At 38.1% G+C, this 288,358-nt stretch overlaps 1 protein-coding gene, 1 long non-coding RNA gene and 2 pseudogenes across 2 annotated transcripts; 3 read left to right on the top strand and 1 right to left on the bottom strand.

Moving 5' to 3' along the window:
- Positions 1-1,113: 1,113 nt before the first annotated feature.
- Positions 1,114-241,969, bottom strand: LOC149220748 (tropinone reductase-like 1; annotated as a pseudogene).
- On the top strand, positions 92,425-101,029 carry LOC149220749 (uncharacterized). The gene is made up of 3 exons (XR_016248772.1): positions 92,425-93,012; positions 100,534-100,780; positions 100,896-101,029. It is a non-coding gene; the product is annotated as an uncharacterized LOC149220749 (long non-coding RNA).
- Positions 109,466-110,883, top strand: LOC149220750 (protein COBRA pseudogene; annotated as a pseudogene).
- Positions 133,948-135,872, top strand: LOC149220751 (GTP-binding nuclear protein Ran1B-like). Its single transcript, XM_089383659.1, has 6 exons — positions 133,948-134,055; positions 134,146-134,213; positions 134,980-135,069; positions 135,179-135,358; positions 135,448-135,525; positions 135,633-135,872. Coding segments are annotated over exons 1-6 (525 nt in total). The 3' UTR covers positions 135,634-135,872.
- Positions 241,970-288,358: the final 46,389 nt, after the last annotated feature.

A 288,358-nucleotide genomic window follows, 5' to 3' on the forward strand; every position in this document is an offset into this window, starting at 1 on the left:
CAGGTACCTTGGGCCTCAGGACTCCACGGTCCAGCCTCAAGTTTTGTACCTTTCCAGACTGTTCTTGAGCATTCTTCCCACTGGTTTATTCCACCCAGCTCTAGGAGAGATCTCTCAATATTTTTCTAACTCTATATTTCCCTTTCCAGGGCAACTGGAAACTGTTTTTTTATAACTGCTTCTTTAAATTATTGGAAATAGTTATTATTTTAATTAACATATCTCAATTCCTAATTATGAATTATTCAGGTAACCAATGTATACTCGCCTTCTAGCCTCAATAATTGTTATATTTAACAACATAATTTAAAAGTTTAAATGCAGTGAAACATAAAATTAAACTCAGTGACTAGAGTAATTTTCCACGTAGCCTCGTGTGTTACAAGTAAAATCTTCCTTGATACAAGTTTATGTTATCATTTAAGTATATAAAAGTTCTTTTTACATGACCAAATTTGTATCACTAAGTATAAATTGGTCAATGCTTTATGATATTATTTTAAAGTTGGATTTTTTTTTATTATAATTAATCATAATTAAGTATATGTCATCAAAATTAATGGTATTGGACTCTAAGTTTTCATTACTATGATATTTTCCCATGATATTTTTTTATAATGAAGCATTTGGTAAATTTAGATTTAAGATGAATCTAGGCATGTTTATAATATTTTAATCATGCAATATAGTTAAATATAATTATTAATAATGATATTAATTTCCTTCTACTAAAATTAGGTTAAATAAAATGACTATATATATATATATATATATATATATATATATATATAGTCATGACTTTACATCTACATATTATGATAGGCTTTCCTATTTACATTTTGAAATCCTAAAAATACAGGACAACTTTTCAACAACAATTTTTGATTTGGAGTGCATAAAAATAGATTCCCTAGGTAAATTTTAGGACTTCTAATGCACTGATCCTTCATTTCTGAAAAGACTCCACCTATCTTATCTTGGCCTTAGAATTCCAAAGTTAAAACAAATATTTTGGGATTCCAATGTTAAAGAAAGGGAAATCGTGAAGAGAAATTATTAAAAACAACCTAAACAGAGGCATTCTAAGGGATATCATAGTAACATAACATGGGATTATTGAGGAGCTAACTAGACATTTGTTTCGTTTTGGGATTTGCTACAACTTATGGAAGCTAATTGATTGAAGAATGATTTAAAAGGAAGAAAATCCATAGAATTTTCGGTGGAGAAGGCTTTAAAAGGGGTCAACGCCCCATCAATGACCTGATTCTGGCCATGTAGCGAGCATCATCACTGCACAAAAACAAGGTAGACTTGGAAACACCAATGCCTTCCAAAGTGGCACCGTTCAGCTCCATGGTCTTCTCTAGCATATCTTTCATAGATCGTTTATCGAAAGAAGGGAAACTTTTCTTCATGGCGTCATGTTGACAGTGTTGGAAATCCATCAATGAAATGGTTCTCCCTGATTTGAAGTCCCAATTAGACCTCACACCATTTGGAATAGGAGCCCCATCTGGAGGATTGGCTCAATCGCCATGTATCCTTATAGATTTTCCTTGGCTCTAACTGTCAGCAAAAGAGAGGAATGCAAATGTGCCTTCAAAAAGCAAGTGAATGTGCCTAGTGAGTGTTCGGTTGTAAGTGTGTCAAGGTTCTTCTACTATGGAGGGAGAAAAGGAAGTGAGCGTTTAAGAGAGAGCTAATAGTACCACCCCAGTAGAGACACACACAAACAAGAAGGATATGTCTAACATCTAGTGGATTAGTACACAAAGATGTAATGTTCATTACAACCAATCAACAAGAAAGATCTTTCTAATCTCTAGAGGAATAGTCCACAAGGATGTGACATCAATAGCAACTGTTATAGCACATTCTCAATATGATAAGTACCAAAATAACTAAAATAGGTCAACTAGTTTAGCACAGATGAAAGCAAATATGAATTACAAACATCCATAGAATAGTCTTACAAATATTTATAATCCATGCATGAAGAATGTGTGGGCCATGAGGCTTCTGATATTAGCTAAAAGTCCCAAGACACATGTACACAATGAACACAACTAGCTCTAGTAGGGAAGCATTGGAGTCATTACTTGCTCCCAAAAAGAACTAGCTTGCCTCTCTAATGCCTTGCGAGATGTACCAAGGTGAAAAGTCCTTTGCTCATACAATGAAGGTGTATATATAACCAATGGGGTGATGCTTAACCTCTTTGTGGCTCTTTGACTGCCCTCATGATTGTTTGACTTCCTATGACTTTTTGACTTTTCATGACTCTTCATATTTTGTACATGTCCTTTGGACTTCCACTTTACAACGCATTTTCGAAAAATAAATTAAATAATCCATAAGAATGATGTGGTATATGACGACTCACAACATGACATGGCATGGCACTGCTAACAAGGACTTATTGATGACATGGAAATGTTGAGCCATTCTTGCTACTCCTTTGTCTTGAATAATAGATGTGCAATGATTGATCTTCATGAGAGATATGCTTTGTTCTTTATATCCACCCTCCAAATGGTTTTGAATCAAATGGAGTCTCCATGCGGTCCTAATATTTGATATTTTTTTGTAATCGAGTCTTCCTTCATCTTGTCACCTAATGATCATCTTATCTCTTTGGCTCCATACATGTCTCTAGCATGTCCTCCATCTCCATATCCTTATTCATCATATTTACATAGCATGATAGCATTCATGCACCTACAATCCACTCCTGATAAGATGACATCAGTCTGATAAGCCCCTAGTCTAAGATGTTGCATGATGATACACTAACTGAGCTAGAACTAGGCGACAGACTGAGGGAGAGGAGTAGTGACTGCGTAATTGCAGAATTGAGGAACTCAAGGGTCAGGTTTGACCATTAAGACTGCACAATGAACAGTTCAGGTTTGGATTGAGAAAAAATATTGCATAGTTGGGGAGCTCAGGAAGCCACGCTGACGGCTTAAACACTGATTTTCCCATTACGCAATTCTGGAAGACAGAGGAGCCTAATTGATTTCATAATTGCATAGTTTAAGAGCTCAGGGCTGAGGATTAAGCCTTAAGACTATACAATTCACATTTCAACCTGGACTGTGGAGGAAAATTGCGTAGTTTTGAGGCTCAATGAGTCGGCTTGTAGGGTTTTTCACTGTTTCTGTCAACTACATATTTATGGGACGCAGAGAAGACTTGGTGATTGAATAGTTGTGCAATTCAAGATCTCATGGTTTGGGCTTCAATGCAGAGACTACGTAGTGCGCAGTTGGGAATAGGTTGGAAGGTTGAATTGCACAATTTTGGAGGTGAAGGTTCGAGCTGGAGCAGTAAAACTACGCAATACGAAGTCTTGGAAGACAAGAAATTTACATTGCGCAGTGTCAAGAGTCAGGGGTGGAGCTTTAGGGGTGAGACTATGCAATGCATGGTTCAAGAAGGCTGGATGAGGCTAAGTTGTTGGGATGTTTATGAAATTTGGCTTTGTGTGCAATCAATGAAACTGATGTGAATAGTGATAGGACTTGATTATGATCACACAAATAGAGTGCTTGATGACACAATATAGATCATACATAACATATTTACAACATATCTCCCTCAGTCTGACAACCTTTATGACAACTTACGACAACTGTGACACTAAAGATACACTTTGCAATAACTGTGATGACAGTTGTGTGATGGTGCTTAAAACTTTGTAAATGAGTGCAATGAAGGCTTACATGGTAAGATGAACTCACTTACATAAGGAAAACCTCTTGAAATCACTAAAACAAGCTTATGTACATTCTGCGAAACTTAACATGCTAGAAGACAAGAAGTGATAAAGTGAAAAAGAAACATATGATATGTGAATGACAATGCAAGAAACACAATCCAGAATGAAGATAACATGAAAACAACACTAATTAGAGCAAAAGAAAGCAAAAGTGATAGCTGAAAACATGAAAATGACACTCGTGAAAACAAAGGTGTGTGGAAGTGATAGTTTGCAAAAATCACGTAAATAAAAGTACAAATGCAGATAGAAGTGAGAAACTATCTATGTAAATGTACACTAACTACTGAGATGGATTGGACATTGCATAGGCATAATATTTATGGACCGTGCTATGCTTGTTCAAGATTGCATAAAATACTGCACTCATGATATTTTTGCGGACAGAGCTTGTGTGACAAAGTACCCACAACACTTCCAATCCAGTAAGGGAGCTCTAAAGCATCAACTAACCAAGAAGTAACTATGGAACACCCAATCGCAAGATCCATACTAGGCCCCAAAATTCGCATGTAGGTAAAATTTTCAAGGGCGTTTGTCACAATGACAACACTTAGCGACACACTCGTAGAACTCTAGCTTCTCTTCCTTGGTCAATTAATTGATACAAGGTTCATTTATTTAGGAAGTATTGATTCATCATTGAGATTATCATGGATTACCCACTTACCCCATGCATAAACATAGTCCCCTTCATTCCTTTACTTGGTTAAACCAAAACATAAGATCATCAATCACAAAATGTTTGAAATCAAGATAGGGTAATGAAGTTTGTGAGCTTTAGATTTTCAGAGTATAGTTTTTCATCTTTGTTTTTGCTCTGCTGCAAATGACGAGCCTCAGTATTGCAACAAGAATGTTGCAACTCCCAAGGCTACCAACTTTTATTATCAACCTGGATTCATACAAACATAAGAGGTATCAACACTATATGTGCTGCATACAATGTGTCCTTACTTTGTTGTCATGATGTAATGGAGCGCATGTAATAAAATTAGATCCTAAACTAATTGTAGAAAATGAAATGCTTGAAATCAAAACCTTAACCTATTGCAAGAAAGAAAATGCAAGGAAAGAAAGCTATTCTAATTTCATAAAGTAAATTTCATGAATTAAATGTTAATCATTACATTTCAAAGAGTTTAGGTCCATTAACAAAGTTCATTGGATGTGGCAATCATCATTGTATTATCCATTTCATAAATTTGTCCATTAACCCAAATCACTAAGATGTTTTGCATGGGTAAAAAGGCTAGTCTTGAGTGCTGTTTATCCCTTCTCAACCATTGATTTAGAGCCTAGGGGTAATTATTCAACCCTAAGGGAACATAACCAATCTTTTTGAGAAAATCTGAGCAAGTATATACATGTGGAAGAGTACTACAGGAAAGTACATGATGTTACAAATTTAATACAAGAAGTTATAAATCATCAAATGACCAAGTAAATCAAATCCAAATTGGATGGGACAAATTTTTCTATTGACTAGGATGTATTAGGTCTCCATTGGAAACACTCAAAAATACCTCTGTTATCCCATGCTAAAAAATAGAAGAAAATTACTAGTCTAAAATCTAGAAATTCGAGAACTATTGAGCTAGTGAATCTATCAAATGCATAACCTATTCAAGTGCAAATGAAATGGGGTTTGTTATTAACTAGAATATTTTTTGATCTAATACAAGTGGAATTAACTTAATTGAATCTCGTTAGCATGTTATACAAAATAATAGAAATTTATTGTTATTTGCCACATGGGAGTTCCACAAATCCATATTTGGGAATAAGAAAACTAATCCAAGTAGCGCAATGATTACTATGGACTTACAAAGATATTCAATTGATGAAATGATGCTTGCGATCCTAAGAAATAACTTACTTCAACCACTTAACCCAATCCCACAACAAGAAATCATCAATACTAAATGCAGAAATAGAAAAAAACAAGAACAAGAGATGCATGTGAATAAGAAGATAAAGGTAGAAAAGTAAATGATAAAAAGGGCTCTGAGTCTCCTGGGATGGCTAAGCCCAAGGAAAATCAGAGTCCTATTGAGGAGACAAATATTTATAGGTTGAACATTGCACCAACCTTTATTATTTCCATCAATATAATTACATCCTTGCAAGAAATGAAAGTGGTGCTGCAAAAATACGAGTTCTCTCCCCAAGAAGACTAAGAAAAATCAACCCCTAGAAGGAAATTCGACTTGGTACTTATACAAAATGTTTATGAATCATTCCCCATGAAAGGAGGAAGCCTTTCCCCAACAAAATCCCTTAATTAGTGGATATGTTTCCCAATACTAGGAATCTGCATTAAATGACAGGGAACACATTTCTAATTTTTCTCAATCATTGGAGCTCGAGAATCTATGCAATTATTTCATAATATCTTCTTGATTTATTATTTAATATTGATCCTCCTGTAGTAGGGAGCAAGTCCGTAAATTATCTCCTCCTCCAAATCTTCATAATTTGCCCAATATTCTCACAAGATTCCACAAATATAAATAATATTAGGCACAAATATGCAATTATCCATAAACCTTCCTAATGAACATATTAAAGTTAAAAATACATTATCTAGTGCAAAATTAGAGGTTTAATGTGCTCAAGGATGGTCAGATGGACCTTAATTTATGTCTAATATAGAGGCGTATCATACCCCTTGCTGAAAGTGTTTCTCATCCTTTGAGAAACTTAGTGACCTCATTGTGCCTCATTCATCGCCCTGGTGACCTCTCTGTTGTGAATTCCTCAGTACTTTCTCTTAAGAATCTTGGTTGTAGGTTCGGCAAGCTCAAGAAAAAAAATGTAGTTGTCCTTTTCGTGATTATTTAACAGTCTTTCAAGAAAAAAAACATAACTTTATTATTTTCAAGTGAAATCTATTGGTTTGTAGATCCATTTCATTCATATCCTCTCCCTTGAAACCTTAATTCCATTTTCACTCATTTTTCCAAAAGTGCTTATGCATAGAAAAATCACAGTGTTTCTCAAGACCATTAGCCTGCCTTATTCCCGTTATTCTAGATGGGTTATTGAATATTTTTGAGTTTGGAAAGCTATTCCACATCCTTTTCCAACCTCCTTCTACATTGTTCCACCATTTTGACACCTCTGAAACCTTCAAAATGACTTTAGATGAGAACTAGGACATTTTGTAGTAATTCCTATAGTAACTACAGGAAACCATGTAGTAATTCCTATACTAACTATAGGAAACCCTGTAGCAACCTTTTTAAACCTATTTTGAGCATAAATGATAGTCTCAGCCTAGGGTAGGCCCTCAACTTGACTTCCATGCCTTTCTCTCCTTTCTATAACATATTTTATGCCTTGGAAAAAATCTATAAAGATATTAGATACCTCTTGGAAAGAATCTTTTCATTACTGCAGTTTGAGTTCTATTTTGATGGTGAATGCCTTCTTGGCCTTTGTTGCCTTATTCTTCTCTTTTGTGGCCTATATGATTGCCTAATGGCCTTGGATTCTGCCTTCTTGTAGCAGTCATTTCTTATATTTCAGGGACTTCTAACTATATGGGAGTGATGAGAAATGATGTAGAGGGTTTGGAGGATGATGCTAGGGCTCAGAGGGAGGAGTGTGGGTTTGTGAAAATGGAGAGGAAGTGATTTGTGTGTTTTTCTAAAGAAATTTTCAGGGTGAGACAGAGTGTAGCATTTGCTCTTGAAAAATATAATATTTTTCTTATGAAATCGAATGGATGAATGATGGATAGATAGTGGATATATATTGGACGTGAAGTGTATGGAGGGCTTGGATTTTTCTGGTGTCTTGGCCTTTGCACAAATTTCCTCTTTTAGTTGTTGTCCCCATTTCTCGAAATCATCACCCTTCCTAATTTGGTTTTACCACATTGCATGTGTAAAGGAGTTAGTTGTATTAACTAGTTGAAGGTGGTCTAGATTGCTAACCTATCCTTAGCTTATAAAACCTCATCTCTCATGCATTGACAACTAATTTCTAACTATAATATGCTCAAAAGAAGAGGTCAAGAATATTGCATACCTATACCTATCTAATGGTTGTTGGAAAGTCATGCATGTTGCTATTGAGTTGATAATTGACCCATGGTCCTCTGGAGGTGTTTTCTTCTGCACGGGTATTCATAGCTTGGTCATTTTAAAACTTTCTCTTCCAGTTACCGTGAGCAAGCTATCTTAGTCAAATCCGCCCTTCTTGGAGTGTTGGGTTGGGCCATGGGTGATGTTCACATTCCCCGCACTTTTAAAAACTATCATACCCCTTACCAACACTTCATTTCACCTTCCTTGCCTTCCTATAGCCTTGACCTAGTTTCCTATAGAAAACCAGGACATCATGTAGTAACTACAAGAAACCCTGTAGCAGCATGTTTAAACCCATATCTCCCAAACAGTATACTGGATTGACCTGAAATTTTTTGAGCATGTTTCCATCATCCTTATGCACCTCCCCATAAAAAAAAATTGGCCAATGGATGCATGAATGTCGAGAAAAATGAAAAATGGTTGTACGTGATGGAGGTCAATTTCTCGAAAAATATGCACGGGAATTTGTTGAAATTTCTTGGCCATGTTACCATCATCCATATGAATTTCCCCATGAATCATCTTTTAAAATGGATGCACAAATACAAGAAAAATAAAAAATTGTTGTAGGTGATGGAGGTCATGTAAAAATTTAGGGGCTAATATTCGCAGGTGGGCTAATTTTCCACATTTTTTCCAAAAACAATATTTGCCAATTTTTGTTTCTTCTAAAATTGATTTGCCCAAATTTTAGAATATAACATTATTTTACTTTAAATATCGAATTTTTTTTGTATAAAATAATATAAAAGAATTATAAATATAAACATTTTTATAAAAGTATTATAAAACATTTTACATTTTGCATATTAGGGGCTATACGATTCACCAAGGTGTCTAGACTTTAAGTTAAACTCCAATCCTTAAAAATTTCCCTGATGGAGGTCAATTTATCGAAAAATGTGCACTGGGATTTGCTAAAATTGCTTGGGCATGTTACTATCATCCATATGTATCTCCCCATGAAACAACTTGTCAAACGGATGTATGTTTTTCAAGATATGACAAAAATAATTTTCTGCTCTATTTATTTTTGTTTCATGTAGAAACTATCTTCCTGTAGTATTTCGGGATAACAAAGAAAATGAGTGGTAAAATCTTGGGAATGATGATTGGATGGTGGAAATATATGATGGTGATGGATTGGCATGGCATTGGTCCTATTGGAGCATTTGAGAAAATGTGGAGAAAGGCAAAATTTGACTTCTTTTGGCTAGGCTTGTGATCAAGTTTTATTTTGGCGGCTAACTTTTTTTTATTGTTTCAAGAGGTTGGAGAGAACGTGCATTCATGAGAGAGAGATACATGGACCAAAGATTTTTATTTTTTCTTCTAGGGCTACTAGCCGCCTCAATGAGGTTTTCAACTAGTAGGTCTTCCTAGGCGCCTCAAAGGAGGTTTTCACCTAGGATCTTTTATTTTTGTCATTTTTCCTCTTCTTTCCAACCTATTTATTGCCTCATGGAGGTTTTCAATCAATGAGCCAATATCAGGTGCCTCAAAGGAGGTTTTCACCTGAGATTTTTTTCCTCTTATTTTCATTTTTAATTTCCCTTCCTATCTTACTCTACTTGAAAAAACAAAATCATTTTCAAGTGTTGGAATAATTCAAATGTAGCCACTTGCATAACTAGATGATAGATAAAATCATGTGTAGGCTCAAAACATATTCTTTGACATTTACTTGAATTCAAGAGACCAAATTCTTTGACTTTGATGATATCAGGCACAATTGAAGAAGAGAGTATTATTGCAACTTAGTGACTATCTCAAACCTTATTTCATTATAGTTGTGATTCCCCTAGTCCACTTTCTAATTTGGATAATCTTGGATGTCTTCTTCTTCCATGAAATTCAGATCTTCTTCCTTTTGTTGATTATGCTCTTGAACACATAGAGGATCTGATGGTAAACATGAGGGAATTTTCTCAATCTCTGATTCTGATGTTTGCTCTTCATCAAGTGAAACCCATGATCCTTTGGTCTTCTCATTTGAATCTTCTTCTTCTAGATGTGGTCCTTCAATGACATCAATAGAATCTGTTTTTTTCAGTGCCTTTCTTGATCTAAGATGAATACCATTTAGATCAAGAGGAGATGTTTGGAAGTGTTGTGCCTTAGCATTGTAAGTGGGCTGAGCTAATTCCTTGTGTGTGTTCAGAAATGGTCGTATAGGTAATTAAGTGGGAGTGGATATTTGAGATGGATGTGGTTGGGCTTGTGGTTGTGGTGGATGTGGATAGTAGGGATAACATGGAGTTGTGTATGGAGGATACTGAGGAAAATATTGAGGATATTATGGATGGCTTCCATGTAGAAATTTGATGGTAGGTTAACTCGATAATGCAATATAAATCAAATCAGAATGCTATAACCTACTTCTAATATCAATTTGTGGAAGCTTAAAGATCGAGCTGAACAATATAACCAGAAGAAGAAGAATCAATGGCACAATACACATGAAAATACTTTGGGGAAAGCCTCAGCTAAAAACCCCACACTATTGTATTATCATACATGGTGGAAATACATACGAATTATACAAAGCCTTACCTCTCACAACTACCCAACTCTCAGTACAATCCTCACAGATGCTCACATGCAATATTGGATTCTCTCCAACCTTACTCTCTACCCTCCAAGCTCATATTTCCTTTTGTTGTTCCTTGTGCGTTATTTTCCTATTACCAAGTGGAAAAAGAAGCCTTCAAAATTGTGCAATCCTCAAGGATGAATCCTTGACTGCATGCATGAGTTTTATCATTGAGAAAACACATGCAACGGATAGTACATTGTCCTTGAACATTAATCTCGACTGGGTCTTTCTCAGAATAGACATGCATGAGTTTTTGATGAGGGAATCTTTAGTTAACTAGAGTAGCACTAGTTGGGTGCATTAATGCATCAATTGACTGTTAACTCACTATTAGTTCCTCAAACAGTTTGGAACTAATTTAACTGGACTTAACTCAGTAAACTGAGTTAACTAATTACAACTCAAATATAACTCAATCTTATCTCCTTAATTTAAGGGATAACTCTTGCATGACTTCAGAAAGAATTTTAACTTGAATTTCTCCAACTAATTAATTTAAAATAAATTAATTAATTATTTCCAAGTAGCTATTAAGACTAAATTCGATCTTAATTCACAATTTAATTCAAGGACAAATTAAATTGGAATATTCTTGTTGGCATATTTCAACACTCCCTCTCAACAAGAAAGGGATTATCTGCCACACCGATCTTGTCTGTATGGAACTCGAATTTACACTTTGATAACGCCTATGTCAAAATGTCAGCATGTTGCTCCTATGTCGAAATATACTGCAGCAACATGATCCTCTCGACTTGTGAAAAGCCATAGGCAACAAATCTTGCCTTATTCTTCTCCAAACTATCGCCAACAGCTTGCTTTACCTTGTAAAGCCAACGAGAACTCACAACTGACTAGTTCTCTGGTCTCAGAACCACGTCCCAAACACTGTTACGAACTATGGAGTCATACTCCTCCACCATAGCATCAACCCAAATCGGTTGCTGCACTACTTCCTCAAAGGAGTATGGCTCAGTCTCAACACATTCCCTAGCAAGGGCCATTTATCTAGTGTACCTCTCAGGTGACCTCCTCTGTCTGTGTTGAGAATATGACGCTGCCACATTCTCTCTCGCATCCTCCAACAATTTGTCAACTTCTCTTATGTGCTTCTGTCCATCTCTGAAAGACTCTACTTGAGTGGATGTCTCCACTCTTATAACCTCTACATGCAGCTGCTCCACATCAGTCTGAGGCTCCTCCTCCTTAGGAACCAATAGTTCCTCCACATCCTGTAGTTGGAGCTCCCTCTCAATGGAAACTTGCATGGCCCTCTACTCATCAAACTTGAGATCTCTGCGAACCACTTTCCTCCAACTGGTAGGCAAGTACACTTGATAGTTGTGAGGTGTATCAATGTACCCCACAAATATCCCAACCACTACTGTCAGCTCAAGCTTCTTCCTTGCATCCTTTGTCACATGGAAATATACCGATGAGCCAAAGATCCTGAAGTGACCCACATCTGGTCTCTTACTGCAGAAAGGTTCCTCTGGTGTCTTCATCCCATGTATGCGATGCAAGCTTCTATTCTGCAAATAGACTGTGTTGCATGCCTCATCTCACAAGTGAAGTGGTAGGCCTTGGTCATGCAACATTGCCTGTGTTGCCCCTACAATAGTTATGTTATTCCTCTCAGCCACCCCATTCTGTTGTGGGTTATGAGGTGGCATCAACTCTCATTTAATTCCTTCTACTGCATAGAAGTCCTTAAGCTCTTGAGAGACATATTCTCCACCGTTGTCGCTTCTCAAGGCCTTGATCTTCTTCCTTGAATTTTTCTCGACCAAAGGTTTGAACTCACAAAACTTTTTTAAAGTTTGTTCCTTCTTCTTCATGAAATAAATCAAGCATTTACGAGAATAATCATCAATGAAAATCACATAATACCTTTGCTTCACTATGGATGCCGTCGAGAATGGTCCACACAAATCAGTATGAACTCATTCTAAGATAACCTATGCTTAACTGTCTCAATCACGAAAGGAAGACTTGGTGTATTTTCCTAAGGTACAACCTTTTCATGTGTCAACTTGCTCAAGTTTACCTTTGGGAAGTCTTTTAGATATCTCTTGCATTATCTTCAAAGCCCCATGATGCAAATGGCCCAACTGCCTGTGCCACAACTCGCCAATGTCTTGGCTTTGCACCAATTATGTTTCGTACTCAATGTTGCACAATCATCTACCTCTAGTTTATAAAGATTCTTCACTCGAATGCCTATCCTCTTGGTCTGACCTGTGGATATGTGTCTTAGGAACACCTTTCCTTTACTGTAGACAACATCGTAGCCTTTGTCCTCCAACATCACAACTGATACCAAGTTATTCTTCAGTCCAGGCACATACATCACATCTGTCAAGGTGAGAGGAGCTCCATGCTCCCTTTGAAAAGCAACCATGCCCACTCCTAAAACACTATGCCTTATGTCGTCACCCATATCTATGCGCATCTTGAGGTCTTTCTCCTCCAAGGTACTAAATAAATTTTTATCGCAGTCATGTGGAATGAGGCTCACTTGTCAAGATACCAGACATAACCCATCATTGATGAGACCATGCATGCAATGAGGGTAAATTCCATTTCGAACTGAGAGGCTAATGCCTCACATTTTGATCCTTCCGAGGATACCTTCATGGACTTCTTCACTGGGAAATTAGTTGCATAATGTCCTATCTTGTGACAATTAAAGCATCTTACTTTAGACATGTCACCCTTCTTCCCTCCATGAGAAGAATTTGATTTGAAATGGGAAGCCTTCCCCTTCCCTTCCCTTTCCTTACCTGCTAAGGCCAGATTTTCTTCATCATCATTCTTGGATGAAGAACCAACTTGTGTGCTCCTCTTGATCTCCTCCTACATAAGATCCGACCACAGTCATTCCCAATCCAATAGTTTCTCCCTTCCATTCATAGAGTCTCGGTATCTATTCCAACTCTTTGGAAGGCAAAGGAGAGTGAGGCTCACCATATCATCATTGACAGTAGTTATTCCCACATTTCCAAGCTCATCTCTACAGGTGGTGAGCTTTTTCAGATATGTGGAAATAGTATCGCCCTTCTCCATCTTGATTCTTCGAAGCTTATCCTTGAGCGCCAATTTCCTCTGGCCTCTACTATTCTAGTAGAGGCCCTTCAATGTCTTCCACATTGAAAATCGAGTATCCTTCCTATGGAGACTTGAGACAATACAGTCTCGAACTCCCTCAAGGATGATCTGTCTCGCCTTCGTCACATACTTCTTCCATTAAGCCAACTCTTGTGCATTAGTTGAAGCTGGCTTTGGGATTTCTTGATCAACGAATTCCTTCAAGCCATTGTCTTCTAATACAACCTCCATTATATCTTTCCATGCTATGTAATTCGAGCTACCTTCCAACGCATACTCGAGTCTTAAGCCATGCCATTGGCCAACCTTGAAGTATGATATGAATTTGATTTGCACCTGCAACCTCAAACTTCAAACTTCGAATTCTCTTCTCAGTATACTGTTCACAGCTCCAATACCATGTAGAAAATTTGATGGTAGGTTAACCCGATAATGCAATACAAATAAAAGCATAATACTATAACGTACATCTACTATCAATTTTCGGAAGCTTAAATATCGAGCTAAACAATATAACTAGAAGAAGAAGAATCAATGACACAATAAACATGAAAATACTTTGGGGAAAGCCTCAGCTAAAAACCCCACACTATTGTATTATCATACATGGTGGAAATACATACGAATTATACAAGAAATTAGCTCTCATAGATGCTCATAGGAAATCTTGGCTTCTCTCGAGCCTTCTTCTCTACCATCCAAGCTGCTATTTCCTTGTGCTATTCCTTGTGGATGATTTGCCTATTACCAAGTGGAAAAACAAGCCTTCAAAACTGCGTAGTCCTCAAGGATGAACCCTTGACTACATGCATGAGTTTTCTCCAAGAGAAAACACATGCAATTGATAGTACATTGTCCTTGAACATTAATCTCAACTGGGTCTTTCTCATAATAGACATGCATGAGTTTCTAATGAGGGAATCTTCAGTTAACTAGAGTAGCATTAGTTGAGTGCATTAATGCATCAACTGGCTGTTAACTCACTATTAGTTCCTCAAACAGTTTGGAACTAATTTAACTGGACTTAACTTAGTAAACTGAGTTAACTAATTACAATTCAAGTATAACTCAATCTTATCTCCTTAATTTAAGGGATAACTCTTGCATGACTTTAGAAAGACTTTTAACTTGAATTTGTCCAACTAATTAATTTAAAATAAATTAATTGATTATTTCCAAGTAGTTGTTAAGACTAAATTCGATTTTGATTCACAATTTAATTTAAGGACAAATTAAAATGGAATATTCTTGTTGCCATATTTCAACATTCCATAAGTTCCTTATCAACCTTGTTTCCAAGATTGGGTTTGGGGTTGAAATGGCCAAGGTTTCCAACGAAAGGGTGTGTTCCAATTACTTTGATATGGATGTGCATAAGCTTGAAATTGTGAATTAGGCTTTTGCATCATATCAGGTTGAATAGGTTGTCATGGTCCTCTTAGAGCTACATAACATAACTGCATTGGAAATTGACTTGCTCCATTGTCCTCTTGGTAAAATTCATTCAACCTTGGTAATGAGGGGCAATATTTATGTGATTCTGCATGGAAACACAAATATCGCCATCTTCTTTTTCCTCATCTTGAATTCTTAACATTTCTACTTGTTCACTTAGATTGCTAAGAATTTTTGTTTTAAAGTTATCAAGCAAATTTCCAAGTTTAGCTTGACTTAACAATCTCGATTTTGATTGACCTACTCTTTCCCTTCCTCTTCATATGTGTTTGTGTGTTTCACAAATTTCTTCAAATGATAATTTGTATACATCACCTATACTCATGAGATCAAGGAGATCAATCCATTCATCCCTAATTGTTCTAAGTGATGTTTTTTAGTGTGTTGGATCCTAAATGATGTAGTTTTTCCCTCTTAACATTATACATGAACCTCTTTATTAGATCCTCAAGGCTCTCATATTCTTTTTTATTAATTCTAAATATTTCTTCTTTAATATCATGATATTTATATTTTTTTCTAGAAATATATTTTTCATATCATTCCATGATCTTACTGAACTAGTCCCTAAACTCATGAACCATTTAAGAGCTATATCCTTCAATGTTTCCGCAAAAAAATATCAATTTTTGAGTGCTTAATAAGTAACCATAAGATCTTCAAACAAATTCAAGTTCAAAGAGAAAGGTTTATGGATCCTCTGACCTTAAACCATGAAATTTTCAAAGAAAAGATGGAGGAATGTTCTTCATGTGCAAACTAACATCAGTATATTGAATGGGAAATCTAAGAGGATCTTCTTCACTGTAATCATCTCCATCCATTTCTTTTGCCTTCTCTGTCACCTCTTCTTCTTATACCGGCAAAAAGGAATGGTTATGTGGCTCTTATTGCACCATGTGATCAAATGGGGGGTAAGTGTTGGACAAGTAATTATTATTTTTTTTAATAAGAATGATAATGCAATGTAATTTTTCTATTCTTCAAATGAAATATGCCTAATGCAATTTTTTTTGTAGAACGTAAAAAGAAATGAATCAAACAGGGAAGAAAAAAATGTAGACTTTGACACCTCCCTGGCAACGGCACCAAAAAGTGATCAACCTTGGTATTGTAACAAGAATGTTGCAACTCCCAAGGAAACCAACTTTAATTATCAACCCGGGGTTCATACAAACTTAAGAGTTATCGACACTATATGTGCATCATACGATGTGTCTTTAATTTGCTGCCATGATCTAATGGAGTGAATGTAATAAAATCAGATCCTAAACTAATTGCAGAAAATGAAATGCTCGAAATGGAAACCTTAACCTATTTCAACAAAGAAAATATAAGGAAAGAAACCTATTCTAATTACATAAAGTAAATCTCATGAAGTAAATTTCAATCATTACATTTCAAAGATTTGAGGTCCATAAACAGAGTTCATTGGATGTGGCAATCATCATTGTATTATCCATTTCATAAATTTGTCCTTTAACCCAAATCGCTGAGATGTTTTGCAAGGGTAAAAAGGCTAGTCCTAGGTGTTATAGACATTTTTGTGCCTTACAGCATGAAGCATGAAATGTCAATAATCTAAGGGATCCAAAGTCCCTAAACATGTTGTTCCTACCCCTAGAGGAACAAGGTCAGCAAACCACAGCACTGAATATCAGTTCTCCACCTGAAAACACTCAAAAACAAGCTAATTCTGGATCATGTCAACTGCTCCACTGAGCATCTGCGCTGAATGTCAGGTGCTCCACTGTGTACCTGCGCTGAATGTCAACTGCAAAGAAGGCTACCTGCGCTGGGCGAGTTTGGCCAAGTGGCACAGTCATTCCTCAAGGTGTCAATGCCCAGGAAGCTTCCAAAATGACACTTGGATCAGAGAATTCGACTGGTGATGAGTAAGAGGGTCTAGATCTCCAAGTGGAAGCAAGAACCTCCAAGTGGACTCAAGAATTGAAGAATAACTGAAGTGGGAGAGGACACTAGTCAGCTTCATGCCAGCCTCAAGCTGACTCATCCTTTCTCCAAAACTCCTATATATAGAGCTCTCTCATGAGGTCTAAGGAGGCTGGAATCTTGTGAATGTAAGGAAGTGCTGTTGGTTTGAGTATAGAACTATTGGGTGATTTGCTTTGAAGGAGGTGAAGAGGAGATTTCTTTTTGTTGGGAGGTGATGCTGGATTGGGCCTTTTATGGTTGTATCACTTCCTGAACTTTACTTCTTCCATTAATAAAGCATTTGAGGTTCTTCTATATACATGTGTTTCAATGATGTGTTGCTATACTTGTATATTTGATTTATTCTAATCCTTGAATCAATTATGAATGTATGCTTCTTGTAGTTTCCCTCTCTTGCCATTTTGCAGGATCTTGGTGTAGCTGGGCCAGTGAAAGAGCAACGAGCTGGGAGCAAGCAGCAAAGAGAGAAGATTGGATCAATCATTAGCGGAAGACATCGGTTAGTGGATCTCTTCCTCCCCTCTCTTACATCTCATAAAGAAGTAATCTTGAATAGCTTTGCTTTGATTGTTGCTGAGGTACTATCACCCTTAGAGTGGGATAGGGTCATTCCGTATTGGATACTTTTCCCAACAACACTAAATGGTGTTTATCCCTTATCAGCCATTGATTTAGAACCCAATGGTCATGATTCAACCCTACAAGCCAAAACCAATCTTTTTGAGCAAATTTGGGCAAGTATATACACACCAGAAGAGTACTACAGGAACATATAATTCATCGAATGACAAAGAAAATCAAATCCAAATTGGATGGGAAAAATTATGTTATTGACTAGGATGTATTAGCTCTCCATTACAAGTGGAATCACTCAAAAATACCTCTTTTAACCCATGTTAAAAATTAGCAGAAAATTACTAGTCTAAAATCTAGAAATTCGAGAACTAGTGAGCTAGTAAATCTATCAAATTTATTAACTAGAAATTTGCTTTAATATAGTTTGAGTAGAATCAACTCGATTGAATCTCGCTAGCATGTTCTAAAAAATAGCAGAAATTTATTGTTATTTACCACAAGGGACTTCTCGAAATCTAGATTTGGGAATAAGCAAACTAACCCAAGTAGCTCAATGATTACTATGACTTTCCAAATCTATTCCAATGATTAAATTATTCTTATGAGCCTTCAAAAGAACTTACTTCAACCATTTAACCCAATCCTACAACACGAAATCATCAATACTAAATGCAGAAATAGAAAAAAACAAAAACAAGAGATGCATGTGAATAATAAGTGAATGGAAGAAAAGAAAATGATACAAAAGCGATTTGAGGCTCCTGGGATGGACAAGCTCAAGAAAACTTACAGTACTACGAAGGACACAAATATTTAGAAGTTGAACATTGCACCAATCTTTATTATTTCAATCAATACAATTACATCTTTGCAAGAAATGAAAGTGGAGCTAGAAAAATATGAGTTCTCTCCATAATAAGACTAAGAAAAATCAACCCCTAGAGGAAAATTCGCCTTGGTACTTATAAAAAATTATTAAGAAGAATTACCCATGAAAGGAGGAATATTTCCTCACCAAAATCCTATAATTAGTGGATCTGGTTCCCAATACTAGGAATCTGCATTAAATGACAAGGAACACATTCCTAATTTTTCTCAATCATTGAAGCTCCAGAATCTGTGTAATTATTTCAAAATATCTTCTGGATTTATTATTTCATATTGATCCTCTTTTAGTTGGGAGCAAGTCCCTAAATTATATCCTCCTCCAAATATTCATAATCTGCGCAATATTCTCATAATATTCCACAAAAATAAATAATATTATGCACAAATATGAAATTATGCATAAACCTTCCTAATGAACATATTAAAATTAAAAATAAATTATATAATGAATAAAGAGATGTTTAATGTGCTGAAGGATGGCCAGATTGGCCTTAATTTATGTCTAATTTAGAGGCCCATTAGCAAGTAGGCTTGAGCATATCCCGGTAGAGTCACTATAGGAACACAAACATTGATCTACTGCCAGCAATCCTAGACGGTACGCAGACGGAGTTGCTAGCTTCACCACTCTGCATAGGAAGCCTTTCTCTTCTTTCACCTTTATTTATATATTTAAATAAGATTGTGCATAGGAACTTATTCATTTTATGGGGGGAAGAGAGATCCTGACTTATTGAGAGCAGAAGAGGTTGTCCCTTCAGAGAAGCATATATAAGACTTGCAATATTGGTTTGATTGTTTATATTTTCCCCGTGTCCTTCTCTACTTGATTAGATCAATCGGAAAACATCGAAACATAAAAACTCGAGTATAGGGATGAGGTTTTCGAAATAGAGATGGAGATCATGGTTTGACACATGGCTTTCCTAACGTGAGGATCATATTTTTCATTGGAACATCATCAACCAAAAGGTGTAACCAAGACAAGGAAGAAGGACAGAGAGTTAGAAAAATGTTGCACTGTCACAAAGTCCTCTTCTGTTTTTCCACATTATATTACGAGCCCAAATAGGACACCCTTCATGCAAAGTCTTATTGATAGAACAAAAGGAAAAGATACGACATTATAAGAAAGAAAAACCAAAGCACAAGAAAAAAGAGGCTAAACCAAAGAATGATGCAAGAAAAAAGTAAGAAAACACAATAAAGGCTAAGGAGAACAAGTGTGAGATAAGTGAAAGAGGGGGGAATCTAGAATGTAGCTAGTCCTACTCCTAACCTAAATATCTAGAAGGTTAGGGTCATGTATAATGAAATTTCCAATTTAACCACTGTAGTTTTTCCTGGCCTGCATCCAAAAAATATAAGAGAAATTAAAAAAGATATAAAGTGATGTGCAACATAAAAGATAAGAACTTGAATAGCTTGCACAAAAATTTAAAGGTCTTTCATGTGAGCAGAAGGGATGTGTCACAACCACTACTTATAACTAGTTCGCATTCTCACCTTTTTGATGGAAACCATAATCAAACAAAACTCAAAGACTTGTTGTGAATGCACCTTCTTCTATGTCATCCTGTTTAGCAGGCATGAGAAAAAGACCGAAACCTGTTATTTGGAATGGATATATCCAACTAATATTTCTCCAACCATTTGACGATTTGATCATGAAATTAAAAGTAATCCTCTTGAAAACCCTGAAAACTTTGAAATAATGGATCTTCAATTAAATGTGTGGAATCAAGATGAGATTATCGTGAGGGAAAATAGATATGATCATATTCAACAGACATGCCAAGATAATGAGGACCTAACATAACCATCAGTAATGGTTGAAGTTCCTCAATTGCTCAGAAAATATGAGAATGGTGGGATGTTGAACCATGAGGATCAAAGGATGTAAAACAACTGTCATTGAATATACTGGTGGGAAATTGGTGAAATGAATGACAGTTAATATCATGATCAGATGGACCATTTTTGGCATGAGATTCTGGGTTATGAAATAACAAAGATAAATTAGTTTGAAAATATTCACAAATTCTTTGAATTGTAGAATCATCTTCTTCACATGAAAAATGACACATTGTATTGGCATTCTAATCATCGAAAAGAGTGAAAAGGAATCTCAGTACAAAAAACACATGAGATTGGTCAAAATATTGTGAAAAAATAAGAATTTAGTTCACACAATAACTCATGCATTCATTCACACTCAAGAGGATTTTTGGTGCAATGAAGAACAAGATTTACGATATGATATTCACAAGGAAAACTAGGAGCCGCTTATCATGAAATAAATATGATAGATATAATTCCTTTGGCCAAAGATGATCTTTGAGGTGATCAACTTCATAGTTCCATGACTTTAAGAGAGATACACATTCCAAACCTAAGTTTGATCCAAGATATTTGCATGAAGATGAATCAATTGAAGAAGACCCTTTAATCTAATCAGAAGTGAAATATTGAAAATTTGAAAAATGATATCTCAAATACAAAAATATTTTAAAAATAAATTTACCTCAAGTGAACCCATCCAAAGAGAAGGGTTGTACGAGAGAAACCATATTTGACTTAGTTCGTGGGGCTTACTAGAGTCATGAGATCCTAACATAACCATCAACAGAAGTTGAAGTGTCTTGACTTGCTAACAAATCTTGGAGCCTTTAAAGATTGTAAAATCACATTTCAAATATTGAACTAGATCGGGCATGGTGTGAGGATATCTACTACTACTTGTTTCAATAAGACCACTGCTCACTGGATGACAGTCATCTTTGTCACTGATTTGACTGTATTAATTTTCAACTTCAACAACCAGATTACTAAATTTGAAAGATTCTTCTTATCACAAATCTAAAGATGTATGGATCGAGGAAATTTCATCAGTAAGCTCATTTGAATAGTTGTTTTCATGCAAGAGAAGAGATAACGATGGATCGAATGAGTACTCAATGATTTGATTGTTTTCATTTTCATCATGGATAGTTTCACCACTCTGTGTCAATTGAGAAGTTAACTCATTGGATGAAAAACTTGAAGAGCATGGAGTATCTTCATCACAAATAGATGCAATGCAAATGATAGAGCACAAGGGATAGTGAGATGAAGAGGAATATTTGATAAGGATGTTTTATTTAACGAAATCAGATTCTAGATATAAATCAAAATCTTCATGAGAAACTGAAAGATCAACCGATATACCTAAGCATTCATGATCCCATAAGTCAACAGAGCGATCATCATCATAATGATTGTTTCCCAAGGCTACGGATTGATGGAAATAATTGATTTCATTTTACTCACTACCGAGATTAGAAAATTGAAAATCATCTAAGAATGGAAGTGCATCATCTTGACATGTGGGAATTTGAAAAAGGGAAGAGAGATCAAGAGTCTCTTCACTTTACTCCTCCTCTACCAGTGTAATGTGATTGCCTTGTATCTTATCGCGATTTGAAACAACAACTCGAAAATTCGGAGAGCATGAAGAGCTACTTTGTGGAGCATATTTATGAAGCAGATCATGATATTCAGAGTCATAATATGTAGATGATAAAGGATGAAAAATGTCCCTTACAGAAGTTACACTTTCAATGGAACCATATTCAATATTGTTTTTGAGAGTTCTAATGTCATATTTAGGAATGAAATAATTAGCCCCCACCCTATGCTCCATGTGCCATTATAGGCGTTTTTCCATTAGATTTGAATCATAAAAAGTGGAAGGAGGATGAAGAGATGGATTAGGAATTTTATTTGGATATTCCCAAACTTTTTTACCATTGCGCGATGAAACCCTCATTGGAACTAGAAAAGTAGGAGGACAAGGAAAATAGGTAGTAAATTCCTCCTTTGAAATTAGAGGTGTCTCATAATTCACAAGAGTTGGGGAAGTAGAAACATCAGGGTGTGTAGGTTCACCATGCAAAGAAATGTGAACCAAATGCTCAAACTTGTGCTTAAATAAATCCCAATCTCTAGGAAATTCATAACAAAGGTGAAGGAATCTATTAGAGAAATCTTCAATTGATTCGTTAGGTTTCATTCTTAGCTGATTGATTCTTTTATAAATGTCTCGATAATCATAACTATTGAAGGCTTGATAAAGCTCCTGGAGGAAATGATGAAAAGAATGGATGGAAGTAGATGGTAAGGTGTGACACCATCGATTAGCATGACCTTCAAGGGTGAGGAAGAAAGCCACACAAGGAAATTATTCATCATTGATTTCATAGTATTCACAAAATTTAAGAAAATTAGAAATGTGCTCGGTTATGGATGTTCCATCCTCACAATCAAACTTCAATTGGAACAAGTGGTAAAGAGGTTCATCAGAGATTAAAATTTTAGCAGGGGAATAGGTTAGAAAAACACCCAGGGAGTATGGTTTCAGGATGAGCCATTAAAAATAAGAGATTCAAAATAGACTCAATGGGCACAACTTGTTGTTTGTCCTCCTTCTAGTGTTATTTTGTTAACAGTGTTGGAAATTTGTCAACCAAGGGGTTCTCCCCAATATGAAGTCCCAATTAGACCTAACACCATTTGGAATATGAGCCTCATCCATAGTATCAGCCCGATTGTCATGTATTCTTATAGATTTTCCTTGGCTCTAACTGTTAGTGAGAGAGAGGAACACAAATGTGCCTTCTAAAAGCAAGTGAGTATCCCTGGTGAGTGTTCAATTGTAAGTGTGTCAAGGTTCTTCTACTCTGGAGGGAGAAAAGAAAGTGAGCCTCTAAGAGAGAGGTAATATTATCACCCTAGTAGAGACACACGCAACCAAGAAGGATCTGACTAACATCCAACAGAATAGTCCACAAAGATGTGACAGTAATAACAATCAATCAACAAGAAATATTCATCTAATATCCAGTGGAATAGTCCACAAGGATGTGACAACAATAGAAACCATTACAACACATTATTAGTATGATAAGTACCAAAATAATTGAAATAGTTCAACTAATTTAGCACAGATGAAAGCAAACATGAATTACAAATATCCACCCAATATTCTTACAAATATTCATAATCCATGCATGAAGAACATGCTAGCCATGAGGCTTGTGATGTTAATTAAAAGTTCTAAGACACATGTATACAATGAACACCACTAGCTCTAGTAGTGGAGCATTGGAGCCACCACATGCTCCCCAAAAGAACTAGCTTGTATCTTTAATGCCTTGTGGGAGGATCCAATATGAAAATTCCTTTGCTCACATAATTAGGGTGTATATATAACCAATGGGGTGATGTTTCTCCTCCTTGTGGCTCTTTGACTACGCTCATGAATTTTTGACTTTTCCTGAGTCTTCATGTTATGTATAAGTCCTTTGGACTTCCACTTTAAAATCCATTTTTGAATAATAAATTACATAATCCACAAAAATGATGTGGCATATGATGACTCATGACATGACATGGCATGACACTACTGACAAGGACTTCTTGGTGACATGGAAATGTCGATCCATTCTTGCTACTCCTTTGTCTTAAACAATATATGTGAAATGCTTCATCTTCATGAGAGATATAATTTTTTCTTCATATCCACCCTCCAAAGGGTTGTGAATTAGATGGAGTCTTCATGCGGTCCTAATATTTGATCTTCTATTTTAATCTAGTGTTCCTTCATCTTCTCTGCTGATGATCATCTTATCTTTTTAGCTCCATATGTGTATTTAGAATGTCCTCCTTCTCCATCTATTTCTTCATCATATTTCCATTACATGATAGATTTCATGCATTTGTGATCCACTCAATTGCATAGTTCTTAGAGGAAGAGAATACTTGGTGATTGCGCAGTGGCAAAGTTCAAGAGATCAAGGTTTGGGATTGAGCTCAGAAACTATGCATTGCATAGTTAGGGACAAACTCGAGGGTTGAATTACACAATTTTGGAGGCCAAGGCTCGGGCTTGACCATTCAAAATTTGTAGTGTGTATTCCTAGAAGGAAGGAGTTGCACATTGCGTAGTGTCAAGAGCTAGGGTTGTAGTTTGAGGGGTGGGACACCACAATGCATAGTTCAGGAAGGCCGGAGGAGGCTAAGTTGCGGGGAATTTGATGAAATTTCGCTAAGTGTCGGATTAGTGAAACTTTTGTGAATAGTGATAGGACTTGACTATGATCACACACTTAGAGTGTTTTAAAACAAAACATATCTCATATGAAACATATTAACAACGTACTTCCCTCAGTGAAGTAACCTTTACGACAACTTATGACAAGTGCGACACTAAAGATATAATTTTCGACGACCATGACGACACTTGTGTGACAATGCTTAAAACTTTGGAAATGAGTGCAACAAAGGTTTACATGGTGAGAGTGACTCATCTGCACAAGGAGAACCTCTTAAAACCACAAAACAAGCTTATGTACATTGTGCGACCCTTAACATGGTAGAAGACGACAAGTGTTAAAGTGTGAAAAGCACTTGTGATATCTGAATGACTTTGAAAGAAACACATGCCATAGTGAAGATATCATGAAAATTACACTAGTTAGAGTGAAAGTGAGAAAAATCAACAACCAAAAACATGAAAATGACACTCACGAAAAAAAAGGTGTGCAAAAATGATAATTTGCAAGACTCAGTGAAATAGAGGTACAAACATAGCTAGAAGTGAGAAAATATCGATGACAGTGTGCATTGACTATTGACATGGATTGGACATCGCATAGGCGTAGTCTTGATCAACCATGCTATGCACGTTCAAGCTTGCATAAAATAATGCACTCACGAACTTGCTACAGACTAAGCATGTGTGAGAAAGTACCCTTGACACTTTCAATCCAAGAAGGGAGCTCAAAAGCATCAAATAACCAAAAAGTGACTATGGAACAACTGAGAACAGGATCTGCAGTAGGCTCCAAATTTCACGTGAAGGAAAAAATTTGGAGAGTGATTGTTGGAACGAGAACACGTCAATGAACATGGGTGTCGACATGCTCACTCAAGAAATGTAGTTCACCTGAATTCCATGTGGTGTTAGATTGATGGCCATCAACTTCATAATCCCCAACATAGTGTTATTTGATGCCATATAGGAAGGCCCATTGGACATCACTATCACTGACTCCATGATCAATTTCATGAGAATGGAGCTTCTCGTTTTGGTGCCTGTCATCGCCCAAGCCACATGCTTCGTGCACAGATATGCCCCCCACACAGTCACCGACATGACCCTTCCAAAATCGTCGAGAGTCATGTCATCCAAGGAAGAGAAAAACTCACCCAGGATCCTGACGTTGTTGAAAATTATGTTGAGACACCTGCACGTAGTCCACCAGGGCAAATACATCCACTTGCTTCGACACATCGTTGTGGAAATAGCAGGAATTCAAATAAAGGGATTTAGCTAAATGATTTCCTAGGTTGCCTTGAATGTTTACAATTATTATTTGTGCTCCATTCTCCATGAATAGCTTGGCACTCACCTATATGATTTTGGTGGCTCCTCCTGTGATCAAAGTGACCTTGTCGTCTAGCCTCAAATATGAAATCCAACAAAAAGAACCATCAAACTTATTCTTAGTTATCAGTAAATTACTATAACCATGAAATTTTAGTGAAGAATCACCTCATATTGTGTACCACCTTTGCAAAGCCCAACGATGGATATGCAAAAAAGTGTGGAGCGTGAAAAATATATTTCTAGTGTCTTCATCATCATGGCATGTCAATGTGTCTCCACCAATCCACTTTAATTTTCTGACCACCTATGAGAACCTTCATAGCACTAGAGCTTTTTTACTAAATATTACATACTTTACTATTTTGACAATCTATGAGAAACTTCAAGCACTACCTTTTGTGCTATGTATTACAAAAATATTATAGCACATGTATGCACATGGAAACCTTATTTCAAAATTTAAAAAAAAGAAAGGAAAATTGTGAGCAGTGGGTCTTGTTTCTTTCTTTATTTCATTTTAGGTGGAAAGTAGTCCTTATTAGTCCCTACCATCTAGCAATGGCATGGGACTATAGTAATAAAAATCCTATTATAAGCATTAGTTGGCCCATAATTAACCTAAAGTTTTTGAGTTTTTAGTCCCTGCAAGTTTTTTGCTGTGTAACTTTTACGGTTCAATGGATTTCACCATCTTATTTGGCCTCTTCCTGAGGCGGGGAGGCCAAAACCATAGGTTAGGTTGATCGATTTAATTTCTATTTTGAAACTGCTAAATTAATGCTAGCATTAATTTAAAACATTAAATGTTATGTGAATGCTTTTCAAATCCAAGCAGAGTGTTTAGTTAGTTGGGTGGGTGTCTAAGTCATTTATAGTGGCTGAAGTCGCCACATGTGAATGCATGTTGCTTCCGTGTCTACAGTGGTGTCTATGGAAGATGGAAGCTGGTGAGAACTAGAGGATTGAACTAGATGATTCTCTAGCTGGAGACAACAGTAGGATAAGACCTGTGTTTCTAGCTATGTTTCTTAACTGTGTTTCTTATTTTTCTTCATGAGGAAAACCAATCAAGGGTACAAGAGAGAACAAGAGAGATCTAGAACCAAGAGAAGTCAGGTTATGTGTTTCTTCAAGTTCTTCAGGAGGAAAGCCAACCGAGGGAACAAGAGAGATCTGGAACTATGTTTCTTGAGGTTTTACCATCCATCGTTGCTGCCCTGAGCACCCTACCTTTTAGGCTCCCTTGAGGGAGCAGAGGAGCGAGGATCATGCTCAGGTAGGGGGTAACTTTACAAGTGGAAAAGGGTGAGAGGCTAGTGATAAAGGGTGGTGAATTGGAAAATAAGAGAATTCAGAGAGCGAGAAGGCTTTAGATCACCTGTGGTACTGACATAATAGGATACATTGAAATGGGATATGAAATTAATACTACATTGATCTATGGCAGGTGTAATACCTTCGACAGAGAAGGCCTGGGATGAGATGACACCCCCAACTTTGAGGCATATATCTGAGCGATCTAAGGAAAGTTATTTTCTCTTTTACCAGAGAAGAACTACGCTTTTTGAGGAAAGAAAGAGATTTGGTCAAGGATGAACAAAGTAACCTTGTGATTAATTGTATATAGAGACCAAAGGTAGTATGTAACCTAGTGAAACTCTATACTATACGCCTTTGTCCCTGATGTTGCTAATTAGAATGCAAGGCTAGATGTTATAGCTCTTTGAGCACATCCTCCCTCAACCCATAAATCCCTGAATCTAGGCATTTGAATCTGGATCAGTTCCTATGATACTTGCGATGACCAACTTGCGAATCAGTTCCTATGACACCTGCAATGTGTGCATGGTCAGTGTCACCACGATCTAATTTTAATTTAATTTTACTTTATTTATTGTTTCTTTAATTATAACTTTCCCATACATTCTATCTATTCAAATGTATTCAAATGTAATTTAATTGCATAGCAATCAATCAAGCATCTAAGCTAGGAGTGTCGAATGCTTTTTTCTTGTGAATCATGGAGTCCAAAGAGAGTAAGCCTTTAATTGCATAGGATTTCAATAAAGCTGTGGTTTAAATGGTATGAGGATTGGTTTTATTAGTAAATTCATTTGTTCATTCATGTTCATGATTTGATGTGCTTTAAATGTTGTAAAATTTAATGGTTCTGAAGAGTACTTGTGGGGATGCATTTCAGGAACATGTGCCTTAATGTATAGGTTATCAAGATGTATTCCTAATTCTTTAGCTTAATTTTACATATACATGTGTAAAAGGTTTCTGATTCAAGTTCTTTGGACAGTAAGAGAGTTTTGAGCGAATTCTTGAAATGATTGTTTATTACCGCTAGTATGTGTTTTCATTCATGATGACTGGAATAAAAAATAAAAATTGAATCAGTAATCAATCAAATCATGTTTTGTTGTTTATCATAAAACCACATCACATGTTCTCATACACTTTTTTTCACAAACTCGTTGTAATGAGTTGCAATACACTTAATTTTGTCCACAACTCGTCATAAATAATGAAAATATTGGAACTCACTAGAAAACATGGAATCCAATATGACGATTGCCCTTTTAAACAATGCTGAAAACAGTTTGCTGACCTAACATCCCATGGAGGCAGTTCTTTGTTTTATCTTGGTAGTGGCTATTTAAGGGATCCATGGAAATATTTTAAAAAGTATGACCTATTGCTAAATTGTTTCCCTATTGATGAGACTACCTTGATGTTGCCATAACACTTTGTTTTCCTATGGCATAACACACACCATAGCAGAAACAATATATTGGTGATATTCTATCTAGATAAGTGAGGTGTCAAGTTATTGTAAGCCAAAGGGATGTAGTTTGTTGTTTGCTGCATGATTTATGTGGATGGGTACAAGAAATATACTGTTCTGATTGTGGTGTATCTATATAATCCATATTTCCACATATTCTGTTGGAGACAAACCCTGGTTCTATTTTCCTAATAGTTGCTCTTTTGGTTTTGTAGTATTACTATTATTTTCACAGTATTTTTCTTCTACGTTTTGTTGTCTGCATTTTTTAGGGGATGTGGAACAATGTTTTTCATAGTGCTACCATACATGAAAATGTACTCATGCATGCTCAAACTATTGTAGACACATTCTTGAGAGAAATGTAGTCATATGCCTTTATTTTTCAAGTTGTTTTGCTCACCTAGTTATTGCATTTTTTGAGATATGATTTTAATCAACTAGAATTCTAACTGTTGAAAAGTGTGCAACAAGAAATGCTTGTTGAGAATGCAACAAGATGATGGAGCTTAGTGGAAAGGAGTCGCCTTCACTAAGTGGGCCCGTAGGCAAATTATGGTGCAAAGTCTATTTTTGGATCACAGCAGGAGTGATCACAGCAGGAGTGATCAGAGTCTATTTTTAGACTGCTAGTCAAAAATAGAAAAGTCAAATATTATTGTCTCATAATAATATTTAGACTATAAACTTTATCTTATCCTCTTGAAGCACTTCAGTTTGAGCTATAGATGTGGCACATGCAGCTGTCAGAAGGAAATATGCTTTCTTTGTGAGTTAGTTGAGCTATTGCATGCAGGACATCAGTTAGAACTCATGTGGTTGAGTTATGTGGAGTTTGATGAGCAGTTAATGGAGTTGTGTTCAGTTTGACTTAGTTGAACTAGCTGTATTTAGTCTAACTGATCAATAGGCTAAGTGATGAGTTGTGTGAGTTAGTTATTAATTAATTCACTAATTATTAACTCATAATGACACTGAAGAATACATCAGTTAACTCAGTGCATGTACAGTTCAGTGGAGACAGGTGTTAGAGGTTGAGATTGCTATCAGTTGTGCATGAGATTGTGCACATGCATGGGATTGAGTTATGCCAATGATCTCTACGTAGTGTGGGCCAATACTAAGTGAAATATAGCTTGTGCTCACGTGATTTATAGTGTGGGTGATTTTCACAAGGCAAATAGGAGTTTGGATCAGCCATTCTCATTCATTCTCTTGCAGGATTGTGCAGTGGAGGCAGGCAAGCAGTGGAGGAGATTTGGAGATCAGATCTGAGCTGTATTGTGTGTAACAGGTGGAGATAGTACTGAGTACTTGTGAGGAGTATTGTACTATGTTTGTTACATGTTCTCAATCAATATAATATACAGATAGTTGGGGTTTTTAGCGAGATGCTTTCCCTAGGAAAATACTGTGTTGATATGTGTGATTGATGCTTCTATGTGCGCATGTTATTGTTTCTGCTTCTGTAAATTGATGATCAACGTAGAGGAGGTTATGTATTATGCATGTATTCCACAATAGTGTATAATCGGGATAATATCTGTGAATATGTGTCATATTATTCAAAATTTCTACATGGTATCGGAGCTGGTTGATTTGTAGAAAAAGTTCTACAGGATATCAAAGCGAGGATTTATCATCGGATCTATTATTTAGAAAGTGTTTACATTTTATTTCTTTAGGCAGAGTCTGTAATCGGGCCAGGTAGCCTCTGGATTCATCCTTCTTTTGGAAGGTGAGATATCCGGTGAATGCCCATATAGTCGATCTCTGTACAAGAAATACTTTGTTCTCACGAATTTTAGATCAGAAGCGGTTGAGTTTTGAGCTGGTGGAATGGTGCTCAAGGATAAACTTAGAAACATCAAATATGAGAATGGAGACAGTATGCCCCAGTATCTTACAAAGTTCACCCAATGCCGGGATGAGCTGGGAAGTGTGGGGGTAACTGTTGAGGATGAGGATATGGCGAGTCTATCACTCCTTGGCCTTCCTAAGAGTTGGCATAGCTACCAGGACTCGGTGAATGGAAGGGAGAAATTGCCAGGATGGGAGAGACTTTGGTCAGATCTTGTGCAAGAGGAGATTAGACGGCGCACCAGAGACAGTTCTTCATCTATGCATGATGAGGAGAACTGTGCCTTAACGAGTAAGGCGACGAAGGGGAAGGGGAAGGTTTCTCTTTCCGAATCTAGTTCTTCCAATGATGGGAAGAAGGTTGACAAGTCGAAGGTGAGATGCTTTCATTGTCATGAGTTGGGCCATTATGCTACTAATTGCCCAAAAAAGAAGTCCAAGAAGGGATCCGGGGAAGGATCTGAAGGTGAGGCAGCCTCACTTGCTTCACAGTTTGAGTTGGACTTCACACTCTTCACATGCATGGTTTCATCCATGGTGGGAAGTGGTTGGTTTCTTGAAAGTGGAGCTTCTTTCCACATGACTGGTGACAAAAGTTTGTTTAGTACTTTGGAGGAGAAAGATCTCTAGATACTCATAGCGATGGGTAATGATGAGAAGTATAGTGTCTCAGGTGTAGGCATGGTTATTTTTCAGAGGGAGCATGGAGCTCGCCTTACCTTGACCGATGTCAAGTATGTACCAGGACTGAAGAGAAACTTAGTGTCGATTGCGATGCTGGAAGACAGAGGCTATGGTGTAGTCTTCAGTAAGGGAAAGGTTTTCCTTAGACACATCATCACTAGACAGGTGAAGCAGATTGGTTCATGGGTCAAGAACCTGTATGCTCTTGAGGTTCAAGATGCATGCAAAGCCTTGAGCAACAAAGCAACTGATGGAGACTTGGTGGTTGAGAGGGAGCGTGTATTACCTCTCAACATGCAGAGCTAGAATAAGTCTCAGATGATTATGGAGGAGCCACGATTGGTGCAGCAACTTCAGGAGGTTGTGGAGCAGCCACAATAAGGGAATCTGAGAGGAGATCGAGTAGAGACATCTACCCATGCAGAGACCTCCAGTAGGGGGAAATTCGAGCCAGGTGGGCTGAGGGATCACATGCAGCCATACCTCCAGGTAGGAGGTGGCGTGATGTGGATTGATTGTCCCAAGGAGGAGGGGCAAGATCCTTGAGGTACCCAACCTCTTGGATGAGACCTTGCTATGGGAGCCCCGATGTGGAGTAGCAGAAACTGACTGATTGAGTAGAGACAGATGCGGATGGAGCAGCAAAGAGAGTGACAGTGCAGGGAAACCCAGGACAATGCATATCATGCAGACTATAGCACTGCGAAGAGGCACAAGTGTTTTGCACAGTGCTAGTTGGCACAGAGAAGTGTGCAATGGTGCAAGATGCATGGAGATGTTGCAGTAGCGCAGATGTCAGAGAGGGAGCACTTGTCAGCAGCAGGTAGAGCTTCAGCATCAGAGTATGTTCCTAGCCCAACAGAGTGGTCAGTTGGGAGTGTTTTTGTTCCAAGTGTTGTTGGAGCAAAGTGGACCAGGCAGATATGTTGCATGCAGAACATTCCAAAGTTACAGGATCAGGTTTGAGAGGAAGCCTTTCTTGTTGAGAGGGAGCCTTTCTTGTTGAGAGGGAGTGTTGAAAAGTGTGCAACAAGAAATGCTTGTTGAGAATTCAACAAGATTATAGAGCTTAGTGGAAAGGAGTCACCTTCACTAAGTGGGCCTACAGGCAAGTTATGGCGCAAAGTCTATTTTTGGATCACAAAAGGAGTGATCAGAGTCTATTTTTAGACTGCTAGTCAAAAATAGAAAAGTAAAATATTATTGTCTCATAATAATATTTAGACTATAAAATTTATCTTATCCTCTTGGAGCACTTCAGTTTGAGCTATAGATGTGGCACATGCAACTGTCAGAAGGAAATATGCTTTCTTTGTGAGTTAGTTGAGCTATCGCATGCAGGACATCAGTTAGAACTTATGTGGTTGAGTTCTGTGGAGTTGGATGAGCAGTTAATGGAGTTGTGTTCAGTTTGACTTAGTTGAACTAGTTGTATTTAGTCTAATTATTAACTCATAATGAAACTGAAGAATACATCAATTAACTCAGTGTATGTACAGTTCAGTGGAGACAGGTGTTAGAGGTTGAGATCGCTATCAGTTGTGCATGAGATTGTGCACATGCATGGGATTGAGTTATGCCAATGATCTCTGCGTAGTGTGGGCCAATACCAAGTGAAATATAGCTTGTGCTCACGTGATTTACAATGTGGGTGATTTTCACAAGGTAAATAGGAGTTTGGATCAGCCATTCTTATTCATTCTCTTGCAGGATTGTGCAGTGGAGGCAGGCAAGCAGTGGAGGAGATTTGGATATCAGATCTGAGCTGTATTGTGTGTAACAGGTGGAGATAGTACTGAGTACTTGTGAGGAGTATTGTACTATGTTTGTTACATGTTCTCAATCAATATAATATACAGATAGTTGGGGTTTTTAGCGAGTTTCTTTCCCCGGGAAAACACTGTGTTGATATGTGTGATTGATGCTTCTATGTGCACATGTGATTGTTTCTGCTTCTGTAAATTGATGATGAACGTAGAGCAAGTTATGTATTATGCATGTATTCCACAATAGTGTATAATCGGGATAATCTCTGTGAATATGTTTCATATTATTCAAAATTTCTACACTAACTTCTGGCACATTCTTTTACCAGGAATTCACCTGGGGTGGAAAGTTAACCCATATTCGGAAGGTGGAGCCTTATATTCTTTAGGGCTTATCATGTTTTTGTAAATTATATGATGCTTTTCAAAGTGACACATGGCAACCTTTTTTGGAGGCTTTGTTGTGGGATTCATAAACAATGAGCAAATTTTCCTTGTAACTCAGGCTACTGGTCTCTTTATTATGGCTGTAGGCAAGCATTCCAGAGTAGGTTTGGAACCTTTTTAGATAGATATGTTTATATTTTTTGAATAAGCATTATGGTTCAAATACTATCTGAACTTTGATTGTGATTAAACCAGACCATTGTTGGCAGAAAATTGTATATTAAGCTGTGATTTCTTCATGCAAAAACATAAGAAAACAACTAATTATGAACCACGGTACAAGTTCAACACATTGGGATCTGTCAATAAATCAAACTAAATGCTTAAAAACAACATTTTTTTACTTGTAATCTTCATATTAATGCTTTATTATAAAAGAGTAAATATTGTTCCTACATGTACTTGATGCACCATGGCTATGTAGCCTTCAGCTCTGTTCAAGCATAGGCTGCGAGCTAGATCAACATAATAATTGTAGTGCTCCTTGAATCAACATAATAACTATAAAAAAGGTGTTGTAGCTTTTACAGCCTTGAAAAACAAGGTTTGGATTCTTTAATCTGTCCTACCTATGTTTTTCACTGCACGATTCTAGCTTAACTTGGCCATGCAGATGTTTTTCCCGCATCCCAAGTTCTCACTAAAAAATCTCACCAGTTTGTTGAGATTCTCAAAAACACTAACTCTCGAGTTTTTAGGAAAAAAATTGCCTACTGTGGAAAAGTGCAGAAATGTATGAGAGCATAAAAAACAATTTAAGGAAAAACTCCCACAAAACTTGTCCATTTTATCTATTGTTTCTACACTTTGGAGTGAGGAGAGTCCTTCTACGAGTTTTAGAGGAGAGAACTTGGACTTTCATTTCCATCAAATAATCTTCCATTCCCAACTATCATTGACTATCTTCAGATTCACAGGTATGTTGAATTGTGTTTGCTCATTTTAAGTTGTTTTTTTAGATTTATGCAACCAACTGCACAATCAACTCCTACTTCTAGGTCTCGATTTGTAACATCATAATATGGACCAGGATCAAAATAATATACAGTCCCTTGAGTATCTTCTCCAGGATATGTAACTAAATATTGATCCATAACTGTAAGTGATGTCTCAACACTTGTCTTTTATGCTTCCTACCTTGTTCTGGCCCCGTAACTTAGCATAAACCTATGATATATCATTTCGGGTAGGGACTTTCTCCTCAATCTCCAACCAGGCGAAGGGAAGCTACTAAGATTGGTTCTCAACTTGGATCAAAAGAAGAAAGTATATGATGTTCCGGTCCTGCTATTGGTTCTGGATCAACTGCTTAAACCACTGAAGGATAAAGATCAACACACTGGGATCTATCAATAAATCAAACTAAATGCTTAAAAACAACATTTTTTACTTGTAATATTAATATTAATTGATCTGATAATGAGATCTAAGATAATTAATAAGGTATTACAGACTCATGTGCATGGATTTTTCTATGTTATTTTATGCAATGGATCGATAAGATTGCGAACTACACAGACAATGAAGTAGTAAACAAAACATAATAGACAACACATAACACAACAATTTTAATGAGGAGTTCACCCAATACTCCTAGGCTACATCTCCTGGGCCAGCCTTCAGTGGTGGCTTCTCTATTATTTCTTCAAAATAGAGTTTTACAACAGTGAGCTTGATTTGAGCCTCACACACAACAGATGCAACAACAAGAGCTTTGCTTGAACCTCTCAAGACTCTCTGAGTATACAAACTCCCTCAATGCTCTCTGTCTCTATCTCGGCACTACCTGCAATACTTCCTCCTTGCGTTTGCTCTCTGTCTATGGCTTTAAAGCCAATCTAGGCTTCACGTTCATTTCAGCTCCTCGGCTTCCAGTCTCTCGGGCCTCTGTCCCTCGAATCCCTCTTCCAGTGTTACACAATCATTGCATAGTGCCTAAAGGGGAGGTGGCCACCTATTCTGCAACGTAAAAGTGCCTCGGTCCCTTGAAATCCTTCGGAATCCAAAACACGGTCGTTTTCTGCTAACACAGGAAAATGCATTCACGACTGTGAAATTTCGCCAAAACAAAGTTCATTTCGGACTTCAAAAGTCTTTAAATACGGTCTATTCCTCTATCAGGTCTATCCTCAATCGCTATTGCAAGTCACTTCGGCCTTGCTCCAAGGTCCCCCTTTGTATTTTTGAAATACATTAAAACTGTGAAAAATGCATTAGAAATGGCTTTTCTCCAGACTTGAAACAATATATAATAGCCTTAAGGAACCCTTTCAGGTTTGGCTTATCACATCGGTGCTCATCCCTTGTATTTCATTTAATGAACGAAATATGCAAAATACATTGGAAATTCCTTTTCTGCGGATCTCAAATCTTATGCAATAATATTTATATAACTGTCGGGTCTAGTTCATCGGATCGCAGATGTGTATGTGTATATTCCCACTCCTCTATGTAGCCCCGATTGCGATACCGCGATGTGATTGATCACAATCACACATCGCGATAACCCCAGGCCGTTGTATGTGCTCTTATAATCTTTGATAGCGATCTTGCGATGCAATGTGGGTCATTGATCTGCGCGCTTGATCGACAATCCTAGTTGACTCCACTGGTCACCATCACAAGTGGTATTTAGTCTACACCAATATCCACTGTCTACTTGTGCCAATTGCAATTGTCGATCAGATTTGGACGGTTGATCGGCCATATCTGACATCTACTGTGCATTCATTACTCACACCTCCAATACTCTTTTTTTTCACAATTTTCTCTGGTTTTTGCCTCCCGATAGTGTTTTTCCACGATTCTAAGGGCTCTTGGCATGCAATTGTTTAGATCTTTGGCATGATTTTATGATATTTCAAGACTTAAAGAGTGTTCTTGGATCCATTTGGATCACGCCTTCCCACTGAAAAAGACTTTTGGACCACCAAAAGTTGGTTTTCAAGCATCACTTAAGTGAGGATATAGCTGCCTCACTTGCCCAATCTCTATCCATTTTGCATTGTTTAGTTTTGAACCTTTGAGCCTGATCCTAAGGTACTCCACATCCCCTCTGCGCATAGTCCTCACTTTCCTATCCAGAACTGTATCTTCCTGCAGCTTGTTGAGATATTCAGGAAACAAATCATCAATGGAAGGCAATTGACTTTGTTCTTCGGGTTCTTCAATTAATGAAGGTTCAAACAATCTTAAGTTTTTTGCATTTAGCACTGAATAGATGTGCATGTATGCTGGCAAAACAAGGCAGAAAGTGTTCGCACCAAATTTCTCAAGTACCTTAAAAGGCCCATACCTTATTGGCTTCAACTTCTTTCCTTCACCTTGCATTCTGTCTTTGTTGATATACAACCAGACTTGATCACCAACTTGGAAGCTGTTCTCCACCCGATGTTTATCATGCCTACCTTGTACTTGTCTTGGCTCTTTTCCATCTATTCCTACACTGCCTGGTGAATTCCTTGGATTTGTTCAATGAATCTGGTTGCTTTTCCACATCACTGTGTCCAGCAACTGCTATGTATTTTTCAAAGACAAAATCCAAGGGAGACCTTGGTATAAAACCAAAACAGGTCTCAAAAGGAGATCTCTATGTAGAAGAATGTTTATCACGGTTGAAAGCATGTTGCACATAACACAAATGTTCATCCCAAAGCCTGGGATGCTTGATACAATAACCCCTGAGCAACTGGATCACTTTCCTGTTGACTACCTCTGTTTGGCCATCTGTTTGTGGGTGAAAGGTAGTTCTCTTCTTCAGTCTGGTGTCCATCAATTCCCACAGACTTGACCAAAACTTCCCAACAAATCAGGAGTCTCAATTAGATACTATGGAAGTGGGTAACCCAAAATGCACCCAGACATGCTGAAAGAACAACTTCGCTATTTGTTCAGCTATAATTTGCTTATTGCAAGGTATTAAAATACACATTTTGCTGCACTTGTCCACAATAACATATAAATAGTCATGTCCCTTTCTAAATTTTGGCAATCCCCCAATAAAGTCCATGGAAACACTTTCCCAAGGACGGCAAGGGATTGGTAGTGGAGTGTACAAGCCTAGTTTTCTATTGTTGGGCTTACTTTTAGCGCACATGGTACACCCTCTTACATATTTAGAAACTGTTTCATGCATTCTTGGCCAATAGCAGTATCTTTGCGGTTATGCAACTGTTTTACTTACACCAAAATGACCTGATATCAGAGAAATATATGCCTCCCTAATTATGTGAACTCTTTCTGTTTGTGGAATGCATAGCTTTCTCAAATGATACAAGAATTGGTCCTTAACATAGTAATCCAATTCTTCTACCTTTTTTCCATTACTTAAAGTTGCATATGCATCTTTAAAGTCTATATCTTGAGCATATTGTTCAATGTAGCTTTCATGTATTACTGATTTATTCTTAAGTAGAGTAAATGTATTTATGATTGGTCTGGACAACATATCTGCATCTTTATTCTGTATGCCCTTTTCATATCTGATGAATAAATGAAACTGCTATAGGAAACCCATCCGCCTATAGTGTCTTGATTGCTGGAATTTAGTTTGTGAGTGAAAATATTGAAGTGGCTGATGATCAGTATGTATAAGTGTTTCTTTGCCCATTAAGTAATGTTTCCACCTTTTTTACACTCTGTACTAATGCATACAATTCTTTATCATATGTGGGATAATTAACTACTACAGAATTAAAAGTCTCAAAATGGTAGCATATGGGTTTACCATGTTGCATCAACACTACTCCCATGGCATAGTCACTGGCATTTGTTTCGATCTCAAATGGTTGTTGAAGATTTCGCAATGCTAGTACTGGTGCTGTACTAATTTTTTCTTTCAAGGTGTCGAAGGCTTTCTGTTGTTTGCCTCCCCACTGAAACACCTTGTTCAATCCTGTTAAAACATGTAAGGGAGTTACAATTAAGGAAAAGTTAGCAATAAACTTTCTCCAATATTGTGTTGCTCCTAAGAAGCTTCTAACTTCTGTAGCAGACTTGGGTTTAGGCCAGTTTACAATGACTGCAACCTTAGAGGGATCTATCCTCAATTCACCACCCCCTACAATATGACCCAAATAATTCAAAGATGTTTTACCAAATTCACATTTTGATAATTTAACATAGAGATTTTCTTTTGTCAAAACATCTAGAGTCTACCTTACATTCTTCAAATGTTCTTCCCATGTTTTACTGAAAATAAGAATGTCATCCAAATATACAATTACAAAATCATCAATAAAAGGCCTGAGTACATCATTCATAACTCTCATGAAAGTGGCAGGAGCATTAGTTAAGCCAAAAGGCATAACTAGCCATTCATACAACCCTTTCTTTGTTTTGAAAGCAATCTTCCATGCATCTTGCCCTGCTACTCTAACCTGATGGTAACCACTACGCAAGTCCAAATTGGAAAATTAAATAGCTTCTTTCAACTGATCCAATAGATCATCAATGCGAGGAAGGGGATAATGATTCTTGATCATTATTTTAATCAGTGCTCAGTAACCAATTCACATCCTCCATGAGCCATCTTTCTTCCTCACCAACACGATTGGAGATCCGCATGGTGATGTGCTTGGTCTTATGAACCCTTTTTCGAGCAGCTCCTGTACCTACTTCTTGATCTCTATATTCTCTAAAGCGGATAACTTGTACATTCCAATGTTAGGCAGTGGAGCATCTTGCTGCAAATTAATATCATGTACAATTTCCCTTTTGGGTGACAGACCTTTAGGTTCTTGAAATAGGATATCATATTTTGAAACAACTTTTTCTAAATTAGCTTGTTGTTTAGCATCACAACCTTCAAATACATTGGTTTTATCAGGTTTCTTTTCCTTTACAACCATCAGTAAAAATTGCTTGCATGAATTTACAATTATTTTCATCTGCCCTGAGTTTGTGAGAATATAATTATTCTTGAGTTTATGAGTTCTTACAATATATTTGATTCCATCTTTAACGAGTTCATACTTATTTTAAGCTCTATAGAAAATGGCTTTTCTATCATACAAGTAAGGAATTCCTAAAACAATGTCACATATATCCAAGGGAATGATATCTAACTCAACCTCATCTACAAACACTGACCCAAAAGAAAACCTAAGTTTACATTGTCTAGCCACTTGTAGCTTTGCTTTATCACATACCCAACCTAATGGATATGGCTTCTTGTGAGGTGTGGTTAGTAATCCTAGCTTCTTTACAATGCTTCAGAAATTAAGTTTACTTGTGAGCCACTATCAAATAAAGTATCAATCTTTTGATGCTTGGAAATAACTCTAATATGAAAAATCTCATGTCTTTTTTTCTCATTTTCTTCACTATCAATAGTTTGTGTAGAATTACTAGTAAATGCTTCAGAATTTTTACCTTTTATACATGTGGCTACGATTGTTGTTTCATCACCTAATTCTGACCCCAAATCTTTCTGTATAGTAGCAACAATCTTCTTCTTCTTGCCATCGAACTTCTTGGGTTTCAACTTCGGAAGCAAAGACCAACAATTTTCATCATCAAGTCCATCCTTCTTGCAGTGAGTGCATGACGGTTTGGCCTTTTGTACAGCATTTGCCTTCCTCTCTTTCCATTTCTACTTCCTCTTTTCCTTGTTCTTGCTTGCAGTGGTTTATGATGATCCATCAATCTCTAGGTTTGAATTCTTGCCTCTAGCCTCTAGATGGGTAGCCTGGACAGATACCTCATCTATGCTAGTAGGGTTAAACATGAGAATGGTGTGCCTCAAATAGCTGTGTAGACCATCTATATACTCCAGCAAAGTTTTAGCTGAGTCTAAAGAAATGCATAGAATCAAAGCTATTTTTCTAAATTCTTGGGTGTACCTTTGTACACTTTTCCCTTTTACCTTTGTACATATAAGCTAGCGAATAGAATTGTTTTTTAATTGCAGAAACAAATTCACTCCAAACAGAAAGAATTTTACCATGCTTCTTCAAATCAACTTGTGTCTTGCCTTCCCACCACATCAAGGCAGTTCCTCAAAGGCGTAGGCTGGCCAGTTGAATTTTACTCTTGTCTGAATCAATGCTCTGCACCCTGCAATACACATCAATCTATCTAATCTAGTTATCTAGCTTCTCTGCATTTAATTCTCCATCATATATTGGCAAATCAAATTTAACATCTAATTTAATCAAAGATGTTTTCTTCTTTTTATTTTCATGGCTATCAGGACGTGTGGACAAAGGAGCCTCTTTTCCTTTCCCTTTGCCTTCAGAATGGCCATCTAGAAGATATTCTTCTATTCCTTTGTCTTTTTTGGAGGTTGAAGAATCTTCACTTCGACCTTTCTTGAATTCTCGATACATTTCTTCTACCATGGCTCTCATGGTCATGAAACTATCCATGAACTGAGAGTCTGATTCCAAGGGATTTTCTTCTGCCATTTTCCTCCTAGGATAGACTCTACCAATTTCTGGGTTAGTGTCAACCAGTTCTCCTTCTCCTAATTTGATCTTTGACCTAGTTATCATTTATCAATCTAGCAAAAGCTTGTATAACCTTAGTAAACCTAAAGCTCTTATACCACTTGATATGATTATGAGATCTAAGATAATTAATAAGTTATTATAGACTCATGTGCATGGATTTTTCTATGTTATTTTATGCAATGGATCAATAACATTGCGAAATACACAGACAATGAAGCAGTAAACAAAATATAATAGACAACACATAACACAAAAAAATTAATGAGGAGTTCACCTAATACTCTTGGGCTACATCTCCTGGTCTAGCCTTTAGTGGTGGCCTCTCTATTATGTCTTCAAAACATAGTTTTACAGTAGTGAGCTCAATTTCAGCTCACACACATCAGATGCAACAACAAGAGATTTGCTTGAACCTCTCAAGACTCTCTGAGTACACAGACTCCCTCAATGCTCTCTACCTCTGTCCTAGCTCTGTCTCGACACTGCCTGCAATAATGCCTCCTTGCATTTGCTCTCTGTCTGTGGCTTTAAAGCCAATCTAGGCTGCCTGTTCATTTCAGCTCCTTCGCTTTCAGTCTCTCGGGCCTCTGTCTGCTCGAATCCCTCTTCCAGTGTTAGAAAATCATTGCATAATGCCTAAAGGGGAGGTGGTCACCTATTTTGCAACATAAGAGTGCCTCGGTCCCTTGAAATCCTTTGGAATCCAAAACGCGGTCGTTTTCTGCTAACACAGGAAAATGCATTCACGACTATGAAATTCCGCCAAAACACAGTTCATTTCAGACTTCAAAAGTCCTTAAATATGATCTATTCCTCTATCAGGTCCATCCTCAATCGCTATCGCAAGTTGCTTCGGCCTTGCTCCAAGGTTCCCCTTTGTATTTTTGAAATACATTAGAACTGTGAAATGCATTATAAATGGCTTTTCTCCGAACTTGAAACAATATATAATAACCTTAAGGAACCCTTTCAAGTCCGGCTTATTGCATCGAAACTCACCCTTTGTATTTCGTTTAATGAACGAAATACACAAAATACATAGGAAATTCCTTTTCTGCGGATCTCAAATCTTATGCAATAATATATATACAACTGTCAGGTCCGGTTCATCGGATCACAGATGTGTATGTCTATATGCCCACTCCTTTGTGTAGCCCCGATTATGATACCACGATGCGATTGATCGCAATCACACATCGCGATAACCCCGGGCCGTTGTAAGTGCTCTTGTAATCTCCGATAGAAATCTTGCGATGCAACGTGGGTCGTCGATCAACACGCTTGATTGACGGTCCTAGTTGACTCCATTGGTCACCGTCGCAAGTGGTATGTAGTCTGCACTGATATCCATTGTCTGCCATTGCCGATTGCAATTTCTGATCAGATCTGGACCGTTGATCGGCCAGATTTGACAGCTGCTGTGAATTCATTGCTCACGCCTCTAATAATCTATTTTTTCATGGTTTTCTCTAGTTTTTGCCTCCCGATAGTGTTTTTCCCGCCATTCTAAGGGCTCTTCGCATGCGATTGTTTGGATCTTTGGCATGATTTTATGACATTTCAAGACTTAGAGAGTTTTCTTGGATCCATTTGGATCATTAATTCTTTATTATAAAATAGTAAATATTGTTCCTCCTTCATATTTCTAACCGGGCGAAGGGAAGTTACTAGGATTGGTTTTCAACCTAGATCAAAAGAAAAAAGTATATGATGTGTCGGTCCTACTACTTGTGCTGGAATTGTTCATGTTTCATATTAATGCTTTACTATAAAAGAGTAAATATTCTTCCTGCACGTACTTGATGCACCATGGCTATGTACCCTTCAGCTCTGTGCAAGCATAGGCTGCAAAGGCTACTGGCTGGATCAACATAATAACTGTAGTGCTCCCTGAATCAACATAATAATTGTAAAAAAGGTGTTGTAGCTTGTACAATCCATAAAATCAAGGTTTGGATTCTTTAATCTGTCCTACATATGTCTTTCAATGCATGATTCTAGCTTAACTTGGCCATGCAGATCTTGTGTTAGGAAATGAAATTAACATTTGTGTATAGGAGATTAGTTGGATCTGTGCCAACAAGATCTTGAAATCAAGTTCCCCACTCTACCATTTTTGTTTTGTATATTCATATATAATTGGCGTACATGCCAAACTATAGTTACTGTTTCTACATACTAAATGCATTGTCTTGCGTTTTCTTGAAGCTCCCCTTCAAGGCAAGGAGTTGCTATGATGCAGCCCTTCTTGTTTAACAATTTATTTGGTTTTAAGTGGGCAACCGGATGTGATTCAACTATAATTCACGTTGTGGAAGTATACATCACGTTTTTTAAATGAAGTACGACAAATCATTTTTCAGTTAAATAATAGTATAATGTTCTTTGAGCAAAAAAGTCAAAAAAAAATTAAATGAACTTAGACCTTCACATTGTATTCAACAATTTCGATTATATTTGTATATTTTTTCCTTTGGAGTCCATTTATATAATTCATCATATTGTTTAATCTATAGGTAAGAATGAGAGAGTTACTTTTAAAAATATAGATTTAGACCAAGGTGAGTATAAATTATGTGTTTTATGTTGAAGTAATTTTTTTAAGTTTAAGGTGAACTTAATCATTTTATAGATATTGAAATTATTTTTTGAAGTTAAAAGTAATAGGAATTATTTACATTATGCAAAAAAAGATTGCAACTTTTTTTATATGGCTTGTTTCAAAGGAAACATTCTCCTCGAGTAGTTAAATATCAACATGCTTATCTAAATAATTTAGATACGATAATAAACTAATATAAATAATAAAATAGCATAGTAAAATAAGATCCTATATTTATGCATGAAAATTATTATAATAAAAGAAAATTCATATTTCAAAATCTGGGCGCAAGTTTCCTATTATTGAAAATTGTTTGTTGAAAGGTGAATCAGAGTGAGGGTTTTTGTGCATATGTATCTAGGTTTTGAATCAGATGGTGTTCAGAGGAGGATGGATTAGGGTTCCCTCCCATCGTAATGTGGTAACAAACAAAGGGAAGGGATCCAAGGAGGGTTTCAACTTTTCAACTAAACATGCATTAGGTAATAGCCAAGGAGCGGTTGGAGCAAGTAATGAAGGTGGGAATGGTAAGAGAAGAGAAGAGGACAGAAGTACTGCAACGAATTAGGAATATTAGTATCAAAAATCAAAAGGAACCACCAGGAATTTACCATGTAAGCCCAAAACAATGGTAATCCAAACAACATTAATCACAGGACCTGAGACTTAGACCTTTAGGGATCACACATGATCACATGCTATTATCTGTAAGTTTATGGGCCTCTGGCCCACAGAAAAATTATTATGCGATTAGATCAAACACCATTGGAAATAGCAAATGGATATTGAGCTACATTTGGGGTCTAAATGGTATTTTACTATGGTCTTTGTGAATATGGAGGATAGATAATGAATCTTTGATGGCGATCCATACTTCTTTGCATCAACAGGACTATACATGTGCGGGTGCATGGAAAACTTCACTCCAAAAAAGGAGACTTTTACTAGAGTTCTAATTTGGGTTAGGATGTACTCATTACCCTTTGATTAATGGCTACCTATAACCCTAAAGCTCATAGGAGACACGTTACGAAAGTTTATTAATATATCGGATGCAATGCTACATAAAAGATATACATTGTATGATAATATATTTATGGAAATGGATTTTTCACGAGAACTTCCTGAACTAGTCAAACTAGAATTCAAGGATGAAATATGGTTACAATCAATACATTACAAGCAGATTCCCTTCAGGTGCAAATGTTTTCATTAAAATGGACACTAAATCTAAGAATTCCCTTTGAATAAATCTAAGGAACAGGGGAAAGAACAAAAAAAAAATGATGTTGAAGGTTTTATGAGACCAAACACAAGGGGGTGCGCTAACCGAAGACAACAACAAAGGAATCAAGGAGGTAGAATGGTTTTGAGGAATAGTTTTGGAGTCTTGTCAGAAGAAAATCCAGAGACTCATAGAAATGAAGAAGATAAAATTGAGGAGTAGGCATAAGGTAAAGAGGAAGAAATGCTACAATTGTAAGAATATTTTGTGAAAACTTGGATATACCAAATTTTTCTAAAGACTTCAAAGGATATGCTAAGATGACCCCAAGTGAAGTAGGTAAAGAGGACCCATATCTACATGAAATAGTGGAAAGGGAGGGGATTGACCTTTAGACTATAGTGGAACAAGTTGGGAAACAAAGATTAGAGACCATCCTAGCAGAGTAGATGGATAGGATCCAATAGCTATACCTGATGAGAGAAGAGGCTAAATTGTGAGGCCAAAAATGGTCACATGCAGACATAGGGGAGATGGGTGTTCAGGCTTTGGGATATCAAACAATATTAGCACCATGACACATCCATCAGAAAAGAGGGAGGAATTTGAACAATGTGGCTCTCTAGGAGTTAGGAGAAATGTTGATGAATTTAGGTAAGATGAGAGTGCTAAGCTCATAACCCAATCTCCATAATTAAAAATGAAAGTTATAACATGGAATTTAAGGGGCATAAATAGCCTCAGAAAACAAAGATTTCTTAAAAAAAAGATAAAAAGGGAACAATGATATCTTGTTTTTCGTCAACAAATGAAATGTTCAATAAAGAAGATTATGGAGGTAAGTATGAAATTAGGAAGGGGATTTATTTTCTTGCAGGTAGCAATGAAAGGTTCTACATGTAGTTTGGTGACTTGGTGGAACCCTCAGGTCCTTAATCTAATTGATGCAGAAGCCATTATATATTGCTTATCATTGGAAATGTAGGTCACAAAGGTCTCAGGGTTGCTAGTTTTCAAAAATGATTACAACCCTTAAAGGATAGAGGAGAATATCAGTTTTCTTCAAGATCTTAAGGAGCTTAGAAATAGAAAATGCCACCTCCCCTGGATTGTACAGGGAGACTTCAATATGATAACCTCCCTATCATAAAAGAAAGGAGGCCTAAGGTGCATATATAGAGATTTGGAATTGATATGGAAACAACCAATGGTAGTTTCATCTAGAGTAATAAATGCAAAGGGTAACAGTAAGTTGCATCAGGGTTAGATATATTTTTAATTTTGGAGGATTTGTTGATGAGTGGGTTAGATATGGAAGCCAATATCCTCCCCTGCGGAGGTTCATATCATTAGTCAATGATATTAATGATTGCTATGTTAGGTACCCCTAAAAATAGATCATTTAGATTTGAGGAATTTTGGATAGATAATGCCAATTTTATGGAAAATATCAAAAAATGATGGGAGGATCTGATCCCAATCAGGGACTTTACGCTGTATATATTACATGCCTGGTTATGATATATTAAATCTAAATTAAAATTGTGGAATAACATGGAATTTGATAACATATTTCAGGAAAAAAGAGACTTGGAACTGAAGATGGAAGCATTACAAATAATATTGAAGGAAGAAGGTTATCCAGAGGAAATAAGAAGAGCGGAGACAAATATTCTAAAAATTTGGGAGGAAAGGATCAGACAGGAAGAAATTTTATGGAGCTAGAAATATAGATTTATATAGCTCAGGGAAGAAGAGAAGAACAATAAATTCTTTCACCGATCAACAATTGAGCATATAAGCTCCAATCAAATCATTAGGTTTAAGGATGATAGGGGGAAATCATATGAACTGCTTCAGGATATTAAACAAGTATTGGTTTAGAATTTCCAAAATATTGGAGAGGAGCCTTAGATAGATAGGATGGAAAACATCCAAAAGATACTCAAGCACATTCTAAAGTTGATAATGGAAGAACATAACCAGAATTTAAATAAACTCATATTCATAGAAGAGGTGTCCCAGGAAATAAATGAGATGCCAAATGGTAAAGCCCCATGTCTAGATGGTTTTATGATTGAATTCCTAAAACCATGATGGGAAATAGTCAAGACCAATGTATTTGAGGTGGTAGTGACTTCCTAGAATTCTGCTACTATTGAAGGCTCTAAACTCTACATTTATCACTCTTATACCGAATTAGGACAAGGAAAATACCCCTAAGAAATTCAGGCCAATAGCTCTCTGTAATGTGTTTTACAAGATCATATCAGAAGTGGTAGCCAATAGGATGAAAACAATTCTTCCAACTTTGATCTGAAAAGAAAATTTTGAGTTGGTGGAGGGAAGGTAGTCCTGGATAATGTGATACATATGCACCTTGTCAGGCCCAAGTCAAGGGTCGACAATATGGAATTTGGCTTGGAGTAATAGAGAAACAATACACCAACATTGTTTTTGGGAGATGAGAAATGGAAAGGCAACCTTGTTTTGGAATGATCCCTGGAAAAGAGAACCTAATTTAAATAGGGATGAATGGCACCCCATCCAATTATTTACAAAGAATGAGTGTTGCAGAGAAATTCATTAGTTTTGTAAATAGGGACTAGAAATAAATAAGTGGTGAAGGTTGAACTTAATTTTATTTTAAGAGCCAAACTAGAATTACCAAGTGGTTCAGGGTTAGTAGAGGAATCAAGTAAGAGAATATTTGTATTCAATGAGGATAATGATCAATTAATACGGGGGAAAAAATAAGGAGGAGAATTCAATCTGTAGGAAGTGAAATTATATCTTAGCAATGGTAAAACTAGGACATATGACCTAGCTTGGAAAAAATTATTGGCATCAACACATTGGTAAAGAATTAAACTTTTCCTGTGGCTCATGTTGCACCAGAAAGTTCTCGATGAGCCACAGTATTACAGCAAGTATATTGCAACTCATAGGGAGACTAACTTTACTTTATCAACCGAGGTTGATACAAACTTCAAGGTGACAGTGCTATATGAACAATAGATGCAAGAATCTACTCTTGTCACTTCTCAGCTGGGGCAATAGACCATTAGGGTTTTTCAAACCAGTTTTATATTGACTAGAAGGAGGCTGACTACTGCCAATGAATGTAACGCTATCTATAATGCAGAAATTAAATGCTCGCCTATGTTAAGGAAATGAAAGTGTTGAATAGAAAGTGCTATGAAAATGACATGAAATCACCTAGCTAGGAATTAACACACATTACTTTGCATAAGAGACCTAATTTACCCTTGCATTCTATCATATAGTTATCTGGACCAAGTAAGCACATAAATGATCATAACATTTTTAAGATTGATGTATGCATGCATTAGCTAAATAATGTAGAAAAGAGTCTTTTGGTTTCCAATTTAGAAATTTAAATGTTAAACTAATCAAGCTGATCTTTTGCAGGGGAAGACAGTATGGGAAAAATGGTCAAAATTGGAATTGAGGGGTGTGGAGGTCAATTTGAAGGCCTACCCTAGGATATGGTCATTATTTCTTCCCAAAACAATCTAAAAGAGGCTGCTACAGGTTTTCCTGTAGTTGCTACAAGATTTCATGTAGTTACTTGAGGATGTCCTCATTTCCTACAAGAAACTTACTTGAAAGTTGTAGGAAGGTAGGGAAGGTCAAAGGAAGTGTGGAGTAGGTGGATGATGGTGGAATAAGTTATGGGGGAGGTGCAAACTATTATAAATCCTTAGTTTCCCAAGGTTGAGAAAGGAAACCAAATAGGTAACCACACACCAACTTTAGACTTGGAAGCTAGCCCTGCCAAATCAAAGAGGGTTCTCTCCAAAATCAACCTCATAGCCAATGGAAGTGACTCGAGAATACTATGGTTTTAAGCTAGTTATCATCTCAGTAGGGTTTTGATTTAGGCTTTCTTGGATATGAAGCAATAGGTTTAGGAAGCAGGCCAAATAGATCAAAATATCAATTCCAATCATTTAAATGAGGTAAGATAGATGTAATCAAGGACACAAATGGATCTGTCGTAGTAGTATGGTGATGAGGAAATCATATAGAATGAACTAAGTGAGAATACATGCATGAATTCACTTGTTTGGAAGATAAAAACACTTAAATGATAATCTCAAACAAAATAGAGAATTTCTGGCACTGAATTTTGTTTAAAACTTAAAAGATTAACATGAGAAGAAATATGGATAGTTTTAGAAACATCTAAATCAAATTCATAAGAATAACTGAAGAAAACAATGTCACTAACTAGAACACATGAATCCTAGAAAAATAGCTGCAACAGTATATTAATTCTGCCAAAAATCAAGTACACCAGTTCCAAAATGTCAGAGCTTCAAGTATCCAACCTTTTTCACTCTGAAATTCATGAAATATATACAACTAGATCATCCATGGACTAAGGGAGTCGATCTCAATCGTCTCACTAAAGATAGAAATGGTTACATTAAATTTGGCACTCCCTGCTAGGAATAGGGACTGAATTTCTAAAAATAAGGGTCAAATATTAACTCGTATCTCTTGAATCATGACATATATTACAAACCTGAAGGAAGTTTTTGTTGATTAGCTTGTTTTTGAGAGAAAAAATGTCTCCATTTTCATAGATTCATTTCCATCTCCTAGGAATATGTGCCGCAAAATCATGAAAAAAACAGGAAATCATTAAATGTTTAAATCTGTAAAACGAGGTTGTAATGATCCAGTGAAATATTCCAATCCATGACACCTATAAAGAAATTGAAAGAGGTTTTTTTATGTTTGGCTCATTCTTGAAAATAACTCCTTGGGTTTCTCACAACTCCTTTCCAATTGTTAGAAAAGCGCACCAAAAAACAATAACTATAACAGTAAAACAAATTCAAAATTTGATTTTTTGAACATAAGCCTCAAATGTCGTTGTATATCTCCCAGATCATAACACCCATGCATAATGTGAAGTAGGTTTTTGTTATTTTGTATGTGATTGACAAAAATGACTTTCACTTTTGTAAAATTCATGTCCATTACTTCATAAACTGATTTTGAAGTAAAATTGTCCCTGTGTGTAGCAAAGTACCTCAAAAGACCCATGAAATTTTCTGATGATACTTTTGATGATGACCTTGACCTTAGGAATGTGATGAGAGTAGCATATACATTATACATTTAGACATTGACTAAAAACCCCTTTCCAACCAAGGAGATGTCAAATTTAATTTTAAAATATTAATTTGACCTAAGACTATAACCAATAGTGAGAAGAGTAGTTTTTATCACTATGACTATAAGTCTCTAACACACACTACCCAAGGATCAACACAACTCTCCGGGATGGTTAGATTTGCTCAAGGTGGCTGTCCACAATGGGCTACATAATAGAAATCCAAATTTATGGTTGGTAGGGTTTGGTGAGACATGGAAAAGACTTACATGAGGCTAGTGGAATGATTTCTCCCTATAGATTAGCAATTCCTACAACAACACATATTCATTTCTTCATTTTATGCACAACTTTATGTAAATGTGGAAAATATGAGTTGAATTTAAAAAATTGATGTATTTATGGCTAGTGGGTCAACTCTATGGAATGGAATGCTTTATAATCTATAGAAAACTTAAGAAACCAAAATGACAATTGCAAGTGCTTCTAAGAAATCATGAACAATGACCTACTCAACAAGAAACCCTTACCTATGCAATAACCAAAAAATAACTTTGTTTTTGGGACTATGAGAGTGGGGCCTTCAAACCATGATCCCATGAGGGAGATGAGTATGAGGCCACTGTCACAATATTTTCTAAAGTATTTTCTTTCCCTACTGTAATAATGATCTACTTCTCCAACTAATGGAAGAAAAACTAACCAATCATTCAAAGACATTCAAATTAAATAAAAAGTAAATAATTTCAGCAGTTAATCTATGATTCTAATATAGGAATACATGTACAAAAAGAAGAGGAATCTCTACTGCTAGGGTTGGGCCCTAACCCATAAGCTTCAGCCCTCTGAGCCAACTTAGTGTTGGATCAAAGAAACCCTTTTCATGATCACCGAAATGTCAAAAATAACATGCGAGTAACAATCACAATATCTTAAGATCAAATTGCCTCTTGGCTACAATAAAAAGTTGAATCCTAATGACGACCTATACCTTCTTATTTATACAACTGAAGCTACCAACAACTTCCTTAAAATTAGGGAGGCTTGGCTCCCAAACTTGAAATTAACGTGTCTTCAACTATCACTTGTTTGGCTACCAATGAAGTCGGTGGGATTGGATACTTGTAACTACGAGCTGATGAGATCTGGTGGAGCAATCTTCGATTGATTGAGGAGTTAAGGAAGGAGACCCAATATCCTAAAATCCGTCTTTCTTGTCTACTTTGAGTTCCTGCACTTAAATTAGCCAAAGAATGCTCCAAATATTGAAATTAATGCACATTAGGAAACATGACATAACATCTCACCTTTACCCTTCTCACTATGCAAAATAATAAAATATGTAAATAAATGTGAGAAAAATTGATTTTAATAAGTTGGAGAGTGGAATTAAGGCCCATATAATTTACCTATTAATGAGCCTCATCATCACCCCCTACTGAAAGTGTTGGTCATCATCTGAGCAACTTAGTCTATGCCCATGTCTTTCATAGCTCTTGTGGCCTCTCTGACGTCCCAGACCTCTATTCATGGAGTTTCCTCTTCTAGATAAAATCCTTCATGCTTCTCTATTTCCTCCCACTACTTTCTTTCCTCTTCCTCCTTTCTACCTTCTATCATACCCAATAGCAAGGGTGGACTGAGTTTCAAACTAATCCAATTGATTTTCAGTCTCTGTAATACCTTCTTATATAGTGGGGTCCTCTCTAGTGCATCTCTCATTCTTTCAGGGGAATGATACTCTATGATCTTTAGGTTGTATGGTAGGGTGTTCCATCTCCTTTGGCATGCTTTTTGGATTTCATCCCCTAGAAATATCAAGGTGTCCTCAAAATGTGTGATTTCTTTCTCTTGTGTAGCTAGGTACCTTGTGCAAGCTGGAGATCATTGGCGATGATGTTGTGGTTGGTAATGACAGTCATAGAATTGATTTGTTCTTCTATAATGTAAAGGGGTTATTTTTCTTCTCTTTCCAACACCCTCTTCACCTCCTTAGCCCTGTCCTCCTCATGACTCATCCATGATGAAAGGTACAGTAGTTGTAAGTCCCCCAACTTTGCATTGGGGTCCCACACATTAAAGTTTTTTAAGGCCAAGTTGTGCAAGTAGACTTTAGATATATTGGCCTTATCCTCTCGGGTCCTTTTGTCACATAGCTCAATGAAATTCCTATAGTCTTGGAAAGGAATAGTCCCCCATTGTTTTAGTGTCATTATCTGAAATTACAACCATTGATCTTTGAGGTACAAGGCATATGATTTTGGTGACATCCTGCATTGGAATGCCTCCATGGAGAGGCTTTCCACGGTGGCCAATTAGCTCTCTTTTCCAAGTAATGATCTTCTTAGCCATGTGTTTTCTACCTCTATTTGGGATCTCATAACTTGTTCCCTATCTCTTATCCTACTCAAATCTCTGCCCATATCTAGTAGCTTCTCTTCTGTATGGCCCACATCCTCTACATTCTTTGATTTGGAAATTTTCATCCAATGATGTGTCCTTCCTCTCTCCTTATCAAGGTCAAAGAAGAGAGGGATGGCATATTTATGTGGTATTACTCTAACTCCCTCAATAAATCTATAATAAGAGTTCACATTGGGCTGTGGTCTAGGTTCCTGCAGCTCTTTGGATTCCTCCTTAGATGTATTTGGATAATCTACCTCCTCCTGCACTTGTGTTGCTGCTTCCTTGCCTTTCCTCTATCCTTGTTTCCCTCTCTGCTACTTTTTCTGTGTTTCTTGTAGTGCTGACAGAGTTTCCTGTAGGACTATCTAACTTTCTTGTAGAAGGATTTTTCATTTCCTAAATGGGGTCAAGGTTCCTTGCTTTGCTTTATTGATTTTGACCTGATCACAAGCCTCCTAACATACATGATGGGAGACTTTTCATAATGTTGTTTTTATGTGCCCTCTTCACCTTTTATTTATAGGGAAACTATCTTTTGTTTCTCTTTTGGTGAGTCCTCAATAATGATTGGAGTTTGGGTGGGTGTTTGTGGTTTCCCTTGTTTGATCCTAGTGCTCCTCCTTCTTTTGAAATATAGGGGAGTCTGCCTCTGTCTCTTCCCTTTTTATTTGATAGGTGTGCTTAGGGTAGTCAAGGAAGTAGTTGCCTCTCTCTTATTTGGTTAAATAGATAACCTTGGAGATTCCTCCATTTCCTTGGTGTGTTCATCAAGGCTTTCTTCTTTCTTTTGTTCTTTCTCTTCACCCTTCTCTTCTTCTCCTTCTTCATTTTCTCCTTATTCCTTTGTTTTCTCTGTTTCTACCTCCTCTTCCTCTTAAGGTTCTTCTTTTGCCTCCTCTTCAGCACTAGAGGTGTCCCTATCATATTCAAGGGCTTGTATTTCAATCACAATCTCTTTGTCCATGTCTTTGAATGTGGACCATTGAATGGGGATTCTAAGCTGGCTCAGGGCATCCTTTAGTATTAGCTTAATAAGTCCATGGTGAGCCAATTTCTGATGCTCTCCCTATTGGACTTTTAAACTCATGTATATTATTGATTGTAGCAAGAAGTAGGGTATATAGAGTCTTCTGTCATTGGGTATCCCCTCTCCAAATCTCAACTCCTAGAGAAGCCTAAATTGATAGCCATAGACTATACTGAGCCTCCCTTCACGAGAGATATATTTGAGAATATGATAGATTACCTCATTCCAAGGGTAGGGAATTATTTCCATTCTTGTCCCATTTTATCCTCAATTGGTTTTTCATCCCTTAAGAAGAATCTTTTCTTTGCAAAAGTGCTTGCAGCCTTATCCTCCATTCTCCATGGGATCCCTTGAGGAAGTGTAGTGATTCTGCCAATTACTTCATGAGTAATTGTAATTGACAGTCCTCTTACCACTGTGGTAACATTGATCCTAGCCTATGGGCTAAGTGCCATGGAAAAATCTTGAGCTACATTATCATCATACCCTGTGAGTAGCTCAAAGAATCCAAGCAAGTTATGTCTTCTGAATATTTCTACCACAGGGGGATGGAGGTGCATCTTGGATGTCTCTGTGGGTTACTTTTTGTTAAACCCTCCTGTCATGTTCCTTATCTGGTTGGCTAACTATAAGGAGTCTAGTAGGCTTAGCCTTAGCTTTTATGGTGACTGAGGGTGGTGGATGGTTGCAATTTCTCCCTATCTCGACACAACTTTCAAATTGTTCACAATTCTTTAAAATCCCCAAGGCCATTGTAATCACTTAAAAACCCAAATTTTTATGATCCTAGTTATCAATTCAAGTCATAATAGATATGGGACACCTTCCTTTCACTGTGATTCTTTGGATGAGGATAATTTCTGAGTAGCTAGACCTTATGCACCTCCTTTTAGCGTTCTTTGTGAATTTCCATTATTTCATGTACCTCCCTGGGTTTCACGTAGCTTTTGTTTCTTGCAGGGTGGCTGAAATAGGTTTTCCTCCTTCATGTCTCTCCAAGGTGGTCCTGTTCCTCTCTAATATCGAAAAGAACAAAATTGATCGGAATCTCGATTAGGGGTAAATTTTTTTCTTAAAAATCAAAGTTCTCAAAATCGGTCAAAACTTGAACAACCACATTCGTCTCACCGATATGATCCCAATGCAACTTGTTTCACTCAAAATAGAGTTTGTATGAGAAATATAGAGCATTCTGATCATTTTATCAAACAAGGAAAAATTTGGTACAAGTTGACTGGGATGCTGACTAGGCATCCGTACATCCTAGTCAGCAAAAATAATATTCTAGAGAATATTACTTGGAATATTATTGGAATATTCCCACAAGGGGCTCAAGTGTCGGCCTGATGTTTGTCTAGAGCATCTATGGTGGACCAATGAGAGGTTGACACGTGGCAAGCCCAAAGGCCGCCATGTTCCCTTCGAAATGTTGGGTAAAATTATTTACAGGTCGGTGGAGTCAAACCTGTGGCCTCATCTGCACAAGCCCCATGTATTACCTTTATTCCACACCATGTTACTTAACTAGATATCGACGTGATTTTTAATTAACAATGTAGTTGTTGGTGGTTAAGGGAGGAGAGGGCCAGCCCCCTCCACATGTGACCATATGCCATAATCGAGAGCCAGTGATAAACGCTAACCACGCCAACTTAATGCACTATGTGAGTTTAGTAGTAATTAACACATACTTAACCTTTAATTAATGGTGGTAGATTTTGCAAGTCCGATAAATTTGGAATTACTCCAATTTTGGGGGAGTTAACTGGTGTTTCTCCATATTTGGTGGAGTTTTCTTGGGAAATTTGAATAGGCCATAACTTGGCATATTTTGACCAATTTTTACTCATAGAGAGTCAATACTAGATGATTTGGATTCTATAAACATAGTACAATAGGTTTCAAAGGGAGAAAGGCACTTTTGTACATCATTTTTCTACATTGAAGTTTAAGGAAGCATAGGGCCACCAAGAGAGGAGGTGAAGCCTAGATCAGCTGAAGTCCAATTGCAGAGATTAGAAAGTATTTTTTGGGGGTTTTGGGTCTTCTAAATCCAATGGAGTAGGTTGCAAAGCCATTGGAGCATTGCAAGTGCAGGTAATCAGGGAATTGACCATTACTCCAAAGAGGGCCTAGCCATTGAAGTAGGTCTAAGGAGATGTAGCCCAGGGCGGGTGAAATCCTTTATCAGCTTTGTGTTATGAGTTTTTTTTTACTTCTCTACAATTTAATTGTTGTATATGTGTTTTAAACAACTAATTAATCTCATAAATTGGTCATAAAAGACACTCAATACTTGATACATTATCCTCCACATATTGGTTAATTTGAGAAAATCCTAAACATGTGTTTTTAATACTGATGAGGGAGCTTGCATAGCATTAACAAGTTTGCCCAAAATTTAGATCAAGTTTGTATCAGAGCATTGTTAACTCATTTTAACCCTGAGATGGTTTTCCAAGGTTAGCTAGAAACTTAGCAATTGGTTTTGTATTTTTGCACGGAGAATTTAACTATGTGCAAGTTTATGTGATGGCAGCTTCAACAAGTGATGTTTCTAATCCATCTTCCTTAGCAAGACTCTCTGATGAAGATATGTTGCAAGAGATTATCATCATGAGAGATATGGTGCAAGAGCTATATTAAGATAGGAAAGAGAACACTATACTTCAATAGGAGTTGATGGTCATGAAGGAGGAGAAGCAAGAGCTTCTTGAAAAGATGCATGAGATGGAGATTCAACTCCATGATGCCAAGGAAACCCTAGCTAGGTATGTGCACGAAAATGAGGTATGCAATTCAAGTTTATCTTCAATTTCCTCTCAAAATGAATGTTTTGGTGCTTTTGAAAGACAAACTAGAGGAATAGGGTCCAAATTATTGATGAAGATGGGCTATGAAGGTAAAGGTTAGGAAAACATGAACAAGGCATAGTTAAGCCTATTGTTGTTGTGGAAAGGCCTAGATATTTGGTCTTGGTTATGGACAACATGATGGAGAATGCTCCAAAGCCAAGGAGGCACATGAAGGTGTTCCAAGAAGGACTTTCATGACATGTTCATTACCTCAAGCTTGTGAAGTTTGTGTTCATGAGGAATGCAAAAGTTTTATACCCACTTTGCAAGAAGATGCTCATAAGCATGCAACTAGTGGAAATGGAAAACAAGAGGATATTGAAAGCTCTAAGGTCATTGAAACCATTGTTGATATGTTGAAGAGACCCACTACCTCATCAAATTGACCTCCTCAAGAAGCCGACAAAGGTGAATGCACAAGGTATAAATCTACCTTAATCAAGTTTCTTTTGATTATGATAAACATGGTAAATATTCACATAAGATTTAGAGAAAATTTACATGTTCCTTTTGTGGTTTGAATAACCATATTGTTTTGAGGTGCTGGAAGAGGGTATACATACATAGGAAACTTTCAAAACAAAATATATAGAAATCCAAAGGTCCATTGGATAATGGAAACCATGTCAAAAAGAAGATGCGATTATTTTGCACTCATTGCCATAAGCAGGGTCATCTTGTTGACAAGTGTTGGACTTTGCATCTAACAAGTCATCCACGACATTTGAAGAAGGTGGAGAGAGATTTTGGCAAAGAATGTAAAATAGGATTCCATAATTGATGTGGGTCAGGATGATACACATGATGAAGTGCAACTTAAAGAAGTGTCATTGAAATGGTTTGGAAAGAGATGGTTAGATTTCTTAACCAATCAAGGCCCTGGATTTTTTTTATAATTGATGCAATGTTTCTTTATTGATGCATTTCCTTGTTATTTGGATGCATTTATTTTCTCTTGAAAATATGCTACGTATTTCATGAAGCAAGATATTGGAAAAGTAGAATTGCGTTGACTCACTTAGATGCAGAAAAGATGGCAATTCCCAACTACAAATTTGTATGCATGTTGCATTCTTGAACTTGCATGTTTACGCCGGGAAGGTGTTCGAAGGTGGAGTATGTTGACTCACTTTATTGCAGCAAATGTGACCATTTCAGGTATTTAAGTACTCGTACATACCAATGGGATTCTTGTACTTGTGATTGTACTTGTGAGAGAGTTCAGAATTGTTATACATGTGTGAGAGTTTGTGTGTGTGAACAGTGGAATTTTTTATAGTTTCATTCTGCTTGAACATGCATGAGTGATTGAGTTGTGTTGGTTGACTACTTTGTTAACATGTATGTTGTCAACTTGAGAATGTTAATCATTTGCAAATGCACGAGTGTTGGCTTGTGTGGTCAATTGATTTTTTCATGTATGTTATATCAACTTGGAAGAGTTGATTTTGTCTCGAAAGATGAAAGGGAGATGTGACAAATTGTTTCATGAGAATGTGGAATTCTTGTTGTAAATCGTCAATTTGTTGTACATGATTTTTCTTGACCTCAAAATTAGTTGTTTGAAGAAGCATGTTTTGTCAACTTGTGTTTAGTTCATGGTTTATACACAAAGATGTAAGAGTACATGGCGATGTTCACATGATGTGACATTTGTTGCTTTGAAGAAGCAAAAGGAACAGGTCGTCAAGTTATATTCTTGCATGAGTGTTTTTCAAGGTTAATGTGTTGCTTGTGACAAGATGTCGCGGGATTTTCGAAGGTCCACGCTTGAGCAAGAGGCTTGTGATCAGCCTTAATTCTCAAATCATGACATGAGAAGAATGTTAATACTAGAGGATGATGGAATCAAGAAGCGAAAGTGGTCAAAAATGAAGAAAAAAAATTGTAGCCATTGTAGACCATTTGATGTGCTAATGCCAAGAAGCAAAAGATATGGTGAATGCATTCTTTTAGATGTGGAATTTGGAACCATTGAGGTAAAAGAATGGTCATTTATTTCCTTGTTATTACTAATATTGTAACTCATTGATGTGGTTCACTCAGATGGGCTTACCTTGGAAAATAAATTTCCAAGGAGAAGCTTGCATCGAATACATGTGTTGCAAAGGAGGAACATGATTCTCAGTGGGAAGGCCACCAGTCATCTTTCCAAGCACCGAGGGATCAATTTAGTACAGCAGAGTGTTTAATCAGCAAGCATCCATCAAGTGTTGGATTAGGTCAATAGAAAAAGGAGAAAATTTGTTGAACTGCCAAGCCATTTGCAAGGCAAGGCATGTCAGTGAACCCAAGTGGTTGTCATCGAGATTTTTCCAAGTAGAATAAATTGATAGAACTTGGGAAGGAGAAGAGTATTCAACTCTCATCAGATAACCATCTTTTGTGGGTCCAAAAGCCTGTTAGTGGGAAGGAGTGATCAGAAATCTGGATTAGGGGCAAAAATTTACTCAAAAATAAAAGTGCTCGGAATCACTCAAAACCTAAACAAACACATCCTTCTCAGTGATATGATACCAACGCAACTTGTTTCACTCAAAACAGAGTTTATATGAGAAAGATAGAGCATTCTGATCATTTTATCAAACATGAAAAATTTTGGTACAAGCTGAATGGGATGCTGACTAGGCATCAGTACAACCCAGTATGCAAAAATAATATTTTAGGGAATATTCCCATAAGTGGATCAATGGGGTTGTGACAAGTGTTAGCCTGATATTCGTCTAGAGCATCTGAGTGGACCAATGAGAGGCTAACACATGGCAAGCCCGGAGGCTACCACGTGCTCTCTCAAAGGTCATGTAAAAATATTTGTAGGTCGACGGAGTCAAACCCATGACCTCACCCACACAAGGCCCATGAATTATCATTATGCGACACTGTGTTACTTAAATAGATATGGGTGCAATTTTTATTTAACAATGTCATCATTGGCGGTTGGGGGAGGAGAGGGCTAGCCCTGCGAGCCAATGACCTCGGCATGTGACCATATACCATAACAAGGAGCCAACGATAAATTTTAACCATGCTAGCTTAATGCGTTAAGTGAGTTTAGTGGTAATTAACTCATACTTAAACTTCAATTAATGGCAGTTTAACTTTGCAGTAGTTTTGGCGGTCTGATAAATTCAACATTACTCCAATTTTGGTGGAGTTAACTACAGTTTCTCTAGATTTGGTGGAGTTTTCCCAGGGAAAACTAAAGAGGCCGTAAATTTGGCATATTTTAACCAAATTTGTCTCAGAAAGAGTCACTCTTAGATGATTTGGATGCTCTGAACACAATGGAATAGGTTGCAGAGTCAGAAAGGCACTTTTGTATGTGATTTTTCTACGTTGAAGTTTAAGGAAGCTTAGGGCCACCAGGAGAGGAGGTCAAGCCTAGATCAGCTGAAGTCAAATTCCAGAGCTTGCAAAGTAATTTTTGGGGTTTTTGGGTCTTATGAATCCAATGGAGTAGGTTTCAAAACCATTGGAGCACTTTAGGTTCATGTAATCAGAGAATTGACCATTAATCCAACGAGGGCCTAGCCTTTGAAGCAGGTCCAAGGAGATGTAGCCTATGAAAGGTGAACTCCTTTATCAGCTTTGTGTTATGAGTTGTTTTGTTTTACTTCTCTACAATTTACTTGTTGTATATGTGTTTTAAAGAACTAATTAATCTCATAAATGGCTCAGAAAAGACACTCAATACTTAACACATAGTCCTTCACATATTGGTTAATTTGAGACCATCCTAAACACGTTTTTTAAATACTTATGAGGGAGCTTGCATAGCATTAATAATTTTTCCCAACATTCAGATCAAAAATGGTGCATGAGAGTTCAGAATATTGTCTTTTTATGGTCGATTCCTTGGAGCACTGTATTTGCTGGCAGTGTACGAGATTTCCTCTTTGGTACCTTTGGCCCACCGTTAGCTGTCATGCAACATCTCCTCGTAATCATCACCCAGTCTCACACAAATTAACTCGACCACATTTTCAACTCATTCTCTTTTATTTGATGTTTCCACGTGTCAGGATGACTAGGAGTTCACTTTTTGTTTTCGAGTTGAGGCTCTCCAACTTAACTGGCCACCTACATCTTATAAAATCAACTTTTTCATATTCCTACACTTTTACTATATTGTACTTAAGGAAGAATTCATATGAGGTGTCATACAAGTGCCTTCCTTTGCTTGGTTGTTGTATGTTGGAGGGTGGCTCTGTTGTGCTTCTTTTTGTTTAGGTAAGTGATTTTCCTTGGTCATTTTATGTATATTTATTCATGTTGATGTAGTTATTGTTGCATGCAGGTGCTTGGTACCATTGTTGTCGCTGTTGAGATATGAATAGGAGTCATAGTGTTTGTAGGGGTGCTGGAGCTCTTTGCTTGTCTTGGTGATAAAGGAGAGTGCATGGAAAGTTTTATTGTGAGAGCACAGGCTGCTACTGGGTTTTCTGTAGTTACTACAGGAAACATGTAGTTGCCTTTTTCATCATTTTTTTTTTCTATTTTTTTCACTTGAAGGAGGAATGGGTGGTGATGTAGGAGTGGAAGTATGGAAATGGAGGAGATGGAGCGGTAGGTGAGTGAGGCCAATGATGGCATGGCCCTTGGACATTTTCTATTTTCTATATATTTTCCTGCTGAGTAGTTTTTTATGGACACAAAGGGTGGTATGGTCATGAGTTGGTGTTGGGTGAGAGGTGGTGAGGTGTATGTTCCCCTATTTCAACCCAGAATAGGTCTGCATAATAATTTCCCAACTGTAATTTCATTCCTGTAGAGTTTAAGGACATCCTGTAGTATTATAGGAATCTCCTATAGTAATCTACAAGAAACCTTGTAGAAGTCAGAAAATTGCCTGCAAACTAGTTTTTTATGCCTAGAAGTGAGGATGGATGATGGAGACATGGTAGGCATGGGAGATATGAAGTGAATGAAGGAAGAATGGGGTGTTTCTTCACTTACTATCCTCTGAACTTTGTGTTCTATGTTTCCTTTAAAAACCTACAAAAATCACATAATTTTATTAATAGGAAAGTTTGAGGTTGCTGCCATGTTATTTTATTTTATTTTTCTCCATTTTTTTGAAATACACACAGGTCACCTCAAAGGAGGTTTTCAACATGTCTGCTTGCTCTAGGAATGTCAAGGGATGCTTTCACCCAGTGATCTTTTTATTTTCTTTTTTTCACTCTTGGGCTACCTCAAGGACGTTTTCAACCCAAAATTTGGCCTCAGGTGCCTCATAGAGATTTCACCTAAGTCCCGTATTGTTTTTTTTCTCTTTGTTTTCATTTTTTTTCAAAAAAAATGAAACAATGTTCAAGAATTTGGTGAGCTGGAAGCTGAGACACTTCCAAGCACATTCACTTCCTTACTGATGGTACTGATGAACTCTTCCCTTGATAGAGGTATTTTATAGGCTTTTAATCTATATCCATTGACCATCAAGGGGATACCTTCTTCATCAATGTTCCTTACATGCATAGCCCCATTTTCATGCCACTTTTTTATCAGATATGGGCCCATCCACAGGGTCTTAAATTTTCCTTTGAAGTACTTCAACGTTGAGCCATATAGCAGAGCCTAATCACCTTCTTCAAAAAATTTGTCTTTGATGTTTTTTTCATGCCAAACATTTCTTTATACTTGAGTCACCCCTGTGTGTAGGAGGACCTACGTCCTAAATTCATCTAAACCATTGAGCTGAAGAAACCTCTCTTGATGTGCCCTTGTGTTGTGGGGAAAAGTATCCAACACGGAATGACCCTATCCCACTCTAAGGGTGATAGTTCCTTAGCAACAGCCGAAGCAAAGCTATCTAAGATTACTTCTTTATGACATGCAAAAGAGGAAAGGAAAAGATCCACTTACCGATGTCTTGCGCAAATGGTCGATCCAATCTTCTCTCTTTGCCGCTTGCTCCCAGCTCCTTGTCTTCTCACGGGCCCAGCTACACGAGATCCTACAAAAAAGACGAGAAAAGGAAACTACAAGAAGCATGCATTCATAATTGATTCAAGGATTAGCATAAATCAAATACGCAAGTAAGATAATACACCATTGAAACACATGCGAATAGAGGAACCTCAAATGCTTTATTAATGGAAGAAAGTAAGGTTCAGGCGGTGATACAACCATAAGAGGTCCAATCCAGCATCACCTTCCCGATGGAAAGAAATATCCTCTTCACCTCCCTCAAGCAATCACCCAATACTCCCAACTGTAAACCAACAGCAATTCTTTGCACAAAATTCCGGCCTCCAGATCCCATGGGATGAGATCCTTATATAGAGTTTTGGAGTGAAGATAAGTCAGCTTGATGTGTGACTGTTGTCCTCTTCAACCCCGGTTGTTCTTTAGTTCTTGAGTCCACTCAGAGATTCTACCTTCCACTTGGAGTTTTAGAACCTCTTTACTCATCATTAGGCGAATCTTCTGATCCAAGTGTCATTTTGGAAGCTTCCTGGGCACTGGCACATTGAGAAAAGATTCCTCCACATGTCAAAGTATGCCCAGCGCAGGTAGCCTTTGTTGCACTTGCTATGCAGCGCAGGTACACCATAGAGCTTTTGACATTCAGCGCAGATGCTTAGTGGAGCAGCTGCTTTGATCCAAAATTGACCTGTTTTTGAGTGTTTTTCAGTGGAGAACTGATCTGAAGTGCTGTGGTTTGCTGACCTTGTTCCTCTAGGGGTAGGAACAACAATGTTTAGGGACTTTGGATCCCTCAGATTATTGACATTTCATGCTCTATGCTGTAAGGCACAAAAATGTCTATAACAGTTGCCCCCTAAAGTATGAGGTCGTTTATCGGGTGAAATGCTTTATTAGGAGGATCCGAAGTTCATTCAATCGTCGGGAGGTGACCTGTAACAAAATACAATACAATACATTATTTTTCATACTGCTTTCATGATCTAGCTGATGCGGGCATTTCCCATGCTCAGCTTTATAAATACATTTTCTGTACATAAACAGACGATCGTCTGATAGTAGACTGATAATTCTCTGCTTAAATTATCATCCTTTTAGTAGGATGATCATCTGCTGCACATGTCTATGTCTTTATCTCCTGAATATATATCGTAGCCCAGATGGATGAAACTAGATCCGGGGTCTTCAAACTTGTCCGATCTTCACTCTAAGTACAGGTCGATCCATGTGAGAATTTCTTGGAGTCGAACATGGAAAGACATCGCTTGATTACCAGTCAATAATGTAAACTGTTAACAAGCGCGAGAGGAATCACCGATAATGATGATGACCCTCAAGGTACTACTGCACAATTCACGTGGCATGAATATAGGATTTGGCGTCGAACACCACGCAAAGTCTTCCGGTCGAAGGTCATTAATGTATACCTGTCGCCGGAAGTGAGAAACTTGCCATTGAGGCATGCAAGCTTCAAAGTACTGAGGGGGTGTCCCTAGATCAACTTCTTGGATAATGAGCTGATGTCGACAAGAAGCGATCTGTCAAAGGAGGGCCTTAATGAATCCCACATCAGTGACACGGAACGGAGCTAGTAATTGTGATGATTGGTGAAAACGATCTGTGAAATATGATTCAGGGTGGCGGTCATGAAAGGATGAAGATGATGTATGGCAGTGGATGGGACCCGGTTGACACTCTCTGAATGACATCTCTTGAACATATAACGACACTGATGTGATGGATCGGTAGCATTACCCCAAATGTGGATGGTATGGCGAGACCATGGTGAAGGGACCGGTGAATGAAAACAACCCAACCCGATGTTTTTACGGAGGCAAAAATGTCATGTTCAAGAGCGACTTGCTACCATTAAGCTCTGAGGTTCTCCCAATTTTTCCCCAGTCATTTCTGACCAGTACCTCTTTATTTTTGTCAAGCTTGAGGAGGATAACATATGCTTGTTCTATAACCTGCCCTTCGGGCAAGCCCATCGCTATGTTTTAACGAGCCTAGCGATAGGGAAACTCGTTCTCGTCTAATGACAAGTTTGTCGCTATTTAATGTTTTTAACGAGTCTAGCAACAAAGACAACTCGGTCCTTTTCATTTTTAGAGAGTCTAAAAAGGTACGTAAAGTTAACTCCAAAGGTCCTTTTTCGTCATCTAATCCCTTAAGTCCAAAAAAGTATAAAACAATACAGAAGGGATGAATGTTCGATAGCTTTATCGAGCCAAACTAGACAAGCGCTCGATCTTTTTGTGCAATAATCCCTCAGGTCCAAAAAAGATTAAAATCTAGAGGAGGGATAGCTCTTCCGGTCCCTTTAACGAGCTGGAAGGCCAAAACTCGGCAAACTTTTCATTTTTTACGAGTCAGTGAAAAGAGCTCAAAGAAGACTCGTATTTTGAGGAACGAGTGATAAACAGGGATAGCAGCAGATTCCAGGTACAGGTTGGAATTTTCCAATCAAGGCAGTGTCACAAGGATGGCTAGGTGAAATCACTCTTCGCAGCTGTCCCTCAAAATAGGTAAACAATCAAGTGGATGTGAATGATCAGCCAAATGAAAAGTGGAGGTGACGGTGCAAACACGACCAAGGCTTTTTATGGCTGATGAATTTACGGTCTCAAATGGTTATTTACCGGTTCATTTTTTCTGGATGAGCTTGAACTCTGGAGGAAGCTTGCTCACATGCTTATGTTTATTTTTTAACGAGCATGAATTCCGCGTTAAAACTGCTCGGTTTTGCGTTTATTTTTTAACGAGCATGAACTATGCGCTAAAACTGCTCGGTTTTGCGTTTATTTTTTAACGAGCATGAACTTTGCCAAAACTGCTCGTTTATTTTGCATGCCCCCAGCATCATAATAACGCATGTCAAAGGAGGGTGCCCCCCAAGCTTCATTGCATTCAACTTGGTGGTTGGAATGAAGGTTTACCTTTGAATTTTGAAAAGGGGATTTGTTTCATTTTTTAATGAGGTTGACATAGTAAAAGAACTATCCTCATGACTCCTTGTTTCATTTTTTAACGAGGTTGACACGAGATAAGAACCGTCCTCGGAGCCCACTGTATTTACAGTATTTCCATTAGGGCGATGATCCATGCTGACAAAATATTTAGGAATCTTCCGAATCCGTTGGATATAGAAGATTTCATATTGTAGGTTTCCACTGTGGCTACTTCCGCCAGATTACCCGCCGGCGGTAGGGCAAAAGTACCCATTAAGGCAGGGTCTTTTAGGAGACCTACTCCAATATTTTGGAGCGATTGATTACTTTCATGGATCATTGTTCTGCTTCCCGTAACTTGGGAACTGTTGGGGAGAAATGTTTGTTGGTCGACGATTGTAATTTTTCCTTGAAAAGGAAATACAATCCTCCTGAAGTAGGTCGACACAACTGCAGCCATGGCATATATCCAAGGCCTTCCCAGTAGGATGTTGTAATCGAGGTTTCCGTCGATTACTTCAACATCAACTTCTACTGTTTTGCCCCCCAGTTCAACTTGCAAGTTACTTAGAATCCCATATGGAGTGTATGATCGTCCATCAAATGCTTTTAATGTCGTTGACGATTTCGACAAGGGTGGTGAGCCTAAATTTTTCCAGCAACTCATCGACATAAGACATGTAGATGCCCCCTCATCAATAATTGTTCGATGAACAGTTTTGTTGAGGGCTTTCACTTGAATAAGGAAAGCTAGTTGAGCTGGTAACTGAGGGTCATATCCATTATGATCAAAGGCCACAAGATTGGAACCCATTGGGCCGATCCCACCTATGGCTAATAATAAAGCTTGCTCTTGGGAGGTGCAATTTTGCGCTACCTCAAGTGTCGACATAGCGGACGACGATTGAGCCAGGTCCTCTATTATATTATAATCCTGTGTTATTTTTTCACGAGGATTAAATGTCGATTTGTGTACTACTCCCTTTGGCGACTTTATCATTGGTTTAGGAACGATGGGTGGCTCAACTTTGGTCAAAGTTGTTGTTGAACTACTAGGTTGTTTATTTGCCTTGTTGTTCAACTACTTTGGATTCCTGTAATCTTTATTCCTTGTCAAAGCATTATTCTGCTGCTTTGAGGTAGACAACATAAGCACTTGGGATCGGGAAGCATTTTGATTAGCAACCAGATTTTGTCTTGGATTAGGAAACGGATCAGTCAATACTGCTGGGGTTTTTGAACTCTTGAAGAGTTTCTTAACTTCAGCTATATGTGGACAATCTTTCGTCCAATGATCCTCATCGCATATATGACACCCTGTCGGGGGTTTCCCTTTCCTTTTCTTTTTCTTCTTGCCCCCTGGTTGCTTCAGTTGTTTGCTCTTGTCGGTCGACATGGCATTTACTTCTGAGGCAAGAAGTTCCTCATTTGCATTTTGACTAGAGATTTTGCGTTTTCCAGTCACGCCATTACTGGCGTGAGAGTTAGTATTCGATTTAGGAGGGGGAGGAATTGAAAATTCAGGTCTAGGTGCGTCAGGTATTTTGTCGTAGAGCATGCCCGACTGAGTATATACTAAGTCTAAGTATTGAGCACGAGCAATGACTTGCTCCTCTGTTACGACTCCTCCCTTGGCCACATCTTCCGTTATAGCCGGAAGTAACGACTTTATAAACCATTCAGCTAACAGCTGATCGGGAACGTAAGTTTTCACCATCCTACGACGACGTCGCCACTCATGTATATGATCAGATATGTGAGTGGCCGTTGTCTGTTTGAAGTTGGTAAGGAGTTCTGTTCCCGTTTCATACCTTATCGGTAATTGAAAATGGGTTAAGAAAGTCGTGGCTAAGGAGCTGAAATTGTCGAAAGAGGCTCTTGGCAATTCAATGTACCATTTAGCCGTTGGACCTGTCAATGTCCTCTGGAAGAGGCGAAGTCTTATCGAATCATCGTTTAGAGTGTTCGATGAACACCACAGATGAAAATTCATGACGTGATTCGACGGGTCTTCACCTGGATTTCCATTGAATTTAGGAATGTCCGATGGAAGTTTATGTGGAATTGCTGGCCACCAAGGGGCATAAGCAATTGGATCATTCGTCAGCCGGTTTAGATCTGGTAATTCTAGAGTTGCTACAAAGGGCAACTGTTGGTTCAGGTTAGGCGAAGCATATCCAGGATAAGATGGTATCGCCTGAGCAATGGGTCTTTGCAGACCAGCATAATGCTGACAACTTTGACAAAGTTGATGGGCATAACCATTATAGCATGGTTGCCCATTACTTACAAAGACTTGTTGCTCAGGTCCTTGATATGATTGCTGGAATGGCGGTTGTTGAGATTGAACCTGCTCTGGTTGTTGGACCATTTGCTGTTGACCAATACTGGATGATTGACCAAGATGAGGAGTCACAGTACTTGTTTGAGCCTGAGTCGCTCCAGATAAGGAGGCACTACCCTGAGATTGTGATTGAGCCGCTGAGACAAGAGGTTGTTGTATTACAACAGGTAGCGCTTGTACTTGCGACGCATTCGCCATAGCAGGTGTGGTGGTAATATTCGACGCAGGGTGTACTGGTTGCATTGAATATACAACTCCTGGTTGTTGGGGCAGTATTGGTACCCAACCGCTGGATGTAATTCCAGTTTGACCTGAACCTTGTTGTAAACTCCCATATGGTTGTTCTCTGGGAGGGAACAATGAAAGAGCATACTGCCCTCCATATGGTGTAAATCTAGTACTTAAAGGGTAAATTGGCCTTTGAAGACACATTGGATCAGTTTGTTGAGTTTCAACATAAGAAGTACCAGATGATAATCCGGATGAAGAAATAGGAACTAACCATATTGTCGCCCCCAATTGGACTCCGGCTTGTTGTTGACAATTTGCCGGGACAGATGGTATACCAGCGAACATCGTTGGAGTAGTAGCAGGAGGTTCTGCTGCTGCTGTGTCAGACGACACAGTCCTAGATGTCGACGGTTGTTCAGACATATCTAGTCTATCCAAAAGATTTCCTAGCGATTCTACAAGAACTTACGATGCCAAAAGACTAACTTCGAAGATCAATGCAGGAATAGGAGGTATTATGTTCCGTTTAAAATGAATTTTATTATGACGACGCTTTTAGACACAACTTGCTTTTTCACTTTTTAAGAGTCGAGAAAAAGCTAAAGATGACTCTAGTCTCCTTCGATGTATTAACGAGCCCGAAGTGACAAATGCTCGGATGGACTTTTTCAGTTATAGAGTTTGAAAAAGGCCAAAAGAAACTACTCTGGAGTTCTAGGCAGAGGGTGTGCCAAACCTTTCGCGAAACCACAGAATACGTTTTACGATACGAGTGGTCGATCTTCGTGAATGTTGTGTTCACTGCATCGCGATCAGTAGGGTAGCCGACACGGCTTCCTATGGATAAAGGCTTTGTTCCTATAGGGGTCTCCCAATATACGCGACGGTACGCGGGAGCACAAGTCCGTATTAGTGCTATCGTCCCTCAGGAGGAATCACCCACCTTCGTAGAGATCGACAGTCACTATGTTTAACGACGCCAGAACACGTCTCTACCTAGACCTCTACTGTGTTTCGTTATGTTTCAAAGCGTTGTTATGTAAATTCAGTTCGTTTTAGGTTGATCTTGCTTATCAGTTTGCCTTTATGGATCACCACGTGATGTATGATACAACTCCTAAATGCAGTCTAAGAATGATAAGCAAGCTTTTTCAATTCTTTCAACTTATGAAAATCTTAACTACTGAGGGAAAAGAAAGACATCATCTTTTCAAACAGATCATAGAGCACACACTGATGCACTTTTCCTAAGTCGACATGCAAACTGTCAAAATGCACATGCACAATGCAAGTATTTCTTTTCTTCTTCCTTAATGTTGATGTATTACAAAAAGAAAGCTGTTGTATAATTTCGAATTCAATTTCAAGCGAAAGCAAACAAGTTTTTGTCCAATAATCAAAAGAACACCTTAAGATTCACTCGTTTCAACACAAGAAATACTGAAATCTGAACCATATAACGAAAGCAAATGCTCAAGCAGCTATGAACAGCAATAAACTAGCTCTTAGAATCACAACGACACTTTATCACAGGTCTAGATTCAAGAGGCCACAGCAAGACTAGTTCACTTTCGTTATGGGAAACTGTAAATGAATATAAGAAATACAACAAGAACAATCACAGTTTCTTCATACAACTGAGGTGGAATGATGGCAAAAAAAGATAGTTTCAGATGGGTATACAGGTTGACAACAGGCTGCAAAAACAATACTGAAAACTGGGCAACAGAAAGCAGGGAACCCCAGTTGCACAATGCAAAACTGGATCAGCGCAGGTAGAACACTGTCAATCTGACATTCAGCGCAGGTAGCCCCTTCGGGACCTGCGTTGCAGCGCAGGTAGCCTTCACTGCAGCTACACTGAAGAGAAAACTCTCGTTTCTCTTTGGTTCTGGGTCACAGATTGCTCAAAAATCAATGGTTTTTGGCCAAATCAGAGGCTATCAGTCAAGTATACACTAGAGGATGATTAAAGGAAGATGAACACTATCACAAAGAGCTAATAAGAGTCCTTGTGGATCAGCTCTTCAAATCATTAACATGCCCAGCACTGAGCTAGAGTAGCTGCCCTCTACTTTGCCTTCGAAGGATTCGAATGCAGTTCGATTCGATACTCCCTTTGTTTAGGAAATGAATAGCAAGAAACACAAGCTACCAACAAGACACGCTCCCCAGCGGAGTCGCCAGTCTGTTGTGGGGAAAAGTATCCAACACGGAATGACCCTATCCCACTCTAAGGGTTATAGTTCCTTAGCAACAGCCGAAGCAAAGCTATCTAAGATTACTTCTTTATGACATGCAAAAGAGGAAAGGAAAAGATCCACTTACCGATGTCTTGCACAAATGGTCGATCCAATCTTCTCTCTTTGGCACTTGCTCCCAGCTCCTTGTCTTCTCATGGGCCCAGCTACACAAGATCCTGCAAACAAGACGAGAAAAGGAAACTAAAAGAAGCATGCATTCATAATTGATTCAAGGATTAGCATAAATCAAATACGCAAGTAAGACAATACACCATTGAAACACATGCGAATAGAAGAACCTCAAATGCTTTATTAATGGAAGAAAGTAAGGTTCAGGCGGTGATACAACCATAAGAGGTTCAATCCAGCATCACCTTCCCGACGGAAAGAAATCTCCTCTTCACCTCCCTCAAGCAATCACCCAATACTCCCAACTGTAAACCAACAACAATTCTTTGCACAAAATTCCGGCCTCCAGATCCCATGGGATGAGATCCTTATATAGAGTTTTGGAGTGAAGATAAGTCAGCTTGATGTGTGACTGTTGTCCTCTTCAACCCCAGTTGTTCTTTAGTTCTTGAGTCCACTCGGAGATTCTACCTTCCACTTGGAGTTTTAGAACCTCTTTACTCATCATTAGGCGAATATTCTGATCCAAGTGTCATTTTGGAAGCTTCCTGGGCACTGGCACATTGAGAAAAGATTCCTCCACATATCAAAGTACGCCCAGCACAGGTAGCCTTTGTTGCACTTGCTATGCAGCGCAGGTACACCATAGAGCTTTTGACATTCAGCGCAGATGCTTAGTGGAGCAGCTGCTTTGATCCAAAATTGACCTGTTTTTGAGTGTTTTTCAGTGGAGAACTGATCTGAAGTGCTGTGGTTTGCTGACCTTATTCCTCTAGGGGTAGGAAAAACAATGTTTAGGGACTTTGGATCCCTCAGATTATTGACATTTCATGCTCTATGCTGTAAGGCACAAAAATGTCTATAACACCTTGTAACATCCAAATCCAATTGTGCTACCATTCTCAAAGTGTTGTACTCAAACTCGATGGAGATCAAAGCCTTCTTCCCATATACCAAATCATAAGGGATGAGGCCAATGGTTGTCTTCCAAGTTGTATTATAGGACCAAGTGGCCTCCATTAGTCTATCAACCCAATATTTTTTGATGTTTCTCACAAACTTTATAAAAATTCCTTCCAATGCTCTGTTGCTAACCTCTACTTGTCCATTGGTGTGAGGATGGTAAGAATTTGACTTCCTGTGCGTGATCTTATGTTGACTCTACAGATTCTCAATCAGGTCTAAGGTGAATTGAGTGCCCTGATCAGTGACTAGCTCTCTGGAGTACCCAAACTTGTAAAACACATTATCCATTAAGAACTCAACCCTTTCTCTTATATTTATACCATGACAGCCTTGGTTTTAGTCCACTTTTTCAAATAATAGGTGCACACAATTATGTACTTTTTCTACCCTAATGGTGAATCAATGGGCCAAATGAAATTCATGTGCCAATTTTCAAATGGATCAAGATTCACTTGAGGTTGCACAAGAATTTCATCCCTGGGAGTAGGTTTACCCATTCTTTGGCATTGGTCACATCGACTAGCATATCTTCTTGCATATTGGTGGAGAGTGGGCCAGTAATAGCCAGCTTGTAGTACCTTGAAGGATGTCCTCTTAGCTACAAAGTGACCTCCATAAGGCCCATCATGACAGGCCAAAAGGATGTCAAAGACTTCCTCCTCCCTAACACATCTCCTGATAATTTGATCTAGGCCTAGCTTGAAGATATTTCCCCTAATCCAAGTGAATGGTGCGCTCTTTCTTATAATTATGTTATTTTCCTTGGAGGACATATTTGGAGGGAACTGTGCAACCACTATGTAGTTGCTTATGTCAGCAAACGATGGTGAGAGAATTGAAATTGAAAATAAATTCTCATCTGGCAGCTGATCATCAACCATTCCTTCCTCACCTACAAGCAAAGAAAGTCTAGATAAAAAATATGTAACTACATTTTCTCTACCAGGCTTATCAATGATAGTTAGAAAAAACCATTGTAATAAAAACAACCATCTAATAATTATGGCATTCACATCAGGATTTTTCATCAAATATTTAATAGCAGCATGGTCAGTATGTACAAAGTTCTGGTAACCAGTGATGTAATGTGTACATTTATTCAAGGAATGGACAACAATTAGGAGCTCTTTTTCAGTCATGATATAGTTTAATTCAACCTTGGACAGATTTTTGCTGCTGAAATAAATGGCATAAGGTAACTTGCAATCTATCTAGCCTAGAGCTGCTCCTATAGCTTTTTTATCGGCATCAACATGGATGTGGAAAGGAAGAGCCCAATTTGGTCCTCGGAGTATAGGTATAGTAGTCAACTTTTCCTTTAGGGTTTCTAGGGCCTCTTGGAATCTTTCTTACCAAAAAAGTTTAGAGTGCCTGGACAATAGTCCAAACAAAGGTGAGGTGACTTTGCTGAAGTCCTTTATGAATCTCCTATACTATCCATCTAAACCCAAGAAACTTTTGACATCTCTCTTCTTCTGAGCAGTAGGGAACCTCTTTATGATAACAATTTTATTTGGGTCCACTTGCAATCCTTCATTGAATATTGAGTGACCTTGAAAAATCCCTGTATTCATCAGTAACTCACACTTCTCAGGAATAAGGGATAATTTCATTTCAATGCATTTGTTTAATACTTTCCCCAAGTTAGAGAGAGCCTCCAGGAAATCACACCCATAGGGAGTGAAATCATCCATATAAATTGCTACAGAGTCATGGACTAGCTCCATAAAGATGCTCAAGATTGCCCTCTGAAATGTGGCAGGGGCATTACATAAATCAAAAGGAAGGACCCTATAAGAAAAGGTACCCCAAGGACAAGTGAAGGTGGTTTTATATTGGTCCTCTGGGATGATATGGACTTGGTTGTAACCACTGAATCCATCCAAGAAAGAGAAGAACTTCTTTCCTGAAAGACCATGAAATACTTTATCAATGAAAGGTAGAGGGAAATGGTATTTTTTGGTGGCTTTGTTTAGCTCTATGTAGTCCACATCGATTCTCCATTTTCCATTCTTCTTTGGGACCAAAACCAGAGGAGACACCCACTCACTATTTGAGATGGGTTAAATGAACCCTGCATCCAACAACTTCTACAATTCTTCTTTAATGATAGCTTTTAGGGCTGGGTTTATTCTTCTCTAAGGTTGGCGCACTGGCTTGCAATCTTCCTTGATGTAAATGTGGTGAGTACACACCGAAGGGTGCACTCCCTTCATTTCCTTATAACTCGAGGCAAACGCATCCATATGATCTCTTAGCATGTCACATAATTCCTTTTACTGATGTGAAACAAGTGAGGGGTTAATTTTCAATGTTCTTTTTGGACCAAATTTTATCATCTTTACATGAGTAGGAATCGATTCAGCTAGGCACAAATCATTCCAATGGTTATCTTCATCTTTCTTTACTAACTCATCAAGAGACATGGTGTTGGAGGGCTCATTCTAGAGGATTTTATCAATCAAGTCATCTTCATCAAGTTGCCCCCCTCCTATAGTAGCATCTAGTGTATAGATAGGGTAAGAGGTGGTAGAGTAGAATTCATCTTCCTCCTCCTCTTCCAACCATAAAGGTAAGCCATGCTCTAGAGATGGTTGAGCAGGAGGGTACAAGACCAATTATTTGGACAAATGCCCATTTTTAATGGTCATATTCCTAGCCTTGCAACTTATGTAAGCATCAACAGTGGCTAACCATGTCCTTCCAAGGATGAGAGGATAACCATTGAACTTGGTCTTAGGTTAGAGAACTAAGAAGTTAGTAGGGTATTCCCAGGAATCAATGGAGACCATCACATCCTAAACAACTCCCTAAGGATATACTATGGATCTATCTGCAATCTACAAGACTATTGTGGTCTTCCTTAATGATCCTTGGAGTTTCAGTTTAAGCACAGTCTCCTTAGTTATCTCATTTATGGCAGCCCCAAGATCAATCAAGGTATGGGGTACAATGATACCATCGATGTGCACATCTACCATAGGACTTCTAGGGTCTAGATACTTCAAGAAAATCACTCAGCCCAACATTAAATTAGATAGCTATCCAATGAAATTAATGTTAGGGGTGTCTTTATTTCTCCTCCTAGTTTGTTCGAAGTGTTTATCCTTGATTAAATTGGTATATATGGGGACATCCTTGACAGATTGGAGGAGTGGGATTTTAACACAATTATTTCAATTCACCCAAAATTTCAGTCTCTTCTAGGGTGTGCTGGATAGGATGCATTAATCTCTCAGGAAAATGAAGTGGATTGGCTTGAGGAACACTCTCCTCCCTTTCCTCTTCAAGCTCCTCATGTGGAGATGGAGGTTGATTATATGGAAGCACTCGTCTAGACCTAAGTTTGATTTCTTGAATTTCCACAACATATGCAGGGTATGATGTCTCTCCACTATAGACCTATTGTGCATTTTTGTTGTTCGGGTTTGAATTTGGCTAAGCAGGCATATGAAGTTACTTAGGACGAGGAGGGTGAAGGAGCTGTGGTGGAGGAAGTAAGGTTTGAGATTGGTTGTATGGGGGCCTCCACCCCTATGATGGTGTATTCCACTAAGGTTGTGGGGGAGAATATGGCTGAAATAATTGATTGGCGGGTTGGGAATGGTATTGAGGTGCAAAATACTAGGAGAAGGTGTGGACAATGAAGTATGAGAAGGAGGACACCAAGGGCGAATGGATGCATTTTGGTTAGGGTTGTAATATGAATAGGAAGTCCCTTACATGCCTTGCTGGTATGGTCAAGGTCCTTGAGGCCTCCTTTGGTTGATATAGAAGAGTTGTTCGCTTACACCTTCAGTTCATTTATACACAGCTTTCCATCTAGGCAAAGAAGGGCACATTTCTGTGGAGTGGTTCTCCTCACAAAATGAGAAAATCTCTATAATATTCAATGGACATTCATTTCTAGGGTTCCTCGTGGTGCATCTAGGGAAAAAGACAACCAAGGATCTTTCTGCTTCCTCCTGCTTCGTCTGGATCTGCATGGTGTCCATTTCCAGAGCAAGGGTATGCAATATTTTACTCTTAAATTCTTCCAACATGTTCCCAATTTCACTTTTGATTGATGTGTTGGAGGAGGATGAATTGTAAAATGCTTGACTAGCCCTACCCTTCTTTGTGGCTGCCCTAGAATTATTTTTGAAAACTGTCTTGATATCATCATAGGATAACTGGTAGATGTCCCCTCCTAACAACACGTTTAGTGTTTCTAGGAGATCTTCCCTTATCCCTCTAAGAAGGACTAGATTGAGTGATTCAGGATCGAGGGTGCATATGTCCCTTTTGTAGCTGACTTGGAACCTTTCCTCATAATCTTCCAAAAACTCATCATGTCCCAAGGTCATTCTAAATATTTCCTCTTTGGTGTCTTTCGACCTACAATAATCCATGTACTTGTTGTAGAAGGCTTGTTTCATTTGAGCCTATCTAGTGATGTTGTCCCTAGGTAAACCCATGAAGCAGCGCAAGGCTGCATCCTTAAGGCTGGATGGGAACAACTTCAACTTCTTGTTGTTAGAGGTATAATAATAAGCTCTACATATGAATAGAAACTCAGAAAAAAGGGTATCAGGGTCCTCTGAGGTTAAGGCATGGAAGTGAGGAAGGGAAGAGGGGCTTATGTTTTTCATCGTAGCATCTCCATTAGTTTCTCTAATGGGAAAAGCACCCTCAGTTCTGTTTTCATCTCCATTTTTGTTTTCAATCCCATTTCTATTTTCATCCATGGTGTAGGTTGGTGGAATGGTTTCTTCTTCTTCTTCCCCAATAGGCTCTTCAAAGATCGTTGGTTGTTCATCTAATGGTCCTTTTAGCTCACAACCACTAAAGAAGAGGGAAGGTTGGCTGTTAGATGGTGTGGGGGTACTTGGCAAAAAATTTCCAAAGTTGTCTCTACTCCTATGAGACATGAAAGAAATTTGTTTTTTTTTTATCGTTTTTTCATAACTACTTCCAAAATGGAAATAAAGTAGAATTTAAAACTATTTACTGAATGGAACTACTTTCAAAATGGAAAGAAAGAAAAAATTGTAATTATTTGTTGAATGAAAAACAAAAGGAAAGTAGGAATTGCATCTATTTAATGAATGTTAAATGGAAAGGAAAGAAAAAATCACATCTACTTAGACACCTCCCTGGCAACGATGCCAAAAAGTGATGAGCCCTAGTATTGCAGCAAGATGTTGCAACTCCTAGGGTGACCAACTTTACTTTATCAACCTGGGGTTCGTACAAACTTAGAGGTGACTGTGCTATATGCACATCAGATGCAACATTCTATTGTTGTCACTTCTCAATTGGGGCGATAAACCACTACGGATTTTCAAACAAGTCTTTTATTAACTAGAAGGAGGCTAACTACTGACAGTGAATGTAAAGCTATCTTTAATGCAGAAAGTAAATGCTTGCCTATGTTAAGGAAATGAAAGTGTTGAATAGAAAGTGCTATGAAAATGACATGAAATCACCTATCTAGGAATTAACACATGTTACTTTGCAGAAGAGACCTAATTTACCCTTGCATTCTATCATCTAGTTATCTGGACTAAGTAAGCACATAAATGATCCTAACATTGCTAAGATTGATGTATGCATGCATTAGCTAAATATTGCAGAAAAGAGTCTTTTGGTTTCCAATTTAGAAATGTAAATGTTAAACTAATCAAGTTGATCTTTTGCATGGGAGGAAAGTATGGGAAAACTAGTCAAAAATGGCATTGAGGGGTATGGAGGTCACCAACACCTCCTTGCCTTCAACAAGCAACAGCTTTGAAATCCTGCTCCAACCGGAGGTTCATATTTTAGATAATTAGAAACAACCTGAAGCCATTCCTAAGACTTCCGCCCATTCTTCTCCATCAAGCTCAAAGAAAGCCCTCACTTCTAAGCAACCCGCGGACACCAAAATGACCTCTCCCAGTAACATGCAGAAAAGGACTGCTCAAGTTATCGAGGTAGATAGCACTCAGATGCAGCTCACGATTGTATATGATACAGAGGCAGAGAAGGAAACAGTACAACACATGGAAGAGGAACCGGAGAGCTTCGACATCGGAGATCTAGATATACTGGGACTTGAACAGGCTTGTAAGAAAAAGGAATATGACAAAATTCCTAAGCGACAGCTAGATAACTTAGAAGTAATTATCTCAAGAGCACAGAAGAAAAGATCATTAGGCGTCCAAACTGGTAGTCAGTGGGATGGAAGAAATATTTTCAAAGACAATAAGAAACGAGGATGGAAAACCGATCTTCAGAGAACCATCTTCATAGGGGAGACGCTAGTGGAATCTGGAAGATACTCCAAGCTCACCAAATACTATAATCCCCTTCCGAATCGTGAATCATGAAGCTCATCTCATGGAACATCAGAGGGATCAACAGCCTGGGGAAGGGACGATTAACAAAGAACATGCTACAACAGGAAAATCCTCAAATTCTCTTCTTGCAGGAGACCAAGTGTAATTCCACAACGTTGGATCAGATCTTTGCCAAAGCGTGGCCAGGAAGGAAAGAAGTGGCAGTGGAAGCCATGGGAGCATCAGGAGGGCTAGCCATCATTTAGGATGATAGAGCTATAACACTTACCAACATACATGCCAGCAAGCACTTTATTCAAGCCAAGTTTCATTTAACAGGGACAAATTTTCATGGACACTTAACTAATGTCAACTTCCTCCAGGAAGCAACAAACAAAGTAGACACACTGAACACCCTAACTCAGATCAACTCAGAAAGATCCCACCCACTTTGGATCACAGGAGGGGACTTCAACATGATTACAAGATTGGAGGAAAAAAGAGGAGGACGGATCAAGCTATACTGTGAAAGCACGCACTTCAAAAGCTACATTCATAACAACAGGCTTATAGATATGGAATTCGACAATGGCATTTATACTTGGAACAATAAGCATGCAGATGCCCACCAAATTGCATCTCGGTTAAACAGATTCCTGATCTCTGATAACGCAATACATCTTGGTGGGGATCTCTTGGCCTCTATATTGCCACTCTGTGGCTCGGACCATTGGCCTATTAGGCTTCATTGGCAAAGACCGGGAGACAATGTTCGTAGGCCCTTTCGCTTTGAAGCCTTTTGGCTGAATCACCCCGATTTTCATAACCTGATAACAGAGACATGGAGAAATTTCACACCACCAGAAGGCACAAAAATGTACAAGCTCCAACAAAAGCTAAAACATATCAAGGAAAAAATAAAACAGTGGAATCGCTTTACCTTCGGCAATATCTTTCAGGCGCAAAACACTCTTGAACAAGAAATGCAAAAATTACAGCAGAGAATCATAGCTGAAGGCAGATCTGAAACCATAGCAGAACAAGAACATCAACTACAAATGTAGATCTCAGAAAGAGCAAGACAGGTAGAGATTCTTTGGAGACAAAAATCGAGGATCCGATGGCTTAAAGAGGGCGAACGCAATACAAAGTTCTTCCACCATACCACTATCCAACGGAGAATGCACAACAGCATTACTCTCCTCCAAAATCGACAAGGGGAACATCTAGAGAAGCATGAAGATATAGAACAGGAACTCCTCACCCACTTTCGGAGGGTGCATCAGGAAATGGAGACTGATCGGCTGCTAGCTATAGAGAAGATCATCAAGATTATTCCTAAGATCATAACTGAGGAACACAATCAAATACTCCTCAGGCCTATTTCTTTACAGGAAGTGGAGACAGCTATGCGACAGCTCAAAGTTGGGAAAGCACCCGGACCAGACGGCTTCACTTCAGACTTCTTTCACAACTTCTGGGATCTAATCAAGGAGGAAGTCTGGAAAGTAGTCGAGAAGTCCAGAGTTAACAGATGGATGTTTCCATCCTTGAATGCCACCTTCATTGCCCTCATCCCTAAGGAGGAGAACAACCAGACTTCGGATAAATTCCAACCTAGTGCACTATGCAATGCATTATATAAAATTGTCTCCAAAGTGATCGCCACACGCCTCAAGCCCCTGCTTCCTCTTCTTATATCACCGGAGCAATTAGGTTATGTGGAAGGAAGGCAGATCACTGATGGCATAATTCTCACTCATGAAATCATTCACTCCCTAAAGCAAACCAAAAAGGCAGGTATGCTCCTAAAAATCGACCTCTCAAAAGCTTTTGATACTTTAAGCTGGAAATATATTCAAAAAATACTGCTACCCTTTGGCTTTACCCCCCCTTGGGTAAGATGGATTATGAGTCTCATCACTTCTACCTTTTTCTCAATTCTTGTCAACGGAACCCCCTCCACCCCCTTCCACCCATCCAGAGGTATCCGACAAGGGGACCCTCTCTCACCCTTTCTATTTGTTATTATGGCGGAAGGTATTGGACGTTACATCAAAGATGCCCTTCAAAACCAGCAATTGCATGGCCTTTCTTTCCAGAATACCCATGCTTTCACCCACCAACAATTTGTGGATGTCAATATGTTATTTGGTCATCGTTCGGTCTAGGAAGCCTGTAAGCTAAAATCAATTTTATCTGACTTTTCAGATGCCTCTGGCTCCTGCATTGACAAATCAAAATCTCAAGTCTTCTTCTTTCACACATCTCCCATCACTCAAGCCTCCATAGCCAGAATTCTGGGCTTCTCAATTGCATCTCTGCCCTCCAAATACCTGGGAGCTCCAATGGCAGCCTCTACCTTAAAGCACTCATCGTGGAAAATTCTCCTAGAAAAGTTGGAAGCCCATATCTCTTCATGGACCTTCAAAGCTCTCAATATGGCGAGTCGCCTAGTTCTAATCAAGGCAGTGCTACAATCTATGCCGCTCTACCTCTTCACGATCCTGGAAGCACCCAAATGGGTTCTTAAAGCAATCAAAAATCTTCAATGGGATTTTTTATGGGGGAATACGAAACAAAAGAGAAAATGGGCTATGGTAAAGTGGGAAACAGTTTGTCACCCAAAATCCTCTTGAGGCACTGGATTACGGGATCCTTAGCACATCAACGAGTTCATGGGAGCACGCATCTGGTGGAGATGGCTCTCGAACCCATATACTCCTTGGGAAATCCTCTAGACAGCTAAGTATGTTCATGATAGACTAGTGGATGATTTAATTCGGCTCAAAGAAGTTGGAACAGGCTCTCTAATTTGGAATGCTGCCAAACAACATAAAGATCTAATCCAACAACATAGTTTTTTGGAAATCAAGAATGGAGATAATGCGAGGTTTTGGGAGGACTCCTGGCTGCAAAGACCAAAATTGAAGGACCTACTCACGCCCCACCAGCTTCAGGATTGAGTAGAGCAACTGACGATCAAAGTAAATCAACTTTGGGAGGAAGTTCGCAACCAAGGTTATAGGCAATGGTTATGCTCGAACCTCATTCTTGGGCAAGCCACACAATCCATCAGAGATAGCCTGGATACGGAACTCTCAAACAGGAAAATTCACCAATCAGATAAGAAAGATATCATCAGATGGGGTTATGAAACGAGAGGTACCTTCACTTCCTGGGAAGCATATCATATAATACTAAGGGACCATACTGTCAAGGAGAACCTCTGGCACAAAGTTTGGGAACCACCAATTTGGCCAAAATCTCAACCTTTCTCTGGTTGTTGTACCAAAATAAAATCCTTACTTGGGATAATCTAAGGAAATGGAGTTTTCACGGACCTTCCATCTGCCCAAATTGTGAACAGGTAGAAGAAACTAAGGAACATCTTCTAAACTCGTGTCTGTTAGAAACCTGACTTTGAGAGAAGGTTAGCTTCAGATGTCAAAGAGATGGACGAAATAAGGAGAATTCAACCAGCACTATTCGTTCTTGGGCACCTCACCCTTATAAAAGCAAAATCTTAAACGCCTTATGGAAGCTAATACCAGGTTTCCTCATGTGGACAATCTGGAAAGAGAGAAATAGCCACATCTTCAAAGACCATTCCTCTCCCATAGAAGTTCTATGGATCAATATATGTCAAAACATACAAGAAACCTTGATGCTCCAAACATGGCTTGATGATGATTTCCCATCCACACCACAAGAACAAAATATATGGCTGAACTGGAACCTTCAGTGGAACCATGAGCAGGTACACCTAAGGAAAATCCCTCCCTCTAGAGATACACCTGACAAATGGACTCCACCCCCACCACACATGGTACTGCTCAACTTTGATGGAGCGTCAAAGGGAAATGCAGGTAAAGCAAGATTTGGGGGAATATTTAGAAATCACAAGGGCAATGTTCTCCAAACATTCATGGGGTCAATAGGTTGGGATACAAACAACTTAGCCGAATTAGAAGAAATTTGGCAAGGACTTCTCCTGGCTCAGAACAATAGATTCTTCCCACTCATAATTAAAGGGGGCTCTCAGATCTTAATTAACATGATCAACTAGATCTTACAGGGAACTCCAGCACATAAAGTGGGTAGCAGTTGGAGATTGGCGGAAAGGCTGGAACAGATTCAACAGCAGCTACTCATTCATAGAGCAGTTACCATCAGGCACACTCGTCGGAATGGTAACAAATTAGCAGACCTCCTATCAAACATTAGCGTTGAAAGTGGTAAGACTCTTCATGTAGGAGCTCTTGGCACTATAGCCAATACTCGTCAATTGCAGGATTTCAATGATCTAGTGCAAAAGGAAAGGGCAAATGCAGAGTAAACGCACCCAGATGAAGGTGTCAACAACGACATTTAAATGACAAGACAGATCGCCGGTGGGTTGGGAAGCCATCTGGCTAAGTGCTTCATCCTGAGAGCTCACCGCAGATGGATTAAAAACACCTTGTAGGTGACATTTATTGACTCTGAAAGCTGTGACGAGCTCACCTCCTTCAACACCATGGCCCCTACAAACCGTTTTGTTACTCCTCCCCTTCTCCATGGTATTTTTCCTCCGCAAGCGGCTGAACCATGTTTCAGAATTGTGACAGGCAGTTGCTACCTAATTCTCCCTTGTCAGGATTTTGGTAATGGTTTTCATTTTTTGCATTCTCATCATTGTCTTCTTGATTGTGGTTCGCCCACCCCTGCTCCTGCTCATCGTCGCATTTATTCCAATTCTTCCGCTGTCAATTCAGCCATGGCTCGCCTCAGGCACCGCATGCACAGTAGGCATGGAGGTTCGCGTGGAGGTTTTAACCGCCCGCGAGCTTCTACTAGTTCCACCTCTAACTCCCCGGACTCAACTATTGAATTGCCCAACTTTCTCTTTAACCCCACCCATAGCTACCCGAATACCAAAAGTGGGAGAGGTTGGCAAGACAATGTTGTCCACACTGTGGATCTTCCACTCCCTCCTCTTTCTGGCCCTCACAGCACACAATGTTTTTTCTGTAGTTCACTAAACGAGCCTACAATCACTACTACCATCACAATTTATTTCAAGGAAGAGTCTGCGACACAAGCTACTCTGTCCAGTCGTGGGAACAAGAAGAATAGGGAAGAAATAGGTAGTCATGGGATCAGCAACAAGCAGTAAGGTGAAAGCAGTAAGGCTCTGCATGACAAAGATAAAGTTGGGGACGCTGGTAAGTAACAGATGGATGCTGAAGGCACTGTAGATGCTCCAATTGTTCAAGGTCACGACGCGTCTGAAGGGGATGACGATTGGTATTAGTTTTCCCGCCGGATTGAGGAAGAGTGAGCTACGGAGGAACCACCAGCCTAGCACATGGCCTCATGCAAAGGTCTCTGGCTCCCAGGTGGATTCGTCTCACTTTTTATGGTTTTTGGTTTCTCGCAAAGGTGTCCGGATTCCAGGCGGATATGTTTCTATGATTCGTGGTTTTGTGGTCTGGATGTGTTCTGTCTTCATGCCAAGTGTCTTGAATTCTCTGGTTGACTCTTTGCCAGGTGGAAATGGCATACCGTTACTTGGTTATGTCCCTGTCTTTTTGGTTCAGGATTGCATTCCTCTTTTTTCATTTTGGAAAACCAAGGTCTACTTTGAAATAGTTATTCTGGTTCAATGGTTGTTTTCCCCCATGACAAGGGTAGTCTTCAAAGCTTCTTGGACTGGTTTCCCCTCTGTTGGGGCAATCCAATACCAACAGTTGCATTTTGTGATGATGACTGATGCTTAACATCTCTGAGATCAGGTTTCTCTGTAACTTTTTTTGTATTATATTAATAGATCAGTACTACTTAGAAAAAAAAAAAAAACCTATGTTTAATACAATTAACAATTAAGACACAAACATATCAATTTAAGATGATATTATCTAATTACAACTGAAAAATTGACTGTGACAGTGCACCCTAAGTCAGTCAGCTTGTAGATAACTATTGTCTTGCGCCTATACCGAGGTCGTTAGTTTACTTACCATTCATGTTATCTTATATAAAGACAACGATTTGTTGGGCTCTTTGTTTTGTGGGGGTAGTCGACTAAGAAGAACGCGACAAGTTTTACTGACAAGATTTCTTAGACATCAATTCCTCTTCTATCCCTTTCATATATGTTGATACGATTAGAGACAACTTGTCTATTGTTGCATTCGGCACTACTACACGGAGGGGGACTTTAAGACAATTTTTTAAGAGAAAAAAAATATTTTGTCTTCAAAATTTCAATATGAGGCGATAGTAAAAAAATGTAAAGGTAAAGGATTAGGGGTCTGTCCACTGGCATTCACTGAGTGGTTGGTTTACCATGGTTGTGAAGCAGATCGGGGTTCGTGTGAAGAACCTGTATAAGCTAGATGTGGAAGAATGTGCTACATTAAGCACTAAGGTGGAGAAAGTGAAGGTCACGATGTCGATGAACTTTGGCACAAAATACTTGGTCATTTGTATCATGGTACCTCGAATATTATAGAACAAATAACCACTCGCCTCTCTAAAGGAGCACTTCAACAATTGGATATATGCAAAGGATGTACATTACAAAAGTACATAAAATCCACATTCCATGATCAGGACAACAAAGCACATGCAGTCCTAGAAAGGATCCACTATGATGTTTATGGACCTTTATCGACAACCTACACTGTCAGACACAAATATTTTGTCACTTTTATTGATGACTTCTCACGGAAGTGTTGGATCTTCTTCACGTGGAATAAAGATTAGACATTCTCCGAGTTCGTAGAATTCAAGACACTAGTTGAAAACGAAGCTAGCAAGAAGGTGAAGTCTCTGTTGTAGAGGCTGCAACACCCTCCAAAATTTTGGCCTACACTTAAATTTCAGAGCCTACTATGGATATTGTGATCAATCGTTCCTTAGTAACTTATTGGTAAGTTGATGATCTCAAGCTCCCCTTTTCGATCTTAAGAGTCATTTATGAATCTATCTTTACATAGAATGTGTCATCTTTGGGCATGGGGGTAATCACTTGTCATGCAAAGGGAGGTTTGTTTTTCTTCAAAGGGAAATATTTATGAGAATGAGACATGTTTAACACTCGTTTCACACACTCTTACACAAGTGTCGTCTTTATCCTCCCAAAGTCTATAATCGAAGCCGCACTTGCCGTAAGCTACCAAAAAGGTTGTTGCATTAAGTGAAGTATGTGTTATATGTTCTTGATGGTCTATGTTGTATTGATATGTTTCCAAGTGTGTGATCGTAGTGAAGTTTTATCACTATTCACATAAGTTCCACTGATCCCACACTTAGCTAAATTTCGGAGTTTCCTTAGCAACCTAGCCTCATCCAACTTTCCTGAACTACACACTTCACATATGTAACCCTCAAGCTTTTCCGTTGCTTGTTCAAACCGTGCAATGCATAGAAATCCCAACCTCCCTTACCATTCAAAAATGCGCAGTGGTTTCCTCCAGTGTCCTTCCCTCAGCCGGAACCCACTGTCTCCAAAAACTGTGTAGTTTTGTCCCTTGACTACCCAGTCTGCCTTGCATCCTGAAATTGCATAGATTTGTCCTCCCAGGGCCTCATCCCAAGTAGTGCCTTACATCCTAAAACTGTGTAAATGTGTCCTCCCAAGGCTTCATCCCGCAACAGTCACTACCCATTGAAACTACACAATTATGTCTCTCACGGGCCACGAAGAAATATGACATAATAGATGACTCTCAAGGAGCTGAGGAGAAAAATAAGCAGACCAAGAAACCCAAGGTATGATAGAATATTAGGACCGCATGAAGACTCCATCTGATGCATAACCCTTTGGAGGCTACGTATGGAAAACAAAGCATGTCTTTTGAAATACACCTCTTAATGTAGCTTAAAAGTTTGCTTATCATTGTCGTATCGTTCCGTCTTCAATGACATTCATGGTTGCAAGAACTGAAAGTCATTCCATGTGTTTGATCTACGTGTCTTGCTCCCTTTCACTTGTTTATTACATAGCTTAGAAGATGAAGAATATTACCACTTGTTTATTTAAGCTACTGAGGTTGTGACCAACATGATCTTATGACTAACCAGGCACGATGCAAGGAATCCTAAGTGGGATGAAAGATGTTTGATGATATGTATGTAGTTAGTACACTCTTATGCATTACTCCTTTGCATTAATCCTTGCTTTGTATCTTGCATGTACCCTCACCTCTTGTTAGATTTGGCTACCTGTTGCCAATAGTCTCTTAGCTCTTTCTTGAAAAAGCAGGTGAAGGAATTTCCTTCAACCTGATTTCTTCAAGGCTCTTCATAGAAATTATAGAGCTAAGAGAAGGAGATGTGGAATCTCACTATCAAACTCTTGAAAATACTTTGCATGTTCGAATATATCCAAATAATTAAGCTACAACTCAACAACATTGTCAATCTTGGAAGACTCAAGAAAGATCACATCTCTAGATATTATAAACTTCTTATTCACTTCATCATGGAGATGGTATGCTTTGGAGGTATGAGTACCCAAAGAAGATACATTTGTGATTCCTTGGACTGAGTTTTTTTATTTGTTCCTTAAGTATGAAGGCATAATATGAGGAACCAAAAACCCTGAGATGCCTCACCGAAGGAATGTGGCCATACCACATTTCATAGGGAGTCTTGTTTCTAATATAAAGAGTTGGACACCTATTATTTATATACACAACACATAGAACCACATCAGCCCAAAACCTTATGAACTTAACATGTGAACTATGCCAAGTTCATAGTGAAAGTAATACATTCCAATGAACTATGTGTTGAAAAATGCAGCAAGAAATTCCCAATTTGATTTTTGCTTGATTAAATTGAAAAAATTCAAATTTCCACATCAATAGATAACTTGGATGATGTTAACTTGTGTGACATGGCTTGTGTCACCTAGTTTACTCAATAAATTCGAGTTGGAAGAGTTAGAGTTCAGTTCTACATATGCGATTGCTAACTTGTGGCAATAAAGGTCAATTATCTCAGGTTGTTGTTAGTTAAACTAGTTCTAACTTTTGGAGGAACTAGTGGAAGGTCATTTAAGCAGTGGGACTTCAGTCAAACTCGATGATCATCAAGTTAACTGATCAATCAACCCAAAATAGTTGGGGCATGAAGAGAAGTCAAGTCCCCTAAAATTGGTGGAGATTCGAAGGCAGTTTTAATTTCTTGTAGCTCACACAGTTGCAAGAACTTGCTATAACCATAGTGGAGGAGGTAGCTTGATTAGGAACTTCTTGTGAAATTAGAGAGCGAATGATTGTTGGTAGCATTAATAGCCTACCAACAATTTGTTTTGCACCACACTTCAATGTTTTGGGCATGGTTTTTGAGGGTGGATATTTTTTTTTTATGCTTTTTGGTCATGCATGTCCTCACTAAGTATCTTGGGAGGTCTGTAATAGTTCCTTTCATGCACATCCTCACTAAATATCTTTTGGGATGTCTGTACTAGGTCCTTGTAAATTTCTGTTTGCCAAGGCTTAACTACTTATGATCTTAGGTGCTCACAATAATTCAACAGTTTATGGCACTTTCCAAATCACCATTCCTGAAAGGATCCAACAAAACAACTTCAGAGGAAGATGAGAAGGGGAAACTCTTATTGGAACTAGCCTAGAACTAGTGGAATTGGTTGGTCCCAATGGTTTTACAGTTGTACTAGTCTAGTTTAGTCGTTCAGATTGGATAAGGTTGGTCTTGTATTGCACTGACCTTAAAACACAAAATTCACTAATTCTCTAATAAACTGACCAATTCTGAAGAATGTAGTGCAACATAGCTAATGACCATCAAATAATAACTTTTTAATAAAAAATACTGAAAAGGAAAAAAAGAATTATTAACTCGAGGGCCCTATAAAACCTAACCCTAGTAATTAATGGTAATATTTAATTTTTTAAGTTAAAGTAAAAGTTGACATTCTCCTTATCTTTCCTTTTTGAAATGTTAGCCCATAAATCAAACACATGCCCTTGTTTCTCTAGTTTGGAAACCCTTGGATGTTTTTGACAATGAACTCCTCCCAACCACTACTTTAACCATCTACTGAATGCCTTTGATTGGTATGTGTAAATTATTTTGATAGATTCCTGGAGAGGTGTGAAATCTAATTTTGCATGACATGATACAAACACCAAATTTAACCCGTGGTAGCCAAAATTTTAGCCTTACAACTCTCTCATCCAATATTAGATACTTCACTAATTATTCAATGGGTAATCTACTTAACAATATATTAAATATTAGAAGCATTCATATTAATATAAAAAATAAGAATAGTATTTAATATTAAGTTACAATGCAGGTAACTGCTAAGTTGACATATTCTTTGCCTTGGAAAGTGAATAGTCAGCTTGAATTAATGTCCGATGTTAGTTTTAAAACAATTAAGATAAAATTGTTTAAGAGAACTCACATAGATCTATAAGTGCTAAGATGATAAATATGATGCAAAAATTTACTCAAAAGTTCACATTGTAAAAGAGGTTTTCACTTATAGTAATATGACCCCATTCCTCCCTTGATAGATCCAAGGTTAGTATATTTGTCCCAATATAATAAATGTGTTTCTCTTTTATATTATTAAATTAGGTTGCTTCAATAATCATGTCCTTTGTTAAGGGGAGATTGTCTTAAAGTAAGTGTTGTCATAAGTAGTGTGATAGAAGTAACAATGGGAAACTATATCTATATATTTTTTTATACATGTGAAAAAGTAATCCCTAATTTACTTATGTCCATGGTAGTGAAAATCTATTTTTTATAGTGGTAGCTCAATTATTTGTCATGTTAGTATGAGTAGTGCTACCTTATGGTCATTGTATTATGTTTAGTAGATATAGTAATAAATGGTGTAATTTAAAAAATTTACTTCAGACTACATTTACATCACAATGTGATACTCTATAATTGTACCAAAACTTAGCAGTGAAGACATGACAAGTAACTAGATGTATTGAACATATTTTAATGCTTATCATTGTGTCTTTGAATAATATTTATAGTGCTAGCTAAATTGGGTAGTATTGACTTACTTTTGCGATTCACATAGATATCATCATAACTCGTTGGTTTTGATACTTGATTATTTGAAAATAAATGCTAGTTAAATTAGGTAGTATTGACTTAGTTTTCCAATGCTAGTTAAATTATTAACTCGGTTAATGCTATCTTAGAGAACATGTGTAGTATTTCATCTTTTACATGCTCCATGTACCCATTTCGATTTCATGTTTTTCAGAGTTATTTTGCAGCCAATGCACCCAGGTTCGTTTTGCCAAGGTCGATGTGCAAAGGTTTGATTTCATTTTTACACGCTCGATGTACTCATTTTTTATTTAATATTTTTGAGGTTCAATTTTGTAGGTTAGGGTTTCCCTAAGTATGATTTCCTCATTTTAAATGAATTAAATCGAACAAGGAACCAATGTTCGATTTAAATACCAATTTATTTCCAATTGCGTACACAATCGGTTCTAAATTATTCTAATATGGCGATTCCACACTTAGATTCTCAAAGCCACTTGTAGAAACACATTGATCTACATTAACTCGCGATCATATTTTTGCACTAATGAATTCATCTGTCGACAATGGTGATGGCCAATTAAATGATTAGTAAATATTGTCAAAATATTCACTTTATAATATGGTTCACATTGTCAAGGTTAACATTTATACATTTAAGAAAAAAATAAAAATAAACATGTAACAAGATTCTTAACCATAAACATTTATCCTCATTCTTGTAAATAAGCTTTGTTACAATATCATAAGCCAATATCATGACTCAATAATACCACATACCCTAAAACCCATAAATCGTGTTTATATAACATTTTTTAATTAATCAATTAAATTAAAAAAATTTAAAAGACATAACTACTTTTAAGACAAATCTCAATCTTTGTTTTATAACTACTATTAGGAATATTCTAAAATATTTTGTGGAGATTTAATCCTTACTATCCAATTAATAATCATTGATAATTAAATTAAAACTGTAAGAGCTTTATTCCAAAATAAAGAAGCTAGACAATATTTTTTTTTTAAATGGTGATGTGAATATTGTATTAAATCAAAATTTACCCCTGGATCAGACCTGTACGACCAGTACAACACCTGAGTACAATGAAAATCCTTTGAGGTCAACAATACATGTAATTTCATGATGGTCTTATTCTCAATATCTATTAGTTGTTTTACTATCCTAAAGGGTCACAAGGCCTTTGGAGGTGTAGATTCTACTAAAGATATGTAGATACAAACAAAATTTACACTGCATATCAGACTCATTGTTAAGGAATAGTTGCAATGGAAAGAATACCATTCCTCATTAGGACTTCCATTCCTCATTAGGACTCCTTCATCCAAGTTTACACCTTTATTGGTGAGAGCATATGGAGTAGAATTGTTCATTCTCAACTCATAAAATAAAAGAAGCTAATAGGTCATAAGGCTAATTTCATATTCCTAATTCCATCAGTAATGCATTACAACTTGCAGTCCTTACTCAAATATCCATGAACAAGGTGATGGATAACCAATCTCCCAACACCATCAAATATTCAATGTTTGCTTCTTTGGTCAGAAGGTTAACCCTTGCAGCAATCCATATGCCTCTATTGCATCTTTTGCTCATTTCCCTAACCCCCAACTGTATTCAAATTCAATTTTTCCATTGGGGTTGAGAATAACCGAGCTTGCTCTTGCCACCCTTGGATTATGCTTTGAAGCACCATTAATCCTCCATTTCTTCATTTCATCTTGATCTAGCCTCAACTTCCACCATTAATCTTGAGTGGGTATTCTTACTATTTGGAAAACCAAGGAGGAGGATAAGAAGTTATTTTTTTCACTGAGAATCCACATCTCCCCAGAATTCTTCCAATATTCAAAGCATAGCACTCGAGCTCTTAAGGCCAAAGAGTAAGGATGATACCACTTCTCCTTTAAAAAGTTGTATTTCTAAACTATCCAAACCACCTATCAATAAATTTGTTATATTATTGTTATTTTATATATGAATTTTAATATGTCCCCTTGGGGTAGCTCAATTGGCAATGGCGTGGAAATGAAGTCTCACTAAACTAGAAGTCTTGGGCTCAAATCCTGTGCTATCCTTTGGACTTAAATCTTGTGCTATCTCGAAATTGGCGTGAGAAGTTGGACATGATGAAGATGTAATCCTACTATATGATTTTTATTAAACATTAATATAAATATATAATATATTTAATATGAAAGATGGTTTTAAACTTGATTAGGTGGATTATAACTTATATATCTATATATATATATATGATAAAAATAATAAATAAACAATTTTTTAAATTGTTTTAAAATCTATTATTATATTTAAATGCATATATACATACACAAATATTATAATAATAAAATTAAGGTCATGAAGTATGAAAAAAGGTATTTTATTCCAAATAAAAAAAAAGAGTTAACATATACGTTATTTAGTCAAATTTCACTAATACAATCAATTGAGAATAAGTATCTTTAGCAAAATGACCCAGAATCAAACCAAACAAAAAACATATAAATTATTTAAACAAACCTACAAATTATTTAAAATAATTTTAAAAAGCTACAATATTTGAATAGTCTTATATTGTAGTAAATAAATTATAAAAAAAATGTATCAATACCTCATTCAAATAATTGTGAAGCTAAATTTATCCCATTGAAACAATACTTTAATTGATTAAATAATTTATTGAAATTGAATTATAGGCTTTTTAGTATATAAAAAATATAAAAAATGAAAATAAATTATAATCAATATGTAAATTCCATTTCTTTATTATTGTACACCTTAATATATTAAGGTACCTCACTTGTGTATTTAAGTGTAGCTTGGAAAGGTTCACGCATAAATCATAAACCCTGGATTATGTCACTTCCAAGATGACACCAAAATGTGAATTCAAATCCAAGGAATGGAAAGGCTCATGCATAAATCATAACATTAACATTAAGGAACGGGAATGGCCAGTTACAAATAAATAATGGGCATTAATATATGACTAGTGAAATGGATCAATTTCAAGGGCCTGTAATGCCCACTTCAGCTTTATGAGTCTCTCAAGGATAAGAAGAGGCCTAACAAGACGTAGTCTGCTTCTAAGATTTTATTCGAGTTATGACATGGCTGTATCCTGGGAGCCTCTGGTAATGTTGTCTATATATAACTAGATTATTACCTCCTGGATTCCTCAATAACCGGAGCAGGAAAGTGCTTTTGTTTTTGAAAAAACAGTTGAGTTTTTTTGTGACATTTTTTGTGGAAAAGTTACAAACTGTGGATATTTGATCGGGTCGTAGTGATGGAGAAGAGGACGAGCCCTGACAGAAGATTTGACATGAGAAGGGGCACCAAGGTGGGCACCAAGGTCTGGAAAAAAGGACCTACCAGAGGCAAGGGAGGTCCTGAGAATGTGACCTGCGAGTACAGGGGCGTGAGGCAGCGGACGTGGGGCAAATGGGTGGCCGAAATATGGGAACCCAAGAAACGAACCAGGCTCTGGCTCGGCTCCTTCGCTACAGCACAAGAAGCAGCCATGGCTTATGACGTGGTCGCTTGGAGATTATACGGCCCCGACGCGCATGTCAATCTTCCTGATAAATACGACAGAGATTCCTTCTACACCCCTTCCTCTTCTCAGAACTCTCATCTGCTCGCCCATCATGCATCTTGGTATTTTCAGAGAGGCCCCCGGGATTGGAACCCACAACCTGATAGATTTTCAGTCCGCCCCACATTTACTAGTTCTTTCACTCTGCCCTGTTCCTCCACTTTTACCCAACGTGCCAGCTGTATCGATCTCAACGTGCTGCCCAACGTGCACCATATTCACCATGGCTTTGCAAGATCACTCATGACTCATTGGTTTGATACCTTAATTACTTTGGTTTTGCCAATTTGTATTCAAAAGTATATACATGAACATAGAGGGTTTCAAGGAACAAAGAGGGTTTCTGCAAGGAACAGAGGAACGAAAAATATTGAGAAATGTTTGCAGATTCATGAAGATGGTGACAGTGCCACACCAATGTCACTTTGTTTCTGTTGTGCTAAGAGATGGCTAGAGAATCGCCTTGATTTGTTCCAGAGGGATTCTCCAGACGGCACGAGAAATTGGGCTTTTGGGAGGAATTGATGGAATAGAATCCAGCAGTGGGCCTGGTGGAACTACTCCATTCCCTGCCTGATTCCTGCCATGACTTTCCATTACGAATCCACTGGAAAATGGTGCTGCATCTTCATCAACCAAACCTTCCTCCACACTGCAATGAACCAACACCTTTTCTTCTACAACCAAACCTTCCTCCTCATTTGCCCCATTGCAATGGAGGGTTTGTCGAGAAAATGGAGAGACAAACATCAATGTTTGAAAGCCTCGAGACTAGGGTATCTGTGATGGGAATTAGGGGCATGAGGCCCAACGGCAGCAGAGTACATACTCATTTATTCATGGGTGGTTAGAGATAGATATTAAGACCCTCATTCTTATGAAAAGTGGGAGACATGGGCAGGAAACAACAAGAAACAGCGGGCTAGGCCATCTTAAAATGGAAACAAGACAGCGGAAACCACCGAAACTTTTTTGGTGTAGAGGCCGAAAATCTTTTTGGCGATAAATTGTTTTAGTTTTTATATGCTGGGGATTTCACTGTTATTTTGCAAAGGAACTCGAAGCTGAGCTAGAAGTTTCAAGGAAGACACCGAAGGCTTTATTTTCCATAGGTATTTTCCTTTCAATTTGATGTATTTCCCTTGCAAAGATGTTGGCATTGGTATTATTTTCCTTACGTAGCTGTATTCATTGGTATAGCTGTAGGAATTGGGATTATTTTCATGGTATAGATGTAGGCATTGGGATTATTTTCAGGGTATATTTGGGTTTGTGAGTATAATTTAACGTGTTTTCCAACTAGGGAAAGTACCTTTGAATTATATTAGTGCATGAACATGGAACCCCAACCTAAGTTGAATTAATTGGTCTCTAGCAGAGTCTATATATTGCATTCATGTTCATCAATAACATATTATTAGATTTTATTAGAAATTTGAATTGTCTCTCTCGTTCATTAGTTAATTTCTTAGTGGTTTTATTATCTCTTGTTTCTTGTTTTGCAAGTAACTATCTAGTATTTTTTCACACTTATATCTTTCTATTATAGTTTTATCTTGGCTAAGAAACTCATCTTGGTACCATTTCCAAGAAGCTCATATGAATTGACTATCCCAACCTTAGATGAATCAAATAATGATTTGTTACTAGATGTATCTATCATTTTAGCATGGTGTATTTTTATGGAGGTGATTTTCCTCATTTTATTTGTAGATAATATGTGTTTTTTAACCTCTCAACGAATCTTTATCTTTGAAATTAATCATTGGTATCATTAGGTCTTTGTAGCAATTGCCTCTGAATTTCAGATAGATTTTCTAGCAACAATGCATTCAATTCTAACGGTCTTTCTCTCTCTTGGATTATCCTTTCATTATCTATCATGTAGCTTTAGAATATTTCTTTTAGGATCCTCACTATTTCTGCAACATTTAGGAGTGTTTCTACTTTAGGATCCTCATCATTTCTACAAGATTTAGGGGGTTTTCTACATTCATCCTCTCTTGATATTCCTCATATTTGACATGGTTGGTTTGTTCAAGAGGACATCATACCATATTGGGTTTTTCTTTTGATGTTGGTTCCACTTTTTTCACTCAATTATATTTTCCTTTTAGTGTTGTAATGCAAAAAATTCAATAATTAGTTGTAAATTAGCATCACAATTTAAATTAATAATGGAGTATAACCTTTTATATGCAATTGTGTCTTATAACATGATAGTGTTGCACCCTAACCCAACATACAACATTGTAACAATCCTAGTTCCTTTGGGTGTGTTTTGAGAAATGAGGTCATCCTTTTATGAAAATGCACTCCCCATTGGCTCATTGCTATATAATTCAACTTCTGTGCAATAAATGGCCACATTGTGTCACTTGATATCTACCATTCTAGGAGATGCACTGGGATGATCTTTTGCTTGGATATGTGATCATGTGTTTGGCACTAGACTCTAATTCTTTAGCATGAAATAGGTCCATATCACACACAACTTGCTTTTACCAGCAAGATAAAATCACATATAATATGGAAATTTTCTTTATCAACAATATAGGGAATGGTCCTTGTAAGTCCAATTGCAAATTTTGTAATCTATTGCTCAAAGTCAGTATTCTGTCTACAAGTTTGGTTCTTCTTGAATCCCCTTTACTATGAACATTCATATCATTCAAAATAGTATAACACTCAACTACCTCTCCATATTCTACAGGATTTTATGTGAGGAGAATACTTTCAGAATGATCTGTCCCATCCAAAACCGTAGCATCCTTCTCGATGACACACACATGGTCTCCAAGTGGGACATGCAGTGACAAATATTTAGTCTTTGATGTCACATCAATTTCTATAAGCTCAAGATTTTTCACTAGGGTATCATATTCTGGTCCCTCGGCATGTTCAAGCCTCTTCAATGGATTATCCAAGGAAAGTTGTTGATTGCACACATCCTTGTCTTCTAGAAGAGATTCATTCATACTTAAACAAGAGGATATATTGTAACTTTTTCTAAGTTCCTGAACTTTTGGATGGAATACTGGAGTCTTGGCCAAATCAGGTGCTTAAACAAGGAGATATATTGTATCCCTCTGTAACCTCAGGGATCCTCAACGGAGTATCAAAATGGGAAGGTTCCTGCTTTCTCACCACAATTCGTATATTTTCTCGAACTTTGAAATTTTGGGTCTCTCTAGCTTCCTGGCCATTGTTTCCCTCAATTTTGGTAGGGTCAATGAATCACTCATGTTTTTCATTGTTTTCCATATCAAACAATTGTTCTCTAATTGGACTTGCATCAGTTATGCCATCAACAATAAAAATGTTTTCCTGGCATGCTCCATATTCAACTTCATTCTTTTCCACAGCTATATTATATCCCTCTGTAACCTCAAGGGTCTTCAAAGGATTATCCAATTGGTAAAGATCCTACTTGTCATATATTTCAACATTTATTTATGTAATGATCCTAACTAGTGCCCACAAACTTTTCTTCGCAGATTTCTATTACATTATTCTATACAAAATGGAAGACCAGGTATTTATGTTGCTTTTGGTATTTGTATTATTTATGTTGTTGATTTAGTTAGAGGTTGGATTTGTTTTTAGAAATAACTTTAAAATGATACTTCAAAAGTTTGTTTGTGACTAGTTAAATGCTTGTTGGAACACTCTGATAAGCTTGCCTCAAAGTGTTGGACAAATCTTCAATGCTCACTCAACACATTGGTAGAGTTTTGTTCAGGGTTTTGAACCTAGTTCTCAATTTTTTTCATATCTAATTCCTACAGAAGCACTAAACACTACCTTGAAACAACAAAAAAACAAAAGTACAAACAATCAAGTGATCAAAGAGCCAAAAAATACACTGAAAAACTACATATTCATAGATTCACTCCCTAGGTTTATTCATTGGTCATGTTCTCTTGAAAAATAAGTAATACCCAAGTTAAAAATTGCAGTCTTATTGTTTAAAAAACATGGTGCATTCAGGGAAATAGCACATCGTCATCTGAATATTCAGATGAATGGGAAACAAGACCTACTCTAGGTACAGATGAATACTTCAATGAAATGATATATTGCAGTTGCAAAATGTGCCAAAATAGGAAACTAAAGAAGCAAAGGCTTGTTGGTATCCATAGATTGGAACATGGAGTTTATATAGAAGAGGTACATTATAATTAACAAATTGTTATTCTTATAATAAATAAATATGCACATTATTTAATACATTATTATTGATCATTTCATTTGATTTTTTTATTTATGAAAAGCCGCTTCCAGTTCCCAATATTCGTGAAGAACCAATGGATGATATTGATAATAACGACTCTCAAGATGAAGGACAAGACACATTTATGGAAGAAGCCACTTCGCACATAAATGAGGCTGGTGTCAATGACTTTATCCAAGACTTCTACACATCTTTTGAAGAAGTTGTTGATTCACCCCTAGCTATTTTGGCTAGGACACCTCTTTATGCAAATGTTGAATCTTCTATATTGGCGACACTTATGTTGTTGTTGAACTTGAAGGTTATACATGGACAGACAAACACATGCTTTACTGATATATTAAGGTTGGATTGATATTCCTATAAATTAATTCTCTAGATGTCTTAAAAGTTTTGAATATTGTGTATACTTATAAAAATCATTTGTTGCATTATGCAGACTTTTGGCAAACAAAATACTTCCAAAGGACAATAAGTTGCCTCATTCTCATAGAGAAGTATCTTCAATAATGAAAGACATTGGAATGGAGTACAAGACATATGATGCATGTCCAAATGACCATATATTGTACTATGAAAATAATGAAAATTTACAATAATGCCCAAAGTGTCACACAAATAGGTATCATCAAGATCAATTATCCAAGAAGGCTCCTTATAAAGTATTACGACACATTCCACTAAAGCCAAGGTTTGAGAGAATGTTCAAATGCAAGGAGTTGGAAAAATATATGGATCATCATGCACAAGGGAGGAGCCAAGATGGTGTCATGTGTATGGTTGCGGATAGTAAATATTGGAAAGATATTGAGGTAAAATGGCCACATTTAAGAAATGAGCTAAGGAATGCAAGAATTTCTCTAGCAATGGATGGCATAAATCCTTTTGGAGATCTTAGAAAAACATATTCTGTTTGGCCAGTTTTAATTATAAACAACAATCTCCCCCCTTGGATGGCAATGAAAAAGGAACATGCAATGTTAACTCTTATCATACCAGGTACTAGAATATGTGAATTCAATGTTTTCTTGAAGATTATATAAAAATATTTCAATTCAGTTAATCCTAATAAATAACTCTTTGTTCACTTAGGGAAATATCAAGTAAAGGATATGGATGTATACATGGAGCCCCTCATTGATGAGATTCATGAATTATGGGATGGTGTAAATATGTTTGATGTATCAAGACCTATCAATGATAGAAACTTCCTATTTCATGCGATTCTTATCCGGACAATTCATGATGCCCCAGGGCTCTCTATTTGTTGTGGTAATATAATATAAATTACATTTATAATTATTACGTTCATTTTAGCATTTACTAAATATGGGTTCCAATCTTATTTTAGGAATACAAACAAAGGGGAAACATGGTTGTCCATCATGTGGGCCAAAATTGTTGCATAGGCAGTCAAGGGATCTCAATAAAACTGTCTATGATGAGTATCGACAATTCTTACCACAAAATCATCGCTATCGAGTGCGTGATAAGCATATGTTCAATGGAAAGGAAGTGGAAATGAGGAAGCCAATAAAGATGAACCCTACTAGGTGGAAAGCGATGCATGACAAAAAAGAAGGGACAAGCTTTCCCCTAGGAATGAAAAGACTCTCTATTTTCTACAAATTAGAATATTATGAGAGCTTGCCAATAGCCCACCTATTTGATACTATGCACATTGGGAAATGTGTGGCAGAGTGCTTGTGGAAACATCTAAATGGAAATAACATTGAAGCACAAATAAAGTTAAGAAAGAACCTTTGAGTTGCCAATATCATGCCGAACATGTGGTTGCACGAAGACAACTCATATGTTCATGCTCCATGGACATTTACATCAAATGAGAAAGAAAACATCATTTCTACTATGAAAAGCATAAGATTTCCTTCTGGCTTTGGTACGACATTAAAAAACTTATTCACAAGAGATGGATCAGAGTTCTCAGGCCTAAAAACACATGATTGGCACAATTGGATAAAGGTAATGTTGTCACATGTTATATTTGTTGGAAACTTAATTATAAAATTGTATATCCTAGTGATAATATCAGTTCATGCATATTTGAACATGGTTATTTGTTAATAGACATGCTAGTATAGTGAAGAAATTAGTTCATGCATATTTGAACATGGTTATTTGTTAATGGTCATGCAGTATGTGTTGCCTGCAGCAATACAAAGTACTTTTGACCACAATGTCACTTTAACTATTTACAAATTATGTAAATATCTGAGGTATTTTTCAATCCATCACGCATACTCTTCCATTACTCTTATCATTTGAAGTGCAACATTGGTTATGCCTTTATATGATTTTCTACTTTTAGTTTACAAGAAATAACAAGTCTTTATTGTAATACTTGTAGGTGGGTATCATCTAAAGAGATACATCTGGATGACTTGAAGTATTGGAAGAGGAATGTTTCACTTTTGATGTGTGATATTCAAATTTCCTTCCCTCCAAGCTTCTTTAATTCTCAAGAGCACTACCTTGTACACCTAGTAGAAGAGATTGAACAGTGTGGTCCTATTCATATTCGAACAATGTGGCTCATGGAGAGATATATGAAGGTCTTGAAACAATTTGTGAGGCAAACGGCTCGACCAAAAGGGTCCATAGTTGAGGGGTACATGGTTTTCCAGGCCATGGTTCATTTGAGTGAGTACTTACCTCAATTGCATCTTGAAGCTCTGCGATTATGGAATTATAACCAATCTCAATCATTTGAAGGAGTCAAATTAGAGGGAGAAGGGACTTCAAATAGGATAAAAGGTATAAAAAAATGTTAGGAGTTATTTGTGTCTTAATTTTTATATTACATGGCTTTAAATAATTATTAATTCATTGAACGAAAAAAAAAATTCATTGTAGATGCGAAGGAGTGGGAGGCATTACATTTGTATGTTGCATACAATTCTGACTTTATGTTGGAATGGATGGAGAAGTACGCTGAAAAAAAGAAATTAGAAGATGAAAATGCATGGGCCGATATATATAATAGACATGGTGAAAACACTACTCGAGGATTGCCTGCAAGCCATAAAAGAAAGTGGCCAGAGAGATGCTCATGGAATTGGCTAAAGGCCAATATTGAACACGAGGCAACAAAAGGGAATAATAGAGTAACACAACAACAACTGAATTTCATTAAAGGATCCATAAATGGGGAGGTGATATATATTAATATATTGCATATATTTAATAAATTTTTTGTTAGATTTCATATCCTTGAATCTAATTAGTTGATATTTATATGAATTTAGGTAAGATATTACAAAGGAATGTGGAATTTTGGTCATCATTTTCGTGATGAAAAGAGAAAAACTTATGATTGTGGATTTTCAGCATCATTTGAGGTGGAATGTCATTCACATGCAAATGATAGACAACCAATCACAAGAACACTTCGCTACTATGGAGTGTTGGAGGACATTATCGAGCTTGATTTTATGTCTTTCAAGAAAGTTATTTTTCGTGTTGAATGGTACAAGCTTATTGAAGTGGGAGAAGAAAAAACTATCTTGCTCCATGATAATGGATTCCACATGATCAATACATCTAGGTTGGAAGCCATGTCTGAACCTTATGTGTTTCCAAGTCAACGTGACCAAAATTTTCTCATTCCAAATTTAGAACAACCTGGTTGGTCATTTGTGATTGATTATGATCCAAGAGGACAAAGAGTAACATTTGTTCAAGATGTAGAGGACCATGATTTACTTGAAGATGCAGAAGTTCCCCCTAAAGACATAGATGGCCAAGATGGAGATGATGAAGAATTTATTGTCAATGATGCATATCACCAAGATGAAGACCAAGACGAGTTTATTGAAGTTTCTGAAGGACATGAGCAATCGCATGGGCATCAAGTCCATGAAGATGATGAATTCATTGATTTTAATTTACCTGTAGTTGAAGGTGATGAACACTATGAAAATGATGGTATTAATTTATTTGTGGATTTAGGGTCTATTAATGATGGGGTATATATGCCATTATATGAGGAGATTTCATCCAAGAATGACATTTTATGATCACTATGTATACTTTAAGATAGTTTTAAGGATTCACTACAATATAATTTTTCTTTACAAGTTAGACATATGAGTTTTTAATTGTAATGAACATTAAGTAATTTTAATGTTTAATGTTTTACTTGTGAGGATGACATTTTTCGATCACTATGTTTACTTTAAGATGGTTATAAGGATTCATTGCAATATAATTTTTCTTTACAAGTTAAGTATTGAGTTTTTAATTGTAATGAACATCAAGTAATTTGAATGTTTAAGGTTTTACTTGGAAGACATATATATTTGGTGTTACCGATTCTATTTTCTTATCGGTTTTTTTATCAAGGTTTTCTTATTTTTATGTTATTATGTGTTTTCTTAAGAATGTACCCATGGGTGTTACCGATGCTACTATGGGGGATTCAATGACATCACTACTTTTATGGAAATGTTAACAAATGCACGAGGGCAAGACGCTGCTACGATGATGCATGAGATAAGCTTGAATATTATCTTTTATATGTTCAATTATCTTATATTCCTTATTATGTTATGCTAATTTATGTTTGTGGAATGCAGAAAATTGCTAAAGTCATTCCAACCCCTATAACACTTTATAATACATCTAAGGTAATGATAGTGGTAAAACTTGATCAATATTATTGTGCATTTAGTTAACTTATTTCACTATATATATTTATTAATATTTGTGTTTTTACTAAGCGTGCATTTTGTTGGCATGCAGGATTCATTTATGCCCCTCAATACAACCAATGTTGGCATGCAGGGATCATTAATGCCCCCACATACATCTAATGTTATGCAAAATGTAAGATTCAACCCTTTATTTGTGTGAGTTTGATTATGTTATTTGTTGAGAAATCTAGGGAATATATTTAATAAAGTTTTTGCACAACGATTCCATGATTTATTAGGTGTTATGAAGAGCTACACCATGCCTTCAAATGGATCAGCCCATCCGTTTTTTTCTTCTTGTACATACAATACTATTTTAACAAGTAACCCAAGCAATATATTATTCCAAAACATGATGTCAAGTTACTTTTCTAAGGTTTTTATGTAATCAAGAGGCCTTTTTAGGGTTTCTTAAATTCAAACCTTAGATCATACTCTTTTCCCTTTATGTCATTCTAGAGTTTATCCCATGCCCTAGAAATCAAATCATAGGGAACAAATACTTAAGATTAAGGTTTCTAAATACTAGGGTATTTCTTAAAATATAAACCCATAAATTCAACCCTACTACATCTTATGATGGACCCTTTAAAAGAAAATTATTATACATACCTCATGGACACCTATCTGTACTGATTAGTATTTAGTAAACAGCACTACATGGTAAATAGCAGAGGCCCCTTCATAAAAACCACTTACAGCCAGTACTCCCCTCCACTAACATCTTCTGGTTTCAACATACAGCTGTTACAAATCAAGGAGGACAGGAAGCTGTAAATCCATGTGGTCAACCAGAAATAGCCCAACTTATTCATCGTGATCCTGAAAGGTGTGCAAGTGTTTAGCTAATCCGAAATCAATATTTTGACAACCGTAAGGTTGGAGGTCCATTGTTGCTCAAATTCATCAATGTAGATATGTTGATGAGGGTATGACCAGAGCTTACTTATATTGAAGCATGTGAAGGGATTCAAGGGAGAAATGGTGACCAAATCTTTCATAATGTTGGGTCTTGAAGAATCTGGTAAAGAGATAAAGCAAACAATGAATGACACATGTGCTATGGGTGTTGATATCCTTACAATGGAACAGTATTTGCAGCCCATGGCTTTCAAAGAACGAAATTTGATTAGTATTGTTGATACAGGCTCTGGAAAAACAATGGCATATCCTTTACCTGTTATTCTTCATGTTAATATGAAACCTTATCTAGCTTCAGATTCTGAACCCTGAATGCGAGCATTCTTGCATTCATAGTTGCTGCATTATTATTTGCGGAAGCTTACGCACACCTTTCATGAAGAAAAGATTATGGTGCTATTACTACTGAGGAAGCTAACTCCACGACAATCTCGTGATTGTTTTGATTGACATCGCTGATTCTTTGGGTGATAGTCAATAATTTGGATGAATTTCCTGGCGATAGATTAGAATCTGGATAAATATGATGCCAAAAAGAAACTGCTTTGAGCACATTGTAGCTAAACTCCAATTCATGTGTAAATCACACCAGTTCTGGATCGAAGATTGTGAAAGCAGGTTTACTATGGAATAGTTTTTGGTGTTGAATCATTAGGTCTCAAAAGATACAGGCCTATAATATTGGTTAAGAGGTGCCTCAATTTCCACTGTTCTGGACCTGTAGCACTCAAAGGAAGACATAAATCATGCCAAGAATATTGTGGCCAATAAAGCTAGACAGGTGAGGAAAATCGCACACGTATAAACTTGTAATGTCAATAGAGAAGGGGTTAAAATATGTAGAGTGCCCCAATCCAGATCCACCGCATCTATTCAGCTACCACAGCTTTATCACACAGATCTTGTATATACAGCATGAAAGGGTATTCAGATTTATTTACGAAAAATAGAAATCAATCTTAGATGCCTTATAAAGTATTGATTTGGCCGTAGATTCAATGTGTGCAAGGTCAAGTTGCAGATTGGGTATGGGCATCTTTTAGAGCCCAGTTTTGATACAGAGACAACAACTCTGAGCGAAAATAAGGAAAATGCATTTGTCATGCTTCCCTCATCTTAGAGATGTTGCCCTCATCTTAGAGATGTTGACGTTGATGTTTTGTTGGCCAAAACATTATTGAGGTGGAGAAGCTTAAGAAGATTGGTTTCATTGTTTACTTCATTGATTCAAGGGCATTGATGTAACAACAACTATTAAGGAAAATGCCCCAAGTATTTGTGTTGTATATAAAATATCACAAGGCATGTTGGCTTCAGTTCACCCAGCTTCATCTACAACGTTCGAAACTGGCAGTTTAGAATATTTTAGAGATCATTCCAGTTGCAGTTCATATAGAAACAATTTGAGCTCTCTCAAGACAACTGTTTTCTCTAACAGCATGAGAGGTGGTCATGAAAATGACAACGTCTCATGTGATTATGAAATAGCATCTACATTAGAGAAAGTGAATGAACCTTTGTCACAGATCTAGAAAAACATTATGATTGAGCTAGAAGGTTAAGGCTTGAACACAAGCATACTCTAAGTATGTTTGCTGTAGCCCAGGAAGAATCACTAAATAAAAAAAGATCAAATCCAATGAACTAGCTCTCCAAAGGACAGAAGGGAGAAGGAAAGCATAGGAAGCACATGCATCTACTCATCAAGGATACAAAATATACTCAATAGAAGAAATTTAATTTGCCACAAATTTTTCATCTGAATCATTCAAGATAGGAGAGGGAGGTTGTTGCAGTCCACAAGGGAAGTTTGCAACATACCACAGTGGCCATCAAAGTTCTTAGAAGTGCAGCAGCTCAAGAAATACAACAGCAATTTCAACTTTTGCTACTTTTGCTTGGAGCTTGTCCTAAGCATGGGTGTTGGGTCTATGAATATATGGCAAATGATAGCCTAGAAGATTGTCTATACTGCAAAGGCAACAGTACTCCCTTTGCATGGTTTTCATGCTTCAGTGTTGCTTGGGAAGTGGCATTTACAGGATTTTTCATCATAGTGCCAAGCCAAAGTCGATTGTTCATCATGACTTGAAGCCTGCTAATATCTTGCTTGACCACAATTTATTAGCAAGATTGGTGATGTGAGTCTTGCTAGGCTTGTGCCTACAAACACTACAACCAGGGTAACAGAATACAAAGACACCATCCCTGCAGGTACATTTTGTTATATTGATCCAGAAAACTAAAGGACTGGTATCTGTGTACCCATGTCTGATTTCTATGCTCTGGGAATATTATTTCTACAATTGCAGATAGCAAAACCACCCATCACTCTGACACATGCAGTTGAAAGAGTAATTGAAAATGACTGATTTCAACAAATTCTGGACAGTAATGCTGGAGATTGGCCTCTTAAGGAGGCATTATAATTATTAATTAGCAATGTTAGGATTGAAATGTGCAGAGTTGTAGCGCATGGACATATCAGACTTGGAAAAAGATGTTCTGCCAGTACTAGAGAAATCCAAATCCCTGACTGATGGTGGAAGTTTTGTAAATGAGAGTTGTCTAACATAGGTGGCAGAGATTGCCTTATTAAGTTGATAAAGTTTCAAGGAAAAATTTAAACAGTTTCAGTTTTAAAAGGCAGAGGATCAGCAGTCAAGTGAATCAGTTCCAGATTTGGAGGAACAGCATCAGCATAATTCCAAATTTCCAGTGATTAAAGATTATCAGTCATAGAGTCATTTCGCTATTTGAGGACATTTCCAAATTTTCAGAGATTACATGAGAATATTCAGGCAGCATTAAGAGCATTCAAAGGATACAGTTGGTATATTATGCAGCAGATGTGAATTTGGTCCAGATTTGAAGGCATTCAGTTCTCAATTCTTTACACCTTCCTGGAACAAATCAGAAGTATTTTTTATTTTTAGCAGTGTTGAAAATATCGATATTGGCAAAATATCGTTGAGGGTCCTTAAAACATCTTATCGGCAATATCGGCGAAAATATCGGCAAACATAAAAAATCATTTTTTTCATATTTTTAAACATTAGCCGATATTTTCAAAACATGGCGATATTTAGCCGATATTTTCAAAACATGGCGATATTTAGCCAATATTTTCAAAATATGGCAATATTTAGCCGACATTTAGCCAAAGATTTTCAAAATATCGTGATATTTTCAAATGTGAAAATATCGCAATATTTACCTGCCGAAATATCGTTTGACTGAAAATATCGCGATATTTGCGATATTTCGCCGATATTATAACACTGATTTTTAGCATATCGTTAAATTTTTATTCCTGAAGATTATAACTGCTTCAAGATTATGCTTTGCTATATATTCTTTCTTTTTTATTGTAAAAGGGTTGGCTTTTGGGAACCCAAACTCTTGTATATTGTAACAGCCTGATATTTCAGAGTTTTTAATTAAAGATCTCTGGTTTTTGCTTCTGCCAGATTTTGTTTCATGTGTACGTGCTTTCCTGTGTCACATATTCTTTTCATCATATATTTTGCAATTGTATCAATTATTGGGAAGGGTTAGGTTGAGATTCGGCTTCTCTGACATCCCCAACAAGGTTATGTTCAATTCTGGGCAGATTAAGTAAACATATTGTTAATTTTGATCTCCTCTGCATCTCTAGATTATTGTTATTGCACAATTGAAATTTATATTTTGTTGAGTTAATGAAGGATCTTCTCACGCTTTTCAATCTTATCTGTTGATATAAGTGTTCGGATAGAGCATAAATGTTAGCTGATAGTCTCTAAAGTCTTCTACCCAGGCCTTCAAGTTGTTGATTAGTCTGTCATAGTTGGATGCTGGCACTTTGAATGGGTCTCTTAAAGGGAGGGTTTATTTGTTAAGTAGGGATTTGTGACTCATTAGCAACCACTCTTCCAAAAACCCCTAAATCTGACCATTATGCTTGATAGGCTGCTGTTCAGTGATGGGGAACAGCAAAAAGCCTCGTAACATTGAGGAAGCCCCCTCTGGTTCAAGGGCCAGCTTCAACCTAAAGCAGATTGAGTTGCTTGGCGCAGTCTCCAACCAATAAACTGCCTTCAAGAAATAGAAACAACAACGCCTATCAAGGAACTCTCAAAGAACATCCCAGCCCCTATGAAGCGATAAACTACTCATCATTAGCGGAGGATTATATTATCACTATTACTCTATAAATCAATGAAGCTTATTAAGCAAGCCATGTTAAATGAATAAAAAGGCAAATATGGGGCTTGGAAAAAAAAGGCAAGGGAGGGCACATTAAGCAACTAAGCGCTCCCTCTACAAAGGCACTCATGGACAATGAATTTCACATAACCTAGTGTAAGACTATGACACCTTTCATATAGTAAACCCCAAGCCATAATGCCTAGCACTTCTACCTATCATTTAAAAGGGTTGACTTAGAAACTATTCCTCCCTTTAGAGTTTGAAACATCTAATAGGGTCATGTGATAACCCTCCCATACCTAAGTATGGTAAATTGTGCATGATCATAAGCTAGTAAGACATTTAAATATGATGTTTGTGTGAAGTGTGACACCTTTCATGAAGTAAACCCCAACCCATAACACCTAGCACTTCTACCTATCATTTAAAAGGGTCGACTTAGGAACTATTCCTCCCTTTAGGGTATGAAACATCTAATAGGGTCATGTAATAACCCTCTCATACCTAAGTATAGGAAATTGTGCACAATCATAAGCTAGTAAGACATTTAAATATGATATTTGTGTGAAGTACTTTGATGGCTTTGACATTGAGTATGGTCCACCATGATGCATTTATGGTTCTTGAACCAATGATGTTGATCTCACTTGATTCTTTGAGTATGTGTTAGATGATTCTTCCAAGCACAGCCAAGATCCCTTAAGGGATGATATGATACTTCTCCAACTCTTCATAGATGATGTCCAACCATTTTGACGATGACATAGAGAATTTTGACAAAGGAAGTTGGGCACCTTTTGAGGGACGTTGACCTTGGAGGTGACTTGGCATAGTTGATGAGACCCTCCCTCAACCTCAAGAGCTTGGATGTTGGTGATCTAGGCTAGGACGTTGCTTGGAGATTAGTTATGCCCAGGAGATGACAGGCACTCTCAAGCTAACATTGTACCTTCTTCATGAAGAGATGATTGAGGATGATGATGACTTAGTATCCCTCTGAAGGTGATTTCACACCTTCTACCTGTTGAATTTTGTAGCTATGGTCGGTCTTCATAATTTATATTTTAGCCCTTGAAATATGTAGTGAAAATGTAAGACATGTTCTTCATGTCATTATTATTGATTAGCCCTTGAAAAGATATTTCAAAGCTCAAAAGAGAAGACTTTGAATTTTGAAATTTGATTTTTTGGCTCCAAACTTGTTAAGTAGGACTTCCTTCAAGTCAAGTCAACCCCAGTGAAGAGACACCCATTCGAACAGGCAGAACACTATCTACAGAGCACTCGACCTCCTCCACAAAGCAACATTCAATCTCTCTCACAAGACAAGATATATTCTGGGCATCACTAAGGATTTACGAGCATCACTAAGACTGTTGCAGGTCTTAAATTTTATTATTTGTTTGATTATGATAAATTTGATATGCTTATATTTGTGTTGTATGTAGATTACTTGGTCCTAACAGTTAGTTTAAAAAACTCTATCCCATGGTGCAATAAGAAACTGGCAAGTGAAGTTGACATGAAGGACATCAACCTCATGCGTTATTTCTTGGTCTTGGAGGTTTGGCTGAGTTGAGGTGAGCTGGTCCTCAAACACGGGTAAGTAAGCAATTGAGATTCTGAAGAAGTTTCAGATAATGGACAATAAACCCTAGGCTACTTTTATGATACATATTTTGAAGTTTTCAGTAGATTCAGATTCATATTTGGTTGATTCGTCAATGTACAAAAAGTAGATAGGTTCCCTAACATGTATGGTAGACTTTAGCAGTCAAATTGCTATGTGGATGAGATCCCTTGTCTCACAAACAAGGGGGGATCAGACACCAATTTAGTGTCCAACTTGGCTGTTAATATATGGTTGAGCTGAGGTTGCTGCAAATCTGCTGAAAAATGCATGTGCCATCCTTAGATGTGTTTTTTCTGTCCAATTCAGTTCAAAAATTATTTTCTGTCATAGCAATTTTGCAAATGGTTTTTATTATTCTGGATTGAAATGAAAAAGTAAACCTCTGGCTCATGTACTTGCTTTTACAGATCAATGTCTTACAATGTTTCCAGTTAGCCTGCTCTGTTTTCATTTATCAATTTCTTACGCTTTGTCGAGTTATTAGGCCGATAGGCCTTCCTATGCATCAACAATCGTCAACACTTTTACCCTGCTCCACTCGATCAAGTGAGACACTTTCAACCGTTGATTTGAAGTGTGACTTATTTTTCCAAATATCTGTTGAGTTTTTATTGCTTTTTCCCATTCTTTTATGTCACTCTTGAAGATATTTTTACTGCTTTTTCCAATTCTTTTATGTCACTCTTGGCCTCAGAGTTAATCGTTTCTTTGGATATTTTTACTACTTTTTCCCATTCTTTTATGTCACTCTTGGCCTCAGAGTTAATAGTTTCTTTGGTCTACCAGTTGTTGTTGTTGTTCCTCTTCCCTGGCTTTTGGCAAGCACTGTTCTTCTCCACTTTCACTACTCTGTTTGAAGAATGAAGAAACCAACCATTACAGGCCTGCAGGTTTATACACTTCAGTTATTGGTTCTTCATCATAAACTAATGTTTTCTCCATTCCCATTCCCATTGCATTTGTGGAGCTGCAGTTGCTCAGAAGGGTTGTTGAACTCTTCCTCTAGTGATTCTTCCTGATTCACTAATTGATAATATCAAAGGCATCATGGAGAGAAGAGAGTTAAAGTCTTCAGAGGGAAGAAGTTGCATGTAGAATTGCCATATGCTGATTAGGAATGCAGTTGGGTTTTTCTTGGAATTAACTATCTTCGCTATTGCGTTTTCACCTGCAAGTGATGTTTCAATTCAGGGGTTAAATTTTGCTAATTTCCATTTTACATGTTTAAATTTTGCAGTTTGTTTTCTATAACACACCAAGATTGATAATATAAACTTATTTTTACCATAAAATTTGGCAAAATTTTAAGTTTTAAGATCAATTTCGATTCTTAAACTTTTCCATATTTATCAAGGATATGAATACAATATTAACTTAAAATTTATCTACATTGTGTGCTTTACAGGTGCTTATGATCCACTGGATCCAAATAGTAACATAACGATCAAATGGGATATTGTGTCTTGGATTGCAGATGGATATGTTGCAAGTAATGCCCTTTCATCAAATAGGTCTTGAATTATAATTCCCTTTCCTCATTTTCCTAAAATAGATGTTGAGCTTTTCTGAATTTCATTCCTTGTAGCCTACAAGTTAAATTCTCAAAGCTTGACATGATGAAAAATTTCGAAAACCTTCAACTCATGTAGAGTTTATTTTGATATTGATGAAAATTTCTGATAAATTGTGTTGTATTGAATGGTATGTTTGATATTTTGAGTAAATACTTCACTCATTTTTAATTAGCTTTATGTCCCTGAAATTAAGTAAGCATTCACTAGAAACATTGGTACAATTTACTAAAAATTCCCTGAAAATCTTCATGCTAGAACTTATTTTACTCTTTGCTGAGTCTAATGAGCTTCCCTCTGTAGGTGGCCATGACCATGCACAATTTTCAGCAGTACCGCCATATACCAAGCTCCCCAGGATGGACTTTGGGTTGGCACTGGGAAAAAAAGGAGGTCATCTGGGCTGTGGTTGGTGGCCAGACAATAGAGCAAGGATATTGCTCCAAATGGAAAGCAGGTGTTCCACACTGTTGCAAGAAGGACCCCACCGTTGTTGATCTCTTACTAGGTGTGCCTTACAATCAACAATTTACTAATTGCTGCAAAGGTGGAGCATTGGCATCTTGGGCTCAGGATCCTCCAAATTCCATCGCATCCTTCCAAGTTAGTGTGGGAAATTCAGGGACCACTAACAAAACTGTCAAATTGCCAAAGAATTTCACTTTGAAGGCTCCAAGACCGGGTTATACTTGTGGCCCTACTAAGATTGTTAAACCCAACCTGTTCTTTAGTCCAGATCGCCGCAGAACCACTCAAGTTTTGAGTAATACACTATTATAATCCCTCATAATTTATATATTTGTGAATGTTATGTGTTTCACTCTGATCTAGCTAAGTCTTATATTTCAATTTCCCTTGTCCTTGTGTAGTGACATGGAATGTAACATGCACATATTCACAGTTCCTGACTCAGAAAATTTCAACATGCTGTGTCTCCTTATCATCATTCTATAATGATACTATAACACCATGCCCTACTTGCGCATGCGCTTGCCAGAACAACATAATTCAACCTGCTTGTATTGAGTATGATTCTTATTCCCTTGCAAATTCATTCAATTAATTTTAAATTTGCAGATTTGTGAAATATTTTAAAATCTGACCGATAGCAGCAACTTCTTTTTTCTTTCTGGTTCATTACATTCCAAAATATTTTCAACAATACGAAGTCATTTCTATCTTTATGGCAGATTGGTAAAATATTTTAAAATCCAATAAATATGTTATTAGGTTACTGTTAATAAGAGTTCAAAATATTCTTAAAATCTTCAATCAAATTAAATTCGGCAAAAAAACCCTGATCTTCTACCAAATCTAGATGCATCAGTTTCTAAACTGTGTTGTTAATTTGATGCAGTATCGATTCACCAGTTCATAAGTTGTCGGGGAGAAATTCTGCCACAAACACCTTATAGCCACCACTTCTACGGTGCACCCGTCATATGTGCCCGATCAAAGTACACTGGCATGTGAAGTTGAATTACAAAGAGTACTGGAGAGTGAATATCACAGTGACAAATTTCAATTACAAAATAAACTACACCGACTAGACATTAGTTGCATAGCATCCAAACTTTGATAATGTAACCCAAGTTTTCGGCTTCAACTATAAATCTTTAACTCCATATGGATCGATCAGTGAGTACATATTTCGAAAACATTTACTGTTATTGATTTTAAACACAGTTAATTTAACTATATCTATCAAATCAAATTTTTAGAATATTTTGGAATCTGCAATCAACCATACAGACTTCTGGTTAATTTTGATTAAAATATGAATTGATGCTATTCACCTGAAGCCTAACCTTATTTCAGATTTAGGGATATTTTAGAAATTTGATAGAAATGAATGAATTCATCTCATGTCCATCAAATTTCCAAGATCTTCTGAAATCTGCAAAACTTTTAATTGTAATCTGTATATGAATACTAATACTGTCAATTAAAACTACCTGCGCTTGATCTGGTTCGACGTCTTCTCGTCCAATCCAGCTGGGACACAGACCCAAACTTGGTTAGCTTTTCCGCTTTTCACCCGTCGGGTGACCAATAAATCACTATTGTTCGGGTTATTGGGAGGGAGGACAGTCAAACATTCAATGCACTCCGCTGGAGTCTGAATGTGCAGATCCTATCATCTTAAATATTTCCGTCATGTAATTCTCTCATCTTGGAATTTGAAACAGAGTTGGATCCTGTTATATTTATTTTGTTGCCCATAAATGTAATATTGGAGGGAAACTCGATTAATGGAAATAATTGATGTCGTCCATCATTCAATTTTGATGGCTTTCAAATTTTACAAGCGGTCCAGCCAAATCAAAGAAAAACGGAGGAGGTAGTGCAGGCTTTAGGGTTTACAGTGATAGTGCTCTGCTTCTTCCTGCCAGGTAAATATTGTGCTTCCGCTGGTTGGTTAAATTTTTTTTGTTGGTGAGTAGCCAGGCCAGCTAGCCTTTTCACTTGGTGGACTGTGTGGATTACATAGTACTTGGCCTTCGTTCCTTCTATTTTTAACAGTTCAAAATGCTGTTTAATTTCATTATTTTATCTCAGTGGTTGAGTTTACAAGTTTTTGCAGGGCATGAAATAGATATGCTGTGATTTGTCAGCTGCTTTGCACATCAATATATTATTTCTAGATGACCAGGTACGTGTAGACTGATACCTTACATCTAAATTAATTAGAGAAATTGGCCCTGATTCGTTTCACAGAGTTCTAACCAACCATATTCATTAATTAGAAGTGTTGAGAGTGGGGTATGTATGTTAGAAGGAAACATAGTAGTTGATAAACATCATGGGATCATGAGCATATCCATGAATGGCTCTTGGTATGCTATGAGAAAGAAGAATGTTTCATAGAATTTGTTTGCAGATATCTCTATTCATAGTATTCTCATTTCATCTACTCTACTAGATGTTAAATTGTTATTCTAAAGCACCTTATGATTGGACTGTACAAGAAACCTGACATTGTTGTATCTATTTTGTGATGCTATATGTTAATCATTAACAATATTTGATTTCATACATCTGATTCCAATGGTTTTCTATTTTTTCAGGTGTTTATTTATTTATTTATTTTTCTGGCAGAAAAAAATGGATAGGGCATGGGCATGTCGAGATCATGGAATCAAATAGATGGATGGGACTTATAGTGTTTTCAGTAGTAATTATCATCTGCTTCACCTGCCCACCAGCCAGGTAAATTGTTCAATATTTTACTTTTTTGTCTCTGGGTCTATGTTTTCATCCTTCGAGCGACCGATAAATGATTGTTGTTTGGGTTTTCTGAAGAGAGGGAGGGAACTTAAACATTCGATGAATTCCACCTCAGTCTGAATGTGCAAATATCTTAAATATTCTCATAAGTAATTCTCTCATCTCAGAAATTGAAACAGAGTATCAATACACATCTTGTGTCAGTAGGAGGACATGTTATATGTATTTTGTTATTAAAGCATGGTTTGAGTTTGACAGGCGGTAAGTTGTGACTTCCCATGCGCCTTCAAAATCTCAAAGGTGGAAAGCATTTTGGAGTGATTCTGCATAAGAGAGGTCCAATTCTTCTCTCCACATCATTCCTGAGACATCTGGTAGCTTTTTTTCCTTGACCTTTACTATGTTATAAAAAATCCCTATTTCTTTCAAGATGAGTTCTTCTCAAGCGAGCGTGTTCGAAGATATCTACATGGATATTTGGACATGGTCTTCAATTCTCTAAATTGGCAATTGGCTCCATGGTATGTTTGCATCTTCAAGATAGGTTTCTGAGCAAGATGAGCTCTTTGTTTCTCAAGGCATGCAGAGTTGTGTTTAGACTAGAAGCTATAAGGAGACTCACAATTTAAAGTAAGATACTTTAGTTGTTCATTAGGAATTACTCAATTATACTCTTTATTTATCTGTATGCTCCAAACCCTGCATTCTAGCACTTGCCTCATGAATTCATAAGTTACATTCTTTGTTTAGTGACTAGTCGATATATTCAAACTATCATTTGTGTATGCAAACTACTATGGAGGGCTCTCGATGTTCTCGGTGTTGCAGAGTCCCTTCGCCTGAAGCATCCACAGTTACAGGGGTATTGTCATTACATCATTCAATTTGATCCTCTGTACTTTACCTCCAACTGCTCTTCCCACTATAATTTAGCTTCTTGTATGCCAATTTACAGGGCATAGGTGACTTCCTTCCCTTCAGCATTTACCAAACAGCTCTCGTACACTGGCTTTGGAAAATGGTAAGTACGCCAACATAACTCTTGGCTGATAAATGTCTCGGAAAGCATGCAAGACCATAGAAAACATAGATGTAGAAATTGTAAAAGCTCATCGTATTATTGTTTCTTCCCTCATGCATTCAGGATTTGATCGCAAAAACAATAAGACCACAATGGCCAACACACAACTTATCTCAAGGCATGCAACGTTGTGTTTAGAGTAGAAGCTATAAGGAGACTCACAATTTAAAGTAAGCTACTTTAGCTGTTCATTAGGAATTACTCAATTATACTCTTTATTTATCTGTATGCTCCAAACCCTGCATTCTAGCACTTGCCTCATGAATTCGTAAGTTACATTTTTTGTTTAGTGACTAGTCGATATATTCAAACTATCGTTTGTGTATGCAGAATACTATGGAGGTCTCTCGATGTTCTCAGTGTTGCAGAGTCCCTTCACCTGAAGCATCTCCATTTACAGGGGTATTATCATTACATCATTCAATTTGATCCTCTGTACTTTACCTCCAGCTGCTCTTCCCACTATAATTTAGCTTCTTGTATGCCAATTTACAGGGCACAGGTGACTTCCTTCCCTTCAACATTTACCAAACAGCTCTCGTACACCGGCTTTGGACAATGGTAAGTACACCAGCATAACTCTTGGCTGATAAATGTCTCAGAAAGCATGCAAGACCATAGCAAACATAGATGTAGAAATTGTAAAAGCTCAATGTATTATTGTTTCTGCATCTAGGAGATGGCTTCAGCACTCCCTCATTGCCACTATGACATGATGTACTTTCTATCCCATTAACTATTACCAAACAACTCTCGTACACCGGCTTTGGAAAATGGTAAGTATGCTAGCATAACTCTTGGCTGATAAATGTCTCGGAAAGCATGCAAGACCATAGCAAACATAGATGTAGAAATTGTAAAAGCTCGCCATATTATTGTTTCTGCCCACATGCATTCAAGATTTGATTGCCAAAACAATAAGACCACAATAGCCAACACACAACTTATTTCAAGGCATGCAGCATTGCGTTTAGAGTAGAAGCTATAAGGAGACTCACGATTTAAGGTAAGCTACTTTAGCTGTTCATTAGGAATTACTCAATTATACTCTTTATTTGTCTGTATGCGCCAAACCCTGCATTCTAGCACTTACCTCATGAATTCATAAGTTACATTCTTTGTTTAGTGATTAGTCGATATATTCAAACTATCATTTGTGTATACAAACTACTATGGAGGGCTCTCGATATTCTCGGTGTTGCAGAGTCCCTTCGCCTGAAGCATCCACAATTACAGGGGTATTGTCATTACATCATTCAATTTTATCCTCCATACTTTACCTCCATGTTGGAGGGAATTGCTCCCCTAGGGCCTTTTGGGTTGAAACGCTAGCAGACTGAAAGTTGTCTATTCAAAGAAACATGCATTCATACAGCCATTATGCTATTATAAGCAAATTCTATGATAAGGGTACATACCTTTGGTCCTACGTTTGAGAAGGCCCTTAGGGTCCAAACCCTTCTTGGAGTTCCCTTCTTCTCTTTTATCCTGCAAAACAACCAATTCAAAGAACACAACAGTATATGGACAAAAACTTATAAAGAAACCATCTTCATGTTATAAAGAAAGGTAGTTAGTTATGAAATCCAAACAACCATTTAAATATGAATTATAAACATGAATATCATTAACATAAAGAAGATTCATTTCGGGAACCAAGACATGTGTTTCTTTTATTATAGACAAATAAAGTACATAAAAAAGGAATATTTTCACCCGAGTCACCTTCAGCAGGCTCCAAGCAAAGCTTCCTTCCGGATCCATTCCAGCCTCAAGCCTCTAACAAACTCCTTCCATGACTCTCTCCATGATGTCATAAGTGGTGGATGAACATCAACACACAAGGAAACAAAGGTTTCCAGTACAAAATGGGGGAAGTGCAGAAGGCACAAGGGACTTTAGACCTGGTCAAGGGAAAAATCTCAGCATAATAACCTTTCTCTCTCTTCTCTCCTCCCTTTGGCCTTCCCTTTGAGGTCTTTTTATACCTCTCCTAAAGTAGTTTTTTAGTTGGGAGTTGGTTGGGAACAGTTGGGCCACGGGCACTAACAGGTGATCAGCAGGTAAAACCCGCGATCTCCGCCCGAAAATAAGGAATTTTATATTTTTTTAAGTGTTTTAATACATACACGTGGGTTGGGTATACACAAACCCGCGTATACACGTGTTTAACTCAGGGCAATGTCACGTGTAAGGGATAAAACACTGTTTTTTAAATTTTAGGACTAGCTTTGGAAGGAGGGGTTGCCCTAGGCCATGAGTACAACATCACAAACCATAGGAGTGAGATTTGGAGCTATAACAGATGCCCCCTAATATATGAGGTCAGAAGGGGTACATGATGGCCGAAATATATTATGCAAGTACATGGAAAGGAAGTCTGTCAAAAACCGAGGAGGACTTCACCAGAATTCAACCTGCCAAGCCACCAAAGGAGATTAGAAAGAAACACTGTCTGAGGCGAGCATACCCATGCTCAGAAAAAGTAAGGCATGTCCGCATATCAAGTACAAGCGGATCCACTAAGTATACAAGTATAAATGACTGAAAGATACATAATGGATCATCTGATCATAATGAACAAGTACATGTCTGAATATCACATACAAGACTGTCAATGATGCTGAAAGATGCAACGGATCATTGATATCAAAGACTGATCCCAAAAGGTACCAACTGAACATGATGGAATAGGATGGTACTACACTGCAAAACTCAGGTGCCAGCACATAGAATGTCGCCATGACTCACTGCAACATATAAAGTGGAGTGGTATCAACTAGCAGCAACATGAGCAACTGTCAAGTGAACCAATGAATGCTGATACAACCTGAGGTCTTCACCGACCGCCGTGATACATTTCTACACCATCGGAATAAATGATCTGAAGTCGACCATGTGAGAAATCGTTTGATTACCGGTCATTGATGTATACTGTTAAAAAATGCGAGACTACTCACCGATAATGATAATGAGCGTCAAGGTACCCAGTACAATCTAACAAGTGTGAATAGATGAGCTGGAGTCGAACACCTGTAAGAATCTATCGATCAGGAGAAAATGATGGTTTCCCACTGTCGATAGTGAAGGATCTGCCACTAATGACTGCAAACCCCAAGGTACTACCAAATGGACTCTAGATCTTTGCCCCAGAGCAATGAGTCAGAGTCGATAGGGAAAGATCCGCTAGAAGGAAGGCATTAAGGCATCCTTCATCAATCTAGCGCGAGTGTAACCCGTAGGCCAATAATGTGGAAGGAATCAGACGAAAAAGATGTAGTAACCCAACCGAAGTACGTTTCTGGCGTACACAAGATGTGGCTAGCACACGACAGAAACCCTCTGAACCAACCAATAATGAAAGCTGACACAGAGGCGAGGTATCCACCAATAAGGTCAAATGGAAACCAAGGTACTGCACGAATCCCAATGTGTGATAATGTAAGCTGATGTCGAACACAAGGGAAACCACTTAGTCAAAGACCCATGATACTGATCGATGCTGAGCACAAGGTGACCTATCAATAATGAAAATAGGGCCAGGGTGCAGCTCTAGGCCTGTCCTCAGAGCAAGGTGTCGTCGTCGATAAGGACAAGACCTGCCAGCAAGAAGTCAATGGGGACCTTCTCAAACTGGCACGAGTAAAGGACCAATATAGCTGATGTGATGATAGACATGACACTGACAACCAGGGATGGCCGACTAAAAAGTGAGTCAAGAGACACTGTAGAAAGGCCGACTCAGGCTAACTTCCATTGAACAAAAGCACGACTCAATGTGACTATGTGGCAGCATATGATGACTCTGTATAAGTCCGTCATGCAGGAGGCATGAACGAACCCTCCATATGATTGGAAGAGATAACCAATCAGGGGAGAACTGACTCAATAACAAGGTTATGGCATACCTAAGTCAAACTAAATCCCGCCCAAATGGAGGAGAATTTGTTTTGAGTGCTTTGTTCAAGGGTGACACGACTGACTCTAGCTGCCAAAAATAAATGGAAATATTGTCTAGTTCCCGCTCTTTTTTGGAACATTTAATTTTTTTGTCTTTTTCTGTTAAGCTGGAAAAAGAATAAAATAATGCTATGGTATAGTGGAAAGAACGAGTGTCGGTGCAACAGATGATCTAGTTCCTGGGAATGGAACGTTCCTATGCTCAATGCAGGGAGGTGAAAACTGGTCAATGACACTCAAAGGTGTGTTCCTTCCATAGGTCAAGGTGTGTCAAGCTGCAGAAGTCAAAGGTATGCAAGGTTGATTTTGCAGTCGTCATGGTCAAAAGTTGGCTTAAACACGAGTCCAAGTGAAGCCGGCTCTAGGACAAAAGGTGCAAGTGGTCAACATGCAATGCAGTAGTACAACTCAACACAAAGGAGCCTCTAGGGTATAAGGCCAGAACAAAGCGTAGAAGCTAAGAAGAATGAGTCTTCAACGCATAAGTCATGGCGGGACTACAGAGGACTCCCGAGCCTACTCAATGGAGCAGCATGGGCAACAAATGTCAGTGAGGTGCTAACTACGATGCCCATGTAAAGGATGGCTCTACCATCGTGTCATGATTTAAAGAATCGGCGAGTGAAAATGGCTTACGAACCATAACACGATGGGATCGACCCTATGGCAGATGTATCGGAAAATGGACGCTAGTATGCATAATGCAACGGAAAAAATGGTGTCCCTAACCTATATGCCAGTGAGAAAACGATACCTGCCATGATGGGTCAGTAGTCATGGAACCGTCTCGAAACTGAAAAACGTCCAAAATGTCCTGAAAAACAAACCATTCTCGACAATCCAAGCTCCCAAGTTAAAATTCACATGAGGCCAAACAAAATAAAATTTTGAAAAATTTTTACATTTTCAAAACTTATAAAAAGCATTTTGGACTCTCCATTTTTACCATTTGAGTTTGAGAGCAAAGGTTTTGGAGCAAAAGGAGCAAACTTCCCACAGCCAGATTCAACCATTCAAATTCGTCAAAATCCTCCAGGTAACTCTTATACTTAGCTTGCAATTGATTGTGACAGGTTTTAAGATTTTTGATTGATGTTTCACTGTTGAAATTTTGTCAAAAATTTCCTCACTGCGTATACGCGGGTTGGTAATATTGAACCCGCGTACACGCGGGCCCTATACGCGACTGTGTGCACAGGGACCCGCATATACGCTGCGAACCATTTTTAAACAAAAACTAATGGTTTTAAATCGATTTTTCCTCAGGATTCCTGTCACGTGGTGCGAAAGAGAGCACGCAACAGTTGACAATGAAGTTATGAACAGTCCAGAAGCTTTAGATGCACTACGGGGATGCGGTTTGCTTAAATTTTTCAAATTGCCAAATATGAAAGTGAACATGCGTCTGCTTGAGATGCTCATTGATTATTGGGACGTCGAGGAGGAAGCCTTTATGATCGATCAGATGCCGCTCAGGGTAGAAGTGGAGGATATCTATTTTATCACGGGCCTTTCTCGAAGGGGAGAGGTAGTACATTCCTGGGGCAGGACATGGAGTAGCCTCACGATAGAGGACTATGTACAGATCTACTACCCGGGACATCCCAAGAAGGTTGGGAGCCAGATTTCCATCACACGTGTGGCGAGTTTATCACTTAGGATTATCCTGTTCACCATGGCTCGAGTGAACGGATCATCCTCGCTGCATCAGGCGTCACGGCTAAACATGAGCGTGGCAGTTGACTATCTCACTACTGTGTTCGACTGGTGTACTCCTCTTCTGGCCAACATGAAGAGCTAGCTCACTTCTATCTGGAGGGGACAGACCAAGAACTTTGGATATGGGACTATCTTGTGTACTTTCTTTTTCGAGAAGGTTCCCGCACTCTGCCCCAGGGTAGCAGTTTCCATCAGCACCCCACGCGATCCACGTATGGGCCGGTGGGTTGATCTGATGAAACGTCTGGGTGGTGGGGAGGTCCCAAGGACTGCCTTCGATGATGACTTCTTCACTTGGTGGGATCAACAGATCATCGTCGTGGATGACTACCCCTATGCTGGGCTAGATTTCCGAGGAGATCCTGATCTAAAGTTACCACCGAATGCAGCATGGGGCGACATTGCTAAGATTTTCGATTTTATGATTTTTTTGGATTTTTCAAATATAATGATGAATTTTGAAAAATATTTTTTGATGAGATTCAAATGACTTATATGATGATCATGTTCCAGACGTTGGTCCAGTACGACTAGATGGGTTCCCGTGGCATGGATGGCACGGCCGAGGAGCCGAAGAGGTGGCTGCTAATACAGAATGGACTCTAAACAGTGTCCAGCGACACTTGGCGAGACTGAGCTGCCGAGTACCGATGGCCGTCATAGAGGACCTTCCTGAGGATATGCAGCGTCATGTGGTTGGCATGCCACGTGACTGGGTTCGCACTTTTCGGTGTGTGGCCACTGCGATAGTTGCATACTTAGACGCTCATCCTGAGCCGAGGCATTAGATATGCCGGACATGATTATGGGCATTTGAGTCCCAATTTTGTATATTTTTGGACACACATATGTACACTCGAGACGCTTTATGATATATATATATATATATATATATATATACAGTTTGACTTTTTGATGCTTGATTTTATTATGATGAATGATTGATGTGCCAGTCTAATGCCTGATTAGCGATAGAATCAGCTAACCAATTATGAGATCTTGGAATGTGCAAATAATTAATATAAGTAAATGATCTTTGCAACAACCTCACCCTTAAATACTGGCGATATAAAGATGGATCCCGTACCCGATAAATGTTATTTAATTGAAACACTATCAATTGAGAATCAAGATACACTACCAACGAGTCGATCCCATGAGAGATTGCCTCGGATAATAAATTAATAACGGCAGTATATTCGGCCATATTATTTGAAGCAGGACCGATACACATGCCTCTTGATGCCATCAATTGACCAGTTGGATAATAGAGTACCCAAGTTGCGGAAGCGAGATTTCGAGTGTGCCGATTAGCACCATCGGCGAACCCAAAATAGACCAAATCATCCATCAACACCTGCCACAGCAGACCAAAAAGTGCTTATATCATAAAACTCTCGACAATATATGTACAAATATACATAAATTACAAAGAAGCCATTGCCTAGCCAAAACTAAGCAAAGTACTTCTTTAAGTAGAGCCCGTTTCGGGGCTCCGCCAGCTTGTTGCCTTCAAAGTCGATTAACTCATACAACCCTTTTTCTAAAACTCGTTTAATAATGAAAGGACCGTACCACATAGGTTTAAATTTTCCTACCCCCAAGATGTCTTTATCTTGGTCATAGACCAAGACAAGGTCACCTTCAGAAAAGACTCGAGGACAGACAGACTTATCATACTGCATTTTAACCCTTTTCTTATGAGCCTCATTCATCGTGGCGGCATCTTGATGCTGCTCATCGAGATGTTCCAAGTGAACTAGGTGCTCTTCAAGACTCGAAGTCTCAGGGAGGAGCTCAACAACTAACTTAAGAGATGGGATTTCACATTCAACTGGAAAGATAGATTCCATCCCATAAACCAACTAAAAAGGTGTAAAACCAGTAGTCGTTTTAACGGAGGTTCGGTATGCCCAAAGAGCCGAATACAACATAATGTGCCAATTGGACCGATTTTTATCGATTGTCCATTGGAGTATCGTCTTAAGAGTTTTATTGACTTCCTCGACCTGTCCATTGGCTTGAGGATAATAAGGGGACGAATGCTCCTGACGGAAACCTAATTTAAGAGCCAATTCGGACATCAGTTGATTCTTGAAATCACTGCCATGGTCAGTGACAATCTCTCTCGGGATACCGAATCTTGAGACAACCTGATTGAAAAGAAACAATGCTGACGTGTCACTATCATTCTTATAAGTAGGCATGGCCTTAGCCCACTTCATAAAGTAGTATACAGCCACGATAATGTACCTGTGATTCGCCGCTGAAGGCGGATTACAAGTCGTAAAATCAATACCCCACTTAGTAAAGGGACTGACAGTGACAACGGGAAAAATAGGAGCTGGATGCGCTCGCATCTTCCGAGTAAAGATTTGACACGGGTGACAGCGTTTAACCGCTTCCACACAGTCTTTAAAGAGTGAAGGCCATAAATAGTCGGCACGTAAGATGCGCTGGGCTGTAGCAAGCCCTGATAGATGACCACCACAAGCTCCACTGTGGTAGTCATTGAGCACTGACTCTACTTCCTCTAAGGTTAAACACCGTCGAAGGATTGAATCAACCCCTCGACGGTATAATGTGTCACCAATGATAACATAGTTTTTAGCCAGGTGACGTAATTTTCGACGTTCATCCTTGGAGAAAGTAGAGGGAAACTTCGAAGTCTGGAGATAGACAATGATATCTCCATACCAAGGGTCGAGTGAAGAGATGAGGAATAAATGTTTGTCGGGAAAACTTTCCTCATAAACAGTATCCTCTCCACAAGGTAGCTTAGAAATTAGCTCCGCGAAAACCATGGATTTCTTAGACTTTGTAGACAAGAACTCGAGATCAAATTCTTGCAAAATGACTATCCATCGATTATATTTTCCCCCAATCACTCGCCTACTGAGGACAAATTGAAATGGATTGACTGCCACTAAGACAAAATTTTTGCGCAGCAGAATATAATGACGGAGCTGTTGGGCAGCGTGGATAGCTGCCAAGGCCAACTTCTCAACTGGAGAATAGTGAATTTCAGGACCTATTAAGCCTCGGCTCAAATAATAAATCACATGCTCCATGAGAGCATTGTCCTCCTGAACGAGAACCATACCAGTGGTTGATTTTGCCGCCGCGAGATATAAAAGGAAGTCTCTACCATAATCCGGTGGACTTAAAAGCGGGGCAGAGACTAATGCCTTTTTCAAAGCATCAAATGACCGCTGCGCAAAGTCGTCCCACACAAATGGAATTCCTTTCTGTAGCAAACGCATGAACCCTTTAGTTATCTCGGCATAGTTTGCTATAAACCGTCTTAATAAATTAGCCTTCCCTTGAAGACTTTGAAGTTGACGAATTGAGGACGGGGGAGGCAACTGAACTATTTCCTCAACCTTGAAGGGATCTACCCGAATCCCTTCATTGGACACAATGAACCCTAACAACCGACCGGATGTAATCGCGAAAACGCACTTGTTGGGATTCAATCGGATTTTATAAAAACAACATCTCTCAAAAACCAATTGAAGATGACTAGGGTGATCAGTTCTCTTTCGAGAACAAGCAGCGAGATCATCCAAGTATGCCTCGATGACATGTTTGATGTCGTGGAAAGCATATGACATGGCCCGCTGAAAAGTGGCTCCAACATTTTTAAGACCAAAAGGCATCTTTCTATATGCAAAGGTACCCCAGGGACATATAAAGGTTGTCTTATGTTGATCTTCAGGACGGATAGAAATTTGATTATAACCCGAAAAACCATCCATGAAGGAAAAAATTTCATTACCCGCACACTCGTCAATAATCTGATCAATGAATGGCGTGGGGTAATTATCTTTCGGACAAGCCTTGTTTAGGTCCCTAAAATCGATGCATACTCGGATTGGTCCTTGCTTTTTATCCACGGGGACTGGATTAGAAACCCAATCAGTAAGAGGAACAGGGCATATAAAACCCGCCCTTAGCAGCTTCTCAACCTCAGCTTTGATAGCTTCTGCTTTCCTAGGGTTAACCGACCGAAGCCTTTGACGAATCGGTTTGTCGTTCTCATACGTCTTGATCTCATGTTGAACTATAGAAGGATCAATGCCAGGCATTTCCTCATAAGACCAAGCAAATACATCTCGAAATTCCTTAAATAGGTCGGTGTAAATTTGAATTTCTTCAGGGGAACACTCAATTCCGATGAAGAGATTCTCGATGAAGTTAGGGTCCCTAGAGATGTTTATAGGTATCGTTTTTGAAATCACCGACATATTACCTTTGGCACGAACGTGTGCTGGAGCCAAAGGGTTTGACATCGTACAAACATCACTAGTACAGAGCTCGGAGAATCTAGATTCTACTTCCTGCAATGGAGGAAGAAAGTATGGACGATGGTGTAAGTCTTCCCAAGGTCGATCTATACCCATCATTGCTTCGAGGATTGCTTCTTCAGAAGGTAAAACTGTGTCTAAGTAGTCCAAAGCAGAGGTAGAATCAAGGCTCCAAGCAGGGGCCACATCACCATCTAGCTCCTCTTCGGAAAAAGGAGCAGCGTGGTTTTCTGCAGAGTCCACGATAGACTGATATCTAAGCTCAGCTGCAGATATAGGAAATTCCATTCCATTTACTTGTCCTTCAACTAATGTGGTCGTAGGTGAAGGCAAGGTCCAAGGGTCTGAAAAATAACGAGTTCAGAAGAACTCTTCTCGAGAGGACTCCTTATATGATGAAATGGCATTGATTTTAGCGAAAGGAGAGGGAAGATCAAATGTACCCATCAATGAGGAATACATTCCCACTCCTAAATTCTCAGTAGGTGGGCAAGGGTTATCCACTAAAGGAACAGTAGAGTCAGAGCTTGCTTGAGGATCGACTGGACAATAGCCCAATTGATCAACCTTAATGATTTTCCCCTCATGAGGAAAGCAAATGACACGAAACAGAGTTGAAACAACGACGTCCATTTCGTATACCCAGTTCCTTCCTAATAGGAGATTATAATCCAGTTTAGCATCTATGACCTCTACTTCAATATTGACGACCTTCCCTCCAACACATAAAGGAAATGCCGGGATAATCCCATGCGGCTTATGAGAATGACCATCAAATGTAGTCAAGACGGTGGGTGAAGGAACAGCCGAAGGCGATCCAATGGCTTTCCAGCATGACATCGACATGACGCATGTGGAAGCTCCTTCATCTATAACGGTGCGAAAAATATTTATTTTCCAGTATGTAGACTTTATTTGGAAAGCCATATGATGAGGGAGTCGCTTTTTGACATTTAACATGTCAAAAGTGAGCACTAAAGAATTAGCTGGATCGATTGCCCCAATCGCGGAAAGTAAAGCACTCATCTGAGTGGGACACGACTGGAGAACCTCTAAAGCGGACATGGCGCATGGGCTCTGAGCCAGATCCTCCACAATGGAGTAATTCTCGGTGGCCCTAGCATTAGGATTAATCGTCGCGCGTTTAGCGGAAACTTTTTGTATCCGTGGTATAGTCTCGACAGGGGGTCGCTCAATATGAAGGTCAGTACTTCCGGGAACATCCTTGTCCTTGGAAGTTTCAGCTTCACCATAATCACATGACCGAGTAGCCACATGGACGTTAGAACCCATCATGAAAACATTCGATGATTTTTCCCCTTCCTGGTTGCCCCCTGCGGAGGTTCCAGGGTTTGAAGTCGCGCCAGCAAGAAGTTGTTGCCCTTGGGGAAACAGGTTAGTTAACACAGTTTGAGAACTAGAAGTCCCTTGCTATCCTAACAAGCGCTGAGCGTCTTCAATCTTAGGGCAGAGATGAGTTAAGTGGTCTCCACTGCACAACTTGCATGGAAACTTGACTTTCTTTCTCGGCTCATTTCTACCACCACCAGCGTTGTTGCCGGATTTATTTGCATCAGGCTTCCCATCTTGGTTCTTTTTCTTACCTCGTCCTTTCTTTTTCCCATTGGAATTTTGATTTCCTTTGGGGTTATCAAATTGGACGGAATTAATTGAAGAAGTTTGGGAAGCCGGGGATTAGACGATGTGACTTGGTTGTTAGAAGCAGTTTGTAAGGACAACTGCTGCAATTGATTCAACAAGTTCACGGTAGTTGTGTCTACTGACCCGACGATACCATCCGTGTGGGGACCTGGCTTCGACTAAGCAACATCAACCTTAGACCCAGGAGCATCTGGAAAGTATTTTTGTAGGATCCCAGACTGAGAGTAGATCAATTCTAATTGCTGGGCCCTAAAAATGGCTTGCTCCTCAGAATAGACCCCAGACATGGAGACATCCTTGGAGATCTCGGGTTGTAAAGATTTCAAAAACCACTCGAGACGGTACTCTGGAGGGATTTCGGCTTTAATGAGCCTCTTTCTCCGTCTCCATTCCTGAATATGGTCAGAAATGTGGGTTGCCTTATCCTGACGAAAGGTGGCCAGAAGTTCAGTTCCGGCATCATAGCGGACAAGCAACTGGAAATGATTTAAGAAAATATTGGTTAAGTCAGCGAAAGATGTAAAGCTGCCCCCTGGCAACTCTATATACCATTTGGCCACATTACCAGTCAAGGTGTGCTGAAATAGTCTCAACCTAATCGAGTCATCGATAAGGGAGTTAGATGAGCACCATAAATGGAATGTGGTTACATGGTCGCCTGGGTCTTCACCGCTCTTCCCTTCGAATTTTGGAATGTCCGAAGGGAGTTTGGTTGGGACCGGAGGCTAGGCCAGATTGTACTTGATTGGGTCATTTGTTAACTTAGTGAGATCTAGAAAGTTCAACGTTGCCAGAAACGGAAGCCTAGGAGGACCTTGGGGATTCCACCCAGACTAGGCAGAACTCCCAAAGTTCTGAAAAGATTGTCCTGGAATTTGGGAGGCACCAGGCTACCCGAAGTAACCAGTAGAACCGGCTGAACCAAAAGGCAAGCCTTGTGATCCAGCAAAATTCGGAGTTTGACCAACTCCGGCCGCAAAACCTCCATAACTAGCAAAGTTTACTCCTAAAGGATTGTAAGGAGTTGATAACCCCTGATAAGGATTCCAAGCCGAAGCTAGGGGAGGAATACTTTGAAACGAACTAACCATGGAGTACGACCTATTCCCTTGTTGGCCGATAAACGGATTCCCAGTTCCCGTGCCACTAATCCCAGGGTTATTCCAACCTTGGAAAGGATTGTTGCTTTGTCCTACAGAAGAAAAAGGCATGGATCCTATCGTCGGGCTGGAATGTGGTATATGACCACTTTCGAAAGGAAAACCCTGGAATGAAGCCGATCCGCCCATCATGGATGTAGCGGCACTAAACGGAACTGATGGAATACCCTGTGAGTGGGTGCCAAATGGGAATAATCCAGTACCAAAAGCATTGGTTTGGGCATTTCCACTCGAGGACGGAATGGAGGTAGACCCAACTAAAGATGTGCTAGCAAGAGATCCAAACAAGGAAGCAAAGGAGATGGAAATCGTTCCTCCTCCTTGCACCGATGTTGGAGTTTGCATAGTCATAGCACTTGTAGAAGCCATGCTTCCAGTAGTGGTCATCGATGGTAAGCGCGTAGCGTAACCTGGACTTGACGGTCTATGCGTCAGAGTCCCAACGTATTGCAATACGTCCGGATGACTAGATGGCAGTGGAGAATTCGGAGCTGCTAACGACTCTGAGAGTTCTTCTACCTCTATGCTATTCTCCGCTTGAAAGAGAACTCGAGAAAGGACTGGAGTGTCCCTCTCTTGTTCAGAAGTGCCAGGCCTTTCTTGGCCACTAATGCCCCCGAGAGGAGGATCAATCCCCGATGCGTCAACAGCTGTGGGACGAAACCCACCAGTAGTATTACCTCTGCGCCTTCTAGGAGAAGGCTCTAAACTTGGTGGTGAAAGACCACGAAGTCTTCGAGACCGTCTAGGAGATCGGTCAGCCACTTTGAATTTTTTGTTATGATCTAACTAAAGACTCAAAAAATTGAAAGCTAGGCCAACTAAGAGCACAGAGCACACACTATAAAGTCCCTAAAGATACAGCCAGTCAAAAAACTTCCAAGTATTTCTGCTCCGGGTGATTAAGGCCAGACACCAAAATAGGAGAAAGTGAAATTAAGGGGCCTTCCGAAGATAGTCTGGGATGATGAGGGCCCAGTCCTATCAACGAAGGTATCAGAGGAAGTTACGTTGACCTCCTAACAATAGCCTGCGCCGGTGCAAGCCCCCAAGCTTCGCAAGGGTGCCCTCCAGTAGTACTGTCGAGAGTGATGCAACGTCAACCTCAGGTGCCATGGGATTCCCCTCCGCAGCCACCTGTGTAGATCCCTAGGAGTAGCAACTATGGATACCAACTCGTCGCAGAAGCCAGGCGGAGCAGTCGTGAGGTAAGTTCGGACAAGTAGGACAGGGGGTATCTCTCTTCCCTGTCTTCGCAGACCCTCGTGCTTAACTCCCAGATCCGGAGCTTTCCTGGTCTTCCTAACGCTATTGGATTTTCTCTCGTTATTTAGACTCCTACGTTTGACGTTTATATGGCCTTGGAGAGTTAACTCTCCACTTGCCTAATCCAAGGCCCTAAAATCCTAAACTTGTTGGTGTAACTGACTAAAACAAAAAATTTCTAGTGAATTTTAGTTAGGGCTTGATTTTAAATTAGGCTGTGCTTTAAGTCACAAGGTAACGGAAGTGAAACTAGTGGTGTTTTTTGACGAAAAAGAAATTAATAAAAACTTAACTACATGCACATGCACTTTTTCGTTTTTTGATGAAGAGCAATTTCTATAGGGTTCAGAGGAACTTCTAATAAAACAAAATTTTCTTTTCTTTTCGTTAATTCACGCTTCACACTCACAAAAGCTAACAAAGCTATGTATGCCTAAAAATATATGCAAATCTATCCTAATGCAACAAATATATGCGGATGCAAGATTTTAAAACTACTCTAAAAACAAAAAATGAAAGTTGCTTGCTTATCAATCTTTATCTTGCCACTTAAAATGTCTAGATGGAATATGAGATGCTACAATTCATTTCGTCTAAACACTAAAAACAAGTTCTAAGACAAACATAAAGCACTTTCACTCACTAAAAGGAAACCAAATGAAAACCAAGTTCAAGAAAGAAAAACTAAGATTTTCTTCAAAAGCAAGAACAAAAAGAGTCTTTTCAAAAAATGCTCTCAACAACACTGAAACTTGTGATTGAAGAATAGGCAATCAAACACTTTTGCGAATCGACACCACTCAATGGATGAAAACTCAACAAAAATAAATGTGTTTAAAATCGCTCTTAACAAACAAAAGCAGCAGTGAAAGCTTTGGCAATGAAAACCAAAAAGATCAAAAAGACAAATTCCAAGAAAGTGTCAAACAACAACTTTCATGAAACAAAGAAGTGGATGGTCACAAAAAGCGATTTTTGTCAAGCAAACAAAAAGTCACCAAAAGCAAGGTTAACACAAAGATTGAGATCAATCTTCCTACCCTGATGAATCAGAGCAGCCAAGATTCCTAGCAAGAAATCTTGTGTGATTTAGCAAAAAACGATGACACTTGAAATCAACAAAAAACAAGAACAATACTTCTTATAATCAAAGAGAATTCAGAACAAGATGCTCGCTATAAAAACAAAGACTGATACTGGAAAGTGACTGTTTCAGACTGACTCAAACTACCAGACAAACCTTCAGAGACACAAAGATTTACAAATCTTGAAAATTGAAAGATATACGCGACTGTACTTATGTACAGAATGCGTGTATACGCTACTGTAACTAAGGAAACCTGCGTATACGCGGGTTCACTTAAAGAAACATGCGTACATACGCCTCTGTAACTAAGAAAAACAGCGTATATGAAAAGCTTCAAGAAAAATAAAAAAACAAACTAAAGAAACTGGCAAAGCTTAAAGTTCAAGAACAGACCAGACAGTAACAGCAAGCAGACAAGGTAGCTGAGCCCTGATTGGCTTGAAAAATACCCAAACTAGGAACAACAAGAGTGTTGTCCCCAGTGGAGTCGCCAATTCTGTTGGAGGGAATTGCTCCCCTAGGGCTTTTTGGGTTGAAACCCTAGCAGACTAAAAGTTTTCTATTCAAAGAAACATGCATTCATACAACCATTATGCTATTATAATCAAATTCTATGATAAGGGTACGTACCTTTGGTCCTACGTTTGAGAAGGCCCTTAGGGTCCAAACCCTTCTTGGAGTTCCCTTCTTCTCTCTTATCCTGCAAAACAACCAATTCAAAGAACATAGCAGTATATGGACAAAAACTTATAAAGAAACCATCTTCATGTTATAAAGAAAAGTAGTTAGTTATGAAATCCAAACAACCATTTACATATGAATTCTAAACATGAATATCATTAACATAAAGAAGATTCATTTCGGGAACCAAGACATGTGTTTCTTTTATTATAGACAAATAAAGTACATAAAAAAGGAATATTTTCACCTGAGTCACCTTCAACAGGCTCCAAGCAAAGCTTCCTTCCGGATCCGTTCCAACCTCAAGCCTCTAACAAACTCCTTCCATGACTCTCTCCATGATGTCATAAATGGTGGATGAACATCAACACACAAGGAAACAAAGGCTTCCAGTACAAAATGGGGGAAGTGCAGAAGGCACAAGGGACTTCAGACCTGGTCAAGGGAAAAATATCAGCATAATAACCTTTCTCGCGCTTCTCTCCTCCCTTTGGCCTTCCCTTTGAGGTCTTTTTATACCTCTCCCAAAGTAGTTTTTTAGTTGGGAGTTGGTTGGGAACAGTTGGGGCACAGGCACTAACAGGTGATCAGCAGGTAAAACCCGCGATCTTCGTCCGAAAATAAGGAATTTTATATTTTTTCAAGTGTTTTAATACATACACGTGGGTTGGGTATACACAAACCCGTGTATACATGCATTTAACTCAGGGCAATGTCGTGTATAAGGGATAAAACACTGTTTTTTTAAATTTTAGGACCAGGTCTGGAAGGAGGGGTTGCCCTAGGCCATGAGTACAGCATCACAAACCATAGGAGTGAGATTTAGAGCTATAACACTCCAGCTGCTCTTCCCACTATAATTTATCTTCCTGTATGCCAATTTACAGGGCACAGGTGACTTCCTTCCCTTCAGCATTTACCAAATAGCTCTCGTACACCAGCTTTAGAAAATGGTAAGTACACCATCATAACTCTTGGCTAATAAATGTCTCAGAAAGCATGCAAGACAGGGAAAATTTTAAGAACCCCCCCTAAATTTATAAATATAATAAATGGGCGAATCACCATGGTATATAGGAAAAATGGAAGGCGATTTTATCAATAATATAATATGTATATATAATTTTTTGGCGAATCTCTCACCAGGCATGGCGAATATTTTACTCAATTATAAAATCTTGTAAGATCTTGGCGAGTTTTTCACTAAATAATAAAACTTTGTAAAGTCCTAGTGAATCTTAGCATAGGCTACATGCTGGTTTAATTCCCCCATTTAAATAGGCTACATTCCAGGTGAATACCATGGGTCAATACCATGTGCCATTTTGGTGAATACCATGGGTCAATACCATGTGCCATTTTTATTTTTATTAATTCTAATATTAGGGTTAATAATGGTTTTTTGCATGGTATTAATAACAATCTAGTCCATGGTATTTGTCCCATAGTATTTTGGCCATAGGTTTCACCTAAATATAACCCATTTTTTGAGTGTTCACAAATATAAGGTGACTTATGGAGTAAATATAAAAAAATGTTTTATTTGTTTACCATACCTCTCGTTTATTTATATTTTTATTAATTTACCATACCTCTTTTACAAATATGGTATTTGGCCCATAGGATTCACTTAAATAAAATCTCTTTCTTGAGCCTTCATAAATAGAACGAGGATTATGGACTAAATATAAAAAGAGGTTTTATTTATTTACGATACGTCTAGTTTATTTATATTTTTATTTATTTACCATACCTTTTGAGTAAGTATAAAATGACATTTTATTTATTTACCATACCGCCACTTTACTTATATTTTTATTTGTTTACACCCTTACATGTATATAAGGTGACTTATGGAGTAAATATAAAAAATGTTTTATTTATTTACCATACCTCTCATTTATTTATATTTTTATTAATTTACCATACCTCTTTTATAAATATGGTATTTGGCCCATAGGATTCACTTAAATAAAACCTATTCTTGAAAATGGGCGAATGGATTCACTTAAATAAAACCTATTCTTGAAAATGGGCGAATGGAAGGTTGTAAGTCCTAATTTCAAGGGCTAAATTTACCTTTTTTACCCTCTCCCTTAAAATAAGGTGGGCTATTTGAGGTGATTTGTAAAAATGTACTATGATACAAAATATTCGCCCATTAAAAATTTAAAACCCCTTAATTTCGCCAAAGGGTGAACATTCGCCCCTAAAATTATCCTTGATGCAAGACCATAGCAAACATAGATGTAGAAATTGTAAAAGCACACCGTATTATTGTTTCTGCCCTCATGCATTCAAGATTTGATCACCAAAACAATAAGACCACAATGGCCAACCCACAACTTATCTCAAGGCATGCAGCATTGCGTTTAGAGTAATAGGTTTTTAGTTTTACCGTTTACAAGGGGTTGATATAGGTGCACCCAGTGGACAGTTAGAAAAATGTCCATATTCATTTGAATATTTTCAAGATTACAATGACCGTAGGGCTCACTAGAGGGGTCTTCCATGGTAGATAGTCCATGCCATGCTAGAATATGGACTCCTAAAAGGTGTGAACCCTGAGTTTAACCAATATAAATTCCAAATCATATAAGAAAATTCTTATTGGGCACAACATTCTTAACATTCTTTGCAATCACAGCACCTATGAAACCTGGTATCCAAAAACAGCATAATAAAACAGAGGAGAAAAAATATGGCTATCCAGATTGATATCAGGTAGCTTTTTATTTCGCATCTAGAGGGTACCTTAAACTTCTATTTTAAAAAAAATCTCACTTACATTGGATGTTTTCTTGATTTGCCCATTTTGTTATCCAATGCTTCTCGTCTCAAATCCCTCACTTTTTAGTCTGGTTGGTTCTTTCAGATTAATGCTTCTGCTTCTCTGTTTCAGCTTTAATGCTTCACCTGCTGCTTCTTTGTCTAGGGTATACCTGTTTGTATTCTTTATTTTTGTTCCTAGTCATTTCTGCATCTAGGAGATGGCTTCAGCACTCCCTCATTGCCACTATGACATGATGTACTTTCTATCCCATTAACTATTTTGGTCATCTTTTTTTTCGCATGCTTTGTAATACTAAGTACTTTTCCTGTCTATCAGCGGAAATCATGAAGTTCGATGCGTGCAAAGGAGTATGCTTCTGGATACCCTTGCAAAAGAATTGGCTCCAGGAACGATCAGATTCAATGCTAAAGTTGTTTCCATTCAACAGTCTATAGATTCTTCTTTAACTATAGTAAAACTGGGAGATGGAACGCTTATCAAATCTAAGGTAGCATCTTAAATCCAAACTTCTGACTCCCATTTGAAGTAGTAAAACTTGGGCGTAATTCTGACAAATTACCTAGCAGTTACGCTACAATAAGCCTTCTGAAGCTGAAGCAGAATAATTACATATGCTTGGAATGTAACAATGTAACAGAGTGCTGAGCCCCTCTAGAGACATCCTTCTATAGACTTTGATTCTCAAATGATATTTGAGGCATCCCTGTTCTCCTATGTTTTTTACCTGTTTTCTATGGAATGGGGATGAGAACAAGAATGCCACAAATATCATTTGATGCATCTCCAGTTTTGTGGGAATGGCTCATTGGATGTTGTTGGGACATCCCCTACATGAAGGGACCATTCTTAGGATATTCCCAGCAAGAAAGGCACTAGTCTGCCATTCCTGAAATTTGGTTCTATGTTGGAGCCATTGGTGAAATTCATTTGCTTGCCAATTCTTGCTGGAAGATAGAGTCATTAACCTTTGGCCCATTACAATGTCAACCTACAAAGACAATTAAAGCATTGGATAAAGATGCACCCTTTATACTACAACAAACCTTTCATAGGTTGTTTGAGACAAATAAAATGCAAGCTGAGTTGAGTTCACTGTTATATATCCATAAATAGAAGTTCCTCCTCAACTGTACATTGTATATATTATAACCACTGACATAATGATGGCATGATCTGGTGAGAAGCCTTCATTAACTGAATTACATTATGTTATATGGAATTGTCTTGATTTACTATTGAGTACTCACATGTCTGTTTAAGGTTAAAAAATTAGTAAACTGCATTCAAATGCATGCTAGTCACATTATTTTCTACTAGACAATTATATTACAGATAAGTAGGCATTGTGCTACTGGATAATTGTTCAACTTATAAATAATTACATGTAACCAGAAAATTTGGTTTCTCTAGTAGAGAACTATTTAGCAGAAAATGAAAATAGATTGCTAGTCTTTGCTTTCAGCTAGGACTAACATCCTTTGAGTTTTCTTCAATCTTCAAGACAAACTATTTCCACTGCTAAAACTTAAATAGATATAAGCTAGAGGGTAGGCAATATTTAGCTGGCAAGAGGCCAAGACTACTTTATGTAACCCAAATTATAATCATGAACAACTATAGCTTTTATTGAAACACTTGCATATAGGAAATGAAGCACATAAAGTTCCATCGTAAGTTGCACATATACATAATCAAAATGTTTGCTATTAAATAATTTAAGAATCAATACACATTTTAGCCTAGGAGACCATGACCATATACAATGATGAGAATAGAAAAATTATTTCCCAACTTAATATTCAACCTCAGTTTGATTTTCTTGTTTATAATCCAGGAAACCATGGTAAGAAGGCGTGTAGATCCAGAGGAGGAGCTCAGAATGATGGCTCAGGAACTCTGTGGTTATGTGGAAGCTTTTCTGAATAGTTTTGTTGCAAATGTTCCCAAAGTAAGACATCCATGTGGATGAGCACACAATACAACCATACAGAATCTCAGTGTTTATTCAGTCCATGATACTTGAATTGATGATTTGCAGGCTGTGGTGCTTTGTCAAGTTGAGAAAGCCAAGGATGAAATGCTGACCCAACTTTATAGCTCAGTCAGGTAAGGTTTAATGACAAAATGTGGTTAAGGTACGTCAATAATTAGTTTGATTATTTTCCCATTTCTGTATTTTGCCAGACTGATTTTGATTTTCACTTGAAATCAGGTCTCTTGGGACTTTACGAAAGTAGTGTTTTTTTTCATCCTCTGCAGGTGTAGTAGACACCTATTGATTAGAGCACAGTAGATTTGAGCTTTTGGGGTGCCTTTTCAACTTTTTGTTTAAAAAGGTCCTACATGGATTTAAACTTGGATCAATCCCAAGAGAACTTTTGACTTATCAATTCTATTTTCCCGTGTTGATATGTATGTAGTGTGGGCTCAATAGCAACACCTTTTAACCTCAATATCAATGACAATGGAGCAACTATGAGCCCTTTTTTGGTTCCTTTTTATCAGCACTCTGTTTTACTCATTTATGTCTCTTTATTTTGAATTTTAATTTAATTTAATTTTGAATTTATAGACAGACTATGTTATTGGTTGTTTTGATCAATACTGGTTTGCTTTTCCTACTTCTGTTGGCATTTTCCTCATTGAATTGGCGAGGGTTCTGTATTTTTCCACTTATATTTATTTGAATTTTAATTTAGTTTAATTTTGAATTTATAGACAGACTCTGTTATTGGTTGTTTTGATCAATACTAGTTTGCTTTTCCTGTTTCTGTTGGCATTTTCCTGATTGAATTGGCGAGGGTTCCATGTTTTTCCACTTCTATTTATTTGTTTCCTTCTTATTTACTAATTGGGATTTTGTTTGTTGCAGTATTCATGGGCAATGTGAAGTTATCATGTTTGATGTTACTGCACGATTGACTTACAAGAATGTCCCAACGTGGCACAGAGATCTTTGCAGGTATCTCTTTTGCAGAGGGGTTGGATCTCTAAGTAGAAATGAAGGTTCCTTAATTGTGTGGTGGCACAACTGCCTGAACCGATTAGCTAAATATCTTTTTGAATTTCAGGGTGTGTGAGAACATTCCTATTGTTCTTTGTGGAAACAAGGTTGATGTGAAGAATAGGCAAGTGAAAGCTAAGCAAGTTACTTTTCATAGAAAGAAGACTCTTCAGTACTATGAGATATCTTCAAAAAGTAACTACAACTTTGAGAAGCCATTCCTGTACTTGGCACGGAAGCTCTCAGGGTGAGCCTTTAATCTAGTTTCTGATGCTCCCTAATATGAATGTTATATTAAAAAATTTGCATTGATTCTATAATGGGTTATTTTTATAGGGATCCAAACCTTCATTTTGTGGAGTCACCTACTCTTGCTCCTCCTGAGGTTCAAATAGACCTTGCAACCCAACAGTAGTAAGTAGAATGCTATTTTCTTATTAATTTTTGTTAACTTTTATTGAAATAATTTGTTCCATTTCTAAAAGATTGAAAATTTGGCTTACAATCTTTTATGTTGTCAGGTACGAGGTAGAACTTGTAGCAGCTACGGCCCAACCCCTTTTAGATGACGATGAGGATGCTTTTGAATAGCTTTGTTAAGATGCTTTTGCATATTTAGGGATTGGTGGATTCAATTAGTTTTGTATCATTGGAGTTTGCTCTTGAGTTCCGACATTTAATTCTGATTTGTATTTGGGGCTTAGAATAGCATTATCGCATCTCTCTATATGTGATTTGGGTACTGTGCATATGTTTCCATCGGTGGAGTTGACTAAGCTATCTTAGTTCAACTCCATTATAGAGCTATTTTTATATGCTAAGACAGTTTTTTCCATTATATACTCTTGCACATTTTGCACAAGAACTTTTTGTACTCTTCAAATATTTCAAGAATGCTCAAGTTCATTTCATTGTGTACTATTGGGGGAAATGCTAGTTGTGATGATTGTTGCTTGTAATATATTATGGCTTGTTAAAACTTTCTTTGAAAATTATAGCTATGTCTAAGGATTTATTTTAACTCTGAAATTGGTTTACATAGTTGATAATTGTGGCTATCAAGCTTGCCTCGGTATTCTTGTGGGCATGTTGTCTGTCAAACACATAAAGGTATCACCATTTCATTAATTGGGCTCTCAATTGATTTCTGCATAAAGATTCACATTGTCTAAATCTAAAGTTGTTTCCATTCAACAGTCTACATATTCTTCTTTAACTATAGTAAAACTGGGAGATGGAACGCTTATCAAAGCTAAGGTAGCATCTTAAATCCAAACTTCTGACTCCCATTTGAAGTAGTAAAACTTGGGCGTAAATTTAGTAATGAATTGAATCCCCTCTTGCTAAACAAAGGTAATATTAATAACCCATATGTGCTGGTTTCTATCAGACAGGAATTTCTGTGGTGGTTTCTCTCATACACGAGTACTATTTGTGAACTTTGAATGTGAAACTACTTTGAAAGAACATTCAAAATGATTTTATTTATTTATTTTAAAATAATTTTTTATATTGTCTCTAGAGAGACAATAGTTTGAATTATGGACATATAGTCTCTATAGAGACAATATGTTTTTAATCTCAGGTATTGTCTCTAAAAAGACAAAAATACAATTGTCTCTAAAGAGACACAAATTAAGTTGTCTCTAGAGAGACAAATGAAATTGTCTCTAGAGAGACAAATAAAATTGTCTCTTAATAGAAAATAATTCTTGTCTTTATAGAGACAATAATAATATGTGTTCTATATTGTCTTTATAGAGACAAATTTTTGAGACATTATATTTTGCCACACGCGCTTAGAGACAATATTTAAGACAATACACAAGTTTCATTTTGCATTAAGTTAAGACAATTGATTCAAATATTGTCTTAAAACCCCCCTACATGTAGTGGTGATCTGTTTCCTTTGAAACATCGCAGTGGAAATAGCAGGCATTCGGAGCGAGGGATTTAACCAAACAATTTCCAAGGTCGTCTTGAATGTCTACAATTACTACTCGTGCTCCATTCTCCATGAATAACTTGGCGCTTTCCTCTCCTATTCCGCTAGCTCCTCCTGTGATCACAGCGACCTTGCCCTCCAACCTCAAATATCAAATCCAACAAAAGCCGCCATCAGAGTTATTCTTTGTTACCAATAAATAAGTATCGCCATGAAATTTCAGTGAAGAATTACCTCATATTGTCTGCTGCCTGTGCAAAGCACAATGGTGGATATACAGAATTTGGACGGGGCAAACAACAAATTTGTAGTGTCTTCATCATCGTGGCATGTCCATGAGTCTCCACCAACCCACTTTACTTTTCTGGCCATCTATGAGAACCTTCAAGCACTAGCTTCTGTAGTAGATAATACCTACTTTACTGTTCTGACGATCTATGAGAAACTTCATGCACTACTTCTGCACTAGGCATTATAAAAGTCTTATAGTGCATGTATTAAATTCTCATCAAAGGCATCACCTTGGCTGATCGCTACCGACTTCTACCTCTGGTGGTGGAAGGAGATTCGGAGATTGTCATTAAGATGACGTGAAAACTCCAGAATGGCACCCAGGTGGACAAGATAACCCCCAGCTGGATGCTCTCGGCAATCCTGAAGGACCTACAAGGCCACCTTAGCAACATTCAAGGTGCCACCTGTTAGCCTCCTATTGCAATAGGTTTCATATTTCATGATTGACTGTTTTACATGCCAAATATGTCATCTTTTCATGCTGCAAGGTTCCATATTTTCAAGAAGTTCCATTTTGAAAAATCATACCATTTTTGAAGAGTTTTACAGTTAAGGGAAAGCCAAACAGCTTAATCTTGGCTTCCCTAGGTTTAAATTGCTTGTTTTAGAAGATAGAGAATGAATATCTGTCCAAACAGCTTAAGCTTGGCAGATCAGTAGCTAGGTAGAGAAATGAAGGAGCCCAACTACTTAATCTGGGCCCTTGGAAGAGATAATGGTTGATTTTAGATAGGAGGGCAGTTAAAAGAAAAGAAGATAATCAGGGTCTGCAAGTCTAAGTGCACCCAATCAAATGGAAGAAAAAATGCTAGGTAAGTAGGCTGGGTAAGTAGTTTTGTGGTTGAAGAATCAAGCTATGTGATCCATTTCATGTTTTCAAGTGTTATATCTATTCAGATCACAATTATGAGGCAGTTTTTCATTTGGAGGAGCTCAAGCGAGGCATGTCTAACTCCCCCTTCTTCTTATTCCCCAAATCATTCACTAACCTCCCAAAAGAGGTCAAGATCTGCTTGATATCTCTTAAGTTTCATCATTTGTCGTATCATTGGCCTAAGTAAAGGTTTCGTTTGCTTAGGAGTACTCTTACTCACTCTATAAGTCATTTTTCCCTTTCAAGTGGCCTAAGATCTCTAAACTTAGCGCTTTCTTGTCATTTTCATATTAACTTCTAAAATTATTATGTAAATCCCTATCTATTTCCCCTTCCCCTTACTAAAAAGCACTAAATAGCTCCCCTATGTACATATTCCTATCCCCTGGCACTATAGCCCTATAACATCAGTTTGGGGAAATGCTAAGCTCATTTGGGGCTTGGCATTAGCCTTTCCGCGTTCGAACCTGGGATTGATTTAGCATTTGGTTAAATCAATAACCATACCCCCCCCCCTCTCTCACACATAAACCTTATAGCAGTATCCCCCACGTATACATTTTATTTGGGATTAATTTGATATTCGGTCAAATTAATAACCATCGGCACCCTCATAAAACCCATATAACCCACAAACCCAAAGTTTTTGAACCCCCGCCACATAAATAAATCAATGTAATATAGTGGGCCTCCATATGTTAACAACCCACCAGCTCCGTGCTCCGCCAGCCCTCCGATCCGCCCTCCCAGATCCAACGGCCCTCGACGATTTCGAAGCCACCCTGATGTCCGACGGTCAGCTTCCGATAGGCTAGCGGTTTCTCCACCGTACCAAAGATGCGTGTCTCCACGCGATTGCATTAGAGCCCCTCTGGCAAATACCGCCCCCGTATAGAAGGTGGTCCGATAAAACCACAAACCGCCTTCTGCCTCTCTCCCCTGGTGACAGCGCTACGTCACCTCCGCGTTAGCCCGCCACTGCTACGCGTCACTGCCACCGCATCTGCCTCCGTCCTTACCCCACCACTGTATCCTATGCCACATCACCCTGCCGTACCGGGACCCGCCGCTGACGTCATGCTAACATCATCACAGAAAAGGCGCAAAGGGAAAAAATCGCAGCAAAGGATGCTCGGAATGAGAAACATAGGCAGTTTTCATCACTAAGAAAAATTTCTGAAAATGGAGAGCTTCCTTGCTCGGCTACCTACAAAACCCAAAAAATTCGCGGGAGGCAACGCTGGAAATAGAGAACTAAAGAAAGGACAACACAGGTTGCATTCCTCTGCCATTATTTGACAGGATTTCTTCATGTATGTTCATATTCAATCGGCCAGCGCCGATAGCATTCTAGAGGCCACGAAAAGCATTTGCAATAGTTACTTTTGCCTTGAAAGGGCAGAAAAGGGGCGATTTGACAGTTTCTAGCATATCCAGGGAGAGAAAGTGGCCCAATTCAAGTGTTAAAGAGTATCAGAGGAAAGATAAAACCAAGATTAAATTAAAGAGTATCAGTGAAGCGGTAAAGAGTATCAGATCGACAATATCAAAGCAGGTGAACATTAAAGGCCTCCATCCAAGTGAAAGAAGCAGTAAAGGCCATTCAAAGCTTATCAGATCGAGATTAGTGCACATTAAAGCCACCTAAAAGCAGCAGAACCGCCTAAGAGGTACAGATAAAAGACAAGGCACAGTTATTGCAGAAACACTGCACTGAGCCACCAAGGACACCATATTAACTCATTTTGATGCAGCTGCCTCCAGCGCAGCTCAAATAAATATCTTCTTGCATTAATTTTAGGACAAGATTAGGTTAAAGAACTCATTTCCCTCAGATCTGTTTAAGATCTGCTGTAATAGATATTTTTGGATATTTTCTCTATATAAACCACCCTAATTCATTGTTTAAAGGGTTGGTTGGTTGATAATCCTCATTCTAGACTTGCGTTGTACATTTTGAGATCTCTATAATCAAAGACTGCTGGAATGATTTGGATGAAGAATTGACTGTTGTGTTATTAATGTCTAAAGAGTGACTGTGGAATTCCTGTGCTACTACATGGCTCAATAAGTGTTTTCTTACCTCTGTTTGCAGTTTATATATGTTCACGCCACCATCTAAATAGCAAGAAAGAAGAATAGCTTAGGTTTTGTTTGACTGCACTCTATGCTCAGTTCTTGTTATTTCTATATGTTTTCTTCAGAAACGGTTATGAATATGCATACTTAAATGATCATGTTTACCCTGTTCTTTCACATATGACTGTTATTTAGGAATTCTTGACTGCTCCTAGACAAACTTTCATTCACCTTCCCTCTCTGTCAGCTAATGAAAGATTCTTAGTTGCCTTTCATCTCTGACCTTCATTCCATCTTAATTCCAGCTTCATATTGTTCTATGTGTAGCTATCCTGCTCCGTATTCCTCTTGTGACAAAGAAAACGCAACAACAAGCCCTAATCCATGACTCCATGCCCAATGGTTTGAACTTCTCACTCTATGCATCCCAACTCTGCTTGAAAACATCATCCTTCCCACCAAAATCAAAACAAAACCCATGTACACCATAACTAGCCTAAAATCAACCCAAAACAAAGTTAAATCTTAAAGAGAGAGTCCTCTCTGACTGCAGGTAGGCTAGGACCTGCAGCCCAAAGATTGGTTTGTGGTTACCTCGGCCGTATCCCTTAAGGAGCCAAGGGACAACCTGAGTGATAACATCATTGGCAACTCCAATGGGGACCTTATTCAAAAAATTCCAAAAAAACAAGTTAGAAGCTGGCTCCCAAGAAGAAAACACATAATACTAGGTCAAATCCAGACCCAAATCCACCAGCTGTTTTTGAAAATCCCAATTTAATCTCTAGAAACCTTAGCAAACAAAAACAAGAAGAGTTTGCTGATTCTAGTCCTGAAACAGTTCAGCCAAGCTATTTTCCAACCCCTGTTAAAATTTTGTTTCGTTCAACCCCTACTTCCCCTTGTTCGTCATCCACCTCTCCAAGCACCTTTTCCACACCTCCATTCACTATGCATACTACCACTACAACCACTGTTATTACAACTCTTCCAGCTGTTCCAGTCATTCCACGTATCCCGGTAAATATGGCTAACAGATATGCACCTTTACAGTTACCTGCAAATCCACGGGCTATGCCTCAGGATTATCAAACCAAAATCACATACTTTGAAGGTACTGGTTCTGGCACAACCCTGCAACATACCAAGAAAATGCAGGACTATTTTGAGAGTTATGAAATAGATGATGATAGTGTAAGAATGAATATTTTTGTCCAAAGTTTAACAGGAGATGCAAGGCCTTGGTTTAGAGCTCTTCCTGCAAATTTCATAGCTGACCTAGAGGCCCTTTACCAAACATTTCTTAACAGATGGGAGAAGAAGAAGGACCCTCTGCACATATTATCCGAGTATGACACTATCAAAAGAGGCCCTCAAGAAGCTGTCTTAGACTATTGTGCGAGGTTTAACAATGTTTACAACGCTATTCCACAAAACCTTAGACCTCCACCTGATCTTGCTTTATACAAATCCCCTGATGGATTTGATTCATACATGGCTTATCAGTTAAGAGAAAGAGACCCTCAAACCTTAGCCGACATGCAGAATGTAGCTGTTAGTGTGGAGGCAAATTTGATTGCCAAGCGAAATAGAGCAAGAGCTGAGAGAAGAACCACTTTTAAGGATGAACCTTCAGCCTTTGAGCAAAAATTGGACAAAATCATCAAATGTATGGACAGCTTTGAAAATAGAATGGGAACTATTGAAAGAAAAGCCTCATGGGAAGGACAACAAAACAATCCTATCAGAAATCCAAACTTTAGAAAAAATCAAAACCCAAACGTTGGAAGGGCAAGTCCTGACCATGATATAAGACCTCCTTTTCATGAAAACTATGCTGAAGCATCCACATCTAGTGAGCAGATAGAGGACACTCACATAAACTTTATGGGTTTGAAGAGTGAACAACAAGTATTTCTAACCCAAGAAGACCAAGATGACCATGATACAAATCAATTTCAGACCAAGTCTGGAGAGTCATTTGACTTCAAACAAGGCTATGATTCAGCTGTCTACGAAGTCCATAAATAATACAAATTGAGAACAAGAACCACTGATGTGTCTGATCCCATCAAGCCAAAGGATGCCAAGCAGCCTAAGAAAGTAAAAGACAAAGCCGCTATCTCAGAACCTGCTGATAAGACAGACCCAAAATTAAAAGAAGTGACCATAGAGGATGTATCTGACATGCAACCCTATAATAACCAGCCTTTTGTATCCTTTCCCTCAAAAGACAATGTAAACAACACTCCTCAAAGCCTTCCCAAAACAGAACAATCTCAAGAAATCACTGATAACCAAGGGAAGATCACTGAAGATACAATTGAAAAGGGAAAATCTGCCAGTCACAATACTAAAACACAGTCAGAAAAACCTTTTGATTTAGAAAAAGAAATTGGTAAATTAAAGATATCTATTCCTCTCTCTGAGCTTACCAAACATGATGTGTACAAACAACAAATCAAAAGATCACTGCAAATGCCAGAGAACAGGGACGATGTTAATGTCTTAGATAATCAACCTGAATTACTTTCTGGTCCTGAAGTCAATGGTAAATCAGGACATGGAGCTGTTCTACCCTTTTATGTCAGTTTGCACATTCATGATAAAGTGTTGCACAATGCTATGTTTGATTCAGGTGCTTCACACAATCTAATGCCCAAAGCTGTAATGGAGAAGCTAAACCTTGATGTCACTAGACCCTACAAAGACTTATTCTCATTTGATTCTAGTCAGGTCAGGTGTTTAGGCTTGATCAAAGACCTTTGTGTGTCTTTAGTCGAATTTCCCAACAAAACGATCCTAATGGACGTGGTGGTTGCTGACATTCCACCAAAGTATGGCATGCTCTTATCAAGATCTTGGGGAGCAAAACTCCAAGGATCTCTCCAACTAGACCTCTCATATGCCACTATTTCAGTCTTTGGGCAACCAAAGAGACTGTATAGAGAAACACTGATGAAGTATGTGGTAAGTAGTGAGGAAAAACCCCAAAACTTTCCCATTTACTCAATCCATTCTGATATGGATTCCTTTATATTGTTCAATGATGATAGCTGCCCTCCCACTGATGAGAAGCCTTTGCCTTTAGAACAAGAAACATGCATCAATCAAGAGTCGGTTGCCCATACCCGTGAAACTGTTAAAACAATTAGTGCAACTAGCATACTAGAAGAACCACATGAAGCACAAAACCTAGGTCCGCCTAATCCTAAAATGACTGAAACTCTTAATACTAACCACAAGCAAGAAATCACATGGTATTTAGAGTTTGATGGTTCTGTTAATAAGCTCGGAGCAGGGGCGGGAATATGGATTCACAATACACATAACAGCCATGCAGAGGGTCATGCTTACAGACTAAACTTCAAATGCACCAACAACATGGCAGAGTATGAGGCTCTCCTTTTAGGCATTAAAATGCTCAAAGCTCTAGGAGCTGCAAAAGTGTCCATTCTAGGTGACTCTGATTTGATCATTCAACAGATGAAAGGTAACTTTTGTGGGGTCGTTAATATGCCATGATTATTGTCACTTGTGAACGTTTATTCCACCCATTTCCACCATTCTTCATCATGTCATTTATTATAATTTATCATTTAAATCCATTTTATAAATGATTTATGCTCTCATGGATGAATATTATTTATTCTCTTTTATTTTTAATAAATTGATTATTATGCATTATTTTACCAATGATAGTTCTAATAAGTTGGTTGTAACCTTATCTACCATTTTTAGCCTCCAAAGTAACTTCCAGATTGAAGATTTGATTTTTAAGTCAGCCAACTCAGAAATTCGCTGGTTTAAGGAGTGACAGTTTTGCGGTTAATATTCTGAACAAATGAAGACGAATTTGGAAAATCCGGAACATGGGTTTTGTCCAGAACGGGCCCAATTATCTTCATAAAGAACAGTTTGCCCAAATTCGGCTTGTACAGGGAGAAACACAGGGTTCTTTGAGCACGATTTTCTGAGATTTGCTGTTGCGGCCGCCCTCCAAATCTTAGCTGCAAACCTAAATCCGCCTTGTTCTTGTTGATCAATGGGTTAGAATCAACCTAAATTTGTAAGAGAAATCATGATTGTAATTATCCATGCTCTGATCTTCTTTATTTAAATGAAACCCAAGATCAGAGACGGGAGGGGGGAGGACGATTGTATTTCTACTTTCTGTTTACGGGCTGCACAGTTGGTTAAACTCAGACTATCGAGTCTCTTTGAGACTTAGTTTTGTTGTACTATCATTGATGCGTTGATATAATATATTTGGTGCTACTTTCTTCCTGCATCTGAAGTAAGTTACGGCGGTGCCATTGGAAGCTACGGGCCCGGCTCCAACGGACACTCGCTGATTGTATCATTACAGTTTGGCTTTGTGTGGTTTGTTTATTATTCTCAATAATCTGATATACTTACATGCTGTTCCATACTCGTTCATCAGTAGTTTTCCTTTTGTAAATCTTTGTAACAAGTTTACATCATATTTCCAGAATTAATCATATAACATTGTTCTAAGTTGTTCACTTCCGTTACAGAATTTATAAGTGGAATGTTTCAGCTACATATGGTTGGAGTAATGGACTACTGGTGATCATTTCAGATTATGTATATATATGATTGACGTTTCCTGTTTATGATGATTTGATGTTCCCTTTGATTAAACTGTCTATTTGTACAAAAGATTGCTCTTTCTTTGTATATAAGTTGATGCCAAGAATTGAGAGTGTTGAACTCGCGAGACTTAGTTTCTTTCTTGCTGTTTCATTTTACTACTGTCCATTTCATTTCATGCTGCTTTTTGCCATTTCCTTTTTCTTGCATTTATTGCTTTGGTGTGAGAGGAGGATCAAGGCTGTCGTGAGACACAGCAGACGCTATTATGCTCCCAGAACCATGATCCATACTCTAATTCTTTTTTCATCGATTTCTAGAGGACTGAGTTATTGCTACCATATCCTTGATTGATGGTTGTTTGAATGAATGATTTAGTTTAGAACATTTCAGTTTCTTGCTGTCCCAATTAGATTTCTTTTTCAAGCATTCATTTACTTGTGGGTTTTAAGCACTATATTGCAAAACATTACTCTTAAGTAAATAGCCGCCTCAGACAGAGTACACTCTTGAAATAAAAAGTCGTCCCTGGGTTGATAATTAATGTGAGGTAATTAGGGGTTTAAAAGACACCTTTTTATCGCTCCACAACTTTGTTACTAATGACAATAGGCTAAGAGCTTATAGGTCTGCTACCATAGAAATACTCAATTTCTTCACCGAATCCAACTTGCTAAGATTTCTAGAAGCCATAACATGCATGCTCATAGTCTAGCTACTTTTGCTAGCACTTGCAAGCTGCCCTTTGAGCCCAACCACCACTTTACTGCTGAGATAAAGCACAGGCCTGCTGTCCCTAACAATATCAAAGATTGGCAAGTGTTTGAGGATGATGCTCAAATCAACAATTTTCTTACCTTACAACAAGAATTCTCAAGCTCAAACATTGATGATGATGCCATGGATGACCCACAACAACGAGAGAGCCAAAATGAGCAAACTATAACAGCTGAAGCAGCAAATCAAATGCTGCACCCAACCATTTTTTATGAGAAAAGCATGCAAGAGCTGAAGCAAGTGCATTTAGATGAAATAGCTGAAGCAGAGGCCGAAGTGATTGATTTAAAAGACAATTTTCTACCTGCTGGCCTCACTCCATTAGAAGACATATTTGATTTAAACGATGTCCCCAAAAAGCCAAAGATGCAGCCCTTAAACGCTGTTGTGGAAGACTGTAATATTGGGACAGCAGAGAAGCCCAAAATGATTAAACTGTCCAAGTCTTTGCCTCTCGATCAAAAACCAAAATATGTTGATTTATTTAAAGAGTTTCAAGATGTACTTGCCTAGAGTTATGAGGACCTTAAGTCCTATGACACCTCAGTTATTCAACATACCATCCCTTTAAAGCCAAATCAAAAGCCCTTCAAACAGAAACTAAGGAGAATCAATGCTGTGCTTCTCCCTTTGATTGAGAAATAAGTGAAAAGAATGTTTGAGGCCGGTATCATAGCACCTATTAGATTTTCAGAATGGGTATCCAATCTTGTTCCCACAAGGAAGAAAACAGGGGAGATTAGACTATGTGTGGACTTAAGAAATCTGAACCAAGTCTCCCTTAAAGATCACTACCCACTGCCAAAAATGGACCACATTCTACAAAGAGTAGTGGGGTCTTCAAGAATTTCTTTGCTAGATGGCTTTTCAGGTTTTAATCAAATACTTGTTCACCCAGATGACCAAGACAAGACAGCCTTTACAACATCGTGGGGAACCTTTAAATATGTGAAAATTCCTTTTAGACTAAAAAATGCAGGTGCTACCTTTCAAAGGGCCATGGACATTGCATTTGACAAGGAAATCCATGATTTCCTAGTGGTTTACCTTGATGACCTTACTCCTTTCTCAAAATATGATCAAGAGCACCTAAAACATTTGAGACAAGTGTTCCTAACCTGTAGGAAATATGCCATTTCCTTAAATCCTAAGAAATCTCTCTTCGGCCTAAAAGAAAGCAAATTGCTAGGCCATATCATTTCAAAAGATGGAATTAGAATATATCCGGGAAGAATCCAAGCCATTTTGCAAATCCCTTATCCGAGAAACATCAAAGAATTGCAAGCATTCCTAGGAAAGATCAATTTCCTAAGGAGATTTATCCCAAACTTGGTCGAGCTGATACAAATGCTAAATAAAATGTTAAAGAAGGATTCCAAGGTAAAATGGACTTTAGAGGCCAAGCAAGCCTTTGAGGGCATAAAATTTGCCTTAACTCAAGCCCCAGTCCTCACAAGTCCTCAATTTGATAAAGATTTCATCATTTTTTCATTTGCATCTGAACACACCATTGCTGCTGTCCTTTTGTAGAAAGATGATCAGGGAAATGAAAAGCCGATTGCATTTTTCAGCCGAACGCTTAGAGATGCACCCTTGAAGTACCAAATCATGGAGAAGCAAGCATATGCCCTTGTTAAAGCAATCAAAGATTTCAGAATTTACATTTTATATTCACATGTGATTGCTTATGTGCCAAATGTTGTTGTAAAAGATATATTAACTTAAGAGGGCATAGAAGGCAAAAGAGGCAAATGGATTGCCAATATCCTTGAGTATGACATTGAGATAAAACCCACCAAGCTGATAAAGGGACAAGGTTTAGCCAAACTGATGTCCGAAACCAATTTTCAAGCCTTAGACATTAATCAACTGGACAATGAACAGGAGCTGGCGACTCCACAGATCAGTGAAGCTTCTTTGCAATCCCCATGGTATGTTGATATATGTTATATATTGTTAAACCTATGTGCTCCTCTAGGGTTGTCCAGAACCAAAAAGAGATTTTTAAAGATGAAAGCATCAAAGTTTTGTGTCTTAGATAGTGCCCTGTTTTGGAAAAATCATGAAGGAATATTGCTGAATTGTCTAACTATGGATGAAACTGATAGTGTCATGAAATAATTTCATGCAGGGGACTGTGGAGGACATTTATATTGGAATTCCACTGTTGATAAGATACTAAGGGTTGGTTTCTATTGGCCCTCTCTATTTGCTGATGTGAGAAAGTTTGTTGTTTCGTGCCACAAATGCCAAATCTTTGAAGGCAAAAGAAAGCTTCTGCCCTTGCCCCTTAAGCCCATTTCAACTGAGAAGCCTTTTCAACAATGGGGTCTTGACTTCATTGGAGAAATCCATCCATCCTCTTCTAGCCAGCATAAGTGGATTTTAACAGCCACAGATTACTTTACCAAGTGGATTGAAGCCATCCCATGTAGGCAAGCCAATGACTCCACCATCATCCAATTCCTTGAAACCAACATTTTGTCCAGATTTGGTTGTCCTGAGAAGATCATTACAGATAACGCTGCTGCCTTCAAATCCAAGAAAATGATCAATTTTTGCCACAAATTCCACATTACCTTAGGTCACTCCACAGCCTATTACCCTAAAGGGAATGGCTTGGCCGAATCATCCAACAAGAGTCTGATTAACATGATTAAGAAAGTCTTGGAGGAGAACAAGAAGAACTAGCACAAAAAGCTTGTAAATGCCCTATGGGCAGACATATTGTCAACCAAGAGATCCATTGGGATGAGCCCATATGAGTTAGTCTATGGCATGGAGGCCAAGTTTCCCTCTTCTTTGGGAATCCCTGTTATCAAATTGCTGCAAGAGATTTAGGCAAAGCCAAATGATATCCAAAGAAGAATAAACCAAACCATCCATTTGCAGCAAATAAGAGAGCAAGTGTACGACAGAGCTCAGATTTTACAAGAGAAGCTCAAGAAAATGTTTGACAACAGAACCAAGGCTGAAGATTTCTACATAGGCAACAAAGTCTTAAGATGGGATTCAAGAAGAGAGGACAAAGGAAAGCATGGCAAGTTTGATTTCCTGTGGAAAGGCCCCTTTATTATTTCTGTTGTTCAAGGCAACAACACATATTTTCTGAAGAGTTTGGATGGCAGCACAGCTGAAGAAGGCCCTGTCAATGGCCGAATGCTAAAGCACTATCATGATCCCTTTTGTTGAATGCAACATAGCTCTGTATACTATCTGTACATTAATATTTGTATTTTCAGCACTTTTTCTTATAGCAGGCCAATAAGAGGGAACAATGCAGCAAATTTTGAAGGAAAGATCAAAGAAAGCTCTATTTCAGATCTATGTTTTTGAAATAATTACAAAGAAGTTCTCAAGCAGATTTCAATATGTTTACAAGCACCCAAAAGGCAAGAAGTAGAGCTGTAATGTTTCTGCAATTTAGCTCAAAAGGATACTGCATATCAGCTTATAAGAATTTAGTCGAAGGCATTGAAAAGAAGGAGAATTTTAGTTTATAGCAACAAGTGAAGATCAAGGCATTCTGACCTGCTGTTCTTGGCTTTTCATCTTGAAAAACCATCCCCAAGTGGAGCCACTGTTAGCCTCCTATTGCAATAGGTTTCATATTTCATGATTGACTGTTTTACATGCCAAATATGTCATCTTTTCATGCTGCAAGGTTCCAAATTTTCAAGTAGTTCCATTTTGAAAAATCATACCATTTTTGAAGATTTTTACAGTTAAGGGAAAGCCAAACAACTTAATCTTGGCTTCCCTAGGTTTAAATTGCTTGTTTTAGAAGATAGAGAATGAATATCTGTCCAAACAGCTTAAGCTTGGGAGATCAGTAGCTAGGTAGAGAAATGGAGCCCAACTGCTTAATCTGGGCCCTTGGAAGAGATAAGGGTTGATTTTAGATAGGAGGGTAGTTAAAAGAAAAGAAGATAATCCGGGTCTGCAAGTCTAAGTGCACCCAATCAAATGGAAGAAAAAATGCTAGGTAAGTAGGTTGGGTAAGTAGTTTTGTGGTTGAAGAATCAAGCTATGTGATCCATTTCATGTTTTCAAGTGTTATATCTATTCAGATCACAATTATGAGGCAGTTTTTCATTTGGAGGAGCTCAAGCGAGGCATGTCTAACTCCCTCTTCTTCTTCTTCCCCAAATCATTCACTAACCTCCCCAAAGAGGTCAAGATCTGCTTGATATCTCTTAAGTTTCATCATTTGTCGTATCATTGGCCTAAGTAAAGGTTTCCTTTGCTTAGGAGTACTCTTATTCACTCTATAAGTCATTTTTCCCTTTCAAGTGGCCTAAGATCTCTAAACTTAGTGCTTTCTTGTCATTTTCATATTAACTTCTAAAATTATTATGTAAATCCCTATCTATTTCCCCTTCCCCTTACTAAAAAGCACTAAATAGCTCCCCTATGTACATATTCCCATCCCCTGGCACTATAGCCCTATAACATCAGTTTGGGGAAATGCTAAGCTCATTTGGGGCTTGGCATTAACCTTTCCACATTCGAACCTGGGATTGATTTAGCATTTGGTTAAATCAATAACCATACCCCACCCCTCTCTCACACATAAACCTTATAGCACTATCCCCCACGCATACATTTTATTTGGGATTAATTTGATATTTGGTTAAATTAATAACCATCGGCGCCCTCATAAAACCCATATAACCCACAAACCCAAAGTTTTTGAACCCCCGCCACATAAATAAATCAATGTAATATAGCGGGCCCCCGTATGTTAACAGCCCACCAGCTCCGCGCTTCGTCAGCCCTCCGATCCATCCTCCCAGATCCAACGACCCTCAGCGATTTCAGAGCCACCCAGACGTCCGACGGTTAGCTTCTGATAGGCTAGCGGTTTCTCCACCGTACCAAAGACGCGTGTCTCCACGCGATTGCATCGGAGCCCCTCTGACAAATACCGCCCCCGTACAGAAGGCGGTCCGATAAAACCACAAACTGCCTTCTGCCTCTCTCCCCTGACGAGAGCGCTACGTCACCTCCGTGTCAGCCCGCCACTGCTACGTGTCACTGCCACCGCATCTGCCTCCGTCCCTACCCTGCCACTGTATCCTATGCCACGTCACCCTGCCGTACCGGGACCCGCCATTGATGTCATGCTGACGTCATCGCAGAAAATGCACAAAGGGCGAAAATCGCAGCAAAGGATGCCCGGAATGAGAAACAGAGGCAGTTTTCGATGCGCGATTAGCGCTTAGTGCTAATCGTGCATCGCTAAGAAAAATTGCTCAAAATGGAGAGCTTCCTTGCTCGGCTACCTGCAAAACCCAAAAATTTCGCGGGAGGCAACACTGGAAACAGAGAACTAAAGAAAGGACAGCACAGTTGCATTCCTCCGCCATTATTTGACAGGATTTCTTCATGTATGTTCATATTCAATCGGCCAGCGCCGATAGCATTCTAGAGGCCACAAAAAGCATTTGTAGCAGTTACTTTTGCCTTGAAAGGGCAGAAAAGGGGCGATTTGACAGTTTCAAGCATATCCAGGGAGAGAAAGTGGCCCGATTCAAGTGTTAAAGAGTATCAGACGAAAGATAAAACCCAGATTAAATTAAAGAGTATCAGTGAAGTGGAAAAGAGTATCAGATCGGCAATATCAAAGAAGGTGAACATTAAAGGCCTCCATCCAAGTCAAAGAAGTAGTAAAGGCCATTCAAAGCTTATCAGATCGAGATTAGTGCACATTAAAGGCACCTAAAAGCAGCAAAACCGCCTAAGAGGTACAGATAAAAGACAAGGCACAGTTATTGCAGAAACACTGCACCGAGCCACCAAGGACACCATATTAACTCATTTTGATGCAGCTGCCTCCAGCGCAGCTCAAATAAATATCTTCTTACATTAATTTCAGGACAAGATTAGGTTAAAGAACTCATTTCCCTCAGAGCTATTTAAGATCTGCTGTAATAGATATTTTTGGATTTTTCTCTATATAAACCACCCTAATTCATTGTTTAAAGGGTTGGTTGGTTGATAATCCTCATTCTAGACTTGCGCTGTACATTTTGAGAGCTCTATAATCAAAGACTGCTGGAATTCTTTGGATGAAGAACTGACTGTTGTGTTATTAATGGCTAAAGAGTGACTGTGGAATTCCTGTGCTACTACATGGCTCAATAAGTGTTTTCTTACCTCTGTTTGCAGTTTATATATGTTCATGCCACCATCTAAATAGCAAAAAAGAAGAATAGCTTAGGTTTTGTTTGACTGCACTCTATGCTCAGTTCTTGTTATTTCTATATGTTTTCTTCAGAAACGGTTATGAATATGCATACTTAAATGATCATGTTTACCCTGTTTCTTTCACATATGACTGTGATTTAGGAATTCTTGAATGCTCCTAGAAAAACTTTCATTCACGTTCCTCTCTGTCAGCTAATGAAAGATTCTTAGTTGCCTTTCATCTCTGACCTTCATTCCATCTTAATTCCAGCTTCATATTGTTCTATGTGTAGCTATCCTGCTCCGTATTCCTCTTGTGACCAAGAAAACGCAACAGCAAGCCCTAATCCATGACTCCATGCCCAATGGTTTGAACTTCTCACTCTATGCCTCCCAACTCTGTTTGAAAACATCATCCTTCCCACCAAAATCAAAACAAAACCCATGTACACCATAACTAGCCTAAAATCAACCCAAAACAAAGTCAAATCTTAAAGAGAGAGCCCTCTCTAACTGCAGGTAGGCTAAGACCTGCAGCCCAAAGATTGGCTTGTGGTTTCCTCGGCCGTATCCCTTAAGGAGACAAGGGACAACCTGAGTGATAACACCACCTTTCAAGTGGTTCGAAGAGTAACAAATAAGTTGGCTGACGCCATGGCCAACACTGGTGTTCAGTTCAATCTTGAAGATTATCACATCCTTTGGCAAGACCTGGAGGAGGGGGAACTCAAAGCTAAGTGCAATACCATAAACAATGCGGACCATCGAGCCATGTAAACATGCAGAGCATGACAGTCATGGTTTTTTTCTTTGATTCTTCTATGTATGCATCTATATCGATAATTCTACTGGATGTAAGTGTTCTATTAAAAAAAACAGAGACATAATATTTGATGGGTCTTTAGACTAGACCTGCACAACTTTATAAAGGCAGACATAGGGAGGTCCCTTCGACTCCCACTCTACATTATGTATTCTACCCTATTCTATTAATATAAAGTCCCACTTAACCTTCACCAAAAAAAGAGTCTCAACATTAAAAAAAATCTTGAGAAATGGGCCTTGATAAAAGCTTCATTTCTTTTTAGGTGGATAGTAGTCCTTATTTTAACTGTTTATTTTTTTTAGGTGCACGACACGATGTGACTGAAGTATAGTTTGTGAAAGTATATATCACATTGTAGTACAACACATCACATTTTTAATTAAAGAATAGTATAATGTTCTTCCAGCACAAAAATAAAATGAACATAGACCTTCACATTGAATTCAACTATTTGGATTATATATTTTTCGCTTTGGAGACTATTTAAGAAATTTAATTCATCATTTTCTTTAGTCAAGACACAAGAATGATAGAGAGTTATTTTTTAAAATATATATTTAGATAGAGAGGTAAATTTTAAGGTGAAATTAAATTATTTGATTTATGTTCAAATTATTTGAAAATATTTAATTGAGTTGTAATTATTTTTGGATTACAAGTTTGTTTTTTTTATTTTTTTTGACAGAAGTCTGTTTTAAAGGAAACATTCTCCTCTACTAATTAAATATCATGATATTTATCCAAAAAGTTTAGATATACTAATTTGCCAACCAATATAAATAAAAAATAGAAAACTAAAATAATATCCTATATTTTTATGGATTTTTTTGGGTAAACTAAGAGTTTCTGGACCTTAGCTTTTGCAGAGCAAAGAATAGCTAGGGTTGGAAGATTGCAGGTGTTGATCTCCATGGTAGGGCGAGGAGGAGGGAGCTCTACTCCCTCCTACAAGCAAGCGGTTACCAGCCGTGGTAAGAAGCCTATGGAAGAAGTCAGAAGAGACGACGAGGGGAAAGAGAGCAGGGGAGAAGACAAGGATGGAGACAAACACTGTGAGAATAAAAGCACAAAAGACAAGGAAGAAAATGACAAGGAAAAGGGAGCAAAAACCAAGGCACAGAAAGGACCCTGTAAGCCCAAATCTGAGGTTACACCAAGGGTGGTCCTGAATGATCCTACACTGCAGGCACACAGGGACCACATGTGAACTTATGCTATCATTTGTAAATTCATGGGATTATGGCCCACTGAAAAAGATTTACAGACATGGATTAAATACCATTGGAAACCAAAAGGGAGCATTGACCTACATCTGGGGTCAAAAGGATTCTTTACAGTGGTCTTCACTAATATTGAGGATAAAGACAGAGTGTTTGAAGGAGGGCCCTACTTCTATGCAGCTGTTGGCCTCTATATGAGGCCATGGATGATGAACTTTGTCCCGGAGTGGGAGACTTTCACATCTTTTCCGGTTTGGGTAAGACTCAACTCCCTTCCTCTTGACTACTAGCAAATAGAATTGTTAACAGCTATAGGTAATAAATTAGGACGTTTTGTCAAGGCCTCAGAAGCCACTAGAAGAGGAAAATATACTTCCTTTGCATGAATCTGTGTGGAAATGGATCTCTCCGGAGCTCTACCGAATGAGTTGATCTTGGAAGTTTTGGATGAAGAATGGGTGCAAACAGTAGATTATGAACATATTCCATTTAGATGTCATAGATGTCATGAGCATGGACACCTATTCAGAGATTTCCCTCTCAGTAAAAATGAGAATAAGAGTAGAGCTTCCACTATGAAAGATTCGGAGAGCTTCCAAAAAGTGAGCCACAGAGGAAAAGGTGGCAAAAGGGGTCTTAGGCAACATCAAGCTGAAGGGCCTCAAGTTACGCAGAATAGGTTCTAGGTTCTTGAGGGGGGAGAAGAGGCAACAAAAGTAGATCAGGGCATAGAGGTAAATCCAGAGGATAAGGAGGTAGAGGAGGACAAAGACCAACCAAAGAACAACAACATACAGAAAGAGGCCATGATGAGCGATGTAGAACTGGATATGGACCAGGAAATGACCCAGAGTGAAATGGAAATGGAGGATCAGGAGCTGCAAGAGATTTTAGATAGAGAGCACCTAGATTTGGAAGGGTTCTTGAAACAAGGAACCATGGGAGGGTTAGATTTGTTACCTCAAGAAGAGTTCTCTAGAGTACAACAGTTGTACTTATGGAAAACCCAGGCTAGTGGGGTGGAAAGGCTAGGCAACACGGCAAAACAAGGCAATGAAGGTGTGAAATCTATAAAAATCACACCAGGATTAGCACCTCGAGGCCCAGGAAAGAAAAGAGGCAGAAAAAAGCAGAATGAGCTGCTGATGGAGTGTGGAAAGCTAATGATAGATTCAGGTAAGATGAAAGACCTAACCAGTTACTCTTTCACTAATCTTTAATGATGAAGTTTACTTCTTGGAACATCAGGGGTCTAGGTAGTAAAAGGAAGCAAAGATTACTTAGTAACATAATGAAACAAGAAGATCCAGATATTATATTTATCCAGGAAACTAAATGTTCTATACAAAAAATTAAAGAAATTCATAGTAAATGGCTCAGTCGTTTTGAGTTTCTAGAAGTCAAGGCAGAAAATACAGCAGGTGGCATTCTTACTCTTTGGAATCCCCTAAAGATTGGTATAATAGATGCTGAAGCCTCCAGAAATTATCTATCATTGGTAATGCAACCTGTGGGGGATAGGGAGATCTATCTAGTAACGAATGTTTATGGCCCTCAGAAAATGGATGACAAATTGAGACTCCTTGACTCCCTCATGGATCTCAGAGAGAGATATGCTGGGATTCCATGGATTCTTGGTGGGGACTTCAACATGATCAAATCACTATTGGAGAAAAAGGGGGGCACCAGAGCTCTCACCAAAGATGCCTTAGCTTTTCAATCTTTCTTGGACACTATGAAACTAGTTGACATTGATACAAGTAATGGTCACTTTACATGGAATAATAGGAGAGGAGGAGGGTCTCTGGTGGCCTCAAAGTTAGATAGATTCATCATATCATAGGACCTTATACTCAATGAAACTAGAATGGAAGCAAGGATTCTGCACTTTGGAGGCTCTGATCACTGGCCAATTCAACTAGAGATCAGGGGCATTGGTACTCCCAGGAATAGACCTTTCAAATTTGAGAATATCTGGCTCACCCATCCAGATTTTATCAACAATATTTCAAGTTGGTGGTCTGAAGATCTGCATATTCAGGGTACGAATATGTTCCCTCTTCACAAAATACTAAAATATATAAAGCTCAAGCTTAAAGAATGGAACAAAAAAGAGTTTGGCAATATTTTTGAAGGGAAAAAAGCTGTTGAAAGCAAACTGCAGATACTCAACCAATCCCTTATCCAGGTTGGCTTTGATAAAATCAGCAATGATAGAGCCACCATTCTTCAGCACGAGTGGGATAACTTATGCAAACAAGAGGAAATATTCTGGAGACAAAAATCTAGAGTGCAATGGTTAAAGGAAGGGGAAAGAAACACCAGATTTTTCCACAGATCAACCTTGGAAAACCGGGCTCATAATAGAATTTCCTCGATTAAGGATGAAGAAGGGCAACTAGTCAGTACCCATGAAGAAATTGAAGTTGTTTTAGTTCAACACTTTAGGGGTATTGCACAAGAAAGCATTCCAAACTAAGAGCCTTTCATTAAGGATATTATAAGACATATACCAAGACTAGTGTCCAGAGAGGATAATCTTAACCTCAACAAGCCAGTAACTGAAGAGGAAATCAGTGAAGTCATCAAGGAAATGCAGAATGGTAAAGCACCGGGTCCTGATGGTTTTAATGTGGACTTCTTTAAAGCATGCTGGAATATTGTTAAACAAGATATTCTGAATGTGGTAGAAGATTCCAGGGGGAATAGAACGATCCTGAAGGCCCTCAACACCTCCTTCATTTCTCTGATCCCTAAACAAGATAATGCTCTTACTCCTGATAAGTTTCGACCCATAGCATTGTGCAATGTGGTTTACAAGATTATATCCAAGGTTGTAGCTAATAGACTCAAACCTCTTCTCCCCACCCTAGTTTCTGGGGAGCAATCTGGCTATGTGGAAGGTAGACAAATTCTCAACAACATCATTCAAGCACAGGAGGTGGTGCACTCACTGACTAGCAACAGGAAGGCTGGAATGATCATGCAGCTGGACATAGCTAAAGCCTATGATAAGTTGAACTAGACCTATATCAGGAGGGTTCTTATTGCTTTTGGGTTTGATCATAATTGGGTTAGATGGGTCATGGCTTTGGTAACTTCTTCTAGCTTTTCAATTTTGGTAAATGGCTCTCCCTCAAAGATTTTTATTCCCTCAAGAGGCCTTAGGCAGGGAGATCCACTCTCTCCCTTTCTCTTTATACTCATGATGGAAGGTCTTGGTAGATCGATTAAGCAAGCAAAAGAAGAAGGCAAAATCAAGGGTCTTCAACTTTCTGAGAATGGATAGACTTTGACTCATCAATAATTTGTGGATGATACCATGTTGCAGGGAGTTCCTACAGTCAAAGAAGCTTTGGCATACAAACAACTTCTAAATGAATTTGGTTTGGCCACAGGTATGGAGGTTAATCTTTTCAAATCTAAAATCTTTTTCTTTAATACTAATATTGCTATACAAAGGAATATCTCCAAAATTCTAGGCTTTCAAAGAGATTCTCTTCCTTCGAAATATTTGGGAGTCCCCCTTACTGCTAAACCTCTTCATAAGAGTATCTGGGAACCAGTGATTAATAAGATGCAGGATAAAATCAGGAATTGGACCATCAGATCTTTAAACTTGGCAGGCAGGTTGGTGCTTACAAAGGCTGTTCTTCAATCTATCCCAGTTTTTATGCTTTTAGCACTCCCTATACCAAAAGAAGTATTACAACAATTCAGAACTATTCAAAGAGACTTCCTCTGGGGAAAAGGGGAGAAAAAAAGAAATGGGCCTTAGTTGCTTGGGAAAAGATTTGCAAACCCAAAATTCAAGGGGGTTTGGGTCTAGATGATCTAGAAGTTCTAAGGAAGGCTTTAGGAGCTAAGTTATGGTGGAGATGGGTCAAAGAACCAAAGGCCTAGTGGGCTAGTATCTGGACAGAAAAATATGCCAGTTCCTGGGACAACAACGATCATATAAGAATGTCTGGCAATATAAAGGGCTCACACATATGGAATAAGGCCTGGGAGAATAGAGCCTTAGTTCAAAAGAATAGCTTTTAGGAAATCAGAGAGGGGGATTTGGCACTTTTTTGGGAAGATAAATGGCAACAAGAACCAATACTGCTAAATGAGCAATTTTTGGACCTCAAAAGAGAGACAAATATCAAGGGATTATCACAGGTCAAAGATTTTTGGGACCAAAATAATAATGAAAGTAAATGGAGAAGGTGGAGAAATATGATTTACGAGGAAGATAACCCCTTGAAAACTAAAGCTGAGGCTCTCATGTGGATACTAGAACAAAGGAAGATCTTAGTGACTGGGGGGCATGACCAATTGAGGTGGGGCAACAACAATGAGGGTACCTTTAATCTTAAGGAAGCTAAGTGCAAAATCCTCGAGATGGACTCTCTTGCTCTAGATAGAATATGGCAGAATCTGTGGAGGCATCAAGGCTGGATGAAGATTAAGCTCTTCATGTGGCTTGTTTATCATAAGAGAATTCTGACTTGGGATAACATAAGAAAAAGGGGTGTGCTGGGGCCTTCCAGATGCCTACTCTATGAAGCCCAAGAAGAAACAATGGAACACCTCCTCAATAATTGTATCTTTACCTCTAGTTTGTGGGATTATTTTGCTAACATCTTCCAAAGGAGTGACAGGGACAGAGGGTGCATCTTCAATACCCTAACCAGGTGGAGAAATAATTACTCAAATAATGAAATTCTTGGTACTGCATGGGCTCTTACCCCTAGCTTCATTATTTGGAATGTCTAGAAAGAAAGGAATAAGAGAATTTTCAGAAATGAAAAAAGATCCCTTCAGTGTCTTTTGAAGCAGACTTTGACTCAACTTAAAGAGATGGTGGGTACCATAGTGCGAAACACCCCTAAAGATCAACCCTTAGATGCTGACTTGAAGATTCTGGGACTGTTGGGTATGCAGGGGCTTATGTTGCAGGGCCTGAACAGAAGGGTTTTGGCTATGGTTTCTAAGCAGGAATTCTGGCATCCTCCCCCTTTGGGCTTTCTGAAATATAACATAGATGGGGCTTCTAAAGGCAACCTGGGCAGTGCAGGATTTGGAGGGGTGTTAAGGGACGATACTGGTAACATCCTTTCCATCTTCCATGGACATTTAGGCAGGGCTACAAACAACATGGCAGAAGCCATGGCTATGGAGCAATGCTTAGATCTCCTGGTGCAAGATAACCAGCAGAATGTTATTATCGAAGCCGACTCTGAGATTATTATTAACACAGTAAAAAAATTAGTTGGGGCTCTGAGCTGGAGAAGGTTTCTAAACACTGGAGGCTGATCCAGGTCTTCCAAAGGATCCAGATCCACCTCAGAAGCCTACGCATGGTCAATTTTAACCATGTGCGAAGGCAGGCCAATAAACTGGCTGATCTATTGGCTAATCAAGGTGTGAAATGTACCAGGTATAGGGTTTCAATGAGCGGGCATAGGTTGCCTCAGGATAATTTCATGGATCAGTGTAACACCCAAGCAGTCGAGGATATGATGGTGTATCGCACCAAAACAATGGAAGCCCTGTCCAATAATTTGGTTGATTTATGAGGTGCAAGTTTTACCTTTCTCGTTTCTTTTTATGTTGCCAGGAGGAGTCTACTACCAGAGTAGTTGTTTGGAGGGAAGGGGTAGTACGTTGCTCAGGCTCACATACGGCGGCAAAAGCGAAAGGAGTAGCTGCCGGAACCCAGAATCCAATGACGAAATGTATAATCTTAATATGTTTTCAAACGTTACATTTCTGCTAGCGAAGTGGTTTCCGTATATCGGGGGCCTCTTGGGTGGGAAGCGGTTTTAAAATTTTGGGTGTGATCACACTCCTTGAGTGACACGTGGCTATGGGGTAGTTTTGTTCTTTTCCCTTATCGTGCGTTAAACATCTGCTCCTTTTCTTGGAGCGATATGATCCTCCACCATTGGATCAAGTCTAGCAAATCTACGGTTGTAAACTATCGAGCTTGTCTATGGGACCTCATGGCTAAAGGGCGGACTTCTAGACGGCGCAATATTCATCTCCACTGTTGTATCAATTCGGAGGGATCGACGGTCAGAATTCTGTCGCGTTCAATGGAACTTCCAAAAGGTTTTTTGGCAGGAGCCTTGGCTCTGCGAGGTACTCCACTGCAGTTGGTCGGGTTGCTTATGTGGCCTTCGTACTTGTTGCCTTTTCTGGGTGATGTAGATTTGTGGATTAGGGTTGGAGTTGTAGCACTTAACTCGTGACCACAGGTTTTCTTAAAAGCAGGGTTTTTTTAAAATCCTTGTTACCATGTGGATGGTTGTATTCTATGTAAAAACTTTTTTGTTTTAATGATTAAAAAGGTACGACTCTTGCTTCAGCAAAAAAAATATATCCTATATTTTTATATAGCAATTATTATAATAAAATAAAAATTATATTTCGAATTATGGGTGAAATTATTTATCATTGAGAGATTGGTTCATTGACTCCTTTTTCCCCTATTCATACATAGAAGGTTTTAGGCTATCTTTAAGGATGATAAAATTTGTTTTCTTTTTTCCTTCTAAGCCACATGAATTCTTCGTATGATACTTGATCTCAACGTTCTTAGTCACTTGAGAAACCATTATACTTATCCCAAAAATTGTAGATCATTCCAAACTTGCCTTCAATGATCCTAATTGTATGGAGAATGTCTTCACATTGATCCTCCTTATTTTTTAGAGCTTGAACAAGTAGAGTTTTGGCCAACCAACATGTTTCTTCTATTCTAAAGAACTTCACCTTTGAGGTTCTAGAGTATATTAGGCCTTTAACCCATCCATCCAATTCATCCAAGGTTCGAATTCAACTTAGATTTTTCCTTTTCTCCGTGACCCTCCTTTCCAATTCATCAATTTTCAAGTTATCCAACTTTTGGATCTATTTATGGATGAGCCTTGCAACCTCCATGGCATCTTTTATGACCCTAGACATATGCCTGAAATTCAAAAAGATCAGTACCCTTAAGGAGAAAATTTAAGGTTATTTTCCTTTCCCATTCATGGAGTTACCCACATTTATTTTCATTTTGAATAAGATGGCTAAGTAGCAAGGGAACTTGACCCCTTTGCAATTGACATAATGAAATTAAACCATTGAGATATGAAACCCAACATGGACATTGAAATTAGGAACCTTAAAAATTGAGGGCCTCCAAAAGAATGGAAAGAAACCACCTAATCCATGTAGAGTAGAGAAAATCCCACCCTCCTCACTTTGACCAAGATACTAGACATAAACCAAGCATAGATGCAAAAGAAAATAAGAAAATGACCTAAGACCTCATGCCACCAAGTCTCCAAAGAAGTTTTAGACCACTTTTACACCAGGGAGGTCATTCTTTTCCTTCTTGATACTTCTCAAATCATCTAAGTGATTTCATCCACCATTAAATATGTAACACCCACTCCTCCCAGGTCCACCCAAGCAACCAACTAGCCAGGGTAAACATGCGACGCGAAATGTCACTATAATGGATTCAACTTCCTTGTGACCTTAAGGAAATGGAATCGATGAAACATATAAAACAAACCCATCCACATCAGCAACAACAACCTGAGGAGACATGTCAGCCACTCAGAGATCCTATCCCTTAGCCCCGCTGATGTTTTAAGCCTTTTAACCCTTGGTCGCTCTCATGCTATAGGCATGACAACATCCAGAAGCCAAAGTAGCTCTCACAGGCCTATGTTCCAGCAAACCCTGGACTCTTTTCAGCAGACCTGTGCTAGTGTCCCCAAGATTTGAGTCACTTTTCTAGCCCAGAATCTTTCCCTTTGCCTAGAACTTGTTACAACCTCTAGAATCCATCAAATACATGATAACAAGATAAGAAAATCAAAATTCAACCTTGAGAATAGGCTTGAGCATCCCCAATAGGGACTGGCATTATGTCAAACACTTGGCATCAATGCAACCTACAGCTCTAGGATACAAGACAGAGCATGAATGGATGAAAGAACTTATGAAACACAACCAAAAGGATCACCACCTTCTCCATTGAACTCTTATAATATCAATTGGGTCTTGCATCCATCCATTTAACAACTACATGTAAATACATGAAATAACCATGACATGAACCAGTCATATAAACATGCTTATAACCAACATAAAACCATATAAATATCATATATGTGACGGCCATTAAATCCACATATAAAATAGTGCAAAAGTAAGAGAACTTAGCTTTTATTAATCTTATCCAAATCTGAACAAGTTCAGTACTTGCACGTACCACCTGACCATAAACATGGTTGAACAAAATCTCTCTTTGAATAAGTCACCCCCTTCCATATTCCAAGCATGAATGTGGGATCTCTTAGAACAACCAAACCTACAACAACCAAGGGAATCCAGAGGTTAAACCACCTCCACCCTCATCAAACCATGATAACACCAGACTAGGTGCTTTGATCACAACTGAACTGAACTTAGAATGCCATCCGAAATCCATCACTATCCTTGAGGAATTTTCCATCTCCTTGTCTCTCTGGCTTTCCTGTAATCTAGTCCTGGATCACTGAGCCCTAAACTGAGACCAAACTCTTGGGCTTTACCGAAATCCAACAAGGCTCACTAAGCCCTAAACCGAGACTCCACCCTCAGGCTTTACTATGTATCCTACCTAAACAAGTCAAGGGATTCCTAGGCCTTGGGAATGAAACTTGAGACCATCTTCGCCCCAGATTCTGAAATCCTTCTAGCAAACCAAAGCTAAAAATCGAGATAAACATCCCAACATACCATGGCATCTGGAAAAAGGAAAGGCTAGGCTGAAAACCACGGTCATAACCTGGAAAAACCATGCCAACAACAGAAAGAGAACCATACAACAACATTCAAACCCATGCATGTCCAAACGAGGTGGAAAATCACACATGCAAAAGGGTACCTGCAAGCATTCTTGTTGAAGCTACTTCATGTTTCTTTTCTTCTTTAATCGTTGCCTTCCTTTCATTTCCTTTGCTTGCTTTTCCTTCCGTACTCCAAAGCTAGAGTGCTCCAAGAAAACTCTAAGTGACCAAGAGTGAGAGAGAGTGAGAGAGAATAATGAGAGAGCTCCAAACTTGAACTGAAAAAAGGTTACCAACTGATCCTCAGAAGCCTTTTTATTAATGAGGCCTCTACTTTCTTCATTTTCCATTATTTTTCTTCAATTTCCTCCTCACATGCAACCTATGACTTTTCACCCTACTTTTCTCCTTTTTTCCTTTATTTTCATAAATAAATGTGCCAAAAATGCCTTTTTTTTCCTTTTAATGTCTTTTCCTTATCCTTTTCCAATTTTCCTTAGCCAAAACACACATCCAATGATGCCCACTAGGATATCTTTTCCCAACATCTAGCTTGGAATAAGTATCCCTTAACCGTGGTCTTATTTTTCCTTTATTAACTTTTATTACATGGAATTTTCATCAGGGCTATTACAAAATAACCATTAATCCAATATTGTTAGAGGAATCTTCATTTTGAACTACAATTTTATATTCCTCACCACAATTTCATCACGAGAGCACCCTTTGGTGCCACTCCATAAATCATTTCACCTTCCACTTGACAAAATGCACGTGAAATATATTTACAACCTCATATCCTTGATACAATTATTAATTTAGCATCAGTTAGGAGGGGGTTCATACTCCCTCCTATAACCTCACTCATCCTTACATTCTCATCCGTGAGAACTAGCTAATGGATGAGATGCCAGGTGTTAATGTAAGGAAAAGTGGTAATCGATCAACATGAAAAGTTGGTCATCTCCCAACTTATTGACACCCAATAAAAAGGTAATGATGCAATCATATTTGCTAATTTTATGAGATGTAATATACATATATCCTTTTAAGTTAAGCACACAATAATCGTTATTACCATCACTTGATAAACATTAATCTACCCAACTTTTATGAGATTTTTTTCACTATTATTCATGAAGATATTCCCATCACATAAACTATGATAATAACTTTATATTTATGATGGTGATAACTATATATCTACGATGATAATGGAGTATAACACATTTCACTTTAAAACAAGAAATTAATGTAGATCCATTTCAAGTCTAGATCTATCATGCTAAAGGGATCGGTTGCGTTAGGTCCCTATAATACTAGTGTATTCCATTATTATTATTTTCATTGTGCCCCTTATTATTATTTTTGTGCCCATGTTGTCCCAATATTGTTATTATTGTGCCCCATAAAAGCCCACTATTGTTATTCTTGTGCCATTACATTATTATTGTTATGTCGGCTCTGATTATATTGTGACCCCTTAGACTCCCATATATAGAAAGTAGGTCTTGTCATTTGTATCATCCAAGAATTTTTCATTTGTGTAATGTAAAGGAGGTTTCCCCCTAAAAGAAGCTACGTTTTAAGTTGTTGATCTATCTCTTTCTTCTATTTTATGAGCTGGTTGAATAACAATTGGTATCAGAGGTTTGCATTCTAGGGTTTCGCTGCTTCAAACACGTCATCATGGAATTTGATCTATAACGTTTATTCTATGAATATTCAGAAGCTAAAATTAAAACCCATTTGAGACAAAATCGTGATGAACCACATGAGCGAATTTCAGATCCTATACCGCTATATTTGAGGAGATATGAATTGAGGATATTAGGGTTTTTTGTAGGCTCACGAATTGGATCTCTAACATGACACCTTGGGAAAATCATCATAACTTTCTCTCCTAGCATCTGATTCAAATTTTGTGAAAAGTGATAGAAATAATATGAATTTTAGCTTGTTGGGTATATTTTTCAGAAGCTAAAGTCGAAATAGTGACATGTGGCACGTTGTACAACTTCGTTTTACTGAACTAGTCTATAATTAGGTCGTCGCGGGAGATTGGGCATAACGCTTTCTTTGGGAATCCAATTGTGATCAGACTTTCGGGGTTGGAAATAATATTCAAAGGGATATCACGGGCCACAATTTCAGAACTTGGAGATCCTAAATTACAAAGTTACAGGCATTTCAAGATCGAGCTCATACAAAAAAAATAAGTTTTTTTTTTTTTTAAATTTGCATAAGTCTTGTTTGAGAAAGTAATATGAAGTGATTCAAAGGGAATTGTGAAGAATAATTATTATTCATTGATGACCCGAAGAAATAAAATGGAAACACCTAGTAAGCAACATGAAATCTCGACTATGACACATGAAGAAGAGGAAGAAATGCAACATGATAGATCAAAATTACGAGACCAAGTGTAACAAATTTCGCTCTCACAAAAAGTAACTGAAGCTAAGATGGATGGTTTAAAAAATGGAATGGAAGCTAAGATGGATGGCACGGAAGCTAAAATGAATGGTATAGAAGCAAAACTTAAAGGCAACATGGAAGATTTGAAGATAGATTTGACAAAGTTGCTACAAAAAATGCTTACTAATGGTGAAAGGGTAGTAAAGGAAAATCATGATGAGAACAAAAGAAATGTTAGTCATGATTTCATAGACTCTAACATTGGATTGAAGACCCACCATGTTCCAAATATCGATATTAGGAATTTTGATGGCAAGGATCCCGTAACATGGTTACTACAGATGGAGCAATATTTCTATCTCCATAATGTGAAAAGCACACAAAAGGTACGCATTGCAACTTTATATTTGGAACCCAATCAATTTGTACGATATCGATGGCTTTGCTCTCGTAAACAAATTGTCACTTGGGAAATTTTTATGGAAGAAATGATAGCACATTATGAGGATACAAAAAGCAACACTTTTTTATCCAATTGATAAATCTCAAACAAAAGGGTTCAATGGTGGAGCGCATTGAGGACTTCCAAAAATTGAATATAAGGGTAAAAGATATTTCAGAGGAGCATAGGATTGATGTGTTCATAGGGATTTTAAAGTATAACATCCAACATGAGGTTCACCTTTGGGAACCTGATTCATTAGAGAAGGCATTCAGGTTGGAAAGAAAATTTCAAACCAAAATTATGGCAACAAGGAAGCCTACCACTCATAACTATAAAGATGGAAGTGTTGTTTCCCCTAGCCTTCCACAACCTACAAGGTTGACACCACAACAATTGGAAGAAAAAAGAACAAAAGGGCTTTGTTACAGTTGTGATAACCAATACACTAAAGTTCATGTGTGTTGAGAAGAAATTATTTTACATAGATTGTGAAGAGGAGGAAGCAAAGGAACAATAAACATCAATATAAGAGGACACACACCAAGAAAAAACTGTAGAGAAAGAAGAAATGAATCTGACCATATCTTGTAATGCATTGGCCGGAATTACCACTCCTCAAACTATCAATATAGAAGGACATATTAAGAAGAAAAAGGTAATAGTGTTGATTGATTCAGGCAGTACCCATAATTTTATTCATTGTAAGATAGCCAAGGAATTGAATTGCTTCCTATATCCAGCACCAGAGTGTCGAGTGATGGTTGCAATTGGAGGAACCATAAATTTCTCTGGAAAGTGCCATAATATCAAGCTATCCATGGGATAATATGTGTTGAATAGTCCAATGCTTTCCATTCCAATGGGTGGTGCTAACATTGTACTAGGAGTCCAATGGCTACAGTCTTTGAGTACGATAACTTTTAATTTTAAAGAACTTTTTTTGAAATTTGTTTCGGAAGGAAAGGAAGTTGAATTAAGGGGTATCACAGGGAAATCAGGAAAGATAATTAGCTCTAACGGCATGACAAATCTTCTAAAGAAAGAACAACGAGGCATAATCACACAATTATGTTAGCTACAGGTTCCCACATTAGAATCATCTATTTCTCCAGATCTCCAAAAATTCTTGGACAATCATTCTAGGGTATTTGAGACTCCCAAAGGCCTCCCACCTATTCATGATCATGATCATGCTATTCATTTGATTCCAGGAAGTGTTCCTCCAAACATCAGTCCTTACAGATATCCTTGTGCCCAAAAGAGTGAAATTGAATGTATGGTTGCAGAAATGCTAGAGGCTATTATAATTCAACTTAGTTAAAGTTCTTTCTCTGCTCCAGAAGTTTTGGTGCACAAGAAGGATGGATCATGGCACATGTGTCTGGATTATAGGGAGTTCAACAAGCTTACTATTAAATATAAATTCCCCATTCCTATCATTGATGAATTATTGGATGAATTGCATGAAGCAATTTACTTCACCAAGTTAGCCCTTCATTCAGGATATCATCGAATCAGAATGAATACTGAAGAAATTTTGAAAACAACATTTAGAACTCATGAAGGTCTTTATGAAATTTTGGTCATGCCTTTTGGCATTACCAATGCACCTTCTACATTTCAAGGTTTGATGAATTCCATTTTTAAACCCTTCAATAGAAAATTTGTGTTAGTATTTTTCGATGATATACTAATCTATAGCAAGTCCTGGAAGGATCGTGTTCAACATATTGACAAAGTGCTCAAATTGTTGGAGGAGAAACAAATATATGCAAAAGACTCCAAATGTTTATTTGGAGTACAAGAGGTGGAATGTTTGGGTCATATTGTATCTCATGAAGGTGTTAAGGTAGAGCCTAGAAAAATTAAAGCCATTAAGCAATGGAAAATCCCAACATCCATAAAGCATCTGCGAGGATTTCTCAGGTTGACAGGGTATTATCACAATTTTGTTAAGAATTATGGGAGAATAGCGGCACCTTTAACAACATTGTTGAAGAAAAATGCATTTTCTTGTACTCGAGAAGCAATGAAGGCCTTTGAACATCTTAGAGAGGCAATGTGCCAAGCACCGGTCTTAGCTATGCCAGACTTCACAAAAACATTTATTATGGAATGTGATGCATTAGGAAATGGAATTGGTGTTGTTTTAATGCAAGAAGAAAGACCCATTTCTTTCCAAAGTCGTCCAATCAAAGGAGAATATTTACAAAAATCTATTTATGAGAATGAAATGTTGGCAATATTACATGCACTTAAGAAACGACGACCTTACCTAATGGGAAGACAGTTCAAGGTAAAAATAGATCATGATAGTCTTAAATACTTTTTAGAACAAATATTATCTTCAGAAGAGCAACAAAAATGTGTCACAAAGATGTTGGTTTATGACTTTGAAATCATCTACAAAAAGGGGAAGCAAAATGTTGTTGCAGATGCACTCTCAAGAAATGATGAGGATGTGTAAGCATTTCTTTGTGCCATTTCAATTATCCAACCAGATTGGATAAAGGAAGTAAGAGATGAATGGAAGAATGAAAAAGAAGCGTGGGCACTCATTCAAAAGTTGCAGCAAGATCCCAGTACATCTGATACATTTAGAGGGAAAAATGATTTGTTATGGTACAAATATCACTTATACCTCTATAAGAATTCCCAACTCAAACAAAAAATTCTTAGGGAATTGCACACATCTCCCTTACGAGGGCATTTGGGATTTTTAAAAGCTTACCATAGGGTTAAGAAGGAATTTTTTTGGGATGGCCTTAAATTTGATATTCAAAAGTTTGTTGCAGAATATTTGGTTTGCCAACAAAATAAATTTCAGACAAGTAAGACCCCAGGTCTATTACAACCTTTATCCATTCCAGGTCAACGTTGCGAGGAGGTTTCAATGGATTTTATCACAGGCTTACCCAAGTCTGAAGGAAAGAGTGTCATCGTGGTGGTAGTTGATAGACTTACCAAGTATGCACACTTTTGTGCATTATATCATCCATTTAAAGCCAGTACATTTGCTAATGCATTTATGGAAACAAGTCAAAATCTACATGTAAATCCAAAGATTATTGTAAGTGACAGAGATCCTATTTTCACTGGAAATTTTTGGACAAAATTATTTTCTTGTCTGGGTACTCAGTTAGCTCATAGCTCATCTTATCATCCTCAATCTGATGGGAAAACTGAGATAGTGAACAAATGTTTGGAAGGATATCTCTTTTTCTTTGTATCTGATAAACAAACACAATGGGTCAAATGTTTTCCTCTCGCTGAATGATGGTATAACACTTCCTTCCATACTGCAGCAAAAATGACCCCATTTATGGTGCTTTATGGATATTCTCCACCATCTATCACATCATATTTAAGACAAAATTCTAAGGTTCAAGAAGTGGAAGATCACATCGATCATCAACAAAAAGTTCTTCAAATCTTAAAGGATAACCTCACTTTAGCGCAAAAGAGAATGAAACAATAGGTAGATCAACATTGCAATGAAAGAAGTTTTGATGTAGGTGACTGATATCTCTACGGCTATAACCATACAAACAAATGTCCCTCAAGCAAGCTGAGAAGGATAATAAATTATCACCAAATTATTATGGTTCGTACAAGGTGTTGCAAAAGATTGGTACTATGGCATACAAGTTGGAACTTCCTGCATCTTCCCGATTTCACCCAATTTTCCATGTTTCATGCTTAAATAAGGTTATAGGTGACAAGCTCCCAGTTCAAATGATGTTGCCAAAGCTTGAAGAGGAAGGAAAAATCATATTGGAACCTGAAGCAGTCACAGAAACAAGAACTTCATAGCTGCAAAATCGATCAATTTTAGAGTATCTTATCAAGTGGAAGAACTTACCCACTGAAGATTCCACATGGGAGCATGAGAATTTTATATAGAAGCATCCAGAACTATGCAAGTGTTGAGGAAAACACTTTTTTGAAGGAGAGCGGCATGTTAGGTCCCTATAATACTAGTTTATTCCCTTATTATTATTGTCATTGCACCCCTTATTGTTATTGTTGTGCCCATGTTGTCCCCATATTTTTATTATTGTGCCCTACAGAAGCCTACTATTGTTATTGTTGTGCCCTTACATTATTATTGTTATGTCGGCTTTGATTATATTGTGACTTCTTGGACTCCTATATATAGAAAGGAGGTATCGTCATTTGTATCATCTAAGAATTGTTCATTTGTGTAATGTAAAGAAGGTTTCCCCCCGAAGAGGCTACATTTTAAGTTGTTGATCTATCTCTTTCTTCTATTTTGTGAGTTGGTTGCATAACAGGTTAACAGTGCTAGAAACCACCAACATATAGGGGATATCCCCGATATGAGGTCCCAATTATACCTTACATTGTTTGGTGAAGGAGTCCCATCTGGAATATGCCTCCACTATTGTTTACTTAAAGATACACCTCAACTTTAGTTGTCAACACGAAAGAGAAGTGCAAACATCCTTTTGAATGAGCTAGCTAGTGCACCTTATGGATGTTCAATTGTAGATTTATCGAGGTTCTCTTACTGTGGAGGGGAAATTGAAGTAATCCTCTAAGAGAGAAGTAATAGAACTACCTTAATGGAGACACATGTAAAAGAGAAAGTTTTGTGCAACATCAAGCAAAATAGTTCACAAGGATGCGATGATCATTATAAACATAAAAACACAATTCAAAAAGAATAACTAAAGTCACTAAAATAATTCAATTACTCCAGCACTAATGAAGGAAAAAATGAACAATAAACATTCAAAGAATAGTATTATAAACATTCACAATCCATGCATGAAAATGTGTTGGCCTAGAAGGCTTCAATATTGAACAAAAGTCCCAATATACATAAATGCAATGAACACCACTAACTCGAATAGTGGAGCATTAGAGCCACTGCTTGCTCCCAAAAGTACTAACTCTAACTCTCTAATGCCTCGTGGGAGAATCCAAGGTTAAATGTCCTTTACATTAGGAATGAGGATCTATTTATAACTTGAGGAATGACCTTTCACATCCTCATGGCTCTTGAATATCTTACTTCTAATGACCTTTGGACTTCTACAACCTTTGGAATACCAAATGACTTTTGGAATTACATATGAATTTTGGTATTACATGTGTTTGGAGTTCCATGACACTTTAGCTCATACATGACTCCTGATTTTCCACTTATTTGTCTTTACAATGATTACAAAAATACATCATGACTTCCACATCATCATATGATGAGACTTGACATGTCACTATCTTGGATGACTGGGACTAATAGTGATTGACGACATGGACTTCCTCCAGTGGTGACATGGCTACCAATTGTATCTTCATTCTTCATTCAGCTTCAATCATTGATGTCCTCTACACTCCAAAGCATCTCTAATCAACTGGAGTCTATAGGGTTCTTTGATTATCAATATTCAAGCGTGTTCTTCATTCTTTCTCAACTTCCTTTGGTTTTTCTTCTTTCCCGATCTTCCTCATGTGTTCTTTCCATGTTTTTTCTAGAATACCTTCATTTGCAATCACCCATGACAAGCAATGATTGGCCTGAAAAATCTTATATTCTACCATGTTCCATGTATATTTTTTGTTCATGCCTTTCTGGTGCACTCAAGAGGGACAGGAGGGACTTCAGGGCACATGGGTTCACTTTGAAATGATGAAGGTCTGAACGGGGTAGGATTTGTGGCTTCGGCATGCACTCATGTCATCAAGAGAGGGAGGCAATTAAGGCAAGGTGCATGGCGCAAGTCCGACGGACGAAGGGGGGGCCTTCGAGCTTCCCAAGTGTGTTGTGCTCTCAAAGGAGAGATGGAGGGCACAAGGAACACTCCTGAAGGCTAAAGGATGAAGGCTTCAAGCCTTTGTGGTGCACTCATGTGCTCAAGAGGCCTAGGAGGGTGCAGGTCACACTCCTGAAGGTTGAAGGTTGAGGCTTCATGCCTTCAGAGTGTGCTCATGCAATCAAAGGGCCCAAGAGGGTACATGGAACATTAGGGAAGGCTTAAGGGAGGAGCTGAAGCCCTTCAGGGTGTGCCTATGCACTCAAGGAAGGTTTACTTCTTCAAGTTGAAGGAGTGCACTCAAGGGAGATTTAGTCTCTAGGAGGGCACAATTCGGAGTAAGGAAGGGGAAAGAGGGTTAAGGAGCGCGCCTTGCGCCCCTGGAGGGTGCATGGAACACTTATGAATAATGAAGGATTCCCCATTAAGGCTTCAAAGTATGTTCATGCGCTCTTGGCCTTAATAACTTTTCTTTGAAACTAAATATTTGTCTAAGTCTAGAATATGAGGCGAGGGGCGAATAGGATGAGTTTAGACATAGAACCATGTGTGACACATACCAACTCATCAAGAAAACTTATAAAAACTTTAAAAATGATGAATATATGTCAAAACACCACTTTATACACATTCCCCAAGTGTAACGAGTGTAGTGTGTGCGACTACAACCCAAAAGTGTCATTTTGCGACAAAAAATTTATTATGACCACAAAATGCACTAAAAGATTTCATGATCAATCCAAAAACACTTGAGACCATTCAAAGGAACTTGAAACACATAGAATAACATGAAACAACAATTGGTGATCAAAGCGACTCTATGTTTGATAGTGATAGTAGGCTCCAAAATTCAAATGTAGCAAAATTTTGGAGGGTGTTGTAGCAACGACAACACTTGGAGACACATTGGGTGGAATTTAGCTTCTATGTCTGTGAATAGATTCCAGTTAAGGGTTAGACCTTCAGGAAGTATTTATTTCCTTAATTTCCCTTTTTCAACCCAATTTTATACATAACATTTCACTTTTCTCAACTTGGTTGAAACACACAAAAGGCACACCATCTCACAATTGTTTCAAAACAGGAAAGGGTAATGTGAGTAATGAGTTTATGATATTCAGGGTATGAGTTTTCATCTTTGGTGTTTCTTCACTACCTAAAGGACTAGTCAATACCTCGACGAAGTCACTTCAAGAGCATAAACGTTGCTTCACTACCAGCGAGCATTGACACTATCCTGATGATGTTGCTTGCTTCACCTCTTTGCACAAGAACCCTTTCACTTCTTTCACTCTTTATTTATTTATTTTCATAGAATTGTGCATTGAAACTTATTATTTTCAACAACCAAAAGAGGGATCCAGACTTATTCAGAGTAGAGGAGGTTTCCCCTTCAGAGAAGTATTTTAAAACCTCTGATATTGGTTTGCTCACTTTAAATTTCCCCCTTATCCCTTCTCTACTAGACTGGACAAGTGTTAACACAAAAGTAGATTTTCAGGAAGCTGAGTAGTTTAGATACCGGCATAGGCACGAATAAAATAGGTTCCCTTAAGGTTGTCTTATTGGAAAAATCCTATTTTCCATCTCGCCTTAGCTCAACTTATGGAATTTTCCCAAACAAATAAAGAGAACAACATAAAGCCAAGCATTGCGGTTGTCACATTCATCTTTTATTACACTACAAAGCCTTTTGAGCCATGCACTTTACACAAAGGTCTTATTTATGTACACTGACTAGCCAACAAGACATGACAAGACATGACTTACATAACAAATGAACAACAGACACAAGAAAAAGAAAGAGAAACAAAACAATTGTACAAGAAGTGCACCTTGTAACTTATATTGAAAGTAATTCTTTAGATCCTGATGGCTTATGGGAACAGGGTCAATCCTCTTGTCTAATGATTTTAGTTTGAAAGAGTTGTGGTCGAGCTTTTCATTAACAATAAATGGCCCAATCCACAAAAGTTGGAACTTTGTATGTTTCCCCTTTTTTTTGTTGGGTTTATCCCACTTGAGAACTAGATCACCCACATCAAAGCTCTTTTCTCCCGTGTACTTCTTATCGAAAACACGCTTTACACAGTTCTGATGTACAACAAATCAGTCTTTGGCCTTACACCTTTCTTCCTCTATTTTAAGTAGCATATATGTCCTACTTTGAACCAGGAGGGAAGGTTTACCTTGTGACTCTTGAGAGAGTTGCAAAGTTGGAAGATACAAGTTCAAAATCAAGATAGCTTCTTTACTGTAAACAAGGAAGTATGGCGAGATTCTTAGGGAACTTTTTGGAGTTACATAGTCACCCCAAAGAGTATTGGTCAAATATTTATGCCAATTCCTTTGTTTAGAGAAGATGGTTTTCTTGATTATACGGATAAACTTCTTATTCATGAATTCATCCAAATCATTTCCCAGTGGATAATAATTAGATGCATGCTTGAATACAATTCAATTTTCTAATGTAAATTCATAAAGTTTTACTGATGAAAAATATGTCACAATATCAAAGACAAGTGACATACGATCGCCAAACCTGGTCATAATATTATGTTGCAAGAAGTTGATGACTTCCTAGTCATTTACTTGTCTGAAAGGAACTGCTTCTGACCACTCAGTGAAGTAATCTGTCATTATTAGGATATATGAGTGTTTCTTTGAAGAATGAGGGAAAATTTGTCCAATAACTTCAAGAACCCACTGTTGGAATGGTTCTTCATCTACCACTGGTAGTAATGAGGAAGGTGACCTCTGATCACGGTTGGCACATCTTTGACATGCTTGGAACTTGCGGAGATAAGCATGACCATATTTAAATAGAGTGGGTCAATAATATTTGACCCTCATAAATTTATTTTTTTTAGTGTCACATGCATAGTGGCCACATGTCAGTCCATCATGTAAATATTTCAAGACCTTCTTTGTATCCTCTATCTTAAGGCACCTTAGCAAGACTCCATTACGGTGATTCTCAAAAAGCACTCCATGAGCCAATTAGTAAGATATGGCTTTTTGTCAAATTTCCATTTTTTTCTTGTTCGATAAGTGTGAGGGGAAGGTTCCATGCTTCATAAATTATTGTAGATCAACATACCATGGTGTTGTAAACGTGGACTAAAGAACATGTTCAATATTATACATTTCGATCTCCTGCTCCCAACATAAATATCTTGTTCAGGTGCATCTCTTGCTTCAGTGACTAGTTTACATAGGCCATGACACTTTATGGTATGAACTAGTTTTCACTCCAGGTCATATTCTTAAAGACAGATCATCTAGTTAGCCCTCTTCTCACCTATCTCGAATTTCATGAATAATGTTCTTACTATTGGATAAGGTACACATATGATTGCATGAGATTTTAATATGTAGGGCCTAAAGTACTAAAATACCTTGTATATTGCATACACTTATTTGTCAATGGAAGGATAATTTAATTCGGGCCCCAGTAGAATATATAGGTCCCTCATTTCCTTTAATAACTTTCTAAGCCAACATGATCGCAATTGACAACTCTCAAGCAAATTTATAGAGCAGGAAATGTTTGCCATAATCGAGACTGAAAAATGTGGGTGCGTCGACAATAGCCTGCTTAATCTCAACAAAAGCATCCTTTTCCCATTTATCCAATTTATATACTACATATTTCTTAATAATCTCGTGTATGGGTTTGACTATTTGAGCATAATCGGAGATGAATTTTCTCAGGAAAATAATTTTTTCTAAGAAAGAATGCATGGCTTTCTTATTCACCAAGAGTGGGATCTACGTGATAGATTTGACCTCTAAGGATCAATATTGATTCTACTCTTTTCTATGATGTTTCCTAGTACAATTCCTTCGGACACACTAAAGATACTTTTCTTGGGATAAAGAGAAATCAAGTACTTTCAACACCGCTCGAAAATCTATTTTGATGACGTATGTGATCTAATATTTTCTTGGAGAACACAACAACATCATACAAATAAAAAATAATGCTCTGACCTATCATGCCATGAAAGGAAATGTCCATTTCTCTTTGGAAAGTCTCACCTACGTTTATAAGTCGAAATGGAATCCTCTTGAAATTGAATGTCCCTCATTTGGTCAAGAAGATAGTTTTCAGTTAGTCGGGTTCCACTAATAGCACTTGATTATAAATTTGGAATCCATATAGTAGTGAAAACATTTCAAACCCAGATATTGTCTGGAATATCTTCTCCATGGATGGAACAAGATAGTTATCCTTATCAAAAGCCCAAATAAGGTTGTAGAAATCTACACACAATATTATCTCTCCAGACTTATTTCTGAATGGGACGAGATTGGAAACCCACATGGAATGTATGAATTTAAATATGATCTGAGCATCCAACAACTTTCTCAATTCCTTTTGTATAAAGGGCTCCTGTGTTGGATGAGATTTCCATAGCTTTTGCTGGAATGGTTTCACCCCTTCTTTTATAGGGATGACATGTTGGATAATACGAGTGTCATAAGTCTTTAAATCATTGTATGTCTATGCAAACACATCACAATAATTTTTTAATAAGAAGATAAATGCCTATCATTCTTGTGGAGAACAACAAGTATTGAGGTTCACATACTTTGGAATTTTTGGATTTCCCAAATTGACTTGTTTAGATGCTAACTTTGAACTCTGAGTCTTTGTGTTGGTTGGCCCTCTAAATCAGTTTTGTAGGTCATATAATTTCTCCAGGGACACAACACCCTTAGGCATAGTGTTTCATTTCGTTGCATTAGACACCTCCTGTAGAGCTTGATCGTGCTCATCCTCCTCTATGAAAACATATTTGAATACGTTAGCATTAGCCATAAAGTGCAGTATATGTTGGTCATCACTGAAGACATATAAGTTAGTGACATTGTTTGACACATATGGTTTATATACAATTCCAATAGAAAAACCATATTTCAATGGTGACATCCTAGCGGCTGCATTTGCTAATGCATCTGATATAGCATTTTTAACTTTCGGAACAAAAACAATATTGGAAGATTTAAAATGATTGATAAAACACCATACCTCCTTCTGGTAGTTTTTAAGATGTGGTGAAACACAGTGTATAGTATCTTGTACCTGATGAGTGACCACCTATGAGTCACCAATTAGCTTCATAATTTCTACCTTTGAGTCAATATATTTATTTAATCTGAGTACGAGCACTTCATATTCAACAATATTATTGGTATACTCGAACTCTAGACAGAATGAAATGATATGATTCTTTTTGTGTGAGTCTATAAGAACAAAATTAGCTCCTAAATCGTCCTGCATATTTGAACCATCAAAATGTTAAGTCCAAAAATGGTGTGCTACTAAGCTACTTCCTATACTACTATTATGTACATATATATTACATGTTTCATTTGCACCAACTAGAGGAAAAGGAAGGAGCTCCAACTATGTATCTGGTGGAATGAGTGATGTTGTGCCTGATAACACCTGAGGTCAGTCTCAAGGAAGAAATTCCCAAAAATCAGATTAGCAAAAGAAAGCGGCTCATTGTGTCCCTCAAGTGGTGTCATGGTGTGTTTTATGTATGTCTCACTATTCACTCGAATATGGTTATTCTTGCCCTTATATTGAAACTATGAATGTGACCAATTCATTGGAAAATACCCTTGCAATTTGCTATATCAATCTCTTCTAAGAAAAATGACATAGGCTTTTAGTATGTCCACAATTATAATATTTATACATTGGTGAAATCGATCAATTGTTCATAATATGATAAGCACATTCTTAAGCTAACTTATCAATGGCCTGGACAAGAGATTTGTTTAGTTGAATAACTTGTGCATCAATTTTCTCACATTCTGAAATTATTTTCTTTGCTACAGATAATGGCAATACATTTACAGATGCTCCTAGTCGATTAAACAATTATGGACATTGTAATGGAAAATTTCAAACGTTAATAAAAATAGAGGGTAGAGAGTGTTAGCTTTTGTTGTTAAAGCATTCACTACATATTCAAGGTAACTGGAAGAGTTACTTGACACCTTTTGAGAAGAGGAAGTTTTATCACCTATTGAAAGTTATGTAAAGGTCTGGACAATAAGTTCATGTTGGGTTGCAATATTTGCGAGCTCATAGATAGAAATTTTGGCTTGCATCTTCTTCATATCTTCCAATATGTTATAATCAATTGTTTCACCAATAGCAGGCAATGATGAAGTGTCTAGAGGAGTGGCTTTATTCGACACTTCCGAAGTGTTGGAATTACCCTTACTATTGGAGGAAGTGTTCTTGGACTTAGTTGCATATCCATACTTACTTTGTGCATTCTAAGAAGGAATTATGGGTGGTGAGATTCTTCTTAGCAACTACTCTTTCAACTTCTGTCTTATTAATTCCTATTCAAAGATGGGCCCTTTTCTCCTTAAAATGTATCGACCATTTTTCCATGGCGTCATTCTATGGTATTTCTTTAGAAATATTCTTGCCATCAACAAATGCATTCACTGCATGTCCAACACTTTTACCTTCTTCAGTTGTCGCGGGTTCTTCTGTTTCTTCCGTTTTTTATGTTTTCTCATCTGCTAATAGAGTATCTACAATGTGTGCAAATAGAGTGTTGATGTTGTGATTCCACTGAGGGCACATATTTTATGAATGATATTCCTGATGGAAAGAATAGTAATTATCCATGCCAATACTTTCTATATTCATCACAACATTCGAGCTCTATGTAGACTTGATGGGATGATTGTTGTCATTAATATTATTCCTTCGAAAAGGCAAGGAGCTGGGAAGCTTTCTTCTAGTGGAAGTATCACTTGACCTTTTCTTTAGCTCTAAGATTTCATTGGTGAGTTTCTTCACCATCCTGGTTAATATTTCAATGTCTAATGACTCCTTTTCTTTAGCATTACTATAAGAAGGTTGTGACTTCCTACTAGTTTATTTGGAGACCTGTTATTCTTCGTCATTCGCAATAACTCCAATCACGTGTAACTCCTTCTCAACAATAATCACTTCTATGAAATTTTAATGCAAATGTCTCCTTTGTGGCTCTTTTAACAAATTGGAAAATGTTGGTGGGCAAGGCAGTTGGGTAATAATAAATGCTAATCAAATCATATGGTTATGTGCATAGGGTAAAGTTATTCAATATACGATTGAATTTTTTATTAAAATATTTCACTCTCTTTATCCCTCATCTTAATGTTTCTGATCTCCTTGAGTAACATGGTGGGAGCCTTATCGTCATCAAACTTCTCAAGAAATAAATTTTTAAACTCCCTCATAGTGTGGATTGAATTGATAGGTAGGTTATAGTACCATGTTGCTACTCTTCCTTCTAATGTATAAGGGAACAGTCTGCAGGAAACATCACCATACCTCACCTCCAACATTTATAGATGCATGTAAAAATCATCGAGGTAATATTCTTCCTTTGTCTTCTTATGTAGATCGTACTTTGAAAGAAACTTTTCTTGATGTCTTAGCATCTTATGTAAATTGTCTAGAGGAGAAAGAGGCCCTTAGGCCATCTAATCCAAATATTGATCTTCAATGCTCTCATCTTTGTGTTCTTCCTCCTTATCAGAATCTAAGGAATCTTCACCATCTAATCTGTCGAAAATATTGTCAGAAAGAGCAATTGTGTTTTCCTCATATCCTTCGTTAATGGGTGGAAGATGATCTTGATGTTCTATATTGTCTGCAGATTTTTCCAACTCCTCAAGAGTGGAAAAGACCAAATATTCCACTGTAGAAACCAAGATACCGGTACCAGTTGTCTCTTTCTTCTTTAGAAATGTGGAATATTATGCACTCCAGGAATTAATCTGATAACCTTTGTGAACCGATGGATTATAGGTCGCATTACCTAGATTTGCTCGTAATTGACCTCGAAAGTTGATTCCCAAATAGACTGAGAATATCCTCCTACTTCAGGAATCAAAATGGTGCTCATAATTTCACTACCTTGCATGAAGGAATAATTATTTAGGTGTGTGGAGTTATCAACCATAAAAAGCTAGCGTCCCTCCTAGCACCAAAATGTTGATGATGCTGGAAACCGCCAACATACATGCGATCTCCTCGATATAAGGTCCTAATTAGAGCTTATACCGTTTGGTGTAGGAGTCCCATCTGGAATATGGAATTTCTATCATTTACTTAAAGATATCTCTTGGATTTAGTTTTCAGCATGAGAGAGAAGTGAAAATGTCTTTCTGAATAAGCAAGCTAGTGCACCTTGTGGATGTTCAATTGTAGATGTATCAAGGTTCTCTTACTATGGAGGGGAAAATGAAGTGAATCTCTAAGAAAAATTAATAGTACTAACCTAATCGAGACATGCATAAAATATAAAGGTTCGTCTAACATCAAGCGAAATAGTTCACAGGGATGCGACAACCATTATAAACATAACAACATATTTTTAACAAGAAGCACTGAAGTTACCAAAATAGTTCAATTAATCTAGTATTGTTGAAAGAAAACATGAACCAAAAACATTTAAATAATAGTCTTCAAAACATTCACAATCCATGTTTGAAAATGTGTTGGTTTTGAAGGATTCAATATTAAGAAAAATTCCCAAGATACATAAATACAATGAACACCACTAGCTCCAATAGTGGAGCATTAGAGTCATTGCTTACTCTCAAAAAGTACTAACTCTATCTCTCTAATGCCTCATGGGAGAATCCAAGGTTAAAATTCCTTTGCATGGGGAATGAGGATCTATTTATAACTTGAGGAATGACCTTTCACATCCTCATGACTCTTGACTTTCTAACTTCTAGTGACCTTTGGACTTCTACAACCTTTGGAATTCCAAATGAATTTTGGAATTACATATGACTTTTGGTATTACATGTCTTTTGGAGTTCCATGACTCTTGGTCTTCCACTTATTTGTATTTACAATGATTACAACAGTACATCATGGCTTCCACATCATTGTATGATGAGACTTGACATGTCACTATCTTCGATGACTGAGACTAATAGTGACTAATGACATGTAATTTCTCCAGTGGTGAAATGGCTGCCAACTATATCTTCATTCTTTAGGAAACTTCAATCATTTATGTCCTCTACCCTCCAAAGGGTGTTTGATCAAATTGAGTCTCTGGGGTGCTTTGATCATTAAGATTCAACCGTGTTCTCCGTTCTTTTCGAGCTTCCTTTGTTTTTCTTCTTTCTCGATCTTCCTTGTGTGTGCTTTCCATGTTTTTTTTTGGAATACTTGCATCTGCAATCATTGATGACAAGAAACTACCAGCCTAAAAATATCCTATTCTACCATGTTACATGTGTATTTTTTTTCCATTCCTTTCTAGTGTGCTCAATAGGGACAAAATGGGCTTTAGGGTGCATGGAAATGCTTTCAAAGGCTGAAGGACTGAAGGGGGGAGGATTTGGGGTTTCGACATGTGCTCATGCGCTCAAGAGAGGGAGGCAGTCAAGGTAGGGTGCATGATCCAAGTTTGAAGGATGAAGGGGGATGATTCATGCTTCCCAAGTGTGATGTGCACTCAAGGGAGAGATGGAGGGCGTAGGGTAGACTCCTGAAGGCTCAAGGATGAAGGTTTCAGGCCTTCAGGGTGCGCTCATGCACTCGGAAGATGAAGGTGGAGGCTTCGTGCCTTCGAAGTGTGCTAATGTGCTCAAAGGGTCCAAGAGTGTGCATGGAACATTAGGGAAAGTTGAAGGGAGGAGATTAGGGCCTTCAAGGTGCACCTATGTGCTCAAGGAGGGCATACTGCTTTGAGTCGGAGGAGTGCACTAAAGCAATAATTAGTCTCTAGGAGAGAAGTGTTAAGAGTGAGGAAGGGGGAAGAGGGTTAATAAGTTTCCCTTGCACCCTTGGAGGGTGCATGGCACACTTCTGAACAATGAAAGATTCCCCATCAAGGCTTCAAAGTGTACTCATGCACTCTTAGCCTTAATGAGTTCACTTTGAAACGAAGGATTTGTTTAAGTATGGAATATGAGGCAAGGGGCTAACAGGATAAGTTTAGACATAGAACCACGTGTGACACATACCAACCCATCAAGAAAAATTATACAAACTTGATAAATGATGAATATACGTCAAAAATCCAGTTTATAGACATTCCCCAAGTGTAACGAGTGTAGTGTGTGTGACTGTGACCCAAAAAGGGTCATTTTGCGACAAAAAAGATGTTATGAGCATGAAATGCATTAAAATTTGTCCTGATCAACGTAGTGACACTTGAGACCATTCAAAGGCGTTTGAAACACATAGAATAACATGAAATGACAATTGGTGATCAAAGAAAATCTATATTCGACAGTGATGGTAGGTTCCAAAATTTAAATGTAGCAAAATTTTGGAGGGTCTTGTAGTAGGCACCAAGTACAGGATCAAATCCTTTGAGGTTTACAAATTTTCTAAAAAAAATCAATTTTAAAAATCTTCAACCTTGAGGGACTTATCCTTCTTTCGCTGTGGTAGATTTTTTGATTCAAGATGGATCTACATTGGTTATGTATATATGTATGTATGTATGTTATCATTAAAACATTCCAATGGTCTGCTACTCGATATGAGGGATATGTGCAATTCCTTCTATCCTTAAGATGGAACTGACACATGGTAATATATATATATATATATATATATATATATATATATAAGCCATGTGCCAATTCCATGCTAAGCATGGAAGGAATTACACATCTCCCTCATAGTCAGAGGATTACTATTAAAATGTTTGAAGCATGGGAGAGTTTTTTACTTTTAATATACACACACACACACACACACACACACGAAGTTGATGGTTGAAAACATAGTAACAGGGTGCTTAAGAAGAAAAACACATAGAAATGTGTCCATGTTCATACTCAGATGGATTTGATGATCCTCAAGCTACCATGCAATCTTGACAACCTAGAATTTTTAGAAAGGATGTGCATGTTTTAGAATGTGCATGTGATCCTATGTAGGAGACTGTGTGTTCTCTAGAACTTACATGTGTTCCTAAGTCAGAGTGTGAACATGCTTAACTGTGCACATGCTCTATAATGCACATATATTTCTAAGTAGGAGAATGCATGCATTCTACAATGTGTGTGCATTCCTAAAGCACACACATACATCAAGTGCATACATGTTCTTATTACAATAGCTGAAAATCTAGATAACCTACCATATTTTCACCTAAGGTTCATGCATATTCCCTTGATCATATTTATCGCCTCGAGACCCATACATACTAAAAGATGATAATGGTACATATATACCTATTTAGGGGCAAAGGATTCCCCTGAGAGGTGATTTATGGTGGTTCAAAGTCTCATTCTAAGTGCCAAAATCCTAGAAGCTTCCTTTGGGCCTAACACTTTGGTTTATTCCCCTAACCATATATAGGGTCTAAATACTCATAGTTAATGTTTAACATCTGATAATGGTGATTATCCCCATTTGGAGACTGAGGACACATTTTAAAGGTTCTTCATAGTGGTCCAACATATCATTACTAGTCCTAGATGCCTAGAAGCTTCCTTTAAGATGTAAGACACAAGATTCCTCTCTCAATCATGTCCAAGGACCCAAGATCCATAACCACTATTCAAAATATCCTAATGATTATCATATTTACACTTAGAAGCCAAAGATCTTCTTAATAGGTCATCTATGCTCTTTTGAGGTATCATATATGACTATTGATCCCTAAAAGAATGTTAAAACCTTAAGAGATCAAGTGTACTAGTTTGAGGCATCATGTTTGGCCTTGGATGCGTACAACATTTGTACATTGGTTAATGCTTGGGTTCCCCCCTTGGCTATATCAAGGTCATGAGACCCATACTTAATGCTAAAAAACTTGTCATGGCATAAAAATACTTTATTAAAGCCCAAGGATACCATCTAGAGGTCATTTGTGGTGCTTCAAGGTATTTCTCATTGCTCTAAATTCCTAAAATATTTATTTAGGTCCTATGGAATGTGACTTCTTCCCTAGATTGTATCCTTGACCCTAGGTAACATTCCTACTATTTAAAACAACCTAGATGAACTAACATTCCCAACCATAGGCTAACATATTCTTAGGATACCATGTGTGGTTGTTCAAGGCATCCTAAGTAGCCTTGCATGGATATGAGCTTCCTTTAGGGCCTAAGATTCATGTTTCATCACTTGACCATGCTTAGGGTCTCAATAGCCGTACCTAGTGTTCAAAATTGTAGTGGTACCTACATACCAGTTACATTCAGGATGCCATTAAGAGGTCATTGTTTTTGTTTAAGGGATTTCATTCTTAGCTTAAAAATTTAGAGGTTTTCTTTATGAATTAACTCTTAGGTTTCTTCCCTTAACCATATTTAAGGTCTAGGGCCTCTTAATTAATGTTAAAAACCTTAAAATGCTTACTATCTCCATTTGGAGAGCTAGAATTCCCTTAAAAGAATTGTTCTTTAGTTTAACATGCCATTGTTATCACCAAATGTTGAGAAGATTCCTTCCATAACTAAGGCATAAGCTTCCTCACTATGTCATGTACAAGGACATAAGGCCCATAGTTATTACTTATAATTCCATAATGATGCCCATATCAAAACATGAAGGAAAAATATCCCCTTCAAATATCATCTATGGTGTTTTGAGTTGTCATTCATGACCTTTGAGCTTTAGAAACTGCCTAAAACATTGAGAGGTTAGGTGTAGTGGTTTGAGGTGTCATGTTTGGCCTTGGATGCATAGAATCCTTGTAATTTATCTCAGGGTTGGGAATTAACATGATAATGCTCAAAACCTTGTGAGGGCATTAACATGCCTTTCTATAGGCCAAGGATACCTTCTAGAAGTAAAATGTGATAATTTGAGGCATTTTTCATGCCTCTTGATTCCTCAAATATTTATTTAAGAAATAAGGCATCTCCTTCTTCTTTAGATTGTTTATAGGGAATCAAGGCATATATTTATTGCTCAAAACCACCTATTGATGTTGGCATCCCAAATCATAAACCCATAATACCTTCATGAGGTCATGTTCATTTGTTTAAGGCATCTTTCTTGGCCTTGAATTACTAAAGGCTTCCTCTAGAGCCTAAGTTTCATGTTTTATCCCTTCACCATATTTTGGGCCCTAATACTCATACTCAATTCTCAAAAATGGTAATGGTACTTATATACCTAGTTATATACAAAGGCTACCCTTAAGGGGTAATTTGTAATGGTTTAAGGTGTCATTTTGGGCTATAAAAATCTAGAAGTGTCACTGCACCTCCACATGGTGTATAAATACAATGATTTTCTTTGATGATATAGAATAAATAATCCATTTCATTTAAAATTACTAAAATAATTATCAAATGTTTGATATTTTTTGTCCTTATTGCTCCAACATTCATCAGAATTATAACTTAGTCTTATGTTTTTCATACTACCAATGCACATTTAATGAATGGTTGGGGACACATCTCACCCTCTTGTGACCCACGAATGCCCCATCATGAGTCACATGCGTCCCATGATCTACTGCCATGGTCCAATATGTGGTACTACCATGTCAACAAAGTATTCATCACATTGTTGGGGTTTTTCATCTTGAAGCTTAATTATGCCTACTAATTCAATGATTGATTTACTTCCTTTTATTCTTGTCCATTCAAAATCACATTATTGTCATCCAATTGATAACATAGAAAAGTAGTAATATTTTTTGTAGGTACAAGTTGGTTGGCATGACATAGAAAGAGCACAGAATGGATGGATAGCAAAGATGTGAAGCATAGACATATAAGACACAAATTATATAGATATATACGATAAGATAAGATGGTTATACATTAATGTCGATACAAAATTTGAGTGCCTAAGTGGCTAGTATAAGAATAAAATCTAGAAAGTGAGAACATGAAGGTAACGTATAGCATCAACAAAAAAATTACAACCTCAATAATTGGAGGTCACTCTCAGAGGAATATGTACATTATAGGAAGTCCAAGAAACATAAAGTGGAAATAGGTAGTGACTTACAATCTATTGGATATCAATCAATATGGTCTCCTAGCATCAAATACATATTGAAAACAATGATCATGATGTATTAATCTTCTATTTTGGCCTAACAATATATGTAGTACCACGTTAGTTATACAACAACCCAAGTGATATGATTGCTAGTTCGTACTATTGCCACCTAGAGTTACCAGCTTGTTTGGATCAAGGTATGAATTCCATGGAATTATAAGAGTCCATTAATCCCCCACTACATGAACTTATTTAAGTGATATTAGTTTTTCCAAATGGGAATTGGAAGCAGAACTTACAAAAACCCAATAATCATCCCGTGGATCCCCTTTTAACTATAATCCGAGTATTTTTATTTTAAACTGAAATGCTTTGAAAAACAAGCTAAAACATTGATATTTACCTTCCTAATCAGCGTGCTCGTCGTACCCAAAAGTCAATGCACCAATCTTTGGTGACCGTTGATCTGGAGTTGTGAGATCTGACGATTGTTGGAGATTTCGGCTGGGACAATAGACCAGGGTTTAACCGCCCAATAAACGGTTTTCTTCCCCTCCACCTTCCTACATGTCAGTGGTTCAATGGGATCAGATGTCGGACCTTCAAAACCACTTACAACTTTTAATGTGCTTGATAACCATCCATTGTAGCAAAACTGCTTTGTAATCCAATGTTTGCGATATGTTGCGATCTAACGGCCACGATTGAATCGGCCAATCACAAGTCGCGATGCCCACTGTATAGAATCCTTCCACTTCAAAGTGCCAATCCGATATCGGTCTTACGGACACGATAAAGTATAGATCCTGGTCTATAGATGTTTCAAGTTTGAATTCCAAATCTGACTATGTTTTGTGCTCATTTTTGGTGTAAATTGGTTTTTTCAATTATGGGACCAAAACCATATAATAAACTCCGCCGACCCGATAAAGGTGATTCGACGGTTAGGATTTAAGCAGATCAAACAATGATATTTAAAGAAAAGGCCTTAGACTTCTATAAAGCCCATGATTTAGACATGAAACACAGAATAACAAAGGAAATAACACTCTGTCCTGATCACAAAGAATTTGAAAGCACATAAGGGTTTCCACAAGTTCGATAACTAGTCATCCACACAATATGATTCATTCACAATAAAATACTTACAGTGTCTCGGCCTTGGGCCTGATTACAACAAAATAAAGACCTCTATCTCAAAACCCAATCCACACACTATTCCTGCTCTCGCTCCACTCAATCCTCTCTGATCATTACATTTTCCCTTTCTTTTTATCAATCGAATATCACTCTAACTGTATCTAACAACTCAATCCCTATTTTAATCAATCTAACAGCAAATCTTCTAATTCCTAGCTCTATCTCACACCTATGCTAACAACTCATCTTTGAGCCTAAAATAAGACAATTTCTAACTTATTACAATAATGAAATACAACTCATTTCTTGAGAGATCAAACCCTCTCAGTAAAACTGCCTTTTGACCAATCAGGTCAATGAAATCCAACTTGTTTAGCCACAACATGTGAACAAACTTTCACATTGTTGGCTAAGTTCGGATGCTCCTACATCAGACTCTCGGGGAAGAAAAGAATCATCCTTCAAACTTTCAGGACTTACTCCATACTTCTGTAATTCTGTTGTTGTCAACCAGCTAGCATCCTCCACTGGTTGTCCTTTCCATTTGACTAGATATTGGAAATAAGTCTATCCTCTGGTTCTTTTGGATACTCTTTTCTCCAAAATAGCTTCCACTTCCTTCTTAGCTGTCTTTGGCATTTGTTCTTCCCAGTTCACAGTTTGAACTTCATCTCTTGCAGTTTCCTCCTGTAGCTCTGTCTCTACCTCTTTGTATGGATATAAATCTGCAACATTAAAAATGGATGATATTCCAACCCCTTCTAGCAACTCAATTTCATAGGCATTGGCTAAAAACTTTCTTACAATTCTACATGGTCCTATCTTTTTCATTTTCAGTTTATTGTAAGTTTTAGCAGGAAATCTTTCTTTCTTTAAATGCACCATCACTAAATCTCCCACTCGGAATTCTTTCTCTCTTCTTTTCAGACCTACCCTCTGTTTGTATTTGTGGTTGCTTTCCTGCAATTTTCCTTTGACATCTTCTTGTAGTCTCTGTATCTGTTCTACAAAATCTTCAGCTTTTGCACTTCTGGTCTCTTGCTTTCCAAAATTCTTGAGCTCATACACACCTCTTGGATTCATTCCAAAACAATATGAAATGGACTCATTCCAGTACTTCGGTTTGGAGTATCATTATAAGCAAACTCAGCTTGAGCTAGTGCTAAATCCCATTGTTTAGGGTTTTGATACACTAAACTTCTCAATATATTCCCCAAGCTCCTGTTTACTACTTCGGTCTGTCCATCTGTTTGAGGATGGTATGCTAAACTAAAAATGAGGTTAGCTCCTATTTTCTTCCAAAGAGTTCTCCATAAATGCCATACAAACTTTATATCTCGATCAGACACAATACTTATAGGTAACCCATGTAATCTTACAATTTCAGAAAAGAATAAATTAGCTATGTTTGTTGCATCACTAGTCTTCCTACATGCAATGAAATGTGACATTTTGGAGAATCTATCTTCTACAACATAAATGGAGTCATTCCCTCTTTGGGTTTTTGGTAATCCCAAAACAAAATCCATGCTAACTGCATCCCACAGTCGGTCTGCTATTGGCAATCACTGATACAATCTTGCATTATGACTCCTTCCTTTTCCATGCTGACATATCCTGCAGTTCTCAACAAATTTCTTAACATTAGTCTGCATCTTTGGCCAGTAATAAAAAGCATTCACCTGACTAAAGGTTTTATCTTGTCCAAAGTGACCAAATAATCCTCCACTGTGTTTCTCCTTTATTATGTTTTCCATCGTGGAACATTTGGGAATACAAAAGTTGTTGCTTTTAAACAATAGGCCTCCTTGAATGAGATAGTCCAACCACTGACTTCTGTTATGACTTATTGGATTCTGAATTGTTGTATAGATATCTTTGAAATCTACATCATCCTTTTACATTTCAATCATTTCCTCAAACCCTAAAACACCCACTTTGAATTCTTGCACAATAAAACTTACCCTGCTCAATGCATTTGCTACTTTATTTGACTTACCACTCTTGTGCTTTATTACAAAAGTAAAGCTTTGCATAAATTCTACCCACTTGGCATGTTTCTGATTCAGCTTTGGCTGGTTATTGATGAACTGTAAGGCATGATTGTCTGAATACAATATGAATTCTTTTGGCAACAAATAATGTCTCCATTTTTTGAAGGCTTGCACAATAACATAAAACTCTTTATCATAAGAAGAATATTTCTTCTTTGCATCATTCAATTTCTCACTGAAGTATGCTATCGGTCTTTGCTCCTGACTTAGAACTGCACCAACTGCAACTCCACTAGCATTTTTTTCTACTTGAAAGACTTTTTCAAAATCAGGCAAAGCTAAAATTTGTTCCTCTATGATTTTCTTCTTCAGCAAATTAAAATTTATGTCTGTTGCTTCTGTCTCCACTTGAATGGTTGATTGATCACTTGATTGATTCAAGAATTAGTGCACAAATCTAACTAAAGCTTTTGATAAACTTTCTGTAAAAACTTGCAAGACCATGGAAGCTTCTTACCTCAAATATATTTCTGGGAGTAGTCCAGTTCCAAATTGCTTGGACTTTCTCTGGATCCATCTTCAAGCCTTCTTTAGAAGCTACAAATCCCACGTAAACCAGTTCTTCCTTTACGAAACTACATTTCTTCAAATTTATCAGTAGTTTCTCTTTCTACAGAGTTCTTAGAACCAACTTAAGATGTTCTAAATGTTCTTATTTACTTTTACTAAAAACTAGAATATCATCAAGATAAACAATAACAAACTTGCCTCCATACTCCTTCAAGACTTCATTCATTAATCTGATGAACGTGCTAGGTGCATTAGTGAGTCCAAAAGGCATCACTAACCACTCATACAACCCACTTTTGTTTTAAATGCAGTCTTCCACTCATCACCTTCTCAAATTCTTATTTGATGATATCCATTCTTTAAATCTATTTTAGTAAGGTATTTTGATCCACTCAAACAGTCCATTAAATCATCCATGCATGGCAAAGGAAATATGTACTTGATTGTGATCTTGTTGATGGCTTTGGAATCTATGCACATGTGCCATTCTCCTCCTTTCTTTGGACTGAGTACTGTTGGTACAACACATGGACTAAGACTTTCTCTGATTAGCCCCTTATCCATCAGCTCCTGCACTTGTCTTCCAACTTCTGCGTTCTCTTGAGGAGTTAATCTGTATGCTGCTTTATTTGGAAAACTTGCTCTTGGTATTAGGCCAATGATGATTAATACTCCTGATCAGTGGCAACACATTCGGAAACTCATCTACAATAGTGTCAGCAAAATCATCTAACAAAATTTTAACTTATTCAAGAAAATCATCCAAGTTTGTGGAAGTCAAAATTACCTTTGGTCTTCCCACAATAGAAAAATGCAACTCCTCATTCTTCACTACTTCCTGCAGTAGCTCCTTTCCACTTATCAGCATAATACTACTTCCAGGTGTTCCTTTGTCAGCATTGTCCTTCAATGGTAGCAATGTGTGTTTAGTTCCATCCTTCTCCAGAGTATAAGTGTTTCTCCTTCCATCATGAATAGCTTTTCGATCAAATTGCCACGGTCTTCCCAACAATACATGGCATACATCCATGGGCATTACATCACATAATATCACATCTTTATACGTACCAATTTGAATCTCTACATTGCATTGTGCAGTCACAATAATCTGATGTCCCTTCTGTAACCATGATACCTTGTAAGGAGTAGGGTGCATGGTCTTTGCTAGTCCGAGCTTATGTACCATCTCTGTAGAAACAAGATTGTCAGTGCTTCCATTGCTAATTATTACTTTACAACACTTACCTTTAGATTTACAAGTAGTTCTAAACAAATTCTTCCTTTGTCTTGGTTCTCCAATCTCCTGCTCTGCCCTAAGAAAAGTCCTTCTCAATAACAGTGATTCACCTTCTTCAGGGGGTTTTTCCTTTTCCATAAGTCGAGGTGGTTCTGGCTTTGCCTCAGCCACATTCGCATTCCTCTGACTTGCTGGTTTATTATGAGGACAGTCCCATGACATATGTCCCCATTCTCTGTTATGAAACTAGCTCAAGAATAGATAGAAAAGATAGATCAACGCCTTAGAATTTAGCCTCTTCGAGCGGGCAACCTCATTTACATTACATAAATGAACAATTCTTGGATGATTCAAATGACAAAACCTCCTTTCTATATATAGGAGTCTAAGGAGTCACAATATAACCCAACCGACCTAACAATAATAATATAAAGCCACAAAAATAACAATAGAGGGATTCTATGGGGCACAGTAATAACAATATGGGGATAATAGGGGCACAACAATATTAATAAGGGATGCAACTACAATAGTAATGGGGTAATCACTAGTATTATAGGGACCCAACATGCCCCTCTCCTTCAAAAAAAGTGTTGTCCTCAACACTTGAGTAGTTCTGGATGCTTCTGTATAAAATTCTCATCCTCCCATGTGGAATCTTCAGCGGATAAGTTCTTCCACTTGATAAGATACTCTGAAATTGATCGATTTCGTAGCTTTCGAGTTCTTGTTTCTGTGACTGCTTCCAGTTCCAATATAATTTTTCCTTCCTCGTCAAGTTCTGGAAATATTGTTTAAACTGGGAGCTTGTCGCCTATAACTTTATTTAAACATGAAACATGGAAAACTGGGTGCAATCGAGAAGCTGCAGGAAGCTCCAATTTGTATGCCATAGTACCAATCTTTTGCAACACCTTGTACAAACCATAATACTTTGGTGATAATTTATTATCCTTCTTAGCTTGCTTGAGGGACATTTGCTTATATGGTTGTAGCCGTAGGAATACCCAATCACCTACATCAAAACTTCTTTCACTGCGATGTTGATCTGCCTGTTGTTTCATTCTATTATGTGCCAACACGAGGTTATCCTTTAAGAGTTGGAGGACTTGTTTTGATGTTCGATGTGATGTTCCACTGCTTGAACCTTAGAATTTTCTCTTAAATATGATGTGATGGATGGTGGCTGATATCCATAAAGTGCCATAAATGGGGTCATTTTTGTTGTTGTATGGAAGGAAGTGTTATACCACCATTCAGCCAGAGGCAACCATTTGACCCATTGTGTCTGTTTATCAGATACAAAGCAACGAAGATATCCTTCCAAACATTTTTTTACTATCTCAGTTTGCCCATCAGATTGAGGATGATAAGATGAGCTATGAGCTAACTGAGTACCAAGACAAGAAAATAATTCTGTCCAAAAATTTCCAGTGAAAATGGGATCTCTGTCACTTACAATAATCTTTGGGTTTCCATGTAGCTTTTGAATTGTTTCCATAAATGCAGTAGAAACTGTACTGGCTTTAAATGGATGTGATAATGCACAAAAGTGTGCATACTTGGTAAGTCTGTCAACTACCACCATGATGACACTCTTTCCCTCAGACTTGGGTAAACCTGTGATAAAATCCATTGAAACCTCCTCCCAACGTTGGCTTGGAATGGATAAAGGTTGTAATAGACCCGGTGTCTTAATTGTTTCAACTTTATTTTGTTGGCAAACCAAACATTCCGCCACAAACTTTTGAATATCTGATTTAAGGCCATCCCAAAAAAATTCCTTCTTAACCCTGTGGTAAGTTTTTAAAAATCCTGAGTGCCCTCCTAAGGGAGAAGTGTGCAATTCCATAAGAATCTTTTGTTTTAGTTGGGAATTCTTACAGAGGTATAAGCGATCTTTGTACCATAACGAATCATTTTGCCAGCTAAATGTATCAGACGTACTGGAATCTTGTTGTAACTTTCGAATAAGTGCCCACACTTCTTCATCATTCTTCCATTCCTCCCTTGCTTCGTTTATCCAATCTGGTTGGATAATAGAAATGGTGCACAACAATGCTTCCACATCCTCATCCTTTCTTGAGAGTGCATCTGCCACCACATTTTGCTTCCCTTTTTTGTAGATGATTTCAAAGTCATAACCCAACATCTTTGTGACCCACTTTTGTTGCTCTTCAGAGGATAATCTTTGTTCTAAAAAGTATTTAAGGCTATCATGATCCATTTTTACCTTGAAGTGTCTTCCCATTAGGTAGGGTCGCCATTTCTTAAGTGCATGGAGTATTGCCAACATTTCCTTCTCATAAATAGCTTTGTGTAAAAACTTTCCCTTGATTGGACGACTTTCAAAAGCAATGGGTCTTTCATCTTGCATTAAAACAGCACCAATTCCATTTCCTGAAGCATCACATTCCACAATAAAGGTTTTTGTGAAGTCCGGTGTAGCTAAGACCGGTGCTTGGCACATTGCCTCTTTAAGATGTTCAAAGGCCTTTGTTGCTTCTGGAGTCCATGAAAATGCATCTTTCTTCAATAATGTTGTTAGAGGTGCTGCTATTCTCCCATAATTCTTAACAAACTTGCGATAATACCCTGTCAACCCGAGAAATCCTCGCAGATGCTTTATGGATGTGGGGATTTTCCATTCCTTAATGGCTTTAATTTTGCTAGGGTCTACCTTAACTCCTTCATGAGATACAATATGACCCAGATATTCCACCTCTTGTACTCCAAAGAAACATTTGGATCTTTTTGCATATAATTGTTTCTCCTCCAATAGTTGTAGCACCCTGTCAACATGTTCAACATGATCCTTCCAAGACTTGCTGTAGATTAGTATATCATCAAAAAATACTAACACAAATTTTCTAAGGAATGGTTTGAAAATTGAATTCATCAAACCTTGAAATGTTGAAGGTGCATTGGTAAGGCCAAAAGGCATGACCAAAAATTCATAATGACCCTCATGAGTTCTAAATGCTGTTTTCGGAATGTCTTCAGTCTTCATTCTGATTTGATGATATCCTGAACGAAGATCCAACTTGGTGAAGTAAATTGATCCATGCAATTCATCCAGTAATTCATCAATGACAGGAATGGGAAACTTATCTTTAATAGTGAGCTTGTTGAGCTCCCTATAATCCGGACACATGCGCCATGATCCATCCTTCTTGTGCACCAATACTACTGGAGCAGAGAAAGAACTTTGACTCGGTTGAATTATACCAGCCTCTAGCATTTCTGCAACCATACGTTCAATTTCACTCTTTTGGGCATAGGGATATCTGTACGGCCTGATGTTTGGAGGAACACTTCCTGGAATCAGATGAATAGCATGATCATGATCACGAATAGGTGGGAGACCTTTGGGAGTCTCAAATACCTTGGAATGATTGTCCAAGACTTTTTGGAGATCTGGAGAAATAGATGATTCCAATGTGGAAACATCTAGCGAACATAATTGTGCAATTACACCTCTTTGTTCCTTTTTTAGAAGCTTTGTCATACCATTAGAGCTGATTATCTTTCCTGTTTCCCTGCAATACCCCTTAATTCAACTTCCTTTCCTTCCACAGAAAATTTCATGAAAAGTTCTTGAAAATTAAAAGCTATTGTACCCAAGGATTGTAGCCATTGGACTCCTAGTACAACATCAGCACCTCCCATTGGAATGGAAAGCATTGGGCTAGTCAATACATATTCTCCCATGGATAGCTTGATATTATGGCACTTTCCAAGCAATTTATTGTTCCTCCATTTGCAACCATCACTTGACACTCTGGTGCTGGATATAAGAAGCAATTCAATTCTTTTGCTACCTTACAATGAATAAAATTGTGGGTACTTCCTGAATCAATCAACACTATTACCTTTTTCTTCTTGATTTGTCCTTCTATCTTGATGGTTTGAGGAGTGGTAATTCCCGCCAATGCATTACAAGATATGGTCGGATTTATTTCTTCTTCATCTAGGCTTTTTCCTGGAGTATATCCTCTTCTTTTGACCTTTCTTGCTCCTTTTCTTCTTCCTCTTCACAATCTATGTAGAATAATTTCTTCTCAGCACACTTATGACCTTTAGTGTATTTGCTATCACAACTGTAACAAAGCCCTTTTGCTCTTTTTTCTTCCAATTGTTGTGGTGTCAACCTTATAGGTTGTGGAAGACTAGGGGCAACAACACTTCCATCTTTATAGTTGTGAGTGGTATGCTTCCTGGTTGCCATAATTTTGCTTTCCATTTTTCTTGCTAACCTGAATGCCTTCTCTAATGAATCAGGTTCCCAAAGGCGAACATCATGTTGGATATTATCCTTTAAAGACCCTATGAACACATCAATCCTATGCTCCTCTGGAATATCTTTTACCCTTATGTTCAATTTTTGGAACTCCTCAATGTGCTCCATTATTGAACCCTTTTGTTTGAGACTTATCAATTGGCTAAAAAAAGTGTTGCTTTTTGTATCCTCATAATGTGCTATCAATTCTTCCGTAAAAATTGCCCAAGTGATAATTTGTTTACGAGAGCAAAGCCATTGATACCATACAAACTGATTTGGTTCCAAATATAAAGTTGCCATACGTACCTTTTGTGTGTTTTGCACATTATTGAGATCGAAAAATTGCTCCATCTGTAATATCCATGTGGCGGGATCCTTGCCATCAAACTTCCTCATATCGATTTTTGGAATATGGTGGGTTTTCGATCCAACATTAGAGTCTATGAAATCATGATTAACATTTCTTTTGTTTGCATCATGAGTTTCCTTTACTACCTTTTCACCATTGGTAAGTATTTCTTGTAGAAAATTTGTCAAATCTATCTTCAAATTTGCCATGCCTGTCTTCAAATTTGTGTTCAAATCTATCTTCAAGTTGTCCATCTTAGCTTCAATGCCATTCATCTTAGCTTCCACGCCATTTATCTTAGCTTCTGTTACCTTTTGTGACAGTGACATTTGTTGCACTTGTTCTTGTAATTTTGATATATCATGTAGCATTTCTTCCTCTTCTTCATGAGTCATGCTAGAGCTTTCAGGTTCCTTACTAGGTGTTTGCATTTTCTTTCCTCGGGGCATCAGTTACCGATAATAATGCTCTACTATGCCTTTTGAATTCCTTCAAAATAAATTTTCAAACCAAGCTTAAGCAAAAATTTAAGAAAATCTACACACCTTTTTTCACTTTGTAGGAGCTCGATATTGCCTCTGATGTATCTCTGTACTTTCCGATCATCCAGTTTTGAATTTGTGACCTACAGTAGCCCTTTGTGTCCTCTTTCCAATGCCACAAGTCTAACCCAAATTGGATTCTCCAAGTAAGAGTTATGTGAAATCTCCCACAATGACTTGATTATAGACTAGTTCAGTAGAGAAAACTTGTATGACGTGCCACGAGTCACTGTTTCGACCTTTGGATCTGAAAAATGCATACAAGAAACTACAGTCCATCCTCTTTCTGTACCTTCTTATGAAATTTCAATCTGATCCCTAAAGAGAAAGTTATGACGATTTTCCCCAGGTCACCTGTTTGGAATGTAATTCAGGAGTCTGCAAAAAGACCAACTTCCTCAGATCATATCTCCGCAAATATAGCAAGAAAAGCTCTGAAATTCAGACCCGAGGTTCAACACGATTTCTTCTCAAATGGATTTTTTTGCAACTTCTGAAACGTCACAGAAAAAAAGTTATAGCGAAAATGCCACGATGACCTGTTTGGAGCAGCGAAACCCTAGAATCCAAAGCTCTGATACCAAATGTTATGAAACCAGCTCAAGAAAAGATAGAAAAGATAGATCAACGCCTTAGAATTTAGCCTCTTCGAGGGGGCAAACTCCTTTACATTACATAAATGAACAATTCTTGGATGATTCAAATGACAAAACCTCCTTTCTATATATAGGAGTCTAAGGAGTCACAATATAGCCCAACCGACCTAACAACAATAATATAAAGCCACAAAAATAACAATAGAGGGATTCTATGGGACACAGTAATAACAATATGGAGATAATAGGGGCACAACAATATTAATAAGGGATGCAACTACAATAGTAATGGGGTAATTACTAGTATTATAGGGACCCAACATTCTCCACATGTATAACACCGAACATCACTTCCTCACCCTCTTCCTCTGGGCACACACCTTCCTCTGTTACATTCTCCCCTCTGTGGTGGTCTACTACTTGAGCTTTCTGCTTCATGCTGATGCTATTGTCCCCTTGTTTTGGTAGTTCCCCTACCTCTTACTGAGCTTCTTCCTCTATTCCTTTGACTCTGTTTCCTCAATATCTTCTCTTCTGCCTTCAAACTTGCTTGATAGGCATCTTCAATAGTCTTCAGACTTAACAAGCTAATTTCATCTTGTATGTCATACCTTAAGCCATTGATATATCTAGCTACCTTTTCCATATCATCCTCTACATGCCCTGCTCTAATACTCAATCTATAAAAATCTTCTATATATTCTTTAACAGACATTCCCTTTTGCCTTAAATTTTGTAACTGTTTAAAAAGATTTAACTGATAATCTTTAGGCAAAAACTTAGCTTTCATTTTACTTACCATTTTGTCCCATTGCTTGATCTTGGACTTTCCTTTCCTCGTTCTTGATGTCTGTACCTCGTCCCAACAGAAAGTTGCATGACCCCTTAATCTAGTAACTGAAAACATCACCATCTTCTTGTCTTCAACCTCTTCATAGTCAAAGTACATGTCTAAGGATCTGATCCAATCCATTAGCTCATTTTCATTTAGACTCCCTTCATACATAGGGATTTCCACCTTTGGTTTTCCTCCTACTTTCGCCAACATCTTGATGACTTTGGTAGTTTCATTGTCTTTGTCTACTTCCTCCTCAGAAGATTCTTCTTAGGAAATATCATCTCCTTCATCAAGTGCTCTTCTCTGGGCAGTCTCAATCGTCTCCATTCTCATACACAGACTCTGGACCTCTTCCAGTAGAACTGCATTTGCTTCAGGTCTTCCTCAACCAATTCTAGCTCCTCTCCGTGGCACCATTTTTGCTTTAAACAACCAGAGCTTCTGCTCCGATACCACAAATGACGCAGGCAAAAGCAAAACTTACAAAAACCAAATAATCACCCTGCGAATCCCCTTTTAACTATAATCTGACTATTTTTCTTTTAAACTGAAATGCTTTGAAAAACAAGCCGCAACATTGATATTTACTTTCCTAATCATTGCACTCGTCATACTTAAATGCCAACGCACCGATCTTGATGACCGTTGATCTAGAGCTATGAGATCTAACGGTTGTCGGAGATTTCGGGCAGGACAATAGACCAAGGTTTAACCCCGTGATAAATGGTTTTCTTCCCCTCTACCTTGCTACTTGTCAACGATTCAATGGGAATGGATGTTGGACCTTCAAAACCACTTACAACTTTTAACGTGCCCGATAACCATCCACTGTAGCAAAACTACTTCATAATCCAACGATTGCAATATGTCGTGATCTAATGGCCACAATTGAATCGGCCAATCGCAAGTCACGATGCCCACTATTTAGACTCCTTCCACTTCAAAGTGTCGATCTGATATCAGTCTTATGGACCCGATAAAGTATAGATCCTCGTCTATGGATGTTTCAAGTCCGGATTCCAAATCCGACTATGTTTTGCGCTCATTTTTGGTGTAAACTGGGTTTTCCACTTACAGGACCAAAATAAACTTCGTTGACCTAATAAATGTGATCCGACGGTTAGGATTTAAGTGGATCAAACAATGATATTTAAAGAAAATGCCTCGGACTTCTATAAAACCCATGATTTAGACATGAAACATAGAATAACAAAGGAAATAACACTCTGTCTCAATCACAAAGAATTTGAAAGAACATAAGGGTTTCCATAGGTTCAATATCCAGTCATCCACACAATATGATTCATTCACAATAAAATACTTACAGAGTCTCGGCCTTGGGCCTGATTACAAAAAAATAAATACCTCTATCTCAAAACCCAATCCACACACTATTCCTACTCTCGCTCCACTCAATCCTTTCCGCTCATTACATTTTTCCTTTCTTTTTATCAATCGAATATCACTCTAACTGTATCTAACAACTCAATCCATATTTTAATGAATCTAACAACAAATCTTCTAATTCCTAGCTCTATCTCACACCTATGCTAACAACTCATCTTTGAGCCTAAAATAAGACAATTTCTAACTTATTACAATAATGAAATACAACTCATTTCTTAAGAGATCAAACCCTCTTAGTAAAACTACCTTTTGACCAATCAGGTCAATGAATTCCAACTTGTTTAACCACAACATGTGAACAAACTTTCACATTGCTGGCTAAGTCCAGATGCTCCTGTAATAGAATTGATAGGGTTTTATCCAAATATAGGATATATATCATTATAGTTTTCTTTCATGACAACTCATGATGATTATATACCTACTTTTATTAATTCTACCCATCACAACCTAATCCTATACCCCAATCACTTATTCTACAACACATCATCAACCATTGACCATGATCTAAGTGGAGAATGATGACCACCCACATCTTCAAGTGTATCAATGGTTCTTTATCTTCATGGCACATTTCTATAATTTTTGGATCCCAATCTTCCAGGGCCATTTTGAGGCCCTAAATGATGTTTTTTGGAAACTTAGAGGGGCAAGGATTGTCATGGAATTCCTTGGGCCTAGTCAAAAGTTTTAATCCTCATATAGTTTTGTTAACAATATTTTGTGACTCAAATGAATATTGTATGCAAAAAAATTTCCCCTGGGAAGTTGATGTACCAACTAACCACCTCGGAACCAACAAACCTTTTGGTGTTTCATCTTCTGGGGTTAGATTTATGAACCTTTAAGTTTATTTATTTATGTTAAAATGCCATTATTTTAGCCTCTTCTAATATCTTTTGTGAATGTGAGAAACATCCATCTCTCTATGTTCAAGGATAACTATTACCATTATATCCAGTTTGTGTTCCACAATATCTGCTATTTCATTTATTAATAGAAGTTTTGTTTTCAATATATCACTAAGATTTTTATTATATTTCATTGCTTATGTTTCACTTACTTTGCTACCTTTAATTTCCCTCCGTTTACAACCCAAATTAGTGGTATCAGAGCAATATGTTCCTTTTTATTTCTTGATTCATGTCTTCAACAATGTCATGGTACAGAGATTTGGGTCTTAATGTAGTTTCACTTGGGAATAATCGCTCTTGCTAACCCAAGTAGCATACCATGGGGGCAGAAAATATATATGATAGAGTGAGAGATCCTATCAATTTGTTTCTTGGGGAAGAAGTCACGCAGCAAAGGAATGAGATGGTGAACATTTTTTCCTAGATCCTTTGACAACTTCCAACAATAGTGAAGTCCCCTTCAAACAATTATTTTTTGGAGGAGAAACATTATTCAAGGTACAAATTAACTTTGATATCCACATAATTGAAGGCTAAATATATGTAAATATTTTAGAGAAATGGTTTAATCTATTAGAGGACTATTAATTCTATCCAAAAATATTTTAACAATAAAAATAATCATTTTTAAACTCTTAAAATCCCTTGCCCATGTCAAATATTGGTGGGAAGTTTACGGTGAGAGTCAGAATGAAGATGAATCTAAAATATTTAAGGCATGACCCACTCAGAATCTTTTTTCGATGCCCTTGAGGAGGAATTCTACTTTATAGGGAGCTATGATGAATATTACATGATAGTGACAACTCTGTGATAGGAGAGAGACCAAATGGTGCCAGAGTACACTAATATTCTCCATACCTTGTGTTCAAAGCTAGGTATCAAAGACTTTGAGTGGAACCTAGTTTTGAAATACCGTAGTGGTATACATAGGTACAACCAAACAGAGATGGAATTCTTTAGCATCTCCTCATTAGGAGTTTCTTATTGATATGCTATGAAATTTGATTAGAAATTGAGTTAGAGAAATAAGCAGGAGTTTGAATCTGAAAATGCACTACAAAAAAATCCTGAAAAAGGTGTCCCAAAATCACAAAACAAAGGATAGAGCAAGGAGAGCCAACCCCAAGATAACCATCCCATGTCATAGATAAATAATCATAATGGGAGGTTGAAAAAGGACACTAGAAAGTGGTTTGAGTTCCACAAAAGCCCCAGCAACAACACTAATGATTTTCACTCATAATCATTGCTAGTAGAGATTAAAGGAAAGGAAATAAACTTTGGCTCTGATTTTGATTTATATTAGGATACAGGAAATTAGATCATTGATGCATAACTCAGTGTTACCATCACAAACATAAAGATGAGGTTCTATGTGATGTTTCTCCACTTGAATTTCGTGAAATTCTTTTGGGACAACCTTATATGTGGAAACATCATGTTTCTTATGAGTCTCATCCCTACAGTGTCACTACCACTATTAGATATCAACTCTACATGGAACCAAAGGTAGTTCCAACTACTGTAATATTATTTATCTCAGTAAAATTTTTCCAAAAGGTAATTTCTTAGACTACAAATTTTGTCTTCTTTTTTTGTTTGTTAGAAAGTGAAAGGAAGGTCACTGTGACCACTACAACCTCAACATGAAGTCTCTCTACATAACAAAAGTAGGTGGACACAATTGTAGAGACATATAGAGATAACTTCACTCCACATGTGGGAATGACTCTGCATTGCCATGTTTACCACTTTATTAGATTGATACATAGTGCTCATTTACTTGATGGCCCAATATATAGATTCTCTCTCTTGGAGAATGAAGAAATAAAATTTTATATTCATGAGCGCCTCCAAAAGGGACACATTTGACTGAGCTCCTCACCTTGTGGGAGTCTAGTCATGTTCGCACATATGAAGGATGGGACGTGGAGACTCTATATTTTTTATAGAGCCTTGAACAAAATCACTATCAAGAACATATACCCAATCCTTAAGATTGACAATCTTCTTAACTAGCTTAAAGGTGTTAAGTTCTTTAATAAGATTGATCTAAATTTAAGTACCATTAGGTTCCAATTGAACAAACTAATGTATCAAAGACAACCTTCAATGTAAAGAAGTCCTTTATGAGTTGTTTTCCATGACCTTTGGCTTAGCTATTGTTCCAACAATGTTGACGAGAATGATGGATGATATCCTACAACCATTCACAAACTATTTTGGATGACATCCTCATCTGTAATAAAATATTCATGGAACATCTGTAGCACATTCAATACATCTTGAGCACATTACAACAACTCAAATTAAATTCCAATCTAGGTAAATGCTCATTTGGCATGCATAGAACTCAATATTTAGGATACATTTTGGATGAAAATGGGATGCATGTGGACCCATCCTAGATTTGATTAATTTTGGACTAGCTAGCTATGTCGACTCTAATAGAGCTCTATAGCTTCTTGGGGCTTTCTAACTTCTAGTAAATGTTAGTATTGGGGTTCTCTGATATAGCTTGGTCATTAACTCAAGTGAATGAGGGCAGAGGAAAAAAAAAGATTTCATTGTCAGAGTCAACAAAAAACATTCAAGGATTTAAAACACTACCTTTACTCATCACCAGTCCTTAACTTGCTAGACCTACAACAACCATTTGATATTGAGAAAAATGAATCTAACTATGTTATCAGTGTAGTCCTCACTCAACAAGGACATCTAGTGGCTTATCACAGTGAAACAATATTTGATACTATCTAGAGATACCCCACCTTTGACAAGAAGATGTACTCCATCATGTAGGCATTCCAATAATGGAAGCATTATATTTTTGGGAAGGAGACAATAATCCAAGCTAATGATAGGCCTCTATAATTAATGTAGATAAAAAGAAAGTTACAGAATGAATTCCATAAAAAATGGTCCAAATACTTGTAAAAATTACACTCGAGCATCAAATACGAGAATGGTAGTGTCAATCACATTGTAGACTACCTTAGTTGGACCCCGGATGTGGTGCTAACCATAGTAATTAAATATTGTGGGCATGAGACCTCTCGGTGCCTACGATTGCACAAAAATGACTCTAACTTCACTACCACATAATAGACATTTACCATAAGAAAAAAAATCTATAATTTTCCTCCAAGATGTGCTATTATGTTACCTAGGCCACCTTCCTATTCCTCTAAGTTAGTATGCCAAGTTGATCTGGGAGACACATTATAGTTAAGTGGCAAGGAAATTTTGTCTGGAGAAGAAAGTAGTAGTGCTTCAGATGTATTTCTACTAGCTAAAGCTTTGATAGGATGTACATCACGCACTTCTTATGCCATTTCTATACCACCTATCAAGAAGTAAGGATTGTAAACTTCTCTACTTGCCCTAAACAAGTCATTCTCCATGGATTATATTTTAGGTTTACCGTTCACCAAGCATGGTAATGATTGTGTGTTTGTGTTTGTCAACTAGTTCTCTATGATGGCCATTTTGGCACCATGCAAGAAGAGATTCATCGCTGAAGCCAGTTCTAAAATCATCTTGGAACGTGTTTGGTTTCATTTTCTTCTATCTCATACCATTATTTAATATAGGGAAATAAGGTTCCTCGAAATATTTTGGTCCAAGCTATGGCTCTGATGGATACAAAGTTGACCAAATTTATCACCTTCCATCCCAAATTATATGGAAAAATAGAAGTGGTCAAAATTATAATTATGCATATCTTGCATATGTACAACTTCAAGCATCCCCATACTTGCAACAAAATCCCTCCATATGTTTAACATACATATAACAAAGTCGTCCACGACTCTAATTTCCAAAATCATTTTTATTTGTTCCTAGGGTTCCAACCATTAATCCAAATTGATGTAGCTATGCCTATTGTATATTCCTCGGTAGAGCCCTCCCATGCTTGATTCAACGTAGATAGAGCAACCATGTTCGTTAAACAAATACAACACCTCCAACAATAGGTTCATGATGTCCTGCAAAAATCCAATTCCAAGTACATGTAGTGACATGATCAACACAGGGTTTCACATTAGTTTTAGGTTAGTGATAAGGTGTGGTTATAGTTACATAAATATTTCATCTCAAACCCCCATAGGAAGCTCATACAACTCTAATATAGACCTTACACAATGATAACAATTGTGGATGAAAATGATTTTGACTTGAGTATTCCCTTTTTCCTTGGCTTGCACCTAGGATTTAATATGGAGTTGCTTCAAAGATATTTTTGACGTATGTTGGACACTTTGGAGTTAGCTAAGAAATTATCCCTCCCCTCCCCCCCGCCCCCACAAATAACACAATATTGATTATAATAAATGGGATACAGTGGATTGGATCATGGAAACCAAGATAAATAATAACTTCCAATAGCACATACAACTCTACCATTTGTCAAAGTAGTTTGTGTCTTTCAAGGTATCTTTTAAGGATTTACTATTTCCCGCCCCCTCCCCCAAATAACACAATCTTGATTGCGATAAATGGGATACAGTGTATTTGATCATGGAAACCAAGATAAAGAATAGCTTCCAATAGCACATACAACTCTACCATTTGTAAAAGTAGTTTGTGTCTCTCAAGGTATCTTTTAAGGATTTACTATTTTTCCTATATATAGTACTATAGGCAGCTATTATGGTTTGAACATTCATACGTATAGAATGTAGGAAAATATTAAATAAAAAACATGTAATTTACTATTAAAATCGGTAATGTTTTTGGTGAATTTCATCCATTTAATCATGTGTATGTAAAAAAAATAGACAATTCTTTAATGAAATTGGCCAATATTCTTTTCAAAAAGTCCAAAAAATAGCTCATTTATGAACTTTCACCCCTAAAATTTTCTGTAATATCCCTAATAATAGATGGAGTGTCGAACCGAAATATTAATTATTTGAATGAAGATACACAATTTCTCAAAAAAAAAAATTAATAAAAGAAAATAAGAAAGGATAAATTTAGTTTCAAAAATGTGTACTAAATTTATTTATATATTTTATATTTTTATTAAAAATTATTAATTCAATTTTAAATTTACATCATTTAAATTACAACTTTAAATATATAATTTCAATAATAATAACTGTAATATAAATTTCCTAATCAAAATTTAAAATGGGAAAATTAAAATATATAACGTTTAAACTACAGCCACATTCACTAAACAAGTACATTTGAAATAGGGTAGACAGACCAGGCACTTGTTAGATGTACGAGGGTGGTAGGGTCACGAGTGGGTAGTTGGTACGACATTATTGAATGTATCTATATTTTTCATTACAACAAACAACCTCAGATTGTGCTTTTCGATGAACATAGCGTCATGAAGATCAGTGTTAGTAGAGAGGTGGAAGGTGATCACGTTGGCTGGCATGGCGAAGTGAAGGAGGAGATGTGGAGGTGGCAGACTGCTACAAAACATTTTGTTACGGGGAAATATACAATTTTGAGGTATGTTTTGTTTTGTTTTTTTTTTTTTTTTAATAAGATTTTGGAAAATTAAAATCCTTTTTAAGATTATATTATTTTTGTAGTTTGTTTGGAAAAACAAATTTTTGTATTATTTTTGTAGTTTGTTTGGAAAAACAAGAACTTGACATGGGATAATCTACAAAAGATAAAGTGACAGTGACAGTGATATGTGTATTATGTAGGAGGGTAGGGGAAAATATTGTACACCTCTTTCTACAATGCCCCATCACTACACAAGTCTGGAGGTACATTGTGGAACACATAGGTTTTCAAGTTAATCCTTTCGATAACATTGCTCACTGTTTATAATGGTGGAGCATACAAACCCCTTGTGGAGGCATATCCCGGTTGCCTTTTTTTGGGAAATATGGAGGTGGCGAAATGGCATTATCTTTGAAAATAAGAAGGGACATACATCCATTGTGACACACTACATTCTGGGTTGGTATACTTTTGCAATCACCACATTGCATTCTGGGTTGGTATACTTTTGCAATCACAAACAAGATCAGACTAAAAGGAGCAACACATGGAGGCATATGTGGTTGTGGCTTCTGGATAATTATATCAAAGGCATAGGAGTTCTGGATATATTGGGGAGCTGGTAGAGGTACTAACATAAAGGCGGAGGCTATAGAATTGTGGGGACTACTTTAGTTTACTACCTTCTTGACCAGTCCCACGATTCACATATATGGGGACTCACACATGATCATTGACCATGTCATAGGCAACACAAGAATTGGACAACCCCAACTGCATGGGTGGCTAAGACAAATTGAGACCCTACGAGGGTCTCTTACAGATTCAACTATTTAGAATATTGGAATGGATTACAACCAAAATGTTGACAAGATGTCAACGATGGGTATCCTGAATGCACTGGACGGGATGCACGTAGAATTAAGATGGGAGGGAAACATACTCGATGTTGGCTCACTACCTATCCCGGGATAGGCCCATATCGACTGTGATTGCAAAAGTGGAATGCTGGTGTTACTATATCTTCTAGTTTCTTTTTGCCAGGCTTCTGATTTTGGACATGTACATGTTTCATCTGTTAATATTGTGTTGCTTGGACTCTTTTAACTAGATATTTGTAAGATAATGGATGCAAATTGGTTTATTATAGGTATATGATGTCATAATTATGTTCATAGATGATAAATTAGAATAGACGACCAGATGTATTCACTGAATGAAAAGATACATGAAGCCTGGGGAATGTCTTTAGCACTGGAAAATTCTGAATATGTATACTGTTTTTCATTATATATAAAAAACAGTGTTTTTTTATTTCCGATAAAAAAAAAGATCAACGCTTCCACCACCTCGCATCTCGAATCAGTTTTGGGAGTACATTGTTGACCTACCTATTATGCTTAATTTATTATCATTTTATGAAATATATACCATATTTATTTTATTTAACTCCACTTCGCCACTCAAACAGCTTGAGTATATTGCTCACTTACATGTTATGCTTAATTATCGTTTTAAGAAATATATATGATAACTATTTTATTTTAAAATTTATAAACCAAAGTTATTTATTTAAATAATGATGATGATCACTATCAATCAAATTGAACATGGTTTAGAGGATTTTAAAATTTAAGAGATTACTATCCACTTTTTGGAATTTTATTTTGATATTAAAATATATTAACTTAGATAAAAGTTTCATGATTTTATCACTTCTAAAACGATTTTAAGAAATGTATAGTGATGATTAAAAATAAAATATTTTATTAATTTTATTTGAAAAAAGGATTAAAAATAAATAATTATAATGCAATTGGACGGTTTGAAAAGATTACAAAAAAACATATTAATGTATGATTTAAATTTAAATATTTTTATTTATTTTATTAAAAAAATAAATAAATACAATGTAATGTCTTTTTGTATATTAACTTCTTTTTTTTGTGTAAATCAGCTTGTTATATTAAAAAAGAGGAAAATATAGTACAAAAAGTCTGCACTTGCAGACAGAGGGCCGCCAGACTGCAGGCCTATCTTCATAATTGACCAAAAGAGATAACCATACTAACAGAAGCACACCACGCATGGTGGCATAGTCATAGAGCTTAACAAAAAGACAAACAACTAAACATCTGCCTAAATGAGGCAGCAAACAGACAACAGAAGCGACAGACCAACTAACCATCATAACAGAAGGAACATAAAGGACCAGCCGAAAGAACTCAGATACCAGGCGTAGTAGAAACAACCCCTTTACATCTTGAGTACAACATAATTCCTGGATGTCTCCGGAGCTGGTTCAGACATTGAGATGCCTGCTCGCGCAAGCTTGGGATGAGTGCCTTGATGATCTCCCGCTGGTTCATCCTTCTGGTTTTCGACTTGCCTTGTATCTTGTCCAATAGTCTTCCTTAAGAGTTTTATTAGCACCGTGAGCTTCTTGGTAATGCTATCGACCTGTTGTTCCAGCGCACTAACCTTGAAATCCAGGCTCTCTAAGATCGCAATGTGTTCCTCAGTCTTGGCCTCTAAGATGTGCTGGACTTTTCACAATTGCTCAACGTAATTGTCTTGCACGCTTAAGGCTTTAGCTAGTAGTTTTTTCATTCTCCAGCTTTCTTCTTGAGTCCTGACAAACTCGGTGGCCCGCGTGGTGACAGTTCCGGGGTCTTGAAGCCAATCCACTTCCTCTTCTATTTCCTGCTCCGACAGCTTCTTTTCTTCCTCATGGACCATGGCTTCCAGGTCAATGATCTTTCGCTTGTTCTTTTGCGAAGTGCGTGTTTCATACATTTCCCTAGCCACCTTGAGATCTTTGTTAGCAGAAGCGTTACGACTTCCTTCCCCTGCCATGATCGTGCCTGCACTCACGGTATAGTTCTGGGTGCTTTCTGCAGAATAGATGGGCTCTGGCCTACTACACGATAAAACAATGCTTTTTCCCTTGCCTTTGGTTGATGTTAAATAGAGGTTTCCTGGGATGTTACCGGCTGAAGACCGCCTGTCTCCTTGCAACTTGCATGTCATATCATAATTACTTCTGCGTGATGGCGAATTGTTTGGGTAGTGGCTCATATTCTTTCCCTTACGGTCACCTTTTCTCTCCTGCTTCAGTTCCTGCCAAGTGTCCCCCTCCTTGACCTGGCCTCGGCGGCGCATATCCTTATTCATCATATCTGATACTATATCCTCTTTCTCCTGCTCGCGCCATAACTGTGCCGAACTCGTGTGTCCTTCTTTCCCCTGCCAATCTTTAATGGTGCCTGCAGTGCCAGCGTGTCTCATCATAGTATGACGTCGTTATATTCTTCCCCCCAATCAATCTCAATTGTCGTCACCCAGATCCTGCCTGGACAGCTAGGTGCACTTTTCTTTTAATTCCGGGCAGTCTACATTCTGCCAACAGTTGTCCCACATGGTATTTGGGTGCTCGATTCCATAGTTCGCCAGGTGGTCCGCAACCATATTAGCTTTCTGTCACACAGCCTGAAAAATCAAAGCTTTCATTTCTCCCAGCATTCCTGTGATGTTATCTGTAACCTTGGGAAGTCTCCAATGTTTAGTAACCTTACTTGCTTTCGCTCCCCCGTAGAGCTTCCTTGCCGCTGTTATTGCCAACTCTGAGTCTCCCTCAACCACCGCGGCGCCAACCTGTGCATCTCTGAGAATTTTGAGTCCTTGTTCCATGGCAGCAAACTCCATCTCATTATTAGTCCCTTCCCCCAAGGCTTTACTGTAGATGTGAAGAATTTCCCCTGCATTGTTCCTTATGATGCCTCCGATGCCCGCCAAGCCTGGATTGCCTCTGGAGGCTCCGTCGAAATTCAGTTTGAGAAAGCCTGCAGGAGGACGCCTCCAGCCAATTGACGCGGTGCTTGGTTTCTGCTGGCAGTTCGAGGTGCCCATACTTTTGCCGTTATCCAATTTGAAGGCTTTTAAAATGTGTAAGTCTCTAACCGAAGCTTGGTTATCTGGTTCTGCTCTGCATTTTACCAGGATTAATTGTCTTATATTTTGGGTTATAGTGTCTAGCGAATGCTCTATGTCTCTGTATTCATTCTGAAAGATTCTTCTATTCTGTTCCTTCCAGATGGTCCAGGTTATAAATCCTGGCAAGGTTTTCCATATGCTATTAATTCTTATATTATTTGAATACCCGCTCTGCCAATTCATGATGGTGTCTTGTATAGAGTCCCTGGTTCTATCTGTCTTTTGCATAATGTTTTTTGCCCATTTCCACAGGTGACCAGCCCAGTCGCAAGTGTTGAAGAGATGGTTCATTGTTTCTTTAGCCAAATTGCACATGGCACATCTAGATGGGCCATTAAACCCTTTTTTGCGAAGATTCTCCCAAGTGAGGGTTTTCCTTCGCATCAGGAGCCATAGGAAGGTTTTAATCTTAGGCAAAAACGGAGTATCCCAGACCTTATTGCTCCATGGAATCACCTCCATTTGCTCTGTATTTTCGAGATGCTCCCTAGCTTCCTTGAGCGTAAAATTACCACTCCCTTTCATGCCCCATCTTAGCTGGTGTTTTTCTTCAGCGTTCCTTATCTTCCTTTTGTTTAGTTGGTTGAGCAGATCTCTTATATTGTTGTTTTCCTCATTTGATATTTCTGTGTCGTTGATCAGCCAATCTCTCCATTCTCGGTCCCTGCTACTGTGATTCCAGTATTGATGGATCGTGTATCTTCTCTTGTCCTGACACTGTCTCTGAAGGCCTGCTAACTCTGGTCTTTCAAGCTTCAGGAGTTGTTGCCAAGCATCTTCCCAAAACAAAGTTGTTTCCCCATTTTGGATTTCCCAAAAGTTGTGATCCTGCACAATGTCGCGATTCCTTCTTGCTAAATTCCATATGGGAGACCCTTCAGGAACCTCCTGCAGCCTTATTAATTCCTGAATGTTGCATTCTGGGGTATATTTTTCCTTCCAGTGTCTGGCCCATGGAAGATTGGGTTCCTTCAACCATCTCCACCAGAGCTTGGTGATGAGCCCCAATTTTTGGTATAATTTGGGCTCATTTGGCCTACTTGCTTTGCTCAAACCATTCACTTTTTATTGCTTATGCATGCATTTCTTAGTTTATTCGTGTTGTTTGTAGGAAGAAGGGTAGACATTTTATCTACGTGACTAATGCATTATGATTTCAGGTTTTTGGCATTAAAAGGGAGAAAAAGACAACAAAAAAGGAGACAAGGAGACAATTGGGTGGCACTGCTGGTTTTTAGGAGAGGATGTCCACAGTCTTGGGGCCCTCCTCGTGATTCCCACCTTAGCTCCGAGCTCCAATCCATCTCCCCACCGAGCTTAGAAGCAGCCAGCTGTTCTACAGGAACAGTAGTTATAACTGTTCTACAGGAACAACAATTATGACTGTCCTACAGGATCAGCAGTTTAAACTTCAGTTGGACATCCGAGCTCCTAAAATGAAGGACACCTGTTGGATGATCATTTTTGCATAAGTATGGAGGCCGTAGCCTTTGATGGGTTGTTGAAACTTTCGCATTACTATTGTAATTTTTGAGCACAGCTCGATCTTTGTTCCTTTTTGTAAGCCAATTTGGCATGGCATCAGATTATGAATAAAGAAGGCAGATTTTGATCTAGTTCTGAGTTTTCTCAAGGAGCTATAGCTCTCAGGTTAGGGCCCAACCTGAGAGCAATAGATCTCCTCAGTGTTGTAATGTGTTTGCATTTCGTTCCAGCACTTTGAGTTTGTTTATTTTCACATGCAATTCGAATTCACAGTTTGGTAATTTAGTCGTTTTTCATGAGCATAGATAGGACTAGTTTATGGTGATTTGCTTTCAGTTGCTTAAGTTTGATAGGAGGATAGATATAATCTCTTGGAGCTCCAGCAGAAAGGTTGAGGAAGTATCCACTGCCATCTCTGTTTGGAGATTGGAGTGCAGCCTATACCAGCCACAAAAATACGCAGTTCTTCACTTTATACATGTTGCAACATAGTCTCGTTTATGATAGATCTTTCCATGCACTTCACTCTTGCACCATACACCTTCATCACCACTTCATGCACATTCCTCTACACGCTTTATATTGCTGTTCATTGAGTTTAGGTAGCTCAGGTTAATGAATTTTCATCTTGGTGACAGGCATAAGCCATTTGTTTCATTTACACTGCTTTTCATCATTCTATTACCTCCTTCTTCGTTTTGATCACACATACAACCACATCCTTGACCTCTGCTCCGCTCTGTTATCTCCCAAACTCCTCCACTCCTCGCGTAACTTCATTCTTTAGACATTTCGTTGTTATAACCTTCCATCCATCAACCCACTTCATACACTCGTTCTCCATCCTACTTCTCCACTCCTGAGCCATCACCAGCTTTATTCCTACCTTGCACATCTCCCCCTACCATTCCATCACTCCACCATCACTTCAAACACCCACGGTAGGTCATCCTGTAGCAATTTGTAGACTTCCTGTAGAAACTCCTGCGGTTCCTGTAGAATCCCCTGCAGACATCCTGTAGGAGGCCACTCACTCGGTTGCTGAGCCTCTGAACGTGAGGAACCTCTGGGGACTGATGCTAAGGATCTCTGGGGACCTCTCCTAGCCTCCCCAACCTTTCCAAAGCTTTCCTTCCTTCCGCATCACATCTGCACAACCAAACCCTAATAAGCACAAAATCACAATCACTCCATCCACTTAAAGAAAAAATACAAAAACATGTCTTTTAAGATGCAAGTAGATTAGATTCATGCATTTTCACTTATTAGAAGTAATGGCACCATTGGTAGAAGTTTCCTTCACATTCTTTGCATCATAGAGGTTAGACTAGTTAAATTAGGGTTTCCTAGGGTTTCCATGTTTTGATTTGCTTTCAGTTCATTTTCGCCAAGTAGATTAGTCTTCTTTGAGCTAGCTTTCGTCCATCATTTACCAAGCTTCTTCTGAGAGCCTATAGAAGTTGGCTTGAGCCCTAGCGGACTTGTGCCAGATGACCAAGTGACAGCTGCGACAAGAGCTAGTACTTGTGCATACAGCACCGTCGCTTCCAAGTTTGTACGAACTACCGGGTTGATAAAATTAAGAGACAGGAAGCCCCAGGAGTTGTAGCGTTATTGCTACAATACTGGAGCTCACCATCTTTTTGGCGCCGTTGCCGGGGAAGCGTCAGAGTATTAGTAATTGTTTCTTTTCTTCTACTTTCTTACTCTTGCCTTCTGCTAGTAGTTTACTTCATTTCCATTCTGCAAAAGTAGCATAGACATTTCCTGCCTTCATAGCTTAGCATTTCCTGCTTTCATAGACTAGCATTTCCTGCTTTCATAGACTAGCATTTCCTTTCTGCAATTTCATTTGAGCAAAGTAGATTAGTTCTTTCCTGCTTTCAGTTAATTTTGCATCTTTCATAGTTAGTTGTAGATCAATCTGTCTCAGTTTTGCAGGTACCAAAAGAAAAGAAAAGCAAAAGCAAGCAAAAAGAAAAAAAGAAAGTCTTTTCCATTTCATGCCTCGTAGGAACCGAGATAGATCAGACAAATTCCTACCAAACACCCCCACCACATCACTGAGTCACCCTTCTCTCTTCTTTGGTGACAGTGACCCAGAGGAACCTATAGGTGAACAACTTGAGATATCCAAAGACCCTATAGTAGAAGAAGAGTTAGAGACTACTCCATTTGAAGCTATGGCTGATAATAGAAGAGAAGATGAGAGAATAGAAGGTGCCTTCCCCATCCGAGAGACCAATGGAGAGATGAAAATGAAAAACATTAGCCCCTCCGCCTTACCTCACTTCCATGGGTTGACCACTGAAGATCCAGATACCTTCCTATTTGAGTTTGCTGTCCTTTGTAGAACCTATGACTATACCGAAGATGAGCAAAAGTTGAAACTTTTCCCTTCCACTCTCAACGATGCAGCACTACGCTGGTTCATGGGCTTACCTGGGAATAGTATCACCACTTGGGCTCAAATGCAGCAAGCTTTCAACACCAAGTACCGGGATTACTGTAGGTCCAAGGAAACAAAGGGGGAAATCTTTCGGATGTCCATGGGAAATGATGAGTCCTTAGAGGATTATGAGGAGAGGTTCCAACTAAGCTATAAGCGGGCCAGGTGCACACTTGACCCTGAATCCCTCAAGTTGGTCCTACTCCGAGGAGTCCCTGAAGACCTCTTAGATACCCTTCACATGTTAGCTGGGGGGGACATTTACCAACTGCCTTATGAGGACATCAAGACTGTGTTTAGAAACCACTCCAGGGCAGCTCGGAAACGAGGTAGAGGAAACCACCTCTCAACTAGTGTCCCTTTCTCCAAACATGAGCTTGCAAACCAATTAGAAGATCTTAAGAGTGAGGTGAGACAAACCATTGCCATGCAGCTTGATACATTCAGGATTCAACAAAAGAAAGAAGAGGCTGAGAGAGCCCTGGCTGTCTTCTGTCCTAGGTGCACAAGGAGGCACCCTAAGAACGAATGTCCATTGCATTCGGTTGAAGTGTGTTTCGTTTGTGAGGAGGACCATCCCACAAATCAGTGTCCAACCTTACCTGGGTTTAAAGCCATGTACCAAGGGACCGAAGCTCCCACAGAGCCTCTCTATTACCTCAACCAAAGGAGGCCACAAGGATCTAGACCTTATCAGCAGGGGATGCAAGGGGCATCTCAAGCTTATTACAACCCCAACCAGTCAACTCCTATGCCTTCCTAGGGTCCCCCTGCTCATCCTTCATGGTCCATGCCTCCTCCATAGTCTTATCCACCTCAGTACCCCACTCAACCTACTTCTCATCCATATCACTCACATACCCAGCCACAGCCTCAATGGAATGCACCTCAGTCGGGGTGGAGGCCCCAATACAACACTCCTCCTACCATTTTGCCTCCACCACCAGTTCAACCTCAACCATCACCTCCTGCTCCTCCAAGGCAACCTCAAATGCCTGCTCAACCGAACCCGAACCCCAACAATAGACAGGCCCAACAAGTATACACTGGGGAAACCTCATGCCCTACCTATGCTGTGGAGATCTAGGAGATCAACCTTCGATCTGGAAAGACTCTACCAGATCTCCAACCTCCTCCCCCAGAGGATGAGGAAGATAAACAGGAAAGTGAACCAAAGGCTATTCCACCCTTTCCTGAGAGACTAACAGCCACCACACAACCTAACCCATAAGAAGATGAGCTTTTGGGTGAGCTCAAGCAGTTGTGTGTAAAACTCCCACTTCTCCAAGCCATCAAGGATGTGCCAATATATAACAAGCTGGTTAAGGAGAAGTGTTTCAAACACCCAGGCAGACGGAAGAAAGATGCTTCAACTATCAATGTCATAGGACAACTGTCTGACCTTATGCTAGGACAAGTCATCTGCCCAAAGTACCTAGATCCTGGAAGTCCTGTAGTAGATGTTCACATCAATGGCACCATCATACCTCACACCTTGATTGATCTGGGGGCTGCCATTAATGTGATGACCAGGGACACCATGCTCAAACTCAATCTTCAAGGTTCCTTGAGGAAGACCTCGACAGTACTGCAATTAGCAGATCGCTCCACCGTGACTCCCGAAGGGATTGTGGAGGATGTCTTGGTCTCCATTGATTCTTGGGAGTACCCTGCAGACTTCCTGGTTCTGCAACCAAAGGCCAAGCTTACTGGATATCCTCTCATTCTGGGAAGGCCTTGGTTAGCTACTGCAGATGCTTACATAAGTTGTCGGGCAGGAAACATGACCATAAAAAATGGTCCCATGTCCAAGCAGCTAGTCCTATACCCTCCTGCCCAACCTTCTTTAGAGCATGATTTACCACTCTGGTTGGAGGAAGGAGAAGAAGACGAGGTGTATTCAGCACCTCTGTGTACCCTAGATACCACTAGAAGAAACCCCCCAACCGAGGATGACTTGATCGAGAACTTGATCCAAAACCCACCTACCAGTGCACTACCCTTAGAAAAATTGGTGGAGGATGCCCAAGCTAGCACCTTAGTGGATCTTTGTACAACCAACCCTGTCACTCCCAGAGTTAAGAATGTGGAGTTCGGCCCTGAGAGAGCATTGAAAATCAGCTCCTCCCTATCTCCTTCTCAGGAAAAGGAGTTGTGTAGCCTGTTGGCCAACCACCTAGATGCTTTTGCTTGGAGCTATAAGGAGATGAAAGGAGTCCATCTTTCGGTCTGTACCCATCATATATACATCAAAGACGATTGTAAACCGGTTAGGCAACCTCAGAGGAGAATGAATCCAGCCCTTAAAGACATTGTCAAGGAAGAATTGCAAAAACTGTTGGATGCCGGATTCATCTACCCCATCTCAGATAGTGAATGGGTGTCCCCTCTAGTGTTGGTTCCTAAGAAGAATGGGAAGTGGAGAATCTGTGTGGATTACCGTGAGCTGAACAAAGCTACCAAGAAAGACCATTTCCCTCTACCTTTCATAGATCAAGTGTTGGATGGACTGGCAGGAAAGAAGTTCTTCTCTTTCCTGGATGGGTTTAGCGGGTACAATCAAATCCAAATCAGCCCGGAAGACCAAGATAAGACCACCTTCACTTTTCCTTGGGGTACCTTTGCCTACCGAGTCCTTCCCTTTGGGCTATGCAATGCTCCTGCTACTTTCCAGAGAGCTGTCTTAAGCATCTTCTCGGAGCTGGTCCATGATGCAGTGGAAATCTATATGGATGACTTTACTCCTTATGGGGCCAACTTCCAGGAAGCATTGTCCAATCTGGGAAAAGTCCTAGCCAAATGCATTGAGATGAACCTGTCCCTCAGTCCTGAAAAATGTGAATTCCTGATGACTGAAGGGACCATGCTAGGCCATACCATTTCTTCCCAAGGATTGCAGGTGGATCCTAACAAAATTGCTCTCATCAAGAGGGTTCCACCTCCTCAAAAGGTAAAGGATGTCCGGAGTTTCTTGGGATTAGCAGGATACTACCGGAGATTCATTAAAGATTTCAGCAAGCTAGCCTCGCCATTGTTTGGTCTGTTGGCAAAAGATGTGGAGTTTAAGTGGACTGACGATTGTCAGAAGAGTTTGAATGAGTTAAAGGACAAGTTGGTGTCAGCACCAATCTTGAGAGGTCCAAACTGGGCCCTACCTTTCCACATCCACACTGATGCCTCGAAAAAAGCCATAGGTGCAGCTTTAGGACAAATTGAGCATAAACTTCCATATGCCATTTACTTTGTTAGCAAAAACTTGTCCAAAGCTGAGCTGAATTACACTGTAACTGAGAAAGAGTTCTTAGCTGTAGTCCATGCATTGAACAAGTTCCGACATTATATTACTGGTTACCAGACCTTTGTACATACTGACCATGCTGCTATTAGATATTTGATGAATAAACCAGATGTGAATGCTCATATTATTAGATGGTTACTTTTATTGCAGCAGTTTGATCTAACCATTGTTGATAAACCAGGTAGAGAAAATGTTGTTGCTGACTTTTTATCTAGATTGGATTTGTCTGCAGATGAGGATGGAACAGTGGATGATCAGATGCCTGACGAACATCTGTTTGCTATTTCAGTACCCTCTCCATGGTTTGCTGATATAGCAAACTATCTTGTTTCAGCACAGTTCCCTCCACACCTATCTTCCAGAGAAAAGAGCAGAATCATCAGAAAAAGTGCCTCATTCACTTGGATCGGGGGCAATCTGTTCAAGCTTGGCCCCGATCAGATCTTAAGGCGTTGTGTAAGGGAGGAGGAAGTCTTTGATATCCTCCTCACTTGTCATGATGGGCCTTGTGGAGGGCATTTTGCAGCAAAGAGAACTGCCTTCAAGATCCTGCAGGCAGGCTACTATTGGCCCACACTTCATCAAGATGTCAGAAGATATGTCAGTCAGTGTGACCAATGCCAAAGAATGGGGAAACCGACCCAAAGGGATGAGATGCCTCTCCAACCTCAAGTGACTCTTGAGCCATTTGAGAAGTGGGGCATGGACTTTGTGGGCCCAATCAACCCCTCTTCGAGGCAAAGGACTTACATCATTGTGTGTACTAACTATTTGACAAAGTGGGCAGAGACCAAAGCAATCAAAGCAGCAACAGAAGAGAAGGTGGCCGAGTTCCTAAGAGAGAACATCTTCTATAAGTTTGGCTATCCAAGAGAGCTGGTCACCGATCAAGGGAGCCAGTTCACCTCCAACCTGGTTGAAGATCTCCTAGCTCATCACAAGATCAAGCAGAGGACTTCCACCCCTTATCATCCTCAAGCAAATGGGCAGGTGGAAGTCACCAATAGAGCATTAGAAGGGATCTTGACCAAAGTGGTGAGCAGTAGCAGAAAAGATTGGGCAGATCGCCTGGTAGAAGCCACATGGGCCTACAACACCACTTGGAAGACCACCACCGGTTTCACACCATATGAGCTGGTCTATGGGAAGAAAGCTTTGTTGTCCATTGAGTTTGAATACAACACCTTGAGGATGGCAGCTCAGCTGGACCTAGATCTCAGCCATGCACAACAAGAAAGGCTGCTGCAGCTGAATGGCCTGGATGAGCACCGCATGCAGGCCCTCCTTCACTCAGAAGTGGTTCAACTTCAGAGGAAGGTGTGGCATGACCAACATCTCCATGACAAGAAATTTCAGCCGAGAGATTGGGCTTTGTTGTATGATTCCAGATACAAAGATTTCAAGGGGAAGTTGAGAACCAGATGGCTAGGACCATATACAGTGGAGAAATGCCATGACAATGGATCTGTCCTCATTCGAACCATTGATGAGGAAGCCATTCCCATGCTTGTCAATGGGCATCGATTGAAGATCTACAGGAGACCTCTCTCAAGACAAGAGTTTATCAAAACTATGGAGAAATCTGTATTCGTCATAGAGAAGGGTTCTGCCTCTGCCTCTGGCACACCCTGAAAGAAGATCTGAAAAATAAAATAAATAAATAAATAAAATAAAAAAAATAAAGAAAAAAGAAAAAAAAAAGAAAAAAGAAATAAAGATCCTTGGGTGAAAACCTCTCTGAGGCGCCCAAGGCAGGTAGTAGGGGTGAAAACCTCATTGAGGCGCTCCTATTGCTTTTTCAAAAAAAAAGAGAAAAGGTTGAAAAAGATCCTTGAGTGAAAACCTCTCTGAGGCGCTCAGGGCAGATGGCATGGGTGAAAACCTCCTTGAGGCGCCCCTGTTATCTTTCAAAAAAAAAAAAAAAAAAAAGAAGAAAAAAAAAAGATAAAAAAGAAAACACAATAAGCAAAATATGGTAAAAATTGCAGGTTGCAGATGCTCTATGGAGAAGAGGAAGCCCTTCAACTCACAGCCAAGGGTCCTTATCATGCTGTCAAGGAACCTCATCAGTACCTCCACCAAGAGCACCCATGTTTTTCAAGGTATGTGCAATTTTATCATGGTTTGAATCTTCTACAGGAAGCTGCTGTCTTTCTACAGGAAGGCGCAGTCTTTCTACAGGAAGGCGCGGATTTTCTACAGGAAAGTGCAGACTTTCTACAGGAAGGCCGAACTTTCTACAGGAAGCTCTGTGTCTACAGGAAACTTCCTGTAGAAGTTTGGGACGGCCAAAAATTTGTTTCAAACGGAGATCTAGTGACTAAGGAATGGGTTGGATGCATGCATGCCACTGTTGGCACCCCTGAACATTGCTGTTACCTTGCTCCACCATCCTCGTCGCCATGCAACCAAGATCCCTGCACCAGTAAACCAGATCAATGAGTTCTCGTGGTAAAGCCATTTGTCAAAGAAAAACAAGCACCGAGAGCTCATACCACATCCATGTCGAGCATCAGAAGCTCCGGGAGCGTGATCAGAAGATTCTATCCATCGTCGTGCAGCATGCACCCAAGGAGGCGAGACTGTTACAAGGCACCCCGCGGGAATCCTGTAACAATCAAACCTGCATGAGTGGATACCATTCACAGCACCGCCCTCTGCCAGCAACACACGGGCGCAGGCAACCAGAGCATCCGCTCCATCGCCAGCATCCTGTAACCATGAGCCTCCGGGACTGTGTAAGCCGCATGCAGCAGGTAGATCCGCTCCCCATCGTCCAAAAACCGAAAAATCGTGTGCAGCCGCGCGCATGTAAGTGTCTCAACCCTTCCTTCCACCAAATCGCATGAGTATTACTTTGATTTGTTTGCATGGCGTAGAAATGAATGGTTGAGCGGCCGTATGGCCAGTTGACTGGCCACGTCGGCTAGTTATGGTATAGTCGGATGCTTGGGTGGCAGCCACGACAAAGAAAATACGCAGCACGCACGTGAGGATAGTCCCGTCAACCGAGAAACGAGTTTAACCGAAAAGGGCGGCGGCAGATCTGTGGGAATGAATGCGGCAGCGAGTGAATATGCAGGCGAATGATGGGTGACATCGCCCAACGGTCCGGCGGGGACAGCTCACCCCCCGCGCCACGAGCTGCGCCGATTCAAAATCTAATCGGCTAGATTATGAGCATGTATTCATCAACCTCCACTTCAAAACTCGAGTGGCTCTTCTGATTTACTATGCACGTTGATATGCCGAGCTTTCGGCTACCAGAACGCCGGTGAAGCACATCTCGACCGCTGGCCAACTACAGTCCTCCCCGAAGTTTGCACACTGCTCCTACAGGAACAGTTTCTACAGGAACGCAGTCCTACAGGAAGCAGTCTCTACAGGAACGCGGTTCTACAGGAAGGTGAATTCCTCACGTGAGAAAAGGTGGCAGAAAAAGGTAACCCTGAAACTCCTTCCGCAATTGGCTTTCAAAGGTGGCAAGATCATTATTCACAGTCTGGTCATAAAAATATCGGATTGCTGTGCCTATACTATCACTTCTACAGGATAGCAGTATAATTAGACTGTGTTTTGTGAATTGTATGCATGCTCTGCCCAAAATAGACCGAATCTCCTTTGCATTTGTCACCTTTAGTCAAAACCCCCGTGTTCATCATGTCGGGTGGGTTTATAAGACGAGAGCCCACTGATTCAATTAACTTAAGGAGAAACCCAGCAGTGGTAGAGCTCTTTACCAGAGCACAATGGATGCCTTTTTGTGATAAGCTGCAGGGCTACGATGATGAAGTAGCCGAGGAATTCTTGCAGGCTTTGAAGCCTAAATCCCAGACACTGGCTACAGTAAACTTCAGAGGTCTAAGCCTCAAACTCACCCCAGAACATATCAGTCGGATCACAGAACTTCCTATGGGTCTGCCGTGGGATAAAGAAGAGAGAAAGCTGAGTCAGCAGACAAAGAAGGAATTCTTTCCACCTGAGGAAGAATTCTCGGAGGATAAAAACGTGGTGAGAAGAACGAGTTTATCACCACCTTGGAATGAAGTCAGTTTGCAAATCATGAAATATATTACTTGTGAAGGCCGGTTCAGCATCGTGTATGCATATCACTTTCGGCTACTCACTGAGCTGAGGCACTGAATTGACCTTCCTGTAGAGCAAAAACTGAGCATCCCTTATTATCTCCTGCGATCCCTAATGGAGTGTGCTACAAAGCTAAGAGAGGGCATACCTGATCAGATAGCCCACCATGGGTTAATAAAGCTGCTTGTGGAAGATGCATTGCACTCATATAAGGTCCCCCTCTCATGGGAATCCTTCCGCAATTTGACCAAAGATGGGGATATTAAAATGTTGATCGAAGAAACGGGCTCCTCCAGCAGTGAAGACAAGGAAGCAGTGGCTGAGGAAACGAAGGACAAAGGAAAGGGTGGCACACCTATCCTGTCAACAAGGGAAAAGAGGATGAAAGGCAGAATGGACAAAGCAGAGGTGGCCCACGTCAGCCCAAGTACCTCAACAACACCTGCAACCAAAGCAAAAAGCAAAATTCAGGCAGGTAAGCAAGCAAAGATGGAGACACCTGTACCTACAGGAAAACAGAAGCAGGCTTCTACAGGAAGCCCGAAAATCACTAAGGAACAAACTTCTACAGGAAGCCCGGAACCAAAGACACAGGCTTCTACAGGAAGCCCAAAGACTCAAGAAAAGGCTCCTACAGGAAGCCCAAAGCTGCTAAAGGTAAAAGGCTCCTACAGAAAGCCCAAAACCGGTCAAGAAAGGGTCTTCTACAGGAAGCCCAAAAGTGCTGAAGGAAAAGGCTTCTATAGGAAGCCCGAAATTGCAGAAACAGGCTTCTACAGGAAGCCCCAAAAAGGTAAAAACCAAAGAAAAGGAGGTGGATATTCTGGCACGGGAGGCAGCAGCTGTATTAGCTGGCCTCAATACGCCACCTAGGCCAAAAGACAAGAGGAAGAGGGAGACTCCTCTGTACTTTAAGGCTCGGAGAAGTGTTAGGATAAAGACGGGCAAGCCACAGGCCCAATCCAGCAGCCCGATCGTCATCGAAGATACACCTACTTCTCCCTAAGAAAAGTCACCCTCCAAGGTCACAGTCACCTACGAGAAGGGGAGTCCAAAGAAAAATACATGGCGGGAAAAGTTAGAAAAAACTCAGCTACAGGAAGCAGAAAACGTTCTACAAGATACTCTGGCCCGGCTACAGGAAACAGAAAAGAGGGAAGGAGAAGGACCCTCATCACCAAGGGAGGGTGAGGCAAAACTGCCTGAAGAGATAGCAAGAGAACACATACCAGAACCTAGCCCTTCGCCCAATCTGAATTCATATTACACCTTCTTAGAGGCGGGCAAAATCATACCACAGAAATTTACTGTACCTCTATTTTTTGAACTAGAGAAAGAACGAGTCCGTTCCCACACATGGATGCAAATCGCCAAATCAAAGGGGGTGGTGGACATAGGCCCTCTACAGGATCAACTCAGGGAGGTCAGGAGTGAATTCACCATGGCTAAACATGTGGCTAGTTGCCAGCAGGCACTTCTACAGGAAGAAAATCAGAAGTTATGGTTGCAGCTACAAGAACTAAAGGCAAAGGTAGGAACATCCTCCAAGGACATCACAAATGAACAAGAAGGCAAAAAGGAGCTGACCACCAGTCTTGAAGAGCCAATAACACTTCTACAGGAGGCAGAACAGCAGACAAGAATTGAAGTGCAAGCCTTAAAGGAACAACTGCAACAAAAGGAAGCACAATTGGCCTGCATGGCCAGTTGGGCCATGGAAGCAATTCAATGCAGAACGCCCGCAAAATCCTATGGATTGTTTTTAAAAGATCAATGGCTTCAGTTCCAAATAAACACCTTGGCCCAAAGAGGTATTGCACGCATCGAAAACCCACAATAATTTTCTGAATTATGCACTACTAGTTCAGCAGAAGACAAAGCCAAATTGGCAGAGTTTTACCTCCACAACTTGGCTTTGCCTAATGAAGTCTCATGGGATCCCAACATTGCCTTGGGTGATATGCAATTGATGGCCCTCGCCTCATGGTTAAACCATGAAGATCAAAGAGCAGCTGAAGCAAAATCGGTCATGAACCGAGAAGTGATCGAACCACTGTTCATTAGGCCGGAACTAGAGGACCCGGTGGCACTCATCTCAACCCACCAACAGTTGGCTACGGATCCCATAGCTTCCTTGAGGTTTATGGACCAACAAGCCCAGGCCATAGCTCACTTTGAAGAAAGTGCTACCTAGGCTTGTGCACGCAGATGGAATACCATGGCCCACAGCTTGAAAATCCGAGAGTACCATACCCCCATCCGGATGAGAGAAGCTTTGGCAAGGGTTGACCTTTACAAGAAGTCCATGCAAAGCCTCCAGGCCAGCTGGATTGGCCTTAAACTCAGCCCACCGCTATTGCTAGGATTGACTGAAGGAAATACAAAGGAAGATGACAGTCAACAATGGGAAGAGGTAAACAGAAAAGCAGGGTTTCACATCTACAGAGAGGACCCTACCACAGAGCCTTGGGATGCAAGAGAAGCAGTGAAAGCAATGAAATATGAGGACTTGGACTAAGTTGCTCAAGGATGAGCAAATAGTTTAGCTGGGGGGTGATGATGAGCCCCAATTTTTGGTATAATTTGGGCTCATTTGGCCTACTTGCTTTGCTCAAACCATTCACTTTTTATTGCTTATGCATGCATTTCTTAGTTTATTCGTGTTGTTTGTAGGAAGAAGGGTAGACATTTTATCTACGTGACTAATGCATTATGATTTCAGGTTTTTGGCATTAAAAGGGAGAAAAAGACAACGAAAAAGGAGACAAGGAGACAATGAGGTGGCACTGCTGGTTTTTAGGAGAGGATGTCCACAGTCTTGGGACCCTCCTCGTGATTCCCACCTTAGCTCTGAGCTCCAATCCATCTCCCCACCGAGCTTAGAAGCAGCCAGCTGTTCTACAGGAACAGCAGTTATAACTGTTCTACAGGAACAGCAATTATGACTGTCCTACAGGATCAGCAGTTTAAACTTCAGTTGGACAGCCGAGCTCCTAAAATCAAGGACACCTGTTGGATGATCGTTTTTGCATAAGTATGGAGGCCATAGCCTTTGATAGGTTGTTGAAACTTTCGCATTACTATTGTAATTTTTGAGCACAGCTCGGTCTTTGTTCCTTTTTGTAAGCCAATTTGGCATGACATCAGATTATGAATAAAGAAGGCAGATTTTGATCTAGTTCTGAGTTTTCTCAAGGAGCTATAGCTCTCAGGTTAGGGCCCAACCTGAGAGCAATAGATCTCCTCAGTGTTGTAATGTGTTTGCATTTCGTTCCAGCACTTTGAGTTTGTTTATTTTCACATGCAATTCGAATTCACAGTTTGGTAATTTAGTCGTTTTTCATGAGCATAGATAGGACTAGTTTATGGTGATTTGCTTTCAGTTGCTTAAGTTTGATAGGAGGATAGATATAATCTCTTGGAGCTCCAGCAAAAAGGTTGAGGAAGTCTCCACTGCCATCTTTGTTTGGAGATTGGAGTGCAGCCTATACCAGCCACAAAAATACGCAGTTCTTCACTTTATACATGCTGCAACATAGTCTCGTTTATGATAGATCTTTCCATGCACTTCACTCTTGCACCATACACCTTCATCACCACTTCATGCACATTCCTCTACACGCTTTATATTGCTGTTCATTGAGTTTAGGTAGCTCAGGTTAATGAATTTTCATCTTGGTGACAGTCATAAGCCATTTGTTTCATTTACACTGCTTTTCATCATTCTATTACCTCCTTCTTCGTCTTGATCACGCATACAACCACATCCTTGACCTCTGCTCCGCTCTGTTATCTCCCAAACTCCTCCACTCCTCACGTAACTTCATTCTTTATACATTTCGTAGTTATAACCTTCCATCCATCAACCCACTTCATACACTCGTTCTCCATCCTACTTCTCCACTCCTGAGCCATCACCAGCTTTATTCCTACCTTGCACATCTCCCCCTACCATTCCATCACTCCACCATCACTTCAAACACCAACGGTAGGTCATCCTGTAGCAATTTGTAGACTTCCTGTAGAATCCCCTGCGGTTCCTGTAGAATCCCCTGCAGACATCCTGTAGGAGGCCACTCACTCGGTTGCTGAGCCTCTGAATGTGAGGAACCTCTGGGGACTGATGCTAAGGATCTCTGGGGACCTCTCCTAGCCTCCCCAACCTTTCCCAAGCTTTCCTTCCTTCCGCATCACATCTGCACAACCAAACCCTAATAAGCACAAAATCACAATCACTCCATCCACTTAAAGAAAAAATACAAAAACATGTCTTTTTAGATGCAAGTAGATTAGATTCATGCATTTTCACTTATTAGAAGTAATGGCACCATTGGTAGAAGTTTCCTTCACATTCTTTGCATCATAGAGGTTATACTAGTTAAATTAGGGTTTCCTAGGGTTTCCATGTTTTGATTTGCTTTCAGTTCATTTTCGCCAAGTAGATTAGTCTTCTTTGAGCTAGCTTTCGTCCATCATTTACCAAGCTTCTTCTGAGAGCCTATAGAAGTTGGCTTGAGCCCTAGCGGACTTGTGCCAGCTGACCAAGTGACAGCTGCGACAAGAGCTAGTACTTGTGCATACAGCACTGTCGCTTCCAAGTTTGTACGAACTACCGGGTTGATAAAATTAAGAGACAGGAAGCCCCAGGAGTTGTAGCGTTATTGCTACAATACTGGAGCTCACCACTTGGCTCCACAGGTCATGTTGATAGTGGAAGGATCCACTAGATTTAAGCCCCATAATTCTTTCGATTTTCAAAGTTTGTTCCAGGCAACAAGCGCCCTTTTTTTTTCTGCATTGCCATTCTAGACAAAGTATCTCTGGATTGCCCTAATCTGCTGTAGGATTCCTTTTGGGGCAGGGATGATAGAGAGTAGGTACTGTGGAATGGCTTGCAATACTGCTTTGGTGAGGACTAATCTTCCAGCGAAATTGAGGGCCCTGTGGGTCCAGTGCTGACATCTCTTTTCCATTCTAGCCAGGATTTTCTCCCAATGTATCTTTTACCAGGGTTTTTCCGTCAGAGGGGCCCCCAGATACTTAGAGGGTAGGCTACCTCTTCGAAAGCCTAGAATACTAGATAGATGTTTCTGAATAGCTAAATGAGTTTTAAAGAAAAAATAGTGGACTTTGAAATATTAAATTCCATACCTGAGGCCTTACTGAAGAGATTTAGTATTTTCTTGAATGCCATGGCTTCTTTCACAGTTGGCGTCCCATGCAGCATTGTGTCATCCACAAATTGCTGGTGAGTTGTCGCTGGTATGGAATGAAGGGGTTGTAGTCCTTTTATTTTTCCTTCATTCTTTGCTTTGCGGAGGAGTCTGCTCAGACCTTCCATAAGGATTACAAAAAGGAAAGGAGACAGAGGGTCTCCTTGCCTGATGCCTCAGGAGGGAGAGAAAGGGTCGGAGTGGGAGCCGTTGACAAGGATAGAAAATTTAGTGGATTTAATCAGGGCAAGAATCCATTTAGTCCACTGTCTATCAAAGCCAAAAGCGTTCAGTATGGCTTCAAGGTAGTTCCGGTTGACCTTATCATAGGCTTTAGAAAGATCTAGCTGCATCAACATCCCTGCTATCTTCCTAGTCTGAAGAGTATGAACCATTTCTTGGGCTAGTAGAATATTATCCAAAATTTGTCTTCCTTCAACATACCCTGACTGCTCTTCCGAGATGAGGCCATGAAGAATGGGTTTCAATCTGTTGGCTCTAACTTTAGATATGATTTTATATATCACATTACATAAGGCTATAGGTCTAAATTTCTCTGGGGAGTTGGCCTCTTCTGCCATTGAAATTAGAGCGAGGAAGGTAGAATTTAGCGATTTAAGGATAGAGCAGGAGTGTCTGGAATCTTCTACTACTTCCCATACTTCAGTCTTAACAAAGCTCCAGCAGGCTTTATAAAAATTTATGGTGAAACCATCAGGCCCAGGTGCCTTGTCATTCAACATGATTCTAACCACTTCTTCCACCTCATCCAATGAGATTTCCCTAATAAGAGCTAGGTTTTGCTCATTGGTAATAATTTTAGGAATGGCCTGAGTTAGTTCCTCAATAGCTTCAGTTCTGTCTGCTTGCGGCTCCTGGGCTATATGATTAAAGTGCTTTGTGAGCAGTGTTGTTATTTCTTGGTGACTTTGTAGAGTTTCCCCTTTTTCATTGTTGAGACAAAGTATTTTATTTGCCCCTCTGTAATCTAGCGCAGACCTGTGGAAGAACTTGGTGTTTTGTTCCCCTTCCTTTAGCCATTGTATCCTGGATTTTTGTTTCCATAAGGTCTCTTCCTGTTGACAGCGTAGTTGCCACTGTTGCATCAAGACTTTTTCCTGTTCTGCTGAGTCCTCGTTGTTGTGCCCATTAGCCCATTCTTTGTGAATCTGTTCTAACTTTCCCTCTATGATGGTTTTCTCCTTGAAAATGTTCCCAAACTTAGTTGCATTCCATTCTTTAATTTTGTTTTTGATGTTTTTTAATTTTCTTTGAAGTTTAAACATTCTGGTTCCTCTAATGTCGATTGGTTCGTGCCACCATTTCTCCATCAGTTGAATGAAATTAGGGTGATTCAACCAGAACTTCTCAAATCTGAAAGGCTTGTTTCTAGGGGTTCCTTGGATAGCCGCTACCAAAGAGATTGGCCAATGATCCGATCCTCCACTAGGAAGGATGTCAGATTCCACTATTGTTCCTTCAAGTAGTATTCTTTCAGAAATAAGAAATCTATCTAAACAAGAGGCTATCTGCTTCTTGCCTACTCTCCTATTATTCCAAGTGAAAGTTCCACTTTTTGGCTGGATTTCCACTAGTTTGGCAGAATCAATGAATTCAGCAAAGAGCTCAGCATCCTTATTGAGTTTTCTGATCCCTCCTTTCTTTTCCAAAATAGTGGTTATCATATTAAAATCTCCACCCATGATGATTTTCGAGTTGGGATATCTGAGCTTTAGACTTAAAAGAGAGCGGAGAAAAGAGAATTTATCTTCTAGCTTTTGAGGTCCATAAACATTTGTGCACAAGTAAGCTTCAGAATTACCTATCATTTGAGTTTTCATGGCTACGAACGATCTTGTAGCTTCTGTCGAGAGAATGTTTATCACCCGGGAGTCCCAAAGAGTTACTAAACCTCCTTCCCAACCTTCACTGGCGACTTCCATAAATTCTATGTATTTACCAAGCCTTTTGCTGATATTCACCATGTTGTTGTTAGCACACTTGGTTTCCTGTATGAACATGATATCCAGTTTCTCTTTTTGGAATTTTTTCTTTAGGAGTCTTTGTTTCGCTTCGCTATTAAGCCCTCTTTCATTCCACGATATAACTTTCATTTTTAACTAGACAAATTATTGGTAAGACGGGAAAGCATTTAGAGCCTTCATCTTGCCAGAGTTTAACATTAAAATACCTAGTTCCTGCAATACTTCACTGTTTGTTCTTCGTCCTCTCTTCCTTCTCTGTTTTGAGTTAGTTGAATTGCATAAAAGGCTCTTTGAATGGCTGTCTATTCCCTTTGCTATGCCTAATTTCCTATTTTGCCTGTCCAACTCCGCCTTCTGCCTAGCAATGAATAGATCATTGATCTTTCTAATCTCTTCTTATGGAATGTTTTCTATTCCTTGAGTTTTCCAGTTTTTTGCCATGGTTGGTAAATTCACTCCTTCCTGTTCTAGAACCTCATTTAGCTCCATCTCCTCACACCCACCATCATTGGTTAGCATATCTGCATCTTCATCTGGCTCTCCGATTGGCTCCTGCATTTGGACTACTGCTCTGAGGGGATGTTCCTCCCCTTCTTTGGTTTTATGGCCTGTCATTTCTTTGTTCCCTTCATTAGTATTTGATTCCTTATTTTGTTCTTCTGAATCTGTATCTGTCTCTAAGATTTCAAAGGCGTTACTTGTGTTGCCTTGTGCTGCCCCTATTCTGTTCGTTCTTTTTCTGTTAGCCCTTTGTCTTGCTTTTGGCTTTATGAAGGCATCCCTGCTCTTTACTGCTTGCTCTTGCTTAGGTTCTTCCCCTGTTTTGTTTAATGGACATTCTCTTACTAAATGTCCATGTTCCTGACATTTTCTGCAGTGGAAGGGGATTTGCTCATAGTCAATGGCTTGAAAATAGTCTTCATCCCTGTACTCCAGCCACAGTCCTTCGTGTAAAGCTCCTAATACATCCATCTCCACACAAATTCTCGCACAGGAAGTGTATCTTCTTTGCATCGTTGCTTCCGAGGCTTTGATGAAAGTTCCTAGTCGATCCCCTATTTGCTTTAGTGCCGACAAGCCCCAGTAGTCTATTGGAAGGGAGAAAAGACAGATCCACACTGGGACTTGTGTGAAGGTCTCTCTTTCTGGCATGAAGTTGGGTTTCCAGGGTCTCATGTAGAGACCAGCTGAAGCGAAGAAGTAAGGACCCCCATCAAATACTCTATCCTTATCCTCTAAATTCATAAAAACAACAATATAAAAACCTTTCACTCCTAAGTGTAGTTTAACATCACCTTTGGGTTTCCATTGCTGCTTGATCCACTGACATAGCGCTCTTTCTGTTGGCCACAGTCCCATGAACTTGCAGATTACTGCATGTTCTGACATATGTTCTCTATAGGCTTGTATCTCCGGATCTGTGATCAACACTCTTTAGGGTTTCTGCCGTTTTTGGTTTGCATGCTCCTCATGTTGCTTCGTTATTGCTGGGGTTTGGTTCGGTTTCTTTCTCCTCTTCATCTCTTGATTGATTCCCTTCCTCTCGTTCCCCCTCTTCCTCTGTTTGTTTATCTTTATGGACTATGTGTCTTTGCCCTCTATCTTCCTTCCTTCCGTTGTCCTCCTTTCCATTGATTTCCTTTTCTTTCATTTTTGGGTTACTGGTTGTCTCTCTGTGCGCCCTTTGTTTCTTCTCTTTGCTTGTTCCACTATCTTGCTTAAGCTTTCCATATCCTGTTATCTTTACTCCCTCCTGCGCTGCTTGTTTTTGCATGACTATTTGTTTGAAGGATGGGGTCCCAATGGACCCCCTGTTTACCATTTTTCGGGTCAATCCTTGTCCTCTTCTGAGCAGTTCCACTATTCTAACCCTGTGCACGTCCAGATCCGATCCTGGTTCTGCAGGTCTGAAGCGCTAAACCCTAAACCTCGAGCCAGTAGCCTCCGTGCTTCATCATCTCACCTTCATATCCCGTTTTTGTATATTAACCTCACTTATATATTAAAAGGTAATTTAAATAATAAAAATTTGGAATGCGTTCACAATTACATAGTTTGGAAAAAAATAAAAAATCTAAATTTTTTTATTAAATTTCTCCCTTAAAATTATCACTGAAACTCTGGAAATTTCATGTATCACTTACATAAAAATGCATATAGTGATGTCTGTTGATGCATGATCAGTCCATAATCTTTGGATATAAAATAAAAAGAAAGCTTATCTAAACATGTATGTGAGCCTGGACCTAGGTTTCATTCCTCTGAACTAAGATTGAGGAGTGTGGTAGGAGTCACTATAGCTTTATGGAATCTATAATTTCCTTTCTAAATATCTTTTTATTATGAGTTTAAAAAATTTATCTAACACCTACAGAGTGATTGATTTTGATGTAACGACAAACCTTTACCGTAGGTATATTATTTACTGCCTATGGAATGGGATATATATATTATATATATACTCTGCCACCAACCCACTACGCCGCTCATTTTTGGTTTAAAAGTGGGTAACAATGCTTTTAGTTGGGACATTGACTGTGGTGGGGGAAGACGTATTCAGTGCGTCTTAACTTGCTTTTTCTTTGCTAATATTCGCACACTGCTTTCTTCTTTATTGAGTGTGGTAATTGCGTCATTGTGAAAGAATAATCTTTTATTATGAGAGGTGACGCAGAACACACTAGAGCCACGAATTAGGTTGACCGACAAACGAGTTGTTTTGCTCTTCTCTTTGTTTGTTCCATGGTTTCAAATTTTTTATCTACAATTTCTCTTAGTTTATATTTCTGGATCTGTGTGTTTATTTTTAAATTCCAACCTGGTTTATAATTGATAATAATAATTTAAAATAAAGTTATAGTTTAGTTATTTTAATACCTTTTTTTAATCTTGACAATGTAAGACGTATCATGAGGTCATTATTTTGATGCATATCAATGTTTATTAGTTGTAAATCAATCAAATACCTAGAGGAATCAAATCCCTTAAGGTGTAACTACAATACAAAAATTAAGAAATCTCAAACTTGATAGATGCAGGGTTAAGAAAGATATTTGTATGTATTCATTCCATGCCAAGCATGGAAGAAATTACTGGTCACTAATAAATTATTTTAACTATTTATCACTAAAAAAAGAAAGGGTTGATGAAATTTGTTAGGGCACACATTCTTTGTCATCTATAGATGCCATCACACATGAAGATGATAGTAGTGTGAAGTCTACTATCATTGGTTGGAATAAAACTTCACAAATCTCTTCTACAAGGCTTTCAAATGATAGTTACCAACAAAATATCATGAAGAGATTAAAAATCTTATAGAAGGTCTTTTAGCAATAAAGGAGAGAACTAGTATGTTGAAGGACAAAATATTACGACAAGACAGTGAGCTTAAAGCCTTGGGAGTTGGGTGTGCTAAGACAACTACCAATCTTGACATTGTTAAGGAACAATTAGAGTTGTTGATGGGGAAGAAACATAAACCTACTCTTGAGTTGCATAGTAGCCCTCTTCAGAAATACATAGACAAGACTTGCAACACCATAAGTCCACATGAGGAGTTTTTCACATGGTTTTTCATCCCACATATAGATGATTTGATGACATATAAGAGTGGGATGGATGACTAATATGAGGAAGCAAGAACGCAATCTTGTAGGTCTCTTTTATAGGATAGTGAGAATTATTCGATATAAGATTAGGAACTAGAGCTTTGGCATATTAGTATTCCAATTGTAATCAAAGTAGTGCAACATCAACATGGTGGTTCATTATTTATTGTGTTGATACTTGTACACAAGGTCTTTTTTAGGGGTTATTGATGACTAGTGGGATAGACATTCTTTGAGGGGTCTTGGACTCCAGAAGTGATATTTTTGCTATTGACACCTACTATTTTAGAAGACCATGTCATTTGGACTAGAGAGGGATTATAAGTTGGCATCCTACTGAGTAGGTAATTTTTGGAAAGACATTTCTAACCAAGGGTATAACACAACTAAAGCCCTTCGACATTTGGGATGATAGATTCCAAATTTGAAAATGTGATCCAGGTGGATCATTTCATCATGCAATAAAAGTTGATAGAGTGGTGGAGCTCAAGGTGGAGTTTATGGAGGGAGAATCAGCCATTGTGGAAAAGACTCTTTCTAGAGTAGATTTGATTTGATGGTCATAAATATGACCTAATTATTTTTTAATGATTATGGACAATTAACTTTTATTTAATAATATCAACAATATCAATAATCACATTAATATAAATCTTATAGAAATATTTAAAAATTTACTTCTCCTAAGCAGGTTGTTTAGGAGCTAGAGTCCCCCCTACCTTGATATGATGCCAAATCACACAAAAGGGGAATGCAACTCTCACTATACTTACACATTTCATGTGCTTCTCCCACTTTATCGATCATGGCATGACGCAGACACTATGTTAAAAACCATTTGAATATTGTAGGTGGCATAGGGAGGTACAAGAAGACTTAGCAGGAAGATTCTATCAAAATGACAGATCTAAAATAAAATTTTGAAAGTATAGATCACAAGTTGACCATTTTATCTAGCAAATTAGCCAACATGTCATTCTCCTTAGATGAGGGTAGTGACAAGCCAACGCGTATGCGCAAATATCCAACCTAATAGTTGTTATGTGGTCCAGATTGGATCATTATATTGTTTTTTTTCCATCTCGATGCTTGTAGAGTGGAAAGAGCGGAGGAAAAAGCTCTCATAACCATTTTTACAGCTACTCTCATTTTTGCAAAACATGGTCTGAAACCTCCCTCGAATATTTTGAGGCATTAAATGAAACCTTTTCGTGGTAAAACTTTGTCGCTTTAGAGCATGCCTTTTTTTTCCTATTCTACACATAGAGACCTTGCAAATGATGCAAGAATAATGTGAATCGAATTCTATATGTTAAAGTTATGTCACCCAAAAATTTACCTTCCTAATTTCACCACTATAATTCAAGAGGATGTCACGTCATCCCCCATTATTCATGGACAAGAGGCCAGCCACATGGTTATGATGAATATGGTTCTAGAAGAGTCTATATTAACTCTGGTGAAGAGTTGAGGTAGTCAAACCTAACCCTTAGTAGGCTATCGGGTTGTGTTATAATCAAGCCACTAGGAGGAAAAGGGGTTCTATTCTTTTGAGTGCATTTTTTCCATAGCTGACTAAAAATTGTTAGAAGGGATAGGAGATAGAGCACACAGAGAGGGTTTGTCCACTGTAGTAGCCCATGGGCCACAGGCCATACTTCTTTGTATTTTCATCCATATTTCCATTCAGAGAAAGAAAGCAGAGAAACCTCACCTTCCCGTTGGGATTTTCTCCCGAAAGGGTTTCCCAACTGATATTTTGTGTTACATGTTTATGTGATATTTTATTTCTTTCTTTTTTTTTCTAAAGCAAGAGACGTTCCTTCTATATCATTAAGCCAAAAATAATTTACATAGTTTACAACTGTCCACCATACAATGTGGATAGAACTAGGGTGCTAACTACCAAAGGAAAGTTCCCCCAACCTAATACATAATAACCGACAAAACCTTTGGAAAACAAACCCTAAATGTGCTAAAGGAAAGGCCGGACTAATGACAAACCGAGCGATTGCCCGTGCCATTTCTTACTAAACCAATCTTTTTAATCGTGACCTTCCAATCCACATCTTGATCCGACGACGGAGGAGAATTTCGCTCCGAGAAGGCATACTGAACTTAACTCCTCGGCCCCACAAAGCTGCACGATCAATCCTGATCGTTGATCCCTGCCTCAAAATTCAACGGATCAAACAAATATCGCACAGCCCAAAATGCTGAACTTTAGCGTGCGATACGGGCGGTTTTCAATCCCGGCCCCCCGCCACGCATCAGATGCTGTATGGGATCGCTCCCAAAACGCGAAAACTGCTTCCTGCTTGAGAGGGGAGCGATCAAACCAAAACCACTTGGAGAGCAGTTTTGTCTCCCAAGGAGGGGAAGGAGGTGTATTACGGCAGCCGTAAAAGACTTGATCCCCATCCTTCACCTTCTAGCCCGAACTCCTGAACCCGAAACTAAAATTCGTGTTGAATTTTCCTCCGGGCGACCACCCACCAAACTGAGAAACCTATCCGCCAAACACCAGAGATTTCTAAGGTTGAAATTACCCGTACTGCTGAGGCAGACCAAGGCCTACCTTTCGTCCAAGGCCTGCCAATCTCCCAAGACCTGTCTGACCAAAATTGTTGACTTATCCATAGTCCAAATCATAGGGACCTTGCTTCTATGGCTTTGTTTCGATGCCCTTCTCTGTCTTCTTCTACTTGGTTATGATAGAGAATTTTAAGACTGCCCTGAGGCACTACTTGCCATCCCATAGAAACTCTGCGTTCTTTACAGCTTACACCTTGGTTTGCAAGTATATCCGCCAGTTTGTTGGCTTTTCTCCGGATGTGGTTGAATCTTACCGTGCATAGTCCCTGCAGGTGACACTGAATTCTTTGGAAAACCTAGATTAATCTCCAGTGATTTGAGACTTTCTCCAGCTCTGTTCCGTAACTGATTCTCTTGACCGAGTGAATGACTAACTCAGAGTCCGCTTCTATAATCACGTTTAGGCAGTTGCCCTGTTTTAGAAATTCTAAACATTGCTCCATAGCCAATAATTCCGCCATATTGTTGGTGGCTTTTCCTAAATGACAATGAAAGAGGAAGAGAATGCTCCCATATTCATCTCAAAGAACCCCTCCAAAACCCATAGTTCCCGAGTTGCCTTTTGAAGCTCCATCTATGTTGTATTTTAAAGAACCCTTTGGGGGAGGATGCCAGAAATCCTTTTCCGTTTCCTTTATGAGAACTTTCCTGCCCAGATCATGTGGAATGAGCCCCTGCATCCCCAACTTCCTGAGAATTCTCTTTTCAGCCACTGAGGGAGGATTGTTGGGGAGATTCCTCACTGTGGTACCAACTGTTTCCTTGAGTTGTTTTAAGATCTACTCAAACAGGCGAAGAGATGTATTCTTTTCATTTTTGAATATTCTCTTGTTTCTTTCTTTCTAGACATTCCATATAATGAAGCTTGGCATGAGAGCCCAAGCACAATTAAGATATCCATTGTTTGAGAAATTTCTTCTCCAGCTGCTGAGGGTGTTAATGATGCTCTCTTTATCCCTATCAGTTTGTTGGAAAATGGAGGCAAAAGTATCTCATAACTTAGAAGTAAAAGTACAGCTATTGAGAAGATGTTCCACTATCTCCTCTTGGGTTTCACAGAGCTGGCATCTAGAAGGCCCTATGATACCTATTTTCCGAATGTTGTCCCAAGTCAATATTTTCTTGTGATGCACCAGCCACATGAAGAGTTTAATCTTCATCCACCGTTGGTGTTTCCATAGGTTCTGCCAGATTCTGTTTGGGGCTTGGGACTCCAGCCAAAGGAGAAAACCTTTAGCCTTTTTAATATTAAAGATTCCTTCTTTATTGCTGCCCCATCTTAGTTGGTCCCGCCCCTCAGTTACTAAAATCATTCTTTGTTCCACTATTCTCAAGAGTTCCTCTACTTTACTTTTCAGGGGCTTGTTATCCCTGTAGTTTATGTTTCTCCAAGCTCCGCGTTTGCTTGAATTGTTGGTGTGGTCCCAGAAATCTTTTAGCTTTGTTAATCCTTGGTTATTCGTCTCATGCTTAAGGTCCAAAAAGTCCTCTTTTAACAGTGTTGGTTCTTGTTGCCACTTATCCTCCCAGAAAAGTGCAAGATCACCCTCTCTGATTTCCCAAAAACTGTTTCTTTGTACTAAGCCTTTGTTCTCCCAGGCCTTGTTCCAGATGGATGAGCCCCTTATATTTCCAGACATCCTTATGAGATCAGTGTGGTGCCAAGAGCTGGCATATTTTTCTTTCCAAATACTTGCCCATTGAGCCTTTGGATCTTTAACCCAACGCCACCAAAGTTTGGCCCCTAGAACATTTCTAAGAATCTCCTGGTCGTCCAAGCCTAGGCCCCCTAGGTTCTTGGGTCTACATATCTTTTCCCAAGAGACTAAAGCCCATTTCTTTCTTGTCTCCTCCTTGCCCCAGAGAAAGTCTCTTTGGATGTTGTAATACACCTTTTGGAGCTGGGAGAGTTGAAAGCATAAAAACTAGGATAGATTGGAGCACCGACTTTGTTAGCACTAATCTACCAACCAGATTTAAAGATCTGATGGTCCATTTTCTAATTTTATCCTACATCTTATTTATCAACAGTTCCCAAATGCTCTTATGCAAAGGTTTTGCTGTTAGAGGAACTCCTAAATATTTGGAAGGGAGGGAATCCCTTTGAAAGCCTAGAATTCTAGAGATGTTTTTCTGAATAGCAATATTGGTATTAAAGAAAAATATTTTTGATTTGGAAAGATTAACTTCCATACCTGTTGCCCTGGCAAAGTCATACAAAATTTGTTTGTATGCTAAAGCCTCCTTGACTGTGGGGATACCTTGTAGCAAGGTGTCATCTACAAATTGTTGATGGGTCAAGACCTGTCCATTCTCCGTAAGTTGAAGACCCTGGATTTTACCCATTACTCTAGCTTGCTTGATAGAATGCCCAAGTCCTTCCATCATTAGGATGAAGAGAAAGGGTGAGAGTGGATCTCCCTGTCTGAGGCCTCTTGAAGGAAGAAAAATCTCTGAGGGAGAGCCATTGACCAGTATTGAAAAACTAGAAGAAGTCACGAGGGCCATGACCCATCTGACCTAGTTATGATCAAAACCAAATGCAATGAGCACTTTCCTGATGTAGGTCCAGTTTACTTTGTCATATGCTTTGGCTATATCCAGTTGCATGATCATTCCAACTTTCTTTTTGCTAGTTAACGAGTGCACCACCTCATGAGCTTGAATGATGTTATCTAGAATCTGTCTACCTTCAACATAACCGGATTGTTCCCCTGAAACCAGGGAAGGAAGCAGAGGTTTGAGTCTATTGGCCACTACCTTGGATATTATCTTGTAGACCACATTGCATAAAGCTATGGGTCTAAACCTTTCCGGAGTTTGAGCATTGTCCTGTTTCAGAATCAAGGAGATGAAGGAGGTGTTGAGCACCTTCAAAATAGTCTTGTTCAACCTGGAATCCTCCACAACCCTCAATATGTCCTGTTTAACAATATTCCAGCAGGCTTTAAAGAAATCCACATTAAAGCCATTCGGGCCTGGTGATTTTCCATTTTGCATTTCTTTGAGGACCTCACTGACCTCCTTTTCAGTCACTGGTCTGTTAAGGTTGAAATTGTCCTCTCTGGACACCAGCTTAGGAATATGTCTGGTCAAGTCCCTAATGAAATGATCTCTTTCTGGGTTGGTCTCTTGAGCTATACCTCGGAAGTGTTGAACCAACATAGCTTCTATGCCCTCATGGGATTGATGAATCTGCCCCTCCTCATCCTTGATCAAAGAGATCTTGTTATGAGCTCTGTTGGCCATGGTGGATCTGTGAAAAAATCTGGTATTGCGTTCTCCCTCTTTTAGCCATTGAACTCGGGACTTTTGTCTCCAAAATATTTCCTCTTGTTTGCACAGGTTATCCCAGTCTTGATGATGTTTCTCGACTTGCTCATTTTTATCTTTATCAAAGCCTTCCTTGATCATGACTTGGTTGAGTTCCTGCATTTTATTTTCAACAGATTTCTTTTCAACAAAAATATTGCCAAAATCCTTCTTGTTCCAATCTTTAAGTCTCATCTTGATGTGCTTTAATATTTTGTGTAGAAGGAACATTTTTGTTCCCTGAATCTGCAAATCTTCTGCCCACCATTTTTCAATATTACTCATAAATTCTGGGTGAGAAAGCCATATATTCTCAAATCTGAAGGGTCTATTCTGAGGTTTCCCTATGCCCTGAATCTCCATTTGCACTGGCCAGTGATTAGAACCTCCAAAGGGGAGAATCCTTACTATTATTTCCTTATCTATTAGCATGAGGTCCTTAGAGATTATGAGCCTGTCTAACTTGGAGGCTACCTGAGACTCTCTTCCTCTTTTGTTATTCCATGTAAAGCAGCCATTATTTGTCTCCATATCCACTAGCTTCATGTTATCTGTAAAGGTTTGAAAGGCCAAAGAGTCTTTATTTAGAGTTCTGGTTCCCCCTTTTTTCTCCGAAAGTGATTTGATCATATTGAAGTCCCCTCCCATGATCCAAGGTATTTCTACATGTCTGTCCCTGAGATCCACAAGGGATTTTATAAACCGGAGTTTTTCATCTATCCTTTGAGGGCCATAAACATTTGTGACTAGATAGGTTTCCCTATCCCCAACAGGATGAATGACCACTGATAGATAATTCTGAGATGCCTCAACATCTATTATGTTAGTTCTTTGGGGATTCCAGAGAATGAGAATACCTCTTGCCGAATTTTCTGCTTTTAGTTCTAGAAACTCAAATCTACTGAGCCATTTTCTATGTATATGTCTTAACTTTTGAATGGAACATTTCACTTCTTGGATAAAAATTATACCCGAAGCTTCATGTTTCAGTCTATTACTAAGCATTCTCTATTTTCTTTTATTGCCTAGACCTCTAATATTCCAAGATGTAAACTTCATGATTAAAGATTAGTAAAAGAGTAGCTAGATAGATCTTTCATCTTACCTGAGTCTATCATGAGCTTGCCACATTCCATCAATAGTTTGTTCTGCCATTTCCTACCTCTTTTCTTTCCTCGGTTTCTTGGTGCTAAACCCAGAGTTGTTTTATTTTTTTCACTCCTTCATTGCTCTTCTTGCCAATGTTTGTTTCCCCCTCCGATCCCTTAGCCTGAGTTCTCCATAAATACAACTACTATATTCTATTGAACTCTTCTTGAGGTAGCGATTCTACCCCCCCGGTTGTTCCCTAAATTAAGAACCCCTCCAGATCTAGGTGTTCTCTATCGAGAATCTCCTGGAGCTCATTGTCCTCCAGTTCCATCTCACTTTGGGTCATTTCCTGATCCATCTTCGGTTCTGTATCACTCATCATAATCTCTTTCTATTTATCATTTTCTTGTGCTTGTTCCCTGTTTTATTCTTTCTCCTTCTTCTCGCGACTTCCTTCCTTTGCTTGATCTTCTACTGTTAATTCTTCATCCTCTTCAAGAACTTGGAACTGATTCTGACTAACCTGTTGTTCTTCATTTTGTTGTTCCTTTGGCCATTTTTTCCCACCTTTTCCTTTGTGTACCAGTTTATGAAAATTATCAGTGTCTTTCATTGCGTTGGTTTTTCTCTTGTTGTCTGCTTTACTAAGAGGGCAGTCTCTAAGAAGGTGCCCATGTTCATGGAATCTACGACACCTAAATGGAATGTGTTCGTAGTCTACCGTTTGTACCCATTCTTCGTAAAAAACCTCCAGGATTACTTCATCTGGAAGAGCTCCAGATAAATCCATCTCCACACATATCCTTGCAAAGGAGGTGTATTTTCCCCTTCTTGTGGCTTCAGAAGCTTTAACAAACCTACCTAATTTGTTGCCTATGGCAGCTAATGATTCAGTTTGCCAGTAATCTAGAGGTAGAGAATAAAGTCTCACCCAGACTGGGACCGAAGTGAAAGTTTCACGCTCCGGCACAAAGTTCATCTTCCATGGCCTCATATAAAGACCTGCTGCTGCGTAGAAGTAGGGCCCTCCTTCAAACACTTTGTCTTTATCTTCAATGTTTGTAAACACCACCATGAAGAAACCCTTTGACCCCAGATGTAGATCAATACTCCCTTTAGGTTTCCAATGGTATTTGATCCATGTTTGTAAAGCTTTTTCAGTGGGCCATAAACCCATGAATTTACAGATGATTGCATAAGTGCTCATGTGGTCCCTATGCGCCTGCAGCGCTGGGTCATTTAAAACCACTTTGGGAGTGATTTCAGCTTTGGGTTTACAAGGTCCCTTTTGTTTTTTGTCTTTTGTTCCCTGTTTTTTGTCATCTTCCTCCTTGTCTTTCGTGCCATTGTTCTCCTTCAATCTGGTACCTTCTATTGCCTCTTCCATTTTTTTCCTTCCTTCCTCAACGGTACCTCTACCATTTTCTAAGAGTTTCTTGCCCTTATTGGCCACAGCTTCCTTGTAGGAGGGAGTGGAGCTCCCTCCTCTGCGATTTTCCATGGAAAAAAACCTCTGCAGCCGACTGTAACCCTAGCTGTTTTCTATTCCTTCATTTGTCGCTCCTTATGTGATATTTTATTTCATTGTTCTCTATTTTTTGCATAAATTTGCATAATTTTAATTTACATGCATACGCTATTAATAATAATCTATAGATCTATAAATCTAAAGAGATATAAAACTGTAATAGTATATATTTTGGTGTTTTTAAGTATAATTTTATCAGATTTGTTGTGATGAACTATCCAGTGGAATATCCCACAATAGTTTACAGATCATTACGACTCACTGGTTTTTTGCTTGCAGCACTAGCGGCCTTCTTTTCTTCTCATATTTATTTATCTCAAGGTGTGACACAACCAACCTATTTTTATAAGTTTCTATTTACAAGATGCTCTAGTTAGATGATATCTTAGCAACCTCAAGACTTTGAACTTATGTTATTTGTGTAGTTTCCCATTGGGAAAACCAATATCATAAAATTCTTGGTCTATGTAATCCTCATTTAACATAATGCAAAGTGTATCACTTTATATATATATATATATATATATATATATAATTACTATAGTTATTATTATTACTATTTACATAATGTTATTAAAAATAACCATTATAACATAAAAATTAACAAAAATATTTTTAATATTAATATTTTATCATTTAATAATTAATTAAATATTTTATGTAACAATATTAAATTAATTAATTTAAAATATCAATAAAATTTAATTAACTAAATAATTAATTTTAACATTTTGTTTCTTTAACCTAACTCCCTATTTATATATTTCATGTAACTAAATAAATCAAATTTATTATTAATTATAAATAAATAATAATTATACTAATAACCTTAATTTCTTGCTCATCACCATTTCCAACTTCTTCAAAACATTTCATTTTATCCCTCACCTGGCTTATCATGATTTTCAACTTGTTCAAAACTTGTTTTCTTTCTGACTTGAATATCATGCTTAATGGTGAATTGTTCCACTCTTAAGGCACTCTTTGCCATTGTTCATTGATTCAAATCCCCATGTGTCAAAGTATAATAGCTCGAGTAGAAAAATTCTATAATCCAAAGAATCATAGAGAATCATGGAGAAAATGTAAAGTTTTGATGAGTAAGATATTGAGCAGGTGAGGGAGAAAATGGAAAGATTTCAACAAGTTGAATATCATGCTGATCATGATTTTCAACTTGTTGACAACTTTCCGTTTTCTCCCTCACCTGCTCAATATCAAACTCATCAAAACTTTACGTTTTCTTCATATTTCTTTGGATTATAGAATTTTTCTACTCGAGCTATTATACTTTGACACATAGGATTTGAACCAATGAACAATGAAAAAGAGTGCTTTAAGAGTGGAACAATTCACCGTTAATTCCCCTTCCTTTTTACCAAATCTAACTAACTAAATTACTTTCTCCATTTTAAAACATTTAATCCTTAAATACATTTTCTTATATTCCTTTTCAATCATTTTTTTAAAATAATTTGTTAGAACAACAATTTTATTAGGGATTACCAATCAATTTTTACATTTAATTTTTAACTAAATAGTTTTTCATTCCTCTAGAATAAAATAAAAATAAAAAATCTTTCAAGTCATTCAATTTTATTAGTACTTATCAAGCTCTCTATTTAACATGGTTTTGCATTCTTGCTTAAAAAATAGTTATGTATTCCTAATTATGAGTGAAATGTAGAAAAATGAGTTGTTTCAATCAAAATACATAGTTTTTACAAATAAAAAATAAAAAATTTAACAAAAATTATAATTAACCAGACTATATCATATATGTGTGTGATTGATTTAAATAATCAATATTTATATTTAAATTAAACCATTTAATTATTAATTCAAATTGTAATTTTATATTATTTAAATCACATTTTTAAATATATAAATGAATATAATATTTATAAGATTCATAAACATATTTAAATATAACTATCAATAACAATAATTGAAATCTCTACCCTTTTAAATTAATATTTGTATTAAATCTTTAAAAATATTAAAATATATAAATCAAATAGCAAATTAATTATATATATGTCCTTTTGCAATAATGTAAACAACTTAGACAAAGGCACTTGTTGGATGTAGGCGGTTGCAGGGCCAGAGGTTGTTGGTAACACATTATTGAGTGTATCTCTATTTTTGCATTCCAAGCAACAACCTGAAATTGTGTTTTGCGATCAACATAGCAATCTTCAATGTAGCGTCATTATGATCTGTGATTCCTCGACCTCGCCACTAGAATCAGTTTTGGGAGTACATTGTTGACTCTTTGGGAGTACATTCACTGAAATGACCCTTTCCAAATCCTCGACAGTGACGTCTGCCATGGACGAGAATAGCCCGCCCGGGATTCCGGCGTTGCTGAACACTATGTCGAGACGCCCGTGCTTCTCCTGCGCGAAGTCCAGCACGGCGGAAACGTCCGCCTCTTTCGAGACATCGCAGTGGAAAAAGCAGGCGTTGGGATTGAGGGATTAAGCCACACGGTTTCCATGGTCGTCCTGAATGTCTGCAATCACTACTTTCGCTCCATTCTCCACGAACAACTTGGCGCTCGCCTTTCCGATTCCGCTGGCACCTCCTGTGATCACAGCAACCATTCCCTGCAGCCTGTAAATTACCAGCGCACTGATTAGAATATATCCATTTGTTAAAGATGAAGGAAGGAATAGTAAGCAAAGCAACAAAATTGGCACGAATTCTTGTGCCTCATATTATCTGCTGCCTCTGCCTGTGGAATGAGAACGATGGATATACAGAAAAGTGGAAGAATATATATATATATATATATATATATATATATACTTACTCACTGCCACCAACCCACTACTCTACTCACTTTTGGTTACAGAGCTTAAAGTGGGTATCATTGCCTGCAACTAGTAGGCGACCAAATCTGTTACCCATTTTTTATTACCGGCCAAAAACTGTCTTCGTTGGGACGTTGACGATTGCAAGGGCAGTACGCATTCAGTGATTTTATGTATTGCTGACAGTGCACCGGGACAGCTTAATTTGACTGCTTGCTCCATAATTGAGTGCAGTGATAGCCGTCGCTGTGAAAGCATGATACACTTTGCACGTTGCTGGAAAAAATGGCCGACCGACCAGAAACTTGTTTCAGTCTTCTCTAAACCAAATCTTTGTTTGTTACACGTTCCCTTCCACGTTATATATATATATATATATATATATATGCGTGGATATCAAAGTAAATGGTGTGTCTAGAATGTCAAGATTAATTGGATATAATCTTGGATTTATTTCAATTTATCAAGTTCAGTAATGGAAAGCCAAGGTTTTGGATCAACAATATACGTGTGATTTGTTGTCACAAATTTTATTATACTCGAAGGTATGACTTTTTATCATGTTGAGATTTTTCTAATGTTTGGGATGTGTCTTTTTATGTGCTTATATCATGATTTTTCATTGTTTGTTTTTATCTTGATTTTATTCCTGTGTTCTAGTTAAGTTTTCATGTTGATGAATGTTACAAGTTGTAAATAAGATGCCTTGGAATGGGATTGGCATTAAATTGGTTGGGATGTGTGTTTTTATTATAAATTTTTATTATTTTTTATGTGGAGGAATGTTATGAGTAGTAAATAAAATATTTTATAAGTGTAAATTTGATAGTCCACCAAATATATTTAATTTTTTTTTCTATATTTTATTTTCAATTTTTCTACCTATAGAAACATTAATTAGTTAACATACGTATAAATATTAGCTAGATTATATATATATATATATATATATATAGCTGAGTTATATTAATAAAAAATTACCTTTGTTATGGTTGAGCGTATGTATTTCCTAATAAAAGTTTATTTATCTTGACAAAAAGGTTTTTTGTGTAACAAAAAGTTACCTTTGTTATGCTTAAAGGTTTTTATCTATCTCCAGCACTCTTTCCCCTTTGAACAACTTGTATCCTTCCATATACTCCTTCATGCTTGCTTGAATGGGATCGACATTAAATTGGTTGGGATGTGTCTTTTTAGGTGCTTGTATCATACTTTTCCATTATTTTAATTAATTTTTTTTTATGTTATGAGTTGTAAATAATTTTTTTTATAAATACTAATTTGATAGTCAACCAGACATATTTAGAAGATTGATTTGACTTTTTGGTTTATTTTCCATACCTTATTTTCAATTTTTCCCAAATCTTTGTTTTTCTTTATTTTTTCCCGAGAAAAAATCACAATTTTCCATTAATAATAATAAAAGGTTATATATATACATGTACAAGTGCATTCGTATATTGTCCCTAAGGACCATCGTATGTTCTAGAGCACTCATCATAACCAAGCTACCAAAAATATCATTTACCCAGATAAATTAGGTTTTTCTTTTTTACCTTTTTCTTTTGAACTTTGTGCCAAACCTCAGAGTTTGGAGTGGTCATAACAATGGTTAAGTCTTCTCCTTCTAGTATTGTTGGTGTTTCCTTGTCTGAGTTCGAACTCTTTGAAATGTGTGTTCACTTTATTCCACCTGATCCTTGGCGATTACTTTTTTTCTTATGCTCATTACTAGGAGTATGGAGCATCGGTAAGCCAATGGGACTCAATGCATGTTTGGTAGGGCCCTTTTTCTTCTCTTCTCTCTCATCCATTTGGGGGCCTTTTTGATTTCGTGCCTTTGGTTGTCGCTGAATCTCGTTCATTTCTTCATCTTCTCCATCAAAAGAAGGAAGATATGAAAATTTTCATTCCTTTGGATTTTGTGATCGCTTCTTTGTCCTTTTTTTTGGTTATGGGCATGAATTCTGTAAGTGTCATGTCTAATCGTAGATCCGACACCTAAAAGAAATATTTTCAAAATCTAATTGTTGTGTCCATTTGAAATCTTGGTGAGTCAACTGGACACAATCTATAAGGAATTTTCCTAAGTCTATCTCCACACATATATGGGAAAAAGTGAAGATACCTTTGTCCATTCTTTCTCTATCCATCTTTAGAAATCTCCCCAATGAGTTTCTAATGCCTTCTAGGACCTGGTGATGTCAAAAGGGGAGGGGGGGAATATGTAACCTTATGCATATCAGTATCTTTCTAACCACCATTGTGTTAAAATAATCTAATTACTCCTACATGAGGAGTTAGTTAAAATTAGAGAGTCAGTTAACTAAGCGTTGATTCATGTTGAGTTAAGTGATAGTTGAATTGAGTGTGTGGTTGCATGTCAAGTTATTTTAGGCGAGGTGCTAGTAAAAGAGGTTTAAATACCCTTCACCGAGTTCATTGTAATACTGAAGTTTTGTGTGATCAATAGAAGAGTTGCAAATTGTGTGTTTTGTGTGCTTAAATTTGTGTTTTGGCTCCTCTTCCTATCCAACAAATTAGTATCAGAGCGAGGTTACAGAGAGCCAGGGAGAAAAAGTTAAGAGCAGTCTGTGTGAAAGGAGAAATATATTTTTTCTCTTGGTTAATGCTATAATGCACCTTGCAGGTTGCACACAGGGCATTATAATGCATGTCGATGTCATCAAGCACCATGTTACAACAAGTAAGCTTACCATGATTCGGCAACACACAGTTTCCTTTAACATCGGTAGTATTACAGGACTAACGTGGGACTTCACCTTCGTGAAGAGTGTTAGCACGCAACTGTATTAAAATCCAAAACGCGTTAGCATGGAAAGGTCAACAAAAACAACAAAGTGAAAAGTCATGTTGATTTAGTTTGTTTATGAGAGTGTCTTGTTAAAAGGCCTTTTTAATGTAGTTTTTTTTTAAACTAAAGCCTCATAAAAAGCATTTTCGAAAAAGTGGATATATTATAATAACTTTTTAAAGGGAGCTTATTGTAAAGGTTTTTGTTTTTTATATATAAAGCTTTTAAAAAAATATTTGTTTATATATAAAAATAATTAAACAATTTTTATTGAAAGGTTTCAAAGAACTTATGTTTAGGAGAAAGATGGCTTTCTCAAATTTCTAGCCTCAATTTCCATTGTTTACAAGGAAAAATTATGATGTGTGGGACATTAAGATGGTGACCAGGTTGTAGGCTCATGGTGTTTGGGATTATGTCCAGTTTGGGTTTTCAGAACCTAAAACTGAAGAAGAAGAACTAGCCCTCACTAATGCAGAGAGGGAACTATGGAAGAAATACAAAAAGAAGAATGTGCAAGTGTTACAGCTTATCCAGTAGGGAGTGGATCAAGTAGTGTTCTAGAACATTATGATCACATCTTCATAAAAGACAACATGGGAGACCTTGGCAAAAATCTATAAAGGTATGATCAAAGTGAATATTGTTAAGTCACATAACACTAGGAAATATTTTGAAAGTCTACAGATGAAGGGGACAAAGACATCGTTTTTTCATGAATCAGGTCATGATTGTTGTAAATCAGTTAAAAATTTATGGTGAGGAAATTAAATATAAAACAGTGGTTGAGAAGGTCCTTAGATATTTGTCTACCAAATTTGATCTTGTAGTAGTTGCCATAGAAAAATCCAAGGATGTCAATTTGATTAGTTAATGGGATCACTTCTATCACATGCGGAAAGGATAGACAAAAAGAAGGATTCCACTTTAGAAAGTGGTTTCAAAAGCCTGATTCCTATTTCAAGAGACTGAGGTCGAGGCAGAAGTAGATCGAGAGTCAGGGGACCAAGCAAAAGACATGGTGGTCAGAGAGATGGCCGAGAAGAGCATGAACATGAAAGTGGAAGCAACTGCAGAAGCTTTAGAAATGATCAAGGACTTAAAAAATCAAAGGTGAGATGTTATTATTGCAATAAATTTTGTCACTATGCTCATGATTGTAGAAAGAGGCTAGCTGATCAAGGAAACTAGAGAGTTAATGTCACTACAGAGAGTACTAACTCCATGTTCCTCGCTTGCCATACCATGCATGAACCTTCTGATAATGTGTGGCTATTAGATAGTGGTTGTAGTAACCACATGATAGACAACAAGAATTTGGTTTCAAATTTGGATCAGTCTATGAAGATAGAGGTAAACTAGGGGACTAACAATACTGTGGATGTAGATGGAAAAGTAGGGGTCAACATTCTGACTAAGTAAGGGAATCAGAAGACAATCTCAGAGGTATATTATGTTCCCGATCTCAAACATATTTTAATAAGTGATGGTCAATAGACACAAAATCGATATTGAGTTATCTTTCAAGGACAAGAGTGTGTTATAAATGTCAAGCCCCCAAGAAAGCAACTAATAACAAAGGTTCATATGACAAGGAACAGAGTCTTTCCTCTAGTAATGAATTACAGTGATCATGTCAGTTCCTTTACAATTGCATGTTCTAATGATTATTGGTTATAGCAATTTCAGTTTGGATAATTGCACTTTTCTGGTTTAAGATTGTTGCATCAGAAACAGATGGTCAGAGGATTACCTCCCATCAAATAACTCACTAGTACTTGTGAATGTTGAAACTTGGGAAAGAAACACCATGAAATTTTTCCAAAGGGAGTTACATACAGAGAAAATCAACCTCTTGAGCTAGTGCATACAAACTTGTGTGGACCTATGAGGACATATTCGATCAGTGGAAGTTCTTGCTTCCTCACTTTCGTTGATGACTATAGCAGAAATACTTGGGTTCACTTCTTAAAGAAAAAGTCTGAAACTTTTCAAATTCCAAGGAATTCAAAGTCTTAGCAGAGAACCAAACTGATCAACAGATCAAGGTATTGAGGTCAGATCGTGGTGGAGAATATGATTCAATGGGCATTCCATGATTACTAGAAACAACATGGAATCAGAAGACAGTTTAAAACCAGGTACACATCGCAGCAAAATGGTGTAGCAGAGAGAAAGAACAAGATAATTATGAACATGGCAAGAAGCATGATGAAAGGAAGAAACTTGTCTAATGAGTATTGGACAGAAGCAGTTGCATGTGATATTTATGTCATCAACAGATCTCCTACAAAGAGTGTGATGAACAGAGTACTAGAACAATCATGGTCAAGTATATATTGCAGTGTATCTCATCTCAGTGTGTTTGGATGTGTAGCTTATGCACATGTGCCTAAGGAGCGAAGAGGAAAACTGGATGATAAAAGTGAAAAATGCATATTTACTAGTTATAGTGAGCAATCAAAAGCTTACAAATAGTATAACCGTGTCACCAAGAAGGCCATAACTAGCAGAGATGTTGTGTTCAAAGAACAAGAGTCATGGAATGGTAGTATAGACAAATCAATTGATGCACAAGTGCCACTGATCGAAGATGATGATGTAGCAGAAAAGGAGTAGCAAAAACCACAAGTGAAGACACCAAACAGAGACACACCAACAAGGACTCCAAGATTTTCTAAGCAGTGTGGATCTTCAAGCATATCAAAAAATCGATATTCTCCTAGCAATAAATCAGGTGATGAATCAAGCAATTGTAAGAGAAATTTATGATGATTTGGATGTTAGTTCAAATTTTTCATTGTTTTCATTCCAACCTTCTTTGCTTGAAAAAGAAATTAGAGATGAAAATTGGGCGCAAGCCATGGATGAAGAAATTGAATCTATTGAGAAGAATAATACATATGATTTGGTTGATTTTCCAAAGGAAAAAAATCTCATTGGTGTGAAATGTGTGTATAAGACAAAGTTGAATGAGAAAGGTGAAATTATTAGATTTAAAGCACGACTTGTAGCAAAATGATCCTTGCAGCAACCGGGAATAGACTTTGGAGAAGCATTTTCTCTTGTAGACAGATTGGACATTGTAAGAGTAGTTCTAGCCACAAGAACTCAAAAAAGTGGAAAACATAGTAGATGGATGTGAAATCATCCTTCTTGAATGGAATTCTAGAAGAAGAAATTTATGTGTAGTAGCCTCTAGGATATGAAGTTAAAGGTAAAGAAGATAAAGTTTACGGGTTGAAGAAAGCACTCTATCGATTGAAGCAAGCACCTAGAGCTTGGTATAGCGGAATTGATGGCTGTATGATTAAGAATGGATTTTGTAAAAGAAACATTGAGCCTATCTTGTACACAAAGGTAAATGAGCATGGACAAATTTTGATTTTTTTCTTATATGTTGATGACATGCTTTATACGAGTGATTTTGAGTTAGATGAATTTGAAGCAGCCATGATGAAAGAATTTGAGATGATAGATCTTGGTCTCATAAAATATTTTCTTGTCATAGAAGTTGAGAAATCTCAAAAAGGAGTTTTTATTTGTCAAAATAAATATGCCAAATATTTGCTGAAAATATTCAAGATGGATAATTGCAAAATTGTCCCTACACCAGTTGCAACAGGTACAAAGTTAAGCAATGATGATGAAGGATCAGATGTCAATCCGAATCTATTGAAAAGATTTGTTGGAAGCCTCATGTATCTGACAGCTACAAGACCGGATAGTATGCAAGTAGTAAGTTTGATTTCCATATTTATGGAGAATCCAAAAGACACACTTTGGAGAGTAGGAAAAATATCTATGAGATACATATCAGGGACTAGAGATCGTGGCATAATATATGGAAGGAAAAAGAAGAAGGATCTTATTGGATATACAGATAGTGATTTTGCAAGTAGTTTCGATGATAGGAAGATCACTTCCGTTTATGTGTTCCATCTTGGTTCAGGTGTGATAGCATGGGCATCTAAGAACCAACCAATTATGACACTTTCGTCAACAGAAGCAGAATATGTAGCATCAACATCAACAACATCAAGCAGTATGGTTAAGAATAATATTTGATGGACTCAAGCAAAAACAACAAGGATCAACAACAATATATTTTGACAACACCTCAATGATTGCACTATCCAAGAATAATGTGTTCCATCACAACATCAAGCATATTGATACTAGATATCACTTTATTAGAGAACTTGTGAGCAGTGGAGAAGTTCACTTGAATCCTTGTAGATCTAGTGATCAATTGGCTGATATATTTACCAAGAAATTACAAAAATATGTGTTTGAGTTTCACAAAATAAACTTGGGTGTTGTAAGCCTAACGGAGACATAGACCAACAAGCATGTTTGAGTTTTCATGATTCATGTCTTAGTTTATCGGTTGTAATTAAGGGGGACTATTAAAATAAGCTAATTACTCCCACATGAGGAGTTAGCTAAAATTATAGAGTCAATTAACTGAGCGCTGAGTCAAGTCAAGTTAAGTTATAGTCGAATTGAGTGTGTGGTTGCATGTCAAGTTATTTTAGGTGAGTCGCTAGTCGAAAAGGTTTAAATACCCTTCACCAGGTTCATTGTAATAATCAAGTTTTGTGTGATCAATAGAAAGGCCACAACTCCTGTGATTTGTGTGTGTAAATTTTTGTTTTTGCTCCTATTCCTATCCAACAAATTGGTATTGGAGCGATGTTACAAGGACCCAGGGAGAACGGATTAGCAACAATCCATGTGAGAGAAGAGAAGTATTTGTTTTTTGTTGGTTAATGCTATAACACACCTTGTAGGTGGCACACAGGGTGTTATAATGCATGTCGGTGTCACCAAGCACCACATTACAACAAGTAAACTTACCATGATTTTGCAGCACTCGGTTTCCTCTGACATCAGTAGCATTAGAGGACTAACGTGGGACTTCACCTTCGTGAAGACTATTAGCACGCAACTGTATTAAACTCCAAAACGTGTTAGCATGGAAAATTCAACAAAAACGATGAAGTGAAAAGTCACGTTCATTTTGTTTGTTGATGAGAGTACCTTTTTAAAGGGCCTTTTAACATATAACTTTTTTTAACTAAATTGTCATAAAAGGATTTTCCAAAAAGTGGATATATTATAATAATTCTTTAAAGGGGGCTTATTATAAAGGTTTTTGTTTTTTATATATAAAGACATTTTATATATAAAAAATAATCAATGGATTTTTATTGAAAGGTATCAAAGAACACATTTTTAGGAGAATGATGGCTTTCTCAAATTTCTAGCCTTAGTTTCCACCATTTATAGGGAAAAATTATGATGTGTGGACCATTTTAGATGGTGACAACTTTGCAAACTCATGATGTCTGGGATTATGTCCAATTTGGGTTTTCAAAACCTAAAACTGAAGAATAAGAAATATCCCTCACTAATGCAGAGAGGGAACTATGGAAGAGAGAAAAAAATAAGAATACACAAGCGTTGCATCTTATTCAGTAGGGAGTGGACCGAGTAGTGTTCTAGAAGATTATGATTACATCTTCAACAAAGACAACATGGGAGACCTTAGTGACAAGCTATAAAGGTATGGCCAAATTCAATATTGTTAAGTTGTAGAATAGTAATTTTGAAAGCCTGTAGATGAAGGAGACATAGGACATCAATTCTTTCATGAATCAGGTCATGGCTGTCATAAATCAATTAAACATTTATGGTGAGGAAATTAAAGATCAAAAAGTGGTTGAGAAGGTCCTCAGATCTTTGTCTATCAAATTTTATGTTATGGTAGTCGCCATAGAAGAAGTCGAGGATTTGACATCAATGATAGTTGATGAGCTAATGGGATCACTTCTATCACATGAAGCAAGGATAGATAAAAATAAGGATTACACTTTAAAAATCGGTTTCAAATGCTAGGTTTCTATTTCAAGAGACAGAGGTCGGGGGAGAAGTAGATCAAGAGGTAGAGGAAAAAGCATAAGACATGGTGGTCAAAGAGATGGTCGAGAAGACCATGAACATGAAAGTAAAAGCAACTGTAGAATCTTCTGCAATAATCAAATATTTGCAAATCAAAGGTGAGAAGTTATTATTTCAATAAATTTTGTCACTATGTCCGTGATTGCAAGAAGAGGATAGATGATCAAGGAAACTAGAGAATTAATGTCTCTATAGAGAGTAGTAAATCCATGTTCCTATATTTCCATACCATGCATGAACCTTCTAATAATGTGTGGCTATTAGATAGTGGTTGTAGTAAACACATGACAGGCAACAAGAATTTGGTTGCAAATTTGGATCAATCTGTGAAGACAGAGGTAAAGTTGGGGATTGAAATGACTATGGATGTAGATGGAAAAGGAGGGGTCAACATTATGACCAAGCAAGGGGAGCTGAAGACAATCTCAGAGGTATATTATTTTCTTGGTCTCAAATAAAATTTAACGAGTGTTGGTCAATTGACACAGAAGGGATACTGAGTTATATTTCAAGGACAAGAGTGTGTTATATATGCCAAACCCCCAAGCAAGCAGCTGATAGCAAAAGTGCATATGATGAGGAATAGACTCTTCCCTCTAACCATGAATTACAATGATCAGGTCAGTTATTTTACAATTTCATGTTCTAATGATTATTGGTTATGGCACTTTCAGCTTGGACACTTGCACTTTTTTGGTTTAAGATTGTTGTAGCAGAAATAGATGGTCAAAGGATTACCTCCCATCAAAGAAATTTCTAGTACTTGTGAGTGTTGCATCCTCAAAAAGAAACACCGTGAAAGTTTTCCAAAGGGAGTTACATACAGAGCAAAGTAACCTCTTGAGCTAGTGCATACAAAATTTTGTGTACCTATGAGGACATAGTAGATTGGTGGAAGTTGTTACCTCCTCACTTTCATTGATTACTATAGAAGAAAGACATGGGTTTACTTCTTGAAGAAGAAGTCTGAAACATTTGAAAAGTTCAAGGAATTCAAAGTCTTAGCAGAGAACCAAAGTGTTCGACATATCAAGTTATTGAGGTCAGATTGTGGTGGAGATTATGATTCAAAGGCATTCCATGATTACTGCAAACAACATCGAATCAAAAGACAACTTACAACCAGGTACACACCGCAATAGAATGGTGTACCAGAGACAAATAACAGGACAATTATGAACATGGCAAGAAGCATGTTGAAAGGCAGAAACTTGTCTAATGAGTATTGGATTGAAGTATTTTCATGTGATATTTATGTGATCAACATATCTCTTACAAAGAGTGTGATGAATAGAGTACTAGAACAAGAATGGTTAGGTGTATCTTGCAGCATATCTCATCTTAGAGTGTTTGGATGTGTATCTTATGCACATGTGCCTAAGGAGCGAAGAGGAAAATTGGATGATAAAAGTGAAAATGCATATTTACTAGTTGTATTGAGAAATCTAAAGCTTACGAATTGTATAACCATGTAACCAAGAAGACAGTGACTAGAATGATATTGTGCTAAAATAAAAAGAGTCATCGAATGGTAGTATAGACAAATCAATTGATGCACAAGTGCCACTGATAGAAGATGATGATGTAGCAGAAAAGGAGCGACAAGAATCACAGGTGAAGACACCAAAAAGAGATACACCAACAAGGGTTGCAAGATTTTTTGAGAAGCATGGATATTCAAGCAGATTAATAGATCAATATTCTCCTAGCAATCAATCAGGTGATGAATCAAGAAAAGGTAAGAGAAAGATGAGAAGTATGAAATATATTTATGATGATTTTGATGTTAGTTCAAATTTTTCATTGTTGTCATTCAAACCTTATTTGTTTGAAGAAGCAACCAAAGTGAAAATTGGGTGAAAGCCTTGGATGAAGAAATTGAAGCTATTGAAAAGAATAATACATGGGATTTGGTTGATTTTTCAAAGGAAACAAATCTCATTGGTGTGAAGTGGGTGTACAAGATAAAGTTGAATGAGAAAGGTGAAATTGACAGATATAAAGCATGACTTGTAGCAAAACAATCCTCATAGCAATCGAGAATAGAATTTGGAGAAACGTTTACTCTAGTAGCGAGATTGGATACTATAAGAGTAGTTCTAGAAAAAACAACTTAGAAGAAGTGGAAAGTATATCAGATGGACTTCAAATCATCCTTCTTGAATGGAATTCTAGATGAAAAAATTTATGTGCAGCAGCCACCAGGATATGATGTTGAAGGTATAAAAGATAAAGTTTACAAGTTGAAGAAAGTGCTCTATGGATTGAAGCAAGAACCTAGAGCTTGGTATAGCAGAAACGACAACTACATGATTAAGAATGGATTTTGCAGAAGAAACATTGAGCCTACCTTATACACAAAGGTAAATGACCATGGACAAATTTTTATTGTTTTCTTATATGTCGATGACATGATTTATACTGGTGATTTTGAATTAGATGAATTTAAAGCAGCCATGATGAAAGAATTTGAGATGACAAATCTTGGTCTCATGAAATATGTTCTTGGCATAGAATTTCAGAAATCTCAAAAAAAAAAATAAAAAATTGTCAAAATAAATATGCCAAAGATTTTTTGAAAATATTTAGGATGGATAATTGCAAAATTGTCCCTACACCAGTTGCAATAGGTATAAAGTTAAGCAAGGATGATGAAGGATCAGATGTATATCCAAATCTATTCAAAAGATTGGTTGGAAACATCATGTAAATCACAACTACAAGAATGGATATTATGCAAGGAGTAAGTTTGATTTCCATATTTATGGAGACTCCAAAAGACACACATTGGAGAGTAGGAAAAAGGATTATGAGATACATAGCAGGGACTAGAGATTGTGGTATAATGTATGGAAGTACAAAGAATAAGGATCTTATTAGATATACAAATAGTCATTTTGGAGGTAGTTTGGATGATAGGAAGAGAACTTCAGGTTATGTGTTCCATCTTGGTTAAGGTGTGATAGCATGACCATATAAGAAGAAGCCAATTATGACACTTTCATCAACAGAAGCAGAATATGTAGCAGCAACATCAGCAGCATGTCAAGCAATATGGTTAAGAACAATATTTGATGGACTCAAGTAGAAACAACAGGGATCGACAACAATATATTGTGACAACACCTCAGTGATTGCACTATCCAAGAATAGTGCGTTTCATCAGAAGGGCAAGCATATTGATATTATATATCACTTTATTAGAGAACTTGTGAGCAATGGAGAATTTCACTTAAAGCCTTGTAAATCGAGTGGTCAATTGTCTGATATATTTATCAAGCAATTAACAAAAGATGTGTTTTAGTTTCACAATAGAAACTTTGGTGTTGTAAGTCTAGCTAATACATAGACCAACAGACATGTTTGAGTTGTCATAAGTCATGCCTTAGTTTAACTATCGTAATTAAGCTAATTAATACCCCATGAGGAGTTGGCGAAAATTAGAGATTCAGTTAACTTAGTGTTGATTCAAGTCGAGTTAAGTGATAGTCGAATTGAGTGTGTGGTTTCATGTCAAGTTATTTTAGGCAAGTAGCTAGTCGAAAAGGTTTAAATACCCTTCACCAGGTTCATTGTAATAATTAAGTTTTTTGTGATCAATAGAAGAGTCATAGCTCCTGTGTTTTTTGTGTGTAAATTTGTGTTTTGGGTCCTCTTCCTTTCCAACACATTGTTATGGCATCGCAACCGGGAAACCATTGGGTTACAAAAAGGCATGTCCTTCACCAAAACCATTGTCCTTCATTTATGAGATATTCCAGGTTTTTATGATTGTCAAATTGAACCACAAGGAATAACTTTGCGCATATGTAAATATCGCAATTTTTAGTCCAGTTCAGATATAGCCATTGATGGAGACGTTTATACTTGGCCCAGAAGCTTATGCCAATTTTAGTGATAGCTTTGGAGCTTTCTCCATATTCTCAACTATGTAAGGACCTACAATTGACAGATTTGGGGATTGTTTGTCTAGCATGGAATCTTTCCCTCTCCTTGTGTCCTTCAAATAGCTTGGACCCTTAGAAGCTGAATTTGAAGGGTTGTTCATTCCAAGAGCTCCACCCTGCAACCTCAAATTTATAATGATCATAGAGTTACATACAATGTCATAATACTTCAAGATGATGGCATCTTGTAGTGATTTTCCCTCAAAGATAAAATTCTGGTTATTGGTGGGGATACCCAATTTTTCCTACACCTTCCTTTTCAGACATGATACCAAATCCCTTGGTCGAACCCCTATGAGATTTGAAATTCTATTTAGGTTCTTCAGTAAAATTTGGAACTCCTCCTCACAAGCCTAATCTAAATCTTGAATTCATTAGCTCAGATCTAAAAGAGTAGAGGCCCATATCATAGATTTGGGCCTGAGTAGAGATCCTCCTTCTAGATCTGCACATACATAAGTAGAAAAATAAAGATTTGGATGCCACTAATTCACAGTGACTTCCCTAATCTAGTTTAATCTCATGTCTTTATCCATCAAAATGGCCTAATGAAACATCCATTGAAACAAAACTTGAATCTATCCACCAGAGACTGAGAATGGTGGCCACATGCCATATTTCCCTGTCCTTTCCATATACTTCAATCAAAAAATTGATAGATGATATATTTAGGAATTTATTGGTGAGATCCAGTAACATTGATCCCAGGTTGCTTAGATCGAGTCCCCTCAAGGTTTTTTCATGTGATCCATGACCCTCCTTCCTCATCCAACTGTAAAACTAGCCCTTGGGTTGAAGATATGCATAGAAAGAAGAAGGTCACGTATCCTTTGTTCCATTGCAAGGTCAATCGCAAACAACCCTAGCCATTCAACAGTCACCATCTCCTCAATGTCATCCCATACATGCTTTATTTAACCAATAATGGGTTGCCATTTTTTTTTTCAGTTAAAGAGTATTTGTTTTCAGCAATATGCATCACTATATCACTTGGTAACCTCTTAGATACTAATTTTTGTTTTTTTTTTTATGTATATTTATTTTGTTTTTGTGCTTTCTATTGGTTGTTTTCATTGAAGAGAGCATCCTTAAATTCCTATTTGTCCTCTATCATGCATGGAACTTCTTCAAACTCTCTTTGTTGAATATCTTGTAGTATTTAAATAAAATTCAATGTTACTTGGTTTCCCAATTCCCTTTATTCATCTATTCTTCATATATAGAATTATTGTTTGTCTTCATTGACATCTCTATTGTCCTGTTTGACCCACTTGATTAATTCTTTTGCCTTTATTTCTCTTGCATATTTGATGAAAACTACTCAAAGACCTCCCACTTTCAACTCAAAACTTACATATATTCACATACGGTTGATAGTTTGTTTGATTTATCATGTATGAATTTTTGTCCCCAAGTTGAACTGATAACCTTGAATGATGTAAGAGATACTTTAACTAGGTTCCTTTTCAAGTTATTGTTTTTTCAAGTTGTACTCAATCTAGTAAGTAGTCAAATTCCTTTATCTTTCTAAACAACTACATTCGCATTGTATCTTGATAATCTATAATATCTTGGAGTTTACTCTATTTTTCTCCTTCCAACTAACATATGTGTTCCTATAGAGATGTTATATTTTTGGTTCTTACTTATATATTAAACATACTTATTGTGACTAATTCTTCCTTGTAGCCTTTTGGTTCAAAATGTGTCAGGATTTTGTTTAACTCCTACAGTGCAAGGATTCCTTTCTCCAATTCTATCCTTTTATTTTCTATTTTATATATTTTGTATTATTAGTTTGGTTAATTTTCATGGAGTTCCTACATTGCGTTGTGGATTTCCCTTAATTGTGTTACCTAGTTGTGATGCATTATTCATACAACTATTTTGGAATTTAGTAAATTGTATTCTAATTATTCCCCATATCTTTGATATTTTAAGCTAATATTTTGTGGAGTTTAACAAAAATCACAACATATAGTTGAATAAAAAATATTACACTAGAAATTACAAGACAAGAAAGAAGAGATAATCAAATTGAACTCATATAGCCTAACTAGCTCAAATAACCAACTAGAATTATTTCATAAACCTTATGTGTTATTGCTTAACATGCATACATATCTCTAACGCTCCCTTGAGAGATAACTAGTGCACACAAGTTTAGGGTTCCATAGCACATGCATATAAAAACTAGAAAAGCACTTTACCATGTTTAGTAAACTGGTCCAAGAATAGGGTTGTAAGGCATGTAATAGGGTAGGAGATAATAATAGAGTTGACTAAGGATAGAATGAGCCAAATATAAGTGATAAATAAAGAAAGGACTCACACATGCAACTCCTACCTAGATAATATCAAGAAAACCCTTGAAATGGAACTAAAAGTCAAAGGATAAGGTGAGTGGATAAGGTTGTGGATAAGGACGTTTCCCAAAACAAAAAGGAAGTGTGTGTAAGGAATGCATGCTAATGGATAGGAGATAGACATGTTTCTACCCAATCATTATCTAATCACTACCACATTTCATCTTAGATGACACCTTCTACTAAAAATAGAAAAATGCTAAAAATAGAAAATGGCCATAAAGAGTAACGAATTTCTAGTAGGTCATGAAAGTGGTCAAGAGTGGTCCTAATGTGCATGTACCCCAACAATATCATACTTCTACTTCCTTTTCTTTCTCTTCTTCTTGCTTCTTCTTTTCTTTAGCTTGCCTTTACTTCCCATCTCCCTTGTTTTCTCCTCTTCCGAGTTATTTTTCTCTTCTTGCTCCTATTTTTATTCTTCCTTCTTACATTCCTCCTTATTTTTCTTATTTATTCTTTCCTCTATTCTTTGTATTCCACTATTTATTTTATTTTCTCTTCTCTTCTCTTCTTCTCTTCTTCTTTATCTTTTTCCTAGCATTCATGTTCGTTGCTTTGTCCTACTCTCCATTCTTCTTTCATCTTCGACTTAGTGAATCCTCTATTTGGTGCTTGTGACTTATTTACTAGAATAGTCACCGCATTGATTTCAATTCTCATGCTACCCTTCCATTCCTTTTTTTATCTTTCTAATGACCCAGTTCTCTACAATTATTTTATTTTTAGCTTATTTCCTTTATCTAATCTTCTAGTTTTAACTTTCTATCTTCCATATCCATTCTTTCTTATCTTATTTTATTCAAATTATTGAACCCTTTTTCCTATTTTTTTTATCTTGTTTCTTCTTGTTTCCTTTTCGAGGTCTACTTATACTATTCTTCTTCTTTTTTATTTTACTTTATTTCCTTTGTTTGGCCCAAATTGTCTAATCAATGTTGAAGTCAATCTATTTTATTCTTTAGAGTATTTATCTTTGATTAGATTTCTTCTTATCTTCTAGTATTATTATATCTCAATTTATCCTTGATTGATTATTTCAACACTTCTTCATGTCCATATTCATATTTGGTTTGGATATTTTCCTCCTACTACTTGCATATCTTCCTAAATTCATTATTTGCTTCTTCTTTTGAATTTTTCATCAACCTATTTTCCTTACCACATACAACGTTGGGTTCCAATATTTGAATCAAGGCTATATTAGTTCTTTCATTTCCCTATATCCTTTCCTTATTTTAGCTTCCCATTTTATTAGTTAGTGTGGGTTCCTTCTAAAGTCTCTTAATTGGTGATTGATATTCATGTTTCCTCTATCTACTTATTTTTAGCTCTACCTTCAATGCTACCTACTTATTTATGAAGTGAAATTTAACCTATACTTGCCTTTCCTTCTCCTTGGTCAATAATTATATGAGTCTTGTTTGGCTATGTCTTTGAATGGCTCCTTCCTATTAACCCTTTGGCATCTCATTTGCTCCCTTTTCTAGGTTTTAAATTTTAATGTTATAACCAACATAGATTCATCTTTACTCTGGATCTACCAAGCACCAAGAGGGATCAAATATCTCAAGAAAAAAACTTCTCAACCTTTATGAAATTCAAAATCATAACATGCAACCTATGTTTAGAGTGTATTTGGTTTTATTTCCATGACAATATTCACTCTCATAGTGGATATTAACTTTGCAATATCTAACAATTCTTGAAGGATGTATCTGGTTTTTCTCACACAATATATCTATTATTTTGACACCATTCATAGCATTTATTGATGTAGTCACTATTTAATCTTTTGAAAATCACCTTTTCATGCACAAGGTATTTCTGGATATAACAACATTCACATTTATATATTTTGGTATTATAAAATTATACATAGTAAAATTAATAAAACACAATAATTAGAACAATGCATGCCTCACTTTTAACAAGTAGTTGTTCCATTTCCTTGGAAGGTAAGGAAAAACAACATTTCCAAGAGTCTTGACTCTCAACCATTCGATGAAGAAATGAAATGACCTAAATCAATTCATCATAGTGATGTCATTATGTACACTGCGAAAGAAACAAGTTTTATTAAAAATGCTGAAAATAGGAAGTTTCAACTCGTACCTTACTCCTTAAGAGCTTATTAATCAGAAATACCAACGAAACTTTCGATAAAACATCTAGTGTCTTTGAATTGAAGTTTAAAGAACACACCATACAACAAATATTTATGGGTACATGAAAAAAAAATAAGTCATGGTTACCTTAGACCCTATCCAAATTAATATATAAAAATAAATTCCCAAATATTATGCATTTGATGCCTCCAACTCTTGCAAACAAATTACTATTTAAAATGGTTTCACATACTCATACATTCATTCCAATTTATTTACACAAATATTCGTGCTCACATGGTTCAGGCATAGACATGACCTTCCACAAGTTGGTTTCTTAGTGATTCCATCATTCTTATAGAGCAATTTAATAATATTTCTAGATAACTAATTCGAGATGCTAAAGTAATTCTCATTCTAGTGTGGTATTTCTAGGTTTCTATATTTTAAGTATAAATCCATTCAAAAACAACTACCATAATCAATGCGAACTAATTTGTGGTTAATTATATATTTTTATGATAATTGTGAATCTATCCCACATTTGTCTTCGTTGTGATTATGCAAAAAGTTACACCTCAAATATCCAATTTCTCAAGCTCACATGTTTGAACATAATTCCAATTGCAGGGTTGCTGGTGGTAGTAAGGAACTCTCCAAACCCCTGAAGACAAAGGTGTTACAAAAAATAGATAGAAGCCTCCAATAAAAGATGGATGATAAAATGGAAAATAGACTTATCTTGAATACAAGAAGTTAAAATTGCACTAGATTTTCAAAAATATAAAAATTAACCTTGCTTAAAGAATTTATTTCTGAAATAACACATTTTAGGTGTGCCACATTTGTATCAGAATCTACTCAATCCTTCAGTGAAACATTAGCAAGCAAGATATTGACATGAATCAAAGAGACTAGAGTTAGATCAATTTATGAATATGCACAAATTCTAAGGAGACAGTTGGCACCCTTGTGTGCAACTCCCCAAAAATCCACCTTCAGAAAAGGAGAGGCAGATTCTTTGTCAGCTAAGTATGCAGGGACTTATACCATAGGGAATGGATAGGAAGGTTATGAATCTGCCCAATAAGCCAGATTATTGGCATCCTCCCCCTCAGGGTTTTCTGAAATTCAACATAGATGGGGCCTCTAAAGGCAACCCAGGTCTTGCTGGTTTCGGAGGAGTGTTACGAGATGATAGTGGTAGTATTATTTTCATTTTCCATTGTCATCTCGGAAGAGATACAAACAATATGGTTGAATTTATGGCACTTGAAGAGTGTTTAGATTTCCTGAAGTAAGATAATAACTAGAACATTACTATTGAAGTCGATTCTAAGCTGATTATTAACTCGGTAAAAAGAATTTGCTATGGCACAGAGCCGGAAAAAGTCTCAAGTCACTGGAGGCTGATACAGGTCTTTCAAAGGATTCAATTTCACCTCCTAGACTTATGCACTGTGAGTTTCACTCATGTGCGGAGGACGGCCAATAAACTGGCGGACGTTCTGGCCAATCAAGGAGTGGCTTGCACTAAAAACAGAGTCAAGATAATCTGGCGAGATATGCCTCAGAACAAATTAAGGGAGCAATGTTTCAGTCAGGCGGAAGAGGACTACAAGGTATATCGAAACAGGGCCATAGAAACGGGATCTGGTTGACCTTTATGCAGAGTTTGACACAAGCAAGGTCATTTTGGGTATGCAAGTCTATGTTTGGTATCAGCGTACAAGAAGTTTCAGTGGATTGGCTGGAATCAGGGATCCTCTTCTTCTTTTGGCCAAGGCGACGGAACACAGTCTTTCACGGCAACCGCTATACCCCGCTTTCTTGGCCGGCGGTAGTTTTACTGCCCTCGAAATGGTTTCCGATGTATCACACCACTTTCAGGCTGGTAGCGGTTTTTCTTCTTCGGGAGCGATTCCACTCACCTTGCAACACATGGCTCAGGGTGGGGAGGCAATACCACCCTCATCGCGTGGTAATCTTTGGTAAGGTTGGGCCATGCGATATGTTTCAGGACCGTTGGATCTACTGTGGTCAATCTACGGCCAGGATTACTCAGGCTTGTTGGTGGGTCTGATTCTAAGGTTAACTTCCGTGCTGCTCATGCAATCTATCAGGTATCGCGCGCATCTGGCGGATTTTGAGAGGTGTACTTGATCAAAAGTTATGTATAAAACAGACCCGATAGTATTATCAATTACAGTCTTCTAAGCTCATCGGGTCCGTTTTGCTTGATAAACGGTGTGCTTATTGGCCACCCGAATTGTCTCTCTTCCGTTGGATCTTTGGCTCAAGATCTAACGGCTAGTTGTGTGTTAAGCCTTTTGTACAATATTTCTTTTTCCAATTGAATAGAAGGTTCTGCTCTTGCCTTAGCAAAAAATAATATGCACAAATTCCAAAAAAAAAATCCTACACACATAATTTGTTCCTACTTCCATCTTTAGTTGGAAAAATATAACATTGGAGGATGTTCTAAATTTTTAATTAGAGGGATGCACCTATGGAATCAGAAAATCCCTTTCAACTGAAGGATATTTATGTACCATAGTTTTTCTTTATTCTATAAATCACTGATGGAAGAAAAATAGAAATCACTATTGGCAATAAATATCATAGTTGATAATAACTTATTACTTGTTGACAGAGTGGAACCAACAAAGCTAAAAGATATTTAGACTGCTTTTTTACTGACACCTCCTCCATTCCAATCAACGAGCAAATGGCCTAAAAGCAAGCATGATGAGCATAAACATAAATACAATTTTACTAAAATGATAAATCGTTTACTTTTATGAACTAAAAAAAATGACAAAAATATATTAAAAAGTGGTACATGGAGCCTACAATAATTTAATAAAGGAAACAAGGATAATATTAAGAAGAAGAAGATGTAATCTTCCTACCTCAAATGTGTGACTCCCATCTTCGAAACCTTGTTTTTTTGCTTTACGTGAGTTTGCATCAAGTTCGGTGAACCGAGATAATGTATAATGAAAACTCTTTTAATTGAAATACATTAGGAAGCATTTCAATCGGTATTGAAACAATGATAGTGAACTCTTAAGAAATAAGTAGGTACTAAATATTGTACCTTCCAAACATAGTTCCTTCAAGAAAAGGATGTTACGAGGACCCAAACCCACAAAATTTCAAATATGAAAAGTATGAGTTGTGCCCTTAATGATTCCGCACCCCTCATTAACAAATAAATTACTCAACCACTCACATCTTGCTTTAGATGGTGAATACCCCTCTGATTGAGAAATGAAGGCAGGGCCAAAGGAATATATTCAACATGTTGTTGGACAAAATGCACGTAATGAGTGGTTTCTTCTAGATATATAAGTGCAACAACTCGATGTAACTAGAAAGGAACTTATGCTAATAAAAGCAATTGAGATATCTCCCTAGTAGGCCCATTATCATTTTCCATTGTTTCCCCACTCACTCCTTCACCAACGACATAAAAAAGGTGAAATAGAAGCCTCAATATCTTCAAACCATGTTTCTTAGCTTGCAAGGGTCATAGCCAATGTGTTCCTAATAAAAATTTGAGTTACATCAGGTGCCACATGACTAATACTATGAAACAATTGAAACTAAAGTGTGTGATCTTCAACCATTTCTTCCTCCTCATCTTTTCCAATCGTGTCAGGTATGTTTAGAGGATCATGATACATTAGATCATAGTGAATTTGAGTTAGAATAACTTTCAATATTTGTTCAATGTGAACCATCTTCTTACCATTCAATGGAGAAGTGGCTTTCATTTTGGATAAATAATTTGTCAAAAATTGTTGCGTATTAGAATTCCTATCCTGAGTCCCATACTACATAAAATAAAATAATGAGGGCATAAATTCATCTAGAATTTCTGTAATAACTTCTTTCACTATGGTTGTTTCATTAGGAATTTCATTTGAATCAAATTTTTTAGCACACTCTAAAACCTCTTCTGCAAATCCCGTAACAAGAGCACCAAGCCTTGAGGTGAATTCAAAATCTTGTTTTCCAAGCACCATGCCACATACTCGACCTACTTGTAACTATCTAAGAAGAAAAATCTTAGATTCTGGATCCATCCTCTTTCATATTATGGAAAAAATACAATTGGTTGCCGAACCTCTAAGCAATAAAGATCTTTGTTCTAACAAAATAAACTCAAATTATATAGATATAAAGTTATCGTTAACTACAAGACTAATATTAATCCAAGTCACATAACTCTGTACTATTTCTAAAATAATTGAAGTTAACTTTGGCCTTGAATATTTGTAGAAAACTACCAAATGATACCACACTCTTACAATTTGAGGCACACATTGTTCTCTCATTACATATTTTATCTTAGAATGTTTATTTCGTCAGAACTACGAGGATAATCGAAACTCTTCAACTCGTCATCAAACACATTAAAAATATAGAAAAACATTTCTATAACCATGGGACCTTTATTCACAACAAATAGCAAATCTAGGAAAATCGATGGCCACCAGGTTGAATACAAGATAAAGATTAAAATGGAAAAAATTTGAGTCAGCTTATTTTCACAAAAACTAGTCTCTCTAATCCTAAACTCTGGTTATTCAAACCATTCCCAATTCCTTCCATATATAAGAAGGACGTGATAGAATTTTGGAATAAACAATTGTTCTTGGTGATCTAATGAACTATATCATAGCTTGATAATTTCTTCCAAACTCTACAAACACCATAACTGCACTTCTGCATTATTGCTAGCACTGAATCTTTGTATGCAAAGGTATGAGATTGAAGGTGATTTTTTTACTTTTTGACAATAGGTTGTAGCTTGAGATTTCAATTAAGGATATATGCCACCGGTCTGAAAACTAGTGATTATTTCCCTCTGAAAATCATCTATGGATACGAAAGTCAAACGCACTTTACAAAACTACTAAAAGATCAATATCCTCCAATACCTCAAGGAATCACTAGCTTCTTCAAAAGTTCAACTAGTTTGAATCCTTCCTAGGATGGTTATTATTAGCTATGCCCTGCTATAGTTTAAATAAGTGATAGTTCCAGATGCACCGTGCTTTATGTACACAAAATTTCAACGAATTTGAGTAATTAAGCATGTGGGGTTTGGACGGAATCATGTGCACTCCTTTGCCAAGGGCACAGATGAGAAACCCACATATGGGTTTAGAAATTTTATCTTTGGCTTCAATGAACTTTAATATAATAAAAAAATATGACTTATTATCACTTTTGTAACTAAAACATTTACTTCTCTTTGGAAAGGTTTTTGATGGAAAACCTATAGTTGGGCCTATAAATTTTATGTTTTAGGCTTGAATGTACTCAGATATAATCACTTTTTTTGTATAGTGTAATTTTAGGGAATAAAGGAGGCTCGAATTGAATACTTTACTCTCTATCAAGGGTTTTGATGAAGAGCCTACAAATAACTCTTCAAGCTTTTACTTTTTTGTTTTTAATGTACTCAGATATAATAAACTTACATATATTTATTTGAGTTTGGTGAATTAAGGAGATTTTGTAACTAGTACCTCAAAACCCTATGGGAAATCTTTCTTCATTAACCCTCAAAATGTTTAAGATGCTGCAAATGGATGTGAATGGAATTCTAGAATGATGGGCGTTTAATGTGTAAAGGTATAAGATGATGGTCTGTTTAACAAACGTTTCTAAATAGATTTGACCTCTCCACCTGCATCAATGAATCGAGCTTGTTTAACAAACTCTTGTAAACAGACTTGGCCCCTCCACCTGTATCAACAAAACGATAGAGATAGGGAGGGAGGAAGGAATGGAAAACGCATCTGTTAAACCCCAATGCTTGGATTTCTGATAAGAAAACCGATATGAATATAATTTTAGGTTTTATTCTTCTTTAGTTGCCTTCCTATAACAGAAATAACAACTACTAAATCTAGGTTTGTCGGTTTCATTACTCAATATTTTTTAGGAGCTACTATATCGATTTTAACAATGTAGATGGATTTGAAGATTCCTTTAATCTTGACATTGCAGTGGATTGAGATATCTCTTGTAAAAATTACTATCATAAATACTAATTTATATTCTTGTTGTACTTGTTAGAGTCATATTTTTATTCTTGAACTATAGTAGTTGTTTACATTAATTATTTTTAATTTTTTCACTTATTATCTAGTGATATATTTTAGTTGTAGACTAAATAAGTCATTTGAGTTAACGGATTTTAGTTGGGTCACTTATTATCTAGTCATATATTTTATCCCTAGACTAAATTAGTCATTTAATATAGTCATTTTTAGTTAGGTCACTTAAAATTTCTCAAATTTAGTAGTAATTCACTTGAAATAATTGTGGTGACTAACTTTTTTAGTCGCTTAGTCACTAATCTCTCATTTTCTTGATTATGAGATCTCGAAACAACCATAGTATTCATTTTTGTTTCGATGTTTCGAGTCAATACCATGACCTATCATCAAGAAAAACCTGCAATGGAGAAAATGAGAGGGAGGAGATAAATAGGGTTTTGGAAAGAGGGCAGGAGAGGAGAGAGGAGCAATTATCCAAAACCCTATTTATCTCCTCCCTCTCCTTCTCTTTGTTGCAGGTTTTCTCATGATGATGAGTCATGGTATTGACTTGAAATGTCGAAAAAAAAATGAACATTATGGTTGCTCCGAGATATCATCATCAAAATCCTCACCACATAAATCTCCAAACTCTCATATCTCATTTTCTACTAGTGGATGTGGCAACTTCCACATGGCCAATTGTCTGTTCATGCAGATGAGTTAAATATGATATTGATTTGTCTCAAGAAAGTAAACATTTTACATTTATTTCGCTTTGGGTTTCTCATCTCATTTCAAAAATGGATTTTTATTCCGATTTTCCTTATTTCACTATTGAGTGTCATTGTGAATAATACTCTACTAAAACATTTGTGACTATTTTTTACAGATGAGATCTGATCTTTGACATAATGAAGAAATGAGGAAAACACACAAGGGTAAGAAAAAGATTTCACTACAACTATCTACTGGCCCATTTGTGGAAGCCACAGATGAAAAGAATTTAGGAGCGAGCTTATTCTCGGACACTGTAATTACCAAGGATGTTGGGCTTCTATATTAGGAGGAAATTTATCAACATTTTGAAAGCAAGAACCCTAGAGTCACTGAAAGGACAGTTACAACTAATGATAGTGTCCCGATTTTGGAAGCTACTCCAAAATACGCAACCAATTATTTTTCTCACAAGATTGTTGCAAGGGCAACACTATTGCCTTACAAAGATATGGTCCACTAGGTTGTTGAAAATATGGATATCTTAGAAAGAAACATATAGACATTGAAGTGAACAATGATAGGTTCTTTCGCTAGCAAAGACTTTCAAAATATGTATCATCTGCAGAGGCCACAGTATGTGTAAAGAAGTATGTCATAGTGTTTGTAAAGGAACACAGACACCTTTCAGATCAAATTAGACAATGGAGAAGAGACCCTAACAAGCATAAAGATGAGGATTCTGGTAAGTACTCAATTGATTCCTTGCTACTCCATTTTACTAAGTGGCAGCTATGATGTGTCAGTTGCATGCACAGCCCAATGTGTCAAAATTCCTAGATGACTGGGTGCCTTTAATTGATGGTGCGATTGAGGGTTTTATATTTGACTGGGCCACCATGCTCTTTGATAATTTATCCTTTCATATCTTAGAATTTAGGCGAGGTAGGAGTATCTCAGAGAATAAGCTTCCTCCTTTCTATACGTCTGCATATATCATGGACGCCCTATGTTTTACAATGAATTTCCTGGCCATGGGGTGGAAATGGACTATTCAAGACCCGAATTCATATCTATCATGATATCCTATGGGAATCCAAATATTATGAGCATTTCTATCATATTTTTCACAGAGTGATTATTCCAATTTATGAAGCCATCTTTGAATCTCGCCCACCTCGAATGTCTCAAGATGCCATGAATGAACTTTAGCGAGTGGAAACTAGTTTCGGGAAAAGTCATTTACTTATATCAGGGTTTATTGTAGCTTGGCTCATCCTCATGTTTTACCCTTATATATTCCAGATAAGTTGGTAAGCAGAGAGGTTTCATATTAAACAATGGGTTATGGCATCACTAATGTTTTGAAGGAATCAAATAAGAGAATATGGCCTACTTTCCCTGCTAAATTTATCATGTTTTTATTGGCTAATTATCGCCATGTAGAGAAAGATATTCAAGCCATATAAGCTCTCAAGTTGTCTACTATTCCGAATAGACAATATGATCCTATTGCAGTGGTTAAAACTTTCACTGCTTCCGAGAATCTCAGACAATTTGTCCATGAGGCAGATAAGCTAGACGGCTTGTTTGACTAGACCTCCTCTTATGTGTTAGTATTAAGGCGAGCAAAAGAATAATTAACAATAGAGGAGAACACCCAATTTGTACAGTATGGAACTACTATATTAACCAATATACCTTTAGATCGGTTATAGTTAAATCATGAAAGGTCCTCAGTTTCAAATGTTCAACTTGTTAATTATTCAAAATCAGTAGTGCCTCCTAAAGATAAATTAGTTGTTGTTGTGATTTCTTCTACATCTCAGACAAAGGAATTGGTTTTTAATCCAAAATTGAATGAAGCATGGAAAGATTTTAGCATGACTCTTAATCCAAAGAATAAACAACAAAATACAGTTTCTCAGACTGTAACAACTTCACACCAAGATAATGTTTAGTGTACTTCTAAGAATCCTGAGCATACTACCAGAACAAGGCATCGAACATAGATTGCTTCAATGTTCATGATACTTCTAAGAATCTTGAGCATAATACCGAACATAGATTTCTTCAATTTGGTGGTTTTTAAGCCCCTATAATAACGAATTGAAGTGAGTCTACATGCTCTAGGTCTAACTCTCCATTTTTTACCCTAAATAATATTGTATTTTTAACATGACCACATTTCACAACAATACTTCTTATTGTCCTTCCAATTCAACAATAATTCAATCCCTATCGATTATGTCAAAAAATATTAAAATAAACCTTACTAAATTTTTTTGCTTCACCCTAAAAATTCCCACATGATAATTTACACACTCACTCCAGTGACAAACATCACTTTACCATCTTCATAATGTCATTATTATTCAACTTGCACTTTATAAATATATACAACTTAACCTCATACATGATCAAACTATTACACAACAAGACTCCTATATATTTGTGGTAGGAGTAAGGAAATATATATAATCCTTGAGGAAATCCGTGAAGAAACCTCCCACCATATTGAGAATGAATATTCTGGTTGTACACTCTTTGTGATACCACGGCTTGTGGAAGTCATTCCCTTCTCCAAATCCGGGACAAGCGCTTCCCCAACCTACTCTACGGCTTTGGCTCCCTCTCCTCCAGCTTTCTGGCCTGGTGATTCTGTGTAGGAGACCTGGATATGACAAAAAGGGATCACTGAACACGTCAATTTCTCAGCTCATATAATATTTTCGATGTACTAGTGTGCTTATTGTTGGAACTACTACACACCTACATGCGAACTCTTAGTTAGAGCATGGGACTACATGCAAGATTCCTTCTGCATGATTTACTCCTTGATTTGCTCCTTCTTTAACTCCGCAACTGGTTAGTTCTTCTGCATGATTTACTCCCTGATTTGATCCTTCTTTAACTCTGCAACTGGTTAGTTCTTCTGCATGATTTATTCCCTGATTTGCTCTTTCTTTCACTCCGCAACTGGCTAGTTCTCTTCGGAACTTGTTGTAGGTGTTGAGTCCTCTCATTGATCACCACTATGGTGCATTACCTTGGGATCTTCACCTAGTAATGCTATATCATGAGCATTGTAACCTATTTTCTAATGAATCATTCTTTTGTTTTTTCGATTTTCTTTTAGTGTTTTTTCTCTGCAAAGCTGTGTGTTCAAACTTTACTAGCTAGATTCACCTGTGTAGGTTTTCTAACACATTTACATGATATCAAAGCCCACAGGTTGCTAGATAAAAGGTGCACTAGTACTTTATTTTGCAAGTATTATATCTTGGAGATCGAAGATCGATAGAAAAATGGAGTTTCCCAAAGCATCAATCCTAACATCGTACAACTATCACAAATGGAAGGACCAAATGGCTCAATACCTTCATCATAAAGGGTTGTACAGGATTACCATGGCTACAGAAGTGGAACCCACTTTAGCCATAGAGAAATACAAGTACATCAACCGTATGGATGAGGCCCACAGATCCATATGCATGTGCATCTCTCCAGAGTTGCAGTTTCATCTATTTGCTTGCAATACTCCCAATGAGATTTGGAAAAAGGTTGAAGAACTCTATGGGAAATAGGCTGAGATGAAGGGACATCTGCTCGAAGTGGAGCTACTGTCATTGGATCCACGGAACTATGACATAATTCAAGACTTCTTCACCAAATATAATGATCTATTGCTGCAACTCAAGGGTTGTGGAATTGACAAATCCAAGGAGAAGAGTCATCAAATTCTCTCTATTATGTCAAAGCTCGGACTGGAATACTCCATCTTTGTGTCTACATTTCATTCAATATGGCTCGCAACAGGTAAATCCTACACTATGCCTTCTCTCAAAGAATTTATGGAGTCCCTTATTTTTGAGCAAGATAAACTCATTGGCTGGGGAAAATCAAACCTCCAAAAGTGAATGCACTTGATGTGCATGATGGCAGCCACAATAAAAATCACATATCTGATTCAAATCAGAAAAATTAGCAGCAAAAAGACAAGGGAAAAGCGCATTCCCATCCAAAGAAGGAAGGGTACACCAAGCCCTTCAATGACTCCTCTGACTCAAGAAATGAGAAAGGGAAGAAAGGAAACAGATGCACCTACTGTCAAGGAGGATTCCATCCAGAATCCTCTTGCATGAAGAAACAAATTGACCAAATGGCAGAAATCTTTCAGAAGCACAACCTTGGGGACCACATCCCTCAGGGCGCCAAGAAGAAAACTGAGGATCCACCACACGGGAAAGGTAACAATTTTCATGCTTTAGTTGCAATTAATTCTTCTCCTGATGCATGGATTATGGATTCTGGTGCATCAAATCATATGGCTGCTGTAAAGGAAGTCTATTCCTCTTTGGATGTATGCAAAATTACCTCCCATCCTCATGGGAGATGACTCACCTATTGAGGTCACCGGAAAAGGTAGAGTGGAACTTTTACATGGAAGCTTTGAAGATGTGCTTCATGTTCCAAAACTTTCGGTAAAACTGCTTTCAGTTTATCGGATCACTCATTCTGGCACCGGAAAGAGAGTGGAATTCACTCCAGATGCAGTGAACATATATGACCTACATAGCAGCTCAAAACTTGCAACCGGTGAGGTAAACAATGGAGTTAGACTGTATACATTTTCTGAATTTATTGAATCTGAATCCTCCTCATTGCTTACACATGCTGATGATAGTAGCAGGCTTTGGCACGAGAGGTTTGGTCACTTAAATTATAGGTATATGCAGTAGCTAAGCAAGAATGAGATGGTGGAAGGCTTGCCAAATATCACTTTCTCCAAAGGATTTTGTGAAGGGTGTGTCCTTGGCAAACATCCTAGAGAAAAGTTTGACATCAGCAAGACTCACAGAGCATCCTCTCCTTTAGATCTGATCCATAATGATCTCATGGGGCGTTTTCCTCATCCTTCCATCAATAAATCAAGGTATGTGCTTACATTTATTGATGATTTCTCATGGTATACTTGGTTATATCTTCTCAGGGCCAAATCTAAAGTTTTTGTGCACTTTGAAGATTTCAAAGCACTAGTTGAGACACAGTCAGAGAGAAAGATCAAAGCCCTCCGTACAGACAGTGGGGGGGAATATGTTAACATAGCACTTCAGAACCTTTGCCTTCAGTTCGGAATACAGTTGCAGTACACAGTTCCATACACTCCGCAGCAGAACGAGTTGCTGAGAGAAAGAACCGATCTCTCAAAGAGATGGCTTCCTGCATGTTGCATGCTAAGTCACTGTCTCATAAGCTATGGGCTGAAGCACTTAATTGTGCTAACTACATCCAAAACAAATCTCCTCATAGGTCTATCAAGGATCAGACCCCCTTTGAAGCTTGGAGCGACACTAAACCAGAGGTCACCCACTTCCGTGTTTTCAACTCCCGAGCATGGGCCAGGATCCCCTTTGAAAAGAGGAAAGCTCTTGATCCACAGAGCATTGAGTGCATCTTTGTTGGATACCTTGATGGTGTGAAGGGATACTAGCTCCTAATTTCCTCTACGGACAAGCTCATCATTGAGTGAAGTGTCAAATTTGAGGAAAGTCTCTCGCATGCACCTCAATTGCCGCATGCAGACACCTTTTATCTACCTCATGTCCGAGATGATGACTCAGTACACTCAGATGCAGATACAGAGCATGCAGATGCCGAGGTAGAGCATGCAGATGCAGAGACAGAGTCTTCAGATACAAATCTAGTGCATGCTTATGATGATCCACATCCAAGCCCAGATGGGGCTTCCAGCAGTGGATCATATTCCCCTGTCATAAATCAGAGAACAAGGAGCTTACATGAGATATATGCACAAGACAGCCCAACTGCTAGAAATGGTCTTGTGGGGGATAATTTTGATCTGCAGAGGACTAGCTCAGAGTTTATTGAGCCTCCTCTTGCCCTCACTGCCATTGAACCATCACCATCCTAGCATTGTCATTTGGTTCTTTCTTTTGATCCACAGTCTTATTCTAAGGTTGCTGGGCATCCATCTTGGGAGTCTGCCATGAAGGAGGAGTATGACTCCCTCCTCGAGAACCAGACCTAGGATCTGGTCCCCCTTCCTTCAGGAAGGAAACTTGTCCGATGCAAATGGGTCTACAAGACCAAGAGTGCTGCAAATGGGCAAATCACTAGACGGAAAGCAAGGCTAGTAGCCAAAGGCTTCCAACAAGTGAATGGCATTGATTATGACGAGACCTTTGCTCCAGTAGCAAAGATGGATTCCATATGCCTTACACTTGCCATTGCGACTGCCCAAGGGTGGGAAGTACATCAGATGGATGTGAAGAATTCTTTTCTTCATGGAGACCTATCTAAGGAGATCTACATGGAGCAGCCACATGGTTTCATTCAGGATTCATCTTTGGTCTGCAAACTGAAGAAATCTCTCTACGGCCTTAAGCAGGCCCCGAGAGCTTGGTATGCAAAGATGGATTCTTTTCTCTTATCAAAAAACTTTGAAAGATGTAAGTCTGATCCGAATGTTTACATGCTCACGACACATGATTCTCTTCTTATCTTTTGTATGTGGATGATCTCCTAATCATCGGCAGCTCGGCTTCAGCCATTGCTACAGTCAAGAGGGCCTTGCATGATAGGTTCTTGATGACGGACATGGGTCCATTACACTTCTTTCTTAGTCTTGAGAACAGACAGGATGCCACAAGCATCAAAATATCTCAGGCTAAGTATGCACGGGATCTCCTCGAGAGATTTCACATGATTGACTGCAAGCCAGCACTGACTCCTTTTCTGTCTGGGGTCTGCCTTGAGGATGGAGGTGCCACTCCGTTAGTTTACAACACTCTCTACCAACAGCTAGTGGGGAGCTTATTGTATGTCACCCACTCCAGACCAGATCTCTCATATGAAGTAGGGGCAGTTTTCAGATACATGCAGGAGCCGCATGAGCTACACTGGAATGCTACCAAGCGCATCCTCTGATATGTGCAAAGCACCATCACCTTCGAAATTCACTATGCAGCAGGCACTGCATTGAATCTCCTTGGCTTCACAGATTTTGATTGGGCGGGAGACAACATTGATCACAAGTCCACCTTCGGATATTCACTCAGTGTAGGATCTGGCCCTATCTATTGGTCGAGCAAGAAGCAGGATGTTATTACTCTCTCTTCACCTGAGGCCGAGTACAGAGGAGTAGTCAACATCACTATTCAGGCTTTGTGGCTACAACACTTCCTCACAGAGTTGGGCGTCCAGTTCCACCAGCCCATTGTCATCTGGTGTGACAACCAGAGCACTCTCAAATTTTGCAGGGATCCATTACAGCGATAGTGGACAAAGCACAAAGAGATCCATATGCACTACATCAGAGACTTAGTACATGATCAGGTCATTGATTTGCAGTTCTGTCCTTCAGCAGAACAGACTGCAGACATCTTCAACAAGACATTCACTGAGCAGAAGTTTCGCTATCTGCGCGATCGTCTTGGAGTGAAGGATAGAGTTGCTTAGCAATTGTCTTTTCTTCTTCTTTTCTTTTGATTACATTGTATTTTGAGGGGGGGTTTTCCCACGAGGTTTTCCCTCTTTCCTCAATTTTAATACAAGTTGCACTGTATTGTGGGTGACCTTTGGCCTTAGTTGCTAGGGCCCATTTTCTATTTTTCTCCGTAGTGGTGTTCAGGGGGGGTGTTGGAACTATTACACACCTACATGCGGACTCTTAGTTATAGCATGGGACTACATGCAAGATTCATTCTGCATGATTTACTCCTTGATTTGCTCCTTCTTTAACTCCGCAACTGGTTAGTTCTTCTTCATGATTTACTCCTTGATTCGCTTCTTCTTTAACACCGCAACTGGTTAGTTCTTCTGCATGATTTACTCCTTGATTTGCTCCTTATTTCACTCCGCAACTGACTAGTTCTCTCCCGAACTTGTTGTAGGTGTTGAGTCTTCTCATTGATCACCGCTATGGTGCATTACCTTGGGATATTCACCCAGTAATACTAACTATATCTTGAGCATCGTAACCTATTTTCTAACGAATCATTCTTTTGTTTTTTTGATTTTCTTTTAGTGTTTTTGCTCTGCAAAGCTATGTATTCAAACTTTACTAGCTAGATTCATCTGTACAAATTTTCTAACACATTTACACTTATCACAGGGGAAAATGAAGCTTCCTTACATGGATCGAGTTCCCAGCTATCCGTCCATGGGGTTATTGCAGTATTGTTCAGTTAAGGTGACTCATAACGCATGATTTTCCCGGCCGTTTCCTCAATATTGGCATATCCCGCAGAGCCAACGTGGCGTTGAGAAATCGCATATCCGCCGAAAATGATTCGCTGATCCTGGCATAACGGAGATAATCCGTTTAACGCATATGCCGTTCTGACGAGATAATAAGCATATCCAACAGCAACAACTCCCCATATCGTGTTGATAATTCGCATATTTCACGGAGAAACTAATGTTGATAACGAGATATAACTGATAATTCGCGTATTCAATGAAGATATGCAGTTCAAGTTAATAATTCGCGTATTCAACTGAGATGCAGATCAATTTGATAAATCTCGTATGAAGAGGATAACTTCGTATTAGAGGGATATAACTCGCATATCATGTTGATAATTCTCAAATTGCACCGTAAATTCGCATATTGGATGGACAAAAGTCGCATATATGGCAGAAAAATTGCATATCACGGAATCATGGTTTGAAAATTGAGCTGATCGTGCTCATATCAAACGCATTGAATCTATATTACGGGCGGAGATAAGTGGCATGGGTCGTTGATATATCCTCCAGAGATCATAAGCATATCCAGCCGCGATAATCGGTGTATCGTATTGATAGTTTGCATTTGACCTATCGAATTGACAATCCGCATATTTGAGCAACATAACAACGTTGATAATTCGCGTATCTGATGGAGCCGGGCAGATCGCCTTGACAAGTCCCATATGGGAAGAGTTAATTCGCATATCGGCAGAAAATGATTCGCAGATCCTATTGATAACGGCATACTTGACGGAGATAATCCGTTTAACGCATATCCAGCAGCAACAACTCCCCATATCGTGTTGATAATTCGCATATTTCACGGAGAAACTAACGTTGATAACGACATATAACTGATAATTCGCCTAATCAATGAAGATATGCATATCAAGTTAATAATTGGCGTATTCAACTGTGATATGCAGATCATGCTGATAAATCGCGTATTTCGGAGAGATAGTCGCGTATGAATAGGATAACTGCGTATTAGACTGATATAACTCGCATATCATGTTGATAATTCTCAAATTGCACCGTAAATTCGCATATTGGATGGACAAAAGACGCATATATGGCAGAAAAATTCCATATCACGTGATCATGGTTTGAAAATTGAGCTGATAGTGGTCATATCAAACGCATTGAATCTATATTACGCGCAGAGATGACTCGAATGGGTCGTTCATATAACTCGCGTATAGCATATTCCCTTGATATTTCGCATATCCTCCAGAGATCATACGCATATCTAGCCGCGATAATCGGTAGGACGTATTGAATTGATAATCCGCATATTTGAACAACATAACAACGTTGATAACTCGCTTATCTGATGGAGCCGTGCATATCGCCTTCACAATTAGCATATCGAGTGGAGATATCAGGCATATCGAGGGATTTAGCCAAACGATTTCTGAGGTCGTCCTGAATGTCTGCAATTACCAATTTTGCACCATTCTCCACGAATAACTTGGCGCTTTCCTCTCCTATGCCGCTAGCTCCTCCTATGATCACAGCGACCTTGCCCTCCAGCCTGAAATATCAAATCCTACAAATGCAATTTCGGTGAAGAATTACTTCATATTGTCTACTGCCAGTGCAAAGCCCAACAGTGGATATGTCAGGCCATTAGTGGAGCTCATATCACCTACTGACATGTCAGGTGCTCGGCAATGGCGGCTGCAGCCGGATTGCATCAATTGGGCGTCTAACAAGGAGAGATTGTATTGATCGTATCGCCTAATTTCCTGTAATTCCCCATGATGTGAATCGGCGTAGTCGTGAGCACTGCAAATCCGCTGTTCACTTCCTGTGCACTCTTATGGGTTCATCCAAGGACGTGTATCTGTGTTTCATTCCGTTGTTTCATATGTATTGCTTCAGTGCTTTTGTCTGCGGGCTCAACTGTTGTCATTTGGCCCAAATTTACAATGGGGGGAATGCTGATGGCCATTCAGAGATACAGAGTAACGCACATTCCCGCTGTTCCTGCTATTGCTATTCGGCTCTCCAAGTTCACAAAGTTGGTGCCTCTTAATACATAGTACCGTGATCTGGCATTTTGTTTTAGAACCGTCAAAAGCCCTTATTCATAAAATTGGTGGAGCGGTTTGGCATTGTTCATCCTTTGGATGAAGGAAGTCAGATTTGTAGCGATCACATTCTATTATTGCATATACATTTAAATTAAATTGGACTCCTTTTTATATATGGTTATAGTTTTATTATAAAATGCAGCCCAGATTTATTTATTTTAAAGCAGGATTTATTTAGCTTAAAGTAGGATGTAGTTTGGGTATGGGTTTTTTTAAGAGTTTGTTTGGGTTTTGGTAAAATCTATATTGATTTTAATATGCATGCATCAATGTATTGATATCAATGTACATGTAATTGATTCAATATTAACTATATCTTACATTTTTTGTGATTACAATATATATGTTTTTTATTTTAACTAAAAATTATGATTTAGCTACTCTAAACTTTTTATTAATAAAAATAAAAAACTCTTTTGTGTGAAAACGATATCCAAAAATCAAAAAGTTATACCAACTAACTTGATAGAGTGTATGTCTCCCTTGTGAAAACAAAAATGGTATATAATATATTCTAAAATTAATTTTCCAAATAACATTTTTTTAAATACATTCCCAATTAGCAAATAAAATACATATAGAAATATCCTTACAACTTCACTTCCTTAATACATTATTAATTTAGGATAAGTCAGGAAGATATATATATATATAGTAAAAGTGGGTAACATTGCCAACTATTCTTCCCCATTTATGGTTACCGGCCAAAAAGTGGTTTTAGTTGGGACATTGACCGTTGAGGGGACAGGACGTATTCAGTGCGTTTTATGTTGCCTTTTCTTTGCTAATATTCGCACACTGCTTAATTCCATTGCTTGCTTACTTCTTTGTGAATTTTGAGAGTGACGCAGAACAGTACACTAATGCCATGAATTAGCCAAACATGAAGAATGCCTCTTGCTTGAATGAATGATCGACCAACAAACGAGTGGCTTTTCTCTTTTTTTAACTCAATCTTTGTTTGTTCCACGCTCCCTTCCACGTTCAAATTTTTTATTTACAATTTCCCTCGGTTTATATTTCTGGAAGGATCCGTTAAGCATTTCAATCCATGATTTTAATTTCTTCAAAATAAGTGAAGTTACACAGTTATTGATGTTGCAGAATGCATGTTCATTTTAATTTTGAATTTAATAAAATGTAATTTTTTTTAAATAGTTAAAATAAAAAATGTTTTAGCCTCACAGTTTGGTAAGATTATATTTTTATTATCATGTCCAACTACTTACTTTGATGGGGAGATAGAATGATTTCTAATTCGATGATACTTTATTTCCACGGCCATTGCCAATTGAGCTACCTAACCGGACAGTTAACATTATATTTTAAATTATCTTGTAAAGTTTATTTGGTTGACAAGGAGTTTCTCCGTGTTTTAGAAGTTTTAGAATTTTAATTTAATTAATTATTAGGTAGATGGTAAGGATTTAATCTTTATGGAATATTTTATGATAATCTTTGGATTAGCTACAGATCAAAAGTTGAGATTTATCTTACTAGTAGTTCTGTATTTCCTTCCCTTTTAATTAAATTAATTAATTAAAACAAAATGTCATATAAGTCATATGAATATCACTAATGAATTTTTGGACAAGTGGTATTAATAAAGGATGGGATTGGCCCATGATTTTGTAACAAAGTGTATTTATAGGTTAAGCATTACCTAGTAAAGTAAGGGTGAATCTCCATGGCTAAAAATATTTTTACATGTTTTTTTTTTTTAATTATATATGTTTAACTCATATATTAAGTGTTTCTATAATTGATAATAATCATAATAATAATCTAAAATAAAGTTACAATTTAGTTATTTTTATACTTTTTTAATCTTTGACAATGTGAGATGTACCATGAGGTCATGGTTTTAATGAATATCAATGTTTATTAGCTATAAATCCATCAAGCAACTAGAGAAATCAAATATCTTAAAGTGTAAACTTAGAATACAAAAATTAAGAAATCTCAAAACTTGATAGATATATGGTTAAGATAGATATGTGTGTGTGTGTCCACTCCATACTAAGCATGAAATAAATTACACATCACTATTAAATTGTTTTAACCATTTATCACTAAGAAAAAAAGGGTTGAGGAGATTTGTTAGGGCACACATTCTTTGTCATCTATAGATGCCATCACACATGAAGATGATAGTAGTGTGAAGTCTATTATCATTGGTTAGAATACCACTTCACATATTTCTTCTACATGAATTTCAAATGATAGTCACAAACATAACACTCATGAGGAGATTAACAATCTTATGGAAGGTCTTTTAGCAATAAAGGAGAGAACTCGTATGCTGAAGGATGAAATGTTACAACATGACAGTGAGCTTAAATATTCCTTGGGAGTTAAGTGTGCTAAGACAAATTCCGATCTTGACATTGTTAAGGAACAATTGGAGTTGTTGACGGGGAAGCAACATAAACCTACTCTTAAGTTGTAGAGTAACCCTCTTTTGAAATACATAGACAAGACTTGCAACACCATAAGTCCACATGAGGAGTTTTTCACATGTTTTTTCAACCCACATATAGATGATTTGATGACATATAAGAGTGGGATGGATGGCTGGTATGAGGAAGCAAGAACACAATCTTGTAGGCTTCTTCTATAGGATAGTGAGAATTATTGGATACAGGATTAGGAGGTAGAGCTTTGGTATATTAGTATTCCAATTGTAATCAAAGTAGTGCAACATAAACATGGTGGTTCATTATTTATTGTGTTAGTACTTGTACACAAGGTATTTTTTTATGGGTTATTGATGACTAGTGAGAGAGACATTCTTTGAGGGGTATTGGACTCCAGAAGTAATATTGTTGCTATTGAAACTTACTATTCTAGAAGTCCATGTCATTTGGACTAGAGAGATATTATGAGTTGGCATCCTACTAAGTGGATAATTTTTGGAAATACATTTCTAGCGAGGGGTGTAACACAGTAGAAGTCCTTCAACATTTGGGATGATAGATTCCAAATTTGGAAATGTGATTAAGGTGAATCATTTCTTCATGCAAGAAAGCTTGGTAGAGTGGTGGAGCTCAAGGTGGAGTTTATGGAGGGAGAAGAAGGCATTGTGGCATAGACTCTTTCCAAGGAGAGTATGATCATGGATTTGAGTTGATGGTCATAAATACAACCTAATTATTTTTTAATGATTATGGATCATTACTTTCTCTTTAATAATAACAACAATATCAATAATGACATTAATATAAATCATATATAAATATTAAAAATATTACTTCTCCCGAGGAGCTTGTTCAGGAGCTGGAGTTCCCCCTAATTTGATATGATACCAACTCACACAAAAGGGGGATGCAACTCCCACTATACTTACACATTGCATGTGTTCTTATCACTTTATCAATCATGGCATGAAGCAGACACTATGTTAAAGACCATTTCAATATTTTAGGTGTTATAGGGAGGTACAAGAAGATTTCGTAGGAAAATTCTATCAAAATGACATAGCTAAAAGAAAATTTTGACATTACAGACCACAAGTTGACCATTCTATCTAGGAGATTAGCCAACATGTCCTCCTTCTTGGATGACGGTAGTGACAAGCCAATGCAGATGCTTGGAGAACCTGCCTAATAGTTTTTATGTGATCCAGATTGGACCATTATATTTTTTTCCCATCTCGATATTCTTCGAGTGGAAAAAGCAGAGGACTCAACTGTCAGGACCATTTCTTTCGGCATGTCTCATTTTTGCAAAACAGAGACTGAAACCTTCTAGGCACATTTTGAGGCACTAAATGGAATTTTGTGGGGGGTAAAACTTTGTCACTTTAGAGAATGCCTTTTTTTCCTATTATACACATGGATACCTTGCAAACGATGCAAGAATCATGTGAATCAAAGTCTGTATGCAAAATTTATGCCACTAAAAAATTGACCTTCCTAATTTCACCGCCATAATTCAAGAGGATGCCACGTCAGCGCCCATTATTCATGGAAAAGAGGCTAGCCACATGATTATGATGAAGAATTCTCTAGAAGAGTGTATATTTTAACTCTAGATAAGAGCTGAGGTAGTCAAACCTGGCCCTTAGTAGGTTATCAAGTTGTGTTATAATCAAGCCACTAGGAGGAAAGGGGTTCCATTCTTTTGAGTGCATTTTTTCCATAGCTGAGTAAAAGTTGTAAAGAAGGGTAGGAGATAGAGCACACACAGAGGGTTTGTGCACTATAGTATCCCACGGGCCATACTTCTCTGTACTTGCATCCATATTTCCATTCAGAGAAAGAGAGTAGAGCATCCTCACCTTACAGTGGGTTTTTCTCCCAAAAGGGTTTCCTTGGTGATATTTTTTTATAAATATGTGTGTGTGATTTTATTTCATTGTTCTCTATTTTCTGCATAATTTTAATTTGCATGCATATGCTATTAACAATAATCTATTGACCTATAAATCTAAAGAGATATAAAACTGCAATAGTGTATATTTTGAAATTTTTAATTACAATTTAATTAGAATCGTTGTGGGGAACTATCGAGTGGAATATCTAGAAATTTATGGATCATTATGACTCACTAGTTTTTTTCTTGCAACACTAATGATTTTCTTTTCTTCTCATGTCTATCTATGTCGAGGTGTGACACAACCAACCTATTTTTATAAGTTTCTATTTACAAGATGCTCTAGTTAGATGGTATCTTAGCAACCTCAAGACTTTGAACTTATGTTATTAGTGTAGTATCATAAAATTCTTTATCTATGTAATCCTGATTTAACATATTGCAAAGTCTCTCTCTATATAATACTTAAAGAATATTAATATTATAAACATGATTACTAAAGTTAGTAATATTACTATTTAAATAATGTTATTAAAAATAACAATTATAACATAAAAATTAACAAACATATTTTTAATATTAATATTTTAATATTTTATTATTTAATAATTAATAAAATATTTTAATTGACAATGGTAACTTAATGAGATATATCAAAAATGACCCCGAGTAGATGGTAGTATCATTTGTGAAGGTTTCCTTAAATTGTATCAATTGGAAATTTATTTGAGAAAAGAGATGGTGAAGCGAATGCAGGAAAGGTTGGCGCGCCCATGACCTGACACGGGGTAGCCCTTCTGGATGTACACCTGGGGCCTAGGCATAGACGCTGTTTGTATTCCATCGCAGTCTTGGCCATAACCTGCCTGGGAACCCCATTTACCCTCCCATCCTGCTTACCGCCGGTGACTTTGAACTTGTTAATACGGTTTGCGGTTGTAGGGTTCAATTCAGTCTGTGTCGGTTACTCCGGTTCTCAATGGCAGCTGGCGTAAGCCCCGAAGCAACATGGAGGGAGACCTAATAGACTACTTCGAGGACCCCCTTGAAGGCATCTCCATCTTCGGCAGACCGACTAATAGAGACGTGCACTTTCTGTTCAAGAGTGAGCTCTCAGAGGTAATTGCCCCTCTTCTGTCGCTTTTGGGACAACCATGCTCTATGATCGATCTTCCAGAGCTACCTGTGACTTGGCTGTCTCTTTCCGTGCCTTCCCCGACATTGTCCTCCCATCTCACTAACCCTGGCCCCTTCGCATCTGTACAAGCAGCCAAATCCTCTGGCCTAACCTCCCTCCATCCCCCTGAGGCTATTCACTACCCTCCCCATTCCCCGCTCAATGAAGCCCTCCCTTCACACTCCTTCCCTCCCCTGGAACAAGCACAGCCTTCTAGAAGCTACAACGTCATTCCCCACCTCCTAGACGCCTACCCACCTGATTTGGAACAGTTGCCTCCAAACCCTAACCCTAACCATATCTCTCATCCTCCAAACCCTCGCCCTGAAGAGCACCCTGTGCAAGCAGAGACTGTGGAGACATGGGGAAAGAAGCAAAGGTGTGTAAAGCCGAATCCACAGGACGTTTTCATTGACTGGGAAGAGGATTTCCAGTGGCAAGACACTATGGAAATGGTAGTGATGGTCCTGGTAGGAAGAGTCAGAGGAAGGACCTATTCCACAGGCAAATTGAAACAATGGGTAGCTGAAATATGGGGACTTCATTTGGCAGATCTACTATTGCACAAACTTTCTTCGCGGTTGGTTTGCCATCAAATTTGCGCGAGCTGACCACACAAATTGGGTTCTATCATCCTACTAGAACATCGAACAAGCTCTAGTCATGCTAAGGAGATGGAGCCTGCTCTTCGACCCTAACAGAGAACAGCTTGGGGCAGGGCCAATTTCGGTTAAACTACCCGATCTGCCCTTGCATTTCTGGACCGAGGAAATCTTTAGAAGAATTAGCAACACCCTAGGAACTTACTTGGATTATGACAGATCCTACCTTTCCACTGGTGTCATGGCCTATGCGAGACTGTTGGTGCACCTAGATATCAGAGGAGGCTTGCAAGAAAAAGTTACCCTTCGCTGGAGGAACTATGATCGGACGCAGATCCTGGACTATGAAGGGGTTCCCTTCCACTGCAGACAATGTCATAAAGTCAGACATCTCTACAAGGACTGCCCTCTCCTCGCAAAAAATAAATCTGGGTCGAGAGGGAAGCCCACAACTGCTGAGGGAACATAGACACAGAAGGAACAATCGGATGAAGCCGACATGATCAACACTTAGCCAGATGAATCCAAGCCTAACCTAGAGATGACAAAGAAGCGAGGGACTGCACCCCTTCGGCCACCTTCACCACCACTGACCAGGTCCAAGGTGGCCGCTGGCGGAGCGCTCTCTTCGGGTATGTCTTGTCCTCCCTTACTCTCTGCTTCCATTAAATTTTCATCTGCTCTATCATCTAGTCCTCTACAATCTAGGGCTATCTCTGTTTCTACCCCCTACACAAACCACAGGATCAACTTCCTCATCTCTCAGTTGGGCCCCCATCCCTTTATTGAGCCTTCGTTCATTCCCCCAACACAAGAGATCCCCATCCCTGGGACTGCCCCTGAACCTCATCGATACCATCTCCACTCCCACACCTGAGCAACTATGATAGATGCCATTGGCCTTTGCATCTCTCCATTCCCCTATGTCCTGAAGCCCACTCGGGGTAGACCGTCCTCTCTGTCCAGAGCAAAACAAAAGGCAGGGTTAGAGGTGGTTTCTGGGAAACAGCTTTCACTAGATAGGGTCCTTAGAGCACAGAGCCCTCCTCTGGTGTCCCCCCCATGAAGGCCATCTCCTTCAATTGCAGAGGGATAGCTAGTCTCGACAAAAAACTAGCGCTAAGGAGACTCCTTCGAAAAGGATCCTGTTGATTTAGTTCTTCTACAGGAAACCTTGGGTACAACAGGAATCATAACACCTCTTCTGGAGTCCATGCTCCCTGGTTGGAATTTCCATGCCTTAGATGTAAATGGTCGATCAGGAGGCATAGCCCTAGGCTACAACCCTTTCTCTATTAAACTGTTGGGGGCCTGGGGAGGCATATGTATCATAGGGGCTGACATTTACTTAGCAGAGTTGGGATTGGAGATTAGAGTGATGAACATCTATGGACCCTGCCACCATAGAGAGAACTTCTGGGAAAGGCTGCTGGGAACCAGCATTTTACAGGCAGACAATCTTATCATAGGGGGTGATCTAAATTTTTCCTAGGTTTCTCGGAATCCTGGGGTTTTTAGGCACAGGCTGATCCCTAGCGGGATTTTTTGAGCATCTCCTCGACTCTCATCAACTCACTGATATTCTAGTGGCAAAACTAACCCCAACTTGGAGCAACAAACAAATTAGGGAGGCCAATCTTTCAAGGAGACTAAACGGTTTCCTCATTAAGGAACATCTACTGGAGTAAGGGTACACTTATCGCCAATGGGTGGGATCCGGGGGGCTCTCAGACCATTTGCCTATTCATTTGAAAATCTGTGGCACCATCAACAAACCTATAGCCCCTTTCAAATTCAACTCCTCATGGTTGAATGACATCTCTTACACCAGCCTTGTGACAAACTTTTGGAAGACCCACCTTCCGGATAGGAACGGACACATCACTGAAGGATTCATGGCCAACCTAAAGGAATTAAAGAAAATTTCCAAGATCTGGGCTCACAATAAGAGATGTGAAGAAGAACATCGGGTGATCAAAATTGAGAATGAGATAGCCATCCTTGAGGAAAATAACAAAGGAACCTTCCTTTCGCCCGAGCTCAGGGACAAGCTTGTGGAGCAAACAGATCTAAGAGGGAAAATTCTCAAGGACATAGAGGAAATGTGGCAACTGAGAAGTCGGGCTATTTCGGTGAGAGAAGGGGATGAAAATACAAAGTTTTACCATAAATTCGCAAACGAAATAAGGGCTTATAACACCATCTGGAACCTAACTAATGAACATGGAGTTGTGGTTGACACTTCCCCCAGCTGGCCTCATTGACCACCTCACACTTCAAGCAAGTCTACCAGAACCCTCCTAATGCTACCCTGGCTGAGGTCATCATAGTAGCACAACTGTTTCCTCGTTTTACTGATATGGAGGAAGCCGAGCATCTCAATAGAGAAGTTACCATGGGGGAGCTTGAGGCCACTCTAAAATGGTTCAAAAGGGATAAAAGCCCAGGCCCAGATGGGTGGACAGTCAAATTCTACCTAGCATTCTTTAAGGTTCTAGGGAATGACCTACTCAAGGTCATAGAGGAATGTAGGATATCCGGGAGCATGCATGGGGCCATTAACACCACTTTTATAGCCCTCATTCCCAAGACTGACAACCCCTCATCTTATAATGACTTATGTCCTATCTCCCTTTGTAATTGTCTTTATAAAATCATTTCCAAAATCATAGCCAATCGAATCTGCCCCATCCTATCCGCCCACATTTCCCCTGAACAATTTTCTTTCCTAAAAGATAGATAGATTCACGAAGCTATCAGATCAACTCAGGAGGTGATGCACTCAATACAATCCAAAAAGATCAAAGGCATGATTCTCAAAGCCAACCTCTCGAAAGCCTTCAATAGAGTAAGTTGGTTATATCTTAGAATGCTCCTTACCCATCTAGGCTTTCCTGTCGGATTTATCAAATGGATTATGTGTTGCATCACCAATGTATCCTTCAGTGTACTAGTCAATGGGGCAGCCTCTCCCTTCTTTGGCTCTAAAAGAGGCCTTAGACAAGGATGCCCCCTGTCACCTTTGCTCTTTCTTCTTGTTATGGAAGGCCTAAGTAGATTGATCAAGGACATGCATCACAGGGGTAGACTCTCTGGTATCAAAATAATTGAGGACTGTACTATAACCCACCTTCTCTTTGTGGATGATGTTCTTATGTTTCTAAACGGGGGAATAGGGGATCTCACTACCATCCAAAACACTATCAACCTCTTCAAAACAGCTACAGGCATGGCCATCAACAATTCCAAATCCACTATTACTGTCTCTGAATGCTCCCCCCATGAAATAAACTTCGCATTACGAAGGTTTCCTTTCACCCTGAATCACTTAGACGAGGGCCTTAGATATTTGGGATACAGATTGAAACCGCATGGATATAAGATCGCAGACTGGATATGGTTAATTACCAAGCTGGAGAAAAGACTTCATATCTGGTACCACAAATATCTCTCTAGAGCCGGTCGGCTGGTGCTCATCAAAGCAGTTCTTGAGGCCACCCCGGTCTACTGGATGTCCCTTGCATGGATTCCTAGAGGCATCCTCAATAGAATACAGAACCTTTGTAGCAGATTCCTTTGGAAAGGTAATCAATCTGGGAGAATATTTTCTTGGGCAAGATGGGACCTCCTATCTATACCCAAGAAGTGGGGTGGATGGGGCATAAAAAAATTAGAGGACTTTTCCACTACACTGGCGGCCAAGCTTGGGTGGCATCTTCTTACCTCCACCAGTCTATGGACCAATATTGTTGTTGCAAAATATATCACCCCACTCAGGCCATTGGAGTGATTGAGACAACCTAGCTGGAACAAAACAGGGATATCTAATATATGGAAAATAGTCTTGAATGCACTTCCCCTTACACGGGATGGACTTACTTAGAGAATAACTGATGGGGTTTCTGTCCAAGTTGGCTGAGACACTTAGATAGGATGTGGTAATGCACATCATCTCCCCCTGGAATTACTACAGATCCTCTCTGAGAAAGGAAACACGCATATTAATCATGCATCAGACCCAGAGCAATCATCCTTTCTCCATCAAGCATGGAAAACAGCCTGTAGCCTGTTCCTGCCCCAACAATGGCATCAAGCATGGCATTCCTACACTTCTGCCCTACAAGAATCCCACATTAGACTCAGAGAAGGGGAGGATGAGATAATATGGGGCATAGCCAAGAGTGGTCGGTACTCCCCTAAAGAGGGGTACCTTCTACTAGCTAGCAATCACAAGCCACAACTCATTGAACCATGGTGGAAAGACATGTGGAAACTGAAAGCACCTCCCCACTCAAGACTACTCCTGTGGTCAATCCTAAAAAACAAGGCGCCGATTGGGGAAAGTTTGAATAACTAAGGTCAATATGGGCCATTTTGGTGTTGCTTCTGCAAAAACAATTCTGAATCTCTGGATCATCTTTTTCTGTCCTATTCAGTCACTATCAGCCTATGGACCTGCACTCTTACCCACCTTCACTTGCCTATCATCTAGGGGGGTCTAACTACCAAGGAAGCTTGGGCAAATTGGTGGGCATCTTCAACATCGACCAAAACCAAAAACCTCCCCCTCCTCTTCTGTTGGGAAATATGGATCGTCAAAAATCGCTACATCTTCTGTGACACCACCCCTCATTGGACTTCCACCTCAGCTAGAATTATAGCCGATTTCAACTCTCTCCCTGAGGACTTGACCACGACACCTCCCAGGAATATCACTCCTGAATCCATAGATCATTCAAAACCCTGGGCATATTTTGATGGCTCCACTCAAGATACAGGATGTGGTGGTGGGGCTATACTACACATTTCGGCAAGCCACTATTATCATATTCAAATGGGACTTGGGATTGGCACCAATAATTTTGTTGAACTCTCCACGACACACCACCTAATCAAATTTGCTATAGAGAAAGACTGTCATAATTTGCAAATCTTTGGTGACTCCAAAATTGTTTGTGACTGGATAAACAAAACCACAACCTGCCACACATACACTTTGGGACATATATTGGCAGAAATTCATAGATGCATCTCACATTTTGACAGTTTTGTTTGTCATCACATCTACAGGGAACGAAACACCATCGCTGACCAACTTTCCAAAACGGCAGCGATCAGGCCATGCAATGTCTGGTTGATACAGGAGCAGTGGGGAGTGGAACATTTCCAGTACTACCACCAGCCGTATATGGACCATGCAGACCAGGCTCAGTAGGAGCCTAAACATATGAAAAACAAGTCTCTTTTAATTTGTCTATTTTGAATTATGTATATACATAACAACTCATGTTTTTAGCAATACTCTTTGCGTAGAGTATGTTTAAATTTTGACTCAATTATGCAGTACTATTTAAAGATTGTCTCCCTGCGTGGAGATCTTATTTTGGAGATCATTTTTGAGATCTAAATATTTTTTGAACTAGCACACAACCACACCTTATGCACATGCACGGGCATCCGCAGCATTTAATTTTCTCATATTAATGAAAATTACGATTTTTTCCAAGGGGAAAAAACAATGGTAACTTAATTAATTAAAAATATCAATAAAATTTAACTAACTAATTAATTAATTTTAACATTTTATTTCTTTAACCTATCTCTCTTTTATATATTTCACGTAATTAACTAAATAAAAAATATTATTAATTATAAATAAATAATAACTATATTAATAACCTTAATATCTTGCTCATCGGGATTTTCAAGTTGTTCAAAACATTTAGTTTTATCTCTCAGGTGAATATCTTCATCATGATTTTCA

The sequence above is a fragment of the Pinus tabuliformis genome, chromosome Q (genome assembly GCF_031772625.1).
Source record: "Pinus tabuliformis cultivar Carrire ecotype Pingquan chromosome Q, CPIR1, whole genome shotgun sequence".
NCBI lineage: Eukaryota > Viridiplantae > Streptophyta > Pinopsida > Pinales > Pinaceae > Pinus > Pinus tabuliformis.

Bases quoted from the DNA above. Each gene is read 5' to 3' on its own strand.
- LOC149220751 (XM_089383659.1), top strand. From the start codon at position 133,948: ATGGTAAGAAGGCGTGTAGATCCAGAGGAGGAGCTCAGAATGATGGCT. The intron at 134,056-134,145 runs GTAAGACATCCA...GATGATTTGCAG, and splicing joins TTGTTGCAAATGTTCCCAAA to GCTGTGGTGCTTTGTCAAGT. The intron at 135,070-135,178 runs GTATCTCTTTTG...TTTGAATTTCAG, and splicing joins TGGCACAGAGATCTTTGCAG to GGTGTGTGAGAACATTCCTA.